Here is a 288,358-nt window from a genome sequence, read left to right on the forward strand (position 1 = left end):
ACGGTGTTAGTAACAGATGGTAAAAGTTGAAGTCTGTCTCTTCTTCCCAAGCCTAATGTGGTTGCAGCACTACTCATTAATTTCAGATTGCCGGTGAATTTAAATATTGAGTGTCATTATTTTATCTGTCTCTCCTGCTGCTCTCTGCTGTCCCACTTCTTGAGACAGCAACAGGAATCTGATAGTGCCGCCATCTTCAGGGACATGATGTGTTTCGCTCAGTGAGACACCTTAGCTGTTCCTGTGAACAAACAAGCAAACAAATGTAGCTAAAGGATTTGGGAATGACTTTGCCTCTCAGGAAAACATTCTCTATCCTGCTCGTGTTGTATTTTTCAAGGCTGTAACTCTTTCAAGGTTCTCTTTCTCTTACTGTCGCTTTGTGCTTGTATTGACGGTATCTGTCACATTCACAGGCAACACTAAAGGGCTTAGCATCTCCTGAAAGGCCAGGAAACCTTCTGGAGGCTTTACTTCTAATGGAGAATTGATGTCAAAATACAATGCTTGGAAAAGAAAGCAAAGCCCGTTTTGTCGTAAGAGCAAGGAGGGGACTGCTGTCCACCCTCTTCAGTAAGAAATGCCACTTGATGATTTCATGTCAGGATTCCCGCCTGCTGCGCTAACCCTTTGGCACAGACATGGGAGTCATAGGACAGTGTCTTTAACCTCATTTGCAGAAACCTATGCCTTCACTGAATGTCTATATACCTCCTGGTCTTTATACATGATTTCTCAGCATTGAGTATACATGAGAAAAGGTTACTGATATATAAGGACACATTAAATTAATACTTAAGGGTGAATTTTTGAAGCCTGAGTGAGTGAGAGTGTGTGTGAGTGTGTGTGTAAGACTGTGGGGATGACATGGACCTGGACCCCTGCTGATGTCACTGAGAAGTCTTGGCATGTGGGGCAAGGAGGTGAACAGTGGTGGGACCCATTGGGTCAACCAGAAAAACTGAGCTTAGCTGTGATTCTTAAACTGATACTCATGAGTTTTAGATGCTAAACAGACTTGCCACTGCATAGGGCATTGCTGATTTAAAAAAAGAGTATGGCAAACCTTTAGACCTATCTAGCTGAAGGTTGACCCTGAGCACAATTTCTTGGCATCTATGAGCAGCATGATTTTTGGAAGTGATGTGCTCCAGGCATTACTGGTGACTTTGCACATCTAGGAAGGAGAGTCCACCACGGCTGGACATCTGTCTTGTCAGCCCTGGACCGGGGTTTTGTCTTCAGACTACAACCTTGAAGTCTGTAGAGAATCTCAGGCTGCAGAGATGGGTACAAAACCCTGTTGAATGGGGATTATACAGTAGGTTGTGGTGCCATGTTCAGTTCTCTAAACCTGAGTCCCTGCATGCAGGTCCCCAGCTCAGGAGCTTGTTCCCTGTGGAAGAGCCTGCCCAAGGGCTCCACCAAGTCACAGAACCTCCTCCTCCAGCTCCTCCTGGCCCTGCCCGCACTGACCATCCACGGCACCTGGAGGAGGCAGCCTGAGAGGGAGACCCTGAGCACCGTGAGCCCTGCTTTCGCTCCCTCCTTGCCCCATGCCCCAGGCACAGCACCACTGGGCAGGGTCCACCAACTCCCTGGAGACCAACGTAGGACATGCCAGGGTGCCTTCCTCACCATCATCCACACGAGCCCTCTCCATCCATTTTTCAACCCCAGACACTTTCCCTTTCCTTATTAGTTCTCTAGTCTCTGTTTTCACCTAGGCTTTTCTTATCCCATGTGGGCTTAGGGATTGGTTAGGAGGGACTGAGACCCTTGAAGGGCCATGGTAAAGGATCTGTGCAGATTGCCAGTGTAAAGTCTTTGGTCTCGTTAAAATCACAGCTAAATTACATGCATGCTTTCTGCATGAGGATGAATTTTCCGTTTCTCCTTACCTGGTCCCTGCTGTGATATGGGCTGCTTGACTCTTCTGCTTTTCAGTGCCACTGTAGGACCATCAGGACTTTTTATTATCCAGAACCTTCCCCCTGCCCCACTCCGCACATCCTGGGGAGCCTCAGACCACTACTATACCAGGGCGGCTTTGAGTCGTGCTGTTTCCCTCACCCTCCACTGCCTGGCTGTTGGCGAAGGCCTATTAACGATTCCTGCAACCTCCGAGTGCAGCAGGATGGGCAAAGCTACTGGCGGAGTTTGCTTTCAGCTCTTGGGGCTGAAGTGGTTGACAGATGTTTGGAGGATTTCTTGTCTCTGGACCAGCACTTCATCTGTTCTCGGTTATTCAAAACACAAACAGTGGGTTGGCAGGAGTGAAATATGCTCAGAACTGGGACATCAAAACAGAAATATATTTTTAAAAACACAAGTGTCAAAAAAAAAAAAAGGTGTTCATGCAGTTTATAGCAAGATGTATTTAAGTAGTTGAGATTTTCTTCTTCTAACCCCTTGGACTCCAGCCTGACATGCTATTCTGCTGTACCTATAGCAGTTTTCATGCTTAAATGTTATTGAGGGCATTTTGGGTCCTGGGTCCCTGCTCTGCTGATGGATGGATTGGCCACATTTCCAAGGTGTTTGAAGTACTACCTAACAATGTAATTTGGGACTATCCTGTCAAGTGTACTGTTGTAAAATTGTAGTGAGATCCCGCAAATGCAGTGAGTGATACTGTTGAACAGAGAGGTGGAGGGGGCATTTAGTGAGAAATAAAATTACTCAAAAAAAACAGAGAGGAGTGGGGGAGAGACAGGGAGGTGAGGATGGCAGAAGCAAAAGAAGGCTTGGATTTAAAGAAGAGAGGCAGTTCTGCATATTTCAAAATCATAATCGGTATAGGAAGAAGAGTTTTGGAGTCCTGTAGCAAATACAGCTTGCCTGCAGCCTCTTTTGGCTGCATGTGTGTAGTAAGGCAGGGATGGTAACTGATACCAAAATGAAACAGCACCAGAGCCCTCTGAAAAGGGCGGTGTTCCTTCAGCTGAGTTACTGCCAGTGGACTGGGTGTTAGTAACTCCAGTCGCAGGTAGAAGAGTAAGTATTCCTCTGTGAGATCTTTGGAAAATAATCCTAATAAAATTCAAGAGAAAACATAGGAACCAAGTGTTTAAATAAACAATGGAAACAAGGTCCAAAAACAGAGGGTAAAAGTGAAAATATTTCAATTGTATTTATGCTTGCTCTTCTTTTTTGAGTGTGATGATTTGGAAAACAAAACAAAACAAAACAACAACATTCCCAGAATGTTGAAAGTTGTCATGTCCTATCCACATGTTATTTGGTCAGCATAAGAGCTGTTTCTATTAGAATAAGGGTAGCATAGGATAAGGATACAATCCCATTATTGCTCTGCACTAATAAATCAGCAGAGTGCTGCTTTGCTGGCTTTCACCAGTTGCAGAAATAATTCTTTCTTCAGCTATTGATGCTGTTCATGTGGGTATCATCAACATTATTTTCTGTTCTGGTTATAATCCTTGTCATCAGGACAGAGTCATGCAGTAGTATCTGATCTCATGATAGTCTTTGACCTGCAAATTAATCTGTGGTATGCTTTATTTTGAGTACACTTTTGGTGACAGTGGATTCTTGCTGTGTTGTCACTGCTTATTGTCATGACAATGTGCTTGGTAGGAACACTTATTTTTTTTAGAAGCTTTCTGTTCTCATGTCAAATAGTACTGATGCTCTGGCATTTTCCATTTTTGTTGAGATCTGATGTGAAACTGAAGGCTCCAAATGTACACGTGTGGTGGATTTATGAATTCTAGTTTTGACCTTGCAGCACTTTTATTACCTTTGTAACAGCCTGGACCATGACTGAGTGCCCATTCCTTTTTCTTTCCAATAGATGGATGGCTGTGCAACCAGGGCCCAAGTTAAAAGTGATGGGACTGCTTTTCTTTTTACATTAGCATAACTCAGCTGACTTCAGCCCAGATGAACTTGACTGGTATTAATGTCAATGAAGAATTGAGCAAAATCTGCCAGCATTCAGTGGCTGTTTTACATATTTCTTTTACATCCTAATTTTTCTGTGTTAATATAAGCAGATTTTGTGAATTCTTACCATCCATGAAAACAGCACGTAGCCAGGGAATATACTGCTTTTTTTTTTTCTGAAATGAAAATGGTGATATTTACCCATGTTAGATTCATAATGAATGTCAGTTTTGATCTGTTTGTGTGCATTTGGGGGTGGACAATACTTAAACATTCATACTTAAGCATTAAAACGCTTTGCAAACTATTGTAGCTGAGGGTATAGCTACGCCTACCCAGCTAGTGTAAGAATTGGTGAGTGTGGAGAGGAAAAGGACAGAAAAAGATAAAAAACCCACACCTGGGCAATCTGTATTTTGCATAACCAGATGCAAACAATGATATGCCTTTATTCTCGCTGACCGCCAGATTTAAGGTATAATTGTTTTCTGTCATTGGGGGCATTTTGGCTTGGTGTGTTGTAAACCCGATGGAGAGATGGTCTGTAACTGGCCGTGTTGCCTGTCTGCTGGGTGATCCTAGCAGCATCCTGCAGCCTCTGGCCATTCCCGCTTGTGCTGCTGGACAGATTTTGAGGCAGATCCAGCAGGCTGAAGCCTTGATCTGAGTCCGAGTATGGAATATGAACCCATAATGCTGGGCATGGACTTGTAACGTGGGAAGTTAGAAGACATGTTTACTGTGAGGGGACACTTAGGAGAGCCCAGATATATAACCCCTGCTTGGCCATGGAGCTGGAAACTGGGAGTGCTTTTAATTTCTGTCTTGGTGGCCAGTAGTACCCAGCTGAAATGTCACGGTCCACACTTAAAGAGCATTCTGATTTTTTTGTTCCCTCTTCATTCATCTTTCTTTTAGGAACACTTTATTTTAAATTGATTTTGTTATTAGTGGATCTGCTCAGAGGCAGTGCACCTGTAACATATATTGAGAGCCTGACTCCTGACTTTAGCAGGAGCAAGTGACAATGTTTTAAATTAAGCTGTCCTCCCTGCAACTATCCTTCTTTCCTTTATCTCCCCACCCAGCCATAAATAACCAGGCAGCAGAAGGCAGGTAGTGTTATAAATTGTCAGGCTACACAATTGCCTCATGTTCTGCATTCTGTTCTCTTTCCCCACTATCATCCATTTTAAACTAAAAGTTCATCCATTTGTGGCTCTGCCATGAGAGGATGTCAAATAAATTGATAATGCAGTGTTTAAAAGGTATTAAAGAATACAAATATATACCAATACATTGATAATGCTCAGCAACCGAAAAACCTACTACTAACTGGACAGTAGTGCTTTATTACTGTCATTTAAAGACCAAAGGGAGTGAAGTATAATATGAGGAAGAGTGATTATCACTCATAGTCTCTCATTTAAAAAGGTGAGTGCCGGTTTCACGCGCCGTAGCGGCCCATGATCTATTAACCCTCTGTTTCCCTTATACACTGGGTCTTCCCCTAATGAAGAGCTCGCTATTTACTTCTAGAACGTCAGTGAACCATCCATCCCAGGTCTTCATGGTGGTTCTACTAAACAGTTGCAGGCAGGAATCGTAATGGGATATGGCCCTCTTGCTTTCCTAAACGCTCAGCCAGAAACACATGGCACAGTATTTGCCAGGCAGTTGAGACGGCTGGCAGGGGCAGTGTGCTTGGCTGGCCCCATCTTGCTTTTGAGTTTGTGCTCCCTCTCTGGTTTTTATCATGGAATTTCAGACTGCCTCACTCTATTCCACTTTCCCTTGGCCAGCACTTTGCTGTATTTCCAGAAGTGCTAGGACAAGCGTAACCTGTTTTGCATTGCAGTTACTTTCTTAAACACTGCTTTGCTGTCATGTAACATACATGGATTAGGTCTGCCTTGCAGAAATGTGTTCACACTCATACGTAGAGCATGTTCCCTACACTGGGGCTGTGAGGTGAGTGTGACCTCCCAGCGGCACTGCTCCCCACATTGTGCCAGGCTGCCACATGCGCATAAAAAGGACAATCCCAATTCCTCACACCAACCCGAAGTTTCATCTTTACTAAAAAATGCAAAGGTGTGTGCTTCAGTGCAACTCACAGACTTCTTGAAAGAAAGAGACAGAACAACATCTACTCCTGTCAGAAAACTTTCCACACTTTTACTGTTCAGGCTATGACTGGCATCTTTCATTCATGTCTCAATAAGTGTAAGAAGACAAAAAGGGGGTCAGACCCTGCTGTTGACTGTCCACTGTTTGCCCTAAATGGTACCTTTCCCTGACACAGCAAATGCATAGGTGAGCCAGCTTGTGGGGAAAGCTGGGTGGAGTTTTGGGGGGGGGGGGGGGTGTTGTTGTTGTTTGGTTTTTCTTTAATCACCAGCAGCTTCTAATATGTCTAGTCATGCATTAGGAAACAAAAACTTCGTATTTGTGCTGCCAGTTTCCTCGTAGATTTGTCTGAATGTTTCCCATTTTGGATAACCTTCAGGCATTTTGCAGAACCCCACAGAGCGTATCCTGTTATCAGTTTCAGAGCTCAGCTCCCCTCCAATTGCCACTGAAATTTAGATGGAAGAGGGTGGCTCATATAAAAAGCGATGACACAATATGGTCCATGATCTTCTTTTAACAAATTGGGCTGACTTGCCAGATGGGTTTCTACTGTTGAGAGCAGACAATGCAACACTTGTTGTGTCTGATTTTTGGAACTCTGGGGGTGGACACCAAAAGTGCTGTCATTGAAAGTAGTTGGGCATCGGTCAACTTCCCTCCCCTTTTCACTCTTCTGAAAATCTTTGGAACTGTGTTTTTGACAGTGACCATTTTTGCATAAATATTTTGTTATGCAAACTTGAGAATGAAAAAAAAAAAAGAAAAAAAATCTGTTTCTACATACTTGAGCCAAGCTTTCAGGATATCTTTCATTCCGTGCTTTTTGTTCAGTGCCAATCTCAAAAAATTATACAGAGCTGTTGAGAAAGAAAGCTGTAATACAATGCTGCTGCTCTGGAAACTAATAACATCTGAGAGAGAGAGTGATCAGTTGGGCAGCATGACACTCTTCATGTTTCTCCTTTTTCTTATGATTTCAGTGGTTAAATCACAGCTTTCAGAAGTGACTTTCACAGACATAGTCACTAATAAAACCAGCTTTAGCAGGAAGATGACAATAAACTTGATTATATTTGTGCTGCCATCTTCCAGGAGAATACAGGACTATTTAAATAGATCTCTGATTCCAAGTAAAGAATCACTGGCCATGAGATACGAATACCAGAATGACAGCAGTGATGTATCCCAGGCTGGAGACTAATCAGGAGATTAATATGTGTTTGTCCACTTCAGTGTTAGTCTTGCTAGTTAAGCTGCCTAGTGACAGACATAGATGGGGGTAGGGCAATGATTTGTTATCCACTATAACAAATCAATCTATAAATAAACATGACAGAGTAAGCGCCATGAGTTGGGGGAACTGATATTTTTTAGAGAGACAAGGATGTCTTATTCTATCCAAAACTGAAGGCAGTCACGCTAATGAGTGGGAGATGATTGTGTTAGATCAGAAACAGGGATTGGAGTTAGTAATAATCTTTGTTTGCTCTGTTTCTTGCTTGCAAGTAGGAAGCTTTCCAAGAGGGGAACTCAGGGGTAAAATGTGAGTTGGCCCTGGTAAGAGATGCTAGGGGTGGATCTGGCAGCAGCATGGGATGAGCCTCACACATAATTTGGGGGTGGAAGGGGAGCTGTGAATGAAATATAATTATAGCTTGCCTGGCTGGTAATACTGCCTTGAAGTTGCTGTCCTCCCTGTATTGTGAATTCATTTTCAGTGCAGCTGGAAATGCTGTTGCTAACCAACACATGAATGTGAACAGTAAGAATATAAAACCACTGGCATTTTTAAAGAGAAAATGTAAAGGCTCTTCATCTAGAAGATATTTATACTTGCTAATAGCTTCTGACAGTGATAAACTTGTGGGTAGTATCATTTCACAAATGAGAGGTTAAAAATTGCAAAGGATTCCTCCAAACATGAACCCAGGGTGTTTTTAAGGTTCCTGGCAGTGAAGAGTTCTAGCCCAGCCTGCCTTGCCATCCAAAGACGGATTTGCTCATTTTATTGCAGATCTTCCTTTTCCGCTGGTTAGGAATGAGGAGAAAAAAAAAAATGAATTGGAATTGGTTATATTTCAGGAAAATAAATTGTGCTTATAGATAGAGGAATTGCTGTATTAGCCATAATGATGCATCTAGTCAAGCATCCTTAATAAGCTTCTGACACTCTGCTTCATTTGTGCCAGACGGCAGCCCAACACAGGCATTGGAAATCAAAGTTGCCCTTCAAAGCTGGACCTCTGATGACTGGCATTTCACCTGCGTGTTCTGCCAAGCGATCGTGCTCTGCAGGGGCCCACCTCTGCAGAGGAACTGACTTCTTGCTACCCTGCTAGTCTTCAGTGTCACCTCTCCCCTCATGACTTCTGGAAACTCATTCTGTGTTACCAAAAGAGGAATGAAGGAGACTATTGCAGTATATGGACATCTGAAGAGCAATTGGAGAGAGATGTATTCCTTTTTTCAGTGTTGTTTTCAAGTCCGTATTCTTTTCAGAGGAGACAGAAAGGTCTCAGGGTTCCCCCAAATCATCCTTGAAACCATTCAAACATGTTTTTCTGAGAGACTGAGAATTAACTAGGATTGAACTAGGTTTGGCTTGGAGTATTTTTTAACTTGATCAGAATAGCTTCTTTTTGCATGTGTTACCTTGTGTCAAGCAGAGCAAGGTATATGTAAAAGCAACCAGAACACAGCTAAACGTACTTGTATATAACTATGGTACAATCCTGTTTCCTACCAGGCATATTTCAGACGTACCTTTTCTTGTTAATCTCTAATCATTAGTGCCTCATCCTTTGACCCTTTGGCTTTGCTGGCAGCTTGTCTCGGTCAAGTGTTGAGGAGAGCAGCTCGCATTGAGCTCCTGTGCCACACTTGTGCTTCCTGCTCCCTGTGCTCATCTCTGCTGCCTCTTCTTCTCTTCAGCCGGTGCAATTCAACACACTTCTTCCTCCTCCTGGCAGGACTGCAGCGCTCACTAGATCCAGATCTAAACAGCAATTTGGGCTAGCGTCACGGCGCCTGTAGTGAGTTTAATCAAGTGGTCTTTCCCCAAACCTCTGCTGCAGCAGCCTGCCTGCCTGCCTGTTTTCTGGGTGAGCCGCTTTGTGAACGGGCCGGTGGAGAGCAGGCAGGCTGGATGGGAGCGCTCCTTGGGCTGCGGGGGGGGGCATGGGAGTGGCCACTTAGGGGCCTGCAAGCAGGCTGTGTGTGCCCCGATCTCTGCTCATTAGGACATCTTAATTCTCCCTCTTGCTTCAGCTAGGCTCATGCATCATTCAAGAGCATTTTTAGGTACCTGCCTAATGCCGTAACCTGTCTAATGCCGAGCTGCCATGTGATTTATTTATTTATTTACTCTTTTGGGGAGCAATCTGTTCTGTTTGGGTGAAAACAAGCCGTGCTCGAGTACTGCTTCACATCTTTAAAAAGAAAAGTTGGCTTTCTAAGCGCACAGCACACTGGCTCTCTTTCTGCCTTTCTGTCTCCCCTGGCTTCCCGCTCTGCTTGCTTCCTTCTGCTAGAGAGACTGGGAGGGGGGCATTCTTGGCAACTACCGAAGATGGATCCTAAGTGGTGCACAAGTGCACACATAGTAATTTGGCACACAGCAGGGGCTGGGGGCGGGAGGCATTTTGGATTTGTCAGCTCATCGGCACAGCTAGGTTCTTGTCAAACAGCAGAAGTTGCACAAGTCCCTGGTGGCTGAGATGCAATTGGTGAAGCTGTGTTGGTCTGGAAAAGCAAAGATGTGAGGCCACAGGATCATTTTTCCCCTCATGCTGCATCACAATTTACAAATCGAGTTGCAATCCAGTGTTACGTCCTCAACACCCATTCTCGTCTTCTGTGCCCCAAATTTTATGTCAGTTTTAGTATCTGTTCTCCACCTGTGTATCTTCATTTCCCTGCCTTCACGTATCAGCAAGTCTGTTAATCATTATTCTGTGATATTAATTGCTAGGAAATTTTGGAGATGGTATTGAGGTCAGCACAAGGTTGTGCCTGGGAAAGTTTTTGTCAAGCACAGGGATTTCCAAAAGGTGATACATGTACCACGGGCGTTACAGGAGCTGCTGTGAAGCAGTATCCAATACAGGGCTGAACCAAGAGTTGCTGTTGCCAGTAATGCTGCTGTGATCAAGGCAGTGTTGATGACCTGTCAAAAAGTATATAAAAATTAAAAGTGCCTGGCATTCCTGGTCTAGGATCTGAACATTCTCTGCATGGCATGATATGAATTTCGTCTGATGAGATGCCTTATACTTTCCTAAGCTCCTTTTCTGACTTAAAGTATTTTTTTCACTGTATTTTTGCATGGATCTGAGACACCTTTTCTATTTGGGCTTGCAAGCAAAAAGCATTGGAGCTTTTTACCTCTGTGCTGTTTGGGAGATATGCTTTCATCTGCAGGTAAAATATACAGTGTAGCTTTGAATATGCTTGTCTTCCTTCTATGACTGTCAGTTGCTTCAATTCATGCTATATAAATTTCTTCAAGATATCTCAGTAGCAGGCCTGTGTAACTGTGTGATTAGGTTCTTGCCTTGACCTCTGCTGTTGTGGGAGATGTTGAATCCTAATGAAGGGAGCATGAGGATGCTGACAGATCCCTGCTTTTGTGTGTTCACAGCTCCTGCGCCTGGTGCAGAGCTTCACTCTGGTACAGCGAGGGGCTGCTTCTCTGAGACTAGGTGCAGCAAAGTCCTGTGGAGTTATTTTAGAAACCATTAAGCCAATCTGTCACATAAGGCTTGGCCTGGAATTAATTTTGTGCTAAACAGGTGATCAATCCAGCCTTCCCCAGAGTGGTAGAGATGGCATAATTACAGACTTCTGTAGGAATGGAGCTAGGGCATTCTGGATATCTTGCTTCAGGACTCGAGCAGTTCAGAGGAGCTCAGCCTTATCTCCCACAATGCAGGCCTGCACATCACATACACCATTCTGCACACCGGCTGGAGAGCTGTGTCTATTGCTATTTTTCAGATGAACTGATATACTTAAAAAAACCCTGAAACAGAACAAAGACTTGATGATTATTAGTAACCAAAGATGAGAATAGATCCACGTGCATTAAAACATTCAAATTTTTGTTTGGGTAATTAAAGGGTGGCTGACCATTCAAAAATAAGCCTCTAGTCTAGTAAGTAAGGCATTCTGCCAAGTTAAAGTCCTGTTGCAGAAATATGTGAGTATTTCCTTGTATATACAGACTGGGTGGAAACTTGCGTATTGCTTTTGTTGTATTCATAAGAATTTATTCTACCTATTCTACTGAAACAGCAAGAGTTTGAAATTGCAGACATCTCCCTCAGAGTGCTTTGTAGCTGTGGCTTAGTGGGTAGAGCCTTTTGTTGGGTTCGGTTCAGTTCCCTTTAGACAGAGAAGGGAACCTCACTTATTTTTTTCATATACTGGGTCACAGATCTAACCACCAGGTATTTTGGGGGAAGAAAAAAAAAAAAAAAAGGAGGAGAGACATAAACTGTGACCTTGATTGGCCTAATCTTCAATATAAGCTACAGTCCCAGCTGTTTAGTACTGCTGCAATGAAGTACAACTGAGCACACCCAGTTATAGATATTTGGAACAGTTCCAGTGAAAACTGGAGGCACTCCCACAGAAGGCAGAAGCCAAGTGTGGCTTTTGAGCATCCAGCTCTTGTGGATCTGATCATACCTATTTTTGTCCTCTCGTATCCTTGGGTGTACGTTTCAAAGTACAGGGGTTGGAGGGGCTGAACTAAAAAAATGCTTTTCCTCTCATTATTGTAATATTGATTCTTGGGATAGTGCATAGCAAGCTAGGTCTACAACATCGTGGCAGACCATACACTCACTCAAAAATGTGTGATACCATAAAAAACCCCAACATATATGTGAGAAAACTCAATAGTAGGGTAAATTCTCTTGTGGGAATTGCATGCAGACACATCTAGGTCCAACACTAGCCTCATGCCAGAGTCTGAGCAGCTTGTTTCATGTCGTAAGGGCTTGCACAATATTGAGTGATGATACCAGCTGTGCTCAAGTTCTTGAATTACAGCTAGATGGTGGCCATAAGGGGACAGTGCCTGCAGGAATGGTTGGCTTCCTGCAAAAAGCAGAGGGATGGAAACTGAGACCAAAAAAGAAATAGGTAGTTTCCTGAATCTCTCTGTTGTTTATTAGAACTCTTTTAGAGAATATGGCTTTGCATGTCAACTTTTTGTTCTGATATGCTTACCTTCTAATGGCATATGCTGGCATATTGTCCCATATATAATACAAGCTTAAAGCAGACAGCTAAATCCCAATACACTCAGAGGTGAGATAGTCTCTTACCTGCACTCAGGCTTTGCAGCTAGATTTGGTCTTCACTTGATCTGGAATTATTTCCGATGAGAAGTCTAGCTAAGGACATACGTTTCCTGAAATGGATATGCAACCCATGCCTCGGGCAGAAACATCCCTCATTAATCTCATGTCTGGTGCTTTCCTCTTTTAAGGAAAGCTACAGTTTTTTTCCTCAGTAAGCTTAATGCCTTTGACAGAAACCGAGCAAAACAAAGAACAATTAAAGTTATTTGTTTATATAGGTGGCTGCATGTGGTCGCTTAACAGATTGTGTCACATCAGGACAAAGCAGGCTTCCCATATTCCAGTTTGGTATGCATTATAGAGGTTGGAAGAAATGGATCTGAAACCACATCCCTTAAGAGAATTGTTCCTTTCTCTAATGGGCCAGATTACATCGCTTTCATCACCTGACATCTTTTCTCTGAAAGGCTGTAAAATGCAAAGAGAATTTTCCAAATCTACCAATAATGCTATTTGAAAGATTTAGATGTTAAATATTTGTTTTAAAGATTTAGTTTGAAGACAGATGTTCTGGCTAAACTGAAACTTTCTTTTTGAACTGAATGACTCGAATGGTTAGTCAGGGAATGAGTAGAGAATATTTGGCTACTGCAGTCTGGCAAGCCCATCTTGATTTGATCGGGTAAACAAACAATATAGCTAGTGCGGAAGGAGTGAATCTGCCCAGATCTTGGCCTGATCTATATATCACTATCAAAAAAGAGACTCTGGCTGTGGAAATTAATCGAGTTTCTTCTCCCCAGGGATGAAAGAGGTTACTCAGAGGATGCAAGGGAAATGTAGGGATTCAGCTGTGTCACATTTTCTCTGTAATTTAGCTGTCTAGGGAGCCTCCCACGGTTTGCAGAAGTGGAAGCATTCCATTTCATTTTATCTTTCTCAGACTGCAGCGTCTTTCTTCTTCAGAAGCCAAGGTCTCTCTACGTTTACTTTTGGTGTTTGTCCCTTTAATACTCCTACAGTTTCACAAATGCTTCTGGTGTATTTTTAAATTTTATCTTATAATCCCTTTTTTTTTTAAAAGGCACCATCTGGTCCCTGACATGGTTTAAAATAACAATCTAGCCAGCATGAAGCCAGCAGCAAGACATTACACCTTTCACAACACAGTATGAGTTTCTCCACCTATATTTCTCCACTAACACTGCCGCCATAGGGTCCCATTCCCTCCAGATAGGTCTTGCAGAAAGCAGGGTCTTGCAGCTCTTGCATTCCATCCCTTTCATCTTGAACGTAGTCGTTTTATGGAAACAAAATGGATGCATCAAAGAAGCTTACAACTAGGACTGTGGGAGATATGCTGTAAACTGCTCGATCAGAGAATTTAGAGTTGGAGCTCACGTTCGTATTTAAGCTGCCCTCTGGTGCTTATTGCTGCTGCAGTGCATGCCTTCATCGCATCCTGAGGTGCCTGGAGACCCTGGCAATAGCAAGGGAGCAGAGGAAATCAAACACTGCAAAAATTCCTTAAAAAAAAAAGAACACCAAAAAAAGTGGCCCAATTCTGTGGGTGTTTTATTTTAAGCAGGACGTTAACATGCTATGTTATCATTGCAGGTTATGTTGGGCGGGAAGGTTTTCTTGATTTTGGTTTTTTAAGTCACTTATAGCACTAGCTTATTTTACCTTCTTGCTGTATGCAACAGCACTGTCCATCATGGTGCTCTCCCGGTAGCCACAAATCAAAGCATGCCACTAAGTAGCGTGATTGTGTGACCATCACCCTCACCACGGCTGAGGCTCAGCCTGGTGTTTCTCTTCCAGCTGTTGAAGGACCTGAGGTTGTCAGTGCCGAGGTAGGAGAGACAGTAAATACGAATACATCCTTTCCTATTTGCAGCCAGCAATTTTGGAAGGATCCAAACCACTGCTGGAGAGAACAGCAGGCTAATGCAACAAACAGGAAAGGACCGCACCAGACTCTGGGACTTCTGTGCGGGTTATCCCTCTGGTGGGATATTCACTCATTTGTTTGTTTGTTTTTCTTTTCACTAAAGGCTGAGCCGGACAGTTATTTCCCTACAAGCTGCTCTGTGCCTGGGTCACGCTCCTGTCCCCACTGTGCTTCCCCGGTGCTGGCGGCGCGGGTGGTTAATATTAGCCGCACAGCTGATTGTCCCGGTTGGTGCCCTGCGACAGGTGCGGGAGGGCTGCCGGGCTGGAATCCCGCCCGGACCGATGCCGGCGCTGGCATCGGCCTTCCCATTATATCAGGAAGGGCTGTGTCCTGTCACTGCGATGCCCCGGCCCCCCAGGCTGGCCCCAGCTGTCCGTGGGACGTGGAGCAGGGCGGTGGGCGCCCAGGGAGGCTGCTGCGGGGAGAAGCAAAGCGTGACTTCTCCGGAGCAGAAAACTGGGAGACTTCTGGATGGCACTACTCCCGCTGTGTGGACGCGGTAAGGAGAAGGTCTCAGCAGAGCCCTGGGCTGGGAGGTTTGTGGCGCTGCTCTTAGAGAAGGGAAAGATGCACACCTGCCCCCCCTCAAAATCGGCTATCAGCACTGTGGAATTAGCAGATATGGGTTGCATTTGCTTATCTGTTGGCCATAGTTTCTTTACAGCACAGCACTTTGGGTTTGCATTAATTTTAATCAGCGTTCTCTAATTTTAGAATGCTCCTGTGCAAAGTTACTTTCAATTCCAGTGGTGATTAGGTGGTGATGACGTGTCTTAATAATAAACATGGGAGAGATATAGAAAAGGAAATCAAATGTGCTGACTGCAGTTGTGGGGAGGGGAAGAAGTGCTATTGCTCTGCTCTGAAAGTATCTAATCTGTCTGCTCTGGGGTAATATTGTAAGGTCTCCCATCTTTTTTGTTTCTTTTTTCTTTCTTTTTTCTTAACCATAACAGCTTCTTTTGGTAAGAACAACAAAATGTCTAGGTGGTGTTTACTTATCGTGAAGGCTGGAGAGAGGAAGGGGGAGCCAAAAAGCTTGTAAAACTTCACAGGATCATTTCTAGTGTCCTGTTCCCTTTATGTGACCCCCTCTCTGCTGACTGTGTGAGGAGAGGCAGGGCTGTCAGGCAGATCAGAAGAGATGTGTGTGCTGCAGTGTGACTTCTGAATGACGCATGTGTGTGCCGTGCAGTGCCTATGTGAATGCTCATGGATGCAGTGAGGCAGGTTTGCTCAGGGAGTCGAGCAGGCTCTGTCTGCTGTGTGCTGGAAGCCAGATGCTGCTGCTGCTTCTAAATTGAGGGGGGGGAAAAAGCAAAAATAAAAAAAAAGAGACTCTTCTCTGAAATTCAGCCATTTCTGCTCTGAATAGGGCAGGTCAGCCCCAGCAGTGCTCCTGGAGAGTTAGATTGATGCAAAAGACACTGATATCAGTGGGAATCTCTCCCTGGACTGTGGTAGGCTTTGGATCAACACTGTCCTCACTATTTCCATCTACAGGTAGCAGTGAAACAATTTTGGGGGAGTTGTGGAATAAATAAGCAGTCTCTGGGCCAAATAAATACAAGACAGAACTGATGAGAAAGGTCACAAGTGTCAGGTGTCTCTAGGCACAGTCTAGGTCTGTTTCTTCCAGGCAAGGTTTTTGGTTGAGGCTATTAAAATTTGAACGTGGTCTTGACAAGAAAGAGAGAAAATGCCTTTTCTCGGTGCTATGCGTGACCATTGCATGTGGGGTCGTGCCTCAAAGCTCACTGGAGGCTCTTTGCTGCGGGAACTGTAACATCTTGGGTGGTTGTGGGATCCTTCCTGGGCTGGTATGCCTGACTGAGGACACTGTCCTACTGTAACACTATTACTGTCCTGCTGCTCATGACCTCTCCGCAGCCAGCACACCGCTGGGGACTTGACGTGGTTGTTTGGCAATGAGGACGCTATGTAAACTATGATAATCCCATCCATCTCGTAATGCCCTGACTCACGCTTCCAGCCAGACCTTTCTCCAGCTCCCTCTCTGCTTCCCACCACCCACCCACCCCGGTTTCTATTCCTCTTATTTTGATACATGAAGCAGAATTTGCTGCACCTCAAACAAGCGCTTCAGCCCTGCCTGAGCAGGAGCTCCATGTGGGGCTGGGCCAGCAGCAAGGGCTGGTGTTTTGCTGAAGGGAGACATGCCAAGGCACAGGGGAAATATATGGCCATCTCCCTTTGAAAGTCATTTATTGAGACTTTGAAAGTGCCTCCCTAAGCAGCTCACAGGGAAGCCATTTGCAAATTTGATGCCAGTTTTTAAATATAAGGTGAAAGTGGATTTCACTGCCGCTAAACTCAGCAGCAAGGAGTCCCTCAGGAGAGGTGCAGCAGCCCTGGAGAGCCAGATCTGTCACCTTTCAAAGGATCTTGTGTCCAGGTAGGAAAGCATAAATGAGCATGTGGATCTCCAGCGGTGCTGGGGACAGGACAGCACTTTAATAACAAGTTTTATGTATTTTTTTAATTGTTATGAGAAAATGCTCAGAGTTACAAAAGTTTGAGAAGAATAAAATGTTTCTCCTGCTTTGTACACAAATCACTGATCTTGGATAGAAGTTAGAGGGCATATCCAAATAAGTTTTACAATTGAGCTTTCATAACCAAGCAGGTCATGCAGTCATTGCTGTATCTGCACAATTTTTTATTTTTTTTTTAATTAAAATTATGTATTGGTTTCATAGGAAACTGACATTATGGGTTTATGGGCTCCTGTATTACATTATGTAGTACATCATACTCATAACTTACCCTCCCATCATTCTAGTAATTTCTTGGGCATTTAGCTTGTAATGTCGCTGCAACATGTTATGAGAAAATCCAGTTACATTTCTAAGCAGTATGGGAATCCCTGCCGTTACTGTAAACATATTACCTGATCAGTTATTTTAATTTGGTGTTAAGGAAATAGAAGAATATCCTCTAATGATGTACACATCTAGCTAGTGAGGAAGATGATCCCTTTTGCTTCTTCAACCGTTACAAACATCTTCCTTTTCCTATGTCCTAGGAGTATATATACATGTATGTATTTGAGAATATGATTTCTATAAGATACAAAAGCATGGGCTAGCTACTCATAAAATCAGCCCTGTTAGGATCCTGACACCACTGCCAGTGAAGCTCCTGATAACCAAGCATCAAGCAAGGTATCCCTCGGTCATATGTTGACAATCCTGCACTTCTGTGAATTTGTAAAGGAACGCTTCTTTCCCTTTCCGGCACAGAAAATCTGATGATGGCCTGTGCCCTCCTCACTAAGGTCTAGAGACAAAGAGTGAGGGAGAAAGGCTGTTTGGCAGAGCGACTGGGAAGAGAAGACTGGGACAGATTTTCTACTGGATGCTCCTTAGAGCAAAGGCAATTTCCAGACAAGTTTGTTTACAGCTACAGTTGCGTATTGTCTACAAACTCTCACCTTCTGAAAACCAAAGGGGGAGGGGAAATTATTGGAAACACGGAGAAAGAATGCATGAATAATCTTACTGGAGGCTATAGAGGTACTTAAGTGGACCATGTGACCCATCCTTTATGGGAGGTGTGAGGAGGACATACCCACGCGGAGCTGAGCCTGTTGCTGTCTAGGTGCCTCCTGTTCTCGTCTCACTTGTTAGAGTCAAGCTTCACTGGCAAACTAGGGTAATGTTGACATGTTCTCACTGTAAGAGATTACATTTAGATGTCTTTGTCTTGAATCTAGATCTGTCTTAGGTCTATCTAATGCTCAGTTTCCCTTGTTATTTTCCTGGTAAGTTCAGCCATCTCTCCCTTGCTGCTACGATGGAAACTGCACTTTTGCCTACACTCCCACCTCTTCCCTGCAGTGGTTAAGAAAGGTTAGGTAAAAATCTATGTATCCCAGTCTTCAGGCTAAAGGTGTTTGTATGCATGCATGGAGGGGAGAGCGGGAAGGCAGCACAATTATTCACAGGAAAGGAAACTGTAGCATTCGCTACATATCAAGGTGCCACGCTTAGATCACTGGTCGGCCCGGACCAGGGAAAGAGACAGATAACACACACAGTGTGAGCGCCAACTTCCGCCTTTTATTGCGCAGTTAATTCCTTTTATACTAACAAGGGGAGGTGGGGTTACAGGTACATCACAAGGCTGCGACTAACCCTCTAACTTTCCGTGACAACGCGAGATCTTCCGAACGCTGACCCCTACAGGAAACCTCCATCCATTTCTTCTTAAAGGAAGAAGGAGGTGAGGCATTCACAAAACAGACAGGTTGACATCTCCTATATTAAGAGGATGGTGGTAGGGAAGGCTCATAAACAGCCTGCCCCACTGAACCCTTAGCAACATGTTGGCAGCTCCAGGCAGGCCAAGTGGTAATGGAAGAGTGACGAAATGGAAAATAGCAGCAGCCCAGGCCCTTGGCGTCCGCACTGGTGTATCCCTGAGCAGTGCAAAGGCCCAGAGCAGGAGCAGGGTAGGTGACTACTGGTGATGGATGATGTTGAGACCTCAGAGGGAAATGATATAATAAATGGTTGGTCTGACACAGTAGGAAATGTTTGTGTAGAAGTGACAGGTAATAAATAAGATCGTGTTGCTGTAGATCCTCCAGGCAGTGCTGGAGCAAAAATACTTCCTGATTTTTTTTCTTTAAGGGAAGAAGGTAGGGAGGTAGGCACTCGTAATAGCCAGGCATGAATAAAACTGTTTGCTGCATACAGTCCGTATAATCTAAGACTGATCCAGATCCAAGTCAAGTACTGCTGCAACTGTAGGTTCTCAGTTGTCATAGCTAAGGTTACAAAACAACTTCCCTTGCGGCTTGTCTAATGTCACTGGAGCTGAGGCCCCACCGCTGTATCCATGGTTAAAACACTGTCTTTTCTTGCATTTGTTATCAGGGCTGCCATGAAGATGGGGACAATCAGACAGTTCGCCCCAGGCATTGACTCATTATATGTGATACATGGTAATACATAGAAGGTCACAGACTCAACTTCTGCCCTGGAGTTTTCAAGTGTTCCTGTTTATAATTTTCTATAGTATTTTACTTTGTTTTTCCCCCCATTTTTATATGAATTTTCCTCTCTTGCTCATTTGTAGTTGAATACCAGAAAACAGACCTCCATTGCTGCTGCTGCAGTGGTCAATTAGGTAAGCTTTCCATGCTAGTTTTTGCTGGGTAGATAATGTTACTGGATGCAGCATTACAAAACTAATAAAGGCTTTGATTAAGAAATCTATTAAATTATTTAGCAATCTGGAAGGGATTGTTCAAGAAAGAGGTTAGCATCTCTTGTTTGTTTTTTTAAAAAAAAAGGAGTGGGGAGAATACACTGGCTATATTTTTAACATTTTGAGGTAGCTTCAGAAGTCTTACCCACGACCCGCTGAAATCAGTGAAACAATGTCCTCTCCTTTTTATTTTCCTTATAAACACCTAAGAAATGCAGAATAAATTTCATACTGATTTTTTTTTCCCAGTATGTGTCTGAGGGTTAGTGAGCAGCCAGGGAATGAGAGTTCTAAAATTATCTGCCTAGCCTCAATGTGTAAGGGCTTGTACAATGCATTTCAGAATACTTTCTGTGGGGTTTCTTTTGGTGGCTTTTCCCCCCCTCAAGAAACCCTCTGCATGTAATGACAGCTATCCTGCTGTCAATGTTTAAAGGATAACTATCCTGCAGGAAAACAAGCCCCCGACACTCCCCCAGTTCCCCCTTACACAGTAGAGCTCTAGTTTCCAAAGATGACACTGCTAAAACGGCGAGCTTTTGTGGGTCGCTGGTGGTTAGGTTGGGTGGTGTTAGTAAGTAAGGGAGGGGCCAGAAGAGCATTTATCTACAGTGGGACTACAAGCTCTGTCCAAGAGAGTTACTGTTTATAAAATCAGCATTGAACTTAAATGGCATAGTATGTGTGTTTTCATACATTTGTAATTATAGAAGCTTTGTCATTTCAATGCCTTCTTGTGCACCTGGTTGTGTATCTCCCCTTTTCTCAGCCATGATAAGGGTTTCTGGGACTTAAGACTTGGCAGGGAGGGAGGACTATTTTGGAATAGGCATGTAGTGACCTATGATTTGACTTACATTATTAGGCAATGGCCCAACAGTTGCTATATAGACCTACTGAGTACCAGCATTTGGGAATTGAGGTCTGTAAAAGAAAAAAAAGCATTTTTTCCTGAACTTATCCCATAACTATGGTAGGTCAATGTGACAGGATAGATTCTTGCTATTTCCTGGGCTTCTGCAGCGCGCTAAGCCAAAGCTAACTGGATTTTAGGATTACTTGCTGTTCAGTACAGCATTGGCATTGCAAGATTATAATGCAGGACTTTCCGACCACTGGAGTGTACAATATTAAATCCTGCAATATGGTTTCCATAGTATTGCATTACATTCCCTCCTCATTAATCCATTGTTCCCTAAACCCTGTATTTTTAATGATCAAATAATTGTTCTGTTACAGATAATCCTAATAGGGCTAAAGCTAGTTGGTAAGCTAGGCTACCTAGTTTTACATAGGAGAAAAATAGGGGTGGAGGAAGTATGTAGGGGGGAGTAGATAATTATATACAGCACATATTGCTTATAACATCATATTTATCTTAATTATAAGAATCTGTTTGAGAGATAAAGAAAGTTTCCCTAGAAGACAGCTAACTAATAGCAGTGGTTTTATCTGGTTTGCTACTGTACTTTTTATTTGTAGATTTTATATGCTTTACAGAGTGGTTGTGAATATGGTTATAACCACTTTACAGATGAGGGGTCTTGAAGATCAGAGAAAAAGTTAGAGGGGAGCACCAGGTCTGCTGCCACCCATGCTATGTCCTCTTTGACTTTCCAAGAACATTTTTACAGCCACCCATAACTCTGCTCCCCATTGCAGGCTCCAAGCAGTGCACATGTATCTGGGGGTTGAATTTCAGCCCTACTGCTCTCCTTTTGCTGACAGTGCAGTAGTGAGCTGAAACAACAACATGCTATTCCCAGGGCTGCATGGATATTGCTAATGCCAATGAAAAAGTAAAGCTTTTTTTGTCATGATAAGGTGATACTTGTATATTATGCCAGATCTTATGCTGTTAAACAAGAAAATCTCTACTGATTCTCATTTCATTTAAGAAAAAAAAATACTGAGGAGGAAAAAAATCAATATTTTCAAACTGGGAATGTATGTTTATCAGGTTTCTGAGAGAGACTGGAGGCCAAATACAAAGCCTCACATAACAATTAAGTTTGAGGAATTTTGCCTTGAAATTAAAATCCTTTCCCTTTTCACACTTTTTTAGACACCAGGAGTGTCAAGCCAATAAGTTGGAGAAGGGCAGGGAGCTGAGCTGGTTATTACCTTCCCAACTGTTTGTCAAGCCCTCAACAACACCCTGAATTTAAAACCTCATTGGTTGTGCAAGAAGATGACTCATGGAGGGGCAAGAGTAAGAGCTGTCACTTTGGTTGGCACCAGTTATTTGTGATGGTGGTGTGGGCAGGAGACAACGCCAAGAGTTTCGGGCCCCATCTTGCTGAGATGAGTGAACAGACGTGAAGAGCATCATTGACTTCAGTGTGGCCCAGGCAATACAATCGTAGTCCCAATGTCCTTCGGTAAGCCAGACTGCCAAAAGGTGGAAAGCGTAGCCAAGATACTTTTTAGGGAAGGATGTATTTGCGTAAGCTTATGCTAGAAAACATCTGTCAGAAAAGCTGCTCAGGCTCCCTCTGTGGAGGTTTGAGCTGTGTTTGGTTACAGGAGAGAGGAGCTCTTGGTGTGGACCCTCCTTCTCCTTTGCTAGCCTGGGGGATAAACAAGGGACCCGAGAAACTGCAATATTTCAACCATGTGCCGTTAGAGCCTGAACTGAAATCTCAGGAACATATAGCATATTTGGATTTTTAATATTTCTACTACTACATTTACCTTTGTAGTGGTATTTATATCAGGGGGTCCGTACACTTGACAATTTGTGGAAGATGTTGGTATGTCTGTTTTACAGGATGGAGAAACAGGGAGGGCTCCTGCTTCCCCAGGCAGGCTGGTCACTGAGGCAGCCTGCTTAAAGTCTTGGTCTGACTTCTCCTCGTAAAACCTTCTTCTGCATTGCAAGGAGGCTTCAGTGAACATCACAGCTGAGATGGGGATGGTTTTGGGTGGCAGGTTATGGGACAAAATCTTCCAGCCAGAGCTTTCATGAGCAACACTAGCCAGAGTAGACATCCTCGTATCTGGCTCCTGGAAAGGGAGATAAACCAGTCTTAAATGAGCAATTTTACTGACAAATAACTCAGCCTGTGATGTGTGAAAGATCTGGTGCTTTTCACTGAGTGAAAACTGATCTGTGCCATAGTAGCCAGATGATTCACCACACAGAAAAAAATTAGAAATCAGAAAATGCCTTGTGACAAATGGTCAAGTACAGCACAGGGCTGATCCCATTGGTGTCCAGTGTCCCCTCCAGATCATTAACTAAGGTCAGAAGCATCTCTGCATGGCTCAGATTTGCAGCCCTCAGCTCCCCAGTTCATCACAATTTTTCTGTTTATTATACAGAGTGAGGAGGTGGGAGGCTACATGTTCGTCTAGCTTGGGATCCTGGGGTAGAGCAAGGATTCTGGGAAAGAAACAGGGCATAAGTACCAAAACCTCCTCTCCCTTCTACAGCTCCTCGCCTTCAGGCATTGAGAGGTTTAGGAGGGGCTTCCTGAACGGTGTGGCATCCCAACCATCCTGTTTGTTAGACACGTCTCTCTCATGAATTTGTCTAGTCCCCTCGTAGGCTTATTTTATACTTTTTGGCCTCTGCAGCATCCTGTGGCAGTGAGTCACAACTTAATTACACCTTGTGCGAATAGGTTCAATGCTGCACTGGAACCGGCAATTAGTACTTGCAGTGGTGATGCAAAGAGACATTTTCTGTGTGAAATGTACTTTTCATCAGCGCTACCCCATGAGGGGAGCTGCCTGTTGAAGCTCGCAGGAGATAACGGTTTTGAGGGGGGGAAGGGGCCAGTGCCAGCGATCACATCACCAACGAGCAAGAGGAGATAGTTAGGTACTGTCAGCGTGGTGCCGCACACCTCGTGCTACCTGGCACTGGAACAATTAAAAAACCCACATTGCTCGCTGAACCCCAACTGCTTATTTGGTTCACTGTGGCCATGGAAACACCTGACCTATTTACACCTTCAGCAGAGTGAGTGGCGATTGGTGGAAGCGAGGTAGGAAAAGGGGGAATGCTTTGAATCTGGATTTTAGAGTCTTTTAATTAAGATGATGTACTTGAATGAGTGTCTGTGTGTGCTTGTGAGGGAGAGTCAGGGGAACACAGCCCAAGCAGGCCGGGGTTCCTGCATCAGCACAGCTGCAGCACCGGGTGCTCCTTGAGCAAACATGATTTGCCTGGAGCCTGGGTTTTGCATACGTAAAATAACATTTACCTTCTCGCCCGCCATTTCCAAAGGTTTGTCCATGGCTTTTCTCAGGTCTTAGGGGAATTCGTTGTCCTGTCACTTTGACAGCAATCTCCTTCCTGCTGTCTTTGCAGCATTCATCCCTGAAAAGGCTCCTGTATGTGGCAATCAGCTTGCCCTACCGAGGAAGGAACAGAGAGGAGTCTCATTCTGCACAAGGGTTGCCCATGCACCTTACAGCTGTCATCTGCTCCTTGCCCATCTCTCAGTACAGCCAGGAAGATGGGAACAAGCAACATAAAGTCATTTGGCCACATCAAATGGAGCAGGAGATTTCACTTAATTGCAGCTGGGGCTTTTACTTCGGCTGCAGATTCCTGTGACAGGATAATGCCATGTAAGTTAGCAGAGCATGGGCACAGCAGATGTCAGGCTGAGCTTCCAAATTCTGTTCTTCTGAGGGCACGTATTAATATAAATGGGCAAATTAGGTTTTAGAATAGCAGTTACCTGAATTGGAGCCCTAGCTAAAAGAAGAGGAGATCTGCTGGAGAGGGGAAGCTATTAAACTCTAGGTGTAAATAAGACCTCTGCAGATACAAGATAATCACAGTGTGTATTAAGAATGAAAGGAACTCCAAGACTTTAAAGATCTGTTGGGAAATCTTGAGGAAGAAAGGACGTTCGCATTTTATATTAGCGAGAGAGAGTCTTTAATATCCGCAAAGCATCTGATTAATAACCATAGCATCAGACCTCAGGAATGCAAATGTGGTAGCTCTTTAAGATGAAAGCTCCCCCTCTGCATGCTTTTAAAAAAAAATTTTTTTTTTTTTTGATTGCATGTTTCAAAACCATTCGTGTTCTGGCAGGTAACAGTTTTTTATCCTGAAAGTAAGGGTTGACTGAGGAACAAACTGTGCAAATTCTGTTCTCAAACACCAAAATTAGAGAGAAAATACCATCTGTCTCCTCTCCAGCCTACTCTCCCTGGTCCCAGTAATGCCTTCTAGTGGAAAAACAGTCGTGAAGCTACTAACACGACAAAGAGCAATGCATCATACCGCAATGGTTTGTGTGTGCAAAGGGACGACTGCTTCTCCCCAGAGGAGGCAGGTGGAAGCCCCGTTCCCAGCTGGATGGGGAAAGATGTTCACACTGCCCTGTGCCGCTGGGCCCCTGCCTGGGCTTGGTGGGACTCCATTTCCATGGCAAAGGCTTTCAGGTGGCATTCCTGAGAGCTTTCTCCTCACCCTGCTACAGCAATCAAATTGATGGAGCTTTGACAGCAGCTGTGACTCATTTCAGGAAGAAATTCACTTGAGTGCTCATTATCACTTCAGCATCATTTACATTTTTCCCAGTCAGGGTGAATATTTTGTCGTGACAGGGCACAGGCTCTTTCCTTTGCCCTGGGAAGCCTGTGCAAATGGACTTTCTACCTGGAAGCTCCTGCTAGAAGCTTTGCAGCTGGCTGTCTTTTGTTTCTGACTTCTTTTTAATTCCTTCTTGTCCTTAATGGCTCTCTGGGTTTTGGAGACTTGTTACACAACGCTGTTTTTTCCCTCCTCCAGCATCGCTGAGCAAATTTCAAGGCCGTGGAGGAGGGGGAGGAGAGTCTGATGCACTGAGCCACCTTTGCCCATCCACTTGTGACTGGGGTATAATAGGTACAGTTGATTTGAGACTGCCAACAGTTTGCTGCCAAATTGAATTTTTCATAAACTGATTATTGCAAAGTGCTCTTGGCAGAGGAAAGTTTAACACCTTTCTAACAAGCTCAGCTCAGCGCAGCTTGTAAGAGGGATACTGTAATAATAATCCCCTTCTGGATCCTTGGCCAGGATTTTGGATTTACCGAGAAACTGTTTCCACCCCCATTCCCTCACCCCTGAGTAAACCCACTTAAGCTTTTTTTGTTGCTATTATTGGTGCAAGCATAGGAAAACTTCTTCTCTGCTGGTGTAAAGCAGCCTACCTCCATTGATTTGTGTGCCCTGAGTTTAGTACTGGCGGGGTGATCATATGATTCAGACACAGTCGATAAAGTTGATGGTAATCTACCCTCAATAACTTAATCTTAGCATTTGCCTTCAAAAAGAGCTATGTAGCCAGGGAAAGGGGCTGGCTGAACTACTCAAACAATATATCTGACAATTTCTGCCACGTGTTTTCTGCTTGCAAAATACTGATCCAAGAAGTTTTTGGGTTTATAAGGCATTTATTCTTCATTTTGTGTCAGTGGGTTATAAAATAGGTAGGTAAATTTGGTTACTCAAGATGCAATGTTGTCCTTGTTGCGTGATGACTGTCACTGTACAAGCAGAGAGAGGCCACTTCTGAGGAAGCAGGACAACCTCCTACCTCCAGGCAAGTTCCTTTGCTTATTCAGAGACACATGGGAATTGGACAGGGTCCCCACAATATACTTGCATGAGCGTTCAGGAAAGGAAAAGCAGATCGCAATTGAAGCAAAGCTGCTATTTGCAATTAGCCTAAGTCACGTTTAGAGCTCAAAAAATACACACCAAGAGTATTACTTTGGACTAACTACATCCTTTCAGTTTAGCTACTGGAGGCTGTGCCCACTCAGACTTTGTGGAGGACCTGGTTCGCGGTGGTGCCTTGATGTGAATTCCAGCCGCGTAATCCAGGGGGTGGGCAGGGATCCCACGGTGCGAACACATCTGCTTGGCAAACCTGGCAGAACAGATGCTGGGTGTAAGCGATGCTTTAAAAAAACTAAAAATTCATCATTTTAAACACCCCCACCCCTCAGATCACCTTTCTAGCAAGTGCTCCTAGCTTAAAATAAATAGTACCTTAGCAATAGCAACAGGGGGAGAGCATGTCCATATTTATTATTATATTTGCTTTGCCTTTCCTTCATATTTATACCACTAAAACACGGCAGGGCTTCACACATGCCACTGACATAGATGCAACAGAAAGCCCACGCTGCTCCAAAGGGGAGATGTTTATGGAAGTGCCAAGGAGCAGAACAAAGGCACAATGTGCCGCTGGGTCCACCACCAGCAAGCGCTTATGTGGAATAATCTGTACAGTATATGGGACGCATGCAAACGATGCGGTCACAATTTAAAATGATGCCATCTGTTTAGGAAATCTGAATGTTTTTGTTCGGCCCCTGCAATGAAAAAAGAAGTAGGAGTACTGGGGCTTTGATTCTTTTTGGTGGTGCAAACAAGCAAGACGTTTCCAAATGTCCGAGCAGATCCTCTTCTGCTTGGGAAAGGGTGGCTGTGCTGGTCTGTGGAGCAGGCAGGGGAACTGGTTTCACATGTATAAGAATTGTAAATTAATTAAGGCAATGTTGATATTTATAATTCAAATGTTTCCGCTATAATTTTTTTACAAACATTGCATAACTTGAAAAATTTTGTGGACCAAAAATCCACAAAAGCTAGAGGGGAAAAAACCTGCGTGAGGTCAAGTCAGGGGCTCTTCTTGTTTTCTTTCTACTCCAGGAAGATTTCTTTTTGCTGTCCATTAGCATCCATTTTGAAATGAAAAGTCCTTTTGATTTGAAAAATGAACCTTTGTAATTAAAAGTGAATTTCAGTGAGACATTCTAAATGATGCGGCATGTTCACTGCAAATGACCTAAAACCAATGCCAAATCATCTCAAAAAATGCTTCATCGAGTACTTTCAGCCAGCTCTTCTCAGCACATAGACATTATCTATAGCAGTAGGAGTTCTGCTGTTAAAACAGAAAGTGCACATCATGAAAAACTGTTGTTTCAGTCAGATAATTCATAAATATTAAGGATAGTTGTTTGACATGATAAATGATACTGAAAATCAGTATGTGGTAGGAGAGGAAAAATGGCAGCTGCAAATGTGCTACAGTTAAGTGGCCAAAGACTTTGGCGATAAAAATTCATGTATTCGTTGTTTTAACAAGAAAACCTATGTTTTATTCTGGTTTTAACATTTCAGACATTGAATAATATGCCAGTAATGAAGAGTTTTAAACAAACAAGAATGGCAGATTAATTAACCACTAATGTTTTTCTGTCATTCCGGGGCCTAAGATATCAGCAAAGATGGGTGAATGTAAGCTTCCTCTTCTAGGGGCTGGGAAATAAAAATCAAAAGTAAGCAGTGTAGGTTTTTCACAAACCCATGAAAAAAGTTCATTTTATTCTGGAAAGAAGTTTAGGGTTTTTTCTCTGATTTTCTCTTTTAATCAGCTAAGGAGGAGAGGGAAGGAGAAGCTGCAGTTACAAAGTTTGACAGTTTCATTAAAAAAAAATAATAAAAAGCTCTTTCATTTCTTCAAAAAATGTAAACTACTCCTCAACAGCAGTATATGAAGATGGCCCAGAATAACCAAGCCTTCTGTTGCTTCTCTGCAAAAACACTTGTATCTGCAATGTAGCTTTAGAGGGAGGCGTCTGTGCATCCACCTCTTTGAATTGGGAGCCTGTTTCTTTTGGTGAGATCTGGGCAAAGAATATTACGGCACGTTTCTCTTCCTGTCATACCTCTCTCCTAACCCTTGCGTGCGTGTATATATATATAAAATGCATTTTGAGTTGGCCTCCAGAAGGAGGGTGGCTTTTAAGACACAGATGTCAGGATCTGCCCCACCTGGTACTGACATGCCATGCGGTTCTCACGCTGAAGGAGAGGGTAACATCAAAGGCTAAGATGTTCTTTCTCTTCATCCACAAACCTCCTTACAGTGAGTGCATTGCCAGAGCAGAGGACAACAGGTTTGTGAAAGGGAGCACAACTGCCGTGGTTTCCATAACCTGTTATTCATCCTCATCTCTTTCTCCCAGCCTTCACCCTGTCCCCTCACTGTCCCCAGGCACAGGTCAGGTGAAGCAGGGACCATAACATTTGGGGTTTTCCCACTCTGTCTCCACTAGGTCTGGGAGAGAAGACAGACAGTGATTTGGTTCTTCAGGTTAATTCTGGTCTTTTCGCTTTTGTTAACACAGGTACCAGATTTGGGGGAAAAAAGCTCCACATATATTTCAGAGAAAAAAGCTGAAGGGTTGTTTTCATTCTGAACTGGCAACAAAAATGCTCTTGACTTTCTCAAGGCACAGAATTCTAAAAATTCACTTAACGTCCTATTTTACTGGCTTTTCAGTTCTGAATTTATTCTCTGTATTCTCCTCTGGTATGTCAATAGCACACAGTGCTGGTTTTCATCTTTCATTTGGTCTTTTTTGCAATAGCTGAAATACTTATTTTAATCGATTCTTTTTTTAAACCTTAAGAGCAGCTGTTACTTGGTGTTGACTAGCACATCTTAACATTGCTTGTAGATCACAGAGTTTCTTTTTTACATTATGACTGTAAGTGTTTTCTACTTAGCTTAACCTTTTCTATAGGCATCTATTTAGATAGCATTCATTTGGATTTATAAAAGAAAAAGAAGCAGGCTCTCTATTGTAATTTGCGTGGCATTATTCTGTTAGACCATGTAATCCAGCATCAAACATTTCTTTAGACACATGCCTTGCCTAGTTTCATTCAAAGCATTCCTCTGCTCGGAGGCATCAGGCAGACCCCTTGGGCAATTTGTTTCCAGTCGAGAGATATTAATGTTTCTGTGTGATAAAATGCTGTTGTTTTCTTCAGTTTCTTCTTTCTGTGGCATTAAGATTGTAAACGCAACAAGTGTTGATGAATGAGGTGCTTGCAGAGCCAAACAGCAAACCCCCATCAGTGAAAGCGGAATGACATGCTATAGGGACAAGAGTCATCTTTTGACCCATTAATATATATGTTGTGTCTACTTATAGGTTGCTGGTGCAGTGCAGTCTCATTTACTGGCTGGCTGTATAACAAATGCGGTGCCTGTGTCATCTCTGACCCGTGCCTATGGAAAATGAGCTTTTAAAGCCATGATTTTGTACATATACTGCCCAGTTTGCTGCCAGAGGATGTTGCATATATGTATGGTATCATCATTTGGTAAACAAATTGTTTTTGTAGTTTGGCCAGCATCATTAGTTAATTAGACCCTGGCTGTTTAGGCACCTGGAACAAGCAGTGGGAATTTAAATTCTTCTGATAAAAGGATTTATTTATAATGAGTCTTGCCCCATAATGAGTTCCAACCGGGGGAGACTGACCATTAGTGGATGACTCACAGCATTACCGTAAAGATCAGAGTCACATATTCAATTTTATAAGGCTTACATACTCTTGGCGAGAGTAGGGATTCTAGAAACAAATCTTTTGACTCCAGTTTTTCCATCGTGTTAAATTTGATGCAGTCCTCCTATGCCTGGGAGTAAACAGGCAGCATACAGCAGACTGTTTATTTTATTTCATTTTTTTATTGCTCTTCCTCTCTGCAGTTTCAAGAGCAAAAGAAGCTGAGTTTTTAATATTGTGAGAATGCTTAGCCCTTTTCAGCTGGGAGATGTCAGAAGCAGCTGCAGACCTAAATGAAAGGAGCTCATCTCTGAAAATTTGCTATGCTGTAATAAATGCAGGGTTCTGCTGGTGAGCTGCTGATGGCCCTTTAATGTCTTTATACTTTAGCAGTACTCGGAGGCATTGTGGTTCCTCCCGCTCCCTTCCCCCCCTCCTTGCCCACCCAGGCTCAGGATTTCATCATGTGAAGGCGAGAGTTCACTGTAACATTCAAGGGCTACGCTGAGTTTGAAGAAAAGGGCTGTGCCTGGTTTTATCATCCAGCCAGCAGCTTCCCTTCAGCTCATATTGATGTTCTCCTTTACTGGCATATTTGCTTTAAAAATTTGGCTCCCTGAGTCACGTTCATATACTGTGTGTTGTTGGTACGCAACATGGGGGCTGTTATCTATTTATTTTATTTAAGTAGCATATGCTATGTGAGGAAGAGTGCATTTTCCCAGTATCCGTGTGATGTATTTTCCCAATTAGAGGTACACAGCACGTTAGGTTGAAACCCAAGAACTACCTTCCAGCCTCCAGGTCTCTGCTCTTTTTGTGCTAATCTGTGAGCATCGGCATCTGCCAGTCTGGAGACTGGCAAAGTGTTAAGAGCATGACAGATTCCCAAAAAACGTGTTTACAGCTGGGGAGGCGAGGATACTGTATGTGGAGCTCGGTAAAAGGATCTCAGAGTTTGACAGAGGCTCTGGGAAAGCGTCTGGATGTAGTGTCACCTGCAGTTTAGGAACTTTAGAAAGCTTTTTCTCCCTGAAGTTTGAGAGATGTTGAGTCTAGTCATGCTCTACTTCACCATGGGGTAGACGAGGCGTAGGATTGTGGGCTGGCAGGTGAGACCCCAAGGAAAGAGGGGAGCATGACTAATGGGCAAACCAAACACTGCCTGGAGCAGCTCTGGGTAATGTGGAAGAGCTTGGGCCACCAGACGCTTGTAACAGCCAAGAGAATCACTTTGAGGCAAACAGGCATATGCAGACAGATGATAAAACCACAGGATAGTTTGGATTATTTGGAGATTATCACAGCTGAAAGGCAAGAGTACTGTTCACTGCTGGGTAGCAATGGGACTAAACTCAGCATAAACCCCCAAATCCCTCTGACAGAGGAGGAAAGAGACCAATTGTTGGGATCCTTCTCAGCCTAACAGAATAAGGGACATTTCTAGTAGGCATTGATGAAAATATGGTTAGAAAAAGAGCCGTATGGGATTTATGAGACTGTAACGAATGTGGCACTTGGACCCCTGCGAGAGGCACTGAAACTGGCAGGGCTGCGGTCGTGAGCTGTCACTGTATTTGCTCAAGCTCAGCGATTAAAGGCAATGGTCCCAGTTGTAGCGGGATACTGGTCGTTTGGAAAAGCCATGGTTTCAGGGACAGCAAAGGATATGGTACCAAAAGCAACTGTGGATTTACAACAGTCTCCATCAGTTGACCTGATTAGAGAGGACATGAGTGAGAACATGCTTGGCAAGGAGTCGTCCCACGTGCAGGCATGCAGGCTACAGTAAAAAAGAAGCATCAGATGACCTGATGGTGATAAAACCCATTTCCCCAAGGCAAGTAATGCTCTGGTAACCTCTGACCCTGCAAGTCAGCCCATGGCTGCATGTGAGACCCAGCAACAACTGCTGAAGACAGAAGTAGTGCCTGGAGTCTGGAGGAAAGGACATAAGTGGTGGGAAGACTGCCCACATGCCCATGGTCAGGAGGTGCAAGGCAGTCTTCACCTCTTGGAGAAAGATCTTCTAGTAAAAAACTCGCTTTGTTTTACAAGCTCGGAGTCCTCACCTGAGCTTACCCAGCACTCAGCTGGCAGGTGTAGTGCTATAAAGAAAAAAATCGTCAATCATCATTATAATGAAACTCGGGTTTTTCTATAGCTTGGAATATTGCAGTAAAATACCACCAAAAAGTGAGTTGCTCTGACTGACATGATAAGTATTAACATTGGGAAATCATTTTCTGTCTTAAATTTCCCTCACACTTTTTATTTCAGATGCTGTTTTTACATCAGTTTGATTTTTTTCAGACATAAATAGTCCCTTATATAAGACTTTCGCTGTCCATTTTCTTCTGAAGTTGCTCATTTGTTCTTCTTCTATTGTAGGAAACCTGTTTGTAGCTAGGATATGCCAAGAAAAAAAAATGGTCCTTTTGCTCCTTTTTCCCAGCATGCTACCCAGCTGTCCCAAAATCTCATTGCTCTTCAATACTGAAGACCTCAAGGCAGAGAGATAAATAGAAAGAGACTAAAAGTACCTTTATATGGGGCAGTTTGCCATTTGGCATAAGCCTCAGTCTGAGTCAGTGTTTAATTGTGTTTACTGATCATAGTTCTGGCCTGGATATTTTAAAATAGATGTTATCTATTAAAAAAAAAAGAAGAGGGGGAAAACAGAGGAAAATTCACACTGTAAGGTGCCTGAATGCTTTTAAAATTTTATTTTTCCTTTTAAAATAAAGAGCCTGGGAAATTGAAAACATCCACATTATGTTAAATGCAAGTAGAGACTTTGGAGTGCCAGTTTACCAAATATGTGCAAAATCCAGATGTAATTCATTCCTGCTGTTGCAGCCAGGATGAATTTATTCCAAATTCTATACAGAAACCTTTAATTCCCTGGTGTGACAAAGATTGGCAAACAGCCAGGTTGTGTTAGATGTGCCAAGCGTTGTAGGCTGTGGTTACTTTTTGCCTAAAGTGCCCTCAGTGACCTCACTGTTGTCAAGTATTTCCTATGGTATTGTATGCATGAGCAGCCAATGAAGTTCATTAAGCCTCAAATATCATAGCCATTAGCTAATGGTGACAAGCTTTGGGGTATTTTTTTTCCATTTGTTTGGGGGGGTTTTGTACTCCCTTAGCCTGTGATCCTGCAATGTGAAATACCCCTGGTAACCATGTTGTGAGAATGGGGTAGATGTCTCTAAATTGGAAGTTGAGCTATAGAAAAAAGAAATCTTTCTGGGGTCTTTTTCTCTATATAGCTTATTAAAGGGGTAATGCAGCATTACTCAACCTGGACGGAAAGCAGCCTGTGAGCGAAGAACCACAGTGGAATGCAGGAGAAGAGGCAGGCGTGGAGGTCGATGCTCCCACCTCCGCGCTGCCTGGAGAGCACGCACAACTCTCTGAAGGTTTGACAAGCGAAGCGTGGCTCCCAGCAACCTGAAGTTTCTTTACTGGAGCAGTTCATCTGCTCTCCTGTCGGGGGTCCCATGCAGGTGTATCACACTTGAGCAGAACAAGAATACAGCTCTTTGTGGCTAAACTGTTTCCAGGTGCAGGCAACGAACTCCACATTTGGCTCCTTGTGCTCCACCTTCCCCAGAGCAGCCTGCAGCAGCTGTGGCAACACTGCCAAAAAAATAATAACAGTTAAAAAAAAAAAAAGCTGCCCATTTTCCATAGCTTGTTTTCTTTTAGAATTAATGACAGTTGTAAAAAACCCAAACAACAAAGATGCCCCCCAACCCCCCATCCAGAGCACCCCTGGGAATTTGGCATGTAGTTTGGCATGGCTGTGGGCAGGGAGGGGGGTGGAACATCAGGCTCCATATCACGTGCGTGGGTTTGGTAGGACAGCTTTTCCCTGCAAGAGTGATTCCCAGCTTTGTTTTCTTGTTTTCAAACTTACTCTCTAAAGGAAGTGTGAGAAATAGAATAGATCACATATATAAAATACCCAGGAGGAGTGTTGCTGGTTTGGGTGTTTCATCCTTAAATTGATAAAAACATTGTGAGTTTCATAAAACCTGAAGGATACATCTGTGTTCCTCCAGCAGTGCGATAATAAAATCAGCAAAGGCTGATGCTACCGCGTGGATACATCGCTCACAATAAACATTTGAAAGGCATTACATCTCTACAGTAAATAAGGCTGTCAAAGAAGGCCACTTTCAGCAAATCATACTAAATTATAGCATGTGAAAAGTATTGCAGATTAGCTACTTTAGTTCATTCAGTGCTTAATGGCCAGTCTTGAATGGCAGGCAAGAAGAGGGAAGCTGGTGGTATTCAGCAATGTATTAGCTATGTAAATACAGGGGAGATGTCGTGAACCCAATTCTGCTGCTGCGTGCCCTGCACCTTTGAAATGTAAGGGAGCTTCAGCGCTTCTCCAAGGAGGTTGGCAGCAAGTGCTGGAGCAGACTCACGGTAGCTGCGGCACACACTGTGCTGCTCACTGCGCTCCCTCTTTGTGGAGACACGTTGAGTGTTTTCCTTCTCCCTGATTTCATTGAAGCCATTCAGGCTGAAAATGTGTTTTGCTCTTTGTGTATCAGTGCGACAACCAGCGACAATGTCTCTTCTCTTCATTTGCTAATGTCAGCATTAGCAGTTGATTAGCAGCCGTCCATCCCTGCCTGTGCTGCCTGCTTCCCCTCCCTGCTCTGCCACCGGCTCTTCTTGCAGCCTTGGTCGAACCAGCTCCCTCCTCCGCTTGCAGCCATATACCAAATGGCATTCCCAAGGCTTGTTTCCATTTGTGTGTGGATCAGATGGAAGGAAACCTCAATAGAAAGGAATTATTAGTATTTGTAAAGTGAATTATTAGTATTTATAGTGCCTCTGGCAAACTCTGCCTTTTTAAAGGAAGTGCCAATAATTAGTTATGGTGTTTTAATTAGAGAGAGCAATCTGTGATTAACAAAGGGATGCTGTATTTTATATCTGATTTTTATTATTCTTATTAATCAGCAGTACTTCACAGATGTTATATTTTCAGTTACTTGTAATGCTCTTTTGTGTATTTTTTTCCACGTCAGGGTGGAGTAATTGAGTGAAATATTTTTATTGTGTTTTAAGATGCAGTCAGCCTGACAGGGAGACTCTGTTCATGTCATATTGGTGCTTGTGGCAGCATTGTACAAGTTACTTCAGATGCTCTTGAGGGGAAGTAAATTTCAGTTCTTGTGCTTTAAGTTTCAGTGCTTTTCTTCTTCTATGGTGTATGTCACTTGCTGAACTTAAAGCATATAGGCTATATAGAAATTTAGTTTACTGTCCAATTTCTTTTCCTCACATAAGTAGTCATTTCTATTAACTGACTGTTTAGACATCATTGTGGAATAATTAGTCTGATCAAAATATCTCATGTGTAATTGACCATGGACAAAATATTTTTCACTTGTTCTTTTTATTTCTTTTCTGATTAAAAAAAAAAAATTCACCTAAAATTTAGTTTTGTGGTGAACTCAGATATTCTTCATGACAGCAACTGTATATCCTAAATGACCAGTTTGAACGTGAAATACATTTTGTTCTAGTAAATGGTTGTTCTTCATGTGGTTTTATCTTAGTCTGGATGGCTGAAATTGGTACTAAACCTGGTAGGGATGCAGTGACGATACCTGAGCACGTTTCAAAGAGCCTGTATTTTTCTATATTTTGCTTTAGAGACATATGTATTCAACTGCAAGTGTCTAGCTCAGAATGACCATGGACATTAATTTCCTGCAAGATGTGTGTGACCATTCATCTGTTTGTATGTACTTTATAGACAGCAAGAGACATGGTCCTGAGGATCATATGCTCCTTAAATAGGTTGCTTTGCTGCAAAAGCTGGCAGAAAAAATCCTGAACAGCCTCACACTGTTGGCATTTGCAGTTAACACCCTTCTTGTATATGACAGAGCATGTGAAAGAGGTGTATGGCCACCTAAGCTCACTGTGAAAAGCAGAGTAAAATGGTTCAGAGCTGTCAGTACTACAAGATTTATATTTGTTCCTTGCTGTTATGTCCTGCATGCACTGTGCAACCTTTAAGCTGATAGCCCCCAGATTTTAATTTTCAGGCTAAATCCCTTGACACTTTTGCAGTCCTCACAGCTTTGGTGGTAGAGCCGTTCCTGCAAAGTGTAGCCTGATGGAGAGGTTCTAACTGCAGATTTAGACTGAATGTTAATGCGATGTAGAATTGGTGGAGGTGGGAAGGGGGAGGAAGATCTTTTCTTTCCAACCAGAGATGCCTCTAGCCAGGTGAAATTGGTGTGATCCTACCAGTCTTCTGCTCAAAAGGCTCCGGCTGGGGCTGACAGAAACAGTGACGTGGCCTCTGCCTTGGAGCGAGAGGCACACGTATACACGCTGTGTATCCATCCAGGCTTTGCTGTGGGGGCCAAAAAGCCTTCAGCTTTTTTCTCCTGTCTCTCCCTCCCCTTCTGCCTTTCCTCCCTCCCACAACTCTACATCTGTATGTAGTTGCTATTATTTGTTTTGAAATCATTTGGGAAACTTTTAAAACAAAAAAGTGGTTAGTGTATTGCTATTTGTATCTGCCTTCATTTCCTTATTTATCCTTAAAGATATCTTTTGGAAAGGTAGCCAGGCTTTGGGACGCCCACATTGACTATACGCTGAACCTTTTAGATATCCTAGTCACCTTCCCTCCTACCTCCCCTCCTACCTAGTGATTCAAAATAAGAGAGAGCTTCCTTGAGGGGAGTGCTTACCTGTGCTTAATTAGAGATTTAACTGTAGCCTCAAATGCTTTCCCAAATAGGAATCATCAAGTGAATCACAGCCTTGTGAAAATCCCTGGCAGGGAAATGTTAGTTCTGAGGTATCCAGATGGTTAACCGTGCCCTTGTTTTGAGCTTTGCTGAAGAGTGCATGAAAAGACTCACAGCTAGAAATACTAGCGCTTGCATTTATTTATTTAATTTATTTTGGCTAGAATCCTGTGCATGCAGGTTCCTGATTCTCTCGAAATCAGAGTTAGTGAATGTTGGCATTTACTAAAAAGGAAATGCTTTATTGCATCAATGTGTGCCTAAGCTAATGCAGATTTCTAGGGTAGCAGAGAGAAGGTCCTGGAGGTCCCTCTTACTTACTGTTGCTGAAGAAAAGAATGGAAAGCTAGAGGGAAGAGAGCAACAGATAGAAAGAAAAGAAAAAAAAAAGAAAGAATTAAGAAGCTAATAACAGTGAAAGCTCACTGCCCAGGCTATATCTCTTGCTGTGTTTGAATGATTTTTCTTTGTAGACAGCTTTGCATGGCACTATTTTTAGAATCTCTTTAATAATTGAGATGTAGCAATTGTGCTCAGCAGTTAGAACAGGCAGGGAAAATAGCATCTCAAAAAAAACATGCGACAGGGTAATAATTTAAATCAAACCTCATTATACTGTGCTTCCGTTTTCCCCCTCCCCTGGAAAGGTGAAATGCTGCAGAACACTGAACACGGGGGGAAAATGAAAATTGGGCAAGTTTACAGCCCATAATAAAATCCATCAAGAGAGTTTATGTTTTAGAGGTGGAGCACAGGAAGAGGAGATCTGGTCAGCTGTTAACGAATTACTGTTACTAGGTGGTTTACGATGGGAGAGACCCAACTTCCCACCATTGGCAGTGAATTAGGAGAGAGGAGCCTGCCTCTACCTTGCAATGAGAGAATTCTTATAGAGGAAAAACATTTGTCAAAACACACCGAAACAAGCACAAAGCAGGAGTCCTATGAAACGCAGGGAGCTCCAGTGGTAAAGCCACTGATGTGTTTGTCTGTCGCCTGGTACAATCCCGCCTGGTACAATCAAGTCAATGGCAGTCACCGGCACAGAGCCAAGTGCCCGCTCGGCTCCTCCCAGCTGCGCCATATATACAGGCAGGTTTGCCCATACCGATTGCAACATATTGTCCCTAGCGTCTCTCCTTACAAGCAGCAAAGTTGGGGCTCTTGCAGGAAAATGATTGAGGTGTGGACAGTAAATCCAGGATAAATGAATCACTGTCTAACATCTCTTGAAAATACAGGGACAGCAGCTACTATGGCAATTTGTAGATTAATACCACACTATTTTGATGTTTAGTGAACTCTATCCATCATAATGCTGTTATTTAAAACACAATTTGATAATATTTTTAGTTTTCATTATATTGTGATAATATTTTTATTAATGATATGTCCAAGCCTGATGGCATGGTTAAGTCCTCTTTAAGGATTTCAGACATTTACTTTGCAGTTCCAAGTTGGTTGTCTTGTCTTATATTAATATGTTTCATTACTATACAGACAGAAAATACTTTGAAGCAGAAAAATAATGTAAAGTATTATGATTAGCACTAAGTAGTGGCTGGCTTTAAAGAAATAAAAATAGGAAAATTTCAGTTACCGTCTCACAATGTAATATTACAACACAGTAATAATTAGAATCCATTTCTGAACAAAACCATGGGAACTTGTAACAAATTCAGAATTTCAAAAATGAAAATTTTACAAGCTCCTATTCTCTAGAATTTTCTTTTAACATAAAAATCTCTCTCTTGAGAAGACTGAAATGAAGATATTGAGAATTTCTTGTCAACCAAAGAGTCTGAGTGTCGACCTGGTCTGCTCAGGATGTCTGAAAACTGGGTGTAAGCTTGAAAATACACTCCCCTCGGAGTAGGAGTAGAACCTTTATAGACGATGACTATAAAGAAGCTGTACTCGTCTCTTAGGAAGTTTGATTTTCCTGTCAGCACATGGAAGGCTCCCCTCAGCATTCCTTTATTCAAACTTTTTACAAATACTAGAATTTATTTGTTAATATTTGAACTCAGAATCTTCTACCATAACACCTCCTTCTTCCACTTCTGTGACAGTTTGTGTGAAATAATAGTATTGGCAGTATGATATGAGCAATATCCCTACGATAAGAAGCTGATGTTGAAGTTATTGGCTTCCCTTCATGTTTCAACATCTTGTCTGTCCGGGTGAAAAGGCTCTTTTTCAAAAACAATTATAATAGCCTAAGTCATAAAGGTCCACTAAAAATGTTAGAAATACAATTATATGGCATGAGCCTTCTCTTCCTGTTCAGACCTAATTTGGAAAGGAGTCCCTTCTTTGAAATTCAAGAAGAATATTAACATGAATTTACTTCTATGTGTTGTCTTTGTTAGTTGGGCTTTTAATTCCTTTTTTAAACTATCGTGCACTTTTTGTATTACCTTGCTTGTAATAAGACTGATTTTTAAAGATACTCACTTGCAACTAAATTTTAAGCTCCTGGTTTTTGACCAAATTGGAGTTGTATCCTAGTTCATGAATTGTATGTTGACCTAGTTCCCAGAATATTTAGTTTAATTTGGGAGCTGTCAGGAAAAACAGAAAGTAAGGAAGACTGTGTCTCAGGATAAGTTGCTCCTCACTAGATGTGTAGATAGCATCCAATTTGTTAGCGCTGAAGTGTCTATGCCTGTCTGCAGGCAAACTAATTTGAAAATTAAAACCAAGAATGTCACGTTCATGAATAATAAAGTAATCCTAGCAGGGTTGTGGAAGGGATTGTGTCAAGAACTGGTAGTTTGGAGACTAGGCTGAAACTGTGATCGCTGGATCCAACTAGTATAGGCTTGCCTGGGCTATCACAAGGCACGAGGAGGCACTGAAGTAAGACCAATGTGTACTTGAAGACAGATTGCATATTTTCCAGATATCTGTAACTGTCTGGTTGCTTTGAGACTGCGATGTGTCTGAAGGACTTTTTGTTAAGCCTGTCATCCATACTTTTCTGACATATCATCATAGGAAGATTAGCCTGAGAAACCCTAAGTCCTTCAGCCAGGTGGTTTCTGGATGCTGGATGTGAGCAAGATGAGGTGCAGAAAATGCCCAGGACGTGTCTGCTGCAGCCGAGAGGATCCACCCAGAGAAAGCACATGAGGGGTGTGGGCTGTACATGACAGATGTCCAAGAGGTCTAGTTCCAGGGCTAAGACCCATGATTGGTTGTAGGGTTCAGCGTTTGGAAGATCTCGCGATGTCATGGAAAGTTAGAGGGTTAGTCGCAGCCTTGTGATGTACCTGTAATCCCGCCTCCCCTTGTTAGTATAAAAGGAATTAACTGCGCAATAAAAGGCGGAAGTTGGTGCTCACACTGTGTGTGTTATCTGTCTCTTTCCCTGGTCCGGGCCGACCAGTGATATAAGCGTGGCACCTTGATATGTAGCGAACGCTACAATTGGTGACGGCAGACATGGTGGAACAGCAAAGGGGAAAGGCAGAAGTGCATACAGCCAGTACTCTGATCTCCTTCCTGAGAAGAGATTGGGGTTAAACTATAGCACGCCCCACCCTTGCAAAATATGGACTAATTTCTAATTATTTTTTTTAATTTAGAAATACTCTATGCTTTCCAACAGCACCTGTACTAACTCAGAAATAGAAAGATTGAGCCTAAAGTATTCGGTATTATAGCAAATTCATTAGGCCCTGAAGAGCAGAAGGGCTTTGCTCAGGATTTCGTCTTTTATCCTCTGTCTGTTTGCCTCATCCCCAAAGTGCCCTCACTGTCCTCTCTGGTGCTCCCAGCAGGTAAGGAAGAGATGTGTTTGGGGCGAGCTGAGAGCATTGCATGCTCCCCAAAGGAACAGACAACAGCTGACTTTTACCCATGTTTTCCTCAATACGAGCAGTGGCTTGGGCTCTACCTACTTGCCTTTGTCTCTGAAACTTGTAGGATCCTGAAAGTATAAGAGCTCTGTCCCAGTGGCCAGGAGGAATTTGTCAGTTCTGGGGGGAGCGGGGGAAAGAAAGGGAATGACACTAGGCAGCGTGCAGGCAACACAATCGCATGATCAGATTGGTCTCAAAAGTACACTGAAAGATAAATTTGGCCTTCAGTTTTAAAAGAAAACTTTAAAAACTTAATGTCTCTTAACTTTAAAAACTTAATGATTAACAAAATGTTAGTGTCTCATATAAAAGAATATTTATAGGACTCTCTAAATGGTAAGCAGAGGGAAGTATCTTTGCTAGACAGTGGACTTTTATATGAATTTAAAAAAAGATGTTCAACTTTTCTTTGGAGACTTATCAGCTGATAAGGAAGTTACCAATGTAGTAACTGAGGGATAGAGGAATATGAATAGGCAATAAAAAATTAATGGTATTGTTTTCATTTCAGCCACATATTTGACTTTATGCTTACTGAATGTTGGCTTTATTTATTGTGAGGCATAAATGTTGGAGTTATATCTAAATATAAAATATATATTTAAAAAAAATATGAGCATGAATTTCTTTGCACAAAAAATTCATTGTTTATGGTTTACAAGGTTGGCTGATATGCAAAGAATATGTGTAACATCTCTCTGCAAAAAGATAGAAATACACATATATCATTATACTTGCAGGCATTCAGCAGAATGGCAATTTTCAACTTCACAGACCTTCCTAAAGCTCAGCTGCATGAGCCAGTTGGACCCATGAAATTGAAAATGAGCTCAGATTGGTTTGGAGGGATTAGAGCTACAAAGAGCATCCACAGAATGGTGAACTTGGCCTCTCTGAATTATCCAAATCCAACCTCAGAAATTCAAGTTGGAAACTTCATTTGATGGAATTTGCAGCGTGCTGGAGAGAGTCAAGTGGACCTGTGGTCCCAGAGACAGCTTTGTGGCTTACATGTTGTGAGCTTTTAGCTCAAACCTGACTCCTCCAAAGCTTGAGCAGATCTACTTAGTATTTGGGGGTATTTAGGTGGATTAAATGTCAGCTGGAAAGCCCATGAGTTCTAACTGCTCATGTAAGCTCATAACTCTACTTCTGTTCTTCTTAACCTTCTTTTTCTGAATTATAAGTGATGGGAATTAGTGTTTAATTTCTTAATTTTGTTTCAGTGGAGGGAGAAAAGGAAGAATTTAACATTTAATTTCTCCTAACTTTTTTAAAAAAGAAAGAAACAGAGCTAATAGTCAAACACCTGGAAAATCCTTCATGTTAGACCTTGTTAGCATCTCCAGTGTTCCCTGTGTAAATACAAAGACATCTTCCACCATAGATTTCTAAAATAATAACAAAAAATCCTGTTTTTGCTACATCCCAGTGTCCCAGCTTTATGGAAATTAGTGAGAAAACATCCTCAGTAACAAATATGGTGGCTGAAATACCTCTGTCCTGGTGACAGAAATAAAAGCTACCTGCTGTTGGGAAGGCGCTTGTTATCTTTTACAGCATATGACCTTTTCATCTCTTCAGTGGTCAGCCATTAAGGTGTAATGAACTTCCTAATGTCCATTTGTTTACAGGGACAACTGACAGAGGGATCATTTAATCTGGTCTTCAGTGTATTTTTTTCAAAAGTGAAAGCCTACCACTCTTCCTGCTGAGATCTTGTCTTTGTGCAACTAGCAAAGGCTACTGTTCTGGAGAGAAAAAGAGCTTTTCCAGATTTTAGGATCACTTGATGCACTAGTTAGTTTTTAAATTGTGACTGCCAGCAATTGTATCATAGCAGAACTCTAGTCACAGCCTCATTGCACCATCTGTGCATTTGATAAAAGACATGTTCATTTAAGGATGTGCTGAAAGGGAGATAGGTAAGAAATTAAAGACTCCTATATTCGTGGACACTAGACTGCCGTACAGTGTAATGGTGTCTTTGTACATAATTTCTACACTAAATCTTGCTGTCAGTAGTTTTATTTTTATGACAAAGATGAAGACTTAACAATAAAATATATATAATAATCTTTTTCACATGTAGCTGAATAATTTTCTGCAGAGGCTGATGCTCCCCCCCCCTTCTGGAAACTTGAAAGAAGCTCCTATTTTCATAACAGCATCTTTCTGCCATTGTTTTTAATCAGATTATCCTTAGCTAACATGCAATCATTTTCCTCTCCTAAGATACCCATTACAAAATGGCCATTGCTTTCTATGTCAATCTAGAGAGACTGAAATTATTGTTAGTCTGATTTTTAGTAGTCTCATAGTGAAAAATAAGCCTTTAGAAATTGAGAGTAATAGAAAGAAAATGACCATTTCATTCTAGCCAGGTAGACACAGCAGAAGGCATCTGAGTGTTAATTGTATAGGAAATATAAAGTCTATATTCATTGTTATGTTACCAGAATTGCTCGGGACAAGGCAACAGGTGATTGTGAGATGCTAAATTTACTGAAGGAGCCATTTCAAATTATATTTTAATTTAGAAACTAATTAACAAATTTACTTGTAAACACATGGAAATATCAATTATGGTCTGAAAGCATAAGTGCATCAATATTAGGAGCCTGAGCAGTGTTCTTCATACACGGCAATGTAGTTAAATGTAGCTTGAAGTGCAACAGTCAGTTCAGACTTATCAAGGGGACATACACATGATCTATACATATAAATATATATTTGCAGAGTATATACAAATGGATATTCTGGTGCTTTATGTGTATTTGTTCCTCTATTCTAAAATGTTTCTTTGAAATAAGAGGGTTTTATCAGACTAGTAAGTAATTTAAGACTTTGTATTACATTTCGGCAAATATGTACTTCTTGCTAATTTATTTTCATTAGATACTCAGATGTATAAATGCACTTACAGCAAACTTACATAGCTCTCAGGAAGCAAAAATTGCCTCATGTTGAAGAAATTTTATAGTACCATTAAGGCTGACCCTAGATAACTGGTTAGGAAGGTTTTATGCTATCACTGCACCATTCAAGGTAAAGTGCTAACCTGGCATTGTTACGGCTTCTGAAGTTAAATGGAGTTCCTGATAGGTCTTTGCAGTTATTTTACAGTTGTTGTTCATTAATACATAATGGTCAGATCTTGTATGCTTTACTGCCGTTATTTCAAACAGGAACAAAAATAAGGGATTTAAGAGCACTATAAATACCCAGTGCTGACATATTAGAGTGCCAAGACACTGAGCCAAATTTTCAAAAATATTTGATGTTCAGGCTAAATTCTCAAATAAGCTAGATCCCAGTTCTGCACTTCAGTCAGACAGGAAAGCTGCAGGGGAAAGTCTTGCTCTGGTGACTATTTTGGGGAGAAAACCAGTTAGTTTGACTGGAGCCAGCATGCCACCCTGATTCAGTGACCAACAGCATCACTTTCCAGCCTGGGGAGGAAGGACGGATGCCTGATCATGTAGCACAAAGACTGCCAATGTTTCTTCGTTCAGCTAAGGTTAGAAGCACCTGGTTACAACCTTCAAGGCTGAAGAGCAAGGCTGGATTATTAAATATTAAATATAATATGAAGTATTAAGGAGCAATTGCTTCCTAATTCAGCAAATTCAGGAAGTTTGCAGAATTATGAGGCTTTAGACCTAACTGGCTTTTTGAAACAAATATATCTGTAGACAGTGCTTGAGATGGATCTGTGTATAGATGCAGATCATGAATATGGCAGGATGGAAGCTAGGCTTGTAGAAAAACCTCTAGATCCCTATACTAGATTGTTGTCTTTACACATACTCATGGAAGGGTGCACGTGCTTTTATTTGCATCGTCTTTATCTGATGACTAACAGAAAAAGAAAGCAGAAATCAAACTTTTAGTATCTGCAACACCTTCTCTGGTACAACCCACAAAACACCAGCCTAAAACTGTCACAGTATGTCTTCAGAAACTATATTCCTTGTACCACAAGGAAGACAACCCTGAAGATCAATGTGCAGCCACTGTCATCCACTCAGATACTGCTGTAGGTGGAGCAGGTAGCATACCCAGACACTACCCTTTAAAAAACACCACCACCTAAATAAAACCCTCTTTTATTTCAGTTATAATAGATCTGCCTAACCCTCTGCCATTCTCTGGATAGAAACCTTCCAAAGTGTATGTTTTGGGCTAAATTTCACTGAAATTTCATCCAATGCCATCCATTTCTAAGAACAAAGCTAGGCAAAAACCCAGCTGGTTTTCCCATACTAAACCCAAGCAAACAAAAGAACAACTCTGACAGATTTTCCTGAAAAGCCCCGTTTCCCCAAAGACCTGAATCAGATCTTTCAAAATAGCAGTTGTTTTGGAGATGTGCATTTTTGCTCTTCCCATGAGCATCCACTAAAATTACAAGTTTTGTAACTACTGCTCAGACACGTGCAACAGAGATTTCTTTTAATTCTAGTAGCTAATTTTCCTCATGCTTTCGCAACATTTTGTAAATGAAATCCTCTAAATAATTTAGTTGTCCAAAGCTGCAGCTACACAGTGAGTTTAAGCAGGCAGTCTTGGCACTGCTGTGGATCTGTTAAGGATATACCAATGGACTGTTGATTTTCTGTCCCTCTCAGTCTTTTTTGGGTCATAATATGCTGCACAGAGTTTTGGCTCACACTGTTAATATCTGAAACTGACATGCACAGATCATATATGCCACATTTCTCATGAGGGTCTTTTACAAGTCATGGCTTTCTAAAGAACATGATATGTGTGTTTTATCAGCTCTTTAGCATGTGTTGCTGCCTATAACATGCTTAATTATCTGCACAGATTTTCAGTTGGTCTTCATTTCCTTGAAATGGTTGATCAGTCAAGTCACTGACAACCGAACAGCTGTGTTTACTTCTGTTGGTACTTTGTTTGACCAATTTGCTTTGATCCCTGTAACAAAGAAAAAGCCATTTTGATTCTGGTTTTGGCTCAGAAAAATTGAGTTTGGTGTATGCAGACTTCTATCCTAACTAGAGCTCTGTCTTCCAGGCATATTTAAAATGGTGAGGAAGGTGGGTCTCAGTCCCCATCCCACTCAAAAAGGTGTTACGGGAGCTGAGTGGGACTCTCTGGATCACTGGCAGTGACAGAAGGGGAGCCAGTGGGGGTACAGTCTGAGTGACTAGAAATCAGTCTGCAGGAAAAGCTGAAAAAGAGATCTGGAGAGAAAGGGAAAAGAACAGGAATAACTGAATAAATGGCATTGGTCTGTGTACTTTAAGGGGTGTCAGGATAAGCTCGCTACACTTGGGATTTGATGAAGATTAGGATACTAAGGAAGAGGAACGGATCTGTGATAAGTCTTAGGTTTGGAGGCTGTGATTAGCTATGCAGGGAGAATGATCATGGGATGGGGAGTCCAGCTGGACGAGTAGCTACTCGAGGTCATAATCAGGAGCTTTCAACAAAGCATCACATGCTTTGAATCCATGCAAATGCACTATTTCCAGAACCTGAAGTGTTTTTTCAAGGACTTTGGATGCAAGCTTTGCTTCTAGAAACTTCTGTGAAGTCCCCCCTACCCCAGCAAACTATGTGTTTAATTCCCTTTTAGTCTTGTTGCATCTGAACAACACTAACCTATTAGATCTCCACTAGGAAATGACAGAATTAGTTTTGCCAGTGTCACTTTAATTAGCCCCTCCCTGCTTTGCACGTAAATGATTTACCCTGTGCCAAATAGACTTTAACTGCATGATCAATTTTTTCCCTCTGGTCTCATCCTTCTTTCATTGCAAAGAATAGCTCTAATACAGCGACAAACACATACTGTGCAGCAAAGGATTCTGTTTATCTGCAGATCCCCTGTGTCACCTGTTGCAGAAATTAGGAATTGAAATTAGGGAGCTGAAAATGCAGAAAGAAAATTATCATAGTGAAATGCTTTACTGAAGGTTTTTTTTTCTTGCTTCTGCCATGTTGTTCTGATGCAATATTTATTAAAGTAAGACAAAGGCAGAGAAGCTTTTACAAGTCCTGTTTGAATAATTCCACAAACTGTTGCCTTAAAACAGAAAATGTTGTCCCCTTAACTGAGATTCAGTCACTGACCATGTGAAAGCTGCAGTACTCTTTTGCTGGTTGCTTCTGTAATGGATCCAATGAGGTTTTTTCTACGTTACACTGAATAGGAGCCGTAGTGCTCATGTGGTCACCTACTCCTTCTCACCTGAAGGCATAGTAACCTCCATGTACGCTGCAGTAACTGGGAGCTGAGAGGCAGTAACATCAGAAAGACTTTCAAATTCAACTGCAGCAGCACCTTACTGAAACCAGTCTTTCAACTGGGAGTGCAAGGTCTTCATTTTAACAGAAACCCAAGGGTCTCATCTCTATGAGCATTTGAGGACTCACAGCATCAAATCAAATCAGTGGGAGATGTGCTTTGGACATAAAAGATGCCATTGAATGGTAAGTACATTTAAACTTTGTAAGGAAGTTGAATGCCTCTTTAGCCTTTGTTTTTCAAATCTGAGCCTCAATTCCTGTAATTTAAAATGGAGTTAGTACCACCTTTTAATCCCACAGATTTTTGAAAAGAAAATGTAGTATTTCCAAAACTGCTTGAATGCTATAGTGGTATGTGCCAAAGAGTCGTCTGTGAGTAAATTGTTATATTCAGAGCAAGGAGTAAAGTACAAAGCTGAACCGTTAACGCTGATGAGGAATGAAATACTGAACAGCTTCTCATAAAGTGCGTACCATCCATCCAGTGTGTTGTACGGTGCAAGGAATCTGCAAAGCAGTAGTCTGTGACCATGCGATTAAAAACTCTTTGCTAATGCATTCTCATAAAGGGAGTAAACTGAAGTTGCACATGTCGTTTGAAGCTGCTCAAGAAAGTAGGAGGTTAGGAGTAGCCTTGACAGTGAAGTAATCAGTAGGGTGGAGTTGAGCATGCTATTTACAATATTCTGCAGTTTATCACATGGCTGTCATCACTGCACATGCAGACTTACCTGTAATTGCAGAAAATTTTTCTGGAAGATCAAGTTTCTTTCCTTACAAGAATGACCGTGATTTGTCTTGTTTATTGGGTTTTGCTGATGGTGATTCTTCATGGAGAGTTTTGAATATGTGCTGCTTCTTGGCATCACTCAAAATAATTTTTCTAAATAAAACTCACTGTTGTATTTGGAAAAGAAAAAAAGTAGTACAAATTTACCCTTTACTCTAAGCATGAATACTAGAACATGCTCCATCTCTGCCATACGTTGTTTTGTAATAAACTGTTTTAATTACAAGTAGTCTTGCTGTCCGTGATAAAATTGCATAATAGTGCTGCATTGGGAGCTGTGACTGATAGCTCGGTCTCTTTCTTTCCCTGACTTTTTCCTTCCCCAAACTGCACTTTGGGCAAACATCATATACTTGCATCTAGTCACCTGGATGTGCTGAGCAGCTGGTGCTAATGATTAGAAATAGTGAAGTAGTTTATCCAGTGAGTGGGTTTCTTCATGTGATTTTGGAGTTCAGTTTGTGGGGTAACACAGAGGAATGCGAGGTACACAAGGGGAAAGAAAATTTCATGACATCAAATGAAAGCATAAAAAGAAGCAGATGTGCAAAAGTGGAGGTTCTCCTTTACCTCCTGTGTCAAGTCAGAGTTAAGGAGACAGTCTTGAATGGTCTGTTACTGGCTGGAGCTCAGCCAAAAAGGTTAATAAATTTATGAAGTGCTTAAACTTGCCTCCCAGCCTAAATTCAAAATCTTGTTTAGCTCCTTTGAACTATGAAGGGCCTTCTACTTTTATTAAACAACAGAAAGTATATTGGTACTCATAATGTTGGGTTCTTATAATCAGATGTGTCCAGATTACTCAATTTATTGCGTAATCTAAAGTTTTTGGTTTTTCAGGGAAACAGTAATCCAAATACAACACAAAACAACAAAGTTATTCTGCATTTTTACTGGAGGTTCTGAATCCTCTCTTCCTTTTACATAGCTCTAATTTCTTTTGTGGGAATGTGTCAGAACTTAAAAAAGGCTATGAGCATTACAATTTTGTTTGCAGTCTAGGGAGACAAGCAAAGCAGGGGTTGATATGCCAAGCGTGATAATGGCCTGTCCCTTTTAGTGAAAGAGCCTTGAGTAATACTGTCCTTCAAGTGGGATATAAGTTTGTTTTAAATCCCAGGCAGGATCGCCTGAGTATTTTCTGCCACTGGGTCTAGTGATAACAGGGAAAAATAAACAGGGTGACAAGAAACAGCAGCAACTATATGGGTATCATTGGTAAGCCAAAGCTTCCTCTAGGTGGTTTTTTTCGCCCTGATAACTGTCTTTTCTCATGATACAGAAAGCCATCTCTGGTCATAAGAAGAATGTTTGAGAAGCCAAGTCAAAGAAAAGCAGAGCCAGGGTTTTACCATGAAATTTGTTGACAACTGAAGACACCTAAGAGAAAACACTTAAGAAAAGACAAGGAATATATTTAAAAAGTACCCTTTTTTTAATTAAATTGTTTTATTTTCAGTTAGCACCTCTTCTGAGAAACTATTTTTTTCAATAAGACCTGATAGTATAGAAGGCTTAGGTATCTGACATACTCTCTGATGGTCTAGTATTGCCCACAGTACAATTGTTCATCAATATAGTTGCATTTTAATTATGTTTTAAGAGTTCATTGTAGTCATAGGATCATAGTATCACAGAATATCTTGAGTTGGAAGGGACTCATGAGGATCATCGAGTACAACTCCTGGCTCCTCGCAGGACTACCTAAAACTAAACCATATGACTAAGAGCGTCGTCCAGATGCTCCTTGAACTCTGTAGTACATATTTACCTTGGGACTAAGGAAGAACACATGCAAAAGACTAGAAGGGACCAGTTTACAAGATACACTGAATCTTCTTGATTTCTTTCTAGGGAATTTTTTTATCTTAATGATATTAAGATCAATAAAGTAAAAAAACCCAACCAAACACACCACAGTTATTTTTCTGTTACAGTTAAATCTCTGAACAGTTTAGACAACAAGATCTAGTTTCAGTTAACCTGAATTGTTCAACATCATAACAGGATCCAGCTTTTCTCATCAGAGGATTGTATACTTTTGTAGGCAAGCCTAGTTTGACTGCGGTCTTTCACCCCTTTTAGGAGACACTCCACATGTGATGGAAGAAGTGGTTTAACGATGGGAATCATGTGATGCAAAGAATGTAATAGTATTTGGATTTTCTGTTAAAGATCCTGGAAAACTGGCCTTTAACAATGAGTCTTCACCACCACCTCAGGATGCTGTAGGATCTCTCATTTCTCTGACTTCACAGCTCTAGAGGTTGCTGTCAATAGCAGACCACAAAATTTGGCTCCTTCCTGCTCCTTTTGAGTTGACCATCTCTTCTCAGTCAGCCCCAGCTTAGACTTCTTTATGGCAGTATGTAGAGACTCCACTGGAGAAATCTAGCCTACATGCAACACAGCTTTGGCTTCCCTAGTAATGTGAGACAGAGCGAGCAATTACGATCCATCACTGAGTTTCTGTAGGGCTTCCTGGGAAACTGCAGATAGTATTTTGGCAGTCAATGGTGTTCTGCAATGCATGGGGCCATTTTTGACCCAGAACTTACATGAAACCACCTTTCACCCTTTACTTTGTCACAATTCAGGTAATTTGTAACTGTCTTGGACACCTTCTGACACTTGGCAGTGAAATTCGTGTGTAGCAAGTTTTTTTCCCCTCTTCTTTTCTGCTGGAGCAGCATTCAGGGAGACTGTTCTTCTCTCCCAGAGCATCTCTAAGGCTTCCTGTCCACTGGTATCAATACTCCTTTCCCTTGGGGCTTACTTTTCTTGGCAAGGCTGGTGAGCTACATCAAGTAACCTTTAGATCACCATTCAAGACACATTGTTTGCTGTTTCTGTCTTTTTCTTTGGGGTTTTGAAAACAGCATACATAATTCAGGTAGCAGGTGCAATTTCTTGTCATCATTGTGCTACAATATGGTGTCTAGTAGTAGTCAATAAATGAAAAAAAAAAAACATTGGAAATGAAGAGGCCATGGTGGGAAGTCAAAATATGTGGATATTCTTAGTAGGTAAGCTGGAAATTAAATGCTGCAGTTGTATGCTACTACTGCCATTCATGGTGTTCTCTCTGCTTTATTTTTCCTGTGTACCATACTTTGAGGGTCACCTCCATCAATTAGGAATTTAACTGGAACTGGAAGGATCATGTAATGAAGTTGCAAGCTTAAGTTAGCCACGAATGTAGATGCACATGCTTAAAAGTAAAAACAAGAAAGTGAAAAAATGGATCACAGCTTAAGATGCTTTTCAGTTGCTCAGGGAGGCAAACCAGTTTTACAGTATTAATTAACATTTGAGGGCATGCTATATCTAAATAGCAGAAGACTGTGTGTATGTGTGTGTGGGAGGTGTCATTTCACCACAGAAAGATAGAAATAAATAAAAAAGTGGTCATTTTCTGAAAAATAAGATTTTATTTATATGATACAATAAAAAGGTGAAAAGCATGTTTTTACTATCAAATGAAGAATTTGGGTATTTTGGCAAATGGCATTAGAAAAATGCAGCACTAAAACAGTTGAGGAAGAACACGAGGTATATGTGCATCCTGCTCTCTCCTTCTGTTGTTAATTGCCTCTCCGTGTCTCTGGCAATCAAGCTGTCCCTCCTCCATTTCATATGCAATGAAGATGCCAAGAAAAGTTGGCTGGCCCTTTCCCCCTCACTCCACAGATACAAACGCTGAAGCCCACAGTGGGGCTCCTCGTTCGGCACAGCAAGTTTGGGATTCTCAGTGAAGCCTCCCTCGCGCAGATCTTTATCGCCTTGTTCAGTGCCGGTGTGTTTCATGCGTTGCCATCCCAACCGCATGGCCATGGATGCCAACCTCAGCCTCTCTGTGCTGAGATTCCTCTTTCCAGTGCCTCCCCCGACATGTGGCACCTACGTAACAGCGGGGTTCACACAACTGCTCCCCTCTTCCTAGGGTCTTCCTTCACAGGTCTCTTCTAAATGCAACATCTATTTTCTGGAATGGTTGTGGTTAGATGAAGAAGCATATCTGTGATGGAAAAATACCATGAAATCTTTAAAATACTTGATTACCATTTAATGTGCAGTTACCATCTCACCACATTTGTTTGCATGCATCTTTTGTCTGTGTATGCTTTTGAGCCCTAAACTTGTGTTTCACTATGCCAGGATAGCTATTTACAACATAAAACATATGTAGGTGTTCCTAATTGAGGGGGTTGATATTTTAGCATTTGGCCATTGTAATGATCCCACTTAGGCAAATAAAAGGAATTTGGCATGAACTGGAAAAAAAAGCTGTGACTAAGAAAACATCAGTAACAATGAGCAATTGAAAGCAGTGGATTGTAAACACCAGGAAGGAAATTTGTCTTGCTGGAAAAAGAAAAAAAAAAGAAGCTAACTTTCTAAGGAGACTTAGGTAAATAATAAAACTAAATGGTGGACAGAATAAGTACTAAATAAAATGCCTGAAGAGAAATCCTGGTATCAGCAGCAATTACACATTATAATATGTCATTTGCAAGATAATGGAGATGATTAGAACAGGTGTCTGATTATATATTGTGTTTACAATTAAGCCTTTATTTGATATAATTTTTAAACCAGACAATAACAGAATCTGAAGAACACAGCAGCACTTTCTTGTAGAAGTCTATTCTTTGTGAATCTCTGGGGCCAAGCGTGTATGGACGTCTACAGTTTTGCTGTTCAAGAAATCATCAATCAGTCATTATGATACAACACTGGATGTACTTCAGCCATTCTGACTACTGCAGGCCAAAATACTGATATGATTTATTTTCTAAGGTTATGTGTTACAGAAGTTAACTGACAATTCAATAACTCAGTAGCCTCCTTGAATATAGGTTCTTTATATTGTCTTGCTCTCATGAAGCAAAATGGAAAGAGAAAAACCTGGCTGAGATGCACAGTTCCAGATAGCTTTTCTGCATTTTTCAGGAAATATCCCAGAGAAGTGTGCTATAAAGTTAAACGATAGAAAATCTTGTCAGCTCATGCTCTTGGGTCTGCCAATGTTTGTGGCAGATTTGGGTATCAAGTGCATTTTCGAGCTTCTTGCAATCCTGAAAAAAAAACAACCAACCCAAAACTTTTAATTTAATTGAAAATGCATGCATACAGCTATCTATTATATATCTCTGTGTTGGACAGATTATGGAAAAATAGAAGTGCCAAGTCAGATTGCATGTTTTGAATTCAGAAATCTGAACACATTTTAATTCTGAAAAGAGCAAGAAATGTTTTTAAGCAAAGATTGTTCAAAGACAAAGCAGTTAATTTAAAAGATATGAAACCCTGTTATAATTATTTTTAACATTTCTGATGTGTTGGACTTTTTAAGACTGATGAAAGCTAAAACTCTTATAAAGTTTTTACAAATGGTGATTTTTTTTCTTTAAAAGATAAATAATAGAAGCAGCGGCTATTAAAAAGCGGGTCCAGAGATACATCCCAACAGCATGACTCATGCTCCTAAAACTCATTCTGTGCCCGATACCTCAACATTTGCTACCCTACGTAAGCCTGTGGCTTGCTTTCTCTTGAAAGAGGAAATAAGACTTTTAAAGAGGGAGATGGGAGGCCAGAGTTTTGCAACAGGTATGGCAAGACCTCCAGCTGATAGTGTTAGCAAAGATTTACAAAGAGTTTAGGACTACTGCCTGCCTGTTAGCACCACTAAGCACAGCATGTTTCTTGTCTCAGAGACGACATTGCAGAGATGGGTGTTGGAAGCACCAGCCATGAAGAGTAATCCCGGTTCTGTGCTTACTCTGCTCTGGGATCCACAGAATTGAGGCTTCTTTCTGGATGGAAAAGATAACGTAGGGAGGCAGCTGTGCTGTAGTGCCAAATGTATGTGCGATGCCTGGGATTATATGATTAAGCAAGAAAAGGAGGGGGAGTTTCTAACTTGTGTTTGTGCATGTGTTTGTGGGTAAGTATTCATGCACATATGCATATATAAGCCTGTAAATGCGCTCCTGTGCCAAAAAGTTTGAAAATCAGAAAGTAAACAAAGATGCATTCCCTTAGTTAAAACATAATGAGGTTGTTTGAAATACTCTCATTTTGGAGCTCTGAACATCTCTTTAGGAGGCTGCAGTCTTCAGACATATCCATAAGCACTCTGCTGAGTTGCTACTCGTACTACTAACTGCCTTTGGTGAAGAATATGTTTCAGTAAATCATAAAAAGGATAAAATAAATTAGTATAGGTTCATGCCAGGTTTTTTTCCTAAGCTGTTTCACATATTCCTCCAGCCTTAAATGAAGGTTACCTAATACATACACCATGATTATACACACAAGATTTTAAAGTGTCATTTAGCAATAACTAGTTTCCATGAAACAATTGAAAGCTAGCAGAGTTTTCACAATAACTCTCTCAGGAGACAATCAACTGCTTCACTAGAGCTCAGTCCTTGCTGTGAGTTCATTTTCCTTTCATCTTTTGTTTCACAAAATGAAATAAAAAATTGAAAAATATAGAAAACTAATGTGAAAAAGTTACGAAGTGAAGAATGCTCAGCATACAGTCAGATTAGATGAAGGGGTATTGGCTTTATGTTAAGAACGTCACTGATTTCTGATTACCCAAAATGTTTTAAGAAAAGGCTACTTTGATTATTTCACTTAAAATTGTGTTTTGTGTGAAGGTTAAACTCAACTCTTACTGCATTATCAAATTCCCTGTATTCAATATTAATGTATATACATAAGTATATAGACACAGAAAACATTTGTTCCAAATATTTGAGTTGAAATTACAATATATGCCACATAATAAAATAGTAAGAGGTCTGCAAAAGGATCTAAACAACTGTTCTTGAAAAAGAAAATTTCATCTCAATGGCTTTGCTTGATTCAGGCTATGATCCTCTACAGCTAAGCTACTGGTGGTATCACCATCACTGGGAGACCATGAAGAGCCTAGGGAGAGCAAGCTTTTGTGTGTGGTTTGTGCACGCTTTCTCTCATGTTTATTCCTTGAAATATTTGAGAGCCTTGTTTTGAAGCGGAATGTTGAAATCTTGGCAGTCTTTCAAAAAATGCCTCTTGTTTACCAGCCAGCCCTTACAGGATTTTTGCATTAACAGTAGTAAGATGGGAAAATGGACATCAAAATGCAGGCTTATTGGCAATGTGCATTTGTGGCTAAAAATATTAATTAGGAATCAATGTGCATTTGTGGCTAAAAATATTAATTAGGAATGTGATGAATTAGGAGTCATTAGGAATGTGGTTGGGAACAGTAAAATAAACGTTGACATGTTGTTACGTGACTCATAAATACATTTTCACCTGGAGTAACCCATATAGAACAGGTCACTTTATCTTAGAGAGGATTCTGTGGGGTTAGAGGGTATTTCAGAAAAGAATGACAACAATGAATAAAGGCATAGGAAAGTTCTCATTTGAAGTGAAAAACTAGATTACTTTAGAAATAAGAAGACTCAGAGGTGACATAAAAGTACCTAAAGCAGTGAATGGTCGCAAACAGGTAGATGAGCCTCTGTACTGCAATGCTGGTGGAATTTATGAATGGGGATGTTTAACATTAGAAAAGAAATACTCTTTGCCATGACATTGAAGTTCTATGGGGTATTGTTAGCAAAATTCATACACTTGAATCTTGGTCATTTGTATGGATAAAGAAAAATATCTGAAGTTTAGTGCTAGGAAAGAGCTTGGGAAGAGTTATTTAAGTGTTTCTTTTAGTTCACTTCAGGATCAGAGGTAGGATTCTGGTAGGATCAGATCCACTATGTGATTTCTATGTGCATGTGTATCTGTGCACATCTCACAAATGCCCCTTCTTTTACAGAAAATACAAGTGCAGTAAAAACAAAACAATTTTTTCCCCTCTAACCCTAGCACAGTAGACCCCAGGATACACCCTATTTTTGTAGGCTTTTACCTAGAGGGAGAAGAAATTTCTCAGTTGAAATTGTTTCTGAAGCTAGGATATAGCATGCTATAGGGACTGAAGTTATTTGTTGGCTGTAGAAGAGGCTGGACAAGATGACCAGTGTAACTTACTTCACTTATGAAATCCTTTAATCCTCCCGAGTTGGTAGACCTTGGGAGTGTGACTGATTGCATCTGCATAACACACAGAACTTGGTTTGAATCTTCACAGACCTTCTACGGCACCTCTCTGGCAGAGATGCACATTCTTCTTTTTCTTTCTTTTTCCTTTTTTTCTTTTTCTTTTTATCTTTCTTCTTCTTCCTTGTCTTTTTTCTTTTTCTTTTTTCTTTTTCTTTTTCTCTTATTTTTCTTTTTCTTTTCCTCTTCTTCTTCTTTTTCTTTCTTTTCCTTTTCCTTGTCTTTCTCTTTCTTTTTTTTTTCTTTTTGAGGTAGAATGGATCACCTGAAATGACTTCAATAACAAGAAGGCAAAGTTACAGCTAACCAGAGAGGTGATTTTATGGCTGGATGCTGTGTGTGCACAGTGTGCCCTGGTGTGTAACATGACAGTACGATGAATCTGTGGAGCACAAGAACAAACAGCTGAGATAGTTTTGGAGCTTTTCACCACTCAAATTCAGTGCAGCATAGGTTCATGTTCTCTGTCTGGAGCAGGCACAGGCTCTGACATGGATCCCCTGAAGGGAACCCATAGCTGGGTTTTGTCCTGGAGGGAAGCACTTAATTCACCTCAGGATAAAGCCATCCGTTCTTCCAGCCCAGCAGAGAAGGCTGTTCTGGTTTTAGTGGTAGAAATGGAGTATGTTTCCTTCTATTTCACAGTCCCTTTGGACAGAACAATAGAGAGAAAAAAAAAGAGATGTAGGTTCCTAGCAGGCCCTTTGGAAAAATGAATGGATGGGGGGAAACATTTCTTATGGCAACTGATATCAAATAACAACAACAAACACTTTCAGAAAGGCCCGAGATGCACAGGGGAGATGAATCCGTTTGCCTTCTCAATGAAAATTTACAGTGTATTATATCCCATGAATATTATGACCCTCTTAGAATATGAGAAAGGGGAAGGTGAGACACACGTAACTGAATGTTTCTTTTTCTGTGGAATTACATGGAAAATGCTAGGATTTCCCACAAGCTGCAACAACAAAAAATATCTTTTTTTTTCTTTCATGCATTTATTGCATGGACTGTATTTATATTGTATGCATGACATTCAAGCACATTGTTCTTTTTTGTTCTCAAATTGGTTTGTTTTCTCAGCAAAACTTGGCTTGTTAACAGTGTCTTGTCATTCATCTGAAAGTCCTTTCTAACTTCATGACTGATCTTGTCTGCCTTTGATTAAATTATATTTTAAAACATACTTTCACTTGGACTTTAGTAATTTTTCCAGCTGCTGTTTCTCATCTCACCAGCTTGCTGAGGCTATTTCACATGTTTTTACTGGAAAATAATTCTCTCCACACATATCACATAGCTAAAAAGCCAAACAAAAGAGAATCTAATTTACCTGAGGGAGTAATCCTAGAAGAACACCTACTGCTGAGTATCAGATAATAGGTTAGTAGTACTCCAGAACAACAAATGAATATATTCCCCTGTTTCTGGGACTTCTGTGTGCAGGACATCACTGGGAGAGCTGGAACTTCAAGTTTCTGATTCCATCAGAAACTGGGGTTTGTTTGCAAAACAGGTAGTTCCTCTATTGCAAAAATAGTATCACCTTCTATTCCAGGTGCAATAAAAGCAGTTGAGTACTGACCTGAAAAAATTAGTTATTGTGCCTCCAAAGCAAGCTGCTCAAAACAAACGTTTTTACATCGCAGTCCACCTCCATGGACATAGTGTTTTACTGTCGGAATCAAGCAATTGTTTTGGCCTGTAATCCATTGCTTTTCTTTCTTTTATTTTTCCTTCCGGCTCTCGAAGAGGCCAGCAGTAACATCTGTTAGAGTTAAGATACACTGCAGTGACTTTTCTGATACTGGAGCCCTGTAGCATATGGCTATGCAGAAGCAAGGAGATAGGCTTTTCTGTCTACATGATCTATAACACTGTGCTGCTAATTCAAGAAGAGTGAACTATTTTTAGAGGTTACCAAATGACTCAGAATAAAGAAGCAATTGTATAACAGATGCAAAACCGAACATTCAGATTATCTGGCTGTTAAAAAAACTGGAAGAAATCAGCCTAATTTCAGTTCAGCTGGAGGGAGTAGACTTCTTTAACAGCACCCCAAGTTAATTTAAAGCATGTTCCTGAATATAGAATCTTTGCTATCATGAGCTACAGATGCTTTAAAAAACAAAAACCCCTTCCTCCCCCTGCTTCTGATGACAGATATGAATTTTAGTGCAAGAGATTTATGCCAGTATTTGATATTGACTGCATTGCACCTAGAGTTTTAAATCCCATTAGAAACTGCTTATCTTATTAAATGAGGAGTTTAATAGTATGCTTGGATAGTCGACAGCCAAAACAAGATCAGCAGTGTTTTCACAGAGTAGGAAAAATGATAAAAATGATGATGACTGAGTACATACTAAGTGTCAGCTCTGTCAGGATCATGGGCTTGAGATTTAAGTATTAATATAATATTTCTCAAACCTTATTGATTGTCACTACTTAAAATTCACAGGTTCCCCTCCTAATTCTTCAGGAACATTGAAAATGTCACTACAAACTCAACACCTGGAAAGTTTTGGATTTGAATTAAAAAAATAAAAATGCCTGCAGTATTTACTCTTAAAAACTGAGACAACCTAATAGCCCTAATATTTCAGCAGTTTTCTATGGCAGCTTATTAGGTGCACTGCATGAGGTTAAGATAGAAGTTTTTCATTACATAACAGGAAATAAGCAATTTTTAAAACTTATCCAATGTTGTATAACACTCCTGTAAAGATGGGTGGTAAAAATTAGGCTCAGGTGAAATCAGTGGCATGAATTCAGCAGGGCTTTGATTTCACCCCAGATGCCAAAATTCTACTTTCTCCTACCAGATGCTGGCTTTAGAGGAGATATTGGTAGTGAAGTGACATATTGTATGGTAAGATAGGGTAACGTGATGTGAGCATGCTAAAGTGGAACCACAGGATGGAGTCAGCAGTAGTTACCTTTGCGTATGCAGCTTTGGGGAAAAGAAAAAAAACCCACATACACAGAACGAACTAGAAACACTGGCAGATGGAAGGAGGGCATACCCTATTTTGGCTGAGATGAGGGCTGACAGCAAATTCGTGCAGGTTGAGTAAAGAGGTAGAAATTTTCCTGCTGTGTTGGATTTTTCAGGTTAATATGGTGGAGCTCCTGCGCTAGAGGCTAGCGGCTAGAGAAGCTGAAGCCTGCAGGGCTGTGGGGAAGGAGCAGAACTGTGACAGTTACTAGAGCCGGTCTCGGTGTGTGTTTCTTGTATTTGTGATACCTAAGTACAGAGAAAACTCTGCTAGTGAAAGGGAAACAAATTCAATTCAACTGCATTTTTTTCTACTTGGTTTTCCAACTCTAATGAATGAAAATTCATCTGGAGAAACACTAATTGGGCTTGACACAACAAACACAGCAGTAATGGAAGCAGGTTTCTCAGCTAGGCAGTCTGATCATCTAACAAGCTGTCTCAATGAGATTAGCTAGTTTAAGGTCTTGTGACATTATTCATTATCTTTCTAACACACTGATCTTTACAGTACACTTCCCAATTTGATATTGTATCTCCTCATCTAGCTATAGGCTCTGTTCTTTTATACCCAGGATAATGCTTTTGTTAATTCATTGACGATCAGCAGCAAAAAATAGCACTCCCTGGCACTTCACCCTTCTCACAATATCTCTGAGGGTGTTCGTTTCACATCGATGTCATTTTACTGTCAGTGGCAAGGTGACCAGGTGAGTTGATCAAGAAGGCATCAGTAAGTATTTATAAATGGATATCTTGGAAATTTGTCAATGCTGAAATCAGTTTTGTGCAAGAGAACTAGTCAAATATTACTGTATTTTCAGGAATGGTCAAACTGCAGGAGTGTAACAGTTGATTGCCCAGAGGAAGCACCAAAATCCTATGATTAGCAAGTTCTTTGTTCATGCCAGCGCAGGAATTTGAAAAAGGCAAAAGAGTGAGAACGTCTGCAGTTCCATGCTATATACAGGAGCATGGCAAAAAAAGAATAACAGAACTAATGCACGTGTCTGTAAATAATACTGGACATGTTTAGGCATCATTAGGATTGCAGCAAGCATCCTCTGTATATTGTCAGATCTTAAAATCATCTACAATTCTCCCTGTGATTATTCTTACTGCTTTTTGTGATAATTCCTTATCAGTGTGAAACATTCTTATTACTGAAAGTAAGTATGTTGCTTTCATGTCAATCTGAAATAAAACTAAGTTGCTATCAGAATAACTGCATTTAACTGAAAGGGCAAATATTAGCTTCAGTTGCAGGAACACAGGAGTTGCAGAGTGAAAACGTGCTGTGCTGCTCCTTTGCTCATCACAAAATTGTAATGTGGAGGGAAAAGCGGTGTGCATAAATAAAAATCAACAAATCCAATGCATCTAGCTATTTGTCTTGGCAGTTTCACACATTTCTTCTTTTATAATGAATCATAATATGAATGTAAGTATCAGCTGCCGTCTTTCAAGAATTAGAAAGTTTCAAACACTATTTTTTGTCATTCACTGTGCAAATGAACACTTTCAGTATCGTAGGAAAAGCTGTTCACGAACAGAGCATTTCTCAGTTTGGAAATAGTTTGTCCTATACGGTTTTATTTAGGCGATACCTATAAATAGAAATCAGCTGCTAGAAATTAGTTTACTGGGCTAAACCATACTGTTTTATTTTGCTACCCAGCTAGTCCTGGTAAGGCTAAAAAATAGTTAATAGGCAGTCTGTAAGATCTTATAAGATGACATTTGGAAATCCTGCAGTCATATTAGTCATTAGCCATGGCAATATTCTGCCATAAGGCAATGAGTCAGACAATTGATTAGAGAACTTCATCATGATATACCCTCCGGCATGAATATGGAGAGAAGGAAAAGGAAAAGGAGAAAGGAGAGAGTGCATGGGACAGGGGACAGGAACATGGAGGAGTAGAAGGGCAAAGAAAGTCTGAAAGAGCTTATTTTTGAGGTGAACAGTAATCGAGGTAATGGAGAAGAGGCAGACAGCATAAATCACAAAGCCTGAGGATCTACAAGGTGTGCTACCCTCACGCTTTGTGAGTGGAGTCCAACATCACTGGAAAAATCTAATTTTTCTTGCACTCTTAGCATGGCATCTTGCTTTAGATGTGAGGCAGCTGTCGGCCACCTTCCTTACCAGTGTCCAATAAAAGTTGTGGTGAAGACTGGCATTGAAACACTATCTGTTTTTAATTCTGCCCATTTTCTAAAATGGATGTGTGGATATGTATGGCTTTACCAGCTATCACCATGTTTGCTGAGAGTATCAGCAAAATGACCAAGAGTGCACAAAAGCTGACAAAAGGCCTACAGGGGACATGGGAGAAATGCTCACCCTTGGAAAAAATGCTGGGCTCTGCAATTAAAAGGAAAGAGCTCTGCTCTTTAGGGGTTTGTGATGCTTTTACTGGTGGCCGTGCTATGAATCCCCTGCTGCTGTTTTGGAAATAAGCACACCACTTTTGGCTGTGATGCTCAGGTATGCAAGGCTGGGTGCCTGCCCCATCCCTGCGGTCAATCTTAAAAGCTGCCAGCTCCTGGTAGGAGGAAGGCAGGACTCAGAAAGTACAAGTATTGTACAAACAGTAAGAATGATAGGCACAAGAAGAAAACACTTGCACAGCCAAGATTTTACTGCAGCACCTTTTTTTTTCAAAATTTATCTCCCTAATGTGTGCTTTTCTTCATAGCATGGTGTGATGACTTAAGGACCTTATTTGCAGTATTTCCAAATGGCTGGGTCTATCTTGATTTGTCCTGAATCAAATTCATCTAGGTCCTTAAGTCGTGTACAGTTCTATCAAAAATTGGTGAGCTTTGTCATTTTACTCCTGCAGATTTAGTACCATTTGTCTGATATACTTGTATTATAAATAGTCAGGGGTGCTTGTGCTTTTAGAGCAGGGGAGCTATTAGTAAGATGTTCTCCATGAAGGCACTGTCTTTTATGGTGTTAACTGGCTTTCTTGGTTTGCAAGGCTCATCTCTTTTCTGAGGCATTTCAGGAAAGAGGTTCCCAGTCTTGTTTATGTTTATAGGAAAGTGATTACAGTTATAATACAGGGAAAAGCTGATCTGTTGGGGGGGTTTTGGCTTATTTTCGAAGTATTCTGATTTGTATGAAAATACTCTGCCTGTGATAAACACTTACTATAACTATAAATCAAAATGAATAATTTATTGTTTGTGCTTTTAAAAACTGTGTTAATCAATACCAAACATTTCAAAAGAATACATGCAGATGATATTATTGGCAAACGAGATTGCTGCTGAGATCAGTGTAAAATTCCCATCGTCTTCAATGAGATTATTTTCAGACTGCAATGTAGGATGTTACATTTTTGCGGGCTGCCATTATGTAAACTCATAATGATGGATAGTCCTTTCTTCCGAATTACAATAACCATAAGAAAGATCAGAAGAAACAGGTGTGAATAAACAAAGGTACCGGGAGATGGGTTGAATTGCTTAAAATTATCCATTAAATAAAAGGTAGAATCAGGATCAGAGCCCTGATATGTGAAGTCAAGACCGGGCTCCCTCTTAAAGTTACTGCTTCACATGCAGCTTTCTCAGGTGATGCATGGCTCATCTTTCTTGGGCTGTGGAGATCTCATATAGCGTGTAACAACAAAATCAATTGTAGAACAAGCGTCAGCAGATTACTCCCCACTGCCACTAATTACTTTTCATAGTGGCATCTTGCCTTTCTCTCTGCTCTATCCCCAGGCTTATGAAGCACTTCCCATCGCCGTCATTTACTTCTGTGAGCCATGAAGCTCTCCTGACATCGACAGGAAAGGCAAGGTAGGGAGAAGGCTTCATGCTTCATGTGCTCATATAAGCAGTGGATCATAGGGCCATGTAATGGAGTTACAGATTTGAAACAAGGCTCCTGTTCACCATGCCTAGCTCACCTTCAAGTCGTTTAATATATCTTTTCTTCTTTATAAGGAATCTTGGCAGGCCTGTGTCTCACTCCTCTTTCAGGGAATGTGGTGATACAAACACATTTACTTATCTTAAACAACTAGAATTTCATGACATAAATATCACAATAAACAAAAATATTGTTGAAAGCTACATAGCGTGAGGGTAATGCCATATGTCATTAAAACACATTTAACTTTTAATTGTCATTAATCACTTGATCCTGTGGGTTGTAAACTTATCACGAGTTTGGTCTGCCTTAGGAATGGGACATAAAATTGTAACTGCAAAGTCTCATGCCACTTACTAAACTGTGACTAATTTTACCTATTCTGACATTATTATCAACCTTCTCCAGTTGTTTTAATATCTTTGTATAAAGATTAGCTCGACTATTTTATTATGTTTGTGTCTTACTCTGTGATGTCTCATTTCTTTTGTGTAAGTGCTATTACTAATAGTCAAGTACATGAAGAAGTCCAAGGACTACAACGTTTTCTTTAGAGTACAATTACTCCTGAATAACATTGGAAAATAATGAATGTGTCTAAACATAGAAACTGTTTTACATGGAAACAATCATCAAGATTAATGGCTACTGTGGTTCATTATTCACTGTATTTTAAGGAAGATTATCTGCAACATAAACTATCAACAAATAAAACAGATGTTAGAGTCATGGTCAAATCTTTCAAGAGCATATAGGATGCCTCTTACACTGCTCAAAGGACTCTTTGTGTGCATGCATTCAATTGACTCTCAACAGGATTGTTCTGAAATTTCTTGATGGGCATGTAAATGTGACTGAGGAGCATAATCTGGCCCCTTGTGAAAGCCTGACACTCTCTGCCCAAAATGTCAGGAGGTTTTGAATGTAAACTTACATATCCTATATAGATATGTTAGTCTGGTGCTCTCGACTCTAGAATCAGCAACAAAAGATGAACAACTGCAATAGCCACAGAAAGCAGATGAATCTTGAGAAAAATGGATTTCAGGAGCACTCTGTCTATTTACATGGAGCACTTATACAATATCTAAGGGCAAATGATGAATCCTTGAATCACATGTTGATTAAAGCTGGAATAACACATAAGTTGCCAGTTTTTTTGAATGCTGAGCAAAGGAACTTTGTTAGAATCAGAAAAGTAATGTTATTCTGAGACCTACTCTCTTTTTGCATCTGTCTCTCTTTCTTCCATCTCTGCTATTTGTTAAATTTCTGCCAAGAGCCTGCCTGCCCTCTAAAGCCTGGCTTCTAGCTACGGATTTGAAGAAATAATAGAAGTGGTTTATACTTCTTGCTTCATAATGTATTCCTAATAACTTTTTGTAAGACGCACAGCATGCAAGACAACATTAAAGAGATTGGAAGGACTGATTTTTTTGTTTCCTTGAAGGTTGTTTTTTTTTAACCTACAGAACATTCTCTGATGTTGGGGAGTTTCATAATTCAGATAACTGAAATGCTGATGAGTAGCAGCCTTGGAATGAGATCCTAACTGAAAGTAGTAGGATGATCATATAGTTTACTCTGTGGGCCTTGGATCATGCCCTGAGAAAATTGGGTTTTTAAGTTGTTTGGTCTGTAGGACCACATAGTTGCCACACTCATGCAGAAGTGTTCAAAAGCAGACCAAAATATGGTTATCATCTCTCAGAATTTTCACAAGGCTGAAGCTACACTGTATCGTTGTGTTGTACTGAACTTCCAGGGAATTTATTTAATTTAATATGCCTCCAGGGTTTTCCGTGAGACTTGAAACTGATTAGAAACTTAAAGCATATAGTATTAAAAAGAAAACAAACCGCATTTGAAAGAAAACAGGCTTTTCTCACAACAGAGCCAATTTTCTTATCTGGTCCAGCAGCGGATCAGCAGTAGGAGTTAATATAAAGGCAACACATAGGTAAATGGCTCTGGCAAATGAATCATCTTTCTAGGTGTCCCATGCTTGGTTTAAGTGAATATGTCATTCGTAGCTGGCTATCCATCGATTCAGTCATGGCAGGATGTGCTTTTGTCCTATTTGGGACTATATCCCTATTTGGATTATGTATATATTTGCATAGATATTGGCTCCTGCTTTACTAACAGGGGAGAGGTATAAAAGGGAACTTCCCTTGGAATGGCAGGAAATAAATTTTTTATATGCACAGGTTCCTTGTAATCTTAAGGTCAAGTTTTCTAGCCAGAAAATGGGGTAGAAGTAGCCACACTTTTTAACTAACCCATTTTTTTTTCCCCATGGCTGTCAGTAAATTTGCATTTGGCTGCGGGAATCCAATTTCTGTTGGCAGCACAGGCACTGAGACATGTACAGCTTGTGCAGATTGCAGCCTGTATCTGTGCTTAAATACTGAGCTCTGAATTTCATTGCTAGGCTGTTCAGTGCCCCCACAATGTCTTTCAAAGTCTTCTAGGCTCTGTTTTATTGTGTTACCTTTGTCAGTCTGAAGTGCAGTAATTTATATTTGTCACAACTGCCCTTCATCTGGTGTGGTACAACCTTGGGTTTTTTGTCTTGTCTTTTTATCAGTGGAGGAGTCCAGTATTTTGAATAATTAAAACCACATAAATAGTTGATCTTGGTGATACAGCATACAAGACTAAGAAGTCTTATGTAAAAGCCATGTATTTTTACTTCTACTGTCTTTGGCTTGAACTAGATTAAAAAAATTGTTGTCATGAAAAATTAAAGGTGATAATAATAGGCATTATTATCCTGTTTACTACACGCTGTTAATATAGAGAGATTTAGATTTCTCCTGAGGAACGGTTTGATGTATATTTGTTTTCAATTAAATTTGCATATGCCGCTTTAAAGAGAAAGAGACTTATTTATCTCTCTATTTGGTTTCACTGAGGAGGGAATAAAAGTTCCATACTTCTCCCGCTTTGCTGCATCACTGCAGGAGAGCCCTGTATTGTGCATCATAAAGAGATTGGGAAGCTGGGTAATTAATCATGAGCTTTTATGTAATAGAAAGTTTAAAATTCATTAGCTTTATATCAGAGTGAGTGTTATGAGGGAGAACATGTTGTGAATGAGAGGGAGAGCCTTATAATTAAGGAAGTGTGTAAATAATAATGAAAGTCATTAGTGCCATTCAGTTTGTAAGAATGTCATAATGTAATTGGAGCATTAAAGTGAAATTTGCGATGACAAACATTAACGATACAAAAGAGAGAAAATGTGGTTATCTTTAGTTTGACAGATAATGTCAGCTTTCTTGCAAGGCCCAGATGGTGCACAGGAAAATGTTATGAACAGTTTTATTTTAATATTTCTGTGATGTGATATTTGGGAATACAATGTCACAAACACACAAGGAGGTTTGCATTTGTGAACCAGTAGTGCCTTGCAGAGCACAGAGTCCAATGCTGAGCGACCAAAGCGGTAGATAGGGAAAGTCTTGTCACTGATGCGAGGTTATTGTTGCAATAAAGCTGAGGTGCAGTGTAGCACGGTATTACAAGGCTGTTAAGTTTTCTGTCTCTCTCTCTGGATGTGCACTTTGAGTCTTTCTTTCCTTTAAAAAAAAAAAAAACAGAAGAAGAAGAGAGGGGGAGGGAGAAAGGGAAGAAAATGATTTAACAATTATGTGGGAAATTATATGATGCTAAAATTGTACCATGTTCTGCTCTTTCAATGAAGGGACTTTCTACAGTATTGCACATTGCAAAGGCTATAATTTTAGGGCGTGAAAAAATGTAGATTCCAAACAAAGGAAAATTTAAATATGTCTAGTGGATAAGGCAAGGCGAAACAAAAAGAAGGCAGCTGGAGAAAATTTGGGGGAACTGTATTATTTTAAGGGCAGTGACTGAGAAATAACTATGCTTAAGACTCCAAGACCTCAAAGTGCTGGAAGCTTAAGTATCTGTCTTTGCGTTCTGTCCATGAAGTACAGCATTGTGGGATTTTATACAGCCCCCACCACTTTGTGTTGAATGGACCTAATTTTTACATAAGCAGTCATCCATCCATTCTTTACTGTCTCTTATCTGCAGCCCACTAGCCAACACAAAAGTTGATTCCAAAGTGTTCATGAGAAACACTGCAAATTGCTAAATTGATGCTTATCAAACTCGTATTCTGCTAAGAGTCTTGGGAAATGAACAGTGGTCCCAAAGGTGTGAAAGTGGAGAGGTGAGGGTGTGCTGTGCAGTATGCTCTGCTCACAGGTAAGGGGCACATGGTAAGGCTGTAATGGCAGTCAGATGGGGGAATAAAGAGCCCAATGAGCCAGTGCAATGTAGCAATCCCCACACCTTATCAAATTATTACCTCAGTAGGATTTTAACCCATACCTCCTTGAAAAACCTCTAAGACTCCCCAATTGCATGACAAAGGCCACATTTTTGCTAGTTTTATCAGCACTGACAAAACTTGAAAGGGTTTTCAAATGACACATAGCAAGAATTATTTATTCTCTGATTACTGTAGGGCTGCTGCTACTGTTGGGATCTGTGGGTAGGACGGTCCAAAGTAGAGTCACACTGACTGTGCTAAATTATGGTTACATCTGTGCCTTTTCTGGTCATTTTTACTGAGCACAAACAAAACTAGCATGATGGTACATAAGCTGTAAAAAGAAGCTGTCAGATATATCGCCTCCAGTAGTTTGTAAAGGGCTGGTTTTGGAAAACATGATTTAGTACAGGTTGGGGTCTTTGTTTTGTTTTGTTTTGGTTTGGTTTGGTTTTTTTCAGGTTGCTCCTGTTCTTTGGCACATGTGCATACTGTTTTGCACATACAGCACAATGTGGCTGTAAAGGGGGCCACTACTTCATCTCATGTGGATTGTGAGGGGAACTGATCTGCCAGCAAATGATGTTATGCTCTTAACTCCCTCTATAGTGGAAGGTCTCCTTATCTCCTCTCAAGCAGCGTTCATGACTGATGTTTGTTGTTTGCTGCTTCTCTAACTGAACAGGTTAATAAAGCTGGGGGAAGGGGGGTAAGCACAGGTGGTCACCACTTTACAGAATAAGAACTAGCCTTTCTTTTATTTACCTTTAGTGGAATTCCAACCTTTATATCAATTTGTGTATAGATTACAGATTTTGAGAATTAGTCTGTGATCTGGCAGGTTCATCCTTGTTTAGGTAACACATATTTTTTGCAGACTTCTCTTTTAATTATTCCTGGTACAACAGTGTTTAAGGTGTGACTATCCACAATACTAGTGGCCACATCTTGAAGCCATTATACTGGTTTTACCCTCTTTAGACTCAGCCAGTATCTCTGTTAACTTGAGTGGGAGTGACCTGAGCAAAGATAAAGCCCAACCTTCTCCTACAAGTAGACTTTGGATTGGGGATCTGAAAACAGCAATAATTTCTGAGCATATTTGTAGTGATGTACTGAACTCCATCACTTCATGTTTATGGTCCTGAGTTAGCAACCCAGACTTGCAGTTGCATCCACAGGAGGTCTGAGGTGGGAGCAGCTGTATAGAAGCCAAGGCCAGTGCCACTCTCTCTGGGAGGTCCCCAGTTGGCTTCCTCTATTTTACAGTTCAAATGTGAGTCAACATGTAGGCATTGTGGGTAGCAGGAAAGCTTGAAATCCCAGGGTTAATATATGTCTGTATTCTGCTCACTGGAGGTTAGTGTTGTGGCTTCCTGGCCAGTGTGAGCCTCAGAGCATACTGCTGTGAGGTTGGGTGGGCAGCAGGAAAGCAACACATCCAGCTTACACAGATGCTGTGGTCAGGATCCTTTCCAGAGATTCCGATGCAAGAAGTTAAACATTATTCTTAAAATGTTTTAAAAGAAAACTGAAAAATGGTATCTGGTTGAAGACTATCTAAGTACTAGTGTAGTATCAATTTATTTGTGAAAAACACCTGCAAGGTAGGTCTGGGCCTGATGTCAACGGGAGCCTTCTCTTAAACTGTTAGATTCAAAATATGCAATTCAGAGAAGACTAGATGTTCTAGAAGCGAAAATTAAGAGGGCAACATGTTCAGGGGAATTTCACAGGGAGAAGTTGGTAGTTGGTGAGTGTTCTGGGTTACAGGTGCTGATTGGCACAGCAAGTCTTCTTTTCTTCACCTCCATATCATTTGCCAACTTCATTCTCTGGGTTCTCATATGGTATCCGATCTACATAGTGGCACTGCTTATTGAACAGACACTGCATTGGGTTACATCTATGTGCCCTGACTGAAACACAGAAGAGAGGTGTGCTGAACATTACTGAGACCCAGGCTCCTCACTACATGAAATAAATAGCTGAACTGAAATATACCTCACAGTCTGTATGATTGCTCTCTGTCTACTTACAGCTGGGGTGATAGTCTTCTCTAAAATATACTGGTGTTGCTTTTGAGTGTTAAACCAAGGCCAGAACTCCATAATCATGTCTTACTTTATTCTTAATATTGCTCTGACAAGATTTCTGGAAGGTAAATGGCGATTCCTCTCAAGATTGCTTTTTTCTTCTTTCCCCTCTCTTTCATTTCCTGGATCCACTTGCTCACCCATGAAGTTCTCTAGTCCCCTGGCTTCTCTTCTGCCAGGACACCTTAAGGGCAGATATAGGACTAGTGATGGTTTAGCAGTGAGAGAGGCACTTTTGAAAGCCTGTATTACGCATTTCTTATTGTGGTAGCTGAAAATTGTCACCAAAGCTTTTCTGTTCTCTAGGTGTGCTGGGAGGAAAGCTATGCTTTTATACTTTGCTTTAGATAAAGGGCTGCAATAAAGACTTTTCTTGGTAAGATCTTGACGGGAAACTGCTTTGTGCTAGTGAACTTGTTTGTGATTCTTACAGCTCCTATGCTGAGGACTGTAACTACCCTCCTGCAGATGCTATGTTTGTCATATGTCTCCTTAGAGCCACTCGTACTTGTGAGCCAAGCAGTTCCTGGGCTCTTAGGTGACCCTGAGCTGTTGGATTATTAAAGCTCATAAATCCTATTGAAAGATTTCGGAATTTCCTCAGCTTGATTTCTTCCCTACAGGACTCTTAATATGTGTAGGTAGTGCACATTACCCACAATGAATCACAGATCCCAAGATAACTAACTCACTGCATTCCCTGACTGGGACTCTCCCTCCTCCTTGTTTTCTCACCATTTTCTCCCTGGCCCATCCTAACACCACAGCTCACAACATTCTTGCTGACTCTCTCTTCCTACTGTTCTTTCTCTTACTCACCACTGCTTGTTTTGTCTCTCCGCCCTAACGTGCATGCCGCACATATCTATTACAAAAAAATACCACGATGCTAAGTACCTACATCAGAGATGAACTTCTGTCCAGAGCAACTGCTGCCTGAATTTCTCAACCTGTCATAGCTCTTTGAATGTTGTCTGCAATATGACTGAGTCAGAAGGATACCAGGCTGAGCCCTCTGTGTGGCTTCTGGCTTACTTTGGAACATCCTTTTCTGAGCTGCCAGCCACCCTTTTAGCCCATGAAACAGTCCACTGTCCCTCCAACACTGTGACCTGAAAGTCCCCCAGTCCTCCTGCCTATAAACATAAATTAAGGAAAAGGCTAGAACAGGAGAGACCTTTTGCACCAATGCTAGCTGTCAAAGCTAGAGTTCAAATTCCTGCTCATCTTCTTTTGAGAGTCACAGCTGAGCAGGAGCTACAGTTTCTGCTCTTAGGGGGGATCAGACAACTTTTTTTCCGTGGGGTGAGGAACTCCACACTGGAATATCCTTTTCAAGATACGCAGATATGGCACATCAAACACTTTGGGATTTCTAAAAGAAACTAAGAGGGGATTTGAAATGTCAAACACAAAGAAATGATGCTTTGCTTTTAGTGGGAAAAAAATACCTTCCTCAGCCCCTCTAGCAACAGATTATATTTTTAAAGGGTTGTTCATTGATCCTCCTCCAAAGAGGGAGTCGTAGATTTAGGTACCTGATCTTAATCCTAATGAAGTCCATTGCAAAATTCTCCCTGACTTCAGTGGGAATAGCATAAAGCTTCATTTTTTTATCAAATCTGAGCTACCACTACAAGCTGTACACAAATCACTTGATTAATTTTCCTTTATGTGTGATGTAGCTGGAATAAATATTTCAGCTTTTCCCGAGAAGTGTTTGAAACTAGAGCAATTTGGCTATACTTATGTATTGTTAAGTGCCATTTTAAATAGAAGTGCTGTATTTTTAAGTCCATCTGCAAATTATGCATGATTAAATTGTTTGTAACATGTAAGACATAAAAATGGAAAAAAGTTTAAAAATAAAAAAACCCTAAAGACTGATCTCTTGTACAGAAGATTATGATAAAATACATGAACAGTTAGCTTATCATGCTGTTGTGCCTCAATCTGAATCATTCCATAACTCCAAAACACAATAGACTTTACATGTTAGCTTTGTTTCACTGAAAAATGACTAGAGGCAGAAGAAATGTGCAACCAGTCATGCAAGCTTTTATTACTGTATTAAATTGCATGCCTTCTTTTACAGTAATCCCGTGTGATTGCAGAACTGCATGAAGCTCTGTATGTTTGTCTGACATCACATCCGTCGAATCTGATGTCGGTTTTTGAGAGCCCACTAAGGTTTTCTTGATTTCTAAGTGAAATTAAGAGAACATAGTTAGAAAGTGTGCTCGCAGTGAACAAGTAATATAATCTGTTGTCATGCTTTGAAAATATCTTCAGCTGAAGCGTTGGAATTTTGTGTACGTGTAGCAGATGAATGCTTCACTGCTGTAGGGTGGTCCTGTTGCGCAAGGGCACTTTTCAAGACCAGAGACCTGGAAAGCATGCACTTGGGGGTTAATTAAATGCTTTATTAAAAAAAGTATTTGGAGAAGTAGGTCATGTGTCTTTTTTTTTTTCTGCTTACCCTCAAAGTCTGGCTATGAAACACACAGGAAAAGGTGTCAGAGGTCTGAAAAGGTTATCAAATTCCACCTGTGCTTAAACACACAGCTTCTGCTGACTTCCGTGAGGTTTAAACGGACAGTTATCCCTGTGCATGTTTACAAATTGGCACAGGCAGCAGCAAACCATTGCCATGGTTCCCCGCCTCTTAGATATTATGATTGTGGAATGATTGTGATTTTTCTTTCTGCTGAGAAAAGTCCTGAAGAGGGCATATAGGATGCATATTCTGTTAGATTCGTATCTGACTCTGAGAAGGTCTGAGGTGACTTCTCAACAAAGGGAGGCAATTTCACCTCTTTGCACATGCTGTGTGTTGATGCTGCTCACCATTCTGAGTTGAAATTCTACCTTGCATGATACTGGGGTGATAACTAGGTTTTTTTCCTGAGTATTCCCTTTGGTGTTGCTGTAGCTGGCATCTTTTAGCATTTGGTAACTTGCACCAAGGCACATCCTGCCACACAGGAGAGAGTGAACTGCCAGGACTACAGCTTGGATGAATTTTTATCTACTTACAGATCTGATGTATAGCTTTGGTGCTTCCCACTCTGAAGACACTCCAGTATCCCAACAGTGGGAGACAAGCTGTGGACACGTGGCTGTTTCACACATTCATTGTGTCTAGTGACTGGAGTAAGGTTTATGAAACATTCGCTTCCCTCACCCCCTTTCCTACTCAGGCAGGTGAGTTGCGAGTCGGCTAGCGAAGGCGTGAGTGAGTGCTGCTTTAATGTCCCGATGCAGCCTGTGTTCTCTCCCTTAGCTGGGTACCCTCTGTGGGAAGGAAGGGATGATGATGTGCAGCAGCCAGCTGAGGTCCTCTGCATTTCAGTGCCTGTTCAAAATAGTTTTGAAAGCCATTTTGGAAAATGAACTTTGGTCCACAGTGGAGATGGCTAAAGGAAACACACTCCAAAAGCAAAGAACTGGTCCTTCCCCAGTTGCCAGCTGTAGCACACTTCAGATGCAACTTGTGGCACACAGTGTGGGGATACGTTAAATAATGAAATTAAAAGTAGATGGAGCCACGCACAACCATCCTAGGAGTAAGCCACATCAGGAGCTGCGTTAGCAGAACAGGTTTTGGTGTGCCTGGCTGAATGCCTCTCATCACTCGAGGCATGCACCAGGAGCCTGCTAATGCACACCCTGTTGTGGTTCATTTTTTGCTGTATTCTTCCAGTCTGATTCCAGTCAGCAGTCCCTGGTAAAAGTGGGTGTTTGCTTCTGAGAGGAAAGAGGGATTCCAGGGGTGCCAGGATAGTACCTACTAAAGCAAATGTTTCCCCCCCAACCTTCTGTATATTTGTCTGTTTGACTGGTACACGAATTCTTCTACATTTGTTAATTGTGGCAAACTGTCTTTTTTAACAAGGACTTTCTGAAAGTACGTAATGAAAGGAGTGCATTTTTAACTATGTATTTTAAATAAGAATTGTCTGTCTGCGGGAGTTGGGTTATTTGTATCGCTGTAGACAGAAATGATCACTATATTTCATAGGACCTTGCTGCTTTGTACTTATTGACTGTTTATTTTTCATCAATAGGATTACTAATTGCAGCTAGTACCAGACGCTTCTGTCTCCTTTCAGGTTATTGTAGTAGAGGGCATTGTACCAGATGCATGGTTATTCACAGAGCATGCATTTCCAGCAGCTGAATTGCTGGATCTGCTCTAAATGATCTATGGCAATTACATTTGGCGTTGTACGGCTATAATTTTACTGCATATTAATAGCCACCTAGCAAAGAGCTAAATGCCCTTTTCTCGGCTGGATGCAGAATGAATGCCTGGCTGTATTCAATTGGGTAAAACGAGGCTCGGTTTTTAAATGGATAGCAGGGGTTTTATGTATTGGAAATGCGTGTTCTGGTGAAATGTCTTTCCCTCTGCCTTGATGGTGTGCAGCGAGGCTCCTGGAGAAATACTAAGCCAGATTCTAGATGGAGACATGCTGGGAAGGGGGAGAGGAGGGGGAAGGGGATCATGTGCCCCATTTTAAGTGGCTCATCTGCTACCACCCAAAATCTGCTGCAGTCTTTTTTGTTTTTTTTTTTTTTTTTACCCCTTTCAGCAGCTTGGCTGAGCAGCGTGGATGCTGTCGGGTTTCACCATCAAAAATAATAATTAAAACCACCCTCCCCCAGACCTTCACTAAAGCTGTTCTCTGGAGTCAAGGGCCTATTTTCTTCCCTCTTTTTGGGGGGGGTTGGGGGCGACGGGGAGTGGGTGGGAGCAAATAACAAGGAATCGGAGGAGATTAACGAGCTTTCTCCTTACCAGCCTTGCTCGGGTGCTTTGTCTCTGCTCCTGGCCGGGGGTGGGCTGACGGGGAGGGCTTGGGGGGGAGGTGGGGTGGGGTGAGCAGTGTGACTGGAGTGGCCGGCGTGCGGGAAGCCACACACACACACGGACAGACAGACAGACAGACATACCCACCCCACACACAGACAGGACACGGAGCCCGGCCGGGCAGCTCCTCGCCCCGGCGCGGCCCGGCCCGGCCCAGCCGCGCAGTCAGCGGGCGGCGTGTGTCTGTGTGGGGTGGGGTAAGGACGGGCGCGGGGGGGGACGTTGGGCGCGGGCAATGGCGGCGGAGCCAACGGCTCCTGTGAGGCGGCCGTTGGCGCGGCCGAGTCAGCACGAGCCGGAGCGGCGGCGCTGAGCGCAGCGAACGCGGAGCCGGCGAGGAGCGACACGAAACGCGCCGCTGTCTCCGGTCCGAGGCGCACCACGCTGCGTGGGCGGGGAGAGAGAGAGAGAAAGGGAGAGGGAGAGACTCGCAGACAGACAGTACAGCCGGGGAGCGCGGCAGATAAAGGACAGAGGACAGGCAGAGAGAGAGGAGCGAGCGAGCGGGGATCCAGTCAGGCACCGAGAGAGACCCAGGCAGCGGCAGAGGCAGAGGCAGGGCAGGCGACGGAAGCCCGGCGGCGGACCAGGGCGACGCGAGCGGAGCGGGGAGAGGCGAGGAGGCGAGGCGAGGCGAGCCGGCCCGAGGCGGCAGGCGGCCGGCGGTCCGGGCGGCGCCGGCGCGGCCACCGCGCCCCGGCCACCACCGCGCCGCGGCGGATCTCCTCCCGCGGAGGAGGCGGAGGCGGAGGAAGAGACCATGTCTTTCAGGAAGACAGGCACTGTACTGTAACAGCAGCAAAATAAACAAACCAGCCAACCAAAAATACCAAACAAACAAAAAAATAACCCAAGCCACCAAGACGCTGGGGGCAGATCCCGTTTTCAGGCAAGGTAAAAAAAAAAAAAAAGGAAAAAAAAGCCAAACCAAAAACCAAAAAAGCCAAAAGCAGAATCTGTAGACATTTGTGTGGCGTGATGTTCTTTGTTGTTGCGATTTCTTTGGTTTTCCTTTTTTTCTTTTTTTCTTTCCAGCATGTGTTTTCTGTCATTTCGTTGGAGTCATTCGCCCCCATCCCCCCCCCCCCCGGTGATCTTTTAATTTTTGAGGTCAGGGCGGCTTGAGCATGTGAAGCAGAGGGAGAGGGAAATAGGAGCTGTGCATGGCGCTGGGGCTTGCGTTTTATTACACGCGATGTGCAATTATTTATAGCAACTGCAGGATTCCGACTCTAAGATGTGGTATTTACCAGAGGGGGAGGGAAAAAAAAAAAAGGTGGGGTGGGGGGGGAAGGATACCGCTCATAGTCTAGCTGGGCAGGATGGTAGCGGTGCTGAAGCCGGAGCCTCGCCCGCGATCTGGGAGCGGCAGGGTAGCGGCGGTGAGAGCCAGGTAGGGCGTGAAGGGCTTGCGCAGCGGTCGGTGGGGCCGGCTGCCCCCCCCCGGAGGGCGGCGGTGGCCCCTTCGCAAAGTTTCCTCCGCCGCCAGCCGGGAATTACCAGAGGCGGTTTTGGCGGGAGAGGCGGCGGCGCGGCCCCCGGTTCTCGGCAGCGGAGGGTCGGGCGCGGAGGCGGAGGTGAGGTGAGCGGAGCTCGGTTCGCGGCTGGCGGTGGTGTTCTCGCCTCGGAGCCGGTTGTCCGGGATCGGGGCTGAGGCTGGGGAGGCGAGGGCCGAGGAGGGGAGCTGGGGGGGAGGGCGGGGGGGGGGGGAGATCTCCCTCCGCCCAGCGGTCGTTTTAGCTAGAATGTATCAAACTGTAAAAAACAAAAACAAAAACAAAACAACTTTTACTCGCTGGTTTGTGAACAACATCGAGGGATACACTTTAAAAAGCCGTGCTTTGCTGGAGGGAAAGCCTGGGGTTGCTTGACTGGCATTGTTCTTAAGGGTGGCGATTTGAGGGTAAGGGATTTACTTGATGCTTCCTTAGCATCTCTTTTTTTTTTTTTTTTTGCATGCGGTGAAGGAGGATCAGAATCCAGGAGTTACAGTCCTATTGTTAGGTATCCTAGCAATCTGTTTGCATTAAAAAATAGTTAATGTTACTCCGCTTAGTGTAATTCTGCCTACTTGGATGTGCGTTTCAACGGCAGCGCTTGTAGATCGAACCAAGACGTGCTCATCCAGCGCAGCCATTGCGCAGTCTTGTTTAATTGTTGATATTTTTTGGCATTCATTTACCGTTTGAGCCAGCGGGACCCCCCCCACACACTTAAATTTCGGGTGCATTTTTCCGTGCTAGGTGTGTCTTTGCGGCTCCGCTCTGCCTCCTGTCTTTGCGCTTCCAGGTGTGTGTGGTTTTGCTTCAGTTCATCCCGCTGCCGTGTGACATTGCTGTAAATGTGCCGAGAGGGGAAACAAAAGGCATTAAAGAGTGTTTGTCGATCACCTGTTTGACTTCTCTACCATTGCGCTGAGCTAGATGCATGCCCAGTATGCATTCTTCTAAATGGCATATGTAAATTTTAGGCAAGTACAAAGCAATGGAAGCTGAGGGTGATGGGGAGGGGGAAAAAAAAAATACTTTAAACTGACCTGCAACTTTTCAGTCGCATAATTTAACTGCACGCTGATTTTTGTTTTAGCAGTCTTCGTCACGGATCGAGGCAAGTTTGTGTGCACAATTAGGCTTGCAAATTGCTAATCTCGCACTGACTTTGCCTCTCAGTTCCCAGCTGGGCATGGTTACCTTGAGAGCTGTGGTATCAGCACTGTCAGAGCATGCTCCGGTGGGGAGATCGGGTGTGTTCTATTTTTAATACTATTTAATGAAGATGCTTCTCACTCTGCAATATACGAAGCATAATGGAAGAGCAGAGCGATGATTGGTTATGGATACTGGAAAAGGAAAAATGCAAAGGTAAAAATGGAAATCCCTCAAATATTTCTATTACATTAATGAAAGAAAATGCAGCTGTGCAGAAAGGTGATCGATTAGCTGGCTTTAAGTCGAACTGTTTTGTGGTGTCTAAGATGATTTAAAAAAAAATCTTTTAGAAAGTTGTATGAAACAAACTGTAGATAGGAAATGATTTTGTGCTGTTGATAAATTGATTGTACGCGGGTATGCTTAAGTTGAAGAAGGATATTCCATTTTAATTCTTTTTTTTTATGTTGAAATGTCTTACAATGGTGTAGCGCTAAGGAACATCTTAAAAATACTTCTTTTTTTTCTTGTGCTTACCAGTTTTAATGATTAACTATTTATGTTCTTATTGGTAGCCTCCTGAAGCAGGAGTTTTGAGTTTTTATTCCTTGCAGTTAAAAGTTAATTCAGTTGATATTAAAAATCAATGTTGCATGTGATACTCACAGAATGCAAGCAACTGTAAACCTCTTGTGATATATGTGTAAAGGAAAATACCTATAGATAACTACAGTGTATGCCGTTACGCAAGATATGTGTAGATACTTTTGAATAACTGCCTTCTTTAGTTCCATGTATCTGTAGTCAGAAGTACATTTATTAGCTATTTGCAACCATCCATGCACTCAGAATAATGTAGAGAAACTTGCCTTGATTAAAGATGTCTTCTGTAAAACAACTGTATTTTCTCTCTACTGTCCACAGTTTTAGAGGACAGTGGTCTAAGAAATGGCTGAGTACCCCATCCTGCAAAATCCTTTTTCAGGCAATTATTTCTTTCTGCTATATGCTAGTCCTTTTGACTGCCCCAGGGCTAAGTGTGCAAGTGAGGGTTGCTCAGATGAGTGTTGCACTGCATCGTATCCATGAAGGAAAAATTACATAAAGATGATAGAGGAAACACAATTATATTTTTAACACAGGTGTAGTGATAGATCTCAGAGAGAGAAGAGCAATGCAATGGTCACTTTGAGACCCTATCCTGCTGGATTAAAACTGTGGGTGAAATCATGTTTTCCTGATAGTGCTGCTTTTCCTGGGGGCTTTACTGGGGTTATTTGCACAATTACAGAAAACTGGACTTGGCCTGATAAATCACTGTTATTAAACAGAATTCCTGGGAGTACATAAAAGAAACCTTAGAAGTTTTAAAATCTGCTGCGCTCTTGGCTTCTTCCCAGGTTATGATTTTAACAACTAATTTTAAACTTGGAATGAATAAGGGGGAAAAAGTGCACTAATTCTAGGATGGCTTACTTATAGTCTGTCTGTCTTCCTGTAGGCATCCCTCTCACTACAGTCAATGGGAGCTTTAAATTTGGAAGTGTGTCCAGGGTTTGGTTCAATGCCTTTATCAGTGCTAAAGACAGACACAGGGACAAATCTTCAGCAGCTGTAAATTGATGTAGTTCCATTGGTTTTAAGAACAGTATAGATTTACACCAGCTGATGATATGCCCCTCTTCTTGTAACATACGGGATCTGTAACTTGCACTGAGTGGTATTATCAATTTTGATGGCATTAATTTCAGAGTAGGAAAATGATTTTGGCAGATTGGCAAATCCTTGTTTATAGGGACTACTCACAAATGAGTGGCTTGATCCAGTGAGTGCTCCCAGCTCAATTCATTTGCTCGGTTGTAAAGAGAATTTGTAACTTACGTGATTATTTAAAGGAAATGCTATTGGTGTTAAGTAATCTATTTTCAGAAATACCATTAAAGATTGGCCAGTTGAGAATTAATGTAACTACCGTGCAATAAACTTGCAAAATCCGTTTGTCCCCTGCTCATTCATTTATTAGATTTGAAGTTCTGTATTAATGTTCTCAGCAGGTAGTAAGTCAAGCAAATGGGTCACTTTTTCTTCTAGAAGATTGAAACATTCATCAAACAAGTAATACATGGCAAAGACTCTGTACGTTCCAGTGGAAAGCACTTGATTCTGAAGACTTAAAAGTACTGTGTATGAACATTTTTGTATCTGTATGGTAACATGCATTTCTAGGGCGCGTTCTGTTTTGATGACAAACTGCAATCCAGGTAAGTAGGATTTTCCCCTCTTTAAGGCTGGGTAAATTGAATTGCAGATAAATTATGCAAACCATGTGAGATCACGCATCTAGTTTTTGACAGTCATCAAATGAGACCTATTCCAGTCTCCAGCTTTAATGCGAGTCACCCCTGGATGATAAGACTCCCTGCTTAATTGCTGGTTTTTGTTTTGTTTTCTAATTTTTTCACTTCATGTGTGAAATGGTGGCTTTCAGAAACGTGTAGGTGTAAATAAATTTACATGTTTGTTTATAACAATTACAAATATTTTTACATAATAATTTAATAATAAGCCTCTAGCAAGGAAATACCTTCAGAACAAGTGCAAAGAATGACTCATGTCTGTTCCTGGCTTTTGGTTTGCTTTTTTGTTTTGTTTTTTTTTTTAAAATATATTAAACATGCTTATAAATTCAGATAGACATACTGGTTACTGTTCGTGGACAGGATATGTTTTTCTTGGGTTCTTGTTTAAGAAGGAAACTTAAACCTAAATCACAATAACAGCCACTGTGGTTTGTGTGAGTGTCCCAGTGTGCGCACGCACAATTTATTAAAAGAATAAAAAGGACATTACACTATACAATACTTTCTGTTTTAATTAAGATGTATTTTTTTATAAATAACGTATATGATGGGTTCTTGCCAAGTAAGTCCTCATTTGTCAGTGAAGGTCCAAACCGCTTAGTTATAGGACTTAAGAGCTAAACTGCTCATCATTTCCTTAGATGTTTGAAGTAACTTCAGTTTTAGACTCCACCTTATCTCATGTGGTGCTTTTACAGTAGGTAAACTTGATGATGCATTGCCAATGACCCTATGTAAGAGTGCTCCCTATATGGAGGTCTCTTATGTTTTTCTTTAGCTTATCTTCATTTGTAAGAATACACAAATAATCTATATTAATACTTAATGTGTGTCATATGCAATCCAAAGTTATGAATTGCATTATTTCCAGGGGAAGAGTATTGGAGCTCTCTGTCTCCTTTAGGGAAAAACCCCAAGCAAACACTTCCATAACGTCCTACAGCAATGTCCCTCTTCCACCTGTCAATAATGTTGCCAATATTTACTGCTGCTTCCTTTTTCACTGTTGTGGTTTCCAGGCTTTCAGGTAATGCATCATCAGTACACTTCTTTACGGTTCCTTGGAAAAAGGAGTTGCAGAAAAGGTTTCCTTTCATTCAGATGTATCAGGTTTTAATCATATGGTGAGATCTTTAAACCACGTTAGATCATTCCAGATTCCTAAATAAGCAATAAGCTGGTATATGAAAATGTTACATCGCTCCCCCCCCTCCCCAATTCCCTGTTACTGAGAGGAAGAAGTGGGCTAAATGTGGGAAGAAATACAGAGAAACAAGGAGTAAACAAAATAACATATTTTACAGGAGTGAGTTCATAAGGGTTATTTAGATGAAGTAATTGCTACTGTGATAAACATGGTGAAAAATCCTAGACAACCCACAGGTTTTTCTGTTAATGTTGAAGAAGCTATGAAGTGTGAGAGAGTGATAATGTCATACAGCATGACTTAGCTGAAATGCAGAAGGCGTAGTTAGGCAGTGACAGCTGGGAATTTGAAATTTATGATTTGGATATCCAATGACTTTCTGAAGCAGGGGGTTTAGAGTATTTTCTAGTCACTGGCAATATATGGAGGCAGTAACCACGTAAGACTGTTTTCAGGGCAGACATGTTCATATAGCATGTGTTGAAGCATGTAAGGTGAGAAGTGCATTTTTATAAGTGAAAAAAAATTTGTTCACAGCAAAACTGGGATAGTTTCATGCATCTTTCTCCAAATTGGATGTCTGCTTTTCAGTCTTTTCAGGCCAAGAGTCACAGTTAACAAGAAGAGTACCATGAGAAAGCAAAGTCCTATGAAAAATATTCTTGTAATTTAATGCTTTCTAGTATATTTCTCATTTAGTCTTAGGCAATACTGTGATTTATTTATAAGCTGTTTATACAGCGCCTGTGTTAAAATTATAGAAGCTTAGTAACATCTTCCAACTGATAAAACTGTCTTTTTTACTAAATTGGATGCCTTCAAGCTTTTGAGTCAAAGGAAAGCTTAAATGGTCAGCAGGAGGTGTTAAAAAATAATCAGCAATTAAACAAAAATCATGAACACACCTCCCCCCCCCTTTCCCCACTGTTAAATACTCTGCTTTTTGTTTCTCAAAGTTTTTGTCTTCTGTTTGCAATCTATGCTAAAACATAAAAATCAAATATATACGAATGAACTACTTTCAGGCTTCTGTTTCATCCCAATTTTTATGGCCACACAGCAGTGATTTTTACTGGATTCATAAAATCATCAGAGCCAGTTTTATGTTCTAGGAATTAGAATTCTGTCATCAAAAGCATGTCTGAACAGCTAATAACCTTGTCATTAATTAATCCTGTTGCAGTATTTTTATTTTTATCACCTCACGAGTTGAAGTCTCCCTGTGCCCTCAAAACAGAAAGCATTTTGTAAATTTTCATTATTAAATATGAGAGATTGTGGTGCTTTTCTTCGCAGGGGTGCATGCATCTTGGTTTTGGCGACTTGCAGAGCTTCTTATGGTGTGATGCTTTATTTACTGTGAAGAAAGCTATCACAATTTGCTCCTGAGTAAAGAGGGATGGCAAGGCTTTTCAGCTGAATGACGCTAATGCAGACAAACTGCAGTAATTAGAAACATGTTATAAATACAGTTAAACTGTTATATAGTTAAATGCTCTATGCTAGTCAATATTGAGTTCAATGGGAAGTTTTATTGGGGAGCAGACTTTGGTGTTGATGCTTTCATGTGAAATAGGCACAGCATGATGCACTTTTGGAGAATACGCCTACTTTGTGCTTTTGGGGTGTTTGTGCCATTGAACTTAATTTGAAATGCTTTGCCTTCAGTTGCACAAAAGTAAATAGTAACTTGTGGTGGTTCAAACTGAACTTTAAGGTTTTTCCATTTTCAAGTGACTATTTCATTTCTAAATACATTGCCATTGGCATAACATTTAGAATGGTTTGAATGAGCTTGCTTAATGTATTATGAAGTATTTGCCATGGAGTCAGAAATGTTTATGGTGTCATAAAAGCTTTAGGAGAAACACATCAAATAAATTGGTCCACTCTAAAGGCTCGCTATGGATTTTAATGTAAGCCCAGGAAATGTCTGATAGCTTTATAATTTGTGTACTTTATAAGCCATGAAATCTGAAGTGAGGAGGTCTGACTTTCATGCTTTTGGTTTTTATTCCTTTAAGAAAAATTCAGAGCTTTCTCCTACCACCAAAAAAAAAAAAAAGGAAAGGAGAATTGTGAACATAGATCTAAAAGGAAAGCATAATGAATAACTTAGGGCATCTTAAAGTGCTGTACTTCATAACACATACTACTGTGGGGAAAATGATAATGAGACCATGTTTGATTTGGGTATGACTTTTGGGGAAGCTTTAATTCATAGAAAACAAGTCTAAATTGGAAAATGCATTGTATTTGCCAGCTTTATGTATCTCAATATGCTCTTCCACTATGGTATAGCAATCTGTTCTGCATCTGAGCAGCAAAATGGAGTGGTCGCTAGTGACAAGAACTGTGGCAAGCAGCGTAAGAATCCTTTTAGATGCCGAAGACAATGAATTATTACTGATGGATAATGTAACTTTTGTTTAATCTGTGTATTGATGAAAATGACAGCATTTGAAAGAAGTCCTTGAATGACCTGCTTTGTGAAGTAACCATCTCAAAATCAGAGACTGAGATAAGGGAGTGGTGGGGTAAGGGGCGTAATGGAGGGTTAGCGGCTGTAGGACTGCTTGTAATGTGAAATTAGGTTATGGGGCATCAGAATTAGGAGGACAGCAAAGGGAGGGAGGACTTTCAGGAGATATTCCCTGAAGATTAAGTAACTGCAGTTTTGGGTCGCCCAGAGAAAATATATAGATGTGTAGCCTCTTTTCAATATCATTTGTTTTGTGATGTAAAAAAAAAAAATAAAAAAATCCTTATGCATGCGATGTGATGCCTCTCTTTGCATGGAGGATCAGGACAAAGTGACTACTCCTCTGCAGTTGCACTTGATCTCCTGTAACCTCAGATTTGAGGAATTGTAAATGATCTATGTCTTCTGAATTTTGCTGTTGCGGAATTGCTCCTCTCTGCCACCTACCTGGCAGAAGAGAAAGGAAGATAACAAAATTGTTGCCAAGGTCTGAGGGCAGCTACACAGCAGCATGCACTACTTCTTAGCCTGGCTTACAGTCAGGGCATGAAGCTGGTGAGTGAGCCCTGGGGAGGCATGCAAGACTGTGGGCTCTGTAGTATGTAGCCGGTTCTTCTATGAGAATAAACTGGTTTCTATCCTTAATAGCTCTTGTCTTGGCATGCCAGTAACCTCAGAATTGATCAGGTATTTACTGAAATAGCATAATGTGCCCTGTGATGACATAAATTCACACCTTTCTGCAGAGGGCTTTGTATTAATGGAGAAGGACTGGTAGAAAAGAGCAGACTGAGACACAAATCTTGATGCAGCATTTTGGCTGCTTGTGGTTATGCTACCGGTAACCATATAGCCATAGTCGTGGGGCTGTGGTTTCTGCAGACATCTTGTCCACTCATTCATTCATTGTGATCATTTCCGCAATGCAGGAGGAAGATGCGGCAAGCACCTACGTCTTTCAAAGCCCGCATATTTCTTTGATGTGTTTGTTAGTCCTCAGGGTTTTTTTCAGGAAGGGGAACAGAAAACACAATTTGTACTCACAAAGGCTAATGATAGTTTTTCCTCTACAGATAATTTCTTAAAGAGCTGTATGTTCAAAGAATTGCTGCTAACTAACTCTTTTCTACATTACAGTTAATGTTCAACATCCAGGCAATGAAAGTCAAAATGTAGATTCTGTTGGCACCTATTCCTGTTTGTGTTTGTTTAATAACATACACTGGTGTCATGTCTCTATTAATGTTGTCAGGCACTTCAAAGCCATCTGTAATAAAACTGCATCAGTATAGGAGCATGTCAGAAAACAAGACAGTAAAATATCGGCACTTCTTAACAAAGCATTTTATTGATTAAACAGCATAATTACAATATGTAGAAAAATGAGATCAGTTCTGATTACTTCAGTACTTTGAGAGCAACTGCAGTGATACCTGAGTCTTTGACTTGCCTAAAAAATCGCCAGCAGACTGAGCAATTTGGTTGTGTGTTACAAGCGAATTCCATGCCATGGGAATGTGTTTGCTAAATTTGCATTGACTCAAGATCGTAACAAAGGAGGAGCATAAGTGACCCAAGTACTTCTGATGCATAGTTATACGTTCCCCTGGAATGTATCATTTATTACCTATACTCAGTAGTTGGAATGAGGCTGGTAGATGATGGTGTAACATACCAGTGTGCCTCAGAACATGAGCTGCATGTACAAGCAATTTCAATGGCTATTCACTGCCAGACAGATGATTTTAATAAAAGGAATTCAGAGGCTCCATTTTTGACTTCTGATGGTTTATTTTAGGGCTAGTAACTTGAAGTGCTATTGTTATTAAGCACTGTAAAATTGGAAAATGGAGATAATTTCAAGTAGCCTTACAATCTCAGCAGAGAAAATAAAAAAATATGGAGGGGAGCTAGTGTTACATTCTTCTGGCAACAGTAGCGTGTGTGAAGTAAAGCACACTGAAGTTAGGGAACTTACTGCATCCTTAGGTGATACATACAAACAAGGGATCTTCCTTAAAACCAGTCCGTAGCCCTGACTTAAAGGTTGCTGAAAGCACGGGAAGTTAAATATTAGAAGAATTCATTGCAGTCCTAATACAAATTCTTTTCTTGTTTTGTTTCTGTATGTATGTATTTCAAGCAGTCTCTAGCATGAATGTCTTTGCCCCTTTCCTGGCTGTGGCCATGCATGCATCAGTTGTCTCTGTTCTGCTCCTTATACCGTCTGACCATTCTTCATACTGGGCCTTTGCTTTTGTATGTTGTGCTCCTTGTGTGAACTTCCCTTTGTTATACTGACCCTTTTGACTTTTCTTGTTTTTTCAACATTTGCTCACATTGCCCAGCTTTTTTTCTTGCCTCTGTCTACATCAGTTGCTTGCCCCTGTTTGAAATGGCTGAAAACTTTGATTTGTTCATCATATAGTACTGCACTTTTAAAAATAACTTAATTCTGTAGATATGTTTTATTATAAACTGACTGTCCAGATGTTATATAAAGCATACTATCATTAGTCAAAATATGCCAGCTCCCAGATCTCTTGGACTTTGTATTGGTATCTCTTAAGAGGGAATGTCAAAACAGCTCAGATGGCATCTCTGAAACAAAAGGTATTGTGGTGGAATCTAGAAGACCTTGTGCTTTTGAACTTCTTTGTGTATGCAGTTCATATTAGTGTACCTGGGTCCCTTTGGGGCCTTCAGTCAAATTCAATAGCTCCATAGAATCGTGTGTATGTTTGCTGCTCCTGGAAAATGTTGTGTCCTGAACTCTCTGTCTATTTACATAGTTGTTTTTTTTTTTTTCTTGGATTAGTAATATTTTTAATAGATTTCATATTTGTCAGTTGCTTAGAAAACAGACTGTAATGGAAATGACACAAAATTAAATGCCTTTGACAGTGGTGTTGTCAAAGACTTTTTACACATTGGCTCTCTCACCTTTCAGATGGACTGCTGTCTGTGGTGTGAGCAGGAGATCCTAACAGCTAGCATAACACCTAATGCATTACACTGGATGCAGTTTACTGTATTACTGGGTTGTACAATGAAAAGAGGAAAAAATAGGTGGAGTTCTCATACAGAGAATTATTTCGTATTTCATGTCTGTACATTTGTTGGATAAGCTTGGAAACCACACCAAAAGCTGAAGGTTACATATTCTTGCCATAGCTTTGATTATAATGATTGCGTAGCCACAGATCCTGGTCAAAAGTGGAGGAGACTGATTGTAGAGGTAGTTACTAAGACATCTAGCTGTCTACATTTGAGGACCTATACTAAATACGTAATCCATTTTTGTGAAATACATATATACAAGCTCCTTGTAAAGACTGGGAAGCAAAGGAACTGTTGGCTGAAATTTCTCACTGAAGTGGAAGACTGATGTGTTTGAAGGAGCATGGTTTGCTGCCATCATCTGAAAGTCGAAATTTATTTTTTTCCTGGAAATCTAATCTTTTTGTTCTACATTTTGTTTCTTGTGTGTGTGCGTGGATTTTGTTGCTCAGCGATAGCAGGAGAAGCGCTTGTATTCAGCTGCTAATTACAGATTTAATTCAGTTATTTGTTTTCAGTAATCTCATTGCCATTAGTGCGTAGTTCTCTAATTGCCCACTGTACTGTCAGCTTATTATGAAAGTAACATTCTGATTATTTCGAAACCTAATAAAGAAATGATGGCAGCAGTCTGAACAGATGATACATAGTAGTTATGAACTGATTATTATTTTTTTTTAATGGGTTAATATCCAGACTGATGGACAGTCATCTCGGTTACCTCTCAAGCAGCATGGAGTTGAAGAAATCTCTCGCCAGTTAAAGCAAAATTCTGTGTTGTGGGGAGTCATTCCATGTTTTAGAGGGATGACATACTAACAAGTCATTTATTCCACAAATCATGGTGCCAATACTCTCTTCAATGTACTTGGTGATAATTGAATTCTTGAGTTCAGTTGTTTGCTAAGGAGGTGATTTGTGATTTTTAAAAGCATCTGTGTAAATGTCTGTAGTAGCACAGACTTGGAATGCAGTGAGACGGGCTTGGTTTGGGGTTTTTTTTTTTCATGTAGCCTAGGTTTAAGTCAACTGAAGGAAAGCTTTTGCTTTTATTGACTTAATTCTCTAGTCTTAATCCTTGCAAATAAAGGTGTGAAAATGTTAGTCCATATAACCCTGTTGCTGCAACTCAGAGAAATATGCAACTGGATTCTCTTTCTGTAGCAGAAAGCTGGTATCGCTAGAGGATCCTTCCAAAATGCATCCACATATTTTGTGGTCTCTGAAGTTCAAGATACAACATTTGTATTTCTGAGTAAGACTAAGTTGGCTTGTTTCCCAAATGACTGTATTACCGGTCTGCTGCTAAACTGCCTTTCTAATGCAGTGGATAGGAGAACTAGATTGCATTTGGAAGACAGGCAGGCAAAATGCTTGTTTTCAGCTTTCTGCTGAATTCAGACATTGGAACAGGTGAACTCCTGTTATGTGGTAAGGGAAGCTGCTATAAAAGTAATGTTGCTTTGTGTTCTTCAGCCCTCCAGAATGACTGTAGATGCAAAATGCAGTCTTGATCCCCACTCTTGTGCTCACTAGTGTCAGCTAAATGAAAAGAAACTGTATTGTTGAAAACTTATTTTTTGCTGGCATTCCAGTAAAGACAAGGTGTGGGAAAAACAAACAAGAAAACCCCTAAACTTAAGATGAGGAGGATGACGACCCTGGGCTAATACTGTGAGTAAGAGTACCTGGCTGTGCAGGAGACCTTCCTTCACTGATGCCTAGTTGTGAAGTGCGTGTATGGGGAAAAAGTCTGGTGTGGTAATGGGCCAGTGGAGACCTGTTCCTCTCTGCCCTGCACAGGCTATAGGTGATGGCTGTGGTAGTTGTAAAATGCCTGTTTACTTCAAGAAACAAAAGGAGATCCTTTTATAAATGGCTAACTGATCTGTGGCGAGAGGGGATGCATTTGCTGAGTCACTAACAGAAAAACAGGGCCTTTTAAAGTATTTTGTGGTACAGACAGTGAATACAGTGACAGGTTTTTTTTCAGGAAGTGGACAGATTTTCAGTCCTTCCAAGTGCCTGTCTGAGGTCATTTGGGTAATTTGGGGTTATTCTTTTCCAATGAAAGCTCTTAAAAATATTTATGTCTTAAAAATGGGCCTTTCTGACAGTGGGAATAGCTACAAATTCAAATGCTGCAGATAGTACCAGTTTGTGAGCTGTATGCCATACCAATATCTTCACAAAAACCAGCTTTCCCAAAAAATGCGTTTTCCAAAAAGCAAAGACAGATAAATGGGCATGTTGTGAGTAACACGAAACAGTTTTAAGAGGGGAATGGTCTACCATGAGACAGTAACTCGGAGAAAGGTATTAGAGCAATAGAAATCCCTATTGTTCCATTTTTTATTTTTATTTCTTCTTAATGTTCTCCAGCACTGAATTTCCCTTCCTCACGCTCAGCTGTATGAAGTGTGGATGGCCCTTGGGAAGGAGAATAGGCAGCCAGCCATCTCTCATCAGTGCAAAACTTTTTAACAAACATTCATTTGGGGAGTGAATAGAGGAAGAAAACAAAATGAAAGGAATTGTTTTTAAGCAAAAAATGCACTTTCGGCATCATTGGCGCTCCCCAATGAAAAGTAAGCTGTCCAACCACTAACTGTGGCGATCCGAACTATGTTTGCACAATATGTTGGCAGTTCTACTACGTGGTAGACAGTGAAGATAAAAGCCATGGTATAAATGAATATTCCCAGCAAGGCTTTGAAAAGTGCTGGCAGTAAATTGTAACTTGGGTAATGAAAGCAGACTTGAAGTGAAATAGAGCTGATTGTCCTTACTGATTGCCTTGTTCAGTTTGCTTTGATGCTCTATTGCATACTTTAATGTGTATGCAGCTGATGTACTTCAGCCTTAAGATACTCCAGAGAAATACTCCTGTGTAAGTGAAATATGAACAGGTGGTTTGAGAAGTGTAGGCACTGCTAATCAGGCTAGTGGAAGAAATAGGAAGAATAGTAGTCCACTTTCAATGTTGTGTTTGTTGTAAATAACTAAAATGCTATCACTTTAGTATTTAGATGCTGATATGACTACCTATTTTTCCCTGTGTTTATTGTCAGTGTTATGATGGAGGCTTGCGTGCTGCTTATTTCTCAGTTCATTTCTCTTAGAAAATAATCTGAGCCATTATTATAAATTACTTGTAAGTGCTATTTCAGTCTAATTAGATTTGTAACAAAATGGATCCCATAGACAGAATTTTGCATAAATAAAAGCATTTATCTTGCTCTTTTGCTTTCCTACCTACTATCTTGTAGTACTAGTAGTAGTAATTCCTATACGAGTTTGATCCAGAGGCTACATTTAATTGTAAAGTGCTTCAGGAGGTCATACAAAAGAAGCATGGAGGGTTTTTCCTGATGATTATTATTATTGTTAAAAATGCTGAACTTCTAGGTTTCTTGTTACATGCCCTATATCTTCATGTATAGACAAAAAATATTTTTAAATATGCTTACAGTTTCGTTCGTGGCTCCTTTTCATACACACATGTTCTCACTACCTGTCACAAAAGCGTCTGGGGTTAAAGGGAGCACTGGAGAATGGAAGATGCTGGAGAATGATGGCCATGTACCTGGGGAAGGAGATGCTGGCTACTCTTCTGGCTCTTGTTTTGACCAAATTCATGACTCGCTTAACCTCTGTATTCCTCAGTGTCCTCATCTGGAAGAAAATACTTTTTGTATGTACGTTCCCCAAATGTGTTTTTTCTCCTTAATTAGAGATTATGGCATTCTAGAGTCTTTTATAATGAAGAGGCTCTCTAGGAGCATACACTGTGCCTCTGTTGTGCTAATATTGGCAGATACAGTCAAGTTTGGTACCTTCACAAGTTAGCTCAATCACAGTTATTATTTGTGTGTAGTCCTTCAATCCACAGCAAATATGAAGCCACTCACTTTCCTGTTGCTGCTGTTACTCTGCCTGTCAGTGTTGGGTATTACTGCCTTTATTTAGTGATTCTTTTCCAGACAAATCATGCAATAACATGTTTCTGGTAGTTTTAGTGGGTGATAATGTTGAAGAATTTGAACAGGTACAAGATAAACAGAATTTGAAAAATAAAGTAACCATATGTTAAAAAAAAAAAAAAAAGAAAAAGAAAAAGTCACAACCGTGTTAAAATTTAAGAATTTTAGTACCTGAGGCAAAGCTTGAAAGAATTGATAAGTTTCTTTCAGCTGGTTTATTTTACATTCTATATCTAGAAATATGTGCTTACATATACCACATATTCAGGGTTAGGCCTTGCCAGGGTAGTTGTTCAAACAATGTTGCTTTTTTAAACACTGATGATGTGTACAAGTAAAAAGAATGTATCCACAGATGCCAGATTTGAGTGTTGCACACAGCTTTCACTTAATTAGGTAGATTTTTATTTTGCAGGACTAAGTTTAATAGACAAAACAGTTTGAGGGGGAAGCTTTTGAAAGAGTTACAAAGTAGACATGACTGGTTTTCTTATAGGCATGTGAATTCCCCTCTTGTGCCTTTATCTTCCCTTTGTGTAGAATGTTTATAAAAGGTCATCCCCCTTTAATAAACAATAATTATTTATAATTCCCTATGCTAAGTTCCATTCAATGTTTCAAAAATACTAGTTTTCCTGATACAGCTCTGATTCTAAAATAATTACTATTTAAAATGAATCCTTTATTTATGTGTTTCATTGTTAGAATATAAATATTTTTTTAAACAGCTTCTTAAGTGTATCATGAAAATGTATGATATTGTAATGATTGTGTAGGTATACATAGGAATTTAATCACCTTTTATATCTCTGGACTTAGTAACTTTTATCTTGAGACTCTTTACATTAGAATCTGTTATTTCTCATTTGACAGGATTTTTCTGGAGGCTGGCGTACAGAAGGGGGTTAAAAGCAGACACTGTCTTGTTTGCTGGGCTCTGTATGTGTGAGAGGTCCTGGCTTTTACCTTTAAAGCTTCCACTGACTTCTGTGGCATCACAGTTTCACCCTTGGATGTGTCCTGGATATCACTGAAGTTTGTGTACTGACATAACCCATTCTCCATGTCACTGGCTTATACACGTGGGTGCTACTTGAATCAGTAGCTTTTGGATAAAAATATAATTTTGCTTTTTTCTCATTAAAGCATTTATTAGTCCTCATATAACTGTTCTATGCCATTAGTTTTAGGCTTTTTTACAGTCTTTCTCCTTGCTGCTGTAGGTTCATTTGGAGGAGTAGTTTTGACTGCTGTGCAGCAGGTACCTTCCTTTGAGCCAGAGATTACATCCCTGGTTATTCAAGGAGGTACCAGCCATGGATGAGCAGCTGGGACAAGTGTGTTAATTGCCTTTCCAATTTTGTTCTCAACATAAAAGAAGGGTTTAATTTAAAACAGGTATTATCCTTTTTCTTTTCCAGCTGCCCTGGAGCATTGTGCCTTTCCTGGTCTCCAAGTTTTCTCTTACTACTGGAAAATTTGCAGTTTTCTGCTTGCTGAAGCTAGCTGTAGCCAGTATTTCTCTTTTTGTTTTTAGTAACACCCTGTTTCTCTGCCTTTGAGTTCCTTTGAATTTTCTGATATTTCTGATGTCATGAGATTACCCATTTCCCAAGCCTCTGTGAACCACGGAACACCCCTATGCCTGTTCTGTCTTCCCTGTCTGTGCAAGAACAGCTTCCCTATTATAGAGAGTTCTTTGTTTGCCTCTTTAATAGTTTATGTTGTCGAAAATGTATAATGCCTTTTAAATTTTGCAAAAACCAGATGGCTAGAGGCATAAAGTCCAAAGCCAGATTTGGTAATAAAATAAGCCTGTGGCAGCAGTAAAACATTAATGTATTTAGTATTAATTTGCTCTTTGAAAGGTATGATTGCCTGATAAAACTTTTTATATCAGGCAGTAGAGCCAAAAGACAATGTTTTCCTACTATGGAATAGAGTATAGATTGAGTTATGGACTGTTGTGTTGGTTTTCTGATTGTCTGATGAGAACATATATCCATTGTCTAAGCAATTAAAAGTACACTTGCATTCAGTAAACTTATACATAGAGTGAGTGAGAAGCATAAACTGTCTTCCATGTGTATCACTATTTAGTCTGCACGTGTGTTTCTTTAGGACTTAATGCTGCAAAAAACTTATGTCTGATCTGCTAAAACAGTTGTGAATGTTTTAGTGTTAAATTATGCATGTGTGTCAGTGGTTATGGGATGTCACTACCCATTTGTCCCCAGTAGGATGATACTCAGCTGACATTAGCTTCTACAGAACCATGTGAAAATAGATACGACTGCCGTCATTGTCCACTGACTTGTTTTGCCTTATTTTACTCATGCTCAGATTTCTTGTATGTATATACGATGCTCAGCTGTACTTTGCTGCAACTGAATTTTTGTGTTTGCTGTGGTCCTGTGGTCATGAGCAGTAAAATAGAGCGAAGATAGAAGGAAGGAATAAAAATGATTAGGTTAAATTTAACCAGGTAAACTAATGGCATTTCTTGTTCTTAAAAATCACATGTACACACCAGTTACATACATGCGTAATATGGTGTTTGCCAGAAAAAGAAAACAAAAAAATCAGTATTGTAATGTCACTTTCCATTTAAAAAAGAAGGGCCCTAGTCAGGTTCTTTTGTTTCTTTATTTTCTGAAGATAGTCAAGGGCTCCGAAGTATCACATAAATATTTGGCAATTTCACCAAACTGGGGCAGTAAGAAGTGTCCACAAACATGCGTTTCAGTAGAGAAAGATGTCTGTAAGTTTTATGGTACATCCCTGAGATCAGACTTCCCCAAGAGACAGTACATAGATGAAAAGCAAATTGACTCCCTTCAGTTCCTATAGAATCTCCTAAAGGACCAAGAAAACGAAAATGTGGTAGTTGTAAGGCTTTTTACCATCCCCAGTTCACATGTGGAACTAATATAATATAGGAGCAAACCCAGAAACAATGAAAGAAAGCTCCAACCTGAGATACTCTCCTGGGAGGTAATTTTAAGTTTGGAACATACTCAGAGAAGTGCTTGGCAGAGGAACTGAAGACCATTGAAAGAAGTTTTATGTTGTGTCTCTTGAAACAGAAATAAATTTAATGTACTTAAATTATCCCTTCAGACCTCAGGCTCTGTATTACTATGTAATTCTTTCCTTTTTTGTTTTCTCTCCTTTTTTTTTTTTTTCCTTGTCTGAATTACCAGGGATCCCAACTAGGTATATGAAATTCATTCCTGTACAGTACTGGTTCATGTACTTGGATTGATATAAATATTTAACATATTAAGTCAACAAGCTTTTTTCATAAGAGATTATAAAAACTGAAGAAGTGGATGTAAAAGAAAATTACATGGACATTTTTAGTGTCAGATAATTTGAAAACGTTGTTTAAATGCTTTCTCAGGTTTTGGTTAGTTTTGTCAGGTGTCTCACACAAACTGTTTTGTGTTTGGACTTAAATGAGAAGAGCTTTGATTTAAGTAAAAGGTGGCAGAGTATTTTCGGTATAGAAGAAAGTAAGCTGATCTCGAGGCCCCTAATAGTTTGTATAATACATGGGTGAAATTAGAGCCAGCAGCCATGCAGGACTGTGGTGTGGGAGGGTTGGAACAGTAGCTTTGCCAATCACAACTTCAGCTGAAATACTGCTAATTCTGCTGTGGCAAGGAGTCAGTGCAGTCTGATATTTGAATCAATTGTTGCAAGATACTAAATGTTCGCATATTGAGAAAATTATTTCCACTGAAATTGAAACAGGTTTCTCCTATTACATTTGAACCCTTGGCAACCTCCAAAAAGTGGCTATCCAGGAGTTAAACACTTGAGATATCTTTCTTACAGTACAGAGGATAATAGTGAGGCATCTGATAATGAAAGGAAGGGAAAGAATATCCTCTAGAGGAGGTCTTCTAGTAGTGTGTGTACTACAGCAGTATGCAAGCCGTCTTAACAGTGCTGTATGAATGATGCTTGGACAGCCAAGTGTTTTGTCCTTCTCCAGGGAGTAGCCTATTAGCTGTTACGATGCCAGTGGTGGTACCGACCAAAAATATGGTAACTGCCTCTCTTAATTACCCCTGCTCTGTCTGAGACTTCATGCTTCAGAAGTTTTTGTACTGAGAAGCCCTTTGAGAAAAAGTCTTAGAAACTGTTTTAGAAGACTGATTCTAGCCTCCCTAATTGAATATCCGTAAGAGATTTATTTTGCAGTTGTGCCTAGAGTTTAAAGCCAAGATCAAAGGCTTATTAAACTCTTCCCTTTTTAGTCCCACACACTGAAAAAAGGGTCCTTTACATTGAACAGGCATAGGTGGGAGGCAGATGGAAAAACAGAGGCAGAGATCCATGTTCATGCAGCCAAACAGAGCATGGGAGGCAGATGCATTTGTAGCATCAGTGGTTTTTTTCATGAAGCTAAGTCATATTCTTCCTAATGGTGAGTGAGAAAGCATTTCCCAATGAATGTATGTCTTCAAATTGATACCTTTATCATGATATTGATGAACCTAAACTTAGTTAATTGATTTGTGGAAAGTTACAGGGGTAAGAAGACCTTTTGAAACTTCTGTTTTACTTTGTGTTTTCTTTCCTGGTTTGGTTTTTTAAATACTGCCCAGTATTCTTGTCAGTAATCTTAACTCTGTATATCATAAGATGGCAAGAGTATTTTTAGGCAGCCATGTAAATTGCAAACTAATGTGTCCCATTTATGCATGTGCAATGTACTGAAATGTCAGATACTTCATTTCTTGGGCTGTCCTAAGTATGAAAATGACTAGTTCGGAACAATAATATTCTTGTCGTGCTCTGATTGTAGCCAGAACATGAGACACGCAGGATTTTTGGATAGAAGACAAGATAGCCGAGAATAGGGCAAATTCTGATGAGTATGAAAACTTGTCATCATAGCACTTTGATCTCACCAGCTTCAAGGAGCGCAGATCAGAATCACCCATGGTAGACAGAATATTTACAAGTGTTGGGCTTCTTCACTGTTGGTTTTAAAACCATCGTTGATAAGATCCATCATTGCCTTTCTTCTGCCATGGCTATCCTTTGTTTGATTTCATAAAACTGATGACAAGCCACTTGCAGTGAAAGACGCTTGATTCTATAAAAGTTTGTGGATAGGTAGGTAAATATTTTGGGACATGTTGGTTTTCTAAAAGTAGAAGTTTTATTGTCAAAGCAAGTATATTTGAGAGAGATGTTGGTTTTGGTAGACTAGTATGACTAGAACAGGTTTCATTCAGTTGGCACTCTGAGTCCTGCCTCCTTGTTTCATTTGGAGTCGTCAAGCAACTGGTATGGATGCTGGAGGCTGGTTAGCCTGTCTCAGTATTTTTCTACTCTGTCAGTGCCTTGGTATTTTGATTTTGTGAGGTCTAAATCTTTCCCAGAACAAAGGTTTCCAAGAAAGGAGAAAGACCCTTTGTTGAACGTCACAGTTGAAATTTAGGCAGTTCTATCAGATAATATCTTTTAGGAGACCATTAGTATTTCAAATTCTAACCTTTGGTTGTGTAACAAAAAATGCAACATTAGGCATAAGGTAGCATGCCAGCAGTTAAGTTTGGCAGCCTTTGCACCTGTCTTTGGCCACAGTCATATACAAATGTAAAGAGCCTCAGACCTTTTATTCTTAGATCTCCAGTTAGACTAGAGGCAGGCTAAAACTTGTCTGGATTTAAGATGGTAATGATGTGGATAAGGATTGGGAAAAGTCAGATGAAGAAAAAAATGAAAAAGAGTAGTAAACTCCCTCTCTATTCCTTGTTCTTCAGAGACACTTCTGAAAGAAAATCAGGTCGGTTTTAGCCTTTTGTGGCTTTGAAATTTGAAGTTCCAGAAAGTAATAGTGTGTTTGGATATTTTTATAAGAGAAAACAGACAAGGGAAGAGTCTTCCAGGGGCTAGAATTTTCCGGTCTTTTAATAATTGCTCTGTCTGTAAGTAGGTGGGAAACTTGGGGGTGGGGGGGATCAGCAAAACTTATAGATAAACACAAAGGTCTTTGAGCAAGAGAAGGTGGGGATTGGGAGATGGGGTTTATTTGTGGTTTTGGCTTTGAGGTTTTGGGAGGTTTTTTTGAGAATGACCTCCAAAGCTACAAATGATAACGGTTAGTATTCAGAATTGTAGTAGTACTTAAATGGTTGGTCAGGTCCCACTAATTTAACTATTGTGCAGTCTCACAGGCTTTGTATGTACTGTGAACGTGAAGAGGGGATGGGAAAGTAATAAATGTGCAAACTGAGTAAACAACATAGCAGCAAGTGTTACAAATAATGTCTTTTCATATGGCTTATGAAGATGGGTTAGGCCGTAGACCTCGTATCTCTCTCCTGTGGATAAGGAAAGAGAGAACATTGCTTCCATTTAGATTGAATTTGTCCATCTTCAGAACTCATTGTCACTTAGTGTTATTTTTGGTATCATACTGTAGACCAAAGAATTTCCCTTCAACAGAGAAGGTCTTACTATGACCTGTTAGTGGAAATTGTAAGGTCTTTCAGTTGACTGAGACACATAGGTCTTGTTTTGGCTGGCTGCATCATAACTGGGGACACGATAAAGGGGATCTAACTGTGTTGGTGTTAATGCACGTTGGACTTGCCGTAGCCAAGTAATATATAGCAGGGATAGTGGGTTTGCCTGCATGGTGTTTTAAAACTGTATTAGTGTAAGTACTGGTTTTCCTGATACTTGGCACTCCCAGCTCTTTTTAAATACCAAATTCACCATGGACTTAAATAATTAGGACACACAGAAATGAGAATACTCCTCCTCCTTTTTCTTGCCCTATTTTCCTGTATCTTTTCCTTTCTTTTCCTTCCTCATTTTTGAAACAAACAAGGAGATTAAGTACCAAAACTCCATTAGTACAGCATTGCAGTTGAGAATGAAATTATCAGGATGGCTGCTTATGGTTCCCACAACAATCATAACTAGGCTAAATTGCACATATGTATTAAGACATAAAAAATAGAATATAGCAATATGGAATATTCCTTATAACACATTATGCATGCTGTGGGAGCCATCACTTTGAAAATCTTGACTTCTGTGTTTTTAAAATCTCTTTTGAAATGTAACATTAATGTATTTTTTCCTATTGCATGTAAATTTTTTTTCTGTGCCCACTGGTGATAAAAATCAGGTCATGAATGCCATCTTGGTATCCCTGTGAACTCTGCATAGCAACCAGTCCTTCTCCTTCATTTAATGTTTTCGCAATGAAAACTGATACAAGAAGAAATAAATAACATTTCACATAAGTGAAATGAAAAGTGTGAAACAGTGGGCTCCCATTACAGCCACATTACATCTCAGTAAGTTCCAACTGGTGTCTGATAAATGTTTTTAGAAAAAGAGATTGAAATATTACTTTCTTGGATTACAGACACACGTAAAGGGATACTTAAATTACATTTCTATTGTGCTGACTGGAGAGTGTCGTACCATTTTGCAGTCTAGCCAGCCTTTGGTTCTTGTACTGCCATACAATTAACAGTTCCTGTGCCAAGGCTACACCGTGTATATGTCAGGGGGTTACTAAAGCCCTGAACTGGGCAGAAGTAAACTCACAGCGATTGCTGAAGCTGACATCGCCAAGCTGCTATGGCAGCATAGCCAGCCTTGCTCTGTTCACTAGCCTACTGGGCTGTCGTCATCTTTTAGCCTGCTTCCAGTCTCATCCTTCCTTTATCCTGTTCAATTTGGTTCTGATTGTCTGAATGTTTTAGCTGTTAGTCTGTCCTGCTTTCGGCTGGGATAGAGTTAATTTTTTTCTTAGTAGCTGGTACAGTGCTGTGTTTTGGATTTAGTGTGAGAATAATGTTGATAACACACTGATGTTTTGGGTGTTCCTAAGTAGTGCTTATACTAAGTTAAGGATTTTTCAGTTTCCCATGCTTTGCTGGCAAGCAGGTGTACAAGAAGCTGGGAGGGAGAATGGCCAGGACAGCTGATCCAAACTAGCCAAAGGGATATTCCATACCATAGAATGTCATGCTAAGTATATAAACTGGGGTGAGTTGGCTGGGAGTGGTGGATTGCTGCTCGGACATCAGTCAGCAGGTGGTAAGCAATTGCATTGTGCATCACTTTTCTTTAGTCTAATTTCTGTCTCTTTTTGGTATATTCCTTTTCATTACAATTATTATTTATTATTGTTGTTGTTATTATTATATTTTATTTAGTTATTAAAACTTTCTTATCTCAACCCACAAGTTTTACTTCTTTTTTCTGATTCCCCTTCCCATCCTGCTAGGAGTGGGGGGAGTGAACGAGGGGCTGCATGGTGCTTAATTGCTGGCTGGGGTTAAACCACGACACAGACAGATGAAGACTTACATATGTAACTTACAGGGCCAGGAAGATTAACCTGAAACTGGTCATGCAAGGGTCTGATTATTTCTGCTCAGTTGAAGAAGATAGCTCCATTTTCAGTGTCAGCGTTACTGTCGTGCTTCAGGCTTTCTACCATCATGTTCTTTTTATGACTCCCATCAAAATCAAGATGAGTTTGTATGGAGCAGCAGGATAGTTTGTAATCAACAGCAGGGTATTACATTTACAATGATTTTGTTTAATTTGCTATAATTGGAGTTGAAGTGCAGAAATCCTGTTTAGTTGTATCTTATTATGGTAAGAAGCTAGAATTTTCGTAAGGGTCTGTGATATTTTGGTGTCCAACTTTCCTTGGAGGTTAATGAATCTTTAAGAGTCTTTATTGTTCTACATTGTGAGCAACTGCAGTTTAACATTGATTAACAGAATGCTGATAGGACTTCTACAGTTTTAATAGAGATTTGGTTTTGTCCCTAAACATACAGATCACATTCTTGTCTCGTTTTGGCTGGTGGACTTCTTTCCTGTATTATGGTAGCTCCTGTCAAAATGTGGAGGATGCTGGATAAACACAGATTAAAAAGTATTTCCCTCATCAAACAGGATGCAATCCATTACATTTTGTAATTCTAGTTAAAAAGACAAATTAGACTTTAAAAGCATGGTGTTATCTGAAATATTTGAAAAGCAGCTACAGGTTTTCATGGTTTCACAGGTGCTATCTTTGCAGCTGCTGATAATCTTGCATTGGTGTTGGAAGATGTACTGTGAGACAGTAGCTCTGACACCCACAACTTCAAGTTTCTTTACTTATAGGTCAAGATGAGATTGACTGTTAATAAAACCAATATTTTTATGGTCATATACTGGCAGGGGGGGGTTTCCTAAGTTTTATGTGTTTTTCCATAAGGTGGCTGTCTAATTCAACAGCTCTTCAGGAGAACCAAGATTCAGGAGAGGGGTAGAAAGAAGAGAGAACTATTATTATTCTTTGGGGTTTTGTCTGTTTAGTTCTTCTCTGATGCAAAGAGTATCCCTTAGCTGTAACACTTACTGAGATCATAGGCTTGAGGTGGGTTCAGATCTCCATGCATGCAGGAGTTCTTGAGAATCAGGGCTTTTCTGGCACAATTCTCAGCTTGAAACAAACCTAGCTTTGCTGATGGTGGTTAGTTGAGCCTTTAATACATTGGACTGCGTAGTGCAGTTACATGAGTTGCTGGTGGGCCTGTTCTTGGTCTTTCCTAAATTATGGAAATTTCCTAAAGCTAAGTTACTTAGATATTTAGAGGACAACCTATACTATGCCCACAAGTTTTCTGATTCATGACAGCTAGGGACCTACTGAAAAGTAAATTACAGCACTGAACTTACTTTATTTTTTGAAGTATGCAACAGATTTATTAACTTTCTTTTCTGTTGCACTTTTAGGGGAAGAAAATGAAACCTGTCAGGTTATTCTGCACATATTGCATATGCATATAAAAGCCAACGCTCATCTGTAAGAGCTGTGAAAAATCACCTATGCAACATAGAAGCCTAGGCAACAGCAAAAGGAAAAAACTTGAGCCCAGTTAATCCTGTTCAGCAAAAAGAAATCCAGCTGACATTCTGGAAGTCTGAATTTCAAGGAGAACATAGAGAACATTGCTCAGAGTTATAACTATTTTAACTGAAGCATTTTGGAAAATAAGTAAACTCTGTAAGGCAGCTGAAGCTAATTTCAAATATATTATCTTATAAAATTATTTTTTCAAGTACTCCCTTAAGTTTGTTTTAAGATATTACCATAACTTTTATACTGTTGGGTGATAACTCCTTTAGTCACAAAGAGAAATTTCTTATGGTAAGAAACGTTTTGGTATTTTAGACTGGGATTTTTTCATTCCTATAGCGGGGTGAAAAAATTCATTCGATCATACAGATTTGTTTAAAAGTTATGCATTGTTGAAAGTCCAGTGATTCTCCAACAGAGTTGCTAGTGTGTGATTATTTACACTTGTTCCTGCTGGTATCTGCTAAAACTTGGAATATCTGTAAGCTTGCTTATAGTCAGCATCTATATAAAGAAGTCCCCAGGTGTTTTTAATCACATTTTGAAATGGAGCATATTTATTAGGGATTTTGTGGTGGGGTTTTTTGTTTGTTTGTTTTAATACTTATACATGAAATTTCATAATTGCTTTGTGATATTTTGAGATATTGTAGCACTTATAATACCATTTGTGGCATAGTTCCTTTGCTTTATTCTTCTGTATGAAACTGCAATTCTCCCCTCTTTCCCTCTTCTCAGTGTTTCAAATTGTACAGTAGATACAGGCTTTTATCAGTATTTGATCAGAAGATGCGTTTTGCTATAGAGTGTGTCACAAATTAAGCAAAACTTAGCTAGTTTTACTTCTTTTATTGTCTTTTGCAGAAAATTCTCAGGCAGATAATTTTTAATGTCAGAAGAAAAGACAAGGGCATAAATTCTTGCCATTGCACTTTGACATGTTACAATAAAACATGCAAAGGATAAGGTCTTTTTTATTAGGAAGGGTGATTTGCAAGAAGGATTGCAGTTCCTCAGAACTGGACTTACAGTGACAGGAGTGGTTATTGACTTGCCCTTTCTCGTAGTTGTGTCATGTTTCCTCAGCCTTTGAAAATCTTGAAGGTATCAAAATAAATCCTGAGGCTCAAACAGCATAGCATTACATATTAAGAAGTATTGACCAAACAGACTTTGTGTTTTACACAAAATCATGGTTTCAGTTCTTGGAAGGGGAAGGTCAGCCTAGACTCAAGATATGATTAAATAGGTGGAAAAGTACTTCATTCACAGGTGGACTTTTAAAAATGTTTAGAGGGAAAAAAAACCCATCACTTGATTACATGGTTGAATAGCAACTAAGATATTCATAATCAGCCAATATGAAATTTTAGTTAAAGAATTTAGGGTAACTGAAGTTCCAAAGTAGTTATTAAATTCTGAAATCTTAGAGGTACCTTCTTGAATTTTTATGAAAGCCCTTTGTTTTTCCAAAGAATGTTAAATGACGGTCCCATTTAACAGTCTTGTTCAAGGTCCAGGCTGGGACCCAAGCCTGGAAATACATCTTTACTTTAAAGAGCTGTCTCTGATAAATATCAATTTGTCATACTCAGTAAAGTCCCACCACGTCCATTTCCCTTCTTCAAATTTCATAAAATATATTCTCTGCCATTTCAGTGTTGCGCTTTGTAATCATATTTTTGTTTACTTTCTGATACTGAGTGCAGGAATGAAAAAAATGTGATGATTCTGCAATGGAAATCAAATGTACTACAGGCTATAGAACTTCAGTCCCGCACTTCGCTCCTGTAATTTGAATCTCAGTATTTTTAGATCATTGATGTAGTTAGTGGTTTCTAGTGCCAAGTAAGACAGATTGTTTCACAGCATGTAAACACAGTTTTGGATATTACAGAAGTTTTCTTAACATCATATTTGAACTTGTGAAGACTTCAATCTGTAAAACAAGATTTAAAGTACTCAAAAAAAAAAAAAAAAAAAAAAAAAAAAAAAAAAAAGACCCAAAAACCCAACCAAAAAACCAAAAACCTCACACCCCAAAAACCCCACCACAACCCCAAAACCCCCTCACTGTTTTTCTGACTGTTTTTTGAATGTCCTTTTTGATTAAATATATATATTCTTCTAGTTCAAATTTAATAGGACATATTCCTTGGAGACATTGGCTTGAATATTTGGTTTCTGGTAAGTATTCATTGCACTCTTTTATTAGTTCATGTGTCATGAAGCTTTCTGGCTAGGCATATGTGGAGTGGCCAATTACATTTTTAACAAAACTGCTTAGCTCTCTCTTATACATATGTAATAATTTCTTCCCTGAAAATCACAAACAGACATCGAAACACTTTTTCTGCCTTTTCTTTTGTTCACAGTATCACATGGAGCCTGGAATTACCCACTGGAAAAGGCAAACATAATGCCGAAACCACAGGGTTTCTGGCAAGATATTTTCAGAAGCCAAAGCTGCAAATCTATGAACTGGCACTGCCCATTCTGTAAACCTGGGTTCCTGCCTTTTCTCTCTTGACTATTGTTAACTCCCTTTGAAGAGGATTTCTTCCTCTTGCTAGCCATAAGGGTGACAGTATAAAACACCTGACTGGTATTCTGTAGTTGGATTTTTTTGTTTCTTCAGGAATTGATTGCGTGTAGTGTATTGTACTGATGCTGCTAACGAGGAAATGGGATGTATATCAGTACACACCTTAAGATGGGTTTTAACATAGTGCAATAAACTCTCACAATATTTTTAGAGATGGCAAGAGAATTGACAAAAGATGTAAGCGTTGATTTCTTTGTTATTTCTACAAGCGAGCATAAGCTGAGGATATTTGGCACTTAAGGGCTTAGAACATTGCGCAGAAATGTGTAATGGTTTCATTGGCTTTTGTAACGTGCATTTAATCATTAGGCATTTAAACTTACAGTTTATACTTATAATTGGCATTTTTTCTTCTTTTTCTTTGGAAACTGTGGCAATATAAAGCATTGAATGCGATTCATAGCATGCTTAAGGCTTCTTTTTGTAATGTGTGGTATTTAGGACTTAAACGCATTGCCTAAGACCAGCCAAAATGGGGCCAACAAAATGAGATTAATGCTTTTACATAAAATACAAATATGCATGTGTTTAAAATGTAAAGATTTATAAATTATATATGTAAAATATACATTTTAAATATAAATACATAGATATTTATATCTATTATATGTGTTTCTAATTTCCCTATAATATTAGGACAGTAAGGTAACATCTCTGCCTTAATTTTCTTTTTTCTTCGGAAGGGCTTCAAACAATGGGACAACAAGGGGACATGGATCTGTCAAGAAAAAGTAGTCATTCTTAGGAGATTCAAAGTTAAAAACAGGGGGCATCTCTGGATTTGATTGAAAATTGCCAAAATCTTGTCTATACCTCTTGCGAGACTTTAGACAGAATAATGGCATCTAGCAAAATACACCTACTTGATGAGATTTTATCTGTGAACTGTTCTTGCTGGATGTTTTTCTCTTAAGTCTACTAGTATCGGAAAGAAGCCATCAACTAAGCATTTGTATTTCAATGTATTATCTGATAAACACAATCAAGAAGAAATTTTATGAGTGTTCCTATGTTGATAAAGATAAATTAATAAAATATTTAAAACCATAAAATAATCTTGTAGTGGGAACTCTCAAAGGGTCTAGCCTTTGTTGCCTTTGGTAGAGGAGACTTGAACTGTAACTATACAAACTGGTTGGAATATGAGCTTGGGAAACTTACTCTGCATTAAAACAAGTTTGATACCAATTGTCTTTGAATATGGAAAGTATAATTGCACAGTTTCCGAGCAGCAAAGTTAAATGGGGAGGAAAATATCTCATAGCGTGTGTGTGTGTGTGGGGGGGTGTTGGTTTGTTTTGTTTTGGTTTTTTTTAACTTTATATAGACTTACAGCTTTTTTTTTTTTTCTGGAAGGAAGAATTTTTCTTTAGCTGCAGGCTAGTTTTATTTCAGAAAATGGTATTAGGACAAACAGGAATAGCTACGATGTTTAATTCCAGTAATCAAAAGAGACTTTTGGAGGGAAAGAATGTATTTATTTTTTCTTTCAGTTCTTATGTGAAAGATTTTTTGCTGTTTTGCAGTTGGTGTTTGTCTGCTAAGGCAATTCTACTCGTTAAGCGCAGGTCTGTTTCATCAGCATAATGCTGCTTTGCTGTTAGCAATTATTTTCTTTCAGGGTTTGCCAATTAAGCTAGTGCTAGTGAAAATGCACCTAATTTGTCAAGAAATGGCAGGATGAAATATAGGGGCCATTATATAAATTGGGAGAGAAAAAATCAGAAAATCATATGCAAGATTCAGTGATACTTGGTCTGTTCCTGCGGCATTTTTGTTCTGGTTATGCTTCCATCCACTGGAAGAAGTGTTAAGTGCTTGGTCATAAGTTATGGGCCATCCATGTCCTAAGTATTACGTTTTTTTAAATTTTGCTTTGGGGGAACCTGCCCAGAAAGTTTTGTGCAAAGACTATGTTAGTAGTGTACACAATTATTTTCTTTGTTTTGTTTAGGTGGGTTGTTTTTTGTTGTCCCCCCTCCCCCGCCTCCTTGGACTCAACTGGTTTGTGTTTGGCACAATTGGTTATTAATGAATGAGGCACAATGGCTTAGCTGGTCACTCGTTTATTACTTGCAGTCTGCGTAGACTGAATTCTTCAAAGGCACGTATGCTCAAAATGTAGATGCATGGTGCTTGGGTTTTCTGGTAAAGTCCTTAAGCTTTAGGAGGAACTGAGTAAAGAAATAGGTTAAGTTGATCTTATAGTTCCTGTGTGTAAAGCAAAATGGACTTAATCTGTGATTACCTGACAGAATAGAAATGTCGAAGATAGCAAAGGAAGAAAGAGTAGGGATAGCTTGACTTAGAGAAACAAAAACTGTTTCAAGAACGTCTGCATTAAACTAAAATATACATGTATATTTTGTTCAAATTAATGTAAACTATATATTCTTCCAGATTTCATTATGTATAACAGCATATCATGGCATACCACAAACAGCATTAATTATCTCACCTAGGCTGTGCTGGATATCTACAGTCTACAGGATATCTACCACTTCAGTCTGTTATGGCTTCCAAACTCTGCGGTAGCTCTGATTTGCCCCCAGCACTGCCAAGACCCCTCTGTGGGGAACCCAGGCTCACTTACGCTATGATGTTGATTGGTGTTTCACAGTGAAGCAATAGTATTCCTTCTGGGATAGCCTTATGATATTCACTGTCTTTAAACTGGTTTTAAGTGTTTGTGAAAATAGAGCTGTTCTAGTGCATTCACCACTGTGCATCAATGGGTGGAGGAATGTCTGTCTCCACAGAGTGAGTCCTGGTGGAGGAAAAGCATGAGAGAGATGTAAGGAAATGCTGAGGCAGACTGTCAATTGATAAAAGTTAGGCCGGATGTAGATAGTAATGGAAATAGTGTATACCTGTTTAACTGCTGATTAAAAGGAATTGGCTTCTTTAAACCTAACAGCAAATAATGAGGTGATGTACAGTTATTTCCCGTGTACAGTTATTTCCCATGGGAAGAGAGAACTATTGAGAAACCAGGAAAGCTATTTTAAAATAAAGAACAACTATTGGCACAAGAAGAAAAATGTACAAAGTATTTGATGTATACAACGGTGTAATGGAGAAGGTGTCCTGGCAAGGCAGTGAGGTTCTCAAACATCCTTCCAGTAAGATTACTAGAACATCCTCCCTAGACCACTTCTAATCTTAAAGTAAAGCTATCGGTCTCTAAATTGTGATAAAATTATCTTTGATAGCTGAGAAATAGACCTGATTATCTGGGAAGACACCCATTTCCCTTTGAATTGTTGGCTATTGTTTTCATTACAGGATTTGAGGAAAATGACTTTTGTGTATCACAAGGAGACTTATGTGCCTTGAAAGGATGGCTGGGAACCACTGTGTCTCTGTTTGGAGTCACAGGAGCCATGCTGTTTTCCACCACCTAACAGTGAGACCAGTTAGTTTAACGACTTTGATTTTAGGGAAAATTATCAGGTTTATGTCTAGGAATGAGATACAATTTGGCGTACGTGTTTGAAATGCATGAGGTGGTGCTGAAGGCTGGGCCACAGCAAATGACACATTCCAAGGGTGACAATTTGTACATCTGATTAGCTTGTTAAAAGTTTGGGTATTACTTGGTTCCTGGTAAACTTGCATGATTGACATTTATTAGCCAGATCACGCAAAGCCTCATATCTTTTCGTGCAGATCCTGGAAGACCTCAAATGGTCATCATGACAGATAAAAGAGCATTTCTTTGAGCCTTTTCTTAAGTATTAAACCAAAACAGGCTTTGCCTATCGGCCACTTATATTTATTTTCCTGGGTAAAGCTTTTAGCTTTGCAGGAATACAACAAGCTAGAGGGAAAATCATCATTATTACTTGGCTGAAGATGATGACATTGACATGAGGTCTTCTGACAGGGAATTAAAGTGGAAAATAGTAGTGGCAATCCATTAGAAACAAGAAGATCCCTTTGAAAAAAGGAATAAGGTGTAAACCACAAAAAATTGCTTTGTTTCTGTTTGTTTTGGGTTTTTGTTTTTTTTTTTTTTTTTTGAGTTGTCAGACTGATCTCATCCCTGCTGTAATTTGAAAATACTGGATTTCAATTGCAGGTTGGGAGGAAAGACAGTGCTATTCCAAGATAGAGGCTTCAGCTGAGATGCTGCTCCTCATATCATCTAGTTGCCTCTTTTAAAAGACAACTGGTTCTTGCATAGGATCTGAAATCTGATGCAGTATATTTCAGTCCGCCCTGTTTTCATCAAATTTGACCACCATTGCCACTGATAGTTATTTGCTGGCCCGCTTAGGGTGGGTCAGTGGCCTCTGTGCTGTTGCTTGTACACAGATGTTTCTGTAACTCCTGGAAAAAAAATTGCCTCTGCTGACAGTCTCTGTTACAGTGCCGACAGTAAATGAGTCTAAGTACCTGCAAAGGTCTGTGGCCTGTCGGAGCAGAAAATGTAGGCAATCACTGTACCTTTTTTTGTAGTGATGATGGAGAGGGGACAAAGTGAAGACAAGAGGAGGTGGGAAATAAAATAAGGCTTCAAACTTTTTTCCTTTAAAAACATTTTTTTTCCCCTTGTTTCTTAAGGTTTAGTCTTCAGTCTTTTAACAAACAGTGAACTTGTAGGATTCCACGTATTTCACAGCCTTAATTTTTATTTCATTTTTAAATTTTATTTTTTTCATACTAAAGCATTTAGGTGTGAGAGCTGGCATGGATTATTATCCTGCTATGCTAATATGCAGCAGCAAACTTGACTTCCAAGTGCATATATGTAATTCTGTGGGAAACATGGGAAAACAGTGAGAAGGAGCACACAGTACCACCTGTCTAATGATGTTGGTCCTGAAGACTAGGACTGACAACTGAGTAGTAGTGTGTTCAAACTAAAACTAGGATTTATTTTACTTGCCTTTTGCGGGTTTGGTGGTGGGGTTGGTTTTTTGGTGTTTTGGGGTTTTTTTGAACAATAGGTTTTATATCCTGAAGATTTTCTTTGAAGCTACCACAGAAAGTTGAAGCTTTTGTTTTCGGTGTGAAACCTGAGACTTACATAGATTTGCTTGATGGTAGGAACTGGAATATTTAAGTAAATGTCAAATAACAGGAAGTTCATTCTTTAAGCCATGAGAGTTTGGCAACACTGGGGGCTGTGTGTACTGATAACCTTAAGATAATGCCATAGTCTGTTTCCAGGAATCTGATGAGTGAGTTAGCAATAATGAGTCAGAGCTATCTTGACACATATGGATGAGGTATTATATCACATAGTGGAATCACGACTGACATATCTTCTTCCAGCTCATGGGCTCGTATCTGCGAGCCATTCATGGGAGTGGAGAATCGCTATGGGATAAGAAGGATCCTGATGTAGGTACTGCCAACATCAGCTGGTTTTCAGTTACAGGAGCCGTTCAGGCTCAAATGGTTTTACCTCTATGCTTAGCAGCTTTATTTGGAGAAAAAACCCTTGGGTTTCACTCTGGCAGGGTTCAATCCTGCCAGCTGCTGCTGCCTGCTCTTGGTTGAGACTATGCTGTTTGGCCTTAAAGCCTGCTCATCTTCTCCTCAGAGAGAGGACGTGTTGATACTTACTGGGAGCATAAGGATCTCAAAATTCCTGCTTCAGTATATGGTAGCTTTGAGACCACCAAAACATTTCCTGATATGTCATACAGAAAGGGCTTACTCTGCTGGGGTGAGTTTTTGGGTTTTTGTCAGATGTCTCTGTTCAGTTGATGGTCAGCTCTCAGATGTTCATGGACGACAGCTTTCTAATGTCTTTGCTTGTTTTTCTGTTCTGTGCTTTTTTGACAGCTCTTCTTCTGGGTATAGTTTTTAAACTCTTGCATTAAATTAAGTGTATTCCTTCCCACAGACTTTTCTTGGAATCTGTGTGGTACGTGTTGTATGAACATATGCGACCATATGCGCCTTCTTCCATCCCTTTCTCTTTGAGCTATGGCAGTAGCTGCTCAAGCTCGCTAATACCCTCAGCTTCCGAAGTGAAAATCCTGTTAATAAAGCAAGCAATTTAAGAAAAAACCCCAACATTTCCATCTGACAGTATATGCTGATCAGCTGGTGCTTATAAATTCTGTACAAACAGATTATATTTTCATTAAAGTGGTTCCACAGATGGCTTGGTGGGCACCTGTATTTTCTGTTGAATTGCAGTGTGCAATACTCAAGTTGCTTTAAGGAATTAGAGGCTGAAATTTTGCCGCAAGCTCCTGTAGACCACTTCTAAGATCCCAACATCCCTATGAAATTTTTGCTCACTTGCAAATAAAGGAGGTGGTTTTTGCCTAGCAACAAGCTTTGCGGTTTCTACCTGAGGATCAAAAACACGAGTGCATTTGTTCAGCCTTTTGCGTCACTTCAGTACTGAAGGTTTTGACAGTCAAGTCATCGCTGACATTTCTGTTGATGTGCAAAAAAGAGAATAATCCAGTAAGTTTTTCCATAGCAGTGCTGTCGCTGCAGGACTGACAATAGTAAAAAGTGCATTCATCACTGAATAACCAGATATCCTGGAAATGCGTGAGAAACAGAGACGTATTTTCAATCAAAATGTCTCGCTCTTAATGGCTATTTTCTGACTGATTCCTTTTTGCTATTTATACTCTCCCTGAAGTATTTTAGAGAAACCCGAGTCCCTTTGTAAACTCACCCAAACAACCAGAAGTGTATTTTGCGTATTGTAGTATGTAAATGATTAGTCATCACTTGTAAATTGCCTAATGGAGGAGGAGGAGATTTATATTGAGGGAAGGTGAAGAGCTCGACTGTGACTGCTATGTGTCTCAGTTCATCTGCCTTTGCCCCCCCCCCCCCCCCCCCCCGAAGATAATTACGAAGGATTTTTTAAAAAAAATCATCCTAAGAAACATTGTCATTGCGGGTTTGAAAAATGGTAGCTGCATGCTGTAAGCTTATTTTCCACTTGCTTATGTTTTCTTGGGGAAATTTCTGGTTTTTTTTGTTGTTTTAATATTCTATGGTCGTCTTGTACGTTGCCAATGAAAAATGATGTTGGCATCAGAGATCTTAAGTGTAACAATATGGGGAACTCAGTTTATGAAGAAGTATGTCTTTGGTAAAGCATGATAAGATTATGTTGAGCATCTGTGGCTCAAGACCAGAAATGCTGATTATTGGAGTCTTGGCAGATCTCTTCATTTGCTGAATATGATACCCTTTGTTTGGTTGGTTTGTTGGTCTGGTTTTTGTTTTCCTTTGTTTGTTTGTCTTATGAATAGTTAATACACAACACATGGTAACACTGAAGAATCCTGAAATAATGTTTTTGTGTTCTGATTTTGGTACAGAGACCTATTTCTCAGTTAGTTTTGGAGGGTTTTGATTGCAGCGGTCTATCCCCTGGCTGGCTGTTTTCCAGGTGAAACTGTAATGCACTGTATTTCCTTGGTTTTTTTGGTTTGTGGTTGGTTTTAGTTGTTTGTTTTTTTTCTCTCTTTCAGAAGTGTGAGGGGAAGGGTTAATGGAAAATAGTTATGAGAAAAGGTTTTTCAGTCAGTGGTTTTTTCACTCTTTTCTCTCTGACTATTGGATCCATGAAATACATTTGCATGTGCTTGGGTGCTTAGGCTTAATTTTCCATATCGTTCCTCTACTCCCATTGTGATCCTATAAGTATGTTTGTCAATGAGAGAAAATTTCTGAAAATGTCCTGTGAGAAGTACAAAAAAGTGAGTGGGAAGACTTACTTTGTATTACTCTGTACAAATTATTAAGTGGTTTGAGGAAAATAAATGTTTTTATGTATATAAAGTTGCCAGGTGGAAGAGGTAGTTTACAGAATGCCTGCTGGTCTCCTCTGTGTGCCTGAGCTCCTGGAGAGAGCAGGACTTGATTTTTGTGAAAGGCTAAATTCCATTCCTGGCATATGAAATTCATCTCTTTTAATGTGGTGAGCTCCAGTGCGCTGCCACATTCTGTACAGCAGTTGCAACTGTGCACAATTTAAAATGTGCCTCGGAAACAAGGAGTCCAATATTAGAGTGAGATGATTTTCAGTTTTGGGTTGGTTTCGTGTTTTTTTTTTTTTTCTCCCCAAGCAGAATGATAAACGTTTCCTCCTATTTGCTGTTTTTGTGTGTTTGCCCTAATTGCTTCAACTGTGATTCACGTGCAAGCCTTGAGAAGAAGTGCCTGTTGTATCAAGACAGTTTGGCACAAGACCGTGGCTTGTGAATCAGTCCGACTCATTCCAAAATGCTTCTTTTCTGTCAGATTAGCTCTTCAGCTGGCAAACGCCATCCTGATGAACAGCATAAATTGCATTACTGAGCAACTCTTTCTTCAGGTTTATTTTCCAAACTATAACCTGGAGATCTCCTTTCTCCTCCTCACATGGTGCCTCAAAAGGAAGTTTTTTCTGGTGGCTGTTGTTCAGGCAATAGGATTTCTTCCTTCTCCTCCTCCTGTTCTCGATCATTTTGACTTTTATTTGGCTTACTAAATGAACATCTCAATTTGCTACCCTGGCAAAGCAGGTCGCTTTCTAAAAGCACCCACCTAGCTTCTTTTTCCATAGTGTTTGACTATTGACATTTTAATTGGAGCAGAAGCCGTAGTTAAAGAGCAGGCAAGTCCTTTTTCCTCATAGCCTCATTGATTTCTGTTGAAGCAAACAGATGAGCTTATATATAAATATGTATATATGCTTTTTTTAATGAAAAGTGCTGGAATTCACTAAAAAAGGTTAAAATTGAAGTGAGTAATCTTCAGTGCATAATGCAATTGTTAATTTTAGCTCCTTGCGTAGGAGCTGTTATGACTTGAACAGCCGGCTCGAGCCTTCATTAGAGAAGAAGCAGGCAGTTTTCAGACAGGTGGAGCTGGATCAAGCTGTGAAAGTGATTTGCTTGAAGCTGGTCATTAGTGTTAGAAATCTGGTCCTATCTATTGCATCCTTACCTTGTACCATGATTGTTACCGTTGTTGTTATTTACTTTTCATCTTTTTCCAGGTTGACTATGATCCGTCAAACTCTCTGAAGGACCAGCATGGAGATTGGCACTCTGAACTGTTAATGGGGACATGGGACTCACGTTGTCATTGATCATTTGTGTGGACTTAACCAGTGAAGAGCAACAGAAGACACTAGAAAGACAGTGGGAATTATAGCAGCTTTTCAGGTAAATGGCTTCTTTGGTGCAGCTGGTAAATTATGAATGTAATTGTTTTTGTGAATACTGTGTAAGCATGTAGATGAGCCGTGGGGTAATGTGCCTGTGGAGAACTTGTGCATGCGTGTTCATTTCCGGATGAAAATCCGTAACAAATTAAGGGTTATTTAACAGACTAGTTTCAGATCTTGCCATTCATCGTGTTTTGAAATCTTAGCAAAGCAGATCAAGTTTCAGTTGTAACTGCAGAATAGCCAATACCGTGGGACTTCCTGGGGAAGGTGGTGGGAGGAAGGAGAACAACTCGAAGATTGACTTGGCTTACTGTGAGCTAATTTGTGAGCTTTGTATTCCAGTCGGTTTATTTATGAACCATGTAGCTTCATTTCTTGTGAAATGCACAGTCTTTCTCAAACAGGAAGATCACATAGGAAAGGTTTTATTATTTTATTTGCTTACAGTGTCAAGACAAAAGCAAAAATTGGAAGAAGTAAGTTTTTAAAACTCAGTATGTCTTATTTTTTCACTTAAAACATAGTTTAAAAAAAATGAAGGTAAGTGGTATCAGATCTGTTGAATGTTAATTACAAGCTGTAAAAAGAAATATGGCAAAGTGGTTTTGCTTAATAGCCACTGTTTCACTGTTGAGAAGTGGCAAGGTATTGAAAAAGACCCTTTCTGAAATAACTCTCTTTCTCAACCGCAGTTGTTTTTCCTGAAGATACTTCTTAAGCCAAATGGATGCGGAAAGAAAAGTTAAATTATTCATGAGTCTCATTTGACAATCGATCAGTGGGGGAGGCTTCAAGAGGGAGCTGGGGGTAGAGAGAGAGAAAGAGAGAGAATATAATAATAGGCTTTACCTTTGAAAAGCCTTTAAAGCTTCTGTACAACAACCCATTGTGAGCTGAGAGTAAATGTGGTTCAGTTAAGACATCTTCATTAGAAATACCTGCCAAGGGCTTCCTGTAGGATTTTCATAGTGCTGGAGAGTAACATGGGGTTTGGGAAGAGGCTTAGGATTTTAATAATGGAACTGTCAGTTTGATGCCTGGAAGTGTTGACCCTGAGAGCTTTATTGCCAAATTTAGATTTCATATTTATATTGAATGATTACCTCTTCAGATATATTTTTTTTTTTTTTTTTTTTTAAACTGGTAGCGAGCACCATGGGCTTCTGCTAGGTACAGAAACCATGGCCTCTGCTGACAGTCTCTGTCAAACTCACGCTTGGTTTTTGTTTCTGTTTGTTTCGTTTGTTTGGCTATTCTTTTTTATTTAAAAAGAAAAGGAAAAAAAAAAGAGGAAAAAAAATATAGAGTTGGAGAACACTGAGATACCAGAGACCTGGAAGTCTGAATGGGTCCTTCCTGCCTGGTGCCGCTGAGCTGCGTAGCGGAGAGTCCGTCACAGTTCCTGCCTGCGCCTTGGCAGTCCCGGGGCTGGGCTGGGAGAGGCAGGGCTGGGGACTCACAGCACCTTACCTTAAACCTGCTCTCCACCAAGACTATTTAGATTGGAGCTCCGCTTGTTTAACCTGACACGTTCTGCTGTTATCCAATATTGTCAAGTCAGTACATCTCTTCAGCTGGGACATATGTAGCTTTCAGCCCCTGAGCTGCACATTTTGGTTTGTTTATCAAAGGAAATGAAATTACTTACTTGGGAATTAAAAAAAATAAAAATAGAAATTCACTCCCAGTGTTTTTCTGTGTGTGTGTTTGTGTCGTGATCTCTTGACCTTTCAGGTCACCAAATCTTGTTATTTTAATTTCTGTCTGGAAGAATGTCTGAGCAAGGTAGATTGAACCAGGAGACAGCAGAGGAAGCTGCAAAAGAGCAGGAGACTGCCATCTCCGAAGTGAACCCAGACAACTGTATCCTTAATAAATCCGAAAGCTCGGAAGTAGAGGAGAAGGAGGAGAAGCTGAGCGATGCCAAGACAGAGCTGCAGGTAAGACAGGAATAGTGAATGGGCACGTTGAATATCAATGTGTTACCATTGCCTTTTCGCTTCTATGATCTCTTTCATTGCCTACGCTTCCCCTATTTTTTCTCTCATAATTTTGAGACTGTTGCCCTTTTTTTTTTTTTTTTTTTTTTTTTATATTTTGGGGAGGGGGTTCCTTTTATCTCCCTGTAAAATAAATGCAGTTATTTGTTAGACTTTTCAAGCTCTTTAGGCTGCTGTCCATGTTATTAATTTTTCTGAGAAGTTAATTTCTAGGCATCTGTGTTAAAGCTTGGTGAAATATTTGACTGTTTTCCCTATTTGGGGATTTAGAAAACTACCTTGATCTCATGAATTTACAGGTAATGCTAATGAATAATTACTTAATGTGTGGTTTGGTTTGTAGGTGTTACTGCCAACAAAAAGTTGTTATGCAAAGCCTAAGAAGGTAATTTGATAAGAAGACTTTATCGGATGAGGGGGTTTTAATCCTTTTTGCTCAATCGAATATAAAAATAAAGGGGGAGACTACATTTTAAGAGGAATTTGGAGAGGGGGAGCATTTACTTAAGTATGCCTTTTCTTACATTTTTATTATATGCCAAATTACAGAACACTGTGCAGTGTGATTTTGTTGTTTAAACCTGTTCTTAAAATGAATAAAGTGAGCAGAGATGATTCTTGGTTTTCCCTGCTTTCCAGACTGGGTTTGGGGAAGTTGTTTTTGCAGTCAGCAACTGAATAAAATATCATTTAGGAGTGATTTAGTCTCTTTAGTTATTGGTAATGCTCTTGTCATGCACGTTTTCCACTGAAGTGATAACCGCTTCTCTTTTTTGCTATACCCAGAAACGAGGTGCAAATCAGAACCAGCAGAAAAAGAGATCCAAGGTAAGGGTCCATCTCTGTTTGGAATTGCATGCCATGCCAGGATAAAGAATTTCAATCAAATGTCTGTCAGCAATTGAAATGATGGCTTTTCATCACTTGTGTGGCGGTTGGGGTTGTTTTTTGTTTCTGGTTTGTTTTTTGTTTGGTTTGGTTTGGTTTGTTTTTGTCCCCCTTACCCCATAATCTTGTTGCACAAAGGCAGAGGACTTCCTCTAGATAAAATGTGTCAGGCTCCCCTTTATTTATCTATCATACTCCTGTGCTGCTGGGCTCGCTGAGTGCTTGTGTTAGACAGCGTGTGTGCTTCTTTGCACCACTGGGGAAGGAAAAAAAGCTCATTCCTTTTGCTTTAGTAATTAATGGTTTTGTTTAAATTCTATTTTAATGGAATAATCTTGACATAAAGAAGCAGAGACTGACTAGCTCCCTAAGGGGGGGAAAAAAAGGAGCTTCTAGGAACAAAAAAAAACCCCAACCAAACCTTCTTTTAATTTTCCATGTGCAGATCTGTAAAACTTGCACATTTTATTGTCCATGTTCCTTGGATTTAATACTCCTGGGGGGGGATGACAAACAACCAAAAAAACCCAAAACCAAATGACAGAAGGAACCTTTGAGTTTAATTTTATGTTAAATTACCTTCAGTATTGGATTATCTATTCTTTGCTGTTACGATTTTTGGTGGAAGTAAGTGAACTGTAGCAGAAATGATTAAAAGCAAAAAGAAACCTACCACCTCCCCATGTGTGGCCAGTGGCTCATTGCTTAGAATCCTTTTCTATCTGCATTGAAGACAGATAGAATTTTGCTGGCTGGAGGCTAGTAGTTATTTGGGATAAATAGGGACAGCTGATGTGTGCAGCTTATGTGACTTGGGGTCAGTAGTAGTGTTCTCTGTTTTGTTTTCTTTGTCTCTTATTCAGTCAGGAGCTAAAGGAAAACTTGTCCGGAGTCTTGCTGTGTGTGAAGAGTCATCCCCTCGCCCGGGAGCAGAAAATCTTCATGATAATCAGGTACACTTGCAATCATTGCTGTTAGCTGCTGCATGGTTGACCTCCATGTTCAGTTGCATGATTATGTTACTTAATTGGGCATTTAACAATGTCTTTCCTGGGGGAAAAATTACATCCAACAATGAACACATTTTTACGAAGTTATCTGGTTTAGCGTGAAATTTATTTTGAAATATTAGTTTTATACTGTATCACAGGGTGTTGTTTGCTTTTTTTTCCAGACCCCCTGAAAATTTCAGCAAATGGAAAAGAATTCAAAAGAATTCAGATTTTAAAATAAAAAAAAAAATAGTAACAATCAAAAAGAATATTAATATGTTCTTTTCTCTAAGGCTATCTCTTTTGAGGCTGCACCAGATACAGTTATGAATATGCTCTGGTTTCTGGTTCCTCTGAGACTCCAGTTCATATCAGTGTCCCCCTTCACATAAAATTCACAGGTCCTTCGCTCTCTAAAATACCCTGTAAGACAGAGCCAAGGATGCCTCCTGCTGAGTGGCATTCATTTTCTAAACTCTTGTTGTAGATTTTTGGGCATCAAAAAGCATGTATTTGACTTTATCTGTACTGGTAGTGTTGTTTTCCCAGAAGCTGGTAGAGTTCTGTCCCCTGCACCCCTCCCCTAGGACAATAACACTGGTGGTATTCTTTGTAGACCAACTTCAAAAAACACCCTGAAAAGCAAAAGTAAAGACCTCAAGCCAAAATATCATGAGCACTGCCTATAATTTATGAGGTGTTTATGTGCAAATGAGATCAGCCATTGAGAGAGCTTGAGCAAGTAACTTCTTGTGAGCTTAGCACAAAAACAAAAAAATCACATTTAAGTGTACTTCCTCACTGTTTCCTCTATTGACTTGAAACAAAACAAATCCCGCTCTCCTCTTAGCTCATAAGTGTGGAGAGGCTTTTCTTTTTTTTTTCTTTTTTTCTTTTTTTCTTTTTTTCTTTTTTTTTTTTTTTTTTTTTTAATTTTTTTGAAAGACCAAAACCCAGGTTGTTTAGCAGGGGGATGTCTACATGTTCTACTGCTCTACAATGACGCTTATGCAGTAGATGGGCAGGTTATTTTATCAGTTGTTCTGTTGTAGGTATATGCTTTCTGCTTAACTTGCGTTACTCAAGATGCGTGGCTTTTGTTCTGCTTTCATTTGTATTTTCTATTGTTTAATGGCGAATGAAAGGGAGAATAATACAAAGAGATTGTATTAAGCATCACGTAGTAGTGTATAATGTACTGCACAGGACCTGTATTAAACATCAGAGAGACTGGCAGGTTTTGAGGCAAAACCCCTGTCTGGATTGCACCCTGACGCCAGGCAGAGGAGGGTTTCCTGTTACACACAGCCTCTGGTCTTACCTGACTCTGACCAGCTGCGGCAAAGACTTCTTTGACCCTATCAAAACATTTATGGGAGATAAAATGCCTCCCTGGACCCCAGCATCCATTTCCTAAGGTCACAATTGATTGGCTTGATGTAATTACATTAGATAGGAATTGGACTTTTGCTCTCACTGACCTTTTACTAATGAATGTGGCTCAGCTTTGCCATGGAAAGCTGGACCTGCGGGTTCCTCCTTGGACTGGCTGAAGGATACAGGAAGTTTTGTGCCAACCGAACTGCTTTGCTTTCACTTTAGAGGAGAAAAAGCTTGTTTTCAGCTTGGAATTTTTTTTTTTAAATTATTATTTTACCTTAATGGTTTACAAAGCACAGGGAATTAATTACCAGAGAATGTATGGTACATCGCCAAAACTACTGAGTATGGATTGTACTGCAGACTTGATGTTTGTATTTATATTTGAATAATTGCCTTCATTTTCCTGTATAGGGAAAAAACTTGTTTACCTGTATTACTTGATCTTTAACGCTTACCTGATGGTTCACTATGTCCTTACTGAAAAGGAATGTTGCCTTTAATGTTATACTATTGACCAACAAGTGTATTACTGCAATTTGAACATTTATTTTGTTGTTCACTATACTTACCTTGTATCAATGTATTTATTAACATTGTATTTTATTATTGAGAAAAATCAATAAAAATCTAAGAAAATATACAGTAGCTTCCTTTCACAACTCTATAGCCCTTTTGTGTGTTTTTTCTAGTGCAGATATCTAGGTATTATGTTACCCGTAAGACAGTATCTACTGTATGTTCATATGTATGCTTATGTGTAAAGTCTGTCATTTTTCTTTTCATAAGTGCATTTTAACAACCACTGTGAAGGCTAGGATTAATATCCTGGGAACAGCATGGCCAGTTACATTTTTCTCCTGTTTTGAAAAGTTAGTGGCACAGTCACTTTGCGAAGGGCAGCGCAGGGAATCAGAGTTACCCTTCGGGGCCTTTTGGCAGTGTTTGATCCAAAGTTTGCTTGTTTGGATGAGAAATCAAACTGCCATTTGAAGTGAAAGAAAGCAGGCATAACACTAGTCCTCTGAGTGCAATTGAGCAGGTTAGCAAACATTTTTCTATGTGTCCTTACCTCAAATGACCAGGAGTTCCCACTCTTTCCTTCTGCATGCTCAGTTTTTGGCTAATACTGTCAGCCAAAACTAACAGAAGTAGGGATTAAGGGTGGTAAGTCAGGTTAAATTTTGGCTCCAGGGCTTTGTTTCTCTTTTACAATGCTTTTCATCTCAAGTCTTTTGTGCCACATTTGAACTTAACAAAAAGTAATAATGATTAAGCTGAGAAATTGCCAATTTCTGTCTTACTGTGGCATGTTTATGCTGATATCTTGTTCTGTTAGGATCTTGTCTTACATGTGTTGTGGTGGCTGATTTGTAGTTTTTTTAAAAATTCAGAAACCTAAAATTTGTAAGAATTATTGAAGGCATCTTATGAATTCATAATGGTCTGGTTGCTTAATAAAATCACCCTTTAAAGTTTTGTACTGATCTTTTGGTATGCTAGAATTCTTTGAAAAATGGTGAAGGAAGGGAATTTACTAGCATTCAAGAAACTCTGATTTTTCTCTGGTATTGGTGAATTTGGTTTTCATTAACATGATGCCAAAAAATTATCAGGTGTGCAGGACTCTCTTCTATTAAAGAAAACTATGTTGCCAGGGAGTTTTGTGACAGCTTAAGTCAAATGTACGTTTGTACACTACTTAAGCATATAGTATTATTTGGGCCATTTTTTTTTTTTCCAAAAGAATATGAACACAGAAGTATGCTTTTTTCAGTTTTGTCCAACCAGATTGGTACTTCTTGAAATACATAAATTATGCCATGGTAACTTCAAAAGAAAACAATTTTTGTTTTGCTAAAACAAAGTCAGTATAAAGTAATGTAAGTGGGGAATAGCAAGTTCTTTAACGCAAATCAGAAAATGCAAACCAGCTTGAATTCTCGGGTTTAATTAACTTTTTAAAGCTGAAGCATGCTTTCAAAGGGCTTTCATAGTCTCTGAAATACTGAATTTTTGAGGATAAGACTTGCAATGCCTTGGAGAAGTTCACTTACAACAAATTGTTTGAAAATCTCAGTGTGCATTTCACCCCTTTTGCTAAAGGCATGTTTGCCTATATCTTTATATTTAAAGTACTTCATAAGTTAGTAAGCCCTCTTGCATACAACTGAGTTTATAATTTGCTGGCACTCTTCTGTCAGAGCCTGAAAGCTCAGTCTAGCTGATATGCGCTTACATCTGCAAACGAGTTCATATGAACCTGCAGAATTTTTAGTGAGGGGGAGAAAAAAAAGCTATATTTTTCAGACATCTATCCATTGATCATTATTTAATGTGTAGTATTAATTAAACTATAGAATTACTTAAGAAAGCCCATATAAAATGTCTTTCACTGTTCTACAAAGTCTTGAGTGAGAATTACTAAAGTGTAGAATAATATAGTGCCTTTAATATAGGCAGATTAAAAGGTTATAGTATTCAAATACTAGGGAAGAAATACACATACCACTAGAATTTGGCTTCTAAGATGTCATTCTTCTGGAAAAAAATATCATTTTTCAAATAGGGAAGAAATGCACTTACCACTAGAATTTGGCCTCTTAAGATGTCATTCTCCTGGAAAAAAAGATCATTTTTCAAATAGGAAAGAAATGTATCTGGCTTCAGGTTTTCTAGCTACATATAGTTTAATGCAAATTTCTACAGGTTGGAAGCCATGGGAAGCTTACTGAATCTGGCCCTAAATTTATCTTTCTTTTTTTCCCTAACAGGAATCAATCCAACTACAGCTTTCCAGCTTTCCTAGCTTGCAAGAAGAAGATAAATCTAGTAAAGATGACTCCGAGAAAGAAAAAGAGAAGGATAAAAATAAAGATAAAAACAGTGAAAAAACCAAGATCAGAATGTTATCAAAAGGTGAAACTTAAAAATATTTAAATTGTTATAATTACTGTTATAAAAAGGATTGTATGTTTTTACAAGCATACAGTTCTTTATTTGTGTATAAATACACAGTAGAAGTGTTTTCATACATTAAGAAAATTCAGATCCTGAAATCTGTATGCATGAGAGTGGGGTTTTTTTATACAAACATTGGGCTTTGAAAGTGAAGAAACCTTCCAGTCTGAGGTTTGGTATTAGAGGTTATTAATTTCCTTTAATGTAAAATCATCCTTCTGTGAAATACTTAGCCATGTTGGTATAAACACATATATATGTAAATACATGTGTGATTATATAAGCGTAAAACTCTCATACACTTTTTTCCCCATTAATGATAATATATTGGCATGTCACTTGTGCAGCGTAGGCAGTAAAGAGTAATTCTCTTCACTGTTGCTCCTGTCTTATGGAGAATTTTTCTTAAATGCTGCAAGTAACTCCATCTATGACCTTTAACCTGCATTGCAATCTACTATTATCACCTACTAAGACTTCTTCAGAAAAGATCTCGATCTAAATCTGGTATATTTTAAAAATTTTTTTATTAATCCATGATATAAAGTTGCATTGTAATTTCTCAAAAAATAATCATTTCCTACCTGGGTGTGGATCCGCAGCTGGTGTGAATTGTCAGTTGGCTTTAATGGAGCTCTCACAGTTCACGCCAGCTTGAGGATCTGTGTGTGCTTTTGAGTCAGGCGATATAGCAATGCTGAAAAATTAATTCTGACTACTGTCACGCATCCCTATTACCCACCCACTCTTGGGTGTCACTGGATTTCAGTCTGTTAATGCAAATAGAATTCCCACTGGCATGATGCCTCATTTGCCATGTGTACAGCGTTTATTAAGTGATGCAAAGAGACATTGATAAATAAAACTTTTTTTTTAATTTATTTTTTAAGATTTTATTTAGTAGTTTAAAGGAAGAACTTGGCAGGGTCATGAGTGGCATTGAAAGCTTCCTGTGATTTTCAAATGACCAGCAGTTTCTGTTGGTGTCTAGTTGTTTTGGTGCTGCGTTCTCAGTAGAATGGTACAGAGGAACTCTGAATGTCCACCCGATGCTTCTGAGCATAGATCTTTCTTGCCTGAACTCCAAATGAACGTTTTATTTCAGAGCATTCAGATTGTTGCTGCAAAATGGATTTTGATTTATATGGTAGCTTAATCATAACTGTTGAAATGAAATAAATGAGGGGTGTGTGTGTGTTTGTTTTTATTTTTCAGATTGCAGTCAAGAGTATACAGACTCAACAGGCATAGATTTGCATGAGTTTCTCATTAACACATTAAAGAATAACCCCAGGTAGGTATTCTCTGCATTGGAGCTGGCACTCCTGAAATTATAGCGGGCAGTCTTTGAGTTCCTGTAACTGTGCACTGTGTTTTACTAGTTCTGGAGATGGTTATGAGGGAAAATGTAAAAGAGGTAGGCTGTTAACTGAACAAAAAGCTATAAAAATCAACTTCTACTCCCCTGCCCAGTCATCCATTGCTTATTATCACTTTTAGCAACATCTGGTCTTTGTCCTTACCTTCTTGCATATATCTCTGCACGATGTTAGCAGTAATATATTATAACCATTGCAGTTGGAGATTTGTATATGAATATAAAGTAGCTTTCTTTTGGCAATGCTGTACACAATTAAAACCCTGTGCATGGTGCCAAATTCTGCTCTCGGTATTCCCATGGTTTTCATTTGGAGCAACAAGCTCATCTCATTTGTCAAATTTGCTTCTAAGTGTCTAAGGAAGGATCTGTAACATTTTTATACGTTGTGATTTTCCATGTTCATTTCAACTGAATCTGTTAAATAGGTACCACGTAATTTTGCAGTTATAGGAGAACTAGGAATAACTGGGTACCTAACAGCTTGCAGAACCTCTTGTATAGATGACGGAAGGTCCTTGAATGGTTTTATCTGCACAAAATGAGAAAGTTCAAAAGAACTAAGGAGTGATGGACTCTGGCAAGCTTAGAAAAAATGTATGCGTGGAAATACGCTGGGGAAGTTTTTGAACGTTTTTTGGCAGGAGAGGTGGGGAAAGAGGAACATCTGAGACCGTCCAGTTGAAAACAGAGCATTTGCGCTGAGAAATGCTGCGGCATTGCCTGCTGGGAGCCAGAGTTCAAAGGCGTTGTTCTCTATTGTGCTCTCTAACTAGATTACACATGCACAGTCTTCTCGCCTGCAGATCAATGCTTTGTGGAAGATATGTCTCAGACAAAATGTTGAAAATTGCTGTGAGTAGCAGCTCTTCTCATGAAAGAGCTAGGTTAGCTGGAAATCTCATTTTCCATCAAAAAAAAGGGTGAAAAAGGACCAAAGTTATCCATAGTAGTCAGAGGCTTTCTATGCAATGCATTGATCACAGCCTGGTGTGGCTGGAAGCACTCTCAGACCGTAGCTGAGCTCAAGGAAGAGCTAGATCTGTCACGTATGTCAGCGAAGGTGCAGCAAAACAGGCTGCAATCTTCTCCAGATGCGCCAGGGCAAAGCACGTTTGATTTTTAATCAAGATGGCTGACAACGCTTGCAAAATTGCCTTACAAACATTGATATATTCATTTTTTCATCTAAAATGTCTATTGGTAGTTGATGCTACAAATCGTTGCGTTTCTTTTTGACAGGGACAGAATGATACTCTTGAAAATGGAACAGGAAATTATTGATTTTATTAGTGACAACAAGTAAGTCAAGTTCCACCCTTGGTTATTAAGTCACGTGTGCGTGTAGCAATGAGAGCTGTGCTAGGGATAAGCTCATATGGACCACAGTGCTCCTGAGCACTGTTACTGGCATGCTGCAAGATCAGGCTTTTATTTCCTGACACGTGGTGGTACTGCTTAAAATACAGTAGATGTAAATGAAAACCTTTTGCTTTTCATTGCATCATAATTGCACTGGCTCCACTCATTTAGGTCCAAAAATATAATGAAAGCTTTCAGTGCAGAGGATGATCAAATATGCTACCTCATGGGCTTCCCTGTGTGCTATGTTGTTGTAATGCATTGGAAAATAGAGCTGAACTTGGGTGGAGGGATTCTTGCTACCACATGCTCTTTATACTAAAATGTTTCTGCAGTTTTAAGAAATAGACTCAGAATAGCAGCAGAGGAAGAAATTATGCTGATGGGAAATAAGCATTTTGTCAGTAAGGGAGAAGAAAGGAGGATCAAACCAGATCTTTCCAGCATCACCCTGCACCCGACCTTTGGGAGAAAGGCAGAAAGCTGTTGCTGGCGTCTCAGCAAATCTGCAGGACTGTTTGTGCAGAGAGCGTGAGTGTGTGTGCAGGGTCAGGGGACAGGTTCTTCCCCATATACAAAATAAGCAGTAGATACCATGTAAGCGTGAGCTTTGTTTGTCCCAATGTAGTGCATGGAAATGTGCTTATTGGAAACTCTAAAAATAATTCTTTTCTTTTTTCTACCTTGTAGCAAACATTTAATTGTAAATGCGCAAAGGAGAAGTTTTAAGTTTAGATTTCTGTCCACTGAATTATCAAATGCATTGCTATGTTCATTTAATTATAGCTTAGAGGGAAATATAATTATCAGTGCGATTTGTTTTCATTTTCTTCCAGTAATCACTATAAAAAGTTCCCTCAGATGTCATCGTATCAGAGGATGTTAGTGCACAGAGTGGCAGCTTACTTTGGAATGGATCACAATGTGGATCAGACTGGAAAATCCGTAATTATCAACAAGACCAGCAATACAAGAATGTAAGTAGCAACACTGCTGTCTTTTTCCTTGTTTCCTTTCACAAGAGCTGGTTTTGTACCATGACTGCATGGTGTATTTTTTTTATATATATATTTTTTTTTAAATTATTTTTGTAGCAAGAGTGAGTGCTGTTTATCGCTTTCCAGGGTGGGAGAGAAGGACAGGGCTCACACTGTGAGGTTATTTAAGGATATAAAGATGCATAAGGAGAAATCAACCCAGTTTATCTCTTGAGAGAAACTTAACACAGTGTCTTGGAATGTTACTTTCCCTGACTCCTTAGTGCCACCACTTTGCTACAGAAATGAGCTCATTGCTTTACATGTCACCTGATACCATATGGCTATATTCCTAAATAACCCAAATGTATTTGGCAGATTGCCTCTTCCCTTATTCTGGCTCTCCCTGCTTCAAGAATCATTTTCTGCCCAACCCGATTATTTAGGATTTGGTTCCCCTCCACCACCTGCTACCATTCATTCCCTTTTCCTCCTCTTCTCCCCTCCTGGTTCCACTTTATTTTCTCTTCAAATCTCATCTTTTGACCACAGAGTTTTGTGGGATATAAATTCCTTCTGATAGTTCAAATGCATTGCAAAATTCCTGGCAGGTTAAACTTGTGCTGGCATGCTTTATGCCCTCCTCCATGAACCTGTATAAAGCTGGCAAAAGCTCGATACGAAGTTCCTTGGCTAATTCAACAAAGATGCGGTCATGTGTCCTTGCCTAATCAGCATCACTTGTTCTGCCGAGTGCCATGTGTGTATTAACCATCTGGGAACTGTAGCCTTCCTCTACCTCTTTACCTATAAACTACATAATGAAGAGGAAGTAATTACGACTGGGTAATGAAGTTTTGGTATCTGGTTTTGGAACAGGAAAGCCCCATTTGAAAATTGTGTACGTCCTGTATTCAATTAGTAGGAGAAATAAAAACATTTATTTCATTTACATACCCAGTAGTTAAGTAATTTACATAGATGCAGTTGCAGAGAGTTTGTTGGGTTTTTTGTTTGGGTTTTTTTTATTTGATGTTATTAGCTCTTCCTGTAGAAGGCTGGAGGGACTACCTGATTTTGCAAGATCAAAACCTGAGCCAGACACATTGGTATTTGTTATTTCACTGAACCGTAAAAATCTTTCATGTGTGTGAAGTAGATTTAAGATCATGGACAGTTTATTTTAGATCTTTTTCATGGGCTATTCCTGAGATACTTGGACATCTGCAAAATGACACTTAGATGTGAATGTTTTTAAAAGTTTGAATAAAGTGTGCACTAACCTCTGATTTTTCAGAAGTCAAGAGAATTACAGTAGCTCAATAAAACTAACGCTCAGGCTGCTAAGGCTTAGCCTCAGGGTCTGGTAATACCTGCCCCTGTCCAAGGGCTATGTTTTGGGTATAAATAAGAAAAAGCTGGGTATGCAGCAAACCAGTGTTCATTTTTGAGCTGCAGATGAGAAAAAAAAATTAGCCTGCTCTTAAACAAAACAGAATCAGTCATATCTGAATGCTTTTTAGGCATTCCTTTCTCTTTACGGTTCTCCCTTTTCCCTTCACATCTGTGTCACCTCTGTAGTGCAACTGCTACAGATCTTTCCTCACAGCATTGCCTTCTCCTGGTTGACTTGATAATGTGATCATACCACATTAATATCTGATAATGCCTTGCTGGGTTGTGTGGCTGTGCGTCACAGAGATGGGTAGCACTGGGAGCGCTGTTGGAAATGCTTGCACAGTGCTTCTGGAGAGGACACTGAAGTCTTCTTCGATAGTCAAAACTTCATCTGAGGGCTGTGGTGAAGCTGTGGCTTCTCGTGTGGTGGGAATGAGCAAGCAAGGCTGTTTTACCAGGCATGAACTGGCATCCCTGTGGGCAAGCTTAACAGGCAGGCTGTTGCAGGGCTGTAACGGATCGAGTAACCCTTTCAACTGTGGTCTTGCAAGCTGGAGGTGAGGCACGGAGCCAGACAAACTGGTTCCAACACCGTTCCTGTGTAGATCTTCCAGAAATAAACACAGGGCTTTGCCCCTCTGTTGACTGTGAGTACAGCTGGTTTGTAAGCACCACGCAAATTGCAGATTTTTTCCCTTCTGCAGCGATTTGGTGGTAGGTAACTGGATTATATGAAGCTCGTATTGCATGATGGTGCTTCCAGTGTGTTATTTACATTATTTGATATTGCTGTAAAATAAAGCTTTGTGGAAGTAGCTCTTTCTTTTCATGACTGGAGGAGATGGCATTTTTTTTAAAGCATCCCTGGCTCTGACAGAAAATAGATTGTTATTATCCAGCTTGAATAAGGGCTGATGAGATTTTTATTATCTGTGGCAAATATTGTGTAAGTTCCACATCTGAAAGCATCTGATGTGATTTCATGTGTTCTGCATTTCAGTACTCTCAGAGGAGACAATTTTGTGCGGTTCAGAATCAACACCAAATACTGGGAATGTGTTGACTCTATTAATTACTACTTGGACAGTATCCAGAATACCGGAGAATCTGGAAAGCAGCTGAAATGCTGTTCAACGTGGTTATGCTGTGCTGTAAGCCTGAGCCTTGATAGTTTTATGCAAATTTATGGAGGCGGCCCATAGACAGATATTCTGAAGACTCACATTTTGACAATAAATTATCTCTTTATGGCATTTGGTTTCCAAAGTACTTTAGCTGCATATTGTGGAGAGGGAAGAATATTCTTGTGTGCTCAAGAATTCATAAATTCTGCACTGGCTGTGACTTCTGTGTGTGTGTGTCTGTCTGTTTGGGAAGAGCATGTGACTCTGCAGAGTCGCTGTATGGGCTTGAATAAGCACCTCGTGGTTGAGTGAGGGTTTGTGTCACATCTCTGCTCACACTTGCAGGCGATGAGTCGTTCCTTGGCTCCAGGTAGTGAGGTGCATTTATTCTGTTCAGCAGAGACCTCCCGTGCTCACTGCCCACAGGTGTTTGGAGGCACAAGTGTCAGAAGAGTTAATGGCTTTGAGATGAAGAGGCTGTTTGAGAAAATCTGGTAACAACGGTACCTTAGGGGTGATGTGGTACAGAGTAGGGTCTGTCCAAGAGGGGACTAGGGTATGCATGGGGTGGATGGGAGCATTTCATTTCTTTCATTGACTGGCTGTCTTAGGGCAACGTATATCCACTTCTACATCCCCGTGCCTATAAAGTACCTACTACTCAGGGGTTTGGAATTTGCGAAAGTACTTATTGAAGAGGTCGCAGCTGGAAGGAGGGCTGTGGCTTGTTGTCCATGCTTCTTTACAGAGAGGGGAAAATGATGGTAAAAATGCATTAGGACTTGAATCTCTCTGGGATCACAATACCACAGCTTTTGTGAACTCTCAGTGAAGTATCTTAAAAAATACAGTCAGACCATAATGACAATTTTGCAGTCTGAAGAGTATTTATGGTGAGGAGCTTAATCTAAGGTGCCTTTTTTTTTTTTAATTGGAATTGTGCACAAGTCATACTGGTTTTGAAGCTTTTTTATGAAATGAAATTTTAAAACACAGAGATGACCTCAACTACCCAAATGTTTGTTAACCTTCATAAAGTTAAGTCTCTGTACTCTAGATCTTATTACAGAATAGTGGATTTTTAAAAACAAATTATCTTTCCATATGATTTTTGAAATTAAGTTAAAAAAGGAGAATAACTTTGAAAAATAAATACCATTTTTCATGGTCTCATATCTTACAAAGTCCTGCCTAACTAAATTGTCCAACTTTTGAAGTCTTATTTTCAGCAGTATACATGAGAAAAATTGATCAGAAAACGAGGGAGGATTTTTTTGTTGTTTTAGTTTTATAGTCAAAGAGCTCAAATACTAGTTAACATGGGAAGTCTGTTTTGTTCAGTATGAAACTGCTCTTGTGTCACCATTGCGTCAAATGTATGTTTGTCTGTCATCTGTGTCCACCTGTCATCTATGTAAAGATATAGAGAAATGTACGGGGAACTTAAGACAGTGAAATATGATATAAACAGAAGTTTGGAATGGAGGCAATATACTGGACAGGGCATCCCAAATCAGAGCCAAAAAAGTGTGTGCCACCTTCCATTCTGTATATTCCTCATAATTCCTATCAAACGACTGAAAGTACTTCAGAGTTTTTTGCAGAACTGTTTGTATTATTATACATATCAGTTCAATTAGATTCATTCATTTGATAACCTGGAGATAGGTGGAGAAATGTAGGGGAAGTGTGTCTGGTGCGCTTGGTAAATGAAAAGGGTTTTCATTTGGTTGAGATGATCACCCGTGTGACAAGTATGTCTATACCATAGCCCACGCATGCATTCGTGTACATTTTTATATAAGTGTGAGTGGCAGGATTCACCAGAACTGAGAAGGTGGAGTGCTTATGATATATAATGGTTGTATTTAGACATTTTCATACATTCTGAGGGTGTAACATACCTATTATGAACTTTATACCAATACTCACATCTTCAGTTATGAATAATTTTTTTTCAAGAGCATCAGGAGTTATGATCCTTGTGATATTTGGTTTTCTTCCTACTCTGTTAATATGTAAATGTTAATATAATATTGGCCCAGTCGGAAGTGTGTTTTGGTGCCTTGGAGATATGTCAAAAACTTTGGGCAGTACTTAGATGTTACGTGTATTACAGGGGTTCCTTGTAATCTAGGGTTGAACTGTATCAGCAGAAGGAGACAATGTACAGTATGTACTTTGAGTAACCAACAAGACCTTCATAGTTATGACATACAGTCTGTGTTATTCTGTCTCTTCTGTGTAGGGCTGGTTTGAATTGCAGGCAAAGAAGAAAAGTTCCCTTTGGGTTTCTATTGTGTATACACTGAGTGATCTTGCTGCTGATAACATCTATGCTAGTAGAGGTGCACTGTGCCAGTTTTACCATCTTAAGATAAGAATCTGAACTTTGATACAGGATCCTACAGACATATCAGAAAAATGGCATTCACTGAACATTGGCAATTTCAATGAGGAATAGTTTCTAGAAAATTTTTTTACCCTAGGCTGAAGTGCCAAGAATAATTCCTTGAAGTGCCAAATGTTACCACCTTTGGAGCATGCAGGAAAGTATGCCTTTCCCCTTGACTGCATAAGGTATTCAGTGTAAATGACTCTAGTTTCTTTAAGCAGTTGTTTGCTGATGGGAAAGATGGGCTGTTTTCCACACACAATTCGTAACAACTCTTTTTCAGTTAGGTATGTGGTAGTAGTTACAACTGTGTACCTGAACATGCATATCTTCTTTGTAAAATCTCAGTCAAAGCAATTCAAAGTTTGCCAGAGCCTTTGAAGCACAGTTTTGTCTCCCTGCCCCCCTCCACGTTGTACTATAGAATAGTTACCTGGCAAAGGTTTGCTGTATGGTATTGCATCTGCATTTAAGCACATTATGCTATCCTTGATTATCATATATGTACACACAGTAATGATCTCATGAGAGCAGAATTGCTTTTATGAGGGACATGATGCAGGAAAACATATGTGAACACCATTATTTCTGGTTTTATTTTTTTCATTGGAGTTTTGTATTCCTTTTCTTTCAAGGACTATGGAATCAGCTCCATTCACATTTCCTATTGTAGTTCCTCCTTCCCATCTTCAGTACAGAATAGTTGCTCCTTGACTACTAAGAAGTAAGCAGAAACTGGAGATATCTGCTTTCCCTCTGGTTTACAGTTGCTGTTGCCTGATCAGTATACCAACATCATATGTTATAAATGTGTAGAGAAATATAAGGGTGCATAGTAGATGTATGCAACTACAATGGAAAAAAAGTGTAATTGAGAAATAATACTGTAATTAGCTGAGGCATTTTGTTCCAGTTTAAGATGAACTAATACATTGTGCAACTAAGAATTTAGTAAGAACATCAATAAAACAATAATGTATAATAATAACAACTCTGAGCTTATGTAGCTATATAGTAACATATGTAGCATTTAAGTACTAAAGTCTTCATGGATTTTATTTCTTGACTTTTTCATACAAAAATAATCTGTTTACTTCAGTCTGGGGTTAAATTAGGAACATGATTAGAAAAAAACTTTTTTCCATGCAATAGTAATTGTGTTTAGGATTCAAGAGCCCAGTGTCCCAGTAGTCATTGCTGTGATGCTTAGGTTCTGGCCTTTCCCTCCTTCCTTCCTGGCCTTTCCTGCTGTGGCCGGAGCTGCAGCCCAGAGCTGGGCAGCGCATCCCTACGTGCCAAGAAGGGGAAGGCTTTCACATCCGAGAAGGAGTGGAGAACTTCCCGAGAAACAGAAAAGCATTAAGGGGAATTAGACGTTTTGCATTGAGGTTCAGGAAGTGTCTGCCTCTGGCAGTGGCCTGAGCTTTCTTGTGCACTACAATGCCTCAGCTTCTTACTGCGGGAGAGAGCCATCTGACATGGACTAATTGCCTTTTTTTATCCAGTCACGTGGTGATTGGAGAAGCAATTCAGGGTGTACATATGTTAATAACCGGTAGGGATTTTAGCAAAATCTTACTATTATGCTACAGACATTTGTTTCAGACATAAAGTTGCCACTGTTCTGCTAAATGCATTATTTGAGGTTGTGCATGTTCATCATTTCACTGCTTGATGCTCATCTGGAAGAGATTGAGCTTCTTTTTTTTTCCCAGTAGTCTTTTTTTTTTTTTTTTTTATGTTTGTTTTCTCTATTTTAATGATACTGAATTAGGACAACCTTTTTTCTGAGCAAGCATTCTCTCATTTTAGCCACATGCCTGTTTTATAAGAAAGATACAAAAGAAAAAAACAACTTGCTACACTTGAAGTTGAGCTGAATTTGACCCTTAAATACTGGCTTCATTCTTACTTCGATCAGTGTAAGCCATATACTGGACCCATGGAAATGGCTTACTCTGTAAATGAGATGTTAGCGTTAATGAACCAGTTCTAATAGCTCCAATATTAAATTTTCATCTAATGTATCAAAACTAAATTGTTTGTAATTAAGGTGGACATGTACTTTACAGCTGTTCCATACTGTAATGAAATACTAGTTAAGCATTAATCAGAAGACATCTATGGTATTTCTCTTGTTTGGGGTTTGTTTTTGGTTTTTTTTGTAATCCTTACAATCACACCACTTAATAGTATAAGCTTTGATAAACCTAGAAGGTTATTGTCACCTGCTCTGTGCAGGGAGATGGGAGGTTACACAGGAAGGCAGTGCTATGGAATAGCAAGTAGGTAATTCGGTTGAGGGAAGCTCTTCCTTGCATGAGTAATTAACCCATGTCTTTATTTGCTCATCCAAGCTGTAGCAGGAAAGTGCCCATTAATCAAGATGCCGTTTGGTCATTTATACATTCAAATCACTGGATGGAGATCTGGAAATCTGAAATGGCCCCTATGCTTTCTTCAGAGGTAACTGTATGTCAGTAGTAGCTGAAATAATGTCTTCAAATCTGGGCATTTCAGAAATGAGGTGCTGATATACAAGCAAGTGAATTTTAGAATTGGTCCAAATTGGTTTTAGTAATTGCCTTTTACGCTTCTGTTGCCTGCTCCTTGTTCAATGTAGGAAATATATGATCACTAGAAATGAAAAAAGTATCATGAGTTTTGAGAAACCTTTGTCGTTTCAGTTGTTTCTGCTCGCTGTTTCCAAGGTAGCCTTGTGAGGCTGTCTCTGACAGTTTATTAAAAACAGCTACTCTTATTCAGGCCAGTGATTGTTCAGGGGATGACTTCTGATCCACAAGTCTCCCTGCTGGAGATGGGGAAAAGGTTCATGGCCTGAAGTAGAAGTAAGCACAAGAATTTGTTATGGTATTAATTTGTATGCATGGGGCATTTCAAGAGGATTAATAGTTTCTTCATTAGCCTGTTGGCTTTTGGGGAACCATCTTGCCTTCTTTGGTAGTCTTCAAGTCTTGAATTTGCTTCCTTTTTGTCTCTCTCTTCCTTGATAATTTTTGAACTTCTAAGATAGAAAAATGTAATTTTAAATAGATCACAGCAGTTATGCAACACTGTAATTTTCAGCCACTTACAGAGTATGCCACATCCTTAAAATCAAATATTAATGAATTCCATAATAAACTATGCTACCACTTACAAGCCTCTACTAGCTGGAAATAAATTGGCACTCTGCAGGATGTTCAGTCCCAATAGAGATCCTGAATATCAAGAACTAAATGCAATCCGGGAGAGTGGGAGCAGGAGAAGCAGGTTCCTCAGGTACAGAAGTAATCTTAGTTTGATCATAGGAGGACAGCAGAGCATTTTGAAGCTCCTAAAGTGGTCCCTGTCTGAGAGTGCATGTTGCACTTCAGCCCCATCTAGCAGAAGAGCTGGTGTTTCCATGTGGCCTTGGCCTGCCAGCTTCTCCCCTGTGTTCAGAGCTAGATTCCCATGTTCTGGGCCAAAAATAGTGGACCAAATATTGAAGCCTGTACTCAGGCAGACTCTTGGGGAGTCAAGATGTACTGGGCTTTTTCATCCATACGTTAAAACAGGATGACTTTCTGGAATTAAGCTTTAGGAAAGCTTGTGAGGGTCATGACTTGTATGAGGATACCGCAACATTAGGTCAGGTTCTTTAAATACTGTCTACTTTGAAAGCCTTCAAGATCTGGCCCTGTGCTTGGTCCACACACAGAATGACTTGGCACGGAAGAGATTTGATGTACGTCCTGCAACCTTTAGCTTCATCATGGTTTGCATAATGGAAAACACTCCTGGTGCCAGCCCCACTGCAATTGTGCTGCTGGGGTACTAGAACTGAGCATCTTGAAGGGTGGGCAAGAGTGACAGAATAAACCTCACACTCGTTGAACGAAAAATGCAGGGAGACGTTGCTTCCATGTGGCATTACTGGCTCTTTCTTTCAGTCCTGCCAGACTTCTCTGCAACCCCAGTTAGAGGGGGAGAATGCCTGCAGAAATAACTTGTGACTTTTCACATCCTTGTTTAGTAATAAATACAGAATGTGATTAGAGTCCAGATGCTGTTCTGAAAAAAATGTTAGAGAATGTACCAGGAAAAATGTAGCATTTAGTGTTTGAGATGATTTTTTTCCCCCTGTGCTACAGAAAAGGCAGCACCTTGAAGGAACTGTCTTGTACGGGGTTGATTTTTTTTGATGGCTTTTAATGTGCTTTTATCATCATAACAGAAGTTCTTAGTGACTCATACTATAAAAGCAGCAATCTGTTAATGAGGCATTTACCTTCAAATGCTTGAAATGCCATCTTGAGTGGTTTTAAGTATTAAGTTGTGATAATATAACTGCACTGTACTTTAACAATTATCTGTATTTAAATTCCCACTCTGACTTTTTGAAACTGTTTTTTAGCATCCATCAGCCCCTAAATACAGAAAACCTATTTGAAGGCTGTAATTTCAGGCCCTCATTCTTGAAACACATTGTTCTGAGATAATTTAATCAAATATAACCTATAGGGCTGGAATTCTGTCTTTCGTCTTTAAGTTGGGGCCTTTTGACAATGATGATATTTGCTTCCAAGTTCTGTAAGTTCTTGAACTCTCAGAATACGTTCCCATGTCTCCATGATCAAAACAGTCATTTGTACTGCAGATAATAGAGTTTTGGCCCGCAAGGTAAAGCAAAGAAACAGTAATGCTTATGTAGTTTTACTGTGGCGGTAATGCAGAGCCCTAGGAGAGCCTCCAGCATAAAACCAAAAAAAGCACAGCAGGCAGATGTAGTAGATATTCACAAACTAGCAAAGCAAGAAAGGCCACCATACTGTGTCACAGCGTGCCTTCAAAATAGAGGCCAACGTGATGTTGGACTGAGCAGTCGGTTTAATTAAAGACAAGTGCAAATAACAGGAAAACACTATTAAACCAGGAAAACACCATTAAACCATCAGAACACCTGCATAAGAGTGCCCTAAATCTTCACAACTTCTCTGAATCTTCTCAGCAGCCGCGCTTCTTTCCCTCTTTCACCATCCTGTTGCTCTCCTGATGGCATCCTCGTGTAAGAACACTTTGTCAGGTATTCATTTTGTTTGCCAGATGATGATCCTACGGGTACCCAGGGGTGGTGTTTTGCCTGTTCCTAGCCCCATTACCCTACCTATCTTTCACTTTGTGTTGTCACTCATTCAGGAGAGGAGTATTAACTTGCTGTCCCCCATTACGTGCATTAAATGAACACTGCATTGCAAACACAAAGTTCACTTTTTTAGACTCTTGCACACCGCAGCGATCTCCACTTTTGAACTCACATTCCCATATTGCATTCTTTCAGACAGCTGCTTCTCTATTACCTGTGAGGCTTTTGCAGATGACCTGTGCTACAGCTCTTGCTAGGGTTTGTTTTTTTTTTTTTTTTTAGCTACATTAGGGCGCTGTACTGGGAAACCCATCTTTTCCACACATGGTGAGGTTGTTGCTTCTTTTGAAAGGCATCTTGCAACAGCCTGTGCACTGTGGTGCTGTCAGAAACATATGCCTCATAATAAAGATTTATGTGCTGTATATAAGTCAGCCCTGACAATACCAGACTGTTTGTGTGCTCTGCTAATACAGTGATTTAAGTCTTCAGAACCATAACATTCAAAGCTCATGCTTGTCTCTTTCCATTTGTCCTTTTGGTGTGGTATCTGTGTTTCCTGTTTCTTAGCCAGTTATTTCAGAGCTAATTAACTTATTTTAAATGAGTGCAGATTTCCCCCCCGCACCTGGTATTTCATTTCTTATCTCCCATGCAAATGGAGATCTATGAAACTGCATTAGTTTACCTCTAAACATGGCAGACGCAAGGAAATGCCCTGTGACTTCCTTAGTCTGTGTATCCTGATAACTATTACCACTCTGCAACATGTTTTTAAAATCTGTAATTTGATTACATATTGAATACCTGGTTAAGGTACTTACTTAGGTTTTGGGGCTTTTTCCATTACTACTTTACAGCAGTTGACTTGGAATCAAAAGCATTGAATAAGCACGTGATAGGGACTCTCCTTAAAGAGTCCATATAAAAAATATGCCTGAGGGCTGAACACTGTTTTCTGTCATACAGATATAAATTGAGAGAAACTCTACTAAAGTGAACGGAAGTAGCTCACATTAAAATCACCATAATCATAATAGGAAAAAATCTTATAATGGATGTTGCTATCAAAATCTTAACTTCTGTTTTTTCTGCTTTCTGACACAAATGTTTTGCTGCTTATTCTAGCATTACCATTTCCAAAATATAGGCTTCATTGTAAGGAATGAGTCCGGAAAAGTGTCTTTGTTGCGGCCTTGCTTAAGTAGGGATGCAGATGGCTTTTAAGTAACTATAAAATGAGAGAGGTAAATGATAATGGCCAACTTGGAAAAGAAAAAGCAGACACAAAAAACATCTAAAAGAGTTAGTGGTGGAGCTTTGTTCTGCTATAGATCTGTTCCTATATATCTGACTCGGTGTTTTATAAAATAACAGCATGGTTGAGGTTGGAAGGGACCTTTGGAGGTCAACTTGTCCAACCCACCCTGCTTAAGCAGGACCACCTAGAGCCAGTTGCCCAGGACCAACCCGAGGATGGAGGCTCCACCACCTCTCTGGGCAACCTGTGCCAGTGCTTGGTCACCCTCCCAGTGAAAGTATTCCAAGCACAGAAATAAGAAGCTTGACCCTTATCTCGAAGTGACCGTTATAACGATCTCCCAACACAAAAATGAGGCTGAAAGAGTTGAAATGATCATTGGCTGCATGAGAAGGAGCACAGCTGCTAGAAAGGCGAAAGCAGTATTTCCTGAATACTCTCCATCAGTCTGGACCTGATATTGCAGTGAAGTATGTAGAAGTGCTCCTGAACCAGGGAAAAACACTGGATAGGAGGCTTAATGATGCCTGTTACATACTGTTCTGGCAATTGGGTGAACTAATCACTCACTAAAAAGTTATTTTGTAATCCATCCTCTCCCTCTTTTCACTGTGAAGGAAAATGGATTAGGAAAAGGTTTCCAAAGATTTTGAGCGATGGGAGCAGACTTTGCAGAAGTCTGCAGATGCTCAGAGAGTTTTGGGAAACTTTTTGTGGTGAAAGGTTTGGGTGCTGCAGGACACCTACTGAAGTGGTTCCCTGTAGGTATCCTGCCAGCACCTACCTGAGTAGCACGGTGCTGCCTTGCTAGCAGGATGGAGAAGAGAGGCCGTCTTGGCTGCTGAAAGGGCCTATGCATTCTGGCAGATCTCGGGTTGAGAAGGGGGCTGCGCAGCTGCCTGAGGATGCGCAACAAAGAGCACTAACTTATTCTGAGATACAGTTCCTCTTAAACACTCAGAGCACCTGATCAAAAGCTTTACCAGGCGGGAGCAAATGCGTTGTGTGTTTTGTTCTCAAACACATTGCCAGGAAGATGGCTGAGCTACCTGACAACTTCTAGGAAATAGGCGATTGTGTTTTTGTGAAGGTATGTTTTTAGAGCACAGATGTTTTGCTTCCACCCATACTGCCAAGCAAGAAAAATGTGGATGGTCAAAAGGTTATATTAAATAAAAACAAAACAAACACACCCCTCAAACTTTACAGTTTTTTAGCCTATACGATTTCCCCTTCCCCATGTGTTGGTTTCTGAGCCTTTAAGTTATAATTGGGTCATACTTTCTGTTTTTCTCAGTACAGTCCCCTAATTGCAAAAGTCATATTGACTTAACAGGGAATTGGTATTTCCTCAGTAAGCTTTTTTGGAGTAGTGGGGTTTGATGTTCTCAAGTGATCCACTGATTCCAGACATGGGGCTAAATGAAATACTGAATGTCATACAGGTGGGCAGCATGCTTTGTAAGCATACGTTTGCACGTCTGTTTTCTTGTACATAGTTGTTAGCACGTAGATGGGTGTACTGTGGCCAGGATCAACCCACCAATATAGGATAGATATTGCACGTTGTTTTGTTTGGGTTTTTTTTGTTTGGTTGGTTGGTTTTTTTTTTCAGAAGATCCATAAACAGTTAGAGTACTTGAGTTAGTGTTAAGGTCTTCAGAAGTACCCAGTGTCTCTTCAAAAAGGCTATGCAAATCCCATTTTTACCACTTAAAGTTAAACTGAGGTGTGGTTAGGATTTGAAGGTGTAACTTGGGTAACCAGGGTGGTAATAGTGCATAAGTTCCTGATTTTAAATGGGTTTGTAATAATGATTGTAAACCACACTTTGACTTGAGTAAGATCTTAATTTATGCCAGTACTGAAAATAAGCTTGATAAATTCCTTCCCTTACATGCACAACCACCATTTGGTATATCGTGCAGACTCTACTACTGACAGTATCAGGGCTAAAAAAGCTCAGAAGAGAAGTAAATGTGATTGTTATTAATTTAGGACTCACATGAGATGAATCGACTGTATCTGCTGTATTACTGTAACTATATACTGTATTAGTATATTGAAAGTATCCTGCATCTTACTCAAAATTGCATACTATTTTCTTCCATTTTTAAGCAATTGATTCACCTGCAAATTCATAAACTAATGCAACAGATTTCCTCAGAGTAACCACAAGGTCTCTGCTTCCTTTTAGCAAATGCATTATACGGTTACAGGGAACTTTAAAGCTGTGAATGTGGAACTTGCACTGACTTCCATCAGAGGACTAGACCCAAATCTTTGCAGAGTCGTCCTCTTCTCTACCCAATTGATTATGATTAGAGCATTTGGTTCCACTTACTGGTTTTAAACATTGTTTGCCATCTGTATCCTACTAATAATACAATTTTGCAACAGATGTTAAAAAAGAAAATGCAGTAAACAGTATTGAAGAAAAAAACAGAAACGCGTAAATATCACTGCACTCTGATATCTTCTTTAAAATAGGTAGTTTACATATCTTTCACCTAAATATCCTTTTCTGATTTTTAATGTTTGAGGAAGGCATGCAAGTCGGTGTGCCTGAAGATAATTGTTGCTGTGGTATCCTATTTCTCACCTGACAGTCTTCCCTCAGGCTTTGCATCCTTATTAACTGAGCTGGTCGTGCTGTTTGCAGCCTCACTGTTAATGGTGACCTAGAGTTGCAGTGATGACTGGGAGGGAGGGACCTTCTCATGGTGCTGGTAGTACCATGGCGCTCTATAATGCTCTGCACGTTTGCAGAGTCTCTCTGCCCAGGCAAACTTCTTTTCACAAATGGAGATTATTCACCTACTGGGCTTGTAGACTAATTTTATTAACAGGCACATACCGGATCATTAGTTTAGGCTCGTGGCTTGATCTCACGCTTCTCCTCTTGTCTTCTGACAAATGGAAATATTTTCTTAATAGTAAATGAAGTGAAAATGGGATTAAAACATGAAAATAATGCTGTGAAGCATGAAAACCATGTTGTTGTTTAAACAAGTTAGTAGTTGGACGAGACACTTTCCCAAACTGCTTTTTCAAGCTTTTTTTTCTCTCTAATTTTTGATTACTTTTTTTCCTCTGCATTTTAAAATCCCAGTTATTTATTATGCTTGATATATAGTTTATTAGATGTTCAGCACATAGTTTACAACTATACATTTTACACTGATAGTACAATTGCATAAATTTTGTTCGTGCTTTAGGATGTAAAACCAGAAAAATAACATTCCTCAGCTGGTCCTGTCAAAGCAGAATATTTGAGGGAACGAATCTTTGTTTCCGGCTGTGCAGGCACAGTGCTCATTAATGGGAGCAAAGGCAGAACAACCTACCTCGCAATCCATTAATGGGGCTTTGTAGCCTTTCTGTTTATGAGGAAACATCACTAATGAACCATTAGGTTAGAAAACTGTGAGGAGAGCCATGTTCCTCTGGGCTTTCCCAAAAGAAGACTAGTAGGGCATCCAGAGAGTCTGCTGACTTTCATGTGTTGGGCCGTATATCCGTTAGTGCTAGTGCCTACGGATGATGGACAAAGGTTTCTTGAATTCTCAAAATCTGTGGAAATGGGGCCAGTATGTTTTGTCGCTTTGTCACAAAAATGCAAATTGTAAGCAGAAGTGGGAGTCCTTCAAATTTATGCAGAAAAGAAAGGCAGGAGAGCTGCTGTTTCTTCATATTGTATTTCTAACAGTTCATTACAAGTATTTCCTGCACATCTGACAATGAATTGTAATGGGCTGTAAGTATGGCAGGAATATGTGCTGTATTTTGATTTGAAATCCATTGCTAATTACTTAAGTGCAAATCTGAATGCTATAACAACAAAATGGTGGCCGATTTACGCATCTGGTTTAATTTTCCATTCTGAAAAAAGGTGAAGCTGAGGTTTCTGTTTTAAAGTTTTTAGAGGACATTTATTTACAAAGTCACTGACTTCTGTAAATTCTACCTTTTGATTTTTTCACAGTTGGTCCATTAATGTTAGTGGAAACTTCATGTCTTGTTTATGTAGGTCTCTAGACATGAGCATCTCCTACCAGTACCGCAGGTGGCAGCTCCTTCAGCACAGAGTATAAGGTTTGCGTTCCCTGATAGAAACCTCACGGTGTGACACAGCATTATTACTGCTTTTAAAAAACAACTTGTGAGTTAGCAGCCCCTCCGCTGGGTGATAGCAGTGTATGAATCACAGCTCAGTTGTCAAAGCTGTTGGCCACCCTATCAACATCAGTGGGGCTTAAAACATTATGGGTTTGGGTCTGGGAGTGGTGCAGGCTGGAGTGTTATTTATTGATAGTGACCAGCTCAGTGACATGAGAAGTTTCTTAAAATTTGCTTTTTCCACAAGGTGAGGTGACATGAGATGCTGCTTTTTGCACAAGGTGAAAAGGTGGAACAGCATCCTACCAGCTTACGCACCTGAAAATGTTGAGCTTTTAACCAGTGGGGTTTGGCTTTTATAAATAAATAAATAAATGGGTGGATGGGTTTACGTTGATGAACTAATTGACGCTTTATGATTGTTCTGAAGTATTTTCCCCACTTAATGGTGATGAGATAATATTTTGTTTAAGTAAAACACCATCAGTCCCTCCCATTACCAGTTTTGTTTATCAGGAGCGAGGAAACTCTTGGGGTTTTTTGGTTGGTTGGTTGGGTTTTTTTAAGATTTCTATCAGTTTTTCCTTACTTTCAAAGGTGGATGGGCTTCACTAAGTGGCAGCGTTGCCGGAGGTCACAGCTACTGAAGGAAGCAAATTAACATACAGTATGTTGATTTGTTTTCCCTGTCCTTCAGTCACAGTGAGGAGACTCTAAATATTTCAGTGACTGAGACTTTGGATTCCCACTCCTTGCTACACAACAACAACAAAAGCTATTTATAGCAATAACAGTTAGCAGCGATACAGCAGCCTCAGACAGCTATAGGCAGCGTCTCGCCATGACCACAAATGTTAACTGCTTTTGCACTGAATGCCTCTGTGAAAACAAAGAGCACTGAGAAATAAAGATCAAAGCAAAACCAAAAGAAAGATTTTTTTATTGCTATGTTTTACTTTGCTGGCAGACCAGAGCAAAGGTTTTCTGAACATTTAAAAGATGAAAAAGGTGAAGAATCCCAGAAGCGATTTATCTTGAAGCGAGATAACTCTAGTATTGATAAAGAAGACAATCAGGTTGGTTCTCGGTTCGAGAGTTGCTGAAATTTGTTCTGTTTTTGAAGGTGGGCTGACTGATGTTATTGTTGTTCTTTTGTTGTTGCTCTCCTCCTCCTCCCCTGCCCTCCTGCCCCCCTTCCCGCCTCCTTTGGCGTACGTACCACCGTGGGTAGCATCGAGCCCCGGCGTGGCTGCTTCAGCCGTGGCAGTGTGTGGGTTTGCATGGGTGGTTTGCTTGGCGCAGTACTTGCTGCATGTCCACGGGAGGGGGAATGCCAGCGGCTCCGGGCTGCGTGGAAGGCTGTGTCAGTCGCATTTCTCAATGTATCACCTAACTATGGCAGTTGTTCCACTCCCTACAGCTTCCTCCTTCTGTTGTACCCATTCAGAGTTGAATATCAGTATGGACTGATCATAAACTGATATAGCCCAAAAAGGAGAGAAGAAAAAAAAAATTAAAAAAAAAATGCCCCAAAAAAACATGTGATGGTGAGGCCAGGCTGTTTTTTTTTTTTAAACCATCCTAAATTAAGTTTTGACCAAAAATAAATCAGTTTCATCTTTTAGTTCCCTCCCTCCTCCTGTGCCCTTACCACCTTTTACTGTCTGTGTAACTTACTTGCTTGTTGTGCATGTACTGTGGCAGACGTTCCCCCTCTGTGTTGCCTGTGCCCATAACACTACCTTGCTGTAGGTGAGCCCAATGAGTAGGGGAACGCCAGGGAAATGTGTGTGTTCGTGCTGCTTTTAAAAGCAGGTGTTGTGCTGTTTCAATCCAATGCAAGCTGTGTACGTGGAATACATTAACAAAAAAATTTAAAAAGGGTTCTGATGTGAATTGCTTTTATGAGAAAATTCTCACAGGTAAGAAGACAGCGTATGTTTTCTTTGCTTAGGTTATATTTGTGGAGGGACCTGCCAGTGAGTCTCTCGTTGCCACTCTCCTCATGTTTTCAGTAAAGGACTGATTTTTCCTTTCTTTTTTCCCCTTCCCTGCCTCCCCTCCTTTTTTTCCTTGACTTTCAGTTGTACATAGCAGCCTTGCCAGTTATGCTGCATCTGAGTTGGTTTCGAAAACAAACCCCAAGCATTTTCAGGGTGTGGTGAACATGGGGGTCAGCCAAAGGAAAGCAGCATGACCTATCTCATTAGGTGCTGGGGTGCAGGGGGAGAAGGAGCAGTACTTGAAACCCAATTGCCAAAGAAGAGTTTCTTGCTGGAGGTCCTCTTCTCCTCTCCTCCCCCCCATGGCACAGCCATTTCCTGCACTGTTGTTTACCAAGAGGCCCTTCGTTTCCCAGCAAAACTGAAGTCTGAGGGTTCCTTATGGTGTGGAAATGGTTAAAACTGTCGTACCAAATATTTGGGACTTCTTCTCTTTGTACATGTAGGCTGGGGGGTTTCTACTAGGGTTTGCAGTTTAGCTCTTGCATCCTAGTTTCCCTTTTTTCTTCCTCAATTTTGTAGGTAGCCCAGAGCTGCCTGCCCTCCTGCTCCTTGCAGCCTGTAGGAAAGTCGAGAAATCTTAGCAGTTGAGAGCAATGGCACTTAGGCTTGGGGTGAGAACACCCAATTTTAGAACGCCGGGTCCACAAAAGCCGTGCAGAAAACCTTATTTCGGCCACCCGCTCTACGAACCCACATACAGTATCTAACTGGAAACCCTCAGGTGCCCAGCCTTGCAGGGCGCTTCGTGCAGGAACGACAGCTATCGTTTTCATGCTTCATTTGTTTAAGTGAACATTTATTATTCTCAGCTGACAGTTACTTAATGGCAGTTTTTAACAGCTCAACTTATATAACCCTCCTGGTTTTCTTTCTGCTCAGCAAAACAGAATTCTTCCATTTAGAGATGACAGACGAAGTAAATCAATTGAAGAGAGAGAAGAGGAGTATCAGAGAGTGAGGGAGAGAATATTTGCACAAGATGTGAGTAGTTGTTTTAATTGCCTCTTTAGTGCCATACCTTTGCCAGTAGTCAGACAGTCTTGCCCCCCTCCGACACGAACACTGCAGCTGGACTTGCTCTGTGGAGCTGGAGGTGACAGGGAAGGGCGATTGGCGCAGAGGGTCCAAGAGGAGCTGGAGAGGTGTGGAGACTGGCTTCTGGAGAGCAAGGTGATGAGAGTTGCAGGGAGAAGGGTAGAGGAGAGATCAGGCCCAGCATGTTGTCTGGGGAGTGCTTATCCTGTTTCTTTGAATGTTCATGTTCGTGTGGTCTAGGTTTCCTTCTTTTTTCCTTCTCTTTTGCCAACCAAAGAGCAGTGATTTAAATGGACACTCTCAATAATTTTAAATAGTTGTGTTATTTCATATTTGTTTCAAGCTGGATCAAATTTTGTAAGTGTCCTTCTGCAGAGCCTCATAGTGGTCTTGTTTCTTTGGGCCAGTGCTATAGCACTAAGATACTAAGAACAAAGAAAAGCCAGAGGTTAAACATGGCGTTGCACAGGGTTTTTGAAATGACCGATTAAGGAACTGTATTTCTACCATCAGAAAGAGTCGGTCACAGTGTTGATGATTTTGTTCTGACAGGAATAAAAGAAAATAAGCATTATAATTCCTGCCTTTGCTGAAAAATCAGAACTTACACAAGAAGCTACATTGCTAGAGGAAAACATTTAAATAGGAAACATTTGTGAGCAATACCTCATGTTCCTGAAAAAGGAAGAAAATTATCATTTGCTATAATACTGTAGTGATGGGGTCCTAAAAGGAAAAAAAGAAAAAAGTCAACATTTTATTGTTTTATCTCACATCTCAATGGGAGCTCTGCCACTTAGCGGAATATGGGAATAAACCCAATTAAAACTATTCCTAAAAATCATATTTGGCAGTGTCCTTTTAAATTAAAACTGTTCATGTGTTGCAGGGCTAATAGTATTATTTTAGATAGCCTTTTATTTTGCTCTGGTTTTGGAGTTGAACACATCCACGTTATTTTTCTTTAGCAGAATATATTGCATAGTTTTAAGGTGTGTGTTGTCTCACTTGTGATTAAGTAATTTTACTTTTCAATAAGTAGCTTGCCACATCTGAATGTTTTTAGCCTCGTTTTTTCTCTCTTAACTGAGACAATTCCAGTAAAAGCAGAGGCCCTTTGGTTTATGTTTTGCTTTCAGCATTGTGGGTCTGATGTAAATACTGTCACAGTATATATGGTAGAGTTACTGAGTTGTTCAAGGGCTGCAAAAGCCTCTTTGCAACCTGTTTGCTATATGAAAGTTGCTGTTTCTGGCTTACAACAAAGGAGCTTGTGCAAAACCAAATAATCTTTGGGTTTTGAAGCAGACTCCAAGTGAGGCAAAATGTTCTTTAAAAATACCCTATGGAAAGTTGTTGCCAAAATAATGCAGTTTCTATCACAGGCAGCAGCTAGAAATGCCAGGCTGGGAAGTGGAGGTGGCTGGAAAAGTGTGCTGAAACTCGCTCCACAATGTGCTGATGCTGTTATCTTTAGATACTTGAGTTTTAAAGACAGGCAAGCAGTGAGCATTTTAATTGCCCACAGCAGGAGGTTGTTGTGGTCCATTGGGTTAGCATCTCCGAGTGACAAGACCTAAGTAACAGTGTGGTTTGTGGCAGGCATTTTAAATGGATTGGGAGTGAGCATTTTTAAAGATCAGCGATGTTAGATATCTCTCCCTCTCTCTCTCATATCCACTCATTTGCTCTCTCTCTCTGCTATTGCAGGTGTTAGTGAGCACCATAGTGCAGTGAATTTCAGCAAGCTGTACTAATAATATTAACAGGAATATATGTCTTAGCTGAGCTTCTTTGAGTGGAGCACTCTCACAGACATGAGGTGGTTTTAGGATGATGTCAGTGGTTGATGGTGGTAGACAATGTTATTTTTTTCAATTTTAGGAGAGAGCAATGGCTTCCTATTATAGGTAGCCACTTACTGCATGTAAGACTTTATAGTTTTAAAGTCCTCTGCAATCGTTAATTAATCCAATTCTCGCCAGGTTTCTCTGAGGTAGGTACCTAAGCCTTGTCATCCTGCAAATTATAGATGTAGAAAGAGACACAGGGAGGGATTAATCATGTGGTATTTTTATTATCTCTGTACTGCTTACCCTACTGTAGTCAAGCCTTTATCAGTGCCTTGCTTATGAACCTTAGCAAATGGATTATAGATACTTCGCTTCTAATTGGAGTATGCATGAAGAGAGCTTGCATGAGAGGTCTCCAAAGGGCAGCCGTGAAGGTCAAGAGTACTGCTGTAACTTGTTGCATCTACCACGCCCTCTCTAAACATTTGTGAGGCACCCAAAACTCTTTGGATAACATATCAGCCCAAAAGTCAGAACTTGGAACAAAGTTTAGGAGGAAAAGGCAGTCTGATTACAGGGGCAAAAAATTCAGTGCATGTTTCAAGTGCTGTGAAAAATGTCTTAACCTGGACCCCACATACCAGCCAACAGAAAGCTTGCTTGTCCTTCCTTTGATTTTGCAGCACTGTAGTGCACCAGGTATCTTCATTTCCAAGTGGGAAGGTTTTAAAAAAATAAATATGTTCATGAATAATGCCATCATTATGATAGTTCTTATGATGATTAGTCTGATATTAGTCAGTTTAAATTACACTTTCTGGCAAGTTTTCCATCTGCTGTGTTGGCTATCATAAATTTTGACAAGGGGAGCAGGAGGTTTTAATGACTCCTGTCACATGTAGAGTCATAGCAAGTGGCAGGGATTGAAAAGCATGTTAATGTGATATCTTAATAAAAGGATTGGTGAAGAAATAAATAGTTAATAAATGTGATTGTTCCAGCTCACTGAAATAAGAACTACAAAGTACACCTCAAACTTTTCAGGCTACTAACAGTAAAACAGTGCTGTATGAGCTCTGTTATGCTCAAAGTTATTTTCAAGGTTATTTTTTAATTGCAAAGCCTACAACCTTCTTTTTTTAAATCATGCTTTTATTGGCATCTTAGTTTTACAATAGTTTATGAATTTTACAACCAGGTGCACTGGAGCAGAGGACCTGGAATATCTGGGTCTTGCAAAGAAGTTTCTTGTCTGAACTGCTTTAGTTGCTTTTAGCAGGTTGAAAAGTCATTGTCCAAGAAAGACAAAGAACAATCTAAAAGAATAAAAAAAAGTATATGTTGTTCTTTGCCTGTGTGTTAATTTGAATTGTAGATATAATTGAGAATCTCAAACACATGTGTAAATGGTACACTATGTTTGGCTTTTAAGCATGCAGAAAACTGATCCTAAAGACTAGCAATCAAATTATGTGGGAGAAATTTCATTCTTCAAGGTTAATGCAATGTATAACCTCATGAGCCAGAATCACATAAGGACCATCCATTGTTCATAAATGTATTCTCTAGTAATCATTGTGTATTCACTGAAAAAATGTAGATGTTTTATTACTTACACAAATGCTAGAATTGCCCATGATACACATGGAACTTATTAAAGGAAATACACCATGCTTTTTATTTTTTGTTGTTAATTGTAATGGCTGTTTTTGAGTAAGGAGTGTATTCTGAAGAGCCAGATCCTTTAGCTAAAATCATGGTTCCTCTATTTAAGAAAACACTGAGGATCTTTATCACTCTCTGTTTAAAGGGAGTTGTGAAAGAAATATTTGAAAAGGTGGCTTCAGCCTGTCCTATTCTTCTAGTAGGAAGAGATTAGGAAGAAGAGAGTTTAAAATTAATAAAACCAAAACAAAGACGTGCCTTGTGTTGGCTACCGTAAACCTGTAGGTACTAAAACTCCCCTACTGTTGTACAGAGCCTTTGCTTGTGGCTGCAGATCAAGCAGTAACCATTAGTTGGAAGTCTGAGATCTATCATGTCTTGTTAACCAACGTGAAAATGATTACCTGATGGTATCCACTGCAGGATATTGTTGCATGTTAATAGTTATCTAGGTTGGCTAATGTAATTAAAAACAAGAGCAGCAACCCCCAGTATACCTAGTGCACTGGCAGAGCTGATGCACGTTTTCCAGTTGAGACTTTAAAGGGTTCTGGGAAATTGAAGAATGAAATACTCGTTTCATAAATGACAATTAATCATACAGAGCACCCTAATGGAAATCTTGCATGCAGAGGTCTCCAAGGAGACGAATTTGTAGGTAATCTTACATAACTTTTTTCCTTTTGTAGGTTTGTAGTCAGTGTCTTTGAGTATACAAGAGCCAATTGTTTTAAAAGTATTTTTGACAACAGCTGTGCTGTGTACTTAAGCTTTCCTGGTGCTTTAAATTGACCATTATTGATGCTATAGATCAGCAAAGTGAGTCCTGACCTTGTAGTAGCTAAATTGCTATCCAGAGCTGCTTAGCCATCTGATTTTTAACAGTAAGAATAACATAATAAAGTGTGCCTGTCTTCTCAGCCTCGCACCTGTACTGAAAAATAGTTTCCAGGGATTGTGTGGCTCTGTGCCAGCATCATCAGTCAGGAAGACAAATGGAGTTATTACAGACTCTGTCTTCAAGTCTGTAATACAGTTGATAGTGATTCCCATCAAGACACTGAAAAAGGAGCAGGAGTCTCCACTTGCTTGATAAATATAAATCCCAGATATTTGTTCTGCTTTATGACCTGGTCTCTTTAAAAACTTGAAAAAATAAAATAAAAAAATCCAGACAGGTACATGCCCTTTTGCTTTGTAACTTTGTGGGGACACAGACAAGTACTCTGGTCTAAGCAAAGGTTTTTACTCGCTTATTCTGGAAGAGTAGCTGTAATGGTGCTTTGGCAATGTGACTGCAGTGGAGTCAGTGCACAAATGCCTATCATGAACCTCAGAGTGAAGACACAGCCCCACAGCTGAGGTTGTACAAGCCTACAGGGTGATTTCACTATGCCTGTAGGTAGTTAGACTATGCTGAAGTCCGCACAGCCACATTTGTTAATGAAACCTTGTGAGTAAAGTACATAGAATGAGAGAAGAGGCAGTGTCATAGTTGTGCAAAGGATCCCAGTGGTTTTAGGTGGAACAGTTTGTGTCTCCTCTCCGCCTGGGATGAAACCCTAGGTCTGCTGTAGCTGGTGGGAATTTGGTCCCTGGCAATGAAGAACTTGCTCCTGATATCCTGAGGCTTTGTGCTAAGGAGAGACGCATTTGCCACCGATGCAGCCCAGAGCCTTGTGTGTTTAGTAGGAGTGAAGGGTGGGAGCTTGCCTGGGAAGCCCATGGAGCTGTCAGATGTTCCCCGATATCGATGCTGGGTGGGTGAATTAGAGCTTCAAGGAGAAACCACACTGCCTTCTCAGGGCTAAATTTCTTCCTTGTGTAAATTGATGTGATGGCACTGGCTGCAGTGCCAAGGGAAAACTTAGCCCATGCATCTGCTGGAGCACTGGGAATGAGCAGGGTGTTGCTTCTGGTGTTGGCCAGCACTCTTTGAGTAGGTCATTAGCTGACCCTTTTCAAAACAGAAACATCCCAAATCCATGTATATCCCATACCATTAAAATTTGACATAGCTAATGATGGCATGGCATTATTCTTTGAGCTGAGTCCCATTGTTACAGAAGTAATGGGCATGATCTCTGGTGCCCTCCTCCCTTTGCCTGCCTTTTGTTTAAATTCAGTGCAAGTACTGACTATCCTTTCTACTGTACCTCATGGAGATATAATCCAGTGACAGCTATGAGGCACTTTGTGTAGTGAACATAAAAAGAGGGAAATGGAAAAAAATCAAAGAGGGAGAATTATTCATGGGAAATTGAGCACAGCTTCATTTCTCTGCATAAAAAAATTAAGTAATGCTAAAAGAACTATACACTTGCCCATAGGATTTATTTCTTCCAAGCCCTTCACCTTTCTCGGGATCTAAGTCCTCCAGCAGAGAACCTTTTTGCAATAGACTATTATTGTTGTTAATATTATTATTAAGATAATTATCATCATTTTACATCTTAATGCGGGTATGACTGTTTCCTCTCCAACTGTAAAATGTGAAATCACACAGTATTTCTAAGTACTGCAGTATCTTCTCTCCCTTTGAAGAACTTTGTCAATTCTGCATGCTTTCCTCCTGTTTGTCCTTCCTACCTGCAGCTCTGTCCTATTCTGCAATCTTATTTTGAGGTGGTAGGGCAGACCAGTGGAACCTTACATTATGTAGGAAAAACGTTTTTCCCCTTCGAATTGCCAGTATTTTGCACATACTACCTTTTTCTGATCTCAGGACTGAGAAGTTTCAGTTGGTTTCCAAACTGAGATCCCCTCATTGGCAATGTGTTGTAATGCATGGAATTTATTTTACTGGCCTGACCTTATTCTTGACCTTTTTTCCCTCTTGTCTTCTGCAAATGCAAATGATGCATGAATTGAAATCCCCTTAAGCCTGAACAGGGGAGGTAATTCTAAAATCAAGGAAGGAATTGGAACAGCAGAGCATATCTAGAACGTCTGATACAATGCCTTTTTTATTTTTCAGTCAGTTTGCTCCCAGGAAAACCTTTTTGTGGAAAACAGGTAAAAAATAGCTTTTTTTTTTTTTTTTGTGTTAAACTTAGCTGTTTCTCTTATTATTTTGTCTATCTGTAGTTCTATAGTTGTTTATTCTAACATGAAGACTGTTGAGCAAATTTGTAATCCATATTATCTGCAGTGTTTTTGTGCTTTAAGGGGGGGAAAAGAGATTGCCTTGCAGTATTGTATCTGAGCAGATAAGATGTTGCTGCTGCTTTCCCAAGACCTTGCATTTCAGTTTAAAAAGCAGATTGTGGGAGGGAGGGGGGAAGTTTGAAGTTTCATTTCAAATGACCAATCTGTCTCTAGAGTGCTTTTAGAATTTAACTTATTGATCTTTAAAAAGCACTCCTGCAGTGGCTGGATGACGGTATTTATGAAACGCCACACTTGTGTTTCTGTTGTTTAACCTGCTCCCCTGCGGGACTGAGCGGCAGCTCTGCCTTCACTTGGTGCTTGTGAAGAGTCCCGAGTCCCCCCAGACCAGACCTGCTTTACTGCTGCGTTGTAGTAATGAGATGGTGATACCTCAGCCAACTGTTACTTTGCATTACTGTGTCATAGTTCTTATGGATGTTCTTTTTATTGTAATAAATCCACTTAAAGCAAAGGGAAGAAGAACCTGTGTTTAAGATCTACAGAATATGAAGTGTTAGCTCCATAGCAGCCATAAATTAGCTTAACTGTGTTGAAAATCTTAGAAATTGTGCACCTTTGTGGCAGTTAAGGATTTTAACCAAAACACTGGGAATTTCACTGGTGAGTATTTGAGCAGTGCTAGCCCAAGTCTGTCCTGTGCAGGTTTTAAAACTGAAGAACGGGAGGTTATCTTTCACAGTATTTCTATCTCTGTCCATCCTTACATCTGTCAGATGCATTTATGGGTAAGGCTGTTCCTGTAGAAAATGACACCACAGTAATGGCACAAACCAGCTTTTTCGATGGACAGTCCTGTAAGTGGAATGAGAGAAGACTCTCAGGAGGTAATGGCCACTGTCATCTAACCACCTTGTAGTCTGAGAGCCAAGGACATTTCCTCAGCTGCTGCTTCTGTATCATGACTACGGAGATAGGTTTTATCAAAATAAATAAAAATTGCAACAGAGGAACCTGAAAAGCAAAAAGCAGATGCTCCCATAAACCTACCTTTTCCTCTTTGGAGAGACTAGGACAATAAACATGACATTAGTTATTCATGTTCCCAAGTCAGTATGGAAAGTGCTCAGACGCTGCACTGCTGAGGGTAGGGTGGGGATGGGATAAACCACGAACTTCATAGCCAGGCTTCTGTTGGTTTATGCATTCAATCCCACACTTGCGTGCAGGAGAATGTGGCCAGTTCTGGTGTTTGCACATGGTTCGCTTTGTTCGAACCCATGAGCTGGCCGACCAGCTTTCCTGGTGTGAGGGTGCATACCCAAGTGGAGACCAGTAAAAGGCCAGGTTGGAAACTGGGCTTCTGTTACTGCCTGTACTGTTGTCAGGAGGGAGACTTCAGCTGTGTTCCTCAGAATGCTGCTTTTTCTTGCTGCATGCCTTACAGCTTTTGATCAGGTGAAGCACTTAAACTTGTACTTAGCTCTGTGCACATGAGCAACCTTGTTGATTTGCTGTGTTGAAAGTTAGGTATGTGTTTAAGTGCTTTGCCTTTCTTTCATCAGAGAACCTGAGCATTTCTCTGAGCTGCAGAGACTTCCAAGTGACTTAGCAAGTGCTTAAAATTATATAGGCAGTATTTTGCTGGCTTGCATTTTTTATGTTCTTATTAGGTGATATTTTTATGAATTTTCTTTTGGATGTAGATATGTGGTTCCTTGGCTTCTGAGAATTACCTTGCTCAGTAACAGGAAATGTTAAATGGCCTTCAGCCTCCCTGGCTGACATTTCTTATATTCAGTTGACTGTGCACAGTTATGGGGGGGGGGTGGAGACGGGACAATTTTAGCCTTGTGGTTTTTTTTTTAAACTATGAATCTAGTGCAAGTTGGAAGATGTTGCTAGAAATTAAATACAGCTTTACAGATCAGATAAATTTGAATTACCATGTCTGTTACATAATCTTTCTTTTCATTTTTCAGTAGGCTGTTGGAAGACAGTAGTATATGCAATGATACTCATAAGAAAAGACAGCTGTTTAGGTTTGTATGAATTTATTTAATATTCATTTTCTGAAATCTTGAGTGAGAGTTACTGTCTGTCTCCTCGCTGAGGGAGACCTCAATGGGTGTGGGTATGTCATTTTTCTGGTTGGAACAGAGTTCTTAACCTGCTCATCCCACCCTCCCCCTCTGAGTGGGGAGGTCACAACGGGACCCTTTTCTTTGGTTTTATGGATCATTGGCTCAGGAATCATAAAGAGGTTTCTAGCTGCCCAGCTGCTCGGACTGCCACAATTTGGGGGTGACTGTGACTGGTAGAAGTTCATTTTGGTCTAGTGTGTACGACAGACACGTTTCACAGACTAGTGCCCAGACTGACCTTTTTTCCTTTTGTTGGTTTCTTAAAAGCTGAAGTAAAAGGTGAAACTGATTGAAGTTCCCTTATCTAAAGCAACAATGTTTTGAAACTTTTTCCTCTGTGAACTTTGTCTTCCAAACTCCAATTCCTTCTGCCCAGAGAACATTCAGATGTATCCCAAATTGTGTCCTAAGCCACAGGGAATCAGGAGGAGTCAGTCCATATTTTCATGGAGAACTTTTTTATCAGTTGACACACTGGATCAGTGGAAGATCCAACCTGGTGGTGACAGAAAGGCTATCTCCCCACACTACGAGCTCCCACAGGTTCAATTCAAATCAACCAGAATTGAGCATGTCACGCTGCTTTTAAAGTCAATCAGCTGCCACAAGTCTTAAACAGAGCAGGCAGAAGTAATGGACGCTTTCAGAAGCATGTCCTTCACCTAGTAAGGCATAAGGATAGCTAGGCAGAAGAAAGGCGATCACTGGATGACTGTATGCATTGTGGTTTGCATATGTGGCAGTGATAGTTTGTGTCATTTCAAACCTATATCATCTGTATTACATAATTTTTCATTACAAGGAGAAAAGGATGCGGGGTTATTTGACGTGTGGTTGCTGACTATGCACGTCAGCACAGCAGCTATGGAGGAGATGGCGAGACTGTATCAGATAAGGAGCAGTGCTGAAGCATCTGGAGCTGTGTCCCATGGCCACAGGCAGCAGGCAGCCAAACTTTTCTTCACACTTTGGGCTAGCCTTGATGATCTAAGAGTCTTGGATTTGGCATGCAGGAGTAAGGAGGCATCTTAGACACTTTTAATAACAAATACCTGTTTGGGTTTGGGGAACAAAAAGGAATTTTGTGTAACCCCAAAGCACAGATATCTGGGATACAAGAGCATTCTGTTTCTCTCCGTCTTTTCCACTAGAATATAAATATAAAAGAATTGTTGATTTCTAAGCACAAGAATGCAAAAGAGTCTGTAAATAACATACTTTGTTTGGTTTTTTTCTTTCCAATTAAATCTTAAGGACAATTTCTTTTTAAAACCTTTTTCCATGTTGTTGCTTTTGTGCTGTTTCTCTTCATGCTTTCCCACTGTCTGGGTCTAGCAAAGGCCAACAGGTTAATACTGCTGATCACATCTGTGAGAGGCTCTGTTCCCAGGCAGGGAACGCACCAGCCTGATCCCATCTTTGACAGGCTGCTCCTTTACATCCTGAGTGATACAGCTCGGCAGGTTCTCCAAATAAAAAGCAGGAGCCATGTTCACAAGGAGAAAAGGGACCAAAAGAAAAAAAAAATAGATACAGTCCCATCCTTTTGATTTGTAGAAAGAGCTTTGAGCCTGCAAAGTATTATACTGTAAAATAAAGCAGAGGGGTGGAAAATGTCTTCTAAAAGCCTTCCAAAATTTAGTGTTATTAGCATCACTTGGGATGATGATCTGGTGCACTAAGCTGTGATAGGCATGTTGATTTTGTCATTTTAGCAGGACATTGTAAGCGGTTCACCATAAATAAGCCAAATTCTGCTCACAGTTTACTGTGTTGTTACTCACAGTACACTGTAGGTGCTCTGCAGCTGTTCAAGGACAGACAGCCTCTACCCAATTACTGCATGCGTAGGGGGAAAAAAAAAACCCCAAACTGGTGGATATCTAAGTGGAGCATTAGCACTGAAGAGTTTGGGGTCACACTGGGAGGACACATGTTGAGGGGAAAGCTTTGGATGACTTCACAGAGCAGATGATGAGTGGGGAGAAGGTGCAATAGAAATAAGGAGGATGGATATGAAGGCAAAAGTAGAGGGTGGGTGAAGTTAGTGAGAAGAACATTACAGGTGATGGACAGCAAAGGGAGAGGTAGCAAGGGGTTTGCTGAGGGAAGAGACCGGTCAACAGGCAACAGAACTGCTACATCAGTGCTGTGTAATATTACTACATCAGCCCTGCCCAGTGAAATGCTCTTAGGATGTATGTGTAAGTGGAGCAGTGCTAAGTGCCGTGCATGTAAAAGGGTATAGCAGTGTTTACTTGCTGAAGGCAAATGTATACAGGGGTCAAATCCCCTACTTCAGCCATGCTTTCATAAATGCAGAATATTTCCTTTTTCTTTATTACCCACTGCAGGGTACCCAAAGATAGGCTCTGCCCTGACAGGGTTTTGTTTTTGTATAAATCTTTGTTTCCTGATATCCGTAGGGGTAACAGAGACAGCATGGGGAAGGCATCTGGCAGTCGACAGAGCAGTACGGAGAATGAATTGAAGTGGACAGACCACCAGAGGCCATGGAGCAGCACAGACTCGGACAGCTCAAATCGAAATTTGAAGCCAGCCATAACAAAGACAGCCAGTTTTGGTGGGATAACCGTCCTGACAAGAGGAGATAGCTCATCAAGTAACAGAAGTACCGGCAAACTGTCTAAAACAGGTAGCTAGTACTGTATTGGGTTCACAGGACTTCTCGTTGTGCCATGATAAATGGCTGTACTGGTACTTGCCAGAGTGTGGTATAGCACAGAATCACAGAATGGTTTGAGTTGGAAGGGACCCTCAGAGATCATCTAGTCCAACCCCCATGGGTTGCACTAGATGGTGAATTACATGAACAGTTGTATTTCCTGTGCATAGCAGATGCGTATTTCCATCTACGTATGCTAGTATCTGGGTTCCTGCTATTGAGTTTTTAGGAATCAAGAAGAAAACCTGGTGCCTGAGGTTTGCAAATCATAGGTATGGTGGGCGTTTCCTGGAGTAGAGTATGTGCACGTCCTATTTGAATGCTGTCTGCACTTGTAGCATGAAAAGGTGGCACCCCTTTCAGACAAAGCACAGATTTTACCTTTTAATTAATCTTAATCTTTTTGAATAGTGAAGAATTAAATGTCATATATCTGATGAGAAACTGAAGAACATTTTGTTGTAGTTGCTGAAATGCGGACCATCTGTGTCTTGGGAGTACAGCCTCTCCCTTGCTGCTGGCAGACGAGGCAGTGTGCTGTGGTCTGAGCAGGCAGAAGCACTGGATTCACAGAGGTCCCACAATCTCACCATTTTCCCATTAAGTGAAAGCACCATTTAAGGACACTACGAATCTGGTGGGAATTCTGCATTTATTTGCATTAACTTCATGGGTACATTAACATATGAGTGAGTCACAGGGTCTGGATCTAAGTAATTTCAAACCATGCCATTAAGCTTCTCTATTATATTTTTGTGTAAAAGTGCATAATAAATAATGAGCCCATCAGATGATTCCATCAGTTTGGTTCATTTGATAAATATAGTACAGGACAAGTGGTAATCAATACTTAGCACTTAGTGCTCTTTCAGCTTGAGAGTGTTTTATGGACGGTACTTAATTTAAACCCAGTTTATCAAACCTGGGTTGGTCAGATTTCACTCCTATTCCCAAAATTGTACAGTAGCATTTGCTTTGATTCAGGATGCTCAGGAATGGAGTTTTCAGAATAAATCAAGAAAACCTTTGACTTTGTAACTACATTCTGGACCTCTGGATCTTGAACATAGTTTAAAATTTTATATAATTATATAATTGTTTAGGTTGGAAAAGACCTTTAAGATCATCGAGTCCAACCATTAACGTAGCACTGCCAAGTCCACCCCTAAACCATGTCCCTATATGCCACATATACACATCTTTTAAATACTTCCAGGGATGGCGACTCAACCACTTCCTTGGGCAGCCGGTTCCAATGCTTGACAAGCCTTTCAGTGAAGAAATTTTTCCTAATATCCAATCTAAACCTCCCCTGGCACAACTTGAGGTCATTTCTGAGGCCATTTCCTCTCATCCTGTTGCTTGTTACTTGGGAAAAGGGACCAACCCCCACCTCGCTACAACCTCCTTTAGGGTAGTTGTAGAGAGCCATAAGGTCTCCCTTCAGCCTCCTTTTCTCCAGGCTAAACAACCCCAGTTCCCTCAGCTGCTCCTCATAAGACTTGTGCTCCAGACCCTTCACCAGCTTCGTTGCCCTTCTCTGGACACGCTCCAACACCCCAACGTCTTTCCTGTAGTGAGGGGCCCAAAAATGAACACCGTATTTGAGGTGCAGCCTCACTAGTGCTGAGTGTAGGGGGAAGATCGCTGCCCTAGTCCTGCTGGCCACGCTGTTTCTGATACAAGCCAGAATGCTACTGGCCGCCTTGGCCACCTGGGCACGCTGCTGGCTCATATTCAGCCAGCTGTCAACCAGCACCCCCAGGTCTTTCTCTGCCGGGCAGCTTTCCAGCCACTCTTCCCCAAGCCTGTAGCGCTGCATGGGGTTGTTGTGACCCAAGTGCAGGACGTGGCATTTAGCCTTGTTGAACCTCATACAGTTGGCCATACAATTGGTCTAGTAGGTTGCTAACCATTTCCCCTTGGATTATGGGGGCTTCATTCTGCTCCCTGTCCCTGTCTTCCAGCTCAGGGGGCTGGGTACCCGGAGAACAACTGGTCTTACCGTTAAAGACTGAGGCAAAGAAAGCATTAAGTACCTCAGCCTTTTCTTCAGCCTTTGTCACTATGTTTCCCCCCGCATCCAGTCAAGGATGGAGATTCTCCTTAGCCCTCCTTTCGTTGCTAACGTATTTATAGAAACATTTTTAATTGTCTTTTGTAGCAGTAGCCAGATTAAGTTCTAGCTAGGATTTGTCCCTTCTAATTTTCTCCCTGCATAACCTCACGACATCCTTATAGTCCTCCTGAGTGGCCTGCCCCTTCTTCTAAAGGTCATAAACTCTCCTTGTTTTTTCCTGAGTTCCAGCCAAAGCTCCCTGTTCAGCCAGGCCAGACTTCTTCCCCACTGGCTCATCTTTTGGCACATGGGGACAGCCTGCTCCTGCACCTTTAAGATTTCCTTCTTGAAGAATGCCCAGCCTTCCTGGACTCCTTTGCCCTTCAGGACTGCCTCCCAAGGGACTCTGTGAACCACGCTCCTGAACAGGCCAAAATCTGCCCTCCAGAAGTCCAAGGTGGCAGTTCTGCTGACCCCCCCTCCTTACTTCTCTAAGAATCAAAAACTCTTATCATTTCGTGATTGCTATTTCCAAGACAGCCTCCAACCATCACATCACCCACAAGTCATTCTCTGTTTGCAAACAACAGGTCCAGTGGGACTCCTTCCCTAGTTGGCTCCCTCACCAGCTGTGTGAGGAAGTTATCTTCCACACACTCCAGGAACCTCCTAGACCGTTTCCTCTCTGATGTATTGTATTTCCAGCAGACATGTGGTAAGTTGAAGTCCCCCACAAGATCAAGGGCTAGCGATTGTGAGACTTCTCTCAGCTGCTTATAGAATATTTCATCTGCTTCTTCATCCTGGTTGGGTGATCTATAACAGACTCCCACCACGATATCTGCCTTGTTGGCCTGTACCCTGATTCTTGCCCATAAACACTCACCATCATCAAGCTCTAGACAATCAAAGCACTCCCTAACATACAGGGCTACCCCGCCACCTCTCCTTCCTTGCCTATGCCTTCTGAAGAGTTTATAGCCATCCATTGGAGCAGTCCAGTTGTGCAAGTCATCCCATCATGTTTCCATGATGGCAAGCATATCATAGTTTTCCTGCTGCACAATGGCTTCCAGCTCCTCCTGTGTGTTGCCCATGCTGCGTGCATTGGTGTAGATGCACTTTAGTTGGACTATTGATACCACCACCTTTTTGGGGGGAGAAGCCCTAATTCCTATGTGACCATTCTGAGGTGCTTCCACGGTTTCCAACACATCAATAACCTGTGTGTCTTTGCTGCCTCATGGATCTCCATCCCCTACCTCCACTGAGATGGCAGAGCAAAGGACCTTGCTGGCACACCGTCCCTCAAACAATAGCGTGCCAACCCCAGGCTTATCTCTGGCAAACCTGGTTTTCTCCCTTTCCCCCTTCACATCTAGTCTAAAGCTCTTTCAGTGAGCCCTGCTAACTCCTGTGCAAAGATCCTTTCCCCTCTTTGAGACAGGTGCACCCCAACTGTTACCAGCAGACCTGGTGTCATGTAAACGAACTCATGATCAAAAAAACCCAAATTCTGCTGGTGACACCAGGCTCGGAGCCAGGTATTGATCTGCTGGCTCTTCCTGTTTCTTCCCTCATCATTCCTTGCAACTGGAAGGCTAGAGGAGAACACTACCTGTGCTCCTGATCCCTTAACCAGTCATCCCAAAGCCCCGAAGTCTCTCTTGATTGCCCTTGGACTTCTTGTTGCAACTTATCACTGCCTCCCTGAAAAATCAATAATGGATAATAATCTGAGGACCGTATCGGGGTAGGAAGCTTTCTCTTCACATCTTCAACCTGGGCCCCAGGGAGGCATCAGACTTCCCTGAGAAGTGGGTCCAATCTGCGTATTGGGCCTTCTGGTCCCTTCAGAAGGAGTCTCCTATGACAATGACCCATTTTTTTCTTTATGGAAGCAGTTTTGACACAGGGCGTAGGCCGACTTAACCTCAGCGACACCTCCAAGCTGGATGAGCCATCATCCTCGTCATCGTTCGGTTCCACTTGCAAAGCCTCGTACCTGCGCTTGGTGCTCCAGGCAGGAACTTGTCGCCATTGTCCCCTGTCCCTTGAGTCACCGCGTTCAGCCAGGCGGATAGAGGATGGGGAATCCTCCGTATCACACGTCCTGCCTGCCTGCCATGCCTGTCCCAGGGAAGGTAGGGGGCGATTCTGGTAGTCTCTCTCTCGGGCACTCCCCGATAGTCCTCAACCCACTTGGCTCCTCCCCAAGCCCTGTCACTAAGCGGAGGAGTTCCTCTCCCCGGGCACGCCTCCCACGGTGTGCTCACTGCTGTCGTCCCATCCCGGCGTAGGAGTGGGGCACAGCCCGCAGCCCGGCACTGGGGTGGCGGCATCTTCCCACTGGAGCTCGCTCTGGGCAGCTGGGTCACTCGTGGTGGGTGCAGAGCTTACAGAGGCCGTGGCCTTCTGCCAGGTGGGTACCGTTGCTCCCTGGTCGAGCTGGCAGGGCTTCGGCACCCTTCCTGCGCGCCAACTGCCGCGCCATGCCCCGGTCGCTAGTACTGCCTAAGGGCTTCTTTTAGACATGGCAGGGGGCATGGCCAACGTTGCTCCTGGCCTGGCCCAGGTCCTGTCAGCCGCTGTCGGGAGAGCTGTGGGCTCCCAGCAGCTCTCTGACCTCCCCCTGAGGTTCTCCCAGTTCAGGAACTGCCCCCCCTGTGCATTTGTTATATTTCACAGCTGTAAAGGAACCCAGCTGGTTGGAAAGCCGCTCTTTCAAACTCTGCTGGTCATAAAGCTACTGGGAGCTTTTGGAATATCCTGCCTCTTCTTCTTCTTAATGCTTCTTTTTTATGTTTCTTTTGAGGCCCTAGACAAATATTGCGTTTATTATTAAGATTCATAGCATCACAGAATATCTCAAGTTGGAAGAGACCTATAAGGATCCCTTCCTAAGGTAATCTTCTCATTCAGTTTTACTCCATCCTCAAGTTTGTGAAATCCTATGGAATTAAGACATGAATTTGACTTGAAAAATTAGTACAGTATGGTTGTTTACCACTGGCTTGTTCCTGAGCATAAGTATATGCAGCATACACGCTGGTTTTGCTATGTAGTTTTGAAACTACACTTCCCTGTATTTTTTATTTGTATAAAGGCTGAACAGCCTATACAGTGGGGCCTGAAGTATGCAGTAGACACTGATTTTATCTCCAGATTTCTTTGCCTCCCATGAATCTTTCTATTGCATCAGAATTCAATTTGATATGCGTGAAATGGGGAGGAGGCACAGGTTCCTGGTATACTTTTTTCACATCATTCACCTTCAGTAGAGTGCAGGTAAATAAATGTATTTCTCTGCAGCATTGTATTGCAGAGGTGCAGAGCATTTAAAATGGTATCAGGGAAATCCAGTTTGGAGGGTTGAGACACTTAATTGCAAAAGAGTAATACTTTTAAGTAGCCATTTTTGTGTTAAGATCAAGCATATTAAAGGGTATGCTTAGAAAATGTATTAAAGGAGAGATCTCTGAAGCATGACAATAGTTGTAAATGCATCTGCACTCTGTATGCACCAAATCCAAAATTGCTTTCAAATGGAAGCTCTTACAGTACATTTTTTAAACATTAGTAATATTAAAAAATTCCATGTTCATTGCAGAGCAATTACATATTGTAAGTGCTTTGACTTTTTTTAAGTAAAGTGTTTAAATTTAAAAGCTAGTTGAGGCACAGAAAGAGTAAAAAAGAAACAAAATAAGAGGAAGAAGCAGGGAAAAAGAGCAAGGCTAGATGTCAAAACAAACTTACACCTTCAAAGCCAGGACACAGAGTGAAACTGTCAGTCAGCCTGAGGAAAGTCATAGGAAATAATATCTGAATCACTCTTTCCTTCTCTCTAAAATGTTATTGAATGGCAGTAAAGCAGAAAAGAATGACTGTTCAAAAAATAATGGGGAAATATGTCTTGATAAAGTGTTCTCCCTTCACCAAAAAATGCTGGGGGTGTTCATACAGCTGTCAGAGCCCCCGTGTGCTATTTGCATATGTTTTCTAGGGTGGATTAGGTACCAAGTGACACTTCATTGTGCATGTTTTGCATTAGGTCTCTGTTACTCTGTACTCCGGTCACAGGCAGCGCTGGGTGTTCTGTAGCTCAGGACACATTTAAAGCTTGATCATGTTTTTATTTTGGTGGATTTTGTTTATTTTCTGTTGTCTTTATTACAGTGATTGAAATGGGATTGCAGAGGTGTAGTTACAAATGTTAGGCAAGCTGCCCTGGTAGTGTGGCAGAGCCTGGTAGGCACCAATTCTGTCCTGGTTCTCCTCTGCAGGAAGTACTAGTCTGTTGTCTGAAGTGGTCTATGATTCACAGTAATAAATTTGAAACATTTTTGTCTTGCACGTAGTATATATGAAATCAGTCTGAAGTTATTAGTTGCTCAAAATGTTCTTCATTGGCTAAACGATGGCAAAATGTTTGTGACCATTTTAAATGTGAAAATTATTCTACATATATGATGGTCATCCAGAAGCATTGTCAAACACCCTTCTTGAGCATAAGAATATTAAAACTTGCAGGATTTTCAGAGATGGCTCACAGCTGCCTTTGAGAGTGTATACAGTGATGCAATATTAGCTTTGTAGCCTTTCTGGATCATTTTTAATATCGTCACCAAAATTAAATGTTCTGCCCTCAGCCTTCACTTCTGATAAATCAGTAATTAATGGTACATAGCAGAAAAATAGAAACTGAAGCACAGAAAGATGTTAGCCTCCCCTTAGGCAAAGACAGATCATAGAATGTGCTGTTCTCCGCAGTAGAGTCCAGTTGTGTCAATTAGTTTTAGACTTTAATTGCATTCAGCTGCACAGGAATTAGAGCTTAGCAAAGGAATTCTGTTACTTCATTCTTGCAAACTTCACAAAAGGGGCTGTTAGAAACCCATTACATGGTTATCTTCATGGTTCTGATGGTTATTTTCATGCACCTGTTGATTGTTTAGAAAGCCCTGTTCCACTGAAAAGCACAGATTGTATATTGCAAAAAACCCCTTTCATCTCTGTTTTTCTGATGCTTAGTAGATATATAGAGATGTATTAAGCTATAGTTCAATATTGAGTGGGGAGTTAATAATTTAACAAATTGCAATCAGATTGCATTCCTACAACTTAGGACATCATACAAAGAGTTGGTTAGTGTAGATTTCCAATAATAGAGTGGGCTTTCCAGGATTGACTAAGCATATAGAGTGGTAAGTGAAATAGATGTCCCTGTGGGCATCAAAGATGTACCTGTTCAGTCTCTAACACACCCATGAAGAGAAAATCTAGTTCATCAACTACCACATTATTTTTGCTGACACCTTACAACAGGTTTTAATATCCATTATTAGGAGGGAAGACAAGATGCGTTTCAAAGAAATGTCCTCTGTATATCTACATACCTATTTAAATAATTGTTGGAAGACTTAGAAGATGTAACTATTGCATCTTTAGCTTCTCTTAATGCATTTTCCATTCAGTGGAATGCGCATCTGTTGGAGTGTATTTCTTTCCCCACCATTTACGAAAACGTGGCTGCATTGACATATCAGCTGTGTTGATACAGATCTGTAGGGATCGTTAACTTCCTTGGCGGGGCTCCAAGTAATTGGAGCCACAGTCTAATCTCTCCTGTTAGGTGTTCATTGCTACTTCTGTTGGGAAAGATGATTATACTGCAGGCATTTCAATACATTAACTCTTTTTTTTTTTTTAACTTTTTTTTTAAGTTTTTATGACGTGTCCAGTAAAATATAAATTTGTCTCTGAGTTTTGGAACTGGATTTCTGCTTCTTTATGATTTCCTTTAATCAGGCATTAGCCTGATGGATCTTGTGAGTCCCAGAGAAACTGTAGGAATGTCGATGTATGGGCAATAAATCACAAGCCAACTGCTTCCAGTCATGTTCTTCCTGCCAACCAACTGCTGAAACATCAATCTTATTTTTAAAAGTGCATCTTGCAGAGAAATAATTGTGTTCACGTGAGCATGTACCATTATCATAAAAACCACCTAAATACTTTGTAAGTCACTTGCACTTCTGTATGTTACAAAAGTAACAAATAAATATTCCTGAGCCAAGAAACCAAAAATATGTCCAGAGTTGATCAGCGCTCTACTGTTCCTGAAAAATTGACCATCTGGAGCAAGTAGTGGGTAGATCTTGAGAGTCCAGTTGATAAGAAAGGAAAAATTTACCTCAGGCTTGGAAGGTGGGATGAGCAGAGATGTTCAAAGTCATCAGATACTGGATGCTGACCCAAAGAAAATACAGCAAGACATGTTGCATCGCTCACTAATACTCAGAATATTGGAAAGTTAATGGTACCTCAATGGTCTCCCTCCGCAAACCCTCTAAGCTATTAGGCATTTGTGGTGATTTTTCTCTTTTTTTTTTTTTTTTTTTACCACTCTTTGAACTGCTGTATCTCTCAGAATACTTTAGAAATATATTAATGGAAAGTGATGTGAATATGAAGGTTATTATCGTGCCAGCTGTGAAGCAGCAAGAAGATTATAGAAGAATCTAGAAGAAGTAGCCATCATTACATACTGGAAGAAAAAAGAGGTTGAATTGTGTAATGGGGGCAAAAATCTCATTTAGTCAAAATTCCTTTCAGAAGTCTTTAGCAAGACATCTCTAAATGTTAATCTGAATAAAGTCAGATAGTTCTTTTTTTTTTTTTTTCATTTGCTACAGTACTGAATTCATTCTGTGGTGATTTCTTGTTCCAGATTTAGACACCATGAAAACAGCTAATCAGAGCTACAAAGACAAGATTAATTGGTGTTAATTTCCAAACATTAGTGTTGGAATTTACTTGGCTTAATATGTCTAGACTTAAAATGATAGGAAATAAGTTGTAGTCATGGAAAAAAATTAAAATAGATCATTCTTACACAGGATAAATGGGGGAAAAATTGGTTAAGTAATAATTTCTGGGATTTTTTTTTAATATTCAGAAAATTGCTGAAGTGGTTTTGCATCTTATTTATGTTCTTTCAAAATCACCAACTTGATCTACTGAAATAGGAGAGTGGATCTCAGATCTTTTAAGGCAGACATTTCAAAGCTATCATCTTGGCCAATGTAGGGTGATAGCTGCAGAGGTTTTTCTATTGCTTCTGCCTACCATTTGATGAGTACATCTGAATTCATTGCAGTCCTTTAGCTTTTAACATTCAGAAGCTGGTAAAGATCAGTCCGTGATTCTGCCATAAAAACAGCTGAAAGGGGGAAGAGAAAAAACAATTGAATGTCAGAACTGCAATCTTTTTTTATGCTAACAGCATTTCTTCAGAATAGCACAAAATGGGGAGAGAGAAGTCCGAACTCAGGCTTGATGCTACTTACGTGCTTACAAATGATGGGAGGTTTATGAAATCTCATCACCACTCCTGCATCTTCTGGTAACTTTCCAACCTGTTGAATTCGATAGGTGATGGAAAAGAGGAGGAAGTAAAGCAAGAACTCAAAGAAGCAACATGAAGCGCATGTAGAAGGGAAATGCAGGGAAGGGCCTGGTAACTGCTGTAGAAGGAAAATTAAACTCCAGTGGTTGCATTTTCATTTGCGAGGAAGATGCCAAATACTGCTTGCAGCTTGATGAGGATGACCTCCAGGAATATCCCTGCAATTTGTAGAAACTCTGAAATGATCCAATAAATAAAACTGTCCCTGCAGGAATAATCTTTCTAGATTTCCAACCTCAGTCTACAGGGGGGTGGAGGGGGAGGAATATAGCAACTAATACAACTTTGAAATGTATTTATAGAAATCAAAAACAACTTCTGAAATCTCTATTACTTTCTTGATTAGATACAGGAGAAGCAGATTTAGGGTCCTGGTGATGGCAAATCGTGCACAGCTCACAAAAAGGACTGTCTCTGTAGTAGCTGCTGTATGAATATGAAGTTTGGAGAAGATGGATAAAAAAGTGTTTTACACAGCAACACAGTAATCTGTGGAAAGACTCTCTGTTAAGAAACAGGATGCTGGTGTTATTTCTTCAGGGGAAAACTCTTCTGCTCTAATTATGAGGAAATAAATGAATTTCAATATGGGTTTGGCTGAAAATGAATCTGAGGCTCCAAGCAGTCTACTGCAGGGTCCTCCTGTAGTATCCCAAATATGAAGGCATGTAATTTGCCCTCTAAGAAAGAAGTTTGCTAAAACTTAAGTCTGAGTTCTGTCTTTTCTTTTAGTCTCCACCTGCAGGAGGGCACTAAGGAGGTTAGTAATTAATTAAAGATGCATAGACAGTGCACAGAAGTAAAGTAAAAGAAGTTGCAATTAAAATATACTTTACTTTTGGGAGGAAGCATCCATACAGACATTTGCTTCCACTCCTCCCTTGTATTTGTCTTAACATCCTACTTCAAGGAAGCCGTTCATCTGGGCCTTACGCTCTCAGAGATTCTTGTCATTTTTGCGTGAAGCAAACTGAAATCTAATCAAGTAAAATCTCTTTAAGTTTGGAAATTATATTTGGTTTTTAAAATAATATGTCAACCCAACCATCCAGGCACAAATGTGTTTTAGCACATTTGATTTATCTTGACTGATCAATTTTAATAGGCTAGGTGCTGAAAAAACAAAGTGGCAAAAGACTTAGGTAGTGTCTTAGGTAGCTTTAAGTTAATACATGTATGGCACAGCTACCTTGTTACTTGACTGACAGCAGTTGCTGGGTTTTAGGGTGGTTTTTTTTCCTTACAGAAAACGTTTGGTGGGGTTTTGTGTTGTGGGTTTTTTTTTCTTTTTTGTTTACATACCCCGCGTTTAGTTTTTATACTTTATGAACCAATACTCTGGCATTATAAATACATGCTGATCATATTGTGTTCTGTTTGATAAAGCTGTTTACTGGCTGGGAGGAAGCAGATGTTGCGGGAGGAAAGCAGTCTTTTGAATTGTAAAAATACCACTGGATACTAAGCTCAGTAGGGAGTGAAAATCCCACTCCTACCAGCTGAGCGTGGACTAGTGCTTGCCTTTACAGGCTGTGAAGGCTGTCCTCGCATATGCGCTGTGTCTTATGGGGATTGGGGTCCCTTGTAACCCCCCTCCGCTGCGGTTGTCTCTCTATTAGGCTCAGAGTCTTCCAGCAGTGCTGGCTCCTCAGGATCACTGTCACGAATACATCAGCCTCTCCAAAGTGCATCTCTTGTCCCCGGGGTGACAGCCAGCTCTTCAGGCAGCGTCTCCTACCCTGAGAACGGGATGAGTGGCCAGGTGGCCCCCAGCAACACCAGCTATATTATTCTTCCACTTGAAGCTGCAGGGATACCACCTGGCAGTATCCTTCTCAACCCGCACACAGGTCAGTACAATGCTTTCCCACCTGGTACTGCCCTTAGTGTTTCCCATGTCACCTGGGGAATCAGCAAATTTCTTGTTTCTAGAGATATTTTCCTTAAGGCATTTTATGAGGAAGCAAGTAGCAAATATACATAGAAATGACATGTGGCAGGTTGTTTTTTCAAATCTGCAGGCAAAGCTGGATTGGCTTTCTGAGGCTGTCGTGGTATAGCCGGTGGGAAGTGATACAAAACACACTCCTACAGTCCCAGACAGGATATTCATCTTGTAAAGTCCTGGCACTCCTTGGCTATGATGAATCCTCTGAGATCCTATTAGCTTCAGTAAGGACAGATACTCTTCCATATCAAGCATGCCAAGATAATAGTGCAACCAAAATACGATGTCACAGTCTTAGAGATTGTGCTTAACAGCAGAATTTCAAAAGGCTTAAAGGCTGCATTTGAATTAGCACTTCAGAGTTAATTTTGTTATGTGAGCTGTGTGATTAGCAATTTTATTTAAATTGGAAGTTTTGTGATAAGAGCAAGTTGTAATCTCTTCAATTCCTGGTAGTTAGCAGCACTGCAGTGCACAAATGAGGTGCTTGCAGTCACCCAAGCACTGTGGACACTTCAGAAACCACTCAGCTTGAACTTCTGTGTTTGCTGAAAGTTTAAGGCAATTTCTTACCTCCTTGGTCCAGACAAAATCCAGATCATATTACACTATTACTCCCCACAGTATTGTACTGACAGCATTAAAAACGTTCAGGGAAGTTGAGCCTGTGATGCTTCTTCAGTGATTTGGACTATTTCAGTGACCGTGACTAGCTGTGCTGTCAACCTTTGCTGAGTTATGCTGGGTTTAAAATAACAAAACCTACAGTGAAATGTATTTTCCATTATACTGGGAGCTGAGAATTGAACTCAAAAATATTTTTTCAGAATCCTTAATAGAACATTCAGGAGCTTTTTATTTGTGGATTTTTTTTCTAACCAGTATTTTATGTATATTACACTCCCGTGTTCCAATATTTGGGTGCAAATCTGTAAAGCTTATTTGTGAGTCCACAGCTAAAAGTACTTTTTTGGTCAGAATTCAGTCAAGAAAACCTGAAAGATGCAGCATGTAAGAAAAAACAACCTTGACAGACTATTAAACCAAGCTTTCCACAGATATTTGGAGATAGTAGTACCTGGGACTGATCATTATATATCAGCATATATGAAGTTAGGGAGGAGTTCTTGTTTGTTTAGATTCAAATGTGCTAAGTTCTTTCCAGAGAGGTGACTTAGTAGCTTGCAAAAACTTGTACTTTTGTAAACTCTTTACTATTTATGTGTACTTTTTTCAAGTGATTACATTATTGACATGAGAGCCTAATACCGTCAGTGTAAATGGGGATTTTGGACATTTCTTAAAAACTCAGTTAGGGGAGAGGACAGAATGCGAGGTGGGCATAGGATAAAACCCATCATTATTAATTTACTTATTTCTGTTGTTCTGGTAATTGACAGTTCATCTGTAACACTGGAATTTCTTGGTCAATACTGAAGAAGGCATTTTGTGTGCTATGTGGTCTGCTTCCATACAGAACTCAGCAGGTGTAGGCAGAAGTCATAATTCAGGTGATAGGACTGAGAGAAACAAATGAAAGGAATCACTGCTGCTTTGAGCCCACCAGCAGCTGAGAGGTTATGCTCGTTCCTGGCCGTGGCAAAGATGGAGGCTGGAGCTCACCACACTTGCAAGCCAGAAGAGCTGTTTAAGAGGAACATCTCCTACATCTGTTTTGTCAGTTTAGCAATTTGCAGCAGCTAGCTCATATTTTTCCCTGGTACCTAGGGAGTCTTTTTGTGCTATAGGTATAATGCCTTTCAATACTGTCACTAGACCAGAGTGCCTCGTCTTCCCTCCTACCGTGCCTCATTGTCTGCAGAGACATCACTGAGAGCTCCATGTGTGTTAGTATGTTTAACATTCAGGGAGCAAGTGGTTTTGTGTATATATAATTTTGTGTTTCTTTCAAACCTTGTGTATTGTTTCTGTAGCTCCCTTGTAAATACATACATAGTAAAGAAAATGGAGGGAGCAGATTCTTTTAGAGGCTGAAATTCTTGTCTCAGACGTATAGCTTCACGCTGCTACCTGTGCTGGAAGTCAGGCTATACTGCAGCGTCTACTGTTTTTTTAACATGCAGCAAAAGACATGCTGCAAATTTGCCACTCTTTGGGCTCAGAATATCTGCATCTTATTAGAGTAACATTACAAAAGAAGCTCCATAGGGAGGAGGCTTAGATTGCTGGATGCTGTGATCGACTATCAAAGTGATGGATGCTGTCAGAAACATAGATGAAGAGAAGACAGTTTAAAGAAGAGGAAAAAGGAGCTTTGTTTCCTGTAATGAATAGATTTTCTTTCCCTATGTAACACCATTCTTTAGCTCTTCTCCTCTTGCAGAGTGGCTACTTGCAATCTTTTTCTCTCTTTTGATCATAGTGCCATGTCCTTTAAAGATCTTTGCTTCCTTTTGCACTACATAGTCACTGACTGTGCCAAGCCTCTAATGGCATCCACAGATGCTGTCAGTATCTCCCTGCTCTGATTATATCTTTCAGCTCCTCCTCAGGTGTTGGCAATCCACACTTTCTCTTCCATATCTTCAGTTTCCATTGTTTCCTCTCCTCTGCTTTACCATTCTCCTTCCCCAGATAGAGAAGCTTCTTGCTTGCTTTGGGAAAACACCATTTATGTGGCTATGCTGTTTTACTCTCCATTTCACCCGCTTCACCAGTCTGTTTTACCCTTTAAAGCATTTCTCTTGACATGTTCTCTGGCTTAACCCCCTTTGACAATTTAAGAGCATTTACATTTCAATCTTACTCCTTTAAATGACATTGCAATCTTTGCCCTTCTATCAGGGCCACAGTTCGTAGCTTACAAATGTCTTCCCTGTTACCATCTGATCTCTCCTCTTCATTTCTTATTTCAAGATTTCTTCATGAAAGGTCTTGGGTTTTTTTCATCTTCAAAAGCATTGCTGGACCTTTTCTCTTTCAGTTCTCTCATCCTTCCCTGAGCACTAGGAAGTGCTCTTTATGGCTTTCCTTGAGTGCCTGGCACAGGCTTCGGGAGCCTGTTACCCTGTTCACCCAGTCTAACTTCCCCAGTCTCTTAAAGTGCTTCTGGAGCCTGAGACTCCCAAATCTAGGGCATCCATGCCATTGTCACCCAGTGTGTTCACAGCAAGAAGCAGGAAATCAGCTAGTGGACAGAACTGCCCCGTGTTTCTCTTCCACTCAAATCATGACCTTTCTCACTGTGAGTGTGAGACATGCCCAGTATAATATGGCAACTTCATCCAGAAAGTCTTGATGCTTTAGAAAGAGAAGACAAGGTTTCTTTAGCCAGTGCTCCTCATACATTTCTGACCATGATTAATAAGAGGGAGGAACTGAAAGGCTGAGGAGTAGATGGAACAGGTAGAGATGCTTGTGGTATACAAATCAGAAGTTCATTATTTCACTGTTGCTCTCAGTCACTGAATTCCTCCAGGTCTCCCATTGTATCTCAGATATTCATACTTTAGTTACCTACTTTAAATGTTATCACTTCATTGCTAAAATTCCTTTTTTCTCATGGAAACATCTGTAATTCCTTTGATTTATGAATTTATGATGGAAGTGAAGAGAGAACTGAGGTCATGGAAAACATTTTCCCTACAGAGAATTACCACTTCTTTTTTGTTTGTAAGACAATGACTTGGGTAAACTTTAAAAAAAAACAACCAAGCAAACAAAAAAAACCCAAAACAAAGCAAAACAAAAACCCCAAAACAAAAAAACCAACAACATTGCTTTTGCAAGGTCACTTCCCCCAGCTAAAATATCTGTAGCAAAAATAGTTCAGCAACTTAGTAGAACTTTGGACAGAATTTGTCCTGTATTTAAGAGATCTTCAAAGACATCTTAAGTGTTTCTTCCTTGATAATTTCCAGTGCTGCCTCCTCTAATTACATGGGGCACAGCTCTCAAAAGTACAGCCCTATGTTATTAGAATGTGTAAATAAATCAGTAACAAGAGTGGGTTTGGTTTCTTTCCTTTCCATACAAACTACAGTGTGTCAGGAGTGGTTGTGTATGCTTGACCGCTATTGCGTGGCAATAAAATATATGTGAATATTCTCTACCTCCAGTGTTTGCTCCAGAGTTCAATTCTAGTAGTAACTGATTCATCATTGAATGACTTCAAGTAACCACAGCATCTGAATCATCTTATAGCCATGGTAACCTTCCACCCATTCCTTGGAAAGTCATACTGCCAAAACAAGTATCTCCTATCTGCCTTGCCTGAAAAAAAAAAACCAACAAAAAAAAAAAAAAAAAAAAAAAAAAAACAAAAAAACCCATAGCTGATGCCTTAATGAGGCATTGAGAGTGATGAGCACTTTACAGTTGTAGCAGGTCAGCTAAAGACTGATCAGTTTAAAGCAAGGTTGTATGATTTCATAGAGAAAACAGCACGTTCTTAAAAGTGTTGAGCAAAGGCAGGGTGTTTTGTTTCAGGTCAACCGTTTGTAAATCCTGATGGGACACCGGCAATATACAATCCTCCCAGTGGCCAGCAGACGATGAGGAGCCAGATGGTGGGACAGTCTCAGCAGCAGCCTTCATCCCAGCAGCCTCAGCAGGTTCAACAGCCACAGCAGCAAATGGCAAGTCACCTTGTTACGCAGGTAGGTGTGGTGGCCATTGGAAAAAGAGAAGAAGCTCTCAGGGATACGAAGGATGACCTAAAGGGTAGGAGGGAAGGATGCAGCTAGGCAAAATATCAGGACATTTTTCTTTTCTTTTGAAAGAAATGGGGCCCATGATCTGTATTTTCAACGTGGATGAAACAGATGGAGAGGGAAGATTCCTTTTTCATGTCCATCTAAAGAATGGTTCCATTTTTAAAAGGACTGTTAAGTGAGTTGGTGTATGTCTACATAAATTTATTTTGCAAAAATTGCCCCTAAGTGAAAGCTGAAACATTCATTCTCAAACTAATGCAGTCTGTAATTCTCCCCAAAGAGAGAGGGACCTTTCCCTGTCCTTTTCAACAGCAGTGGGATTGAGTCAAAGAAGCAAGTACAACACAGGGCTCTACAAACTCTTCCATGTCTGGCTATATCAGACCCGAGCTGTGGGTAGCCCGTTCTCTGAGCACCCCTGCCCCAGACCATGGGTCTTCTGCCCATGTCCCATGTTCTGGCCACGACCCTGCTCTGAGCTAGAAGCTCTGGAGCTACAAGCTCTGGAGCTATAACAGAAGGGAAGAGCAGCGTAGTTTGGGCACGGTGCCACGGTATGTCAGCTCTCCGGCCCCTGGGCCAGCCGTGGCACGTGGCCAGCCATGACCGAGCATGGGCAGCAGGGTTTGGGTCTGGTTCAGACTTAATTTTGTGGATTGTGTGCCTGGTTTCCCAGAGCAGGCTGAGGGAAGTATTCAAGCAAGAATCCTACATCCTGCTTGCTCGCAGAGCAGCCAAGATCTACTGTGGTTCTTGTGTGGCTTTATAATTTGGCACAGTTTCATCCCAGGTCACCCAGAAATACAGTGTTTAAATTCAGTGAAGTTGGTTTGATTTTACTGGGTTTGGACTTATGTGTTTGTGGCTCTTATTTCTTGATTTGGTCTTAGCGGTTTTAGAGGATGGAGGTAGTACCAAACCTGTGTAAGTCTCAAGTTAAATGAGAGATTAAAACAAAAGGAATAGTAAAGCTATTCTAAGGTAATAGTGCTGTAGAAAATTGTTCTTTCACTTAGATAAACATCTCCTCCAAGCTGACAGGCCTGTTGATAATTCGCAGCCTGTTCTTTGTCAATTTTTTTTTTAGCTATTGTGTTCTGCCAAAGCAGCTTTACAGTCATTATTCCTTTGCCTATGACACACTCGGAGTTAAATCAGTCATTATCAGCAAAATTCAAATATGTACTCATACAGTGCTGTTCTTCCATTTTATCTACGTAAATTAAATGTAGAATCATAATTTGGCTTTGCCTCACATCAGTAATAAGAAGGTGTAGCTGTGGCTTTATTTAATCTAACAGCCATCAAACATATGAAAATAGGCAGAAAAATCTGTAATAAAGAATTGTTTGGTTTAAGGCTAAAATGAAGACTAAAATCAGTACCTGACCTCTTGTACTTGGGCTGGCAATGAGTCACCTGCATTTTCAGAGCCCTGTTTGAGACCTTTGTTCTCAGCAACAGAGGTGGTGGTGGTTGTTGTTGTTATCTCTCGCTAAGTAGGTTGTATTTATTGTCTTTCACTGTGTTTATTTTGCAGCCTGTTCAGGCAATGCAGCCATCTTCTCAGTCAGTCCAATATCCAGCAGTTTCTTACCCTCCCCAGCATCTCCTGCCAGTCTCTCCAACGCAGCAGTTTTCTGTGGTACTAAAGATTTTTATTTTTTTTTTCTTTCCTTGAAGTTGAAGTTGGGGGTGTGAGCATGAGTTTGCCCAAGAGCCTCTGGGGAGCACTGTGAGGGGTGTCCCATGTGAAAGCCCCTTCTAAATCCCCGTTTGCCTTAACGCTTTTGGTACTGACAAGCATTTTGTAAGAGTACTCCCACTGATTCTGGTCATCTAACCTGAAGGATGATGTTAGGAGCAGGGCTCTCTACCTGGTTAGCAGAGCCTCCAGAAAAATGTTTTGTTGTGCCTGTGATAGGACCTTTTGTCTCCCTACTTTATGTCGAGGGAGCTTAAATTGCTAACTTAGGCATTTGAGATTTGGGTTATCCCCCTTTTATGTCCACAAAGGCTGAAGAAGAGACCTCTAGAAATCATTATTTTTTATTTTATATTATTTTATCAGTATAATAAATCCACTGCCTGGCTTTGTTCCTTGATGATACCAGAGCACTTGGAAAACAGAGTAGCAGTGAACCAGCTGCAGAAGGTGTGGTATGCTATGCATCATTGCAGAGCATCGATGGACATCTATAATAAAAATAAATAGAGTGCTCTTCCAGAGTCTTGAGTCTGGCTTGGTGCTTCCAGGGCTAAGATTATATTGTTGTAAAATGAAGCTGACATTTTAAGAGGCACTACAAGATTTTTTTCTGTTATTTTTCTCTCTTGCTCTGGTAATCTTGTTTATGACTGATTTTTTTCCCAAGGTAGAGATGTCACGTAGTTATAGTAAGAGATGGGAACAAAGCTGAACAGGTCCTTGCAGCTAAAATAATGTTATTAATGCCTGGTAGATGAGCAGTACCATTTAAAGGACAATTTAAAATGTTCCATGCTGAACAGAAGTTGCATATCTCTGTGTTAATTCCCTTGAAAAGTGTCTTGCAGGCATCTCAGGTTGTTCTACTGATAGTCATAGGGAGGCTGATGTTTTTAGTGGCTAATTTAATAGTGAAAGTTCACCTAAATTAATGTCTTCAATGTACATTACATTATACACACAATGTGTGACTTATAGGGTTTTGAAGCTCTTGGTCTCTGTTGTGCAAATCCAGAGACATTCCAGGCTCAGTGAAGTTTCTCGGTAGAATCTGTTTGCAGTCATTCGCCATCCAGGTAATGAATATCCTAGCTTTTTAAAGAAACAACTTCAGACAGACGACTTATGTGCCTGAATGTGGATGTGGGATGATGGTAAAGTTAATAGCATTACTTTCTTACACCACCTGAAGATCTTCCAGGAGTGTTTAAAATGTTGGCCCATGGTATCTGCTCTCAGAGTGGGAGGGTGAGTGTCTGTGCAGTCTCTGGCAGTGCTTTCTATAAACAAACTTTCTTTTTTTTTTCTATTTTGAAGTTTCCTGCCAGTAAATACATTGTGCAGGATGGTTTTGGAGAATGAACACCACAGGGATGCAAGCAAAATCGAAGAGGCTTCTTTTAAAAAATAGCATGGATGTTCTAAGTGAAAAGCATTTTCATAGTGCTTGTTCCCTATCCATGAGGGGGTATAAGGAAGGGACCATAATCTGCATATTAGCACATGACAGAGTTTTATGCTGGATTTATTGCCGTATGGAGTATGTTTTCATGTTGAGTATTTAAAAGTTTTATGATACGGGCACAAATGAAGATGCATAGAACCACATTTGTAAATCTTCAACTGTAACAGAGTAAACTTGAGAGCATTGATTAGTATGGATCTTTTTGCAAGACTGAACAGATACTGTCTAGAATCTTTGTATCCTTACCAGCATGTAATGAGACTTAGGTCCATTGACTTTACTGGGTACATTCTTCCTACCATAGATGTATTTTTTTTCCCCTCCACTCAAATAAAGTACTTGTTTCTTTCCAACACTGGATAAAAAGCCTTGAAATAGCAACTGAAGGCTTAGCTTTTTTGCCTTCTCTACAACCTCAGATTTTCAAAACAGTCCAAAAAGGAGAAGGTCTGCACCTGAATCCTACTGAATTCCTCTTGGGATCATTTTGAAACACAGGTGAAATTACCAGCTTGTGTTTGGCCGAGGAATTCTGTTGGGGGGGAAAGAGGTACTCATAACGTTATTTTCATGCCCTTTATATTTAAAATGTCTTATTTTGAAGACTTGTAAAGTTCACTTGTCATTTTGGAATAAGGGTGGGGGGGGGTGCTAAAAGCCAAAATAATTGGCTTTTCTGCCAAGCAATGCCATTCACCTTGCAGTCTGGAAGTCTTTGTCAAAGCATTTATAGTGATTTTCATTTTAATTGCCTCAATTTTTGTAGATATCCCTGCAAAGTTTGGCACATATTTGAGCTGAATGATTCCTTTCCCCCTCATGCTCCATTTGAACCTTTTTTGTTTTGCTAATTTGCGTTTCTACCGCAGACATCGCGTCTATATAATTTTCTACTGCCTTTTGCCCTGCAGCGAGATGACATCACAACACAGTTTAACCAGATGAGCTTAAGTCGTCAGTCATCAGGAGACAACCCTGAATCACCTTCTGGTCCTGTCTACCCATCGCCTATCTTGCAGCAGCCTGCCCAGCAGACGGGTTACATTATGGCTTCCCCAAGTCAGCAGCTTCCCCCAGGAGGCTTTACAGGTTCAGGTCCACCAGTATCCCAGCAAGTGCTGCAGCCACCACCACCGCCCCAGGGCTTTGTGCAACAACCACCACCACCTGCTCAGGTAGGCAAAACCTTTGCTACCGGTTTGGCATGGTGCTCATTATAACATCAGAAAGAGAATATAAACAAATGATCCAGATTCTAGATATTTTACTTTTTTTCCCCCGCCCTAGTAAAAGCTTAGCAGATTTTTAGGCAGCAGGATACTTGCAAGGCCTCTATCGTTTCCTGGGTTTCAGCAATTCCTTCCTTATCCTCAAACCATTTTCTGAACATATGTTCATACTCTAGGACACATCTGCACATGACTATGAAGGAGGAGGATGACTAAATATCCGTAGTCTTTTTTCCCCGTATATATACCAAAAGAGCAACATGCACATCAGCCCAGGTAGCCGTTAATCATATTTAATTGACTCGAACATGTGAGAAGTCACAGATCAGTAATTTTAACTGTCTTCCTGAAGACTGATTATGTTTTACTGTTCACTACCAAACATCTCTACTTGTCTCCTGGGTACCTTTACAGAATATTGAAAGTGATTACTGTCAAGAAGTAAAATGCACAGATGACTTTCTGGCCCATTTTCAAGGCATACACTTTAAAAAGCTGAATTTCGTTATCCAATTATAGATAACTTCATTTAAACTCTACTTTAAAATGGTATTAATAGTATTTCTCCTGTCTTCATTTTATCCTTTGGAAGAAAATACATACAAAATAACATAAAAAAACTTCACTGTTTCTTTTAACATAGAAGTAGTATAAACCTTACTGGTTTTTTTGTTTGCCACTTCTTACTGAAAATTTCCAGTTGTGTTTGTTAATGAGGTTCTTTATTGCCACAGTAATGAAGAATTTATACTGTTATAATGTTTTAAGTGGGCCAGAGATCTAGTTAATTAGATCACTAATTAACAATAAAAGAAATCCGAAGACGACTGGATGCTCACATCCCATAGAGGACTGTGACATCCACAGTTTCTGTAGTGAGAAACTATGCAGCCATTTTTTCTGAGAGAAAAGGCTTGCAAAAAATAATTTTTAAGGAGCTGAAGTTCAATATAATGTGATTTTTTTTGTAAATTGAAAATATTCCTAGAAAAAGATTTCACTGTTTGCCAAACGTAGCTTTTTAAAAAAAAAAAAAGGGGGGGGGGGGGAGGAAAAAAAGGACCTGAAGAGCAGAATCCCCTGATGAATCCGTCTCCCCATCTAGATTGTCTCCTAAGCAAGTAAGTGGAGGCTGTCCAGGCTTCTCTCCTCATGTACAACCCCCCGGTGCCCTCAATGTTTTCAAGCATCATTTAATCAAACCTCACGACACTTCCAGTGAACCAGATAAATGCGAGCACCTCCATTTTACAAGCTGTCACCGAAGCGATGCGTTTCCCAGCCCTGCCGTCCGGGGTTTGCTGAGGAAGCTAAGGGGGCTGCAGCATCGTGCTGCCTGCCGTGGTGGGGGACCCCACGGGGCCTCTTCTCCCCCCACATAGGGTGAGCCCAGTATTGCAGCCCACCCTGGGCTCTCTGCTAGACCCCCGCCTCGGCTGACTTTGTAGAGGCTGGTTCTGTGGGTTTGCCCGCAGCTCTGGCGAACGTGTGGCTGAGCCTTCATCGCCTGGGGCGGGAGCATTGGATTTCACCCTTCTGCGTGGCAGCAGGGTGCAGGGTTTTCATTCCGTCTGGTGTACAGTGTTACCTTGTGAAGCTGTTTTCCCTCATTGATACTTGCTCTGGTGCTACTGGAGAGGCAGATTAACTTCTTCAGAGGGCAAGTGATGTGGAGGTGCCTTTTCATATATAGGTTGGTATAGGACCAGTACCATACTGGTGTGTCTAGTGGCCACTGTGTCTCTGTCTGTACCCCAAATACGGGATGTACAGGCGCTTTCCTTCTATCTTGTAACAAAGTGGAAAGTTGCCGAGGGCAGAACAGTATCTTTTGGGTTTGCAGCAACTTCAGTTATTTCACTGGGGAATGGTTTTTCCTCGGGGAGTGTAGAAAGGTGAGAAATTCAGCGCTGTCAGCTTCCTCTGCATCCGCTGCACCGCGCACACCATTCATCTCCATCTTGTTGCTATTCCAAAAAAATCCGTGTCAGATAGCTGTGTGGAAGAGGGTGTGGGGGCGTCAGTCCCTGCTGCTCACATCCCCATACCGTGAAAGCACAGTGGCCTTGGTCTGCAGGGAGGGAGAGGAGGCAGCAGCTCTCTGCATCCACATGTGCAGATGGGAACTTCTGATTAACGTTTCAAGTTTGAATTCATTCTCTTCAGCCCCAGAGCGTGGTACAGTGGTTTGGATACTACTTGTAGCACATGTATGGCAAATAGGGGATCCCTCTTATAAAAAGATGAGCGAAGCCTGGGGAAATAGTAGTTCCACTGTAGTTCCTAACAGATCAGCCTTCTGTGCAGGGCAGCTAGACCCTGACTCCCTGTTCTGCCCATGGAAAAATTTCACTGTGGCTCTTGGCAATCTGAATCACCTCTTACTCTTTTGGGCTTAGGTGCAATAGTAATGCTGCTCTCAGATGCCAAAGCAGGTGGTCTGAGACAGGCTTAAAAAAAAAAAAAGAGCAATAAAGACGGTAATGCATGCAAAACATTATGTGATGCATTAATCAACACAATCAATGTAAAAGCACTTTTATATCTTAAATGTTGCTATTGAATTTCTACTAGTAAAAAAGAGGCTTGACTCTAATGGCTAATTAGTTCCTGTAAATACACTGCTGATAGGTTCCTACTAGGTTGGCTGTGGTGCCCTGTATACTGTTGGAAAATAGCAGTGAAAACATGGGTGGAGGTCCTGTGAGTATGATCGTTTCCTTTGGGAGCTGCAAGGAGGAGAAAGAAATGCTTACCAAGCCTACAAACCCAATGGTACTGCATTTAAATTATTAGCTTTTGTATTAAAGTTCAATTAAATGTGGCTCTACAGCTGCTCTCCAAGAGTCTCTCTCCCAGTCTGTATCAAAGCAGAAGCAGACTGAGTTTGAAATAACATGCCTAAGAAGTGGTGAGAGGACCCCTTACGTTTCTTCTGCTGGCTTCTTTTATCACAGCTACTCCCCAGTTTGACAACAGAGTTATGATTTAATAACCTGAAAATAATGATCCGTCTTTGTTCAGCCAATTGGAAAAACAAACAAACAAACAAAACCCCCAACCATTAGTCTGGGTTTCCTGAAAGGGACTTTTAGCAGCAAATGCCTGTTTGCTTTCTGTATCACAAATAGCAAATGTACATCTTGACTTTCTCTATTTTCTTCTATTTTCAATTTTCTTCTCTTTCCACTGGTTCTTCTATAGCGCTTATGAGCCCAGGCACTTCAACAAGGGTCCACATTCGGTTTTTGCAACACTCTCTCAATGGTGCTTGTCATTGCTCTGCCTCCGCAAATGAAGAAATGGGAAAACTGCAAGTCCTATGCCAATGGGAAAGGATATCCTACCTTAAAAGTTGTTTTCACCTCTGACTCATTCTTTCTGGAGGGTATACTGGCAAAATGATGTCCAAAAATGAGATGGCATGAATTCTTGGAGAGGCTTGGAGAAGTAATACACATGTTGAGGGATTTTTCACCTGAATTAATTTTGTGTCATCATTAATTTTAGATGTCTCTTTGCAGAAGCCCCCTCCTAGAGAGACCATAGCTACCCTAAGACAAAATCTTTATTCATAGCATGTGTCCTCTAGGAAACTTGCTATGAGGAAGGTTGGGGAGTGGATCTTTCCTTGATGATCTCAGAAGATTATATTTGAGGACATCCTACAGTTGTTGTACACAAGCCATTATTTTTTGTTACTGTTATTATAACTATTGGGAGAGGGAAGAGAAAACTCGTTGAAGAACGACTGATCCCAGTCAGTTAGATATTGGGAAGAAATGGTACTTTCATGTGTCCATGCATCACTCTGGTTTCTGTTGTCTTCAATCCCATTTATGCAACTGTAGCTGCCATTAGCAGTAGTGTTAGCATCAGTTATCATCTGGATGAAGGTGTTAATCCAAAGCTAACTGGATATCAGCAATGTTAAGAGAAGGTAGACTACCTATCTGATGGCAGAGTCAAGCTGTAAGTCAGTAGGGAGATAGTTTAGGAAAGTAAAATCAGCCTGAGAGATGTGTGGAATCTTATTCCTACCATGAGGAAGAAAAACCATACCTGTGAATGTAAGGGATGCTGCTAGAGAGCAGTCCAAGGGAGACCCAGCCTGGTAATGGGTTTCACACTGTCTGTGGACAGAACAAAGCTGAAAGGCAATGCTGTGTTGAGTCTCTGCCCATCATCTAGAGACAAAGCACATTAGGAGGAGGAAAAAGTAATGCCTGTTTGTGCCATTTCATGACCTTCTCTGAAGCGATGTGCCCAGTCCTCTTGCAGTTTAAGTTAAATAAAGAAAATGCTGTACATGAGAGAAAAAATGCATTGGAATGGTCAGCCTACAAACAAGGAAGGTATTCACCTTCAAAATAAGAATATCCACGGGGGTAAGGATCATCTGTCAACTATTTCCATGGTAATTATTAAAGAGGGGGCATTTTTCACAGTGTCAAGGATTAAGATCAAGAAACTATGCTTTTAGACTAAAGAAGACAGCATTTATTTAGGTTATGGTCTTAGAGGAGCATTTTTTAAATTTGGGGGTTGGGGGTTTTTTGGGTTTTGGGTTTTTTTTGTGTGGGTTGGTTTTTTTATTTTTCTTAGAATAACCATATAGCTGTGTTGGCATGCTTGTTAGTGCAGTGGAAGCTTCCTGGTTTTGTAAATGAAATATGTCATACAAGCAAAAGGTCCAAGGTTAGATTGTGCATTCACATGGGAAAGCAATTCAAGTATAATTTGACATATTGGTAGGCTGCTACAGAAATGTAATGTTTTTTGTTGAAGAGCACATAAGCAAAAGTATTAGTAACGCTGATGTAATGAGAAACTAAAAAATTCAAGAGGGTCAGGGTAGATGATGTAAGTGATACTTGTTATCTCTGATCCCTCTAATTCCACTGTTCACTGAAGTAATATCAGAAAGGACAAATAGCATATTTCAACTACTGATGCAGAGATATACTCAAGATAACTGAAAATAGATCCTTCCAAACCCCTCAACCACGAAAGACATATTTTACACCAAGCCTTTCTTTTAATGTCTGATCTCTTAAAAAAACCACAAACCAACAAAAAACCCCCACCAAAACCCAAACCTCTTTTTTGCAGTCATGTGTACGTGGTTACTGGCAAATTCATCCATTAATCTTTCTAAGTGAAATGATTTTTTTTTCCCCAATACTCCTACTACTAACATTTTTCAGGCTGATAGATTGCACTCTTATAAGCTTCTAAATGGGGTATATAACAAATGTATTCCAATGAACTGAGAAAATGAGAGAAAGGGAGAAAACCCTTTGACTAACTCTGAGGTGTTATCTGTATAGTAAAAATAAATACATGGTTCCAAATTACTCTGAATGCTTCAGTGTACGTATATGTTTTTGTGCTAAGCATGTTCAACTATAAACCTCACTTCAAAACCTATATTCTTTAGGGTATGTTTTAAAGTTAATACCTATAGAATCTTTCCACAAGAGATAATTCACATTGTTCTCATATGCTCGTGTATTTTCAAATATCTAGGGGCTTGTCTGCACAAGGAAAATGAGGAAGTTGAGGGTAAATCAAATAAATTTAAATCCTTTAAGTGAGATTAAGCTGCTGCCAGGAGAAGTGAGAGTATTTCCAGAGGGATTTAATATTCTTTAATTTGTAGAATATGGTAATAGAAAATAAAGAATATTTTTGAGAGGATGTCTACTCTGTTCCCCTGCTTCAAGGCAGGATTAACTATTTGCATTGACTTTACTTAGACTGAGTCTTCTTGGTCCTTTCAAGTCTCCTATTGCAGAGTCTTGCTGAGAACAATCAGGTTTCCACATGATGAGTTTATCACACTAAACTTGCCTGATCCACAATTTAGAATGCTACAATGTTTAAAGAATGATTTTGCATCTTAAATACCTGGGTCAACTTTCCTACACCTTGTGGCTTTTCTTTGCAGAGAAACAAATTCATCATGGTTTTGTCCATTTTACAAAGGCATTTTGCTTTTGTGAGTTTAGTCTCTGAACAAAACAAATGACTTGAGGGCAGACCGTAGCCATTAGGCATCACTTGGTATTGTCTGGAGGGAGGATAGCTTACAACATTTTCTAATCAAAACCTTCTTGTTTCTCTGCTATTTCCATTGATTGATGAGAAGATGAATAGACCTTGAAAAATGAATGTGTATTCAGCCTCTTGATTGACAGGTGATATTGACTGTCAGTCAGTCTGGGGGTTTCACTTCACCAATACCACCAAGTCCAGCTTTGTTGATCCTGATACTTTTCCCACCAGTTACCTATTCAGTAGTCTTCTACTTGCCCAATTAGCTGTCCATACCCTCTTCGTGCCTAGTCTTTTGTGTCTATGCCTGTTCTTTCTCATTTGATGTCGTCTCTAGGTAAATTTCTGATCTCTCTTATGATGTCCTAGCAGCATACAAAAGTTACCTTTGCTCTGCTAATACTTTATGGGTGATCAAGTTGAATAAGCTGTTCCAGGAACATTTCCTCCATTCAAATAAAAGTGGCAAAAATAGTTCTTATTTTTGTATGAAAAAACCCAAAAGCATTTGGTATGACTCTGTGTATATGTCTGAGTAGGATAAATGCTATGCACAAAGGGAAAAAAAAAAGTATGATTTATAAAGAAATGCTGACAGATGTGGCAGAAGTCACGAGAGGCGCAACGTTCTCACAAGCTGGTGTCCTTCTGTAGTTTGCTAATACCATACACTGCTGAACTCTGTCAGGTACCTACAGCATCCACTGCAGCTGAAAATGAAAAATTTTGAGTGCTTTGAACTTGCTACAGGTCAGTTGAAAACTGTTTAGCTCAAATGTCTCGGTAATGGTGGTATAGCATGTATGGGGAAAATCTTTAGCTCCAGTCACCCTCAAACTTCCATGTTCACCTACGTGATAAGGTGATGTAGTACATGTTACTCTAATGACAATAATAATAGAAAAAAGAAGCCCGCCTAGCAGAACTTGCTGACTCAGTGCCTACCCTCAGCTCCTGCGAGAAAACAACTATGATTGTTTTTTTGAACTGTAGTTGTGTTCACACCAAGTGCGAGAGAGGCTTTACAGGAAAACGTTCATGTAAGGAAGGTTGTACCAGTTAAACAAAAGCGTGAATTTAATAATAGTTTCTTAAAAGTGTTAAGGGCACGCGCACTCCATCTTTCCCTCTATCTTGCTCCTATATATTTTTACTCCAGGCCATTCTTTGCTTTGAATTGACCATTTTCTCCAGAGTTCACTAATGGATCCACATGCTGTTTATATGTATTATGTTGATATGGAAGGTGGTGTTTGCATCCATTTTTCTGCAGCATTTGATATTTTACTGTGATTTCTTTGGTATATGCATGTAGCTTTTTATGCACCCTATACGTTTTTGTTTCTTTATTTAAAATTATTCTTCTTCTGTTTCCTAAAGTATCTGAGAAGAAATGTGGGCACTGATAGCCCTTTTCCTAGCAAAGCTGAAAGCAAGCAGCAGTTCTTGAAGAGACATAATGCAAACCTCTCCCCTTGATTACTGTTACCACTAACATGCTTGACTTGAACTCTTGCTCCCCTTCCAGTTTTGTTTTATTTCGTGAATCTTTGAGCTTTAGAGTCCATAGTTAGCTGCTGTTCTCTTTCTTTGCAGATGCCAGTGTATTATTACCCATCTGGTCAGTACCCTACCTCAACAACTCAGCAGTACAGACCCATTGCCTCAGTTCAGTACAATGCACAGCGGAGTCAACAGATCCCACAGACTGCACAGCAAGCAGGTATTTACATCTGTTACTCATTTCTTCAGCTGCTTGCAGTGCCTTTCACCAATAGGTGAAACCTATTGGTTGTGTTTTAATTTTGAATTTGAACAGCAGAGGAGAAAGCTGGTTGCTGTTCTGTTTGAAAATATGGTGAAAATTACAAATCGAGAAACCCTTTGCTTGGAGATACCAAGCAATGGAAGAGCAGAGGTTGCATTCTCCACCACTGCTGTTCTGCATGCAGTGCTATGTCCTCAGTGTCCGTGCTCCATGTGACAGGACACACAGAGATCCAGGAGAGAACTGGTGTGAGCAGTCACATTGCACGTTCAGGCCAACTGTTGCAGTTTGTCCTTCATCATGCAAACTCCCCAAACATTTGTAAGACTCTACAAGGTGGATAGATTTTCAGTGATGCAGAAAGGGCCAGTTGTGCTCCACTACCTTCTGCTCTCCCTGAGCCCAAGGAGCGGTGAGGTGGTCCGTGTGGTTGGTGCCCATCGGCACCAGCTCCCTGCAACGACGTGCGGCTGGAAGGGGGGCCGTTACACTGTAAGAGAGTGAGTAGCAGGTCTCACAGTGAACCGGTCTCTTTTCCTGCTGTGTCATGCCACTCCTGATGACACCGGAGTAAGAGGGACGTAGGCAGAATTGGGCTGGTACGTGTCAGGGGAGGGCAGGTGTAGTGCTTGCGAAGGGGTGCTCGCATTTCAAGGGAATAAACGGTTCTTCTGAGTTTGGAGATTTTTTTATTAAGTTGTTGATTGTCTGTTTCTTTAGTGCACATCTCCCCTCATAGGGTGTCTCAAAGAGTAACTCCAAGGTATATGTTGTTTCCCGGTAGGGCTTGCAATTACAGACATGCCAGGTAGGACAAAGCATTCATTGTTCTGTCTGGGTTTGGCAGAAACCCTTCTGAAATGGCAAAGCAGGTTGCCTGCAAAGACATAGATACAAAAGTTTTTTAAGATGCAAGTCAAGAGCCCAGATATGAGATGTGAACAAGATTTATGGGGTCATCCAACCCATCAACCTGTCTCTGTAATGGGACTGCTGGCAATTTTGTTCACGCTGTCTCAGGCGCTCAGGGAAACAAAGACACAGCAAACACAGCTATAACTAAGCAATTCATTACCTTTTTTTTTTTTTTAAGCTGTTCTGTGTTCTAATAAAATTGGTGGCATTTTGGTCATTGTCAGTGGTGGCTGACTGTGTCTGCTTTCATACCTTCATAATTATACATTCTTGAGAGAGAGGAGGGTGAAACATTGCACAAAGGTCATCTGTCTCTTCTAGCTTCTCCTGCCTGACAGTCTGGTACCATATTTATTATCTCTATATAGTGGGTCTTTGAACCTAAGTGCAAATCAACTTAGATGACATTATATGGGTCTACTGTGTTGTAATAAAATCATATTTACCAGTTTAATGCTACATCCATAGCATAGTGGAGATTATGGTAAATGAAGTGCACAAGAGATGGTCTGAAGCGCTTGAGTGATGTTCTGGAGAAGATCCAGCTATTTGATCTTGAGGAAATCCTGGTTTTAAAGATATATCGTAGCACAGGAGCTGTTATGTCTAAGTACAGACAACGCAGAGATGCAAATGCTAATTTTGTTTCTGTGTTTACTGCATCATTTTCCTTACATGTTTGGAAAACATGAGTCAAGGAGTTTGTGTAAAATCTCTAGCGCGTCAGTCTTTTCCCGCAATTCACTCTTTCAGCTGCCTGCTCAGTTGGAAACATTATTCTTATCTCTTGTTTAAAAATGAAAACATTGTGACTACAGTTTAGACTCCCTGCTGTGGCAATGATTTGAAGCGTTTAGTTGTTCTCAGATCTTGAGACTTGGCTCGGAACAGATTCCTCAAGCTGGTTCATCCCGTTGGGCTCAGATACATCCTTTCCCATAGCGGTCATCCGAGTGTGCCAGGTGTGCCAGGAAGCAGCTTGCAGTTTCCTACAGGTCTTTTCTTGGAGATGGCGTAAGGATCGTTTGACTTAACATTCCACTGCATCCCTTGGTATTTGGAAAATAACTAGTTTTCCAAAATGTCGCATAATTTTACTAAAATAAAAGAGAAATGAAAGTATAGGAAAGCATATTATTTATGCTACAGATTTCTTGAAGGAGGTTCACTGTAAGCACCAAGACACCAAAAACCCCAAATGATTCAATGATGGTTTTGGGTGGCTTTGTCCTCAGAGTCACTGCATTTGCTTTCCTTACCATCAGCCTCCCCGCACACATACATTTTGCTCCTCATGTGCCCTGTGGCTTCAGCCCGCCTGCAAAATCCTCTTCGCTTTTGGCTCCTCTTTGATGCCCCATAGCTGCTCACTGGGCAGGAGACGGTGTTTCGCCACCACAGCAGATTGACTGGCAGCACCTAAACAGAGCGAATAACTGCTTGCTCGTACTGCAGCCTTATGACAGGAGGGCAAGGGAGCTGGGGCGTCCCTCTGCTCTTTCAAGCCACAGATTTTTATGAAACTTTAGAAATGTCGTATCTTTGCAGCTTTCATCTCGCTGTCAAATGTGATAGAAATTAGACGATGAACTCAAAACGTTCCTCTGCGGTTTATTTGGGGAAAACTGGCAGAGTAATCACACTCATTTTTCCTTCAGAAACCAGTTTTAAAAAAACAAAACACACAACCACCAAAAAACCTTTTAAATCTTCCTAGAAACTTGTACATGACTGGAAAATAGCAATCAATGAGTGAGCGTTTCAGACCGTGGTTTCCCTTTCCATGCAGTCTTAGCTTCAGATCAGCACATGAGCAGGTTGTGCAGGAGCTGGGAATAACTAAGGGCGGGAAAATGAAGATGTGAAGGAGAATAACGCTGGTGAAACAGAACGCAGGTCAGGAATATTGAGGATGGGAAGGGGGGGAGCAGATGGGAAAGAGGCAGATGAAAAGATGATTTCTGAAATGGTTTTCCCAAAGACCTCGCAACACTTGCTGCTACTTCGGAGGGAGGATGGCTGCAGTGCAGGCAGGCCCGTGGGAGCCCAGGCTGTCTGCCTGTACCTGCCAGCTGGCTCACATGGCAGCGTGAACAGGGAGGCAGCCTCAGCCTGGCAGCTCAGAAAATCTTTTATTAAAATAAAGAAGTTTGTCTGCTTGGAGGAGCTTTTGGAAGCTTCTGAGGCAGCACAAGGAGTTCAGATCTTACATTCCCCAGTTTGGGCTGCAGAGGTCAAAGTTTGATCTAATGCCAGCAATTTGTTTCATTTTTCTTAGAAAAGGTCTCGTCAGGAGCAGAGCAATATTGATGACTTTTTCAGCAAACAGCTAAAGTAAAATGTCAGCACAACATCTGTGGTGGCTAAGGGAGCCTGTACTCTCTCGTGGCTCTGGAAGGAGAGCAATATTAAGTTAAAATGGCTCCAGGGTAGAAAAAAAGATGAGCTCACCTAAAATTAGATTAGAGCTCTGGCAGCAATAAATCATTTGGAGAGAAGGATGAGAACTTTTTTGTGCATTTATTTAGATTTTTTTTTTTTTTTTTTTCCATAAGTGCTGGCTTGTATGGGAACATAAGTGACCCATTTCTGTCAGAAGCCTGGTACAAAGAGCGTTGTCCATGAAGATTTTATAAAATCCTCTGCCATTTGAATTACGTGTGCTTCTGTTCAAGCCAAAATATGGTATGTGATGGGATGGCAACATGGTCTGTGAACAGAAATACTTTTATTTCACTCAGATACATACCATCGTTGCTCTTCTTCATTATGCTTCTTCTGCACCATTCTTGTGTCCAGTCCTGCGCAGTGCAGAGTTTTTCAAAGTGTTGCCAGTGAGTGGGGCCAGGGTCAAGGTGGTGTCTGTCACACTATGACATGTGTGTGACATCATAGGTGGATTCTTAGGGTGCGTTCAGGCAGCTGTTCTCAAAACCAATATGCTCATTTTTCAAACTCTTTGGGTATGTTGCTATTACTCATTTCTGCACTCTAGAAGAGATGATACTTAAGATACTGTGAAATGCCCAGTTCTGTAACCACACAGAAGAAAATATTATTTCTGTGTTCTCATCTAGCAGTACTCTATAAATTGCACATCTAGCATCATCGGTATTTCATTCTTTAGTAATTCTCTCTATATTGATAGTTTTGAAGGCTTTCAATCCTAGTTATTGTGTTTGAATAGAAAAATAGAGATATATTGATGATAAATCAGTAATGATTTGTATTTTATCATGACAGAAGAAATCAGCAATGTGTTATTTTATATCTGTGTCTCTGTATTTTCTTTCATTATAGCAAGTGCTGTGCACTTTGAGGATTTTTCTTCTTTAGGGTGCTTTATAAGCAAGAGCTGGATAAGTACATGAGTATTACTTTGGTATATGCAACTGTTCTTATTGCTGTTCACAAATGAACAAGCTGCAACAAATAACACGATTTTTTCCTGCTGGTTCATTGTTGTATGTCTGCCTCGTGTTACAGATAATTTCAGACTGCAACAGAAATTTTATGGATAAAATAATATCTAGATTCTTGTTTGGGCCTAGCTCTAAAAGGCAGTTAGCATGGTTTTTCACACAGTTGTAAGGTAAAAATCTGTGGCATGTGTTTTGCATCACTAATGAAGATCACCTTTTGAGGAGAATACAGCTAAGACCTATAGTATTTGATTAAAAAAAAATCTTCCAGCCAACGGTTTACACTATAATATTTCCAGAGAAAATAAGATGGTATTTGGCATAATTGGATGGTCTGTAATTCCTGCAATTAATTTAATGATTTTAGGATTTCTCGTACATTTAAGAATAAACAAATGTTGCCATTATAACCCGTTTCAGTGCCCAGATAGCATGAGAAGGCGCAGATTGCATAGGAAATCTCTGCCTTTCCTAAAAGCAGTATTGTTGGTTGTGTACAGTAGGCAAAGGAAGTCGTCATGTGAAGGAAGTATATATCTGAACACTGCGTGGATCTAGAATCCTTTCTTAATAAGTATACATGGATCTTCTGTAAACAGCAGATGTTCGCTTTGAAGGAAAGGTAATATTTGTGATGGAGTACTGTATTATTAGCCTTTACAGCTTCCAGTAAGGAAAAAGAGGCAATTGTCACTTTAATGCATCTCTGAAACAAATTTTAAGTGAAGATAACATGTACCTTAACAGAGTCCATAAACTTGTTTAGGTAGAATTCAGAGTCAAATTGACAATGAAATACTAAATTTTTGCTTAATTTAATCATTTGGGTGTTGGCATAATTGAAGAGTGTTATCTTCAAGTCTCTTTTATCGTCTTTGTCTCCTGAAAGCATTTGTCACTATAAACTGATACTGAGAGGAAAAAAAAATGGGGGAAGGGAAATGTGCAGCACTAAAAAAAAATTGGTTTATTATCATGGTCATTAGAGAACCTTATAAAGAAAGATTGCCACTTTCTACCTTCATTAGCAACCTGACAGGAGCTCATGGTCTATGATAGATTTGTTTGCATAATTCCGTCTATAATTTCTGTGCTTATATAAACATAAACAACTTAAACTTTTAAGTATCTAATTATCTGAAGAAACTATTTCTCCAACAGTAATTGCTTACTGCACTATTGAAGCAGATTTGTACGGAAGGTGTCCATCTGTGTTTAATGCTATTTTTTTTCTGCGGATACTGCTGCTCCTGAAAAACACTGCAAGGGTTGTGTGTCTCACTTTTACAGGGGCTTAACAAGAATGGGAGGGACAGAGCCTTACTGTTTTATATACTTAAGTGTAGTGCTATGTTCATTAGTGTTGATGTAAGGCTTTGAAATTTAAAAGCATTTTATGAAATAGTAGAGCCAGATCAAGAAGGAGTTTGCAGCAATTGCAGTAGGAGGACTAAGTTCAAAATCATGATCTTGAAGTGATCCACATCGATATTATTAGTTTCTTTGCAAGTATTTTATGTTTAAGTTGCCCAGAAACTTTAAGCTTTACCTACAAATGCTTCCATTTGGACAGTACTGAGTGTCTCAGACCACGAGCATCTGTAAGGCAGAGCTCAGCGCTCCTCCTGCCAGCTGCCTTAGAGACTTCTGGTGGATGTGCCATGGAAGTGCCTGTAGCAAACCTAGAGGACTGCTTGTCAGGCTTGTTCTTCTCCCTGCCCCCGCCCCCATCTCATCTGGAAAAGATGGAGGCCTTCTTGGGTTTTGGTTGGGGTTTTTTTTTTCATTTAATTTTATAATCTGGTTCTAACATTAGGCATTCCCATGGTACGAGAAACCCGGATGCCTTGGCCCGAGAGGGTTTCAACCCATCTTGTGCACTGCAGGGGAAATGCTTGCCAGGATCTCTGCTGTTCAGGGACGTTCTCCATCTTTCTTGCAGTACGTTCTTTAAAGGTGTGAAGGAACAGAGAATTAAGTGCATGAAAAAGAAGGGCATAAAGCGAGAAACCTGCTTAGTTCTGATTATATATTTTATGTTCTTTTTTTGCAAGTTTAACGTCTTGCTTTTATAGTATTTCGCTATTGTATATGGTATGTGATTAAGATTAGCTCCAAGACCTATCCACCTCCTCAGTGTTTCCTATTAGCCACCCATAGGGAGTTTCCTACCTGGAGTTTTGCACCCTGGATTTCATTCCCCTACTGCTGGAGGAGGATTCTGTGACTGAATACTGCATTTGATACTTTTCAGAAGCTTGCTGGGAGACCCAGGACTAGACCTTAACAGTTTTTAAATTTCTAGTCTTAGAAACACTAAATCCTGTTGTCCTTCTGACATTAAGCAATAGTGCTACACCAGTACTGAACCAGCGTTCAGCTTTACAGAATAGCTGTAATTTAAATTAATAGCAGAATTAATACTTTCACACTCACTGCAGCATACTTGATTCTGAAAATTAAAAGGCAATATCACTTTTGTCAAAAAGCTTTGTTCTTCCTCAGATGCCTTGTTTAATTATTCAGCATTCACACCAAGAGAGAACAAATATTGAGGGAAGAAAACACTGGTAAGCTCGACAGCCATAGGAGTCTTAAGACAGGCGTTTATTTGTGGTTTTCTTTTAAGGCTTCTCAACTTTTGTTCAACTTCTCTAGCACTAATTAAAATCTAAGCTATTTCTGACAGAGTTGCTACAGTTTCACACTAAAATGCAAATTTAAATTATTTTTTTTTTTAGAGAATTAGTATGTGTTTAATCTCATGTCAGTTAATGTACAGGAGCAAGCAGAGAGCGAAAAGATTTCTAACAGCATTGTGCAGTGAACAGGACATCAAAATAGCCTCTGTAAAAATTGCAGAGGCCACACTAAGATGGAGGGAGCGCTCTAAGCTATTCAACAATGTCTACAAAGAATCTTTGTATTTCTATCTTTTCTTTGCCAAAAAAGAGTCATACATCATCTCTATTGCTAATTCTGTGTTGAATCAATGCACAGCGCTTCCACTTCTTGCAGTGGAATTTTCTAGCAGTGAGTAATTGAGAGGTTTATATTGTAGTCCTTGAGAGCAAAGACAGATTTCATCTTTTCTTTTTTTTTTTATTTTGGGTTGGGTTTTTTGTTTGTTTGTTTGTTTTTTCCCCCATACCATCCTGCCATTGTTAGAACTGGTGGAGCTCCACCATCGACAGAAATGCTAGAAGGCCTTTCTGGAGGGGTAGAGGCCATCTCTAGCTCTGCTTCAGGCATGCTGCTCACAGTAGGTCTCTAGGCTTTGGGGCTTGGTTTTCTGTAACTTTCCTGCAGATGAAAGCATGCAGTGGGATGGAGAAGTGCAGGAGGGCTTTTGGGTCTAAGCTAGTAATTGAAGAAATACTCAAAAAGTACACCAGACTTCTGTGCTGCAGAGCGGGGTGGGGGGCGGGGGGGGTTGCCTTAAAGTTGCTATTGATTGAGGATTTAAGAATCGAAGCACACTTTGCAGTTGTAAAACTTAATAGAACAGGACACTTATTTAGATTGGGACACAGCAGAAGAAATGCATGTTGAGTATGAGTTGCCTGGAAGAAGGGCCACAGCGTGTGTTCAGTGTTAGGGCAGAGGAACTCAAGAACGATGTCCCAGTAACTGAAGCACTGTTCTGCTGACCAGTCCTGATACGTAAAAAGGTCCCAGTGCCTTCACCTGAATTTTGTTCAAACTTTGTTACAGTCAGTCGCTGTTTGCCTAAACTGTCTGCAAGAACAGCAGCTCTCTGCAATTGCAAGGACATTTTTATTTTGACTCAGCAATGTTGGATACATAGAATGTATGCATTTATATAGTAAGTGAGCAATTGTCTTAATTTCTCTTTTGTTTGTTTGCAAGTGAGATAAGGCTGATAGTGTCGGTTTGTGAAGGAGGCAGCCCTTGAGTCTTTTCAAAGAAAAGAGCTAGTTTCTTCAACAACAGGCAAGGATACCTGATACCTCTCCAAAGAGTTCTTCACCTCTTCCCCAGGTCCTGCTGTCTATTGCAGCTCACTCTTTATGCACCAGAGCAGAGAGCATTCCTGCAGCATGAGCTAATTGTAATGCGTGATGGCTGGTAGCTGTCATTTGTATTGGACAGAAAATTAAAAAAAATTGAATTTGCTGTCTGAGTGTCTGGTTCTAACAACAGCTTGATTATTTCTGTTATTACTAGTGATACATAGCCCCTGCTAAGGTTTCACTTCCAGTGGGTATCACTGGCATTTATCATTATGAACGATAAGGATAAACGCAGGTTTTCTTGCTGCAGACTCTGGTGAGGGTTCCTTCATGGCTAATAGGATGTAGGTTGAGAAGGGAAAGAGGTGATTCTTTACTCAGCCTTTGCTGCCAGTCTAAAGACTTAGCTGTAAATAGGAGTCATTTTACATTAATTCACTCCAGAACTTCACTTACATTAACTCACTGTTTCTGCTTCTGTTTATGTGCTGGTGGCAAGACATGACTATATCCTCATCAGGAATGTTATTTTCAGAATGGAGAGACAAATAAGCACACTACTCAATATGTTGAACTGAAATTCCTTTTTACACAGTGCTTTTTTTTGGAGTTTGAATCCCTAACCCAACCATACCTGAATAAAGGGAAGTTAGATAAGCTTTTACCCCAGTTTATCTGGAAGGAGCTGAGAATAGAAGTACTTTAACACAGATTTTCCTTCTGTATTTTTATGTATTTAATTTAATTTTTGTTTTCAATGCAGTTCCCAGGATCCTAATGTCTTAGTGATAAATACAGTCTTTTGACTACTGTCATACAAGCACTTAAGAACAAGGAAAGGAAAAGAGGCCAATCTGTGCAATACTGATTTTTGTACCGTAATCATACCAAGGACCTACAGCTAGCCTTGAGAGCCCTCTGTGCTAAGAACTGTATATATAAATGTGAAGAGATTTTCTTTTTCACTCCTGGGACCCCGCATAGAGCTTGCATCCAGGCCTAAAGAATATTAAGGTAGGTAACATGGTGGCCATCCAATTCAGGGCTGTTGTCGATCTCTAAAAAGTTCCTTAGACAGCTTAGGTAAATCAGAAAAAGAAAGAAAAAGCTTTTACTGTGGCAGCTGTTCATTCATTCGCTACCTGTAAAACATTGGGCACCCAAAGTTCCTACTGAGTGCTGAAAACAGTAAGTAGCTTTTGGGATCATACGTGTGCTTTCCTAAATATTACTGTTTGGAATAATTCATGTGTTTGCAAGTGTTTGAATTTCTCTTCATCTTCAGTCTTGGTGTTCTTTATATTTGCTTACACAATGAGAAGCCACAACCATCATTAGAAGTGACTAGTGGATTTTGCCTGTAAATAACAGCAGTCTTTTGCATGTTGTGAATCATTTATTTTTGAAAGACCTTAGCCTTGTGGCATTACTTAAGGAAAAAAAAAAAGCACAGCCATTTCTGAGCAAGCAAATATTTAGGCTATATAGATATATAAGTATCCTTGCTCTTTTTGTCAGCTTGTGTTATCAAAACAACTTATTATATGCTTCAGCACTGTCCTCAGGGCTTCCAAGTACCATGCTGGTAAAACAGAACATCTTCAATAGCATCTGCTCAACAATGCTGCATTTCCAGTTTGTGCTTTGTTGAGAACTACCTTTCATCAGGTGCTGAGTCTGCAGGGGTGCAAAAGACTGGATTTTTACAGGACCTACAAAGGAACCTCCAGAAATTAAAATTTTAAGGTTGCCAAGTGCCACTTTATAGAATAAGCAGAAGAAGGGAAATGCGTTAAATTATAAGGAGGAATGTGCTCCTTCAAAATGATTGCCGCGTTAATAGTTTGTATCAAATGGCAATTTTAATTCTGTCTCTATCAGAGAAATAGAAAGCAATTAATCTTTTGTAGCACATTGTGAAAAATAAGGGCTTAAACAGGATCTCATGAGGCTGTTCCTTCACTTAACCTTGAGCTGGGCAATAAATAATTATAAATGCAGCTACATTGCAAAGCAAAAGTAGTTTGGTGGAATAGAATTATCATCTAATGCAGGAACTAGAAATCTGAATTAGGTTTCCTGATGTTCTTTGTTGCAGAAAAGTGTGAATTTGCCTGTGTTTTGTGTGTAAAAATGTGGAGCCGGGTTTTACCAAGCACCTTTTATACCCAAGCTATCACTAAATGATTTGTATTGCATTCCTGGTATAGGCAAATGCTCTTGCGCTCTCTCAGCTAAAACTCACATAGAGCCTCTGATGATAGGACTTGTTTTATGGAGGGAGAAGGTGATGTCCAAGGTGTGTGGGTGTATTAACATCTTTCAGATAATTTCCTGCTCTTCACTCACGGCACCGCATCATCAGTGCTGCCTTCCACGAAATTTTTGGTGGTACCACATTATATAAAGTTTCTGCTCCATTGTGGTGAGCTGCTGAGGAGACTAAAGATACAAATCAGAGCTGCTTTAGCCTGAGCCTCTCTCCCCTGCCTGTGCAGCTTCAGGGGTGCCTTTCCCCTCAGTGCCACACTGCTGTTCCTTACAGCTGCCGTGCATGCCTTGCAGATCCCAAAGCGGTGTTGCTAACCTCACTTTACCTTGGGGCTTTTCAGCCAACTCCATAGGAGCCAGTCAGTGAAAGGATCAGTGGAGCAAATATGATATGGGTCATCAGTTCATATCATGGAGCAGTATACAGGATGCTCTGATAAGGAGAGGCAAAGGATGGGGGGGGCAGGGAGCAGGAGTGAAAAGAGCTGTATTTTTCTGCTCCAGATCCATGCCTCAGCGTACTGGCCCACTGGAGCAATAGGCAGGAGCCGTTCCAGCCCCTGGCTAGCTCCATAAAAATGGGAAGCCATGAGTTTGTTATGTCAGGGTCATGCTAAGGAAGAAAAAACTCCAAAGTAAAATAAACCAAATATTATTCTACTTTTCTTTGAATTGCTCATCTCTGTCTCCCAGAAATATGGCCTTGCAATATAAGGAGCAAGAAACTTGTTCCTAGGAAACATCGCTAGCAATAGCAGTGCGTTAGTAGGGTATTGCTGAGTCTGCGCACTGGTCCCACTAATTTCATAGCGGTACCATATGTCTACAGTGAACCATATTTATATTTCCATGGTGGAAACTCCGCAGTGATAAAGACTTATTTGCTTTTATCCATTTTGTCTATGTGTTGATAGTGAGGTATGGAGTGTTTACAAACTAAATGGAAGAGATTTCTTAGTTTTATAAAATGTGAAAAATAAATGTAATGTGTAATTGTGCACACACTCTTCATTTCTTCTGTGCAAATTTGAGACTAACCAAATGGCTACAAAGGCTGACATGGTATGCTTCAATTTGACAGAAGTTAAGGAAGTGTTGCTTGTACCTTTTTTCCCCTTCCCCGCCCGCCCTTTGATGTATTTGTTACATTATAAGGAAGAAAGTGGAAGTGCAGAGCTATTCATTTTTACTAAGAGTTGTAGTCAGGTGGGCAGTGTGCGGTAGGACCGAGTCTTTTATTTCTCAAATAAATGAGTTTTCTGACCAATTTGAGGCCTGGAGGAGGGCACAGTTAGTTCAATTTCTGTCTGCTCATTCTACTCAGTCCTGATGAATATGTTACATGAGTTTACAGTGGTGTTTGAAATGCATTAGGCAGCTCATTTGTGCTATTATATGGCCTATTGTGCAAATATAGAATGATACAATTTATTGAAGAAACAGGTGTGGGCATGTGGAAATACAATTTGCCTTAGAGAGTTGTTTCTAATTGACTAGTAAAACGCTGTTTCTGAGTAGGCCATAATTAGTCAGCCAGAGCTCTTTTCCTGAGTTTCCTCCTGTAAATGAACAGACTCAGCACATCTATCAAGTCAAAACTGAGAAAATGAGTGGGGAAAAAGCCTGAGTCTCCAATGGGCAAAGTGGTTGTATTTCTGTGAAGCAATCCCAGCAGGGTGCTTTGCTGAGTGATCCCAACATTGGCTTTGGAAAGAAATCCTGAATTTCTCATTTCTCGTAGGTTTGTTAAAGTTTTAATACACTTATGGTGGCTACTCATGCCAAGAGCGATGGCCTAAAAAATGGGCTGATAAACCCAAACCTTTCTCTGATACCCTCTTAAGAAGTGTCTCACATTTCTCTCATCTTCTTTTCATTACGTTGTGGTGTGCAAATACATTGGTAGTTACTGTAATAGCTCTCACCATGCTGAGCTCACTAAGCACAAAAGTGAATGTCAAAAACTTGTGTTGAATATCTGTTTTACAGCAGCATTGTTACAGTGCTTTCAAAATCTTTAGGTCTGGACATGTTTTACCTGGAGATGAAAAAAGTGATAACCCACTTATAATATATTGTAATAGTTTGAAAATCTCAGTAAGTTTTGATAAGCAGAAATGTGATCTAGCTTGACTTTTATATGTATTGTGTTGGTGACAGACCTGTCATGCTGAGAGGTAGGACTTCACTGTGCATGCTACGCTGGTGATGGAACAGGGGTGGATGTTGGTGGATCTGCTGTGCAGGTGGTTGATTTCAAACTCCGCTTTAGTAGATTCAAGAATATCTCATTTATCTTCTTGTTCAGCAATTTGGGAATTAGATTTATTTTTTAATACCTGAAAGTCAAAGGACTCCCAGCTATCCATTGTTTAGTGCAAGGTCCATAGAGCTTACTGGTTGGAGAAGGATACTTGCAGGGAAGGCACACTTCCTTGATGTGGAAAAGAGGAGAATGTTTGGGTGTGCATTACAGGAGTCACCTCTCAGAAAACCACCTGCTTAATTTGCAAGAGTTGACTTCTCTTCAAAAATCCTAAAAACTAGCTTGTTGGAGTGAAACCCAGAAGTCCAACAGTTAGGTGGAGTCGTGTATAATTTCATAGCTGGGTTGTGCTGTAAATGAGCAAAAGCCGTAATGTTCCAAATTGTTGTTCAATTCCTTAGGTCAAGGTCATGTGTCGCGTCTTTCCAGTGGTTTTGAAACTAGGCATAATTTTATAGTCGTTTTCTGAGAACGCCCATGAGTTGCTTAAGAAACTGCCTTAGTCTTGCTGCACAGTGAAGGTACTAAAAGCATTCTTTCAGGATTCAGTATACCAGCTGAATTTTTACCTTTGCTCAAAAAGTGGCTATCCAAGCATTTTCTGTTGCTTCCTAGTGTCTAAAGAAGGACAGAACTAAGAAGAAGATACTGAATCTGTCCTTTTTAAAACCTTGTTTCTTTAAACACCTGCAATTTCTACAACTGAGTATATCTGTCATACTAGAAACACAGCCTGTGAGCCACTGGTGTCCTTGGGAAGAATTGTGTTGGCCCCAAGAGCTGCCCTTTGTTGCATGAATATTGGGGACTTCCTAGTACCAGCAGCTCAGTCTTGTTTAAAAAGTACTTAAGATTTTTTTTTTTTTTTCTTGGAAACAATTTTGTGAGGTTAAGAGCAGTCACTATATGACAGAAGCAAAGGTGAAACAGGCAATGCTTATTGAAATCATTCCCCCAAATCGGTTGCTTTCATGTGAAAACCAGTTGCCTCCTTTGACTTGTCCTTTTTTCTCCCTGCAGTGGAGCTGTGGGCCACTGAAGTGCATACTTACATCCATTCCTGTTCAGGTAATCATTTCAGGGATATAAGCCCCATCTTGCTCAGTAGGACTTGCTTACATGTTTTAAATGCTTTCCTGTATAAGGATTATTTTCCCCATATCTGAGGCAAGAGCATGAGCAGAACTGAGCAATACTGCTTCCTAAGGCACAGCAGATTCTATTCTGATTCCAACTGATTTCTTAACATCTTCTATACCCATGCTTTGGGATGACCCCAAGACCAGATAAGTTTGTGTGGAGCTTTTTTGCCCATTTATTTTTCAGTATGCTTTGTGCCAATCTGTTTCTTTCCAAAGATGAACATCCTTTATACAATTAAGAAAAGCCCCACGTGTGACTTCCGAGTATGAGAACGTGCATAGGCAGGTACATTCTTCCTTGTATGGCTAAACAAAGAGGAAAGAAAACTTGTGGCTTCAAGTGCCAACTCTCCCCACTGCAGGAGGTTAACATTTGACAAGATGACTGCCCTTTCAAGGTATCCCAGCAAAAGCAGATGCAGATTTTGTCAAGACTTGATATTTTGAAATTCACTTTGCCTCCTCAGCGTACTTCTCACGGGCTTCTTCCCACAGCTCACAAAGGCTCCATCTGGAGAAAATTGCTAGCAATGTATACCAATTCATCTGTGCGCTTGAATGTCGAGACTTGTGTAAGGGCTGATGTAAAGTCTTTATAAGCTGTCATGCTCAAAACCATTTTGAAGTCGTGCTGTGGAAATAAGATTAGAAATTCTGCTGGGGGGCACTTCAGCCATGTGTAGGGCAAATTCTGTTGCAGTATATGTGATTATTAGGTAATTAAATACTGCATCTCAATCATATATGCCTAAGTTGCTGGAATTAAGGTTGTAGGGGCTACTTTTGCATTGCCTTTTTCTGATTTCTGAATATTTAACCATGCCACCCCGGTGCTCTCTGAGGCTGTACAGACACAAGTGCATCGACCTGTGTTCCCATTTTATGTGACCCCTTAAGGCAATACAGCTGTAGCCAAGCAATGACAAATTTCTCACAGTTCCCAGTGCTTGACTTTCATTTCAGGGACCTGCTTGTCTCTGTACAGATGTCTGTGTATGGCTTGCTCCAGATTTATTTCTCGAGCTTTTTCTTACAGTTCATGCATCCCTAGCTTTAGGAATAACTGCAGCTCCCTGCTAAAGGGTCCTTTAGTAGCAAAACTGCTGTGATCACACTGTGAAAGAGCAGGGCTGGCGCAAAGGGAGCCTTGGGGATTATGGGACTTCTCTTTACTTCAGACCTTAGCCTTGTGCTGGTGTGAGCTGACATTTGGGACAGATGCATCTGCACAGACCATCCTGCGCCATCAGATTTCTTATTTGCGTGCACGGCTTGGGAGAAAACGGTGCTGAATGACTGAAGCGTATGTAGGTTTACCATCCTCACTACTTCAGTCTTCGGTCTGAAAAGCAGTTTATTATCTACTGAGTTAGAATTGTAGTTGTATTTTGGCAGTACATTAAAATAGAGCCTTAACAAAGAGATACCAGTTGTCCTTGCTTGAGCAATAATATTGATCCCAAGAAGATGGAGAAGCTTTTGTCTTCTTGTTACAAAAGATTGTTATATTGACATAACAGAAACTGAAAAATTGAACATAATATAGGGGGGAATTTTCCTTCCATTTGAAGGGCAACACTGCAAAAAGACACTTTACAGTTACTAAGCTGTAAAAGCAGGTGGTAAAATACTCTCAGCTTCTATACAGTATTTACCTTTTATGGCAGCTTTCCAGAATCACTGTCTTAGGCCTGGGAATCCTGCTACTACTTTCCTCGGAGACCTAAGGAACCTGACATGCACGGAGCATTTCCAGTTTTCGTGTTAACTTGTTGTTTGTGTTGCTATAGTTGCTAGAGCCCTCAAGTAGAGCCATGCCTGGGTATTATTGAACACCTAGTAAAAAGAAAGGGGGTTGGGGGGGAAGTATGTGCCTCAGCAAGTTTCTGAGCAGTATGGAGAAAATGGGGAAAGGGAGACAGCAAGGAGCAGATGGCAAGAGGAAACATCACCTTCTCTCCTTTCCTTTTCATGGTGCTCTCTGTTTAGTCATCTTCTTGCAAAGAGAGTCGTGAAATCCTAAGTCCATCACACTCACTGTGTTACAAGATGCTGGGTTTTGTTCTGTAATGAGATCTCGGAGGCCCAGGAGACCATCCTTCTTTTCCCTTTGGAAGAAAAATGAACTACTGCTGCAGCAGCAGCTCGGCAGGCTGCTGTGGCCAGGGAGGCTGTGCAGCAGGGAGAACCTGGGAAGCTGTCAGAGGAGATGGAGACAGAGCAATAGTTTTCCAGTGAATTGGGCTCTTCTTGAGACAAAGTAACATTTGTGCCCACTTGGAGAAGTTAGCCTTCCAGGGGAAATGTCCCGAAAGACATTTTGAAGACTGGGTGTTTGGGAAGGAGAACGATTTGGAACCCATTTAAGAGTGAAATTTTCCAGGGAACAGGGGATAAAGTGAATGTTTTCTGGGTTAGAGAGTGTGGGAGGAATAGAAATAAGCATTTTCTGGTCACTTTTACTGCCCTGGTTACTGGAATGTTGTAAGGGGTTATTTCATCGCTTCAGGATGACAAGTGTGGGCAGGTGATGGGGCAGGGAAAGGTATTCTTATTTCTTCTGTCATTGAAATCAAGTCAGGGGCTGTGGCGATTACTACTGCCTCCTACCCAATTTGCAGTAGAGAGGGGAGAATCCCTCCCCTGCTCAGAGGTAAAGTTTAGCAGGATATTTCCAGTCTTTTGGTAAGGTAGAATTTGGGGGATGCTGCAAACATGTTCCTTTATTTAAGTGGTAAATGTAAACCTGAAGGGCATAGACAAGAAAAAGAAAGGGGAGGAGTCACTTCCAAGTGGTAAATGTAAACCTGAAGGGCATAGACAAGAAAAAGAAAGGGGAGGAGTCACTTCCTTGTTACAGCTTTGATATTCTAGTTGTTGTTACTGAAGAAACAAAAATGCTCCTGTTCTTCTCCCTTGCTTGAAGAAATCTATTTCTGCCTTGTATTTCTATTAAGTGCTGTTAAAAAAAAAATCATAATTACACTGTATTAAACTAATTCTTTTACACTGTATTAAGCTTAAATAATGGTGAATCCATATTTCCATTAGGTAGCAATGAAATAACTATTAAGAATAACACTTAACACACAATGAATTTAATTCCTGCAAACGTTTCTAAAGAAGAATAGTGCTGCAGAGCCATAAATAAATGCACTGCACTGTGCTGTAATATCTGTACTACCCAGAATTTCAATTCAAGGAAAAAATATTCTTTCTTCTAATCATTAGATTAGAGCTACAAAAAAAAAAAAAAAAGGGTCAGGTTCAAAAAGGTGCTGAGCTCTTCTTTCCCATATGCGTTAGGGAAATTAGGAAAATAACTACTAACTTTTGTCACTTCTGCATCTTCTCCAAGTCTCCATCTGTAGAGGAGGTGTTTAGCTAGCTTACTTTTAAAGTATCAATCTGTATAAAGGTGTTTTTTACCGTTTCAGTTAGTGTCACTGGCACATTTTTCATACGGAGACTGTAAATACAGAAACACGATTCTCTCAGGCATTTACTGGCATAAACTCAAGAAATGGCCAACTTCCTCTAAAAAAAGTTACACGAACTCATTCTGTAAGTATGCAATATGCCTGAGGTCCTCAGGTTATACGGTAAGGGGTAGCATAGAAATAGATAGATATTCATTATCACTTCCCAAGGCAGTGTTTTGGATTAAATAAAAGTTAAAAATCCTTACCAGAAACAAACTCTTTGTTAAATGTGCTTTATCTTTTGGAGATGAGCCAATTACAATATAATTGCTGATAAACCTCTTTCGATCCACAGCAAAATGTAGCTGCTTCAGCCAAGTCATTAATTTCTCTTGTTGCCCTTAATTTAGGAGCAGTAAGGACTCAAAGACGTGCTTCCTAGTGTGTCAAAATGGGGGGAGGACTGTAATAATTGGAGGCAGATACAATTTGTTAAACTTTCCCTGATAATACAAGGAGAAGAGTCTGCCGTGTGGCTCCCCATGGCACTGCCCAGGGACACGTTCTCTTCAGAGGACATCCTCTGAAGTCCAGGTTGACTGTGAAGTCAGTCGTGGCCTATGCTAGTATGTCAGAGGGTAGAATTTAGCCCTTGTGTCTTAAAATAATTTTTTCAATGCTTTTACAGTAGTAAAACCTTGCTGTGGGAGGAGACTCTGGCATCATGCTTTTTCTGTGCTCCTTCTCCAGCGCTACTCTGAGCCATGGGGAGAGCCTGGCTCTTATAGCAGGTTTGAACTGGTGTGACCAGTGAACAAGTGTGCCCAGTCACTTGCTTCCTTCAGAGAAGCGGGGATGCAGGTGCCAGCATGGCCATGGTGACTGCAGTACAGCCAAGTCCCCAACCCATTCTGGGTATTAGCACAGCTAAACCACTGCAACACTTGGGTCACTTTATGAGTCCTGTCAAAGCCATGCAGCAGGCAGGCACAGGCAAGGTCTACTGTGGGTTGACAGCCTGTGGTTTGCTTCAGTGCCTACAACCTGGAAGCAAGCGGCAGTTACTTTCCAGCTTCCGCATAAAAGGTAGAGTCTAAACTGTGACCTCCTGTGCCAAACTTTGTTGCAGAGCCAATTTGTAAATGCTTTGTATGTCAACTTTAGCTGGGAAGTCCCAGCCACTCTCACCATCCTAACGTTATCTTCCAAAAAGCCAACAAAAATACAGCTTTGATGTGTTTCTTTAGGTGCTCAGATGCTGTTGCATGTGAGGTATTATCATGAAAACCACATTATCGCAGTAATTCAGGGCCTTTGGGCATCTGATGTTGCCAATTGCCTTCACTTCTTGCTGGTATGTAATTTATCACTGGCGTGGCCTACCCTGCTAAAATGCGCCCTTTGTGGGCAGAGGCGAAGCTAATATACTTTCAAAGTGTGTTTGAATTGCTCCAATAAATCACAGCTGTCACTGTGAGCAGTTTTATCACTTGCCAGAACAATATGTTATCTTCATGCTTTATAGTCTTGATAGTATTCTGGACTGTTATTTCTGTAAATTGTAATGCATCATAACTTATTTTATCAAACAAATTTGAGCAGCCCTGATTTTTTTATTATTTTTTTTTTAAATGGAGACTTTGCTTTGCTCTGTAAAGAAGATGGCATTTTTATGGGATATATTTTATAGTTGTAATTAATATTTTTTATTATTAATTAACTCTAAGAACATTTGCAGTTTGTTTTCAACTTGTTAATTTTCATTCTTTTAAGCAGTTCATGCAGCTGGGGTAGCTTTGTTTTGTAGCTCATTTCCTCTCCCCCTCTGCTGTGTAGTAGTGTCGCAGGGGAAGGAAGAGCAGCTACACAGCGATCCAGGGCCATGGAGTCTCTACAGTGAGTAGGACAGCAGCAAGATGCAGGAACCTCCCCACCTCATAGAGTTTATTTGCTATCTGTGCAGAATATCCACCAAACTAATCAATTGTGTGGCTTTAAAATAAAAAAAACTTCTAAAATCTGGAAAGCATTTGCAGGCAAGCCTTCCTACCCGAGACCTGCAGGACAGTGTAACAGGGAAGTCATGGGTAGTGCCTGTCATAATTAGTTCCTTCATCTGGGAATCCTTCCCCTGAATCAGAAAGCAGCCGGGAGCATGAGCAGCACAAGGACTCAGAGCTGTGATGTGGTGCCCTGGCTCAGGCGTGGGCTGGGGAGAGGGGAAGTTGTGTTTCAGCAGCTAGACCCACTCTCCTGGGCAAGGACCAGCTGTGCTCATGCCATCTGCTTGCCCTGTCCTTGTCCCTGTCCCGTTGGGTAGGAATGCTCCCATCCGCCAGCTCAGTCTCCCTGCCAGGCAGGTTCCTGGAAACTTCGCTGAAAGCTCTGGACAGACACAAGCTCATCCATCATATTTTTCTTCTCCTGCCACAGTGGTAGATGTGTTTATCAGTGTGACCCGTGGCTGCTTCAGGACCTCACTGCTACTCCTTGCAACACGAGCCTCTCCTCAGCTCTCCTTTCTTGGGGATGCATTAAATGCGCTGTTTCCAGGACAGCCAGTAAAATGCCTTCTTTTTATGGCCATGCCTAAAATACCAGTGAATATTTATGAACCAATTTGCCATGGCTTTTCCTATGATGGAAAAAAAAGTGTTTTCCTTTTAATTGATGCAATAGCTCATTCCACAATATGAGAACAAGGTCTATAAAGTAGTCTGACTTTATAATTATAAAATCATTTATTCCCAGCAGATATATTTGCTAAAATGTGAAGATTATATTCATCTGGGTTTTTTTAGTTTGAAGAAGTTATGCTAATTGTTTAAAATTGAACAATGGCTCTACTGTAAGGAAAATTTATAGGTGTAGACTGAGTTCTTTTTCATGAGGAGTAGTCTAAAGGTATGACTTACATTTGTCCTTTTTCAACTACAGAAGTTAGTGTTTATTCTCAAGGTTTGCACTTGGAATGAGCAGTAGTTGCTAAAGAACGTTCTGCAGATGTGTTTGCAGATCCCGTGATTTTCTCTTTTCAAAAATTTTAGCTACACAGACATTTTTGGTGGATTGGCTAGGCACATCAGCTACCACTTCAGAAAGGCATGTTGTAAATTTTACATGGAGAGACATTTCTGACAGCTGCTTTGCGGTTTGACTTTGAGCAGCCCCAGAAGAAGTATATGTAATCAGTTACCTCATCCAGACTGTGTAAGCAAGAAACAAGTATTTTAGCCTAAGGTCAACTTGGATGATTGCTGGTGCTGCATTAAGTTCAATGATTGCGTGTATAGGAATTCATATATACTCCTGCCCATGTGCATAGCTCATTTCATACGCTCAGAGGAGCTAAGGATGGAGGATACTTGTGATTCTGTGAGAAACCACTAAGAAACCTGCTCTTCCCACAGAAGACATCTCCCACCTCGTCTGAGCCTGGGGAGCTGGCAGTTGCCTTTTAGCAAGCATTGCAAAGCCTTTGCAAACCCTTCGATATTAATTTTGAAATGTCCATTCATATTGGTTTGCTGGCAAATCTCTGATTTGCAGACACCTCTAATTAAGACTTGTGCTCTGGCAAATGACTCTTACTATGCCCTCTTCCTCACTTCCCTGCCTGTATTGGCAGACTTTGGGCTGTGGGAATTTGGCCTTACCCTTGCAGGTGCTGACAGAGAAAAACACCCATCTTTTTTGGATCAAAGTAGGGTTCTTCATCCAACTGAAAATTTTGCAAAGCTCTGTACATAACTCTTAGCAAATTCAGCACTCAAAGGTCTCTTCATATTATATATTATATTGGACATCAGCTGTTTTTCCACTGCCTTTATTAATTGAGTATATAGCACTTCTCAGCACTGCTGGATTTCAGAATGTCTCATGAAGAAGTCACCCCTCAAAACCTTATTTTACAGATGAGAAAACTAATACACAGAAAGAAGTAATGCACTCAGGGTGTGCTATGTCCCAGGCAAGCACAAAGCTATCAATATTTATGATGTATGCAAGGAAAAAGTTCTGCTGCTGGCTCTCAAATCTACCTTGACCACACACCCAGGCTGATCTTCAGTATTTATGCTGAGTGGAAGACTCCATATGTTTATGGTCTTTATTGTGCATTTTCCATAGCTCAGAATGCTTAGCTAGCATTGCTCACGAGTTCAGACTCTGCAAATACCTTTGGCCATGAAGACCGTAAACACAGCTTTGCTGGGGTTGCAAACTATTAAAAGTGTGCCATGTGGCAGCAAATGCTCCGTGGCAGCTCTACCCCGGTGATTTCTGAGAGCAGACATCACCCTGGAGAGACCCACAGCAGGCAAAGCACAAATATTCAGGAGACTCTCCATTTAAATTTGTGCTATGCTTTGGGTTTTTTCACTAAGGAAAGTAAATTTTGTATCATTTAGAGTTGCACAGTTGCAGATGCCTTGAGGGGAGGTAAAGGGATCAGGACTGATCCTATGGGTTTCGCAGTGCAAGTCTGCATACAACGCTTTTGCTTGACAGATCAGCTTTCTCAGGCTGTTGCACTAGTTGGGTTAACCAAAATATCCTCATGCAGCGATAACACTGGACCAGCTATAGCGGGAGTTTTCCAACTGACTAACATGCTCTGCAGTGAAAGCTGGACATGAGCAAGGGCATAGAGGTTTATTTCCATGCAGCTGAATTAAACCATGCTTTGGCTGAACACTTTGACATCTGTTGACCACAGGCCTGATTCCAGGCTTGCTCAAGCCCACAGGAAAAATGCCACTAGCGTGAGCGAGGCAGGGACTGGCAAAGTGACGTCTGCCCATGTCCCAAGCACTGCTGTCAGCCTGTTGGCCAACTTGGCAGAAGGACTTGGGAATCAATATAGAAACCAAGCAGTGTCTTCTGAAGCCACCTGCATCCTCCCTCTCCCTCTTCTCTTTCTCCCGCCGTCTTTGGGCCAAGATGTCTTGACACAGCTGTGCAGAAAAGCTTGCTGCCAACAGTCGTATCTGTTCATTTGTTTTGTGAATACACAAGGAACTTGTGTTCAGGTGTTAATATTCTTGTTTTCAAAAGTGCCACTAAACCCTTCTTAGAAAAGGCAAAGGTGAAAGTTTACCTCCACCATGAATTCCCCTTTTTTCTTTTTTAAGAAAATGTAGTTCATATTATTCTGCCCACCCAATGCAAAAGTTGAAAATACGTTTGCCTGTAATATGGAGATCGGCATGCTTTGCAGATTTAGCTGCCTGATTTATCAAAAGAGTTTATAAAACTGTATGAATGAGTTATTTTGCAGATTCCTTGGCCAATTAAAACAAACAAAAAAAAATCTCAAATTCCTTTGAAATGAGACGATTCCCCCCCAAGGCAACCCAGAAGATGAAATAAAAGCTTTAAATTGCCTATGGACAATTAAACTGTTTCATTTCATTTAAAGTATTTTTAAAATGTAAACGGAACAAAATCTTTGAAGTCTTAGAAATTAGTAGTGTTCTATTTGGAGTGTCAAAAGGGAATGGTTTTACTTTTTCAGACATTTTTGGCTTTTACTCACTTGTTCCCTCCTTTGTAAGATGAATTTGGCCACAGGTGAAGCTAAACAGGCACTGGAGTGATTACCTCTGTAGAATTTGCTGTTCCTCTCCTTCCAAGAAAAAGGTTTAGCTGGAAGATACAGCCCAGTTTTAGTGCAGTAATCTGATGTATTGCTTTTGTACCTATGGCAGAATTGCAATCGGCGTTTGCATTTCTGCAGTGATATAGAATAGAGCGGATGCCTAGAACAGAGACTGATACAAAGTACATGTAGGTATATTATATGTCTTTTACCTGGTACTTCAAGGGGTAATGGGAGTGGAGGGTCTTAATGATAATGATTGCTTTAGTAGCAGAAAAGGCCTAACCCAATTTCCTTAACAGGTCTTTTTAATTAAGAAAGACAAGAGAAGTAAACTAGGATCTACTAGTAAACTAGAGGGTTTAATTGCAAAATCAACATGACTGGGAGCACTTGTGCCTGTGCCACAAAAGTGAAGTGGGTTAGACTCATCCCTGGTTGTCATTTGGTTTATTATTTGCCAGTATCTCTTGACACATAGCCAATACTTAGTCTAATGGCACTTTCATGTATGTACACATGTGTGCATTGGGCCATGTGTGAATGCAGGCTCAGTCCCATCTTGCCCCACTTTCCAGCTTGTGGATTAAACAGTGGCTGTGGAAAAGGAAAGTTGAGAAATGATTTCATGTCATATATTGTAGAACTGAATTTTATTGGAATGGAGCCTCTTTTTCCTTAGGTTGATGGCTACCTGCCTGGTCAAGTTTCTCAGAAGCCTTTTAAAGGATGATAAGAATAAATGTGAATAAATGTGTCAGTATCTCACCCATTGGAGACCCCTTCCTTCAAGGGGCTGAGTTTCCTGGCCTCAGTCCAGAAGTGTACTCAAGCCTGTAAATCATTGCTCTGAAATCAAGAAATTGGCTCATATGCTTAAAAGTTAAGCAAATGCTTAAGTGCTCTGCTGTATAGGGGCCAGAGTAATCACTATGTTGCAGTCGAGTGCTCCTAGTATGGTGTAAAGCTGGTTAAAGTTGATTGCTAACCCCAATAGTCTTTGGATTACATTCTGCATGGGCGCACTTGGAAAAGATGTGATTTTTGCAGTTGGACCCATATGGGCAGACATATGCTCCATCATAGTCCTGTTGGCTTCAGTATCATCCTTGTGTCTGTTTGCATCTGGCTGGGGGATGTAGCCCATAACTTGCTGTGCCCTTATGTTATAGGTAAATAAACAAGCGCAAGTCCTTTTGCTCAGTGATTTGATACGTTAACCTATAGGTATATGCAGAAGCAGTGAGGAGGAAGAGTGCCATCAGGCAGTGGCGCGTGCCTTTGTTGCAGATGTTATTTACAGTTGGTGTCGCGTTTATGAAAACTCGTCTTGAGGCTGAGCCACAAAACAAAGCCCAGCTTGCAGGGGTGAAAAGCATAGATGATTAATGAGAGATGATTAATGATTATGCTGCTAGCAGTAATTTACCCCATTCTGCCCTCCATAAAATGCAACACAGTACGGTGAACCGGGCAGCACCAGCGCACACTGCAGCCTTCCTCCAATACATAGGGTGTGGGCAGGAGCCTGTACCTGAAGCTGCGTGGAAGCAAACGGCGTGGCAGAAACAGCAAGAGCACATGGACCATCATCTCTGTGACTGTGCTGGTGAGCAGCAATCTGGCCGAGCACTCTTTGCTCAGGATGGGGCTCTAAGCACTAGTGCTCTCTGAGGCAGCGCACAGAGATTTTGGTGTATTGTCCAGAAAAGTTTTGTGTAGTTCTGCTGTTTTTCTCTGGGCAAGTTATTTCTCCTGGGTGCTTATTTTTCCATCTCCAGCTGTCTTGTCTATTCAGACTGCAGCTGTTTTTTGAAGTTTGCACGGTAGCTGGCATGGTGGAGGTTCACCCTGGGCTTGTGCTTGTAGATTTTTCAGCAATACCAAGAGCTAAGTTAGAGATCAATACATGGGGGAATCAACAAGTTGTTTGCTCAGACCTGCTGTTATTTATTTGGCGGCAATCCAGAAAATCAAACTAGGGTAATGTAGAGATGGACCTGCTGAAATTCAGTGAATCTGTGGGTTCACAGATTGCGTGGAAAATCTGATCCTGTGGGTTTTGTATTTGTTCTGGTTTTCGATCACAGTTAATTTTGCTTGGGTGGCTAGCTGTCCCACTGCACACAGTTCTTACGGCTTTGCTGACAAAAACAGTGGATATTGCAAATAATTGTTATACTGTGGCCAGGAACCATTTTATATAACAGAATGCAAATGCAGACACAGGTAGATAGAGGGAGTATTAGATAGGGTAGTGTTCATCTTGTGAACTGCATCGACTTGACCGTATGTTCTTCCAGCCTGCTCTATGCATGAAGGCTTAGTCCACCTCCTGCTTTGCTTTGCATTCAGCACAGAGCAGTTGGGCACAGTCAGTTCGTGTAGCCTAGCTGATGATAAATAACGTGGACATTTATTACTATCTTCCTATATCTTGAGCCCTGTCACTTGTGTCTGCAGGTACTTTTGGCTGGAAATAACAGCTGTAAGTCTACTGTCCTTGGAAAGGCCAGGCTTGTTATACTCAGTGGGGAAAATGATCCTATTGCCACCTGACTCAGGTGAAGAAATCATTCCGATGCAATCACAAAGAAAAGTCTCTCCAGTGGACTATCTTGAGTTGATGTTACTTGACTGCTTTCATTATTTATATGAACTCTCCTGGGCAAGCCCTGTGCTGGACCGCTGCATCGCGCAATCTGGAGCTGTCACATGCCCTGCATCCCACCGTTAAAGCGGGTGGTTAGGTTAGAGCTCAGTGGTTGCAACAAACAGGCTGCTATTCAACTTTTTTAGGTCTCCATTTTATTTGATATTTGCTTCCACTGATACAGATACACGTGTGTGTGCGTGTGTGTGTATGTGTATGCATACCAAGAGTTAAGTTATTGCCAATTTTTTTTAATAAGGGTTTGAATTTATACCAAGTGTAAGTTTGTACCAGCTTACAGTATTGATATTCCTGCCCTGAACTACAAGAAGTTTCCATTTTGCATGAAAAATATTCCCATGTGAAAATGAATACATTTGTAACAAAGGTTACATTTTGCAATTCTGCAAAGTACAGTTTTCTGGGTAGAGAGATGAGAAAAGAGCAGTTTGTTCTTGCAGTCTTCAGCCAAAGCTATGGGTTTGGGGTTTTTTTCTGAAAGTAATAGTAATAAAATTGTTACTCATAAGCTTAATTTCTTCACAGTTCGCTGTAAGTCTTAGCTTTAAAGAAAATTCAGTTTTTCTGCAAGAACGTATGGACACTTTGTCTCTGAATTCAGCAGAATTCTGAACATAATGTTATGTAGTCATTCTAAATGAAAACTCTCTATAACATTTTGCTGGCAAGGGCATCTCTCCAGCTGCCACTTTTCAATGTGAGGCAATACCTACAGCATGTCATATGCCAAAGGAATCTTCCTGTCAACACTAGTGAGTTTTTATATCGGTGTTTTAGTTGTATATTAGCTATTCAAAAATCCTATGAAGAGGAATTGCGGCAGACTACGGCAGTATAACTGTCTATGGCCATAGTAAGAGCTAGGACTAGGCTTGCACCTAGTTTGGTCTTTAAGCAGTGAAGCTATCTTAAGAGCAAACCACAAATTCTCCAGAACAATCTATTGGCCTGCCTATGGCTCTGCATTAACTCTCATTAACACCAGTGGGATGGGCGGGCAGGGGCTGAGAGCAGAAGGATATATATTTGGGTTTTTATTTATTTTATTATACTTGTTTTTTCCCTGGTGCTATTAGGGACCTCCCAGATGTCACAAGAACCGCCCACCAGCTTGCAATATGTGCCTTCAGTGGCTTAGCTCTGTGGGGATGAGGCTTTGGGCATCTACATTGCTTCAGTGTAAACTCTTGCTCATCGTGCTGGCCAAAGGGAACCGCTTCCCAAAGCTGTCGAGCCTGTTCACGTGACTCCATGGATTAACTTAGTTCAAAAGCATAAAATATTTTCCTCCTCTCTTTCTCTATCACCTGTGTCATTTGCTGGCTGAGTGACTCTTTTTCTTTTTTTTTTTTTTTTTTTTTTTGGGTCTCCAATAAAATGCAGAAGTGTCAGATTACCAAAACAGCTGCACATACTTTGTCTGGGCTAATGCATTTAAGTCAGGCTCCAGGGTCTGGGTAAATGCCAAGATCCTGGATCAGCTGCTTTACCAGAATTATGCTGCTGTAATGGAGCCCTGCATTATTGTGTTGCAATTATTTTGGCTTGCAGCTGGCTGTTCCCTCTATAGTTTTACTGAAGTGAGATAAAAGGATTTTGTCTCAAAAATAGAATTTTCTTTTCTGAATATTACAGAAGCTTTGAGTTACATACCGTGTCTGTAAGAAGTGCCCCCCCATTTATCTTCAGATTTATCTTCAAGGAGAAGAGCAAATAATTTTTGTAATAGTTTTTGAAGAATAGGAACAGTGCTAAACGGTCTCAAAACATAAAATAAAAGTATATTGAAAAGGGTATAAAATAAGTGATTAACGTGTCATGTAATAACATGGTTTTAGGTGCTCAGCAAGAACAGGTTTATTTTCAGCATCAAGCAAGTTGTTCTTAAAGCTGTCCCTGTAATTTGGAAATCCTTTGTGTAGACAAGTAAAAGAAAAGATCCAGATTTTAAACTGAAGAAAAACATTTTCCCAACCTTGAATCTCCTGTATTTTTATCCATTCAGGCTCTTTTCGATGCCTATTTATATACATTTCTTGTCAAATAACAGTGCTTTCAGGTTCTCCAGTTGATAGTGAAAAGTAAACTGAATGCAATCATTTATCTTTGAACTGCTCAACTGTGCCCTTCTTCATGTTCTTGTTAATAATGCCAGGTCTCCCAGGAGCACTCTCATGCAATTTTATCACATAAGCTTTTTGTTTGACCTTACCTGCTGTTCCCCTGGAACACAGAGGGGGGGAAAAAAGCCAAAATGCCAGCCTGCCTTAATTAAAATTTTAGTCTCAGAAGATGTTACAGTATGTGATTTCATTAGGTATATAATGAAAGTATTTAATCATACCTCTTACTTGTCTGGGCCTTTTTACTTGGTAGTGAGGTCACTGAGTTTTAAAACAACTCTTTTAAGGTGTAGAAAAGTAACTGAGGGATGGGTATGCATCTTTAAGTGATTCCTAAATTCATTGTATCCATGGTTTTGCGTGTTTGCCCTAAAGGTAGTTGCTTGGATGATGAAGCAGAAGGCTCTAAATAACAGTTCAGTGCTCTTTGCGAAAACATTTTTCCCCCACGAGACAGCGAGCATGCATATGAATGGTTTTTAAAAGATAATGCTATTCCTTGTCTCCAGCAGTTGGAAGCTGGCATCATAGGAAAAGGGTAGAAGAAAATGTAACAGATATTTCTTTAACATGTAAGAAGCTCTAAATCTCACGTGGGATATGCAGTGTTACTTTCATAATTTCTTATTGGCATAATCTAAAACACCCTAACAGGAGGCTTTCTGCCACCTGGATGAGGCCATTTGTTTTATGCAGTGACTATTCTTGAGGAAAAGCCTGTGTGCAAAGCACTCTCTCTTCGCTTTTGTAAAGGTGTACCTTCTTCTGGTTTATATAGGACAAGCAGAGTTAAAAAGTAGATTTGTGAGGCCCTGATCCTGCACATCATTTGAACTGGGAGGGTTTGCATTACTAGGGGAGTTGTGTTATTCCCCTAAATTTTTTTTCCCCGGTTTGTTAGCTGCCGAGAAGTGGCCCCAGTTGGCCGTGTTGTCTCGAGCAGCACGTGAAACCATCCACACTTCAGATGCTCTGTGCTTTGGGTTTCTTCCAGCCCCCGGGGTTGCAAAACAAGTAAAACCAGGCTTTCACGTAGCTTTGTGAGGAAGGATAAATGAAGAGAAGACAAGGAGGGGCAGTTCAGCTGGATAAGACAGTTCCTGCTCTGGCAGTTGGACAGAACTGGCCAGGTGGGGGATTTCAGAGCTGTTATCCACAAAAAAAATTTCTCGTGTATCAGAGTATTTTAATCAGCAGTTCTTACCAAATCCAGCGAATGGGTCGCTTTGAAATAATGCAAAATTGCAGTGAATTTCCAAATTTGATTTCGTCTTCTTCTGCAGCTGGATGAAGTTATTTTTGCACTACTGATTTTGTGGGATTTGTAGCTTCATAAACCAGAGAGAGAAAGAGGGGTGGGGAAGACAGACAAGCTGTCTTCTAACCAGAATTTTTCTTCTTTCTCTTGGGATAATAAATCTTACTGGCTCCTATCTTTGATACATATACACCTTGCTGAGTTCCTTAATGCAGCTGAATATGGCTCTTTCTCTGTGGGTCTGCCAAAAAATGTGGCTGTTGATCTGTTACTAGGTTTGGGAAGCATGAATGTGCTCTTAGTAAAGCTATGGCCAATTTAGGGACCAGGGAGATACGATTCTGGCAGCAATTATTTGTCAAGACTCTAAGTTCAAAATCCTGCAGTTTTATAAGCCCAGCTCTGCAGAGAATTATTTGAGTCACTGTCATTGTAATCAGTTTAGGAATATATTTACTGTGTTAAGTGTTTTCAGTGAATGTAACTGCAATGCCATTAGCTAAAAATGGTTTTGATCTCCCACAACTTGAAAGACTTGATGTCATTAAATTTTGGAAACAAAACTAGCGTAATAGCCCATGCTTTCCCCTGCAAGCTGTACTGCTGTACTGCTGGAGTGGGAAGTGCTTTTACCTGAAATGAAAGATGCCAAACTGTAAGTCACTTAGGTGAAAAGGCTTCTCTTGGTTTTGAGGGTCTGAGCCTGCGGAGTGCCATGGGGAAAGGAGTCCATGTACTGCTGTGGTTTTTGGCACGTGCTGTTTTGTGTGTGTTCTAAGCCACCTCATACCTCCAAGTTACCTGTTGCTTCTTAAGACTCCTTTATTTCAGGCACAGGTATTATTGTTTTTTCCTTTGTATGTGTATGAAAACTAAATAAAATAATGGCATGGTCTTAACGTTTTGAGGGGAAAGGGATGGATTTTTTAGCATTAAGCTATTACGTCTTTGTCCTTCTAGCTCACATAGCATCCAGTTCACACCCATAAATGATCTGTGATTATCTGTGGAACACAAAGGACAAATATCTTACTAGGTCAAGGCATTTTTATGTGTATTGCAAAGAGAAAGTAGACACAGTAGGACTGGACTGATCAACTGCAGCAGATTTGGTTTGCAGCATGCCTTGGATTTTAGATCCAAGCTTAAACTACAAAATTCTTTACAAAGTGTTTTGGATCCCAGCTGCACAAGATGCAGTTTAAATCTTCAGACTCTCACAGAAAATGACACCAGCAGGGAGACGTTAATTAGTGTGTCTTCTGTGGAAGCCTTCCAAACTGCAGGCACTTTGGGGTGAGGCTAAAATCAAAATCAGCTTAAATTTATAGCTTAATTTTATGTTTTCCATGAGACTTTTAGTCCATCATTTGTGGCGCAACTGGCCGGGTAATGACTAACTGCATAATGAAAAAAAAAGCCCAAAACTTTCCCAGCAGCCACTGAAATCTTAACACCTGGACATGAGAAGTCAGCCTGAGCACAATGCCTTGGAGCAGCGCTCCTCTAGAGTGAGCAGTATATGGGGAGATTTTGTAGCTGGTAATTACAACGTTCATGTAGGAGGTGACATATCTGGTTGCAGTCCAGTACTTCAGTATCTCACGCGAGGAGAGGATCGTTGGCAGGAGGGACTGACAGACCCCTGTAGCAGGGAGGGCTTTGTTCTGGCTGGTAGAAACCCCTTGCCTCAAATTCCTCCTCTCAGTCATGCTGGGAAGGGATTTCAGTATGTACCTCCCACAGCTTGGCCGAGTGTCCTAAACGCAAGGTTCCCCAACCTGGCTTCTTTTCCTCGTATTTTATAGGTAATGTTTAGGATCTGTTTGAGAACCAAAAGGTTCTTTGTGTCAAGATACAGTGTTTGATCTTGCCAAACTGCTTGCTTCACTTTTTTTCTTCCTTCCAGTTTTGCAAGTGCTTTGGGATAGATCATTTCAGAGCTTTTAGCAAATAAGTGAATTGCCAAAACCTTTACCAAACTTATTGATGTGTGCGTGACTGAATTGTAATTTTACAATGACATTTTTTCTTCTATGATTAGTAACTTATCATAGGCATTATAAGTTTCTATGATTATGGAATAAAAGATACATCCAGCCACTTTAATACTTTACCCACAGCTTGTTTTAAAAAGTAAAGGAAAAGGTAGCCTAGCAAAACTGTGCGAATAGAGACCAATCATACTCTTCAGCCTACAAAACCTACTGAGCACTACTCCAGCCAGGAAAAAGTAAACTCAAATAGGCCAGAAACAGCCCTTAGAATATCCACCGTACACAGGTGAACTCCCTGCTTGTGGAGTGAATTGGGTGGCATTGCCAGTATGTGATCACAGGGAGAAGATACTGGGAAGAGGATCCTGTCTCACATGGAAAAGATTAGTCCTTTTCCTTGGAAGATAGGAGAAGTGTTAACAGCTAACTAGCTAACATTTTTCCTAAGTATTTCAAGTCTGGAACATGTAATTTAATGTTGTGAATAATACTGGACACAGAGCACACTCTAATCATATTTTTGTTTGCAGAACTTCTTATTAAGCTGATTAATATCTTCTAGCAAGCTGTCCATCCTCATTTTAGAGGTTTTGGGTAATAGCAAATGTGCTTCCTCTCTGGGTAAATTGTCACCTTGTTAATTATAGGGTCTGTTGAAACTTTGAATTTTATTTCTAATCTGAACAGTTCTAGGTTTTTCTTCCAACCATGTAATTTTATTATACCGTTTTCTATTCTGTTTGTGAGCTATCTACCAGCAGATACCTCTTCATCTTTTGAATAAATTGAGGAGTGAGCTCAGTAGGTCTCCCAGGAAGAGGTACACTTTCTGACCTCGGATCATTTTTGTAGCTCTCTTCTCAGCCCTTACCAGTTTCGGGGAGTCTTCCGCAAATGTGCGGCGAGCACAGCACTTGGGACTGGATGCAGAATCTGCTGTTACACTGTTTTCAGTACATCACAGAGTATTCCCTTGTGTCTGCATCCAGAGGTGGTGCTCGGTCCCCTTGACTTTTCCATGGGAGCTTGTATTCAATCTCTTCGCAGTGCTTCTGGTGGCAGTTGCAGCAGAGGCTGAGCTGGTCTGTACCGGGGGGGCATAGGGCACCAGAAAGGCACTGCAGTAGTTGCAGAGCGGGCAGGAGCATGACCACATCTGTGTAGCATTGCACCTAGCCCAATTAGCCCTGCTGAGGTTTCCCTTTTGAATTTCTTTTGGGCTTTGCTTGCCTAGGCTGCTGCAGTGTGTTGCCAAGGTACGTGCATTTTTGGTTTGCTGGTGGCAGCGTCTCGGCTTCTCCCAGTGCTACACCGAGTGAAATGGGAAGGGAGCAGATGAGCTTTTAAATCACTTCTTATCAAAACCACTGTGAATTTATGTATTTGCATTGGATGGGCTTAGATGCAAGGACTCTGTTCAAGTGGCAAGAGTACAATAAGATTTGCAGTTCAGGGACTCGTGCCAGACCACTGTGCTCATCAGCTGAAGCGCTGATTACTCTTTACCCAGAGTGCTGATACACACATTACAAGGGTATCTTGCTAATATATGCTTCAAATCTAAAATAAGCAATGAAACAGTCCCTCCAAACATGGATGTGCTGATCATGAAGGATTGTATGCTGGGCCAGCAGAGCACCAAGCATGCTTTAATTGCAGCTCTGGATGATGTTACTGGCAGAGGTGTAAGACCACTGCGTTTTGTCTTTTGAGCTCTGTAGCCTCATTAAGAAATTAAAACATCTGTGGGTCTTTCATGCAGTCTTTCTCCCCCCTGGGATGTTTAAGTTAGCTGACTGTCAGCATGGTGATGCAGGCTGTAAAGGTTCAGAGAATTAACTTGATGGTATGATGGCCTCTTCCATTTTGACTGCAATCCAAGGCTCATTTTTTCCTCTGAGGCATTCATTGAAATTCTGTGCACGATTTGTTCCTCTGGTTGTTTAACAATGTCTCTCATGTTTGCCCTGATTTAAAAAAATCCTCCTTTGTAGCTGAGATAACACAGAGCAGGATGATATAATTGCAGTAAAGAGGCCCTGGAGCTTGCAGTAATAGGATGGTTCATCTGATGTGTACTGCCATTAGAAAATAACCCACGTATGTATGTTCTCAGGGGACAGTAAAGAGGCTTTTAAGGATTACACTTTATGTAGTATGAAAGCTAATGAGCAAAAGAGCAAGTATGAAGAAAACTTATTGCTACAGAAAGCATGATGCCGCTTCCTGTTCTCACTTGTTTCCTGGCACCTGTGTAGCTCCAAAACATCCATCTCTGCCCAGCAATGCATGGCTTCTCATACACTGCAGTTGGTTCCCAAGACTTTTGAGAACATTGTATTATTTTCATTTCACAGAAAAATAAAGAGCATGTCAGAAGCACGGCAGAGCCGAATTGAGGATTGAAACTGCTTTGTGTGTACAAAATAAAGAATTTTGGGGGAATAGCGATCTCTGATAGGCTATGCCCTCAAAAAAAAAGAAAAAAGAAAGATTTGCTAGAATGATATAGTTTGATGAACGTTGCTGAAAGGCTGATATATTAAGACTATCAGTTATGCAGAGCCTCAATTCTCCCATCTCCATTCTTTTCCTGGCCAGTGCTCAAAAACATATGAAGACATCAACACACAGTAAACACTGAAGGATCTGTTTCAAATGTTACGTAGTATGCAGAGTCAGAGTTGCAGCATTTGGGCTGCGGAGGTAGGAAATTCAGAGCAGCTGGTTTCTGATATTAACAACTTCTGTTCAAATGGATTGCCACGTAGAGTGCCAATTCCTTCCCCTTGCATTTGTGCTGAAACAGAAGCCATCTAGCAGAACGGACTTGGGCTTCTTTGTTTTTTCACAGCATTTTTCTCTTGCTTATAGAGCTTGTTGTAGATAAGGAAATTAATTCACCTTTTAATACTCTCTACCCCCTCTGCACTGTTGGAGTACATTTTTGTACCTTGTCAGGTTTTTATGTTCAATGGAATGGATGAACTTGCATCTTTCTTCATATATTTAACTAGTAAAGGGTCAGACTTTGCTATCAGGTAAAATGAAGTGGATTCACTTGAGTTGCAGAGCCTTGAAGAGGATGCTGGATTTTGACCAAATGCTGTACTGGGGTTCTGTGGCAAGGTCTGATATCCATAACTTTGTTGCATATTCCAAAGGGTACTGGTCATAAAAAAGAAGGCCATGAATATTAAGTGAGGAAGAGATGTCAGCCAGCATCTTGCAAGGATACAAGCAGGCCAGTAACCTTAAACATCCCTGTTTCCACCCGCAAGTTAAGGGAACAAATGGTCAAGAGACTACAGGACCTCCTTCTGGGGCCATTTCCCTTAATGGCAAAGAAGGTTCAGGAGACAATGTGATCAGATTCTTACGTTAATACCTCTTTGGTCCCATCTAATCACATTGGAAGTATGTTAGAGTGCATGTGAAGTATTCTTCTGCTTGGATTGAGGCCCCTCTGTGCGGTCAGAGCGTTGTAAAGGGCTTGCAGAGGGAGTAGGAAAGAGGTCTTCTGACTCTCAGGGGTGTAAGCAGGACTCTGCATGTTCGAGCAGAGGTGAGAGGTGCACATGCCCTATGGGGAGGAGAAATTGCTGGAGTCCCTGAAGAGTAATAAGACTGTTAAAATAGTAGTCCACAGCCTAGTGGACCTCAGCTCTTAACCCATCCCCTTTTTGTATTCTTGCACCTAAAATGTGGAGTGGTTTTGCCATGTACTAAGCAGTGTTTGCTAACAGAGGGGATTTTCAGGGCAGAGGTACGTGTTATTGTAGTACCCCCATGAGATAATGCCTACACGTTCAGCATAAGTGTAGATACTTAGTTATTTCCGTAACCCTTTGTTTCAGTTTGATAGTCACGTCTGTATAGGGTAATAAATTTGTTGTATTTGGAGAATATGGAACACAAAGCTGAGGCGAAGAGACAGCTGTATGTTCCAACATACAGCAGAGTATCAGCAGTAGTCTGACTAAAGTAATGGTAATGCAATTACACTTACTAGAGAGAATAAAAGGGCTTCTCTCTACTTGACTCCAGTGGTGTCCGTCTGTCTCTGCAGAGCACCAGCCCACCATCCTGTCCCAGTGCAACACAGTGCAACTCTGTGAGCCCAGATCCAATGTTTGATTGCATTCCCCAACATAGGGTCACTTGATCCCTGGTCCACCATCAATCTACCATTCATTACAACATTTGGGACTTACTTTGACAACTGCAAGTGATGTAAGATGAATTATCTGTTGCTGCTTCTGCTGTCAGTTGACTCCTCTCTGCTTAAACTTCCAGTCTTGCAAATATCAGAATAGTAGTGCTAAATTTTTTTATTTATGTCCTTTCTTCCCTTCCCCCCCATAATTGGCATAAGGGAGCAGAAGAGGACTTGCAATTTTATTATTGCTGTATAAGCCTTCTGTAAACTTAGTTACGCACTTCTGATGTTGGTAATTTTTGTGACTAAAAAATATGCTGATACTGTGTTTGTGCATAGGAAAAGAGCAAATTTGAATGTATAATAATCTGGTGCATTTGGGAGATGTTTGATGCTATATCCCAGCCAAGTTAACCACTCATGGAATTAATTTTTTTTATTTTGCTTGGTTGACTGGAGACATTAATCTTATATCTGTGGAAAAGCATCTTTAATGGCAAAAAATTGATCAGAGATACTTGGTATTTCTCTGGCGTCAGAAAAGATTTTGAAGGAAAGCTATCAGTTGACAATACACCGGCAGAAACAGAGACATTCGTCACTTTATTTTTCTTACATAATGAAGAAATACCCAGGTGATGATTTCCAATTCGTGAAGTATATTGAACCATGTACTGTATTCATGAATATAAATTGAGCAGACGTGGCATGCATTTTTCATATAAAAATAACACAGCGTTGCTCCTTCTGATAATTCTTCTTTGCCTGAAATATGCTTATTCTGAGAGCATCACTACGGAGTTAATAGTGCACTGCACAACCGCATGTTAAAAAATATGAGTGCTAAAGGACACAGAATGTCTTAAGGAGAAATTATTCATAGATTTATAATGACTGTGGCTGGCAGCATTTTTCAAGGACGGGATCTTTCTGCATCTTCCTTTCCTTTCCCACTTTTTCTGCAAAATCCTTCATCTCTAAATGGTAGCATCCCCCAGCCAGCCCACTTCCATCCAGGTAGGCTCATTCTCAGGCTGGATCATGTTGCTTGCCAAGCAGCGCACGGCTCGCGCTTCACTTCTCATCGGCGCTTCTGCCTCATTAGCAGCTTTACCCTCCGCAGCATCCAGACTTTGCCCATTTCTCAATTAGTCCTAGAGGAGCGGTCCCAGCAGAAAACCTGCAACGTCATGGTGACTTTGAACACAGAGCCAATCGCAGGTGGAAACAGAAACATCAACTTCGCATCCCTGTGCAGTCATTCATGTGCCAGCCGTGCTCCCACTGAGCAACCGGGAGGACCAGACTCTCCCTAATTTATGATTTTCCTCTTTTGCCAAACATGAAACTAGTAGGGTAGAATATGACCCTTAATATGCTCTAATCATATAAAAAGCCCTGCAAGTAGGAGCCCGTGTGTATGCAGATGTTCTTCTTGATTAAATAAAGCTTCTCTGTTTACATCGTGCTAGGGAGCTGCATTACAAGAAAGGTAAGAGGGTAAGATAAGAAACGTGACCTGAAAGAAAACTACTAGATTAGACTTTGAAGGCCAAATACTGGTGTCCTTGAAGCCAATGGCAGTTTTGCCTCTGAGGAAGTAGCCAGAAGCTAATAGCACCTTGTGTCTGTTCAGGGCTTTACTGTTCCACGCTGCAGTCAGGCATCCCTCAAGGTGGTCTCTGCAGCTGAAGAGCGTGAGGAAGATGTGCTGCCCGCTCAATGTGTGCATGCCGGTGCCGTCAATTCACAGCATTTGTTTATTCCCCTTCAGTTTTCACTTCCAGTAATGCTTCTATAGAAATAGAGCAACTTTTTGACAAATGTGGGGGGAAATGATGGGATCATTTCCTGTTCCTTAGAACAGTTTTAATTTTGCCCCTACAAGTGACAGGGTATTTGAAGACGTCTTTCTTCTTTCAGGTTACCAGCCTGTCCTGCCGAACCAGCAGCAGGGGTTCCAGGGTCTCATGGGAATGCAGCAGCCGCCCCAAAGCCAGAACCTGATGAATAATCAACAGGGAAATCAGGTGCAAGGCATGATGGTGCAGTATCCAGCCATGTCGTCTTATCAGGTACTTGGGAGCCATAAAGAAAGACTGCTTTTGTCAGAGACTGCGTAATTGAATTAAGTTTTCATATCGCAGAATGGTCCTTATTAACTTTGTTAGGACACTGTGAGGCAGGAGGCCTCCTGATAAATATGCTTCTGAGTCAAATTGGTTTCTTTGCTTCCTGTTTACGTATTCTTAGTACTCCTCATTTTCATTCTGAATTGGGAAGGCTTCAGATGAACTATTTATTACAGCCTGCAGTGTGGGTAAAATGTCACAAAGGATGAAGGAATTATACTTCTTCCTGTGAAGAAAATGAATTTAAAAAGATAAAAGACAAAACATTGGGGTTGTTTTGGGGTTTTCTTCGCCAGTGCAGTATTGTTTCCTGTAATGAAGTTGAGGGCTTTGCCTGATCCAGTTAAAAATTACTCATCTGTGGAGACTCCTGCCAAAGATCTCACCGTGTCTTCTATAACAAGCTGTAGCCAGACAGATTTTTGTTTATTGGATTTTGGGGAGAGGGAAGGCAGTGGCTTGATTTTTACTAAGTCTGTAAGTTACCCAGACTTATTTCCCCAACTTTATACCTGGTTTCTGGGAGATATGCCAAGAGCCTGTGAGAGGTTGCCTGTGCTTGTTTCCTGCTGGTCCCTCTGGAAAGTTAAGGAACTAAATGACATCTAATTCGTTTTAATAGATTGCACTGATTGAGCAGCCATTCACCTTTTCCTTTGGCTTCTCTGAAAACACTACAGCAACCCAGATGGAAATGGGGGAATTGCTTGTGGGTAAAATTTTCCCCTTACGTCTTCAGAATTACTATATTGAAAATGCTTTTTAAAGGTTAATGATCGAGTTAAAGGTTTAGACCTTTTAGATGGCCTAGATATACCAGGGCTGAGTCTTCTGTTTGCACTGATTCCAGAAATTCGTGTACAGCTCGATCATGACAGAGCCACTTACTAGACTCAGGAGCAGAGGGCTTTCTCTTTAAGCCTTCTCTAACAAAGAAAATCCTCAGGGACGAGAACAGTTCTGAGCAGCACAAAACAACACATATTGGCAGAACGTGTTATATACTCAAATTCAGCTAGAAGGAAGATAGGGATACTCAGGACCTACTTTAATTTGTTTAGTAATTACTTTTTTTTTTCCTACGTCTCTCCATATTCCTACCTAGGTGCCAATGACCCAGGGTTCTCAAGGATTGCCGCAACAATCATATCAACAACCAATCATGCTACCTAATCAATCAGGTCAAGGAACACTTACAGCCACTGGAATGCCTGTCTACTGTAATGTCATACCTCCTGCCCCACAGAACAACCTACGGTTGATTGCCCCACACTGCCCCTCCAATAACGTTCCAGTTATTTCTGCCAGCTGCAGGACAAACTGTACGAGCATTAACAATGCAGGGTGGCAGGTCAAGTACTGACACTGTGGCTTAGTGTGGATATACGAGGATAGCGGTGCATTATTTGACAAAATAACTCATGGCCTTCAAATGAAGAGGAACACAACAGGATAATCAGTTGAGGACATAAGTACTGACTATGCTCAAGTGATTTGCTGCTGGAAAAATCTGTAAAAAAATAAAATAAATTTTGAAAAAAAAAATGTTTGCTGGTTAATGGTGCATATTTTTGTCATGTCTGCTAGGTATGCCTTTATAGCTTAGCTAGTGACATGAATTCATTGAGGTAAGATTTTTTCCTACCACTGAACACCACTGTGTAGATTGTAATATCCCCGATTCGGATTAGTTTTGTACTTCGTGTTGAGTTTGTGAAGCTAAAAGTATTTAAAAATATAATAAAATCACATTGTACCAAAGCTGTAATGGAAATGAAAAAACAAAAATGAAAAAAGAGTTACTGAATGGAAGGAATAATTTATATACACTATAGAGTTTTTTTATGGATATATACTGTATTGTAGTGCTTAATCACAATAAAGCTATTTGACCTCATGGAGAAAGGTCATGTTTTTACCACCTGCTTGGTCTCCTCTCTGTTTCTGAGTGAGTGAACTCTCCTTTGTGCGTTTTCTTGTTTAGGTGAAGCTAAGGTGAAGCTAATGATGCTTAATGGGCTTATAGGAGTTTGGTGACAAGGCAGGGTACCTGTGTCTTAGCATACAGTTCCAGAACAGCTAAGACCACTTAGAAATTGTAGCATAGACACCCAGACAGTGTTCAATGAATGATGTACCAGATCATCTTAAACTAAATTTGTGCTTTTCCAATCCCTAGGACCAGTAATGTCACAAACACAATTTGCCACAGCTACAAGCCTCCATCTACTTACCAACTTATACCTCTTCAAGAGGCCAACCGACAGTTGAATGTAAGAAGACATAGATGTCCAGTGAATATCCCATCTACTGGCTGGAAGATCAATTGCTACTGAGGTAGCAACCACAGTACCCAGCCATTATTCTCCTCTGTAGAGATACTCTACCCAATTATTGCTACTTCAGCTATAAAGCTATTTTGCAACAAAAAGATGACAACCCAAGAATCTCGTCCATCGTGTTCAAGTAGGGGGGGTTGAACAATATCTTTGGGTTTTTGGCTCTTAAAACGGGCAGCACAGTTGTTTGCCAGAAATATTTAAAACCTTTTTTTGAATTCCTGTGGTGTTTATCGTTACTATGTCCATGTTCACTTAAATTCCCAGCTTGTTCTGATAAATTATTCTTCATTCATAAATGCTGCATGGACTTCCTCATTCTGCTTCAGTGATGACAACATCCAAGTAGCAAATGTGTTTACCAGACAAAAGCCTCTCTTGTTTTTCACTTAAGCTGCATTTTTGATCAGTTTTGAACACCATTAAAATAGGTAGGAGTTGAGCCCCCAAGTGTTACGCATATGCATCATGAAAACGCCTGAGATCCTTCTGTGCATAAAATCTGCATGTGTCATAGTATGATTTAGGTACGCTCAGGATGACAGTAGCCTACAATGCCCTTGACTACTGTTAATCTGAACATGCAACAGCTTTTATTTTCCTTTCAAGATGGGTACCATTTCCTTTGCACACTTCAGCTGTGGAAGCAGGAACTGGAAGGGCTACAACCTATATTTAAAAAAATATTTTTCTTTTCTATACAATATAGATATCTTTCAGGGTTCAGTCTTTTTTTACATATGTGTCTTAAAGTGTGGCATTTCTACTGAATCCAGTCCTATGGGACCAAACACTGAATTTTTTGTAGTGTAATCATGATTCATTTGCTGAGAGACAGTCAAGAACATGAGCAGGTAAGTAAACACAATTCACTCTTCAATTAGAGGTGAAGTGCCTTGGGAGACCATACTGATTGATTTTTTTTTTTCTTTTTTTAAGTCAAGATACTGCATTTGAATTTTGCCTGTGACCCTGAGCTCTCATTTCAGATGCCCTGCATTCTATGGCTTATTTCCTTTTAAAGTTTCATATACTATGGAGGTTTTTCTCCTAGCATTACTATAAATACACATAATTGGGTTTGCTGCTGCTGAATGACTGACGGCTGAATGAATGGCTGTCCTTCTCTGTCAGGGCTCCACAGTCCAGCAGGAAGGACCCGCAGGTGACCTTGAGTGGGACACATTGCATGTAGCCAGGCAGAACAAGAGGGGAGGGAGGGTGAATCTCTGTGCAAGCTGTGTCTGGAGTGAAGAGACCCTTTGGTAATCACTATATTTAAGTCCTGTTTCTTCTCTTCCCTGAGGCACTACTGTTACCTTATTGATCTTCCTTCTTGTCAGAGAACGATGAATGAATTGCCTGGTAAAAAACAAAAAAACCATCTGCTCTCAGCGTCAGAGATCAATGGCAAGCTGGGCTGGGGATGCTTTCAGTTGCGATGGGGAAGGGAGTCAAAAAGCAAAGCCTAGGAATCTTGCTTCTGTAAAGAGAAAATCTCTCCTCGCGTGCTTACGCTACTCTTGGTGATGTCCTCTTGGCAAACAGCACATCCCATGACCGAGCATGACCAGGAGTTCCCATGGTTTACCTGTCCCTGCCCGTTCAATAACCAGCTTGTGTAAAACACCTCCGTAGCTGCGGGAGCAGGGTTCCCAATGACTGACTTCTCTCAGCCTTGTGGCAGTAGCACCCACCTGCACGTTAATGAAATGAGACTTTTAACTTTTTATGTAAAATTGAGCAGTTTCAGGAGGAGGTCACAGCCACCCACCCCAAAATGGCCTACATCCTCTGATTGTCTCACTCTCCCAAGAGTTTGAATCTCCTTAGGCATATGAGGAAACTGAATTTGATCTCCCTCAGCTGTGGAGAATGTGCTAATTATTAAGGTACCATATACATGGGGGAGACATCTGACGTGGTGGTGCACATATTTGCTTTATGCTGGAAGAATTTATATTTGAGGACAATTCAGTAATTCTGTTTCTATATCAAGTGAAGCACAAAAATTATTCTCTAATTTTATTTTTTTAAGGATACAATATTTTAAAGTCTTTCTCCTAAACTTTTTGTTCCTAATAAAAATATTCTGAGCTGGATTGCTTAGCAGCCTTCTGCTATTAAACCAGAGATGTTTCAGCATTGTCAGAAGGTGAGGAGAAGGAGGAAAAAAGAAGCGACCTGTAAATACATGTAACAAAAATGGGTGGGTGAAGTTCAGTGTGTTTTTCTCAGTCCTTTGAAATATTTTGTAGGCACTCCCCATAAGAGGAGTGCTATTAGACTCACCTGGCCAAACTTAGTTCAGGCAACTCAGCAATTTGTCACTTTGAATTCAGAGTCCATCTTGTAGTAGTGAAATGATTTACAGGACAAGCTCCTCTGCTGCCGGGTTGCTCTGTCACAGTGGGCTTGTTTTTCTTGGAATTTGGCAGGCTCAGGCAGCTACTCTGTGGCAGTCTTGCTGTGGTGCTGGAGACCCTTCGTTCCCTTTACCTTGCTTGCTGGTTGCATATTGCTTTCTCCTTTTTTATATTCTGAAGCTGATGGAAAGTTCTCCCAAGGCCCTGTACATATTTGATTTGCCACTACTTTTTTAATTTATATTGCACTGAGAAACCAAAGAGTCATATCCTGAATTAAGCTGACTGCATCAGATGACACTGATCAGCCTTTTGGATGGGTCTAAGTCGTTTGGGCTGTAATTCGCAGAGGCTGTGCATCCTAACAGAAGCCAGATGCCATTTGCTATTGTTTTGCCCTTTGTGCTGCCCCAGAAGTCAATGATTTCCTTCTAAAACTGTATTCCCTTATGTTTCTGTTTAACTCTGTGTGAACAGCTTCCTGTACTGAAGGAAGGCTGCATAAATTATCCCAGCAGCAAGGGATGGAAATGCGCAGGGAGGCTGTAGCACGCCCAGAGCACCTCACTCCCTGCCCCGTTAGCTGCTCCGTAGCTTGGTGACCCGCCCCGGCACGGCCACTGAGCTCTTCAACGCTGTTGTTTCACTGGCGTTCCCAAAAGCGATGCAAAATGTGTGCTGGTCGGTATCCTTCAGCCCTCCTGTTCACAAGGCTGTTGAGCTGCGGCATGCATTGCCCCACTGGGCTAACTGCAGAGAAACCGGTTTCCTCCCTTAACACTCAGTGGAGAGGCTCTGGTGGAGGGCAATACCTGCTCAGGGCTGCGAGCTTTGGTTTGCTGGCTCTCTCCCTTGACCGGCAAGGAAGAGGTAGACTAGTTCCTTTAGTCTTCTGGAATATGCCACTCATTCTTAGCCCAGAGACTATGCTTTAGAAAGGCGCACAGCTTCAACATCTGCTTAGCTCATGTTGTCTAAAACCACATTTCTGGTGTAGGACATCACCATCTAGTCTTGGGCAGTGGTCAGCTTAGGGCAAACATTGAGCCAAGCTCTGACTAGTGCTTCAATAGCAATCCTGTGAGCTGCAAGCACTACTCAAAGCTGCGTGGCAGGCAATAGAAATGCCTTGAGTGTTTTGGCAGGGAAAAAGCCTTTTTTCAGGTGGCATTTTGTATATAATCCATTATTTCATGTCCAAAGTCCTGGCTTTTCTGAGCATCAGATGTAATTGCTACTTAGAGTGGTTTTTACAGTGTTTTGTCAGTGACCTAACAGAGGTTAATTGATGTAGGAATTACAGGAATAAACTGCAAGAGAGCACCTGAGATTAGCTTTCAAGCTGAAGACTAACAGGTGTTCTGGGTAAACTTACGCGTGGCTTGTTGAAAAGCAGTATTGAATTCTTTCCTGGTTTTCATTGGAGAGATCAGCTGCAAACCTGCACATGCTCAATGAAGCATTACATCTCAGTTCATCCTTGTGTTTTTAAGGAATAATTTTGGAGGCTGCAGATTTAGGAAAATCTGACAAAAAATCTTTACCTTTTATGTTGCAGGTGCAGTTTTACAAAAGACAGTTGTAGAAAGAAAATGTAAGTAGAAGATAATGTTATAGCAAAGATATATGCTCCTGTCATGGTTTAACCCCAGCCAGCAACTAAGCACCACGCAGCTGCTCACTCACTCCCCCCCCATCCAGTGGGATGGGGGAGAAAATCGGGAAAAGAAGTAAAACTCCTGGGTTGAGATAAGAACGGTTTAATAGAACAGAAAAGAAGAAACTAATAATGATAAAGATAACACTAATAAAATGACAACAGTAGTAATAAAAGGATTGAAATGTACAAATGATGCGCAGGGCAATTGCTCACCACCCGCCGACCGACACCCAGCTAGTACCCGAGCCGCGATTCCCTGCCCCCCTTTCCCAGTTTCTAAACTAGATGGGACATCCCATGGTATGGAATACACCGTTGGCCAATTTGGGTCAGCTGCCCTGGCTGGGCATGAGAAGCTGAAAAATCCTTGACTATAGTCTAAACACTACTGAGCAACAACTGAAAACATCAGTGTTATCAACATTCTTCTCATACCTAACTCAAAACCATAGCACTGCACCAGCTACTAGGAAGACAGTTAACTCTATCCCAGCTGAAACCAGGACAGCTCCCCACTACAGAAGTTACCTCCATTGAATATACCCCTAGAGGAATGTTTTAAAAGAGTCCCCTCAAAGAGTGCTGTGTACCTTAAGATAAAAAAAAGCAGAATTCACAGTTCCCAAGGCTACATGGGTTTTTTTAACCCTAAGGGTGCATCACATGGGTGTGAATCAAGGCACTTGCCATACCCAGGTTTTGCTTGCAAATCTATGCTAGATCATCTCCACCAGCATGAAAAACTGCTTTTATCTGCATGGAAAACAGATGCACATGAAATCCTTTGGTAATTTTTTTTTTTTTTTTGTAGGTAGTGGCCAGTGGGCCACTGACTGTGATAGGAAGACCAAGTAAATTGATACTAGACAAGACTGGACATTTTCTACTTACCTCCCATTAACTTCGATCTCACTGGGATCAAACCTTATGCCAGGTGGAGCTTGTTGGGGAAAAGAGCTTCTATGCATGTGTGTGTATGCGAGTCAAAATTTTCACGATGGAGAAAAAAGAATTGTTTGGGGTTTTTCTAAAGCCTTTCAATTTAAAACAAAAGTTTTACAAAATTTCTTGTGACCCATACTCCTGTTTTCTAAGCCAAGTGTTGCTGATTCATTGAGGGCACTATTTAGTCATGGGACATGATGTCAGGAGGTGGGTGGTCACAGTACAATCCTTTGATGTGCAAAAGTCCAGGCAGTTATTTGCACAACAAATTATCTTATCTAAGAACCAAGGAGGGAAAAAATTGACATTGAGATCAAACCTTAAATGGTAAATCTGGACAAATTCTGCCTTTGAGATAAAAAGTTCATTAGAAATACATTAGAGGATATTTCCACAGCAGAAAAAAAAAAGAAATTACCTCCAATGCCTCAGACTGTGCCACCCATTGTAAAGGCCAGGAGATCAGACCTTAAAGCAAAGTGCTGGATATTTGTAGGCTTCCTATAAATAACAGTTTAGAGCAATTCACGCATAGACTCTCAGTTAATCACATTAGCAGTAAGCAAAATGGAGGCCAACTAGCATTCAGAATCTCCCAAATTTTCAGTGAGGTTCAAGTCTTGACTACACTTAAGCTTGAGGTGAGGTTTCTCTGATGCAGAGCAAGCAGGAATGCATGTACGTGAAGCTCACATGGCACTTGAACCAAGCTCCTGTGTGCGTTAATGGCCACTCTTTCATTTTGTTTCATCCGTACAGATGAAATGTTGAGACATACAGCATGCTGTAATTCAGAACTGCTCCAGGCATCCACTGTCCTGCTTCCTACTGGGTGCATAAGCCTGTTGGGCAACATATTCCCACGACTGTGGGCTGCGCACAGTTTGAAACTTCTTTTATTGGCACAGATATCAGAAAACCACATGTCGTGGGGCTCACTGCCATCTTCCACTAGGCTGAAATTATCAGGGAGTGTTTCAGAAACTACAAAGGGGTCCAAATTATATGGATAACACTTGGGTGAATCTGGATGCTTGGATAAATCTGGATCCTTCCTGCTGTCCTGGGGACAGAGAGAGGGGGAGAAAAAGGTCTGGTTTAAGTATTTCTTGAACAGATTTTATCTTCCCAGTCCACTGGGACTTGAAGGTTATATGTAGTTGGCATGCGGTGGAAAGAGTTACTGCTGATGTGTGAATAAAGATGTTGCAGACATTGGAGCTGTCACACAGCAAGGGAATGAGCTCTGGACAGGAAGCATTCATACAGCATAGGAATTTTTTTTTTCTGAGAGTTGTTCTATTACTTATTCATGTGGTTCTATGGTCCCCTGGACTGGGGCTGTATTTTTTAGAAAGCTGCTTTGCTCCTCAGCAGATGTTCTGTGGTACAGAACTAGAAGTATTGCCCCTCTTTGCCTAAGAAATAATTGGGTTTGAGATCAATTTTTTTATTTTTTTTAATGGAAAGGCTAATTGTCTGAACAGATGTATGGATCTGTTTAGCAAAAATGTCTGTTAGTGAGAGAAACTAACGTCCAAATAAAAGTATGTAAAGGGAAGCTGTGTTTTTTTCACACCACTTGTCCAACACAGGACCCTGTATAACTGTAGTTTATGACCATTCTTCTCATCAGTAGAGCATGGGTTTTTTTTAAAAACAGGGAGTGAGGTTTAACTACAAAGGTACCAGTGGCTCTTTTAAAACATTTTCGTGCAAAGAAATATGCCTTTTTTTGTGAGACCTGAAAATTTCCTCTGCATTCAAAAGCAGCAGAAATACCTGAGAGCAGGCTGCAGTGGCAAGGGCTTTTTGCTCAGCTCTGCTGGGATGAGGTCTGTGGATGCTGCTAGACAGGTACAAGTGTCTAAAAGAGAAATTTTACTGCATTTCTTTTTTTTCCCCTTTTCCCTTCCTCTTTGTACTGCCCAGTTTTGTTCCAGGTAAAAAAGCCTGTACTGCTGGGAGCAGGGGCTAAAGGGGCTCTGAAACGTCATACACAGAAAACTAATGGCTTGCAGATTCAGTGAGAAAGGTGTGATGGCAGCTAGTTTTGGGGAGCACGTGAGGAGGTTCAGAGCAGCTAAAATGCTGCTGTATGCTTCAGGCATGTGTGCTGAGCCCCTGGAGATTAGCATGGCAAAGTCTCTGAAGCTGCTGGCTAAAGCGAGGAGCCTGCACTCGTGCTTGCTTGTGAAGGCGTGCCAGCACCAGCGTGAGAGACATGTGTGACCTGATGCCAACGTGGCTTGCAAATGAAGTCATACCCTGGCTGCCTGTTCTCTGGGCCTATTATGGATGGTGTTGTAGTTCTCTGTACAGCAGAAGCATGAAGAAGCCAGCTGTGGCCGTACACAAGTTGCCAGGGAGGGCATTTCTAATATCAGCAATATGTATATGATCAGTAGAAAAAGGATGCCTAACGACCTGGCACCCTTGAGATTCAGGAGGGAGATGAAACAGATGCTAATAACCACACTGTGGGAGGGGTGCTGTGGGAGAGGACCTATCTTCTGAGCTCATGCAGAAACACAGGTGGAAAAGGCACCATTAGAGATTCTCAACCTGTGCTACCGACAAAGAATATTTCCCTTTGCTGCTGCTGCTTTCATTAGAAGAAGGAGCTATTATCCTCAGTTATTCTGAGCTGTGGGAAGACCAAGGGGAAGTGCTGGGATGTGATCTTTGCTGCTGACAGATAAGAGAGCAAGGGCTTTCAATTCAGTGCACTGTGTCTACGAATCCCAGAAAACCAAGGGTCACAACTGTTCTGGTTTTCAGCCTGTTACCCACTGTATTTCTTCTCAACAGTCATTTATCTGTGTCTGGCTTCTCAGCTGGTCCATTTCAGGGTGAAATGGTGGCTGGCAGCTTGTAAGAGAATCTGGGTCCCAAGCCAGCCTATGCAGGAGTTAAGACCCCGACAGCAGAGACCCATGTTGCTGGTGGCTTTCAGATAGCAACGAATGTCATCTGTGGGCCCAACTGCCTCAACAGATGCACATTCCTGTCAGTCAGCTTTGGTTCACATCCACACTTAGCTTGCAAATAGTGCCTAATGCCGATGGCCCTAGACATGCAGCTATGTGACCTTCTGGTCACTTCTGTGGACCGAGCCATCCTGGCATCTGTGAAGCTCAGAGTCACGATAAAGCAGGCGTCCCGCTCAGTAATCTGCTGCGACACTTAATCCTGCATTTGTTTCTTGCTTACTTACAGCAGCCGAAGTGGGCATTAAGAGCCCATCGTGCCTGTGGCACTGGAATCTGGAGCTGCGCTTCGGCGGGTGGCATTGCCTCCTCCCAGCCAGCATTGATAACTGCTGGGCAAAGTCCAGCGCTGAAGTAAGCTGATATGACCAGTATAAATAATTGCACACACTCAGCTTTTAGAAGAAGCAGAGCCCTCTAGGGAATGGACAGAACAACTTTGCCAGCATTATTTTTCCAACCTCAGTCAGAGTAGACATGTTCTCCCCAAAGATGTGTGCTCTCCTGCAAACCAGTGTGGTCTCCTGTTGGTGGCAAGGCAGGCTTGAGAGGCTCCTTGACAGGCATGCTGCTGGGCTCCAGCCATGCCTCTCTTTGCTTTTAAACATAAGCTCGCTCCACTGTTTGGAAAGCACTAACTTTAGCTCCCCTCAGAAATGTTGGACTGCACGCTAGGGAGGTGAAAGCAGCACAGGGACACACTTGTATTTAATGCATTGGCTGCTAATAAGGTAGCAGCATTTTTTTGACCCTTGTCATTTCCATCATGATTCTACAGAAAGAGGTAGAATACGTCTGGAAGTTGTTTTACACTGACATTAAGTCCTTCTGAAAACCTAGCTAATTAAAATTGTGTTGTGTTCCAGTTTTGTTACGTCTCTGCTGTTAGTGCACATAAGACAGTGGCAAACACCAAAACCAACAAGGACAAGTGTAAAAAATTAGCTAATTTAGTGTTGTACTCGAACACTTTTTATTTATTCACTCATGGTTTTTTTCCTCCTTCTTATGTGTGCTTTCTCAGCTGTGCATTTTTCTTAAAATGCCATTGACCATTGAACATCAATTAGAAGATAAGGGAAGAGTTATTTTTCAAGTACTGCCACCATCTCTGAATTTCCTGTTGAATTTTGTAGATTTTAAATTCACAATTTCCTAAACTTAAAAAAGTTTTTTTTTTCTTTTCTTTAAAACAATCTTCATAGCCACAAAATGCTCTTGGAAACCGAATGTGGTATTAAAATTATAAAAACAGCCAATACACTGGAAAATACATTTTCCCCGACATAATTTATCTTACATGCTGTTGGCACTCAGGCTAGCTAATATGCTTTTGGCTAAAATACACGAGATACCAAATGTGACTTTAATTGGCAAGTCTCTTTGAAAGAGCATGCTGGTTGAATGTGTGCAGTAGAGCTGTCCATGACAAAAGATACATGGGCAGGAAAACCGCCATCTCAGGGACTAGATTTACAAAGTCCTTACAATTCGCTGTTTTATACAATGTAACAGTAGCATCAGCTAGAGTCATGAACTTGCATTAAGGCATCACTGGTTTGCACATCTATGGCCATCTTCGTGCACAGAATCAACTCCTAGTGTGTGCTGGTATCTAGAAATAGCAGCAGGAAAATGAGGATCATTTTGGATGTTGATAATGTGGAGCTTCATGACTGAAATCTGCTTTTTTCCTGCTAATTCCTGTTCTCTTTTACTAAAAGGCTTAAAATTTCTACCCTCTTTCAGGGGTACTGCTGATCATATAGGAAACCCTCTCCAATAGCACCAAACTCTTGATAATAATGTTTCCTAGATGTTTCATTGTATACTCCCTGTGTAAGGAGGCTAGCCTCATCATTTCTTAGCAGATGGAGCCACTTGGGTGACGCGTTTTGGCCAAGATCGTGCAGCAAGTTAGCAGGCAACAAAAAAAAACAGAAAACAAGAAGAGTGCAAGAGTGCAAGAGAAATACAAAGTTCCTCCATGTAGCTGATGTTAAAACTAGGAGACATCAGCATGGTAATGCTCAAGGCTGTAATGAATTCCTCGTCCTCAATGTTTCAAAGGAAGGTGCAGGATGAATCCCAGAAGTAGGATTCATGCCTTGCTCATTCAGAGCAGCTTAACTTCAAAGGCAAGGAGCAAAACCTGTCTGGTTCCACCCCCGCCTTCTCTTACTGTACTTTCTTGATTGATTCATTTTTTCTCCTAAGAGGTGGATAACAGGGTTGTTGATATATTGGCAAAAAATGGGAGAAATCCAACTCAGCCAGCTTATAGAACCTGACTTTTCTGATGTCAGGTTTTGAGAGAGAGAGAGAGAGATAAACATATATACTTGTTCTTTTGGTTATCACTGAAATACAATTGTCCAAAGTTTGAGTGTAGTAGGGCCTGAGAGAGCTGAGAAATCACAAAAAAGTTGGACAGATGTGATTGATTTTTTTTTTTCTTAGCTACCACAGTTCTAGTGAAACAAATCAAATACAGCTTTAAAACTTCCCTGCTTGAACTTCTCCTCTTCCCCTTCCCTCTCCCTGGGGTTTCTGTTTTAGAGCTCTTGAACTGATTTGTTGAGACAGATCAAAGCATAAAGTATTTCTCAGCTGGTCTTATTTCTCTCACTGGATTGTAGTGGCAGGAGACAGGCAGCTCATTACAACGGGGAGAGCGCTCCTGTGAAACCAACTTCATTACAGCTGGTAAGAAAAATAAGATTCTGCTGGAGCCATAGTTCAGTCTCACCATCACAGAAGTAAATTATTTTAGAATGAATAAATAATGTCACACTGCTGCTCATTAGGGTATGAGGCTGAGTATTAACATGATGTTAAATACATCTGAACTGTACTGTTTCTCTCTGGTACGGTGAAGCTTTTGAAGTACATCTTGGGTTTCTCCAATTTCAAGCATGTTTCCCCTATGCTTGTTCCTTTTCTTCCCTCTTCAACAGTGCTTCAGTGAACAGAGAGGATGGGGAGGGAGTTCTGCACCTCAACAGCTTGTGAGCCTTCTGTAAGGCGCCAGAAAGTATTGAATCTGACTATGTTTTCAGGGTGCATGAATGTGGTTATCTGAACCTGAACCCCTTATTTTTTTCCAAGAGTGCATCATGGATGCATAGTATAAAGCAGAAAACTCAGAACCAGGCAGAGTCCAGGCCTGTTGGCTGTGAGCTCCGGTTTAAGAGCAGCTCAGAGCAGACAGATTGGGAGGCTGCTTCTTGCTGCAGACCATGCGTGCGAGCAGTCTTTTCGCAAGCTGCTGCCAGACAAGGGGCAGGGCAAGCTTTCCACCTTTGCCTTCTTGTCCTTTCACCAGCACAAGCCCTTAGCAGTCCCCAAAACAGAAGAAAAACCCACGTTGTTTTAACCAGATCAATGCCATGGTTTGCTCGCAGCTATGCAGACTTCATGGGTAAGGCAGCGGGAATGACGGCTCCATTCAGCAGCAGAGCTGGTTTGTGAAATTATCCCCTGAAAGAATTTTAATCTCAAAAAAGTGGAAAGAGGAGATGAAAGAGAAGGGAAATGACCCAACTAAGGCCACAGCTCAGTGGCAGGGATGGGAACAGATTTCAGGTCTCCTGACTCCCATGAAATCATGCCCAATTCTGAAATATCTTTGAGCTGCACATGGCTTTACAGGTAAATTAAAACACAGGACATAGAAAGCAGAATGGAAGTGCCTTTAATTGGAAAGGCACTCTCCTCCTGAGGGTTTGTGCTTATGTTTCTGCTTAAATGCAGCATGGTACATGTTGTGGGCTCTTTTCCTCTCCTCTTCCTTCACATAGGACAGAAGAGAGCCAGAGAAAGATATGTCCCTGGAGGGAAATGTAACTGTATTACATGTCAGCTGGTGATAATTTTTTGAGTGGCAGGACTGGGCATTTTGGACAGGTATGGTTAGAGCACAGGCGATATCCTCAGCAATGAGGTGAGAGGTATTCATGCTGGCAGAGGAGCTAATCTGGTCTAGGTGAGCATGCAGCTCCATTTAAAGCCAGTGCAGCTGTCCCATCTACCCAAATGCTAAACTTTGCTCAGGCTCTGCTGCAAGCTCCCTCACAGTGTAAGTCAAGATGTAGGATGGAAGCGAGGTCAGATCCAGAGTTTGCTTGCTAAAGGAAAAGGTTGAGCGTGGACAAGAGAAGGTAAAGGGGTAAGACAGATTTCCAAAGCTGGGCTTGCTGCCCCTTGTATGGCTGCTGGGGAATGGGAGGAGAAGGGCTGGTGGAACCAAGTCCATCACTCAATAACTTTTTCTCTGTATGCCCCAGTGTTCAACTCAGCAGCAGCAGCCTAGTTTCCTAGACTTGTGGTGTAGAAAAAGCAGACAGTCCCTTACAGGGTGGAAAATGAGACATGGCTTCCTGCTTTACCTATGCCATCCTGTATGCTGAGATTTTAACAAGTGTACCATAAAATTGGACAATTTTGGCTGGGTTCTTGCAAGACAGAGCAAAATAAGGCTGTGTCTTGTGAGCCCAAATGTACTGCACTCCTAGGTCCTCTGGAAAGGAAGGACCAATAAAGATGTGACATGAATGTACATTCCTGAAGAAGGGCTGAAAAACGTCAGGTTCCCTCCCCACCCCTGTCTTGGCAGGCCTACTGTGAAATTAAATTTCCCCAACAAGGCAAGGTTTGAAGAACATAAAGCACATGAAGTCTCCTGGGGAGGCTGTATTTGAAAATTGTGTCCTCAGTTTGCTGTAGTTTAACAGCATGAGAGTGGGCTCATTGGGATTTACTGTACACTAATGTCACTCTTTGATAGTTCATTCATCTCACCTTTCCATGATGCTCCCACATGGACATGTAGATCAGGGATCTCTGTGGGGCTTGTGACCAAAGTCAGTGTCCTCATGGGTACATTTTAAGCATGTGGAATAAGCAGAAATAAAAGCATCATGAAGGTCAGTGTATTTTTGGGTAAATACTAACCCAAGCCTGAAAACAGAGGATATATAGCCTGAAAGGGACTTTCTGTGTCAAGGAAACCTGTCCAAAGCCCTGTGTCACCCTGTTGCTTTCATCCATGGATGACTATAAAACCGTACAGATATTTTGTCCCCCTGCCCCTGTGTACATGGTTTGGAGCCATGCCCATCCATTACCTTGAGACCTCCTGATCTCCAAACATCTGGCAAGATTTTCTGAGGTTACTGTAGCAGAGAGAGATTTGAGCTGGTATTAAACACGGGTAGTGGGGCCTCTAGCAACAGGGGTTGATCCAAATCTCTGTTTTCCTGACTGTGTTTCATAGCTGGTGTTCAGCTACCTTGAGGTTACCATTTTAAGTAACTGAGCTGGGCAGTTTGAGGCTTGAAAAGCTATGTCAGGAGCCTGAACCCATTTAATGTGGGGGGTTTTTTTGTCCACAACCACTTTCCCAAACTGAGGATCAACCTGTATGCAGCACCCTGTTGTTTCCTGGGTGGTTCCTGCTCCACAAGCATTTCTACAGGGGCTGAGGAAGGGAACAAAGATTTAACGAGCAGCAAATGTGCCAGTGTCCCTACACACTGCCACTCCAGTCTTACAGGAATGCTCCAAAATCAGAAAGACATAGACAAACATTTTATTGTCATGCTTTTGCTCATGAACTAAAACTTTGATCAGATATACCTCACAGATGAACTCTAAGAAGCACAGACAAAGTCTCTATTCCACAAACATCCTTAAGAGTTTTACTGTTATTTCAAGGGGAGTTGGGCTTGCTACTCTCTGGTTAAGTGTTGGGTTTGTTAGGCAGCAGTTGCGGATTGCTTACAGCCATTGGTGGTGGTGATGGGGCAGCTGTGTATAATTGATCTTCCTGAGGGCCTATGTTTCTTCCACTGGAATGGTGGCCTGAGTGAGGTGCTGGGAGTCAGTTCTGGTGAGTACTAATTCTAGTTGCTATTGTACCCTGTAATTCTGGTATCTGAGAAGTTGTGTTTGGTTTGGATCAGTTTCTGTGTTGGTACAATAGAGATAAGTTTTTCCTGCTGTAGTGTACAGGCATACTACATCAATCAATTGGTTAATATTGTGAAATGCTTTGAAGGGGATAATGTCTGTACTGGGGAGTTCAAACTGTGAAAAGTGGTACAAAATTCCTGCATGTTCCAAAGCTCTTCCCTACACTTTCCAAAGCTGGGTCCCTGCCTTTTTCTCCTAGATCCCTGGTCCTCCTATTAGAGCTCTTATGAGACCTCAATACAGAGTATTGCACTAAGCCTAGCCTGACTCTCAAGTCAACCCCATTTCCTTAGTCCTTGAGCTATTACACACTGAAGTTCCTGCCTCACACACACCCTACCTGCTTGCTCCCATTTATTTTGCCTCAGTCCAGCTGCTGAAGGGTTGGTGATGTCTGCACAGATGGTAAATACGCTGCAGCTGTGATGGACCAGTGGCTTGGCCACAGAAAAGTGTCTGTGCAGGTATTTCAGCAGGATGGGTGCTAAATAGAACCCACGACTATATCAGCAATATACGTGCTTAACATGAATGTGCACGTTGCCATTTCTAGAAATGTTCTTGCAATAGTGACCAGTAAAAAAACTGGTATGATCTCTTTTGTGACCAATATTTACTGCTTCCTAGTAATGCTCTGAAGTTCCTTCCTGCTTGCTGGCTCCCCACATAGCTACCAGGGATTCTTGTTTGTTTGCGTCTCTCTTTTTTTTTTTTTTATTATTTTTTTAGCCTTCTGAATGCTTGGTACCCTAAGCTTTTCACTATAGGAATGGCCAAAGTAGAAGCAGAGCTTTCACTTTTAAGCACATATAGTTTTGACTCTCCCTGTGATTTTTTTTACTTCCTGCTACCAGAAAGGAGATTAGCAAAGGATATAAAAAGAACTTTAAATATGGCTTTTTTGTTAAAAACCCATAACAGTAGATATGACTATGGTCTGTCAAAGCTGTATGATTTTAGTTCTTCATTAGGATGTGTCAGACTGTACTGAAAACAAAAGGGGCTCAAAAATGCCACCACCTAGTAGCAGAACCATCCTCCTGGTTATCAGTCTCAGGCAGTATTTTCCAAACTTGCTTCTTTTTTTTGGATTTAGGAAGGTGCAGTATCCTATTCCCATATCATACAAGTACTAGCGGGTGCCCAATTATCCCATCAAAAAAGAGTAGTAAGTCCCATAGTTTAGGAGAACTAGAGCTAATTGACAGGTGTTGGAGGCTAAGGTGGAAGGTGGCAATATTACAGCTTGCTTGTTTTCTAGAAAGGAAAAAGTGGGTGTAAGATTTCTGAGAAGTTGCATTGCTTCCCTTAAGAGCAGCATGGGAAAGAAGCAATACTTTCCTTGAAGTGCAGGAAAGTATTGCTGTGGTGCTTTTGCTCTGTTGCTAGAGATGGCTGGGAAGGTGTTGGTGCTTGTGATGCTTTGCAAGTGCCACAGTGGCTGTATGCAAGTAGTACAACCTGCATGTGACAGTCTGATAGGAGAACATTGGAAAGACTGTCAGGGTCAAGTAACCCTTGTAGGTTGGTTTTCTATCTTCAGTGTTGTCCATGACCAAACACTTTGCTTCCACTGGAAAGTAGGACCATCTTCATCAGCCCCATCTTCTGTTACTGATAAAGACTTCACAGTAATTATGCTCTTTGGCGTACTAAGTACTATCCTGTCACCTATGCCTTGCTAGCTCATGTGCCTTTGCTGTTGGAGAATCTCAGCTTTTTCTGATGGGTAAAAACTTCAGTACTGAAGCAGCACAAAGCTGATGTCAAAGATGACAACTCACCCAGAAGCAGCAGAAGTGGTGTTGCTCGAGACAACTGGCCGCTTCCTGTGTGCATTAGGTTGCACGAATGATTACAGAATTGAGACTGCAAATCTACATTGACTTATTTCTTGCATGTGCACTGTTGTGATGTAGGTTTGTATGTTCTGCTGCCATGTATTTATGCTTTATGCAAGTCCTGCATGTTTCACTAACTTACAGGCAACCTGAACTATCAAGAAACAATAAATAGGAGGTATTCTGGCAATGTTTCAGTTAATGTTGTCTTTTCTAATGTTGCAGCTAGTAATGTCTTTACACAGCAGAAAATTCTGTAGCTCCAGTGGGAGGTTGACAGTATGCAGTTTCCTGTCTAGGAATAATTTTTGGAGGCTCCTTCCTTGTTTATTTCTGTTTTAGTCCAGAAGGTTTTTTAAAATTATATGAAGTGAGACTGTGGGATTCTTTGCCACACGCTGCTGTTGACGACCACAATTTATAGACAAAATTCTGGAAGAAAAATTTGATAATATTTAGACAAAGGCATTGTCTCTGGTTTGAAAAGTCCCTTGAGCCTTAGATCCTGGGAGATGGGAAGAGTATCATGCGGAAGGATTTGTTTTCCCAGTCTTACACTCTCCTAAAGTGTTTTCTGTTGGGCTTAGTCAGAGACGGAACTAAGTGCTGGATTGACTTTGCTCTGATTCAGTACAGCCTGTTTTCTCCTTCGGTCTCTGCAGGTACCAGGTTATTGTTTAACTGGCAGTAAGATCTGTGTTCTAGGTGAGATAACGTGATATGAATCTTGATATGTACCTCTTTTTGCTAATGTAGTTTTAAGACCTTATTAATGTCATCTTCTGTCCCTGTAGGATGCCTAGTGAAAAATGATATGGATACCCATTTCTGACTAGGCCCTTTCAAAAATGATTATTTACAAGTTCATGAATCTGAAAATGATTCTCCCAATAATACAGAATATCTTGTTTAGACAAAACAGCCATATGGATGGTTAATAGCTTCACACATCCAGACTGATTAAGGTGGCAGCTGATAAAACAGGACTTGACCTATTTCAGACCTCATTGTATTTTTGCCCTGGGTAGCAAGCAAAAGTAATTTAGTTTAAATCATATTGCTTTTTCTCAACTTTACTCCTAGCTCTTATGTTCTACCCAAATCAATAAGAGGGAGAGTCTCTAAACAAGATCCTGTTAAAACAGTGACCTTACACTTCAGTGCTATTCAGGTGGGTTTAATAAGTCAAACAATTGTTTTGCTGAGGTGTTTTTCCCCTGTGCAGACAACAGGCAGATGCAGTTAGCATTGGGTTCAAAGACTTTTCTGATAGATAGCAGTAGCAATCTGAGGAGTCACCTTTATACAAATTCGTACTGGATGAAACTAATATACAGGAACTTTGTCATTTTGCAGACTTGTTTTAAAGCACTCAAAGTGGTTTATATCAGGTTATTTAAACTAATATTGCACTTCTGCTGTGTGAGGGCCTGAAGTATATCCAGTCAGAGATTTCCCAATAGACTGGTGTCTCATTCAAAAGTGCCGATTCACAGAGGTTGAACTAAGTTCTAGTTTGAAGAAACCAGAACCAATAAACCTGCCAAAATAAACACATGCACCTCCCCCCCCCCCCCCCCCCCCCCCGGCCTGAACAGAGCCCTGTGAAAACAGGGGAGTAAAGAACACACTTTGAATTTTGTCTTCAGATACATTAGGCCTGGAATTTTCAAATTGTTGGTTATAATAGAGGAAGTTGAAATTGCAATGTTGTACTTTGAACTGAATCATTTGGTCTGGGCCTTTTATGAGGGGGTGGTTGGGTTTGGGGTCATTCTTCATTTTATGGCTTTTTGTTTTTGCTACTTGTGTTGGGCTTTTTTCTTTTTTTGTAATTTAAATCAGACAGGGTTTGTGGAGCAGAGACAACATGGAGATCCTGGAGTTCCTTGTGTAAAGTAGAACTGTATTTCTGCTCGGGTAAGAGGGATAGCTGTCTAGGACATCCAAAAGAGGATGTCACCAAAACGAAGGGCCTTCTGCTGGCTCTTCTCTAGGGGGAAGTTTCCCTTGTGCAAGAGAAGCAGTGAAGGTGAAGTAGGCACAGACATAGTCCCTGTGGGAGGGAAGAAATTATGGAGAAGGGGGAGTATGTAGCTATGCAGGACACAATGGTACCCCAACCTCCTTTCTTAACTAGGAAATCCGCATCTGGGTGATGCAATTCAAGGACAAACTCTTCTGGTTGTGGTGATTTTATTTTTTTTTAAAACAAGACTCACCTTTGGTGTTTTTCCTTCACAAGGCTAGCCGGGGTCCTCCTGCTTGTACCTTTGCATGCCAGGTGAGAACTGGGGCTCTTTGTCATACATCTGTCCTATGAGAACTATTGTTTTCTGTAAATCATCCATGTTATGACCTTAGGTGTTCTATATAGTAGTCATAAAGCAGAAAATTACAATCTATTTCTTATCCAACTGTCTGCCTTATAGAAAATGAATGTGTCTGTAATTGGGCATGAAGTATTTTAAATTGGCCCATCAAACAGACTGCATCTGTTGTTCTCCTTATTATTATTCAATACACATCACAGCCACTGATGTTGTGTTTTCATTAATTTTTCTATTAACTTTCCCCATCAATGTGATTAAAGATTCATTAATCTGAAGCAGAATAAAACAACCTGCCACCCCCCCCAAACCTGAGATCAGATCAAAACCATGCTGCATATAAGATTAGGCAAAAACTGATTCAGCCTTATAAAAATGAGGTATCTCTGAAAACAGATACGTTAGCAAAGGATTACCTGTTCAAATGGTCAAGTCAAACAAGACATAATCAGGGCTAGCTTTACACCTCCTCCTCATTTCACTTCTCCCATCTGTGATTTCACAACCCTTTAGATGAGAGTTTAACTTAGTACCAATTATCTTGTACCAATTATCTATGTATTTAATTTGGCCGTGTAATTGGCAGACCTTTCCAACTTGGCTAATTTTTTATATGCTATGTATTTAATGTAGCTGAAGGATATTTTTTTTTATTCCCCTTGTTACAGTCTTTTAAGAAATACATGTGAGCTCTCCTGCCTCCTATCTCTTTCTGGCTGTTATAAGCAATGTTGCCTTTAAATTTGAAAAGTACTGTTTCTAGCAGCTTGTAAAGTATAGGAAAATGATGGAAATAGAATGCCTCTAGACATGGTATGTTCATGTGGATTTAGCAAATGTAAATTTTAGGAACCCATTGGTGACTGTAGTTTCATCAGTATTTTGTTATTAAAAACACAGGCATGACTCTTTCCTCAATATAAGTCCTTTTTTTTTTTTTTCCCTCCCCCCTAAACTGATAGCAACTGCCTTAATATTAAGCCACTTTGACAGAAGGGAATACAGCATAACTGGGCATGGCAATAGACTTGTGTTTAGACCTGCGTTACCCCAAATCTTCCACATTTTCTGTCAAGCAAATTTCAACTTAGTACACTTAGGGAGTTGGTGAAAGGATTCAGATGCGCTAATGTGCTTTGACTGAGGACCTTCTGGTGCTTGCTGGGCTCCTCCTGTGCTTCAAGAACTGTCTGCCAGTCTGCTCTGTTACATGCTCACTCTCCTTGGCAGCAAAGCTCATGAGTAAAGGTAGTGCTGATCATATCCCCCCCAATGTGAATTAGTTTTCTTTGCAGTAACGGGTATTTAGGCTTTGATTTAACAAAGCACTAAGACTTACCCTGGGAAACCAATGCTACTTCATCTGGTCTTGTGTGCCTGTGCTGGTTTTGGCTGGGAGAGAGTTAATTTTCTTCACAGTAGCCAGTATTAGGCTATGTTCTGGATTTGTACTGGAAACAGTGTTGGTAACACAGGGATGTGCTTGTAACTGCTGAGCAGTGCTTGCACAGAGCCAAGGCCTTTTCTGCTTCTCACCCCACCCCACCAGCGAGCAGGCTGGGGGGGCACAAGAAGTTGGGAGGGGACACAGCTGGGACAGCTGACCTCAACTGACACAATGGATATCCCAGACCATATGATGTCATGCTCAGCATATAAAGCTGGGGGAAGGAGGAGGAAGGTGGGATGTTCAGAGTGATGGTGTTTGTCTTCCCAAGAAACCGTTATGTGTGATGGAGCCCCACTTTCCTGGAGATGGCTGAACGCCTGCCTGCCCATAGCAAGGAGTGAATGAATTCCTTGTTTTGCTGTGTTTGCATGTGTGGCTTTTACTTTACCTCTTAAACTGTCTTTATCTCAGCCCACGAGTTTTCTCACTTTCACCCTTCTGATTCTCTCCCCCATCCCACTGTGAGGGAGCAGCTGGGTGGGGCTTAGTTGTTGGCTGGGGTTAAACCATGACAGTGCCTTGTCTAATGGAGATGGATTAAACTGTATTCATTGGAAATTGGATCACAGTCCACTTTCCTAGCTTTCCTCCACAGCTGGGAAGAACTAAGAAACTGCTGTCCATAAAGGAATTTGGACAGGGATGCTAAAGGCACTTGGCCCAAAGGCTGCTAGCAATGCTCTACCTGTTTTGTGTTTTTCCAAAAAGTGATCATGTTAATTAAATGATTTACACACCCCATGTTCTGTACAGGGTGAAATATGCAGGTTGTCTTTCTGTCTGAGACCCATGAGAGTGCAATACTTCTTACCATTCACTTCTCCCAGGAAGCATGTTAGAAATGAGGCCATACACATAATGCATCAACCTGGGATGGCAATGCGGTGGGGAGAAGAAAGTTTGTGTTTGGGACACGGTGGCATAAGAAAGCCAAAAGGAAGAACTGCCTCAAGGTTATACTGAATCAGTGAGTTTGTCCATCTAGGTGGTGTGTAGCACCTGTGCCCCAGTTTTGAGGTTTGCTCCACCCAAATACTTCGTGTGTGTGTGTAATGGTAAGGGACATGCTTTCAGGGGAAAAAAAAATAGCCAGATCTTATTGCAGATGTGCTTCTCTTGGAGCTTCCTGACTTTGCAGAGTCCACTTCTGAAGCTGATTTTCAAAGGGTGCTGAATTCAATGGAGTTGCTTAAAGGACTCTAGTCATAACCTGCTGCTACCAGTAATGGCCTGGCTAATACCATCCTCCCATACCAGTTTCTAGACAGCTCAGGGCACAAATTAATGCTTAGTGATCAGCAACTGATGGGTGAATGAGCCATGGGGTGCCCTTGATGCCTCTGAAACATCTGTGAATGGTGACTTCTGTCTCTCTATGGACTGCCCTTCTTGGGAACAAGGACTTCTGGATCCTGTGGTTAGTACCAGCCCATTTGAAACAGCATTTCAACAGATCAACATCATGGTTCTAGAGAAGAATATATGTAATTTATTGTCAGGCAAAATTGACAAAACTTAGGTCTACAGGCAGAAACAAGCGAGACAAAAGCAGGCTTTGTAGCAACATATTCTGCAAGTTATCTTTAGTTTCACCCATCTAAAAAGCTCTGTGGCTGGGGTCCATGTCTCTTACAAAACTTCAGATATTGTTTTGGATATTGTTTTCATCGACCAGGTCTGGGGAGAAGTCTTTGCTGTTTTCTCCTTGGAGAGGCCTTCAGCTTTCAGAGTTTGTAATTCATAAAGACTATTTAATTAAGGCATTGGGAGGAGGTAAGTGGGGGAACTTCTTGTTTCTTGCACTTCTTGTCCCCAGGTGTTCTTATTGTCCCTGCTTAATTTTGAAAGAGAAAAAAATGCTATATTCCTCTGGACATGGCTGTAGAGGGCCATCTTCTGGTCAGGCAATAAATAGAACTCTTACTGAGCATTAATGCAGCCTTATGACTGGCTGGGCAGTAACTTCACAGTAAACACTATTTTATACAGATAAATAAATTATATACCACTGCATGCTCTGTGTTCCTCTCAATGAGAGGACACATATGATGGTGGTCCAACAGCTTGGAGGTGACAAGTTCTGCATAGGAAAATCCTCTAGGGGGATGATTTTCAGACACATGGCAGTTCTGACATTTTGGAGGCAGACCTGTCTGGATATCAAATAAACCAGGCCACACAAAAAAACCTCAGCACTAGTGAAAACTCTTGAGTCTTGGATATTTGAAGGACCATTAGAACCAATAATTTTAAACCAGTGTTGACCAAGATCATATTCTGTTCACTTTGTTGTATATTTTTAAAATGCTACTCTCTTCTTAAGATCCTATTCACATATACTTTAAGCGATGTCCAGGTTAGTGTTTTTAAACATGCATTTTTCATTCCAATTTTTTGAGAAAAGCATGAGATGCGCATACTGGGAGTACTCAACTGCAATTTATTCAGTCTACTTGAGAAAGTTAAGCACAACAGACTTGGAGGAAAGATAAACAGTTTTATCTGAATTTACACTGTACTGCTAATGGTGAAGGAGAAGAATTGTCTGGAAACTTCTTAATTTTGTCATAATTGAGTACTGAAGGAAAGGCTATGTGGACTAGCTCTGGCCAAGTGGAAATGACAGAGAAGTTGATTTTTTTTTTTTCTTATTAGGTATATTCAAGTTTTTAGTTTATCTGATGCCTGTGGGTATATTTGGCACACAAGCAGAACACTTTAAAGCGATGTGCTATTAAACTGGAAAGAACAACAGTTTAAGACAGAATTGAAGAGATGAGATGCAAACAAAATTGTTTACAACTCTGAGGAAACATCTAACACTTGGATGATGAAAAGTGAAATCTCAAATTTTAGGAGGAAATATTGCAGTCAATAGAGATATTGGTTCCCCTGGAGACAAATCAGTAGGAGTTAGCTGTATTGCCCTTCAGAGATGATGTCTTTTTAGTCTCTCTTGATCTTTATGAGGAAAACGCACTATCTGAAAGTCATGTGTCCAACTGTGACCCTTTTAACAAGACTATTGGCCAGGAATTATGTGCTGCCTAGACCCCAGCCAGACCTTTTAAGTCTCATGCTACTTGTATTCTAACTATGTAAATGCTATGTGGCACAAGATGGCTGCATCAGAGTTTAATACACAGCTGTGCAGGGAAGGAATCCATCTCATGGAGCAAAGAGGCAAGGAGGGCAACTCAGTCTTTTGCAAGAGGCATGTCAGTGAGGGGTGTGGTGTATGGTGAAGCCTGGAAGTTCATGCTGACTAGAAGTGATCTTGTCTTCAAATTAAAGGGTTTTGAGGTCAGTAGCCAATTGTTGGTGTGCATAGCTTTGGATTGATTGCTTTTCTATGTGGAGCTGCAAATGAAAAAAATGCTAGTACTTATTGCAGTCTTTTAACAGATAGTGAAAGATGACCTGGGAAATGCTGCATCTTTTATGTCCATAAACTCACCTCCACTCCCCTATGCTTATCTACCTCCCTTAGGCTTTCAGCAATCCAACACCTAAACAATTATGTAACTTGCAGTGCAGCATAGATTATCTATTTTACAGCTTATAAGGAGGAGCACAGAAGGACTCATGAATTCACAAAGATTATTTCTGTAATTTCATCAATTGAAAGCAAATTGATGAAACAGTTTATCCAACTCATTAAGTGAACTGACCCCTGAAGGTTAATGTAGAGTTTCTGAAAGTGCCAGAGTAATGAAGGAGGGTGAGCAGTATCAGAGTGACTAGGGCATGTGCAACAACTTAATTGCCTCCTTGCCGAGATGGCTGTGGGGTGGGGTTCAGTGGAATGACGACTTTGTTTTTCCAGTACTTCCTGAATAACAGAATAGCTTGTGCTCCAAAATATACACCTGGTGGTGGTAAGCAGCTTCTCTCACCTATTCTCCAAAGAGCCATAGATCTGAAACCTGAGGAGTGATACTCTTTACAGGGGAATACATAATTCAGTGAACATGGAAGAAAAAAGCACACCACATGTGAAATAATAGCTGTTAACTATATGTGGTTAACAGGTCAATGACAGTATATGAGTCTTTCTCTTCCCAGCTATATCAGTTTTACAGTGGTGCAATTTTACTATCTGCATAAACTTAACTGATTTATCTTAATAGGAGGAGTAGCAAGCCAATGCCACTAATGGCATGTGCCACATGGTGGATGTTTCATGACATGCTCAACAAAACAACTTTCTATGCAGTAGATATTTCATTCAACTTGAAGTTGTCTGACTCATCTATTTTAAGATAACTTTGATCATCTGCCATTCACTTGGGAAGCCTGTTGGTAGAGAATAGGTTTGCTACCCACTTCTTCTAGCCCTGGTACCCCTAAAATTACTTCTGGATCTTCCATATTGCACAAAGGAAGAGGTAGAGAAAGTGTTAACTGTTCACATGCAGCACCTGCTTAAAAGGTTGCTGCCACAATTCAATTTGCAGAGAGCAGGGGGTGGTGTGGGAGCAGGGAGGAGCAGCTGGGAGCAGGAAGGATGCAATGTCTCCAGCTGTTTGAAGAATTCCTGCCATCAAGCATATACCTGAGGTCTGAACATAGACTTTGTAAAGTGCACTTCATGTTGATCTCTGTTTCACTTAGGCTGATGTTCAATGCTGACAACAAGCTGTTCTGTAGTAGCTCTTGTTATTTTCCCAGACAGCACCCTTAGGACTGTGTAAATGGCAGCAACAGGAGTAAAATATTGAGAACGTCATTATTCTCTAACTGAGTTTCTGCTGTTGTTACAGAACTTGGAGAGTCAGGAGTACTGAGACTCATAAAAGTGTCTTTGATTATTAGTTCTTATGATTTTTTTTTTGTGATGTTGGAAATGAGCTGGGATCCTGAATGAAACATGCATTTAAGATGATGGTATTTCCTGGAGTTTATGGAACACATGCTACAACATGATGAATTGGTATAATACGTTTATCTTGAGTGTTCACAAGATAGAAATACTCACTTATTCCACTCTTAGATAAATAAAATTAGAGGTAGTTTAGAACCAAATCTAATTCCTAGACAAAAACTTAGAGGACTCAAAGTAAGGAAAAAAGTTGAAGAAAGGATTTTTTTTTTTTTCTCCTTAAAACTACTGAAAAAAACATGGCACTGTTTCCTTTTACCTCCCAGATTTAGAAATATACTAACATTCTCTTCCATGCAAAATCTAAATGTAAAAAGTACTTGGTAATGCATCTACCTGTTTATGTTTCCAAATGTCACAGCTATAGTTCAAGCTAGCTTGTGATGATGTACTTATTGGCCAATATTACTGATAGCATCAGCATAACTGGCTTGAGAATTTTATTTTCTGCTTGCAAAGGATTTAGGTAAGGCTTATAATGGTGACCAAGCCACAAAATCTGTTCCTGAAGACAGAAAGCTATTTTTTTCAACTTAACTGCATGGAGATGGAGCAGGTTCTAAGGAATGAAGGATCTGCCCTGTGTGATGTGGGACTGGCCCTGCTCATGGGCACATCACACTGTCCATAACACCTCAAGATACCAGATGACATCTGGGCTCTGACTAAACATTCCATGAGTACAGAATGAGTTATAACTGGGCTGCAACTTTCTGTACATGCACTCCTGGTCACCAGGAAATATGAGGTAATTTACGGTTGCCTAACTTGCAAAGGAAGAGTATATAGTTGAGCTGTATTACCTTGCTTCTCTTGTGGGCTAATAGTGCTAAAGTAGCTTATTAGATTTTGGTAAGAAACAGATTTTTTCAATTCTTAAGAATTATCCAGGCCCTTTTTAATGCAAAACATGACAAATGTGTCTTGAGATTTTCTTGTCCTCCTCACAGGTCTTGGAGCACCTTGTTATCCGATTGTGCTTTTACAGGTAGTTAAATAATGATACAAACTCCCTCTGAGGCAAAAGAACAGGCTTATCAGGTCTGACAGATGCTCTTAGGCTCTTCCTCCACAAGGACTTTTGGGCAGGCAAGTCCTTTGCTGCATGTTATTGCCATGTCAAATGAGGCTCTATATGTGCTGCTGTCCCTCTCACTGGGCCTTGCACAGAAAGGGGCCCAGCTCTGGAGCAATGGGCATGCTATTGTAGTCTAGTCATATGAACTGCCAGCTCATTTTTGTCATGTGGGCAAGCAACTGGACTGGCAGTGTGAAGACAGCTATTACTTGGTTATAACCAACCTGATGCTTCATTAGTCTCAATCTCCTCTTTAAACTTCTTCAGAAAAAGTGTTGGCCTATCTGCATTTCTAGCTCCCATCTTGCCAATTATTCAGGCTTTGTCATTAAACTCCTGTCTGTAAGTGGAAAAAGTCCTGAAGACAAATCTCTTCAGGGCCTGCTCATGCAGTGGAAAGCAGTTTAGAGATTCTTGCCCTTGTACTAAAAGGGATGGATCTGAAACCAAAACTGGTGTAAATATACCCCTAACAGGCAGTTAATTGTCTAGAGCACAGAAATAGTCTGCTGTGCTTCTGAGATGCATATGACTGTCTGCAAAGAAGTGGTCAGACTTGTGAGAGCCAGCCTGGAGAGCTTTTGTGGCATGTTACAGACCTATCTGTAAAGGCAGTTCCAACTCTCCATCAGAGGAACAAATTGCTGGACAAAAGTTAAATCTGAAGAAATATTATTGCTGCAATTTGGGGTTGTACTGGAAGTTACTTCCCCATAAATTCGGTGTAAAGCTGTAAAACTTAGTCGCTGTGTGTCACCATAGCTTGCTAAAATGGCTCTGTTTTCCTTTAGGATGACTGCATAAAGGGTACTGATGGAGCAAACCTTCTCAAGCTGTGGGCTTACTTGTGGTCTCGGTATATTAGGCTCATGTAGTTCTTGCAATATTTCCTTGGAAACAAGCTCTGAATGGTCAGCAGTGAGTTATTGCAGGAGGGGCTCAGAGCCAAGGCAGCAGAACCTTAGGTCCGTGCTGTAAGTGTAATGGATGTCGCAATGAGTCCCACGTTTCAGTGAGGTTCCCAGCAGGATTAAAGCTATTGACATATAGTACTGGTGAATGTTAATCATGATGACATAGGAAAAGTGGCCAACTGATTGCAAATCTCATTGCAAAGTGTGGTAATTGCCATTTCTGTAGGTATATAAAAGGTGTCCTGAAGTGCCATTAAGTGACTAGTCCATATGCTGTTAAGTACTCCATGTTTAAATGGACATATAAGAGAGGGGACTTTTTTTTTTTTTTACTTTGTCAGAAACATCATCTTGTTGTCTACTGCAAAGGAAATGGGTGGATAAGGTATTGTAGAGGTAATGCAGGAGCCACTTTTTATGAGGTGTCAACTGAAAGTCAAGGCAATATTTCTGCAGGAGTTCATTAGATAAAGTGTTTAGTAAGATGATGCTTCTTGAAGAAATTCCTCTACCTGAGAAAGGTCAGTTGATAGGGGAGTGATACAGTGGATACACTTGGTTGTATATGTTTGAGAGGAGAAACTACACAAATGGAATATGTCAGAAAAGGGGAACTAGAAGTACAGCATTAAAGAAAGGAGTAAGCCGGACTCTGGCATCTGTTCCAGGACTGTTCCTAGAGGAAGCCTCAAGGGTGCTAAGAAAATCGCTGTTAAGCCCTGGTAGCGCAAAGTAACCTTTCTTGACAGACAAGTACAAACTTGAAAATAGCAAATATTTTGGGAAATGGTGCTGTAGGGCCTCACACAATTGTCCCACTTGGCTCAGGGTAACAAGGTGGCTGCTGTGGGAAGATCCCTTAGAATGGCTGTCCTCTTGACTTAGTGTCATTAAGCCTTAGTATAAGAATTAGATCATGCCATCAATGAAGAGGCAGGGTGAGATGCTGCAAGGTGGTGCCAGTTGGGCTTCAAGCTCAGAGTGGAGAAGCACTATCGTGGCATTTCCATCTGGAAACACCAGGGAGGATGTGATGTGCTAGACCAGAAGAAATATAGCTGAGGCAGCTCCCTTCTTTGCAGGGGATTTAGTATGACTGGCAGTGCTTGGTGAACACGGTTGATGTCTGTAGCCCACCACAGAAAAACCACTGGCAGGTGATAGAGGAGGCTTTCGGCAGTCTTTCACTGCCATCTTTGAGTGCCCAGCTTGGCCTTATGGAGACGTGTGGCCCACTGTAGTCCAGATGTTTGGTCATGCACTTTAGATGCTGTGCTGCAACCTTGGTGGGTGGGAATCAGACTCTGCTGGGGTGCCAAGTAATTTTTTTTTTTTGAGTGGTTCTGCATGAAAAGCCTTTTCTTGCAGCTTATCAAAAGTATAATGAATCTTTCCTAAACTGAAAGCTGCAACTTTCCATTTGAAGAGAAACTGAATGAGAGGTAAGTTCTGTGAAAGCCTTTTCCTTTTCTTGGATTTTTTTGAGATCTTTGTTTTTTTCTTCAAGCCACAAAGAAGCATGTGGATGGGGTAGATTACCCGTATCTGTTTCCTTCTTTTTCTCATTAGGAAGATGCAAGATCAGAGATCTGATCCATAATTCTTATTATCAACATCTTTGTTTTGCATTGACTATGATTACAACATTAGGATTTCCCACTGCACTCCAGAAAACATGAGCAGTCTGCTGCAATCTTGGGAAAGCCAAGTTCTTTCTCTCAATACTGACCGCAATGAAGAAAGCCTGGAGTTGTCTGGTTACTTCATTGTTCTGCTGTGAAATGATAGATAGTTAACTGTTTTCTGTTTAAAGGGGTAACATCCTTCATACACTTTTTGTTTGCTTTTCAAAGACTGGGTCTCATCTATCTTTGCCCTGATACATTGAGATAGTAACTGCAGCTCAGCAAGTTACTAACACAGGGGGAAAGAGGGCTGCCTCTTTCTTGGCTATAATCATCTGCCACTTCCAATTTTACACTGGCTGAAACGCTTTGGCATTTTTTGTCTTGCAGTTATTCCCAGGGAAGAAATCCTTGTTCCCACATATTTGTCTTGATTGGTAGTGGGAGAGGTTGGCTTGCTTTTTTACTGCTGAGCAAATGAGGGTAAGAATGCAATCATTACTAAACAAGGCCCAACATCTTCCCTTCCAGAGCTTTTGATGTGCCTCTTTCCTCCCCATGTTAGGATTCCTGCACTTGACCACATTAACTGTTTTTTGTTTTGCTTTTTTAACCTGGTGACTGATTTATTGACATTACAATCAAATAATCACAAGGAGAATCAACGTAGTGTACTTCAGCAGAAACAGTATTTAATATGTCAGTTTTTATTAAGCAAAACTGATTATTTAGTTAAATACTTCAGTAGAGCATTCCATGTAGGACCGAGGCCAGTGTGCTTTCACAGAAAGTGTGCTAGTACCTCAATGAATGGATTTAAAAGGTTAAAGTAAATGTAAAAAAAAAAAAAAAAAACAAAATAAAAAAAATAGCCTCATGCTGCCAAAGAGGAAGAAGAGAACAGTTCAACTTGGGAGGTACAGAGGGCTTCCTGCAAGCAAGTCTCCTGGGTTGCCTATAAAGTAAAACTTGTGCTGTGCATGGGCTGGGTGCTGGCTCTGTGCACAGGCTGGAATTTAATGAACAATGTGAAATTCCTACCAAAAGCAGTGCCCAAAGAGGCATATAAAACATATGGGAGTGAGCAATGACAACATTCTTGGAAATAAAATAAAATAAAAAGTTTAGTGGGATAACATCCAACAAAACTAACAAAGTCAGTCACATGGTTTAGCTAAATTAGGCTGCAGCTCTGAATCAACACTTGGAGGAGTCTCTCAGTCTCCATTCATGATAGTGGGAATCTAGGGAGACTAGGTGGCCAGAATAGTGATTCCCCCACCCCCACCCCTGCTCCACACTGGGAAGACTTACAGGAAGGTGAAACTGGGATCACCCCATCACAATAAAAACTTTGAAGGATATTGCTACTTGGAGCACACTTAAAAGAAAAAAAAAAAAAAAAGATGCTTTTAATGTCTGGACACAACTATGGAATCAAAATAATGTTTCTTCTCTGGCAGGCTCCATGCTTGCTGGATTTCTGCATCTCTGTGGAAGAACACTGAGGTTCAGATGTGGCTTTATGCACTCTTCATAGGCATAGAGGCTTCTTTACTATGCCTCCTTATGTTGCATCTGCTATGGGCTAAACATCATCAAAAGGCAGATCTATAGTCACTTAAGGGTCAGGACCTTTGGATGGTCAGGCCCAGAAGACCAAAACAGTCTGACTCTTCAACCCACTGGATCATACTCTGTGTCAGAGCAAAGCTCTCTTCTAATTTTCATAGCAATGGTGGCATATAATATTTTTAAAACACTGAAGAAAAGCCTATAACACCCACATTTTGTACCATCGCTTTTGAGTTCATAGATAGTCAAGAGGCAGGAAGTCTTTAATCACCTTTTCTCTCCTACTAAAGCAAAACCCTCTCTTTAAAGATAGCCAAAGAGCCATGGTTCAGCATTTCACCTTTTACTAAAAATAGGAATGATGATCATCTTTATCTTGACTAAGAAACCAGGCTCCTATTTCTGGGATGGATGGTAGGATCCAGTGTTTCTGTATACAGTAATCAATGCTGAACTGGTGTTCTTTGCAGTATCATTTCTGGGAATCCCATGGCTGCTACAACAACTCCAGCTGTTGAACCAGTCTCTTAGGTAATCAGCCTCTCCCTTATATCATGTGCTGGGTTTCTTTTTTTAATTAGAAAAAAGTGCTGTTTCTTACAAGCAAAAGGCTTCTGTCATTAGCACTGTGTGTCTGTCTGGGCATTTGGTCCCAGATTAATTTAGAAGCTGAAGCAGGAGCAGTCTCATGAGTGAATTGAGGTTTTTCCCCTGTCATCATGAAAGATCAGTACTGCTTTGAAACACTTTCAGGAAGGTCCCGCTTTGAAATGGCCTTTAATACCAGTGATTTCTAATGGGATGCTGAAATATGACAGCAGGAATGTGTGCAATGAGTTCTGAAAGTCTAATGACAGTCTAACATTTATCTTTTGTGTTGCTAATCTCTTCTGTTGCCAGGAGATTAGTTTTCAATATGTTGAAATAAAAGCTCTTTCACCCTTTCAGGTCCCAACACTATGCAATTAGAACATAGCTTCTGGTTGCTCTTTTCCCTCTCTGGGTACCTTAAACTGAATCTTACTATGTTTTTTGCTTTCTGTGCTTTTTTCTTTCACCTTTGCTCCCCTGCTCTCTTTCACATGGCAAATCCACCTCAGCTTGCCACCTCCCAGTTTCCAGCTTGTTTTGATGTTTCCTGTTTACACCTGCCCCTATTTCTGTAGGGTCCTACTTTTCTATGGCAAAATCTATGCCATGTCCCAGCTTTTGTCCCATGCTGATCACCAGCAGGCATGCCCTAAGCAGCATTTTGCCCAGGACCCACTGCAGCTCCAAATATTGCATCAGTGTATCTGAGAAATGTGGCCTTCTGCTCATCTGGCCATGCTTGTGCCTTCCTGCCTCTTGGGGAATTCAAGTGGAAGGAGGTTAAGCTGCAGCTACAGTGGGATTATAGCCTGTCTTGCATAAGATTGACTCTACAAACCCATGTTATGCCATGATTAAAATGACAGTACTGCTTGGTTGAAGAGACTAACAACAATGTGCTTTGCATGCAGCTCAGAGTCTTTGACGCGTTCTCCATTTAGATTTTTTCCTGCAATGTTGTCTTCATATGTTAGGTTTCATTTATGTCACTTGGCATAGATTAATGACACTGCAGCTCTGAATAATTTTATTACTTACTACTGTCTATTGCTGTTAATGAATTATGTTATTTCTGCACCATTATGTGTTATCATCCTTCAGTACAATTGAGACACAATGTACGGTACTTGAAAGATGTCCTGCCACTTCTTATGAGTTGAACTGTATTTTATTCCTGTGGTTTTAGATCTTAAACTTTCCTTGATTTATATGGCTCATCTGCTGGTACATTTTTAAGTCCCTGAGTGACTGCCTAGGAACTTTTTCTTTGGGAAAAAATATAGATTATGAAACATTTAAGATGCTGTCCAGACTCCCCCAATGTATTTCCATCAACTCAGTGATGAAGAAATGCACTCATTCTCGGAAACGGTTTTTGGAATCATTCACTAGATATATTTGGAGACTTATACTAGAGCTGGTGTGCAAGGGTATGTGTTTTAGGCACCATGAAGCCAACTTATTATCCAATTGAAAGATCTTAGGGAATCATCTAGATATTTAAAAAACAGAATTAACCAAGTTCTTTCACCTCAAGTGTGACCTTATTTTTCAATTTAGATGTCCTGTACTTTCACTTGCTGTTTATCGTGGAATACGCCAACAGCTTTTTGCTTGTTCAGTAAACTGGAACTTAAGTTAAACATCAGTTATCTGGCACCTTTTATCATGTATGACCCATCTTAATACTGTGAACCACATTCTGTTCATGGTCTGTATTTATAACAGAACACCTTTATTCTGAATTTACATTGGTATGAAGAAATAGAATTAATCCATGGGCATAGAAAATCAGTTAACATCTGCAGTCATACTGGTCTGTAACAAAAAGAATGTGTTATTTTTACTGGGGGTTGGGGAGAATAGTAAATAAATCACACTGCTGCTGTAATAACTGTCTTGATTTGTTTTGTTGTTGTTTAGTGTCCTTCAGAACTATATAATTTGAGCAATATTGCTAGTAGGAAATCAATGTGCTCACACAATTACCAAAATAGGGCAGGCCCATAAGATTTGTTGTGTTAGTAGTCATAAATAGAATGAAACACTATCTGTAAAGGCAGTAAAACACTGCCATGAAAAGCCTGGCTAATTATGTTTCCTTGCAATTTCAGTTGATAACACCACCTCAGTAGGTATTAGACTTCAGAATTATTAAGGTAATTTGGGCAAGGGAGATGAAGTCAACAGAATTTACTAGGTTATGAGGTCATGTAGGGCTTGTATTAATTTTAGGTAAGGTCTGCTGTCACATGGATTATCAGCCAATGTAGAAGGGGTTTCCTTAGGTGAATGTAAATGCTCTTGCTCAATTTGACAAAATTTTTAATTAAAAAGGTGAACCAGGTAAATCACTACCTTAGCTGTCAAGCTTCCATAAGTGCATCCCTACCTGTGGTCCTAGACTGTGTACTAGTAATAAGGTTTGATTTTAGGACAGGTGATCTTTTATTCTAGATGCTTGTAGTATAACTCAAAGTGGTAGGTTTCTTTCCACAACCAAAGCAACTGGGGCAGAGATCTGGGAGATAAGTTGTGAACTGCATCTTAGCTGCCTGTTCCCTCCTACCTGGGGTCTGCAAGGGGCTTTTCCTCAGAACTTGACATTTGCAGTATCAAAATTCCCTGCAAATTTGCAGCTTATCAAGATGCATGTCCTCATTCCTGACACTTTCAAACTCACCTGAACTTGCAGAAGTAGTGCACCCACATGCTATTTCTACTAGACTCCTTATCTCTGAGAAAGTATTGGTCAGCTTCACCTAAATTCTTGTAGTTCTTGAGAACACTGCAATTTCTTTTTATTAAAGCTAACATACTCCTGAGTACAGAGCTGGAAACAAAGTTATGAAAGAAATTTATAAAAAAAAAAAAGCAGACACAAAAATTCTAAATATTCTATGACATCTCAATGTTCTATGACAATAGTTAACAGTAGTTATTCTCAGCTGTGACAGCATCCCAACTTTCTCACTTGGGATTCTGAAGAAATAATTAACCTGTTAAGTAAGACTTCCCTTACTTTTTAGCCACTATCTGTCTGACACTTCCTAGAAGCCAACCCTAAACTAACTGAATATCTAGCACCCCTGGCTAATCAGCGCAGCAACCTTTTGAACTCTATAGTTCTTCTTCAAGATGGCTCACTTTCTCTTCCCTTTGTTTACTTATTTGTTTACTTATTCGCTTCCTGGTGCTTTCAACCAACAACGTATAGAATCACAGAATCATTTAGGTTGGAAAAGACCTTCAAGATCATCAAGTCCAACCATCAACCATGCCCACTAAACCATGTTCTAAAGTGCCTTGTCTATGCACTTTTTGAATACCTCCAGGGATGGTGACTCAACCACTTCCCTGGGCAGCCTGTTCCAATGTCTGACAACCCTCTCAGTAAAGAAATTTTTCCCAATATTAAGGCCATTTCCTCTCATCCTATGTCCAGCCACCTGACAAAAGACACCATATAGTTTTATAGATGAGACTATAGTTTTATTGATTTTATGAACTGATTATAATGACTCTCTCTCCTTTTCTCAGTAGTAGAATTTTCTTGTTTCCTTGCCCTGGTGCCTGTTGGTTTGTTTCTGGATATGTTACAGGAATTTTTTTTAAGTGATTGTATGATTTAAATGATTGGTGAAGATTTTCAGCAGAATTATAATGACCTCAGGAAATGAGCTGATGCATCTGGAATACACGCTGTAGTGAGTAGATGTCTGTCTTTGAACGTAGATGTTTGGCTTTGAATGTGTTACTCCCTTTGTGATATATCTTCCCATCACCTAGTGTTCAGTGAGAATTGCTCTCCTTTCCAAGAAACCCTTGAAAGGTTGAAGGAGGTGCAAAGTGAAATGAACAGTTTTAAGAAGTGATTTGTTCTAGTGCAACGGAAACCTGGTGCTCTATGCCTAAGCTCTATGTCAGTGCAAGATGAAAACGTCTGTCATCACCTGACAAGGCGTACTGCTCCAACCATTTGATCATATCTACTTATCCTTCTAGCTGCACTTCTACTGGTTTTCAGGAGAGAAAATTACATTGCTTCACACAGCAGCATGATTCTTTAAAACTTACATTGCTTTCCTGTGTAGCCTGCTGTGAAATGGAGAAGGTGGAAGAGCGAGGAGTTACAAACGTATCGTCTTGGACTTTTCTGTGCATCTATGATATACGATTATCACAACATATTACAGCAATCTCTAAACCAGTTTTACTACTGAAATACCATCATGTTAAAACAGGGGTTATAGTCACAGCTTTGAGCTCATGTTGTGTTTTTTTAAATTCTCTGAAAACATCAAGCAAACTGTATACAAGAACAGATTTAGTGAACTTCTAAATTTGTACTGGAAACTATTATTACATAATTTAATCCTAAATGCAAGATTAAGGAAATCTGCAGTGAATTACTCGGTGTCAGGACTACATAAATCAATAGAACACTGCAGCACTTAAGTAACTGCACTTAGTTGTGCTCTTGTTTTTTTCTTCTCCCAGCCAGACTCTGCTTTGGTTTCTCAGGAAATGTATCCAAATGTGCATGGAGTACACTGATTTTCCTTTTTCCAGGGACATCAGATGTTCATTCTCATTCCTATGCCTTTTCAGTTGTTCAGCATTATGTGCCCTCTTGACTTTTTTTTTCTTTTTCTGTCCTGTCTTCTAAGCACAACAGCAGTGAAGGTAAAGTTTGGATTCAAATAGGAAATACCTCACTCTACTTGCAGTGTCTGAAGTTTTAGTATGACTCCTTTGAACAAACTCTCATATGTACCTGTCAGGGAAAAGTTTTGTTGACAGGGTGGTATCTCTGCTCTTTTTTGAGCATTGTCTGTTCAGGTTCAGTTTTAGCAGGACAAAGAGAGAGATGTGGGTTTTTGGGGGTTTGTTTTTTTTTTTTTTTAAATCTACAAATACAAGGGATGAGAAAGCAAGGAGGGTGAATTAATTACATACACAAGGGAAATGCTATTAAGAGAACTTCCAGGGTGTGTATCAGAAATAGCTTCCTGTCAGAAAGAGATGTGCATATAAAATAGGGAGGTGGTTAAAAAAAAAAATCATGATAATGGGATGTCTAGATACAAACACATTATAAAAATCTGGTTTTAAAAGCCTTGCCTGGAGTAATGCTGCACTGATTTGGCCAGATAGATCGTGGAGGTAGCTAGAGGGTTAGATGTTTTCTGCCTTTATTTAAAAGGTTTTGTACTCTTACTACTAAAAGAAACAGGAGAACCTGCAGTGATGTCTTGCATGTGGGTAAGGGTGGCTGACCCTGGAGGATAAGGGTGGGGGAGAGAGAGCAAAACTCAGGGTGCAATGTAATGTTGGCAATTGCAAAGTCCAAACCTTTGCACGGCAGTTCCCTGCCCACTCAGCTCTGCTGATAGCACTGTGAATCAGGTGAGGAAACTGAACTATTCCTGGAGAGCGAAGAAAGAAAAACTACATCTTGCCTGCATCAGTTTGGCTGTCCAGTTGCTACAGCAGTGATAGATGCAACTGCAGGGCAAAAAATTGCAATGGCGAGGTAGTGCCGTGGTTTCAGCCCAGCCGGTAACAAAGCACCACGCAGCCGCTCGCTCACTCCTTCCCCCCGGCCCCGGTGGGATGAGGAGAAAATATAAAGAAATGCTCATGGGTTGAGACAGGGCCTGGGAGGGATCACTCACCACTTATGGTCACGGGCAAAAGACAGGCTCAACTTGGTGAAGAAAACAAAATCAATTTAACTTACTACAAGTCAAAACAAAACAAGGATATTAGGAAGTGAACCCCAACCTTAGAACACCTTCCCCCAGCCCTCCCTCCTTCCCACCTCAACCCCACTCCCAGTTCTCTCCACCTCCTCCCCGCGGCGGCGCAGGGGAACAGGGGACGGGGGTTGGGGTCAGCTCGACACACCTTGTCTCTGCCGCTCCTTCCTCCTCAGGGGGAGGAATCCTCACCCGTCCCCTGCTCCAGCGTGGGGTCCCTCCCGCGGGAGACAGTCCTTCACGAACATCTCCAACATGAGTCCTTTCCGCGGGCCGACCTTCCGTCACAGACTGCTCCAGCGCGGGCTTTCCCACGGCGTCCTGGCCATCTTGGGGGGCATCCCCCTGCTCCAGCGTGGGCTCCTCCCTGGGCTGCAGGTGGGCTTCTGCTCCCCCGCTCCCCTCCATGGGCTGGGGGGGCACAGCCTGCCGTCTCACCACGGGCTGCAGGGGCATCAACCTACTCCGTCCTCCCTCTCCTTCTTCACTGACCTCGGTATCTGCATCGGTGTTCCTCTCACATTCCAATCCCCCCACTCACTGCCGGTTCCCCTTCTTAAATCTGTTCTCCCAGAGGCACTACCACCGTCCCTGGTGGGCTTGGCCTGGGCCAGCGGGGGGTCCGACTTGGAGCCGTGGAAGCTTCTAGCAGCTTCTCACAGGAGCCACCCATGTGGCCCCCTCCCCCACTATCAAAAAACCCCCCATGCCACACAAACCCATAACAGATGATAAAGCTAGGAAGATAACCTGAAAGAATTTTTTTAAAAAGGAATTTGAGGAGACCACAGTGAGTGGGTGTAAGGAGATGAATGGATAAAAGAATATCTGTGGAACTAGGGGAATGCTGGTCAGAGCTGAAATGGAACAGCAAAATCAAATTACGAAAGGGATTCTGGAAGTGGTTGGAGTAAGTTATACATTATATTCGTGTGTGTATTTGCACTAGTACATGTACTACTACTAGTTATGAACATGGAAGTGTTCATGTCCTTTTTTCCTCTTAACTGGTGCCTCTGTTACCAAAGGCTAGATTTGCGGAGGATATTCTGAATCCCTCTTTCTGTTCTGATTAGCTCTTTGAGACTATCTGTTCTTTGTTCTGCTCCAAGTCTCAGCATTAAATCCCACTCATACTGCTAAATCTTCTTCATTTGATGTGGTCATCTGTGAAGTTCTGACTTGTGGCTTTAAGGTTTTCATATCCAACTATTTTATGAAAGGCATTCTTCCTATATATCAAATCTATCAACACTTCTAGGAAATTCTGCCAAGTCTATTTGTGACCACTTATTGGTGGAAAAAGTACTGTTTAAAACCTCCCTCTCCATGGATTTGGTATCTCCTTCTCCCTGGTGAATTTCATCCTTAGGAATGTCCATGGATAAAGTATCATAACTGTCCAGGCAAAAGTGGGATTATACTGAAGCAGCCATAATACACTGATTGTGTTGGCTTGAGTGCTGTGATCAGGAAATTGAATCAGTACATGACCTCTTGCTCACCATGAAAATCTCACTGCAAATGCAGTAGCAGAAATGCCTAGCAGGTTGGAATATGCTCACATAAACAACTTGTTAAATAACTTTGAATACCAGTATCTTCAAATTGGAAGTGTGTGTGTCATCCAGACAAAAAAAAGAAAAGGTTATTGAATTAAAGGTTCTGTGAATTTGTCACTTAATACATGTGTTAACGGTGGCTTCAGCACTAACATTGTTGCTGTCATCAGGAGGAGGTCTTGTACCCTTTAGTGGTCTAGCTTATGGAAGTTTCCTTCCACTGCAGAGTTCGCAGGCTTACAGATCTAGAAAGATGCTAAAACTTCTTGAAGCAATGTGTGGTTCCTCCTGTATGTCCAAAAATAATAAAGGAAAGGTATGGGACAAACTTGCAAGTCTGGCTATCACATGCGAATTACAAGAAAAGGGTGGAGGGAGGTTAACTCTGGCAGGTTGTATGGTGAAACAGTACAGGCTGAAGTTAGGCATTTTTTCTCTGTATGCCTTCCTACTTTTCAAGGTCACACACAATCAACTTGTGTCCAAAGCAAGCCTACTAACCGTCCCAACAGCTCTACAGACTGAACATGTATCCCAAATAATGTGTATTTTTAGAGAATGGCTCTTTGCTTCATAAAGAATGATGCTGGAAAGGGCCTCAAGAGGTCTTTTCTTCTAACATCTCATTTGAGACTAGAGAAGGACGATGCATTGTTTTTTAAATGGGTGGCCTCAATCTCAGGGAAAGCATGGCATCCTTTTGCTAGCTGTACTTGTTTCTCTGTATACAGGATTTCCTTATTTTTCCTCTTCTTTTCCCTTGTAGGCAACCTCTTCCTTCGACATCTTCCTGTCGGTCTAATTTCATTTCAGTGTACACATATGCATTTACAGTAATAGCAACTTCCAGTGTGCTTTCTAGGTGTCAAATAGTTTTGAGATGGTGTCTGTTTTTCAAGAGTACCAAGAAGTTTGAGTACCTCAGGTACTGGGAGCTTTGGGAAGTTTGGGGTTTTTGGTGGTGTGGTGTTTGTTTGGGTTTTTTTGGTTGGTTTTTTTTTTTTTTTTTCCCCCGAGATGGTAGTATCAGTCATTCCATGTGGCTTTGATAGATACTGCAGATGAATGTAAAGAGGCTGTCAAAGTACTGGCATCACAGATTTAATGGCCACCTGTGAAAACCTACACACTTACAAAATCTGCCCCTTGATTAAAAACTTCTCAGACCAGACCACAAATCTTTTGTGTGACCTTTATCTTCAGGCACCCATTGCAGTGTCTGGAGACTTCTGTGGAGTGCCTCTGGCATCCCCAGTATATTCAAGCCTGTGTTGGATGGCTGACAAGTCATCAGCAAGCTCCAGGCCTGGAGCACCTCCTCCAGGCTCACAGGGCTGTTTCTCTCACTTTTTCCCCCCCTCATTCTGCCAGGCAGGGTTTTGCCCCTTTTTAAAACACCCTTTCTCAGAGGCACCACCATGGCGGCCGAGGGGCTCAGCGGTGCCCTTGCAGAGGGGCCACTGCAGCCGGCTGGAACCAGCCGTGTCCGGCACAGGGCAGCCCTGGCCTCTCCTCACAGAGGCCCCTGCAGCCCCCACCGCCAGCACCTCACCACCGACATCTGATACAGGAGTCCAAAAATGTCCTGCACTGATCTTCTCCTCTAACAGTTTCTTTGTGCTAGTACACTGGCCCGTGTCAGCTGCAACCTGTGTAACACCATGGGAGACTAAAGAAAATACTCAGCAGAAGGGGTTTTCCCAGCCCAGGTGAGAAGCCTGCTGCTGTCTCTTCCTTGTCCTCCTTTTCTCCCTTGTTTTTGTTTCTCTGCCTCTTCTCCTCTCCGTGCTCTGGCAGTGCTGCTGAATGGCAGTGACACAACTGGCCAGAAAGAACGAAGAGGAGGAGTACCTGCACCACCACCTCCTTTTTTGGGGCAGGGGTATGGCTTCTAAGTGACTTGCCTCATGAGTTTCTTTGCCTTCCTCACTTTGATAAATCATTGTTGTGTTAGTAGCTGTAGGTTATTTGTAATTTGTCTGTTTGGTAGCACTGAATATTATTTTTAATCTTAACAAAGGTTGCTCGAAGCATGTAGAAAAGCTCCTGTGGCACGTGATGTAGAAAATCAATATAAATATAGGTTCTTGCATACTCAGTATTAAGGCAAATTAGTTTTTGTGAAATGGATTTTCCAAGCGCATATATAATTCCATAGTTAACATTAAACTGAAAGGATTTAAAACATAAATACAAAGAAGCCAGCCTAATGCACTTTAAATCAAATGGGGCCAAAACGTCATTTGACCTAGTGACACAGCTGTGTTTAACAGCAAGGCTGGTCTGGGCCGTTTAGCTATCTGCTTGCCCCTGGCAGCTGAGGAAAAGACCAGGCTGAACAGCCCCTTAATTAGCGTGACTACATTGCTGGATATTGTGCTATGACATGGCTGTGATTGGGGCTTGTCAGCTGAAACAGCTCCACAAAACTGTTGCTCTTTATCTGGGCTGAGCAATCAACTTGACAGGTGAACTGAATGTCATTAATATTTTTTGTCATCACTGTTATGATAGAGAGTTGTAGAGTAAATTTTATGCTTGGCCTGATAAGTTTTCCTGACAGTTTTGCAAGGTTAATTTAAGCCTGTAGCTGCAATGAATGAAGCAGTGCTGGAAATGAGCCTTCTCTTTCTGAAGCTTCTCTTCTGTTGGGTTGTCTTATTATCTCTGCCGGCAGGTCCTTGTTGTCTCTAATGTAACACAACTTTGACAGCTGAATCCTTGACCACAGAATGCCTCCCCAAACCAGCTGTGGCTTTCCTAGCTAAGGCATGATAGAAAAGGTCATTTTCTTTTGTACAACATATAAGTATAAAATAGCTGCATAGAATGCTGTTTTTTTTAAGAGACATAGTAAATACTCTGCCAATATCAAGTATTACATTTTTGTAATCTAGATGTAGTTGTGATGTTGCCACAGATGCCCAGAGTTAGAGTTCTGCTTGACTCCATCTGTGAGATGAAATATGTTATTTGAATCTCAGAAGATCCTTTCTGCCTGCTGCAGGAGTTTAAAATCCAAGAATTGTCTTAGATTAACCTAATCAGAATGAAATACCTTGAATACCCTCACAATTATATTGTATCAAGAATGTGTACACAGGCAGTAGGGCAATGCAGGATTAGCCTTTAGCTACTCCATGTTCATAAAGTAGTAACAGGCTGCTTCCTCTCAGTGAGAGAGGGCTTGGTTTCCTTGTTTTTACTGCAACCATGTTGTTGTGTTTAACCTCACTGCTAAGAGTGCAGGTAGGAAAGCATAGAGACCCAACCATGAAGGGGATTGTGCATCACACCAGGCAGGGCTAACCAAAGCTCCTCTCCTCCTTCCCAGCTGTGAATGTGTGAGGTCAATTCAAATTCAGGGCTGTCATGGATTGGGGTAAATACGGTAGTTTTAACAAGCGTACAGCACTGAGAGCAGTGGTATTAATGGGCTGGACTTCACCAAGAACATGGCCAGCAAATATCACCTAGCACATTTTCGTGTATATAGCTGCAGGAATAAATCACTGGAGGCAGACAGTGTGCTACAGCCCTTGTCCAGGCAGCAGAATTTGGTTAAATTGATTATCTGGGCACAGCAGCATTAAGCTGTCTTTTCACTGGCATCTTTCTCAGGTGTATGCAGTGGCAGATGTAGCTGAATTTTGCTCTGTGCAGCAATATATACATTGAAAGGGTTAGCAGGCAGATGCTTACCTGGTATAAATTGATGTGGCTTCATTAACTTCAGTGAGGCCATGCTGATTTAGAGCCACAGAGGAGCTGGCTCTGTGAAGCAGTCAAATTTATAAATGACTGCATAATCTACTAGAAAGTCACGTCAGGCCAACCTCTGTGCTGTGACATTTCCTCTGAAACTCACTTTAATAAGGTAATATTTTCTTCCAGTTCCATAAATGCAAATCAGCTGAACTGCACTTCACATACTTTCTTGTTTAATTAGAAACTCTTAGTTCAACTATACTGCAACTGCAGGTGAAAGTGAATTATTCTAACAATTTTTCATTTTAATTATCTTGATTAGCTTTTCCTTCTTTGCAATTTTATTATATCTCATTTCAGAAATGTCCTTTAATTTAAGACAATAAATAAACTTATTTAGCAAGCTGGGGAAACTAGAGGATATGATGCAAAGAAGATTCAACTCATTAAGCATTAATGTTACTAATATTCTTACACTAATTATTCATTAGGTTGATTGTCTTAGCAGAAAAGTAGGCTTGGCTTCTCTTGTGGATCATCAGATTTTATTTGCGTATGCCACAAAAAAGGCAGAAATAGCAAAGCTTACTGAAGTTAATGCTAAAATACTTCAGAGGACATAATGCACTTAATGAATTTCTTGCCACTAGATGTATTTAAGAGCTCCCATTTGGTTTTTAGCTGTAAAACTCCAGATATGTCCTTTCACACACTTCTAGAGGAAGTAATATCTATTCCTTCATAGTTTCTTTGTTTCTGATAAAAAAAAGGCATCTGTGAAGGGAGGTAAAAGTCACCAAAAAATACATGCAATCTCCCCTTCTAGCCTCCTGAAAATCCTATCATAAGAAGCATTTCTAATCTGTTAAAAAAAAAAAAAAAAGTGCTAGGGGATGTTACTTAGTGTTCACTAAGGATTTTGTTGCTATGTATTTTACAGGGGCAGTAGTGTGTCTCTCTTTTCCCAGTAAATCCATAAATTTTAAATTTTCAAAGACAGCTCCAAGAATGGGGCATAGGAAAGAAGACTAAACCTGAAATCAGCCTGTTTATGTAGTCCAGGAGGAAAGTTAAAGAATTACTTGATCACGGAGCCTATAAAGTCTCCAGATACTAAAATGCCTGATACAGGACATATGGAATTGGGATCTCTACATCTAAACCTGCACTCTTATAAAACGTCCTCTTAGTTACTATAGTTCCTGGAGATGCCTGTATTTCACAGGTACTTTCCCTGTTTGGCTTCGAGGCTCTCCACAGGGCTGCAGACTAGAATTGTCTCTCTTGGCAAGAGAATGGCGCCTAGCCTGTGTCTTGACCTGACTAACATCCTCAACATCTGATCTCCTCTGTATCTGTGCCCCAGGGATGTCATCGACAAGAGCCATAACAATGACTGACTGAAGTACCTGGCGTTGGGCTCCATGTTAAATGCAGGGAGATTTGTGGTAGTGTAATGGGCAACTAGGTTGTGCACCTGCCTGGGAAGTACAGGGCTGAAGTTCACTGTGATCTCATTTCCTAGGACAGTGCCATAACTACAAGGCTATAGTGAGAGGTTTGTGGTGGTGGGTAGCAGTGTTTACCCAGTTCTTGAAATTGTGCCACTCAGCAGGCAACCATTTGAGAATTGAAGGGCCAGGGAGTGACAAAATAAAATGGAATACAGGTCCTCATATATACCAGTGTTGGGCACATTTTTTGAAAAAGAAAATGGTGATGTAAATGTGAACTTTGTCTGTTCTCTGATCTGAAGATGGATTTAAACTTGAGTTTTCAGGTTCCCATGCGAGTGCTCTGTCAATGAGCTGATTTAAAAGGCAGTCACCACCACTCGTGCATACATTTTGAAAGAAGGCTGAATCCTCCATAGCTCTTCCATAGAAAAGACACTGACTTTTACCTTTGGGGGAATGATTCTGGCCTGGTGCGTATGGGGTGATGGATCCTCAAAAGTCAGAGGTGACTAGTTCCCAGCTGTCAGAGATGCACATGTGCCTCTGGCCTAGATAATTCCTCCTGGCTAGCTTTCTACTGCATACCAACAGTTCGTATTCTTTTGGGACAAGAGTCTACCCCTACCTATTGGGTAGGGAGGCTAATGGATCTTACTCCCAGTTATGGATTTCACCCTGGGAAGGATCAAGTTTTGCAACCTTTTTGTGGTTTGACCCACAACAGATTAAATAAGGAGAAGTTTTCTGAAAGATAGGCCAAAGACTGAAACCTGAAGTTAGTCAATTATCAGTAGCAAATAATGGCACAATGGTTTCTATGAGAACATAACTGCTGGAACAATTTGTGATGCTGTAGTGGGATGTCTGTGATGGAAGGTCTTTAAATTAAGCATTGGGAGTCTTCCTAGATGATCCATCTATCTGAAATTATATACTGTGGGTGACAAGTTCTTGGCCTCTGGTAAAACCTCATATCAAAACTGCTATGGAAGTGTTTATTGGTTTCTGCACAATTTTATGCTGTCAGGCTTTTGAAATTGAGGTTCCTGGCCCTCAATAGACAAAGGATGAATCAGAATTGTATTCTCATGCAGTTGTGTAAGGTCCTATTCATGTGGTGCTGCTTATTATGTCAAGGATTTTTGAAAAAATGCTTTTCATTAATTTTCTGTTTTTATAAAACAAGGTAAAGTGCAAATTTGATAATTAATGAAACTTACACTCTGACACACAATTTTCAAACAGTGAAAATTAAATTTGCTTTCCATACCAAATCTTTCAACCCTTCTGAGCATCCTATGCTCACAAAATCCTACTACAGATTGATGAAACAGAACCAATCTGAGAAAGAAGCATGCCAGCCTTTTACCTTTTCTCCCAGCTTCTGCTACTTGCCACTGCTGGAAACAATCCTAGGCTACTAGTTAGACTTTTCTTTGGTCTCTGTGAGATTATTTATTTTCCCAGCTGTTGTTTGAACTAGGGCACACGAGGTCACTCAATGTTTCAAATGCCCAGCCTGTGTGATTGATACGAAAGGTACATGGGACCAAGCTGGCACCTAGTCTCTGTTCTTTGAATAATGATTTAAGACAAGTTTTCACAGTGACAATATTTTCATGCTAGTAGCCTATCAATATTCACTTCAACCCAAAGCTCATAAGACAAGTTTCAGTTGAGATGTTAAGAATCCATGATGACAGGCAGTCTTCTGCTGTTTTTCCACAAAACTTCACACTCTCAAACAGAAGAGCCTTGAAACCACAAAGTATAAACACAGCTGAAGAGATAAGATCTCAAAGCAGTATTGCAATATAAGAAATGGTGAAAATTAGATAAATTAATGTACGCTAGTGTGAGCAGAAAATAATCTCTACTGTGTTTCTCTCGTGTCTCAGAGTAAGTCAGCTTGCAGAAATGAAATCCTCTAAGGAAAAGTTGACTTTCAATATCACTGAAGGTGGTAGGAAAGTTTTTAAGAGGTTCTTGCACTGATCCCATTAGGAGCTCTGGGCATGGTTGGCCCTGTCCCCTGAGGAGGTGGCCCAAAGGCATCAATTGTAGAGATGGGTTAAATAAAGTCCTGAGCAGGAGGCACATTTCCCTGAGAGCAGCTTTCTGGGCAGAGAGGAATCTCTCTTGGGTAGAGGAGAGTTGTCTTCTTGGTCCTTAGGTGTTTGAAGAGCACTGATGCCTCACCTGTGTTAGGCTACTGGCTTCTTGAATCACATGGCCTGTGTCACATGTTGCTTTTGTCTGTGAATTCAAATAATGCATGTCTGAGACAGCTTTTAAAAACCAAAATGGCCTTGGTTTCTGTGGAAGGATGGAGAGAACAGGTAACAGTCCTGTTTAGAAATATTAATTACCAGCTTGTATAGTTTCAGCTTCTGTGCTTGTTTTTGCCTCCTAGTCCTCTCCCTTTTGAGGTTGCTGCTGATCTGTTTTCTTCATCCACCTTATTTACAGCCTTCATCACTGCAGTGGGAAGGTGGCTGGAAGGAGCATGTCTGGACTGTTTTTGCTACACATTCCTGCCTGTGGAAGAGAACTGGCAGCCCCATCTTCTCTTTGACCCTCTTCACCCTCATCTGATTGGTTCTTGTTTAGAACCAATTGCCCACTAAGAAGGTGAGAGCAGGCCTCAGGAGAAGCACATTTCTCACCCAAATTCATTCACTGAGAGGTAGCTCTCTTCTCATTTTCATATTTGACCTGGTTTTAGATAATGATTTTTTTCTGGAGCTGTGATGCAGCTGTTTCAGCTGGTTACATTCATGAAGGATCCCACTACAGTAGGACTCTTAACAGTGTTTTATTTACTGTTAAATTTCACTTAAATACCTGCTATGTTAATTTCTCAGAAATATCTGAAGTGTAAGTTTTACTGCTTTGTATTCCTTGTGGTTCCCTAAGATTCTTCTTCTAAAGGTTGTGTTAATCTAGGCTATAGATTTCTTCGAGAAAAGACCAGGAATCCTATGTGTCATGGGTATGTTTAACTCTACCTGTGCAGGGAAACTCTCTTCCATGGTTGCTGTGGGCTCAGCGCTGTATTGGGGCATCTCAGCCTGGCATTAACTTTTTACCAACTCAAAGAAAACTTTAGGTCCAGACATACTCTTGCTTTCGGTAAGACCATATCTGACAGGTTGGATCCATCCAGCTATAAATATTAACAGCTGCCAAAAGTCAGGTTTAGAGTTGTGCTGTGGAGCTGGCCAAGGCAGCAATTACCTGTATTTTAGCTAGTGCTGCACACTGACTGTGGATACATTAGCTTTAGTGGAGATTACTTAGAGGCTCAGTAGCTTAAAAGCAGAAATCACTTACATTCATATTGGATATTATTACAGATTCAGGAGAGTTGGCCATAAAAACACTTAGCTTCCTGTAACAAAAGGACTCCTAGCCAAGCAAGTAAAATGTTAATGAGACAGCAAGCACTCATTTTTGTGTCTGTAGCCTTTCCCTCCAAGGTTTTGCTGCTTCATACTGAGGTTCATTAGAGTGGAAATGGTTGACTTTAAAAAAGAAACACTAGCTAAATTGCTAGGGTGTAGAATTTCCTTTCAGATCATAATTATAGGTGATCAACGGAGTGTGTAATTAGTAAGTTGGGTGAAGGATATTTCCAGAACAATCAGCAGCAATTTCCTCCCTGCTGTTCCTTTCTCTGCTCTGAGGACCTTTTGTCTGCTTTCCTAGGTGTGGCTTTTAAGCCTGGAAAACACAAATACAAAAACTTATGTCATATAAGAGTGACACAATAAATAACAATAAAATTAAAACACCCCTGCAACAGGATATTCTGTCTTCACTGTAATAGGCCTTACTGATTTTCACTATGTTTCCAGCACTTGAGCACAGATAGTTGTTGTCCTGGTTTCAGCTGGGATAGAATTAACTGTCTTCCTAGTAGCTGGTACAGTGCTATGTTTTGAGTTCAGTATGTGAAGAATGTTGATAACACTGATGTTTTCAGTTGTTGCTCAGTAGTGTTTAGACTATAGTCAAGGATTTTTCAGCTTCTCATGCCCAGCTAGGGCACCTGACCCAAACTGGCCAACAGTGTATTCCATACCATGTGACGTCCCATCTAGTTTAGGAACTAGGAAGGGGGGGGGGCAGGGTTTTTGGCCGCTCGGGGACGGGCTGGGTGTCGGTCGGCGGGTGGTGAGCAATTGCCCTGCGCATCATTTGTACATTTCAATCCTTTTATTACTACTGCTGTCATTTTGTTAGTGTTATCATTATCATTATTAGTTTCTTCTTTTCTGTTCTATTAAACCGTTCTTATCTCAACCCGGGAGTTTTACTTCTTTTCCTGATTTTCTCCCCCATCCCACTGGGTGGGGGAGGAGTGAGTGAGCGGCTGCGTGGTGCTTAGTTGCTGGCTGGGGTTAAACCACGACAGTTGTCCAGAGGCAAACAAACAAGCTCATTTCTGGCCTCCCTTGACAAACCTATGAGACTCTTGCTAGAGCCTGGATTTGCAGTTGCATGGCAAAAATGTGAGAAGCTGTCATTGCCTTCAAATATAGGAATGCCCAGGCTGTTTCTTGGTGCTATGAATAATTCACGGCATAATTCAGTGGATCTGTCCAGCATGGCTAAAAATAGCTGGGTAAACTGAGTGCTTTTGACCTCAAGAAACAAAATCTGTCTCAAATTTAAAATAAATAAGTGAAAAGCCATTAGAAAAATCCTGTGGAAGCAAAGATGTCAGTCTGTAAAGATACGTTTGGTATTGTATCCTGGAATGAAATATGGCTCATCCTCTCCCTCTTAAAAAGAGACTTTCATCTATCTTCTTCACATTGTTTGGTTAGAAGAATGAACATTTCTCGTAACTAGGATGGGTCAAGGCTTTTGGTCATCTCTCCCTGTCCCTGCAGTTAACAGGCACATGGGCAGGGCATGGCTTTGCTGTGTCCCTGGCTAACAGCTGTCTCCTCCTCCATTGTTGATCCTCAGCAGACAAGTGCTGCAGGAATGACGGCTGTGAAAAGGTGAGGGATGGCATCCAATGCAAAGACCTCAGCCACAGCCTGAGCAGCTTCTGCATATGATAAGGTGGAGCACAAAGCTTTTAGTGCTGCTGTTTGGGGTCAGGATGCATCCTACCTGCCCGCCTTGTTCTGACAGCAACTCCTGTGCATTGTACACAGGGCAACTCTAGTGATCCTTCTGCTGTTGGAGATGTCCTGCCACTAATGCACTGAGGGTTTTTCCTCATTCACTTCTACCAGTTGTATTTTAGAAGCCATGGATGGGCCTGTTCCTTATGGATTTATTTTGTGCCCCAGCCTGTTTTTGCACTCTCCATAGTATGTGACAAGGCCACAAATTAATTTGGTATTGTGATGATAATAATAATAGTAGCACTTCCTTTAGTTAAGCTTTGAGTCCGTCTGTCCGGTGACTTCACTAGGTGGCCTTTCATGGCACCTGCTATTGTTTTTGTAGTACAGGAGTATCTTCCCTTGACACAAAAAGCTGGGCCTGTATTTGAATGTTGTGTTCAGTCAGTCTCAGTCTACCTTCTGATCAGAATATATCCCAAGCTGCTATTTAGTGTCACCAGACTCCCACAAAAAGCTCTTACAGACCCTGTGGTTTGTGGAAACCGAATGCTGTGGTCCTAACTAATCTGGCTTGTGTAGTGCATGGAAGCAGCCAGCCAGCTTGAAAAACTGCTCTGGACTTTGCAGTAGGAGGGCCAGACACTGGTCTCCAGAACTAAACAGTGGAACATCTTCAAATAGCTGGTTTTAAACTCTGTTTATAGGGGGAAATCTCAACCTTAATTGTCAGGTTGTTAATGTCCTCTAGATGAGAACATATTCCCTTAAAAATATTTTTCTATTTTAAATGTGGGCACAGTGTTTGGAAGTAGTAGTTTGCTGTTCTCATCCACGCTGAATGGTAACTCATGGTAGAAAGTGAAGTTGAACATGAAAACTCTAGATTTTGCATTTCTGTATTGATACAATGGTCAAATTAAGCTTTAGCATCAGCTGATACAGGGAGTGGAAAAAAATCCTATATCTGATTCTGCAGATGTGTCAGACTACTTGCATAGGCCCTTGTATGGGTTACAGGAAAACAGCTGGTACTCTCCTGCTCCTGTCTGTTTCCCTCCCACCATATACTGAGTACACAGTGCTCAGATCAACCACTGGTTATGAAAAACCATAATGATGGGTTTCTTTTAATGTCTTGAAATAGCAAGAAAGCAAGCAGTTTGGGCATGGCTGCCATTCTACGCAACCGACCTGTCTGGCTGCAACTGTGAACACACTTTACTGGGCGAGCACCCTTCGTCTGGAAGAGATAGTCAGAATTTTTCTTGTCAAACACATGTTCAATAAAAATAAAATTCCATAGAAAATGCATGCTCTTTCCTTACAAAAGCATATAGTGAGCTTTTATTGAAAACCTAGATTCTACAAAATCCGAAAGTGTAGACTTGACTGGGGGAGAATCACGCTTTCTATGTAGATGCTTGGTTTTGACATTGAAAGTTTTCAGCACACTTAATCTTCTGAAGAAAACAAATAAATGACAATTTCTATTGGTGTGGTAACTCTTTGGTGGGGGAAAATGGGGCAGGGAGGGAATAGATGTACTTTGGTCACCTGCTCAAACCTTTGTACTTTGATGCAAGTTTTTTTAGTGTGAGGCAAACAGACAAGTAGAGCTGTGTATTCACCCTGTGGGGCTTTCAAGGGAGAGATGTTGAATATGTTTTTAAATAAATGGCACCTTCATTATTTATTCATAACTAGCATGTCAACTGAAAAATGAAAACAGCTATGCTAGTTAATTCAACAAAGCTTTGGCTGATTTCAAATACAATTCTTGTCAGTAGAAAAATAGGACCTAATAATTTTGGCCACTTCAAAGCTTTACCCAAATGATCTGTTTACTCAGTGACTGGTGTTGTTTATAGATATGGGTGTTTTGTTTTCATGCATTTTTTTTTTAATTTGCATTAATAGTTAACACTGCAAATGTGGGACATGTCTGACTCAGCAGCATAAATTATATATGTAGCAGCTACTGATCTCTTTATGCAACATGGGATCATGTGTTTTCCTGCTCTGAGCTCACTGTGAGCCTCAGTCCCTCTGCCACTTTGACGCAAAATTTCTTCTTTGCCAAGGAGCATGTGGTTTACCTGCTTCCCTTGAGCTAGAAATTGAGCACCTGACAGTGACAGGGCTTGCCTGCGTTTGTGACTACTTTCTGGAACTCACAGGAAAAAAGTTAATGTTACTGAAACTGAGACCCAGACTGTGTCACTTAAGGTTTTCCCGAACATCAGTGCTGGGGAGCTAACATGAACTAATATGAAAGATTTTTGGAAGGATCTGCTGCTCAGATTCAGTCTCTTTGGGTCAGAAATTGCCACGTGGAGACTTGGGCCACACAAATTCTCTGAAATATGGCCTATGCTTTGAGGAGGAAATGTTTGATTACCCTGTCAGGACTCAGAGATGAAGCTCTTGGATGGAGTTCCTGTGGATGTGGCATTATGGCATTGGTGCCAGAGGCTCTGGAGATGCAGGTTTTGTTTCTAGTGTGGTCCTGGGCTGACATGTGGCCTTGGACAAGGCATGTCATCTCCACAGCTGAGGGATCCTTTATGTAATCAAGATAAAGACTCCTGTCTCAAATAGGGCCTGTCCAATACTCCCATTTTCATGCACTGAACTGTTAGGTTGACTCTGGTTTACCTTCCCATGGTGCATGTGGGAGTACACGTTCCCGTTCTGCATTCATAGGGTTGTGCTTTCCTGCTCCCTGGTCGCAGGTGCATCTTACAGGTGGTAGCCTAATCTGCAGTGCAGCAGGTAGTGACACTGGTGTCAGAGTGCCTCAAAACAGAGGGGCTGCCAGAGATCCACCTGGCTTTATCACCCTTCCTCTGTTGTTTTTTTGGTTTTTGTTTTTGGGTTTTTTTTGCATCAACACCAGACACAACCTTTAGCACATGACCTGCTGCTGCTTTTGTCTCCAGACCAGGACACTGAATGCTTGAGAGGCTTTCTTCCAGGTGGGCTTATGTGTCAAAAACTATGGCATGAATGGCCAAGTCCTATCTCCTCCTCTCTTCATAAGCCCTACTTTCAGGATGCAGAGTGTCTTTTCCCTGATTCCATCCTGATGAAATTTGGAGCCCAATGCTTGTGTTCCCCATAGGGGCCCAACTGGATTCAAGATAAAGGTGATCAGCTAGAGCAATGGGTGTTTACCGTAGTCCACAGATCTGCCTAGTGCTCTGAGCGGTTGTCTTGCCTCAGGCCACGTAGCATGCAGAGCCATCTTAGTGGGCTCAAAGCCTAGAGGGTGGGGAGAAGAAAGAGTCTCTGTGTCCCACAATGGAAGATTGCTACTCTGGAAGAGCTCAAAGTCTGCTTAGAGGGCTGGTATATTTTTTTTTTAAATGGCTCTTCTGTGAATGCATGCCTAGTATAAAAGCAGTTCTGCATTTCAACATGAAAAAAATCTTCATCCTTTAACAAAGGAAGTGGTGTCTATTTAACTGTCTGAAGCCATCATTAGTCCTCTTGCCTCTTTTGCTTCTGGTAAAGTAGTAGACATAAAATGTGTTGCTCCCTAGAAATAAAACTGCTGCTTCTTGCTGAGGGAAGAGCTGAGAACCTCCAGAATGTCACGCTGGCTTGCAGGGAGCCAGGCCTGGGGACAGAATGGAGGATTGACGCCCTCTGTTGTTAGGAAGGAAAAAAAAATTGCAGCACAGCAATAGTGTTCGTTCTTGGTCCGTCCTTTGATTTTTATACACCCCCACTACCCCCGTTTTAATTTTTACCTTTTCATGCAGTGGCTGGCTGCAGCCTCACAGCTAACAGATGGCTGGTTTCATCTGGCCACCTGAGGGGCTCTGTTGCCAAGTAAATTCTTGTCACAAGTGGTCAGCAGGGCAAGGCTTCTCGACTCTGCTGTCCTCGCCAAAGCATGAAGCAGAAAATCAGCCATGCAAATCTTTGTGCATTTTATTTCCAGCGTGAGTGTGTGCTGACGGAGTTCCAGATGGCTGAGGCACATGTCCTCTGGCTTGCCAGTACCTAAAGGGCAGCATTGCCACCTGCTCTGTGAAACACAGGTTGGCCCACGAAGTCTGGTCTGCAGAGATTACCCTTTATGCAATGTATAGTATGATAACGATCTTGTACATTTCTCTCTCAGCAAATGTTTTGTAGTAGTTATTTACTGGTTTCACTGTAGTTGGTGGCAGTTAATTTCTTTTTCTTTTCCCTTCCTGCAGCTTATTTGCAGAGAGGTCTTTTGCAGCTTCAAGTCAAGAAGCCTCACCTGTTCCTGCTTTTATTCTGAACACAAAGCCTTGCACTTCATCAGCATTAACCGATCCTGATGCATCCCAGACAATGAAATGATGGCTGTTGGGGCTATTAGGAGAAGCCTCCCTGGGCTGCTAGATGCAGAATTTACGGAGTCTGTCTTTAATCTTTTAGAAAATGGAGAAATGTCTCATTATCTAAAATGACAGCCTTGTCCACTGGAGAGTTTAGCTATTTGAACTACTTAACCAACTCTATTTCTAAGATTTTTAAATTTTTTTTTATATATTTAAAAACCTGAAGCTGCAAGAATTGCTATTCCTGTAGGTAAGAACATTTTCACCACACTTACAGGAGAGGGCTATACCCGTGTGTATTCCGGTCTGTCATTCAAAGTGATGGTCTCTTGCTGCGTTGCATACACCTTCTCGTAACAGCAGCTCTTTCAAAATCTCACCTGCAGAAGAATAACCTTTAGATATTGTAGATTCAGCTGGTGGAATCGAATGATCTATCGTCTACCCAGGAAGAAGCACAGATAATCAACAAGGGGTTTATATGAGTTTGTTACAGGATTGATCTAAGGAGCACACTGTCACTTTGAGGGAGTTTGTGGACTGTCAGTTTGGTGCTGTGCATGCTCTAAGGCAGCAGTAGTCACAGAGATCAGGTCTGCATGCTGCTTGACCAGCTTTTGGGCAGAGAAAGAACGTGCTAATCATCACAATAGAGGATTAAACCAAATCCACAAAGTGATTTTCCCAAAAATCTCACAGGGAGCACGTGAGCTAGGAATTATAGCTCAAGCTGTTGAATCTTAGGTCAGTGTCTTGGGCAAAAACTCATCTTTCCTCTGGGAACAGCAAAATACATTGCAGTAGGGTCAACATGGGAGATATGGTATGAGTCCCTGGGACCAGACCTGGAGTCCAGCACGCTCTGGAGACACTAGAGAAAAGCTAGTTTGACCTCAAGGACAGTGATGTCAGAGTGAGGTGCTCAGCTTGGCATCTGCCTATTCTGCCTTGTCATAGGCTGTACCACACAGGACACAGATCCCTTCTCCTGCATGACATAGGTTGACAATGCAGCTCTGTGTGCTGCTCTGGGAAACACTAATAAGCAGTGCAACTGCAGCCCCTTTCTTTTCCATCTCCCTGGATTTATGCCTGGCTGGCCTTTGTACGGCCTTGCTGTCTTCAAAGAGGTACACGAAAATTCTGTGAAAACCCAATGCCTCGACAGAAAGGTGTCCAGACAGACCATACTTCTATTGTAAACAGGATTAATTTTATATCTTCTTTTGCTTTATGTGCTGCAATAATTTTTGCTTTAAGGGAATTCTCATACAGCTGTTCGTTTTATTGTAGCACTTACTCTTAGAGGAAGCTGTCAGGAGCTGCAAAAAAATTTTCCTTCTCTTTTAATCCACTCTAAAGCCAGCCCTTGAAGCTGATTTGTTCCCAAAGACCTTGGGCAGTGGTATTTGGATTAAGACTGGCTCCCATTGTGAAGCCATCCTCCTAGCCCTGTAGCATCTGAAATGGCACAGGAGAAGGTAGGCAACACATATCGAGATCTTCCTTCACAGGCCTCTATGAAGAGGTAATTGCTCATAAATTGTTGTTGTGCTGCTTTATTTCCTTGCCGAGGAGCTCTTAGCTGAGAAGACTGATACTTGAAAGAGAGAAGTGATGTTACTTTCTGCAGGGGAATATGATCAACCAATACTGCAGCTGTACAGGTGGGTGGTCAAAACTGCTGGGTTTTCATACATTTTCAGAGGGCATCTACTTGACAAATGCTCCCTACAGATCCACCAGCCTCATGCTCTCTGCTGGGCATTTAGAAGTAGATGATGGTGTTCTTTACCTTCCCAGGCTATGAAATAAATAGCATAACTATTTTCAGTGTCAAAGTCTGAATGCGCTATGTGACAAATAATAATTACAACCCCCCCAGCTTTGCAGAGATTAATTTTTATCATGCTAACTCCTCCAATGTGAAATAATCACCTGGCAACCACACTGAACTCCAGTTGTTGTAACAAGCAGGTTCATGTTGCGTCTGATATATACATGAGCCCACACTACATACAGAACTTCAGTATGAGTGCTGTAAGGATATGAAGAGGATTTCAGCCCACTTTACTCCCAGGAGCAGTTGGAAAGTCTGGCTCTTGTCCAGCAAGCAGATACACTTCCTCAAGAGGGTATGATCTCGCAGCAGGGTAGTACTTTGTTTCCAGCATGCAAGTGCAAGTAGTGCACCACTTGCTCCTCTTGAAAGATTTAAAATGCTCAGCATAAGTTATCTTGCCTTTGCCAGCAGGCTGAACAAGTATTACACAATGACTGGCATACTTCCATCTCCATTGCAATTTATGGACAAATAAATTAAGCCTTTAGGAGCCTTTTTCTTTCTACCAACCTCTGTAGTACTCAAACTTCTCCCATTCATAAGTCGGATGCCTTCTATTTGAATGCTATGTGACAGATGTTATTTTGGTATGGGTTAAATGCCAATATAAAGGCATCTAGGGAGGCTGTAAAAGGCAAATGGTAAAGGTAGTTGGTACATTTCATAGCAAAGGGAGCTACTCAATGGCTATGAAACCTTTCACTGTGATCCTGCAAGTCAAGTATCTGTTGGGGTTTGTGCTCCTGTGAGGGTAGGTGCGAACTGGAGGAAGCCCTAGGCTTGGTCTCACACATTTAGAGGAAGTTGTATTTACTCTTACATTTGTTCAATAATGAGACAAAAAAGTGGTGAGGTACAGACACAAAATAGCTATTTCTTATGAATAGACTTTAATGAAATCCTATTTGTGTAAATTTACTCCTGTCAATGTTTGAAACATAGGTCTTGCTTGTTACTAATGCTGTGGAAGTATAGACGATTCACAGGCAACAGGGGAGTGCAGAGGTCATACTGAATGGGAACGGGAGTCACAATTCCATGGAAGCCCCTGCATTACAAAGCATGAGGAATCTGATGGCTTTACAGCATGGGTGGGAACATGGGGAAGCTGGAGTTTTCTATCTCTCTTTGCATTTGTATCACAGCCTTACAGACCAACAAACTGCCCTGATCAGGTGGAAGGGTGCAGCTTTAAAATTTCTTGACAGGTTTGAAAGGGATTACCTGAATCCTTCTTTTATTGCTCAGTTGATGTGCCGTTCTGTAATACACACTTGAATCTCTTTGTTCCTTTAGCACAACCTCACTTTCTGATCAGTGTCTTGAATTCTGCATGTGGTTTAGCTCTCACCTTCCCGCTCATGGAATTAGACTGTCCAATAGCCTTGCCTACAAATGCTTACTTTATCTTCCCTGCCAGAGCTGTGCATAGAGGCTCCTTTCTGCCATCCTGAATGGGCAGGAGGAGGACCTTTCCACTCTTCTGCCTGATAGGACAAGTCCTCCCATGCAGGTGAATTGGTAGAAGAATGAAATGATGCTATCCTGCATGGCTTCTTTATCTGTCTTATTACTAACTGATACAATACAGGCTCCTTGATGGGCAACAGAGCTGCCCGTACTTGCTACTTTGAAAGGACTTGTCCTGCAATCTGATTGAATCAGATGTCATAGCTGATTTTACCCTGGTTTTGCCCCTTGGTAGTCTCACAGGTGGTTGCAGTCTTCCAAGTAATGATTCACAGGAAGTTGTTGTGTCTCTCTGCAGAAGGTACATCCTTTCTAAGACATGTCCCGTTCAGGTTTTTTCAGTTTGTTTTCAGGCATGCAGTGCAGCAGAAGATGGAATGAGAATATGTCTTTCTGTTGGGAAGAGTAGGAGTATTGCACCCTAGTTTCCTAACTCTTTTTGCTTGATTGGAAGGGAAAAGTTTGTCATAAAATTCATGACCAAACGTCTATTGACTTCATCTAAGTATTCAGTGGGCTAACTCTGCCACCAGAGAGACTGGAAAAACACCCAAGCTTGGCCAGTTTATGGAGCAAAAGCGGCTTTAAAGCACTATCTAAAATGGTGAGCAAAGCCCTGCAGCACAGGACGTAGGACAGATTTATGTTCCAACCATATGAGAGGTTTTCAGGGGGAGCTGAGAACATCCTGCACCATCATTTCAGATGATGGTTTGACAAATAGGAACATCTTCGTTTAGCACCTACTTGAATTTTTTTTTCGTAATGCTCCATCCCAGCAATATAAAAAGGGTATTTAAATGTGTACATAAAAGGATTTAATTTTGTAGACATAAGCTTGAATTTTATTTTCTCTTTGCAGAGACTCTAAAACAGCAGCTGTGGACTGGGTTTCTTCTTTATTTTTTTAAATGAGGATTTTGAGAACTTCTCTGTGCAGAACAGGAGATGGAGCTATTTCCTAGCACGAAACATATTTTGCAATTTAGTTTTGCACTAGCAATAGTTGCATGCTGTCTTTGATTCCGTTCTTACGTTACCATGATTGCAGTCCCCCTCTAATCCTTCTCTGCCCCTGAAAATAGCCTCTTTTTTTTTTTAGCTCAATAGTAGTTGTCAGCACATCAGGATGACATTTTATTCACAATCTGGGTTTGTGATTAATGGAATCAATAAGCAGCAATCCCTTGCTTATGTCGCTGGGGTAAGCAGCTCTCAGAGGTGACAGCTGCTTGTTTTGAGCTGAAAGAAAGGTTATTTGTAAGGCTCACAGTTGTGTGGCTATTTCAGCCACCAGGCAAAACATGAATTACTCTTGCAATCCTTTTCTGTTTTGTTTCTAGTCTCCTCTTCTATGAGGTCATGTATTTATTCTCAGGTATCTAAATTAAATGTAACTATTTCTTTGTTTAGTTTCCAAAAGAAATGAGGCTTTTGGAGTCATGTTCTGTGTGTGTGTGTGTGTGTGTGTGTGTGCCTGTCAGGCTATTGCAATTAACTTCTGAACCACTGGTCAATTCTAGTGACATTTGGCAGAGGAGCAGAGGTTTTAAAAACAATTACATTCCTGCAAATGGCACTGAAATTGACAGCTGAGTGATGGAGAAAAACCATGTTAACACTCTTATAGAGGGGAAGCTGTCCGCATTCATCTGTTACAGAACATGAGAAAATCCACTTAAAAATACACACCATTTGGAATACTGACTTCATTAGTTTTGCTGTTCCTGGAATGCTTCTTGTTTGTTTGTTTTCACTCAAGGGGTGTTAAAAAAAATAGTGAAGTAAATATATTTTATTTTAATGCTAAGATATGTAACGCTGTTCAGGGAGAAAAAGCTGAAACGTAATCACTGGTTAGTTTGGGCGGGGGTTTTTTTGTTTGTTTGCTTGGAAGATGTGCCAAGGAAAGAAATCATGTCCTCTACTTCCTGATTCTGGCAGGAAATAGAAACAGAATAGGATAAAGGAAAAATGTCATTTCCAGACTGCCTAGAAGCAGGAATGCCGAAGAAGAGCATCTGTTAACGTATAGCTATCCTATCTCATCTCTGTTATTCCTGGGAACAGGTGCACAAACCCTGAAATGATTTTGCAGATTCTGTCTCTCCCTTCTTCCAAAGCACCTGTGGGTGACCTGATCTATGAACAAAAGAACAGCGATGTCTAGCACAGGTTTATTTTCCTTTTCTCAGTATTGTCATGCTGTACTGCAGGGTACACATTCTTCTTTTCAGACATGGAGGTGTCTCTTGGCATCACCGCTGTCATTGTAACTGCTATCCCAAGTCATGCTGCAAGTAGCGTGATACTGATGACTGCCCCGAGCATGCTTTTGCTGAGTAATGCAAAGACCTGTAGGCTTGTGGACTTTGAGATACGGCCAAAAGAAGTGCTCCAGGTAGGCAGATTTCTCCATCTGCTAGGAAAGATCAGCCTTGTTAGGCAAGGAAGAATCATGCTTCCCTTCCCCTCCCCTCCCTGGAGAGCTAAGCCAGGAGGTAAGAAAGGAGTTATTGGTGTACTTCATATGGGTGTGTGGTAGAAGAGAAAGCAGAAAATGCCAGGCAGTTCAATGTAACTAATTTTTTTTCCCATTGTGAAATATACCATTTGGTTGCTCTTTTTTGCTCTTTTTATGTGGTCAGCTCATCTGTGAGGTTAGCAATTGTGTTTCTTTGGATGCGTCTTTCCTCCTTGCTTGCTAACACAGAGCCATGTCCCAGCCCTTGATATTTCACACAGGCTGCCTGACCCACCATTGTGTCTGTTCAGCACCATTCTCAAATCTACTTTCTGCCATTAACTGACCCTGGCTGCAATACTCCAAACATTTGACAAATGCAGCAAAAGTAGTTCACATCTCATCTAGTGTAATAAGAAGCAGTCTTTTCATATCCTATAAACTTCAGTGTCATTAAATTAAAGACCAGTCTACAAATATTGCTAGATGCTTTCTTATTCAATTTGTGGTGGGGACAAATGAGATATTTTTGTATGGAGTTTGGCACTATGCAGGCTTTTTCTAAAATACTGATATAATATAACTAGACCAATGTTTGTTTATCCTGAGCCCAAATAACTACCTTTACAAATGTCTGGTTCATATCTAGTCAAAATGAATTTAACCAAAAATGCACCATATGCATGAAGAAGAGCTAGAGGGAAAGGATAGTCCAGGAAGAACATTGCTGGGCTGGAAGAAATCTTGGTTTGGGTTGTAGTCCACATCACCATCAGATTTTGGGAGGTCTTTTCACTGATTTCCGCTCTTGCTGATATTGTATATTTATATAGCAAATTTTCTTGTGGAGGGACTGTGTCTAAATTGTCTGTTTTATAAAGGAGCTGGCCTTACTTGCTGTCCTGTTTCAAAGCTGTAAGTGCTAGCGTGTTTCAGGTTAATTACTATGGAGTTGCGCTTGCTTACAGGAATTCGCTGTTCAAACAGGGAGTGTGCAGGTTGCTGACCCACACTCACATGTTACTGCAACGCAAGGCAGTGTGGCTGCACCTGAATTAGCTCCTTCCTTCCATGCTCACTTTTGATGCAAATGTGGGGATATTGCCCTGCCTCTGTCAGCATCAGCCTGGGCTCTCAACCCATTTTTGCCTGGAAAAGACTGCTGCTGGTGCTGAGCTTGCACTGAGCCCCAGCTGGCCTGGCTGTGACAGGGCTCGTCTGAGCTGATGAGTACGGTGCAGGCTTACTGCCTTAGATCACTACTAGCTCCAGATTCATGGCACTTTTAAGGCTGTATTTTCTCACAGATTGGCTAAATGTAGCATATGAAATCTGTGCAGCTATGGATCTTGTGTTTACCATGGGTTTGGGGGCTGGTTGTTTTGTTGAGGGTTTTATGCCTTGAGTTAATGAGGCATTAACTTGGGAAGCAGTCCTCAAAGTGTGGGTCATAAAAAAAAATAAATAAAAGCCACCCAAAATCTATTTGAGTAGCAGAGCATGCACAGTTTCAGCATTATTCATTAGAGTTAGTTCAGTTAACTGTGAAGAATTTTCAAAGAGATGATGAATACATGTTTTCTTGCAAACTCAGTGGATATAACATAATAAGAGCAAACAGCAAAGAGAATACAAACCATACTTTTCTCCCAGAGAAGTATTTTCAGTCCTTGCTTTCACCAGTAAAGATGCCGAGAAATGCACTTATTTTTTGGAAATAGTCACCAGGTATTTTGACATACTCTGACACATGAAATCCTCACAAGTGATATCATATAGTAAGAGACAGAGTATGTACTTTCAGGATATTTTGAGGTCACCTGTTCCTATTTCCGGATTGTAGGGGGAAAGAATATCTTAGCTAGTTAGAATAGCTAAGACTTTATTGATCATCCATGTTAATAGGAGTGAAGGTCTCCAAATTTCCTGCCTGTTCTGTGAATGTAAGAAAATGTCTTATTAAGAACAGAGCTCTTTCCTGCTGCTACCATACTGCGCAAGAGCAGATATAGATTAGAAACAGTCTGAACTCCTACAATGGGTACAGGAAAGAAGGAGGGGGCAGATGTTCATGTGTTCTGGAGGCAGAGGACAGAAAATACTGCCAGGGTTATTGTATCTGTGGAAGGAAGTCCTGAAAGCTGGCAGATGTGGAAACTGTCAAACTTGGGCTATTCTGTCTTAATACAGTTTTTTCTTAGTTGGATCCTCTCTTTGGTCAGAGATTTTTGTTTGGGTAAATACTGTATTTCTCAAGACAGCTGAACTCTATGACACAGTGATTGATGATAGACAGAGGTCTACTTGTGCTAAGGAACTAATAGGCTCTGCCTAAAATAAGAGAGATCATTGCTCTGAGGCTGCCTGTCTTCCCTGAGGTAATTTTTTCCCCTGAATCTTAGAGAAGTTTGGCTAAAGCACAGAAGTTTGTTTTATTAGAGTTATGGTCTTAACGTGGACACAAGAGTATGAGTGAGATGATGCAGGTTCCCTTGCCTCATGTTCTCAGCCTAGTTTCCCACAAAAGCTTGGTTCTGGGTGTTTTCTTGATTTCTTAAAGCAGAATTAACTTGTCTTCCAGTGTGATGGTTAAATCTGCCACCATGCCAAACATGTAGTCTCTAATCAGTGACCTGACCACAGCCCAGAATGAAAATTGGTTTGAGTAATTTCTGAAATCAAACTGATATTTCAAGTTTTGAACTCAAATGGGACCAAAATATTAAAACTTCACAGCTGTGCTGTAACTGAACTCAATGCATGAGATTGCCTCCCTGACTGAAATGTTCGATTGCCTTGGCTGCTGGGGGACTGCACGGTCTTTCAAGCTTCAATGTACCTAGCTCTAGCATACAGCAAATTTAATTTTCTTACCTTCTTATCAACAAGGTCAGCAAGTCCCCTGCCACTAAACATTTTCACCACGTGAAAGCACTGGCACACAGTGATCAAATTACTTCTCAGTCTTCACTTTGATAAACTGAATAGATTAAGGTTCTTAATCAATGAAGTAGCACTTCTGCAGTCGTCTTTTTATCTCTGTCACATTTCTATGGTCTTCTCCAGTGTGGACACCAAACCAAACTAATCTAGTGCTGTGTACAGAAGCCAACCCACTTCCTTTTATGATAGTGTGAGATAAAATAAGATATTAGAATATGGTATTGGATTTCAGTTTGTATATTTGAGACATGCTATTTGGAATAAATGTTCTGTTTAAAAAATAAGCTATATGAAAATGACATTCACTGGATGAATGTGTTCCTCAAAAACAGGTCAGTGCAAAGATGCAGCAAAGAAGAAGGAACAACAATCTGTAGATTCTGATTCTTAAAATAAATGTTGTGTTACTTAATCCCTATTTCGAAAACATGTACTTCGAGTTGATGTTTCTTTCCTCAGAGAGAGATCAACAGAGGTTTTTACTGCATGCTTTAAACAGATTCATAGTTTATTATAGCAATTTTTGCTATTTCATTGTATTTGCTAGACGCACTAGTAGAGTAGTAGTTAGTTCTGCCAAGCAGTGTATAAGCTTGAGCTAATATCTATTTTCATGTCTTCCGATACAACATTTCAGATTATTTTCTCCTGAAGTGTCCCAGCAAAGGAAGAGGCTACTGTTTGTTTCCAGTTAATAACTCTGTATTCAAATATGGCATACATCTTCCAAGTCTCTGTCACTTGAATCAAACTACTTCCTTAGCAGATTTCTGTACTACTTCCACCTACTCACAAACTAAATTAGGCTGTGCTTCCTCTTGTTATTAATTAAACATCCTCCCTTTTCAGATGAACTGTCTTTTATGCATATCATCATGTCTGGGTTTCTACCCCCCAAATTTTTCATAATGCTTGTTTTAGAATTACTGTCTCATTTGGTAGTGAAATAAGTGGTTAGTATAGGTAGCACTATTCCAGCTGACAGTTATCTTTATGGCTTTTCCTGCTGTCACAGCCACAAATTTTTCATTAGTTAGTGGTTACCCCCCCCCCCCCCCCCCCCCCCAATTATATAGGAACAGTCAGTCACACAGCAAATAAATGCTGCAGGAAATCCGCACTGCCTTCTCATAATTCAGCACTATAATTTCCTCATCTAAATCTAGTACTGTTAAAAAAACAAACGCTATCTAATGTTCTCAAGGCTGAATTTTATTCTTGTGTCTAGCCTGAGAGGGCTTTTCACTGTAGGATGATTTACTGCCTGGTGCTATGATTTAATCTGAGTGGCTTTTGCGGGGAGAGACTTTGTGGCTCTGTGACTTAAAGGAAGTTGAAAGTCCACAAAAAAGGCTCTGGGAGGATGCAGAAAAGGCTATGTGCATCCTTTGTCTTAGCATATGTTGAGAAATGAGAAGGAGAGGTTTTGCAGAATGTGAGGGCTTATTTGGTGTCTAATTTGGAGGTAGCTGAGTCAGGAGGGAGTCTTTCAAGGTTTTCTGTTGAGCAAAAGATGAACCCATCTGATATTTGAAAGATTTCTTCAGAAATGTGCCTCCAGAAAGCAAATGGGCTATAGTCAGCTGGCTAGTTTTTTTCTACTGTGCATTGGTCTCTGTCCAGTTCTCCCATAAAGCGCCAGACATGTAGAGGACTTCATGTTCTTCTTGCTATACCTGCAGACACAGAGCAAAGGGAAATACTATAGGATTTGTCCTGCAGAAAAGCAAGTTTTTAACACTTTCAGGTTGTAAATTGTTGTTTCCTCATTTCCTTAGTCTGAGCTATTGCTAATAAAGACCCAGCCTATCTCTAATTACATGCAAAGAAACAATTCCTAACTGCTTTGGTAATGAACACAACTGAATCATGTTATGTCTTAAAGAACTTGCACTGTCATCAGACATCTCTCTGTCATGATCATTCTAACTGGAGTTATCCTAATGGCAGATTGGCTGTCTCATTAAGTTGCTAATTAGTACGTATTTATGTTAAAAGGACATATTAGTGTTGCTTTCTGTGTTTTCCCATGTTCTTAAGGCTTGAATTAAAATTTTAATGCTTTTGCCATAAAAAGATCCTTAATTAGGTTACACTGAGAGTGCCAATTAGTAAAGGTTTGAAAGTAAGCTCCTGGACTACTCCTTGCACTGCTGTCAGTCTCACATTTGAAGTAGGCAATGATAATGACACAGCTGCATCATGTGGGTACCATGTAGCAGATGATATATTGGGGTTTGAACAGCATCTCTTTTCCTTTTTGTGATTCCTGATATGCCTTTGCTAACAGTATGAGAGAAAATCCATTTCTTTGGTCAGCTTCTTACAGCTATAAAGAACATGTTTCCGTCTGAGAGGTAATCCTGGTGGAGACACTGCTAATGTTTTCTCTCAGAGCTGTTCATGAAACAAACCTGATCCCCGGACTGCCTGAAGGCTAATGGTGCTCTGGGAAGCAGCATACTCCAGATCCTGGTCAGGGATGCATAAGGGTGAGGATCTGACTGTGACTATGCATTTCACACAAAAATAATGCACATACACACACCCCCCCCAATATTTCAGACGATAAGTAGAGACAGTTTGTGTAGTGGAATTTCTTGAGTGTGTGCAAGTGCCACGTGGATAAGAATCCTAGCATTCACATGCTGAATAATGATCTCTGTCCACCATCATCTTAAGCGAAGCATGATACTTAGCAAAAACAGAGTTCCAGAGTTGCAGTTTTATTGTTCAGAGGTTTGACTTCTCCCCTACACCCCTCTCAACAGGGCTACTCTACCAGGGATCATTGGTATAGCTGTGACATTAGTATAGCCCAAATACTTGTGGTAGTCCTTGAAAACAGAACTTTTAGCTGGATGGTAACCTATGGTGTTAAGGAATGGGCTGGAACTATTACACGGAAGTTAAAATACATATGTGTGCATACACACACACAAACAAGTAGTATTGTTAGGGCTGTATTCAACAGTCAGCTGAAATCACTTAGGGATAATTGTTATTACCTTTGCTCTTTCCACTGAATTAATTTTGTGCTAGCATTGGTCAGTCCTGTGACATTTATGGTAGAAAGAAGTAATGGGGTTCTGTGATATCACATGCTATAGCTCATGTTTTGTTTTGGGGGGCTTTTTTCCCTTCAAAAATAACTCTGCCTCTCACAGTAACTTGGATGAGCTTTTTGAGGAGAAAACGTTCTTTGTTCTATTTCTTTCTTGCTTCTTTTCCTTCAGCAGCACTCAAATCAAAGCCAGAGGCAGGAATATGTGGAAAAATATCTGCTACTGAAAAAAACAGTGTGATTAGTGTGCCGGATGCTTTCCTGTCAGCGTGGAGTGAGAAACAAACTTGTTAGCAGAGCTCAGGCTTTCAGGCCAACCGCCTGCTGTCTATCCTGGGTATTCGTAGGCAGAAGACGTGGATGCATGTTGCCTTTCAAAAATGAGCAAACATCAGCTTCCGTTTGTAACTTCCAGTTATAAATCTTAACTAAAACAAGAAAACTTGTCACTAAAACCAAGTAGTTCATGTTATTTAACTGAACTGGCAAAATTTGTAATAACTAATAGTGAAATACTGTCTGTGTCAAAATCGACAAAGTAAGCAAATCAGTTTCAGTGCTTGATTAGGTAAATCACCATGCTAATACTGCAGAATAATCAATCCTTGCTGTCCATTGGGTATAAATCTCACTAGGGAACCTTATTACAGCCAGTCAAACCTCTAATTGGAATCTAGCGAAGTACCCTCTTCCATCTTCAAAGGAGCTGGCATGATCTTGTCAGGATCAGATGTCTTAAATTATGTTATAGTCTTAGCAAAAAAAAAAAATTCCAATTTAAGATAACTATAAAAACATCTAAAAATATATGCTGGCATAATAAAAACACTTGCTCAATGTTCATTCAACTGCAAACTAAAAAAACCTTCAGACTGTGATACGTGTTAGCTGTTCTGCTGTGTACTAAAGGCAACGTTCTTACTAATTTTGGCAAGCAAGCCAATTAAGAATAGTATATTTTTGAACAGTAAGACAGCTTTAAATCTTGATAGAGAACACTTATCTATTAAACATGGCAAGATGAAACCAATAAGCACTACAAAATGTTAAATTTTGTAGTTTTGCATGCTACCTAAGTATTTTCCTCATAGCCGTCAGTTTGTTTACAATTGTAAAATATGTTGTCATTTTCTTTTGGCTTTTTAGAAAAAACAATATCTAGGTATTTAGTATCTTGCTATGTCTTGTATTCCTGGCAAACCAGGACTTTTATTTTTCCTTCTCAGACCCTTCCTTTAACATGGAAAATTAAAATCCTACCTTGCATTGTCTAAAATTATATATGTATGTTAAATAGTAACTATGAAACACTACTTTTACAATTACAATATCTGTTGGTCAATTCAAAGGAAGAAACCTATTCATACAACCTTCAATAGGAGGTTCAAACGCTTTTCCTTAAGTATGACATGAAACAACAGATTTAAAGTGGAGAACCCGCATACTGTTCTCTGCATTTTGGGGGAGGGTTCCTGTGAAATAAGTGCTGAGATCACAGTATATTATTATGCTATAACTGCAGCTATGAATTGGATCTAAGTTAGCTCAGCAATGGTTGCAAACACCTGGCAAATGTGTTAAGAACCAATTGGTCATGTATTGAACATGTAGTGACAATCATATCACTCTACTATGGACTTCTTCAGCAATATGAAGGTTTTTTTCACAGGTAAAACTACCATTTCTCAAAAGTGAGTAGAGCTGGTTGAACCTCCATTTTATGCAGGCAAGAGCTGTCAGTGGAGTTATGGCTGGTTCAGCAGAGGGTTACAGTCAAGACAATCTTAATGAAGCCTGGGATCTCCAAATTCATTGAATGAGAGATTTGATTCATCCTGTATTTACCCCTTCCCTCTGTGAGCAGTGCAATTATTTGTAATTTTGAAAATTGGGTGTAAAACATGTAAGAGAAGAATTTTGCTTTGAGGGCATTTTGCACACACTTGCTCACAGGTGTAAACCCAGAGAAGTTCTGGGCTGCCGAATTGCAGCAGCAAGTAGAATGAAAAAACCACTTTTTCCTGTTTCCTCCAAAATACCACGTGTGAGAAATTGTAGTGGGGGGAAAAATAGTTGCAACAAAATGTTACAATATTTTTGTCAGACATATTGCGTTTGTACTGCGTGTATTCTCTGAATTTAGAATTGTGCAAAGTGCCTGTGTGACAACATTATCTCCTGCTAAACATAAAGAATTCAGTAAAGGCTAGGTATTTTCTTTCTTGTATCTTAGAGCTTGAGGCACAAAGATATCAGAAGTGACTGCTAGACATCAGTCATAATGGACAAGGGGCAGACCCATGTACCTTAATTTCTAATTTCCTAGAAGGACTGGAATTTATTTAATTTTAGAATTTAAAAGGAACCCAGAAGTTAGTTTCATGTGAAAACTTTACTTGAAATATCCCGAAGAATTGTCACATTTTGATCAACTGGAGTGAAGCGTTATTTGGATTTTGACCTTTCATCATATTCCATTACAGGAATATGCTATGGGAGTTCTGGTTTAGTTTTCCAGAAATTTTCAATTTACTGATAATTTTGGAGGTTGTGCGTAGAAATAGAGGACTTATAAGGAATTTCTGATAATATCTAACCTTATTTTTTTCTCCTCTGTTGATTTCAAATTCATGTTGCTTCTAGTGCAGCCCTGATGCTCTGCCCTGTTAAAGGAGTATGAGGAGTGAACTCGGATTAAATGAGCATCAAGAGGAGCAGACCCTTCTGTGGCTGGAATCAGTGGTGGCACTCAGGTAGGTGTAACATGCACCTTTTTTCTTTCTATGTGCCTGCATGTGCTGACCCACAATTACATCCTGATGTGGCTGACTAGCCTTTGAAAGTGATGGATAATTTCGGAAGGCAGTAGGAGAGGGAGGAGGAAGACATTCCTTCAACTGGCATAAACCTGCATTAACTCATTCATCATAACTCATTGATTTCACTACCATGACATCAATTTATCTAGTTGAGCATCTAAGCCTTTCTTAAAAAGATTACACTGGCTTTAGTGAAGCTGTGATGATTTATGCCTACTTAAAATCTGCCCTTTGCAACAATGCATGCCTAATCTTATCTTAATATACACATGGAAACTTGTTTGAAAAGGACTTAGAGCTGCTGCTATATGCTTGATGTGTGTCAAGTGACTGCAGAAAAGTGAGAAACAGCAAGTAAGCCACAAACTAGTATCTCAGTACATAACCTTTTCTGTCTATACATAAATGCATTTTTCTCAAGTACAGCTCTGACAGTACACCTCTGCATCGACTCAGCCCTCTTTTATGCAAAACTTCTGTCAGATTTTCCCCTTTCCTCACAATCAGTACTAGTTGTTGATAATTAGAATAAT

General features: G+C 40.8%; 1 protein-coding gene and 1 long non-coding RNA gene across 30 annotated transcripts; one reads left to right on the forward strand and one right to left on the reverse strand.

Moving 5' to 3' along the window:
• Positions 1–14,645: 14,645 nt before the first annotated feature.
• ARPP21 (cAMP regulated phosphoprotein 21) lies at positions 14,646–220,686 on the forward strand. Of its 29 annotated transcripts, none has more exons than XM_075056289.1 (24): positions 14,648–14,803; positions 19,408–19,458; positions 62,468–62,545; positions 111,060–111,228; positions 112,968–113,173; positions 113,577–113,618; positions 114,020–114,061; positions 114,985–115,074; positions 119,268–119,412; positions 120,670–120,748; positions 122,075–122,134; positions 123,031–123,171; positions 139,564–139,672; positions 141,482–141,583; positions 148,073–148,110; positions 150,186–150,245; positions 152,774–153,006; positions 164,183–164,413; positions 168,961–169,130; positions 170,728–170,832; positions 173,272–173,535; positions 181,243–181,369; positions 218,560–218,711; positions 219,874–220,686. In XM_075056289.1, the coding sequence occupies exons 5-24, from the start codon at positions 113,006–113,008 to the stop codon at positions 220,129–220,131; spliced, it is 2,616 nt and encodes an 871-aa protein (XP_074912390.1). In that variant the 5' UTR covers positions 14,648–14,803; positions 19,408–19,458; positions 62,468–62,545; positions 111,060–111,228; positions 112,968–113,005; the 3' UTR covers positions 220,132–220,686. The 29 variants fall into 29 exon arrangements, with proteins under 29 accessions (XP_074912605.1, XP_074912539.1, XP_074912556.1 ...); XM_075056298.1 differs by lacking the exon at positions 14,648–14,803 and adding an exon at positions 16,419–16,720; XM_075056280.1 differs by lacking the exon at positions 19,408–19,458.
• Positions 70,779–73,949, reverse strand: LOC142044268 (uncharacterized). Its single transcript, XR_012654286.1, has 3 exons — positions 73,822–73,949; positions 72,057–72,375; positions 70,779–71,223 (listed from the first exon to the last, which is right to left on the reverse strand). It is a non-coding gene; the product is annotated as an uncharacterized LOC142044268 (long non-coding RNA).
• Positions 220,687–288,358: the final 67,672 nt, after the last annotated feature.

This window comes from Buteo buteo, chromosome 2 (genome assembly GCF_964188355.1).
Source record: "Buteo buteo chromosome 2, bButBut1.hap1.1, whole genome shotgun sequence".
In the NCBI taxonomy this organism is placed as follows: domain Eukaryota; kingdom Metazoa; phylum Chordata; class Aves; order Accipitriformes; family Accipitridae; genus Buteo; species Buteo buteo.

Bases quoted from the DNA above. Each gene is read 5' to 3' on its own strand.
- ARPP21 (XM_075056289.1), top strand. From the start codon at position 113,006: ATGTCTGAGCAAGGTAGATTGAACCAGGAGACAGCAGAGGAAGCTGCA. The intron at 119,413-120,669 runs GTGAAACTTAAA...TTTATTTTTCAG, and splicing joins GATCAGAATGTTATCAAAAG to ATTGCAGTCAAGAGTATACA. The intron at 164,414-168,960 runs GTCAGTACAATG...GTTTTGTTTCAG, and splicing joins CCTTCTCAACCCGCACACAG to GTCAACCGTTTGTAAATCCT.